Here is a 266,119-nt window from a genome sequence, read left to right on the forward strand (position 1 = left end):
ATTCAGCTCATATCGTGCATTTCCCACAAGGTCTACCTGGCTTTTCCGTGATGCTTCCCGTCTCTTAAATGTTACGACGTTTTAGGTTGAGGGCACGAAGAGTGGCCATTCATGTCAAATGCCATAATAGATTACTTAAAAGATATCATTGTTTGGTTCATTTTTACTGATCGTATGTTTTGTATCATTCTCAGAAATGGATATAGTACTTGTCACACACTGATATTGAATAAAGATTTGTTGAACTGAGTTGAATTGTTGAGTACCATGGAGCTATGAGAATACATACTTTTCCAGATATCACTTAACTAGCACAGTAAAAGAAAATCAGAACTTGAGAACAATTCACATAGACTTTGTATTTAACTTCATTTTCTCATTGCTTTGGGCATGGAATTGGGACTTTCCACTTCAATTACCATATATCACATACTTCGGTCAGGCATATACCTGATTTCTTGGCTAATAACTTTTACATACATTCCAGAAAGTTATGAAAGATACATGAATACAGAATGTTGATAGCGACAACCATCAAAAATGAATGTGATCCTGTGCAGGGAGCAGTCTGAGCTCAGAAAGATAACAGAACTGGCCTAAGTTTCTTGACTACTGAAAACTTCGCCCAGAATTCAGGTCTACTTTCTGATCCAGTGGCCCCTCAGGGCACCAAGTTTAGTTATCAGAATAGCATTTCTCACAAAGTGTTTTAATTTTTAATGCAGTGTGCTAAGTCCCTGGGGTAAAATAAGCCTCATTATTACAGCTAGTAAGCAGTCCAAAGCAATTTGATATTCCTGTAAAACTGAATAGATTTTGAAGTAAAGCATTCTTGGGCTCATTGCCCTCAGAAGGGCCCATCATCTCATTTGCCTTTAAAAAAAAAAAACCAGTAAATGAGTCCTTCTGTGTAGACCATCATTATATATCTTAGCTTTATTGATTCCGTTGTATTCCTGTTAATTACGGGAACCACAAAAACCTTCAAGTAGATTCAATCCACAATAAAGAAGATTAGTAACACTCTGTGCGTTGACTCTTTGTAATTATAAACTGATGTTTATTTTTCTGTGCCTTACTGTTACTGACATCCTGGGAAATACTTAAACCAGATCTTTTGACTTACTACTTCAAGGAAAAACTTCTGAGAGTACTCGTGTCTTAGTAGTAATGATTAATCTGCGTGATCATCCCATGAAATAGAAACTTCGAAACATTGTTTTTTTTTGTTTTTGTTTTGCTTGAGATTACAGAAGAGGAAAGCCAGAATTGAATGAGATGATGTTCACATACTGAGCATGATTCTAGGCAAATTGTATGTTGAATAAATGCAGGTGAAAGATTCAGTGTGAAGACTAAATACGTTTGAGAAAATAAAAGGAAAGTATTGTGCAGATGGGACATAAGATACATGCTGTAGTTTCTGTGTGTCTTATGGAGTTGTGGCTGAATAAACTTTAGTCCGAGTTTATAATGATCTTTTTAAAAAAATTGTTTGTGTATTTATTTAGTTATTTATTAGAAAGGTAGATTTACAGAGAGGAGAGACAGAGAGAAAGCTCTTCTGTCTGACTGATTCCCTCCCCTAGTGGCCGAAATGGCCAGAAGTTAGCTGATCCGAAGCCAGAAACCAGGAACCAGGAGCTTCTTCTGGGTCTCCAATATGAGTGTAGGGTCCCAAGGCTTTGGGTGTTGCTTTCCCAGGCCACAAGCAGAGAGCTGGATGGAAGTGGAACAGCAGGGACACAAACCAGCACCCCTATGGGATCCTGGTACTTGTAAGGCAAGGATTTGGCCACTGAGCTATTGTGCTAGGTCCTCTCCCCTATAATCTTTTTGAAGCACCTTTGCACTAATGCTGCAAGTGAGTTTTGTCTCTTCGCTATTCTTTTTTATTATTTTTTTAAAAGATTTATTTATTTATCGGAAAGTCAGATATACAGAGAGGAGGAGAGACAGAGAGGAAGATCTTCTGTCCGATGATTCACTCCCCAAGTGAGCGCAACGGCCGAAGCTATGCCAATCTGAAGCCAGGAACCTCTTCCGGGTCTCTCACACATGGGTGCAGGGTCCCAAAGCTTTGGGCTGTCCTCCACTGCCTTCCCAGGCCACAAGCAGGGAGCTGGACGGGAAGTGGAACAGCAGAGACACAAACCAGCACCCCTATAGGATCCTGGTACTTGTAAGGCAAGGATTTGGCCACTGAGCTATTGTGCTAGGTCCTCCCCCCATAATCTTTTTAAGTACTTTTGCATTAATGCTGCAAGTGAGTTTTGTCTCTTTGCTATAGTTTCTAACTTATGGAAATTAAATTCATGATTTATACAATGGGATTTTAGTGTAGTGGGCAATACAAGGCAAAACTTGTTTGACCGCAACAAGGTTTCCTCAACATTGTCTGGTCCGTAGTTTCTGCATGGGGAGCCCAGAGTGGCCCAGCTAGCTGTTAAGTTGCTGCTTGGATTTCCGGTTCAGAATTCCCCTCCTCTCTTCTTTGGATACTGCTTCTTGCTAATGTGCACCCTGAGTGCCTGAGTCCCATCACCCAAGAAGGAAACCCAGACTGGGTTCCAGGGCGCCTAGATTCGTCCTAGCCTATTCCTGTAAGTCGCAAACATTTGGGGCCAGTGAAACAAGCAGAAGGTATTTCTCCCTTCCTCTGTCTCCCTTTCAAATAAAAACAAAAGAAATAAATACAAATAAAAGATGTGGGGGGGATTTCAGTCTTGGAAAGAGTCCGTCTGATAGTTCTGCTTCAGGAGACCCGAATCGGCCTTTCCAGAAGGCACACTCTAAGGGGATGCGCTGGCAGAGGAGGAGGGGGTGCAGGAGAGGGCTGAGGGCGCCAGGCCCTGGGCCGGGGCCAAGGTCGCGCCCGCCTCCCCTCTGCAGCCGCTCCTGACGTCAGGAGGAGGCGGTGCGGAGGCGGTACCGGCCGCGGGGCGGGGCGGGGGGCGGGAGGGCTGCGTCGGCGAGCGCAGGCCGCGGCGCCCGCGGAGGAGCCAGGAGCTGCGGAGCGCGCGGGCCTGCGCCTCATCCCCCGCTTGCCCTCCAGGCGCCCCTTCCTCAGCGCGGGGCGCGCGCTCGCCGGGGCCCTGCGGGGCTGGCTGCTGAGCGAGCCGGCTCCCCCGGATCCCGACCCCGATCCGCACAGCTGCGCGGAGCCGCTCGGTCCGGGCACACACGGAAGTGGTGAGTGTCACCGAGCAGAGGTGGGGGAGCCTGCGCGGCCGGCCGCGGAGAGCTGGCGAGGGGCGCGGGGCCCCGCGCGGGCTCGGCCGCCCTTCTCCGCTGTCCCCGCGCACCGCGCAGCTGGGCCGCCCCGCCGTCCACCCCGGCCGGCTCGGGGAGCCGTGTGGGTGCCGGAGGCGGGGGATTTCCAGCGGAGCCGGGCGGCCAGCAGGGCTCGGGTGAGGACCGGTCAGCCGGCGGAGAGGGCGCTCGAGCCGGCCGCCCCCTCCCCCAGAGCGCACGGCAAGTTTTCATAAACAAGCCCGGAGCGCGCCGTCTGACATCCTGTTTATACCACCCTGAGATCCAGGCGCAGGGTTAGGGCTGAGGTTCCTCGCTCGCTGCGTCCTGAACTTGACCGCCTGTCGCGGCCGGGGGCGAGGAGGTCTGCTGAGAGTGTAAAGCTTCCTTTCCCCTGGTCATCTCAGGGAAGAACAAGTTTGAGGGATTTGGAATCCGGTGTGTGCGTGGGTGGAGAGGGGGGCGTCAGTGAACTCAGGAAACGCCCCCCTCCTCTCAGATTCTGTTATGAACTCAGGCCTCGGGTAGTCAGCGGGAGAAAAAGAGGGGAAGGTTGGACCCTGGACGAGAGACCCCTTCTTCCGTCCCAGGGAACCCAGACCCTACTGAACGTAAAAGGCACTGAGTAACCGGAACTCTGGCTGGTTTCTGGTTTCTACTTTCTGGGAGCCTGCGGGCCGGCGCCTCAGGGACCCAGATGCTTGGCCGGAGGCGCACATACCCGAGGTCCCAAGGATGTGGGCTTCTTGCCTGAGGGTTTCGGAAAGAGCTAGTCCAGGGAGCCTGGGGAGAAGGTGGCGCTTGGCAGGTGTTGGAGTGCACCTTTCTTCATGTTTTCAGTGACTGCCTGGGCTAGGCAGGGAGCCTTGTTGTGGCGGCCACTGCTTAGCTCCATATCATACATGCTGTTAGCGTTTCTCCTCCCCTCCTCCTTTACCCCAACCCCTGCCTAGGCCATAGGCTCTTTTCCTTCTAAAGTGGCATTTTCAATGGCATAAAAATCACCATTACTTTCTAAAGGGACGAAAGCACGGAAAACCTTGGTAGTTCAGTGATGTGTGGATTGCAGATACAATTAGATGAAGTCATGGAGTCTTTGGTTGTTGAGTCCCCCTCCCCCCCCCATCGCCCGAGAAAAGATTTGAGATATGGTTGGGTATATACATACACTGGAAAAAGATGCTTTCAATCAGCATTTTGTGTTGATTACATGCTTGTTCCTCTCATTTTGTGTTTTCGCTGTCATTGCTTTTGGTGATGCTGAGGTTCTCCAACCGTGGGAATTGTTTTTATTGAGGGATCAATGTGTTCTTTTGTACTTTGTGTTGAAGGTTAATGGAGAAATTCTCAGGGTGGCTGGAGCCTTCTGATACAAAATGCTTTGTAATGTGGAGAAAATGTCTCCCATGTATAGATCCAGATCATGTTTCAGTGTGAGCAAATCATGCTATAGTGGTTGCAGCCGGAGTGGGAATGCTGGTGACCTCTGAATTCCTCACTTTTGCTGTTTATTTTCTCGGTTTATCTAAAACAGCTCAAACCTGTGTTTTATTAGGGTTAGCGTGTGACGCTGCACATTGTAGCCAGTGGAGTTCCCTCTGTTCTGCAGTGTACTAGTGTTTACTACAGCCAGGAAATGATGGGTGACATTGCCTGAGTTAGACGTTGGTAAGTTCAGGTCCTTCTTGAAATATAGCTACATTTCAGTTGTAATTTAGACGGTCTTAATTTCAGCTTGGCTGATGCTATATACAGACTTTTAATGACCTCTCTGATCATGTAATTCATTGTACAGAGTGAAGGTATTAAGAAGAGTTAGGTTGCAAAATCATTTCAAAATTCAGGCACTAAATGCTTAAAAACAAAAAAACTCAGTGAAAATAAGGAATCTGGAGGGTGGTGTTGCTTTTATGGGAGTGGAGACTTGGATTAAGTGGCATACAGAACTTGAGCATCTAAATAGTGCTACGAATTCTGCCAGTTTAGATTCTGGGCTTACAAATGCTAGTGGTTTCAGCTGCAGGACACCAGCTGCAAATTCTAATCACGTTGTCGAGCTTTCACCTGGTTTCTTCTGAATGCCTTGAAGTAACTCCTAGATGTGGCCAGAAAGCCAAATGAAGTGAGTCTGGAGCACGTGTGTGGGTTTCTACCTGTTTTTGGAATGAGAACACTGAGATCCTACACGTAACTGCGTTTATACAGCTTATTACCAAAGACCAAGATCTGAACTGTGTGTTTGTTGTCTCTCAGATCCCCCGCCAAGCATTTCCCCTCTCAGTACATGTTCTGTGTGTCTTTATTATGATCTGATAATGATATGCAGGTAGAAAATTGATAATCTGAGATGTACAAAGACATTCTCATTCATTTCTACATTAGAAGAATTGTTTGGGCAGTATGGGGGATTAGTTAATTGGTGGAGTCTCTCTGAGGAAGCAGCATGTGATGGCTCTGTCATCTGGAGATGCTAGCAGGCTGGGTATGAACGACACTGCTGGCCTCTGCAGACATGCTAGCAGTGTCAGGACATTTTGTTACAGTTGCAAGGGTGTGGTGCTGTTGGCATTCAGTGGGTAAGGCCAGGGCTGCTGCTCATGCGGCTACAGTACACAGAGCAGCCCTTGGCTGCAAAGCCTTATGGACACAAAGTATCAGATGTGCTTAGAGATGGCTTTGCAGTTCTGGGTGAGGAACAACAATGTACAGGCTCTGTCTGTTCCAGTCTGAAAGTTTCCACCTTTGCCATGTCACTGAGTTGCTGAGGGGAAATCAGGTAAATTTTGCCTGTAAAATGGGTGGGAACGGGTGTGCCATTATGAAAATGCTTTGAAAGTTAATGCCTCTTATTGAGAGGAAAGGGTTTGAGGCTTCTGTCCATCATTTTTAGGGGTAAAAGACTGGTAAGTGTACTTTAACACTGCACTTTCCTTAAGCATAAAGATTATTTTCTTGTAAGAAGAGAGAAAACTCATTGTAGAAAAGTAAGACAGTACAGGAAAGTAGTCATTAGAGGGGAGAAATCATCCGTGCGGCACTCCTTCCCGTTTCAGGGCAGTACTTTCTCAGCAAATCCTTCTCGGCAAGAGCAGCTAACACTGGGAGATGGGCTCATGATGACAACAGCAGGAGCAGCTGGTGAAGCAAGGTGCTGCTCCTTTCGATGCCTCTCCCCCCTACTTTTTTCTCCTTACAATTAAAGTTCCATTCCATTATAGTAGGCATTAGGCAAATTGGCACCCTGTTTTTCCACATCCTGAGCTAACGTCTGTGCCATATTCTCATTAGGCTTGTTGTTTATTCTCTGCTTCTCATCTCCCCTGTGCTCAGCTAGGTGTGCCACTGCTGCTTCCTGTCTCAAAACCCTCCAGTGACATGAGCTTTTAAACAGCTACCGTGCCGAAATGACTCGGTTTGAAGGGCAGGAAGCGAATTGCTGTGTTTCTTCTTCCTGCCGAAGTGTGCCAGCGTTTTTGGCAGATTGAGGCAACAGGAAAGCATAAAACATGAAGCTCGTTTCCACGCCATCTTCACGTCTGAGGCTTTAGGATCTGTGATTCTTTGCAGCTGGCAGTGGACACGCATTCTTTCTTGGTGCTCTATAGGTAAATTACCCAGTCTCAAGGCGAAAAGTGCTTTAAATGCAAAAGGAAACTTTTAAGTTTGCTGTGATCAGAAGATAGAGCTGGATATTGGGATATTCATTTGTGTTAAATCAGTTTACTTAAGAGTAATCACTCATTTTATTCATCTATTCCTTCTGTAAAGACTTGTTGAGTTCTTGCTGTTTTTGAGACTGAATACGTAGAAAAACAAAATAGGCATACCTCCTGCTGTTACAGAATCTGCAGCAGGTGAGAGGCCCCGGAGAGCTTTGGCAGTTTTGCAGTTATACACAAGCAAACGGGTTTGTCTGTCTTTGTGACTGTGGAATGATTGCTAGTAACCCTCAAGGTTTTCATGTGAAGTCTGAGGAGTAAGAAGTAGGCTGCCCCCCTTTTCTTTTTTTTTTTTTTAATTAATTATTCATTGATATACAAACATTTCTTCAGTACCTACTGTGTGTCTTGCAGTATGCGTGCGTGTGTATGTGGGCCTTCTATGGGAATAAGCCTGCCGTGCATAGATATTGCCCAATGTGGGTGATACTGTGCTAGAGTGCCCCCTGGGCAGGCATTTGATACCGTTAGGGTACCTGCATCCAGTTTTGGAGTGCTTGGGTTCAAATTCCAGCTCTGCTTTAGATTCTAGCTTCCTGTTGGTGCACACCCTAGAAGGCAGCAAGCAATGCTGTGATGCTTGGGTTTGTGTCATCCTTGTGGGAAATCTGGCTTGGGTTCTGATCTCCTGGTTTTGGTCTCGTCCAGCAGTGGCTACTGCAGGCATCTAGGAGAGAGAACTAGTAAATGGAAGGTCCCTCCATCTTTGCCTTTCAAATAAAAAAAATTAGGGGCAGACATTGTGGTACAGCACATTAAGCAGCTGCTTAGGAAGCCCACACCCTGATTGGAGTGCTGCTTTGAGTGCTAGTCACTCTGCTTTCAGTCCATCTTCCTTCTTATGCATCCTGGGAGTGGCAAATGATGGCTCAAGTGTTTGGGTCTCTGCCACCCGCATGGAAGACGCAGGTGGAGTTCCAGGCTCTAGGCTTAGGTCTGGGTCAGCCAAGGCTGTTACAGGCAGTTGGAGAATAAGCCAGATAACTTTGCTTGCTCTCTCTCACTCTTCCTTTTGATTAGATATAAGTAATTTTTTTTTTCCGAAGCACTGCAACCCCAGAAGAGCAAAACCCTGCCTGGAAATCTTGTTAAATACTTTTTTTTTAAAGAGGTCTAGTTTGAATAGGACTTTAAGGAGTCAGTGGGAGCAGAGCTAGAGTGCGAAGAGGGTGTGGGTGACAAAACAGGAAGGGGCCACTGTGGCTAGAGCAGAGACCAGGTGGGAGGGAGCAGGAGGAGGTGAGGTTGGATTTGTGGGTTGGGACCAGATTGTGAATATGACGGCTGGATTGTGAATGCGATGGCCTTTGCTACAAGTCTCTGAGCAATGTGAGGTCAGGGATACGGCCTGTGCTGAAGGGAGGAGTAGAGACGATAAGAACCCACTAGAATCTCTGAGCTCCAGAAAAACATCATTAGCAAATGAAGAATTGGGAAGCACTGAAAGGTCTGTACAGGTCAGCTGCTTCTGCCTATTGTGCTGTCCTTCCCATCCAGAAAATGCTCTTTACTTAGCCACCACTTGTTTGTGATGCAGAAGACTGCGAGGAAACCCGCAGATGCTTAGCTGTAGGAGCCGTCACCAGCGCCATAAATGCTTGCCTTATACTGGAGCAAAACCCACTTGGATTTGCCTTTAGTTTATAAAGCATTCTGTGGCAGTTTGATTTTTAGATTAGTGGAACAAATAGAACAAACCTGCAGGACAGGAGCTGTGAAAGGGAATGAATCCAGGAAGGCAAGCAGTACGAATTTTTTTTTTATCTTCGTCCAAAAAAAAATCTTTCTTTTTTTAAAAAATTAATTATATTTATTTTGGTGGTAGTTGCTTAGGGTGATAAGGGTCAAGGACTACAGGAAGGTGGGTGAGATCAGCATTTCCACAAGCAAGAAGAGAAGCCACACCCAGCCTCCCAAATGCTTCTGCACCCTGGAAGGAGGACAGCCACCCGATACCACCCAGGGTCCCCAGTGTGGGGCATGCTATGAGGGTCCTGCTCATGAGGTTTAGATAGTTCAACAGTTCTTTACTTTTATTTTTATTTTTCTGAATTACTGCCAATCTTGCCACTCTAAGCACGATGAAATAGCTCCAGAATCCACTGGTTGACATAGTCTACCCTAGAATATCGCTTTGCCGGATATTCATTGCCAATGCTTGGCTGGGATAGTTGCTCAGTTTGTTCCGTCTTCTGTCATGATACCAGGTGTCCTCTTCAGGTGTCATATCCTTTATGTACTTAGGCTGTCCACTGCTCTATCTGAGCCACTGAGGAGGCCCAGCTCTGACTCATGCACTTCACAGTCAGATTTTGGAACCTGCAATTCTCTCCATGGTTGGGGTTCTGAGTCCAGTGATTCAGTTGGGGGAAAATTGGTTTTTACTTGATAGAATTACAGACAGAGAGAGAGAGCAAGATACCTTCAACCTGCTACTTCACTCCCCAAATGACTGCTACTGGTCAGAGCTGCCGCTGGTCCAAAGCTGGGAGTCAGGAGCTTCTTCCAGGTCTCATACGGTACAGGAGCCCAAGGTCTTGGGTCGTCTGCTGATTTCCCAGGCCATGGAGCAGGATCGTTGACTGGAGCAGCTAGGACTTGATCCAGGCACTCATATGGGGTGCTGCCATGCAGGCTGAGGATGCCACCATGCTGGCCCTGGCAGTGTTATTTATTTTTTTTTTTTTTGTAGTGATGAATGTGGAATAAAAGGCTTGTGAAAAACAGACCCATAAGTGAAAAGTGAAACAATCTAGGGCACTTAGTGGAGGGACAAGCAATTTGGAGCACTCTAAAAAGCTGAAGCTGTCACTGTTAGCAGTAGTATGGTAATGGATCCTGCTCTAGCTGACCAAGCCATTGAGATGAGGTCAGGTCAGAAAGCCCAATTGAAATGCAGCGAGAGTTCTCCAGCAGAAGTGAGCCACTTCAGACTGTCCCTGGGACTGGAGAGAAGTAAAGCTAGAGGTTAGGGACCAGAGAAGCAGCAAAGCTATCAGAGAGGTTTTCTGGGGTGTGGAAGGCCAGTGAGGACTGTGCTGAAGTCCTCGGCAAAAGTGTACTTTCAGCGTGATCTGCAGGAGGAGGCTTCTCCCTCTGAGAATGACAGAAGAGGAGCTACGGGTATCTGCAGAGAAGACATACACTTGAACCTGCCGTGGGATGCTAAGTCAGGTCAATGTTTTGTTAGACCTCTTACAAGAAAAGGAGAGGTGGATGTGTTGCAATTTAGCCACTTTCCTTGGATATGATAGTCTGTGTTTTTGCAGGCTCTGGATTCAAGCTGTTTGGTTTGATCCTGGGACTCTGGGCAGTTGTGCCTGTTGGCTGACCCACACAGTGAACATGCAGACAGTACCTGCCACTGAGATTGTTTTGAGAGTTACATGACTATATCTGAAGATTTTAGAAGGTTGCCAGTCACATAGTGTGAGCTAAAAATGTGCAGCTGTTTTTTGTTGTTCAGTGGTTGGTGAATATACTTTGTGTTGAAAGAAGAAAAGCTCGTCTTTTGTTCAGATTGTTAAAGATCGTAGGAAGTGCCCAGTAGAAGCAAAACAAAGGATAGCTGATATGTACAGTATTAGAAAATATTCAAGTTGGGCCTGGCGCCATGGGCTAGCGGCTAAAGTCCTTGCCTTGAATGCGCTGGGATCCCATATGGGCACCAGTTCTGTTTTAATCCCAGCAGCTCCACTTCCCATCCAGCTCCCTGCTTGTGGCCTGGGAAAGCAGTTGAGGACAGTCCAAAGCCTTGGGACCCTGCACCCACACGGTAGACCTGGAGGAAGTTCCTGGATCCTGGCTTCAGATTGGAGCAGCACTGGGTATTGCGGTCACTTGGGGAGTAAATCATTGGACAGATCTTTCTCTCCTCCTCTCTGTATATCTGATTTTGCAATAAAAATAAATAAATCTTTAAAAAAAGATAAAGGCTTTAAGTAGCAATGAGTAAATTAAATAATTTGGTGTTATAAGAAAGGTGATTTTTCAAATCTAGAAGGGTTTATTATGTAGCCAGCTCCAAAGGTGCTGGATAAATTAGGTTTTACTTAAATAAATTAGGCTTTAAGGAAAACAGAGAAACAAAGATGCGTTTATTTAACTTTAAATGTCATGTAAGATATACAATTTGGTAGGAATGTATTTGCCGTTTGGGGAAAGTCAGTATAAAGACACTGTGTTGCCTTCACTGATTCAGTTTGTTTACCAAGTGGAGGGGCACCAGGCTTGGCTCTCTGTAAAGTGGTGCCTTCAGAGTTGTGTAGAAATTGACAGTCTTTTAAATCAGATAGTACTCCAGTGAGCATTGCTACTTAAGGATTTGTAAGGCTTCAAAGAGCACATACACATGCACATATTGTCCACTGACTGCTTTTACAGTTTCTATTTCCATATAAATATGGCGCTTTATTGAAGTATAGCATAGTATCCAGAATTACCAAAATTAAAAATTACACACAATTGGCTCTTCTGCCTAATTATATATATATTTATGTGTGTTTGTGTGTATGTATGTATGTGTGTATGTGTATATATGCTTTCCATTTTTAAGTGTATTTTCTTTTTGATGATATTCATGTTGAGTAGGTTCCTTGGGTGTTTTAAAAACTTTTTTTTTTAAGATTTATTTATTGTTATTGGAAAGACCGATATATAGAGAGGAGGAGAGACAAAGATCTTCTGTCTGATGGTTCACTCCCCAAGCAGCCGCAATGGCTGGAGCTGAGCCAATCGGAAGCCAGGAGCCAGGAGCCTCTTCCGGGTCTCCCACAAGGGTGCAGGGTCCCAAAGCCTTGGGACATCCTCAACTGCTTTCCCGGGCCACAGGCAGGGAGCTGGAAGGGAAGCGGGGCTGCTGGGATAGAACCGGTGCCCATATGTGATTCTGTGGCATGCAAGGCGAGGACTTCAGCTGCTATGCCATCACGCCAGGCCCTCAGACTCTTAAGCACAGTAGTTGTTGTGTGCTTGGAAACATGCTCATGATGTCATTTACATCCCATGAGCTCTGATCTGAAATGTGTAACTGTGTTTCTCATTCAAGAATGAGAGTGACAGTGAATCTCTGGTTTGGTTTGTGGAAGGCAGTGGGTAGGGAAGTCCACCTCAGCTGGTGAAAGGCTTACTTATGCTAATGTAGAAATCAGATGTAGGTCTTATTTTTGGGAACATGGGCTAATTCAGATTGGCATGAAGATAAAAAGTCGAGATAGTATAATTTGTAATTAGTAAAGCTCTTAGTTGTTTTTAATTGTGTTTTTAAGGGCTTCAGGATGTTAACACTGATGATTGTTCATTTACTTAAGTACAATTATATCTGTAGGCTTACTTGCAGAGTTAATTTGTTCAAATGGATAGCAAGGCTATAATTTATAGCAATTTTTCAATTAGTAGGATTTGAGAATAATTTTTATAGTTATAGAAAACACAGAAGGACTCAAGGAAAAAATAAACTGCTAAGTATTTGTCTTTATCAAAGCAAACTTGTAAGACATTTGAAAAAAAATTTTTTTAAAGATTTATTTATTTATTGGAAAGTCAGATATACAGAGAGGAGGAGAGACAGAGAGGAAGATCTTCCATCCGATGATTCACTCCCAAAGTGAGCGCAACAGCCGGTGCTTCCCAATCCGAAGCCAGGATCCAGGAACTTCTGGGTCTCCTGCATAGGTGCAGGGTCCCAAAGCTTTGGGGCGGCGTCGACTGCTTTCCCAGGCCACAAGCAGGGAGCTGGAAGGGAAGCGGGACTGCCGGGATTAGAACCGGTGCCCATATGGGATCCCGGCGCACTCAAGGCGAGGACTTTAGCTGCCAGGCCACACCGCCGGGCCCTGAAAATTTTTTTATAATAAGAGCCAGGAGCTGGGAACTCAGTTTAGGGTTCCCATGTGGGAGGCAGGTACCCAATGACTTGAGCCTTCCAGGTTACACATTAGCAGGAAGCCGAGAATGGGCAGCAGAGCTGAGTGGAGTGTTGACCCTCTGGTGTGGAATGTGTTGCTCTGAAGGTGCATCTCCACTGCTAAGCCCAACACTGACCCTTCATGGAAAAGTCTTACCATTAAGCTAGTTTGGTGGATCACACAGGTAGGCAGACAGATATGGTTTATGTTAGCAAGAGATGCAATGAAGCTTGCTAAGGATACCTCTAAGCTCATTTTACGCTTAGTTCATGGATTAGAGACTGGAAAAGGTAGTACATATGAGGCCCAACTTAGCTATTTGGATGAAGTGTGTTCAGAAAGCTTTGCTGGGTAAGGGTGAGGTCACAAACACTGAGTTATGTGATCCATGTGGTCTGTGTCACCAGAGGGATCTGCCATCCTAGCGCTGATGTTGAGAAGATGTGTAGGCCAGGGAGCCTAGCTGTCTTGTGGGCTGATTTTATGCATGGGCAGTGAACTTTGTATTTCTGTTTGTCACAAGTTGCTACTATTTCCCCTCAACCATTTAAAAAATGTGCCTTGCCTTGCATGCGCTGGAAACCCATATATAGGCACCAATTCGTGTCCTGGATGTTCCACTTCCCATCCAGCTCCTCTCTGCCTGTGGCCTGGGAAAGCACTCAAAGACGGCCCAAAGACTTGGAGCCCTGCACCAGTGTGGCTCCTGGCTTTGGATTGGTTCCTGGCTCCTGGCTCCTGGCTTTGGATTGGTTCCTGGCTCCTGGCTCCTGGCTCCTGGCTCCTGGCTCCTGGCTTTGGATTGGTTCAGCACTGGCCGTTACAGCCACTTGGAGAGTAAACCAACAGACGGAGGAGGATCCTTCTCTCTGTATATCTGCCTTTCCAATAAAAAGTGAATAAATAAATCTTTTTTTTAAATGGTGAAAATGAGTCACCTATGCAAAAGAGATGGCAAACTGGGTCAGGTTTGCTTGCAGGCCCGATGGCCGACCCAAGTGGCCATACTCTGTACCCAGCTGTCTCTTCATATAATGCCCAGTAGTTTGCCAGGTTCTCCCACTACTCCCTCCCGTGGTTTCCTGTCTTGGCCGCCTTCTCTAGTCCCACGAATGCAGTCCTGCTTGGGCTGTCTTCACCTGGGTGGCTGCCTGTAGCATCCCTGCCTCCCAGCCTTTCTCTGCAGAGTAACCTTCCTGCAGCTTGACTCAGTTTTAGAATTTCCCGGATCACAAGCCTTGACAAGTCGCTCTTCTTGTAGAAAGGAATCTAGACGTAACATTCCTCTGATAGTGAAGGCTTCTTGGGAGAACAGCTCAAGCTCTCAGCTGGTTTTCCCTATGTCTTTCTACATTGTGCTAAAAAGGATTATTCATTATTATGCACCCAGATCATGAAACGTTTTAGCATGATTCTTTTCATTCCTACTTTTTTTAAAAAGATTTATTTTTATTATTTTCTCATTGGAAAGGCGGATATACAGAGAGGAGAGACAGAGAGGAAGATCTTCCATCCGATGATTCACTCCCCAAGTGAGCGCAACGGGCCGATACTATGCCGATCCGAAGCCAGGAGCCTCTTCCGGGTCTCCCACGCGGGTGCAGGGTCCCAAAGCTTTGGGCCGTCCTCGACTGCCCTCCCGGGCCACAGGCAGGGAGCTGGAAAGGAAGCGGGGCTGCCGGGATTAGAACCAGCGCCCATATGGGATCCCGGGCGTGCAAGGCGAGGACCTTAACCACTTGCGCCACCGCGTGTTTCATTCCTACTTTTAAAAATATTTATTTTAGCAGTCTATTTGAAAGGCAGAAGCAGGAACACACAAACACACACACACATACACACACAAACACAAACATGCGCATGAGTTTCCCCAACCTGCTGGTTCACTCCCCCAAATGTCTATCTACAAGGACTGAAGGCCTGCCAGACTGAAGCCGGGAGCTGGAAGCTCGGTCTGGGTCTTTGTGGGTGGCAGGAATCCAGCCAAGGTATACATCAGCAGGAAGCTGGAACCGGTAGTGGAAGTGGGAGCCGAAGCTGGCACTTCAGTATGGGCTGTGAGTATTCCAAATGGTGTCTTAACTGCTATGCCAAACATGGTCTTTTCTTTTTGAAGGCACCATTTTTTATGCTTTATGCTCTCTATTTATCAAAATCCTGTAGTTTTCAAAGCGTCTTCAGTTGTGCGTGAGCTGCCCCACCTCGCTGGAGGCGCCCACACATGTTGTCCTTTGGCCGCTGTAATGTCTTCTCTGGTACATCATACCCTGCCGTGTTTTAGTTCTTTGCATTCCCACCTCCTCTATGAAGTCTCAAGGTGCTTGTGGACATGACTAAGTCATTTGAGTGTTCCTTTACTCAGTAGCTACACAGGTGACAGTTGAGTAAATGCCACATTCTAGGTAGAATTGATTGTTCAAAATGTGCAAGAGAGGACTAGTGTTGTGGAACAGTAGGTTAAGCTGTGCTTTCCATGCTGGTGTCTCATAGTGGAGTGCTGGTTTCAGTTCTACTGTTCTGCTTCCAGTCAAGCTAATACGTTCCAAAAGGCACTAAGTGGTGGCCCAGTGATCTGCCAGGATGGAGTTCCTGGTTTCTGGCTGTGCCTGGCTCAGGCTGGCCATTGTGGCCATTTAGGAAACAAACCAGAGGATGGAATACTGCCTGTCTGTGTCACCTCTGTCTGTAACTCTGCCTTTTAACAAACAAAAAAATAAATCTTCAACTTTTTTTTTTAAAAAGAAGGGAGGATGGGCCCTGCGCGGTGGCGCAAGTGGTTACAGTCCTCGCCTTGCACGCCCGGGATCCCATATGGGCGCCGGTTCTAATCCCGGCAGCCCCGCTTCCCTTCCAGCTCCCTGCCTGTGGCCTGGGAAAGCAGTCGAGGACGGCCCAAAGCTTTGGGACCCTGCACCCGCGTGGGAGACCCGGAAGAGGCTCCTGGCTTCGGATCGGCATAGTATCGGCCCGTTGCGCTCACTTGGGGAGTGAATCATCGGAAGGAAGATCTTCCTCTCTGTCTCTCCTCTCTGTATATCCGCCTTTCCAATAAAAAATAATAAAAATAAATCTTTAAAAAAAAAAAAAGAAGGGAGGAAAGAGAAATACCCTGGATGAAGCAGACAAAAAGGCTTCGGGGAAGTTTGGCAGTTTAGATTTGCGTTTGGTGGAAAATGAGCAAAAGCAGTTTGTCAGTGTCTTGTGATCCGTGGATGCATGAGTGTCTGGGATGGTCCTGTCCGTGCAGTGATTAGCACATTTTCCCCAGGGGAGGAGAGAGAGAGAACACAAAGGACAGGACAAATGATTTGCTTTTACTGTTCTACTGTTGGGCTGTCGCTTTGCATTTGAGATTTAATGTAATCTTTGTACTAACCAGAGTTGGATCTTCGTGGCCTCATTTTCTAGATGAGCAAGCATGGCATATAAATAGCAGAGCTGGAATTAAAGTCTGATGCTATTTTCTGTTAAAAACTTTTCTTATTCTTATTTTCTAATGATCTCTAAAACAAGATTTGTATTTTATCTGAAAGTCAGAGATTATCTTTCATTCTCTAGTTCACTCCCCAGGTGGCTGCAACTGTCAGAACTGTTGAAACCAGGAACTTCATCTGTGTCTCCTACATGGATGGCAGGCTCCCAAACACTTGGGCTATCTTCTGCTGTTTTTCCCAGGCCATTTGCAGGGACCTGGATTGGAAATGGAGCAGCCAGGACAGGAACTGCCACTTATGTGGGATGTCAACCTTGCAGGTAGCAGCTTTATGTGCTGTGCCACAACACTGCGCACCAGAGACTTTTATTCTGTTTAGAACTTCTTTCTGCTGTCTTACCACTGTCTCCCTCAAGTTCTTTTTTCTTTTCTTGGAGGGAGGAGGCTGACATTAATTAAAATATGGACCAAGGAAACTTGTTTCTATTTTGTTTTCTACACTGAAGTTTCTGAAGCAGTTCTAGGTGAATGGAGAGATGCCTTGATGCACCTATATAGTACTGTTGTTAGACATTTGGTAATAGGCAATGAAGAAGTTCCAGGCGGATTCCGAACATTTGGAGAGATGAAAGACAAGGCAATTGTGCTCATTTAGCTGTCTTAAAGAGAATTTAGTGTTTTCTTGGGAAATATTTAGCTTAAAAGTTTCGTTGATGTTTTGCCATTTTAAATCAAACTATGTTGACTACTGCTATATATGACTTAGTGATTCTAAGAATGTTCCTGTGCTTTCCCGCTCGTGGCTGAATGTGCCAGGTGGGGAATTATGTAAAACATGCTGGAATTGGACCAGGAGGAGCTGGGTGTGAAGGTAATCTCTGCCACTTATCACCTGGGTGACCCTGGGAAGCAGTTGAGCCTCAGTTTTGCTCACCTATAAAATGGACTGACTTGTACATGTCATAAAGAAACTTTAGTGAGGGTTAATTGAGGTGGAGCACATGAAGTAATTTCAAGCGGTACCTGGGATCCAGGAGCATCTAATATTGAACATTGCCAGAAACTCTGTTTATATAGTGGTTATACCTTTTAAAACAAAGACTCTGATATGAAAAATATTAAAAGGAAAAAGGGCGCCACAAAGGATGATATTACCTTAGTAGTTTCTTTGAATATTTTCCTTTTCATTTCTAATTTTACTTGTTTTTTTTCCTTGCTTTTCTTTGCTAGTCTGGCTCAAGTTTGCTTTTTGCTCATCTTCTTAAAAAACTGCTTGTTGTTGTTGCAATTGGTAGTTTTTTTTGGTTTCAGTTCCATTTGTTTTGCTGCGATTTTTATAATTTTTCCTTCCTGTTATTTTTTTTTCTTTTTTAATGAGTATTTGAGGTGCATTATTAAATCATTTATTTGAAAATTTTCTTTTTTGTAAGCACCTGATTTTATAAATGTCCCGTTCAATACTGCTCTTACTACATTTTGTGGGTTTTGATATTTTTGTTTTCATTTTCATTTCTTCAGAGAAGTTTTTTTTCTTATTCAGTGGTACATAAGTCATGCAGTGACATCTTGAAGAAAGTTTTTGGTTTTTCGTTTTTTCAGCAACACATTGGTCATTCAGTAGCATGTTATTTGACTTCATGTTGTAAATTTCCTGTTTTTCTTCCTGTTTCTGATTTTGTTTTATGGCTTTTCATTTAAGGAACTGCATAGTAATTGTGTAATAAAGACTGCCATATCCAGATGTGAAGATACAATGCAGTATGCATCTCCTTGTCCAAAGCAAAGATGGACTCCCAATGAAACTGTTACACGTGTCTTGACAATAGGTTGCTGGACTCTTCCACTGTCCATACCTACAATGTCAGGATACATTTAAACAGCAGAAGGATGAACTTAGGACTATTTATGAAGGGCTGTACTATTGTAATAATATAGGAGAATTTGGTGGGAGATAGGGGATTTGGGAAGGGATTCCAGATCCTATGGAACTGTATCATGAAATGATAAAATAAATTAATTTAAAAAAGTAAAATTTTAAAATAGCAACAAAAATTTGATAGGCAGAGTTGGAGAGAGAGAGAGAGAGTTTTTTTCCATTTGCTGGTTCACTCCCCAAATGGCCACAACAGCCATGGCTGGGCCAGGCTGAATCTAGGAAGCAGAAGCTTCTTAGTCTACAACGTGGGTGCCAGAAGCCCAAGCACTTACACCATCTTCTACTTCTCTCCCAGCCCATTAACAGGGAACTGGATCACAAGTGGAGTAGCCAGGAGTCAAATCCATACTCACATGGGTGCTGGTATTGCAGGCAGTGGCTTCCTTTGTTATATTGGCTTGTTGGCCCCATCATTACAGTTTTAAAAGTGGGAACTTTATTAATAAGTTTTCGTAAGTTTGTGAACTTCTCTTGTAGGACATCTCCTTGTGCAAATGGTGTGTGTCCACTGCAAAAGCTTTGTCTTTAGATTCAACCTCCCAGATCAGAGCCTGTGGGTATGAATTTTATAGTTTTTACTTGTTGTGTGGGTGTGTGGGCAGGTGGTACGATCTCTGAAATGAGCATAGCAGCATAGTAGCACATACCTTGTAGAACTGAAAGGATTAAAGAGTGTGTGCGCATTGGGTGTATGCACAGGCTGCGGCCTGCTGTAAAGGTTTGCCTCTGTTACTTGCCCTTCCCTCCTCCCCCCATGTAAGACAGCCCGTAGGTCCTCTGAAAAGTCCCTGGAATTCTCCCTAACTTCTTCTCTGATCAGGAGATGCCTTTGCATTTCATGTTCTTTTCCTTTGGTTTCAGTCCCTCTATAACTACTTCATTTTAATTCAAGCCAGCCTCTTCTCATGTACAGCATAAACTCATCAGTTTCTTTCCTTCCTTCCTTTGTTGTTGTTTTATGTGGAAACTGAATATTTTCTGGTAATGACTGACCAACTCAACAATAGCAACCTCTTACATCAAGAATGGTTGAAACCCTATAGTTAAAAAAAAAAAAAAAAGAAATGCTGAAGTTTTACTCTAGCTGGGGTAGACAGATTAGTAAACTGAGGCTTACAAAGGTTGAATAACATGTTTAAAGCCCTCCAGCTTTTTAGTGGGGGAACCTGGGTTTGATCAAGGCAGGCTACCTGGTCTCCTTGAAACTTCAACAACTGGAGCTGATGGACCCTGACTTTATACCCTGCTTTTCCTCCTGCACTGACTGCTGAGACAGAACACAGAATCACTCGGCAGTTGTTAGATAGTCGTGCTTTCTGCCCTTTGGGCAGGGCATAGTGTTTCAGGTACTTAGTGTGTTAAATTGGTCTTTTGTGCGTTGCCTTAGAAAACTAACCTAACCTGTTTACAACAGTGTGTGTTGGCTGAAAAAAAAAATGCTCCAAGCCTCTTAAGCAACTGGTAATGAGTTTTTAAAAAGGCAGAATCGTGGGCCCAGTGTGGTAGTCTAGTGGCTAGAGTCCTCGCCTTGCATACACCGGGATCCCATATGGGTGCTGGTTCACATCCCAGCAGCCCCACTTCCCATCCAGCTCCCTACCTGTGGTCTGGGAAAGCAGAAGAGGATGGCCCAAAGCCTTGGGACCCTGTACCTACGTGGGAGACCTGGAAGATGCTCTGGGCTCCTGGCTTCAGACTGAGCTCTGGCAGGCCATTGTGGCCATTTGCGGAGTGAATCAGCAGATGGAAGATCTTCCTGTCCATCTCTCCTCTTTGTGTATCTGCATTTTCAAAAAGAAAAAAGGCAAAACCACTCGCTCAGGCTCAAGACCACTCAAATGGTGTGTGTGTGTGTGTGTGTGTGTGTGTGTGCGCGCGCGCGTGTGTGTGTGCGTGACACACACATGTGCATGCCACCTGCATTGATGTACTTTAAAAACTTCTGTGTTACACCTGAAATAGAAAAGCACACATATTATTACACTCACTTCCTTGTTTGTCCTCAGTTTTGGTTGACCTTTGTCTCCACACCGTTGACATGTTTAGTATATACTAGGAATCCTGTGAAGAGAGCTAGTCTTTAAAGAATTAATGGTTTGCGTTGAATGTATCTGAACAATAAGATGCTGGACTCTATACTTGGTATATGTTTGCAATGAAAGAATCTTGACTGAATTTGAACTGTAATATTGCAACAAGGTGGAGGAATCCACCATGGGGGGAGGGTACGGGGAGGGATGGGGGAAATCCCAGAGCCTATAAAAACTGTCACATAATGCAATGCAATTAATAATAATAATTAAAAAAAAGAATTAGGGCCCAGCGCAATGGTGCAGTGGTTAAGGTCCTCGCCTTGCACGCCCGGGATCCCATGTGGGTGCCGGTTCTAATCCCGGCAGCCCCGCTTCCCGTCCAGCTCCCTGCTTGTGGCCCGGGAGAGAGGTCAAGGACGGCCCAAGGCTTTGGGACCCTGCACCCACGTGGGAGACCTGGAAGAGGCTCCTGGCTTCGGACCGGCATAGCATCGGGCCGTTGCACTCACTTGGGGAGTGAATCATCGGACGGAAGATCTTCCTCTCTGCCTCTCCTCTCTGTATATCCGCCTGAGGCTTACAAAGGTAAAAAAAATAAAAAAATTAAAAAAAAAATAAATTAAAAAAATAAATCTTAAAAGAAAAAGAATTAATGTTTTGGAGCTGGTGTGAAGCTGAACTGGCTAATATTCCACCTTCAAGCACTGGCATCCCATTATGACCTCTGCCTTGTGTCCTGTCTGCTCCCATCCAGTTCTCCTTGTGGGCTTGGAAAGTATTGGAGGATGACCCATAGCATTGGAACTGTGCACTGGTGTGGGAGACCTAGAAGAGGATCCTGGTTTCTGGCTTCTGATTGGCTCAGTTTCACTCATTGTGGCCATTTGGGGAGTGAACAGCCAATGGAAAATGTTTCTGTGCGTCTCCTGTTTGGAAATCTGCCTTTCTAATAAAAATAAATAAATTTTTAAAAAGATTTATTTATTTTTATTACAAAGTCAGATATACAGAGAGGAGGAGAGACAGAGAGGAAGATCTTCCATCCTATGATTCACTCCCCAAGTGACCTCAACGGCCGGTGCTGCACCGATCCGAAGCCAGGAGCCAGGAACCACCTCCAGGTCTCCCATGTGGGTGCAGAGTCTCAAGGCCCTGGGCCGTCCTCTACTATTTTCCCAGGCCACAAGCAGGGAGCTGGATGGCAAGTGGAGCTGCTGGGATTAGAACTGGCACCCATATGGGATCCCAGGCGTTCAAGGCGAGGACTTTAGCCGCCAGGCCACGCCGCCGGGCCCAAAATAAATAAATCTTAAAATAAAAAAGAATTAGTGGCTTGCTAATACTTTTCTATTTGTTTGATATGTTTCAATTAAAAACATCAGTTGCATAAGTGTCAAGAAAGATGGAACGTATAATAATTGTTGCAGTGTTACCATCAGGTGAAAAAACTGCCAATGCTAGTTTGAACAGGAGTCAATTAAAAGACACCTGGGAGCCAGACACTTAGCATTGGCCTGGTTATTGGGAGACAAGGAAAGCAGTCCAGCAAGTTCCATCTTGGGGTGGAGGCTTGTTTACTTTTCTCACGTTGGAACTGATTGCTCTAATGGTTTTTAAGATGTCAGGGAGACAGATCTGCCATGAACTCTGGTATATTTTGTTCTCAGTTTATAAATATTGTCTGATAGCTTTGTCAACATGCTAATCATTAAGGTTCTTATGGTTGAAATACAACAATGATTTCTCATGTCATTGGTGGTGGTTGGAATCTTCATGAGAATTATGACATATATTGTGTTTTTACTATGTATGCATTTTCCTTCAAAGCCTCTGCCTATTTATGATGCTTCAGGATTTTTAGTGCTGGTGTTGGTTATGGGATTGTCGTGGATTTTGATGGGCACTTTGTAGATTTAATAGCATTTTAACTTACTCAGGGGAGATATTGGTGATGTTTGGATGTGCTGTAGCAGTACGTATTGAATCTGAGAACTGAGGTCGTGGTGTTATCTGGGAATTTTGTTAGATTTATTGTTATAGTTATGGCATCTAAATAAGGTGTTAGGATGAAGTGAAGGAGTTAGTTATGTCCACCTGCTACCTGTGTGTTCTGAAGGTATATCAGAGAACTCAGACTACTGCTGTGGGCTGTCCTGGTTACCCATTCTGAGGGCTGGGTTGAGTGGGTAGTGTTCAGTCTGTGTGCATGTTTTTGCTTAGGAATGAAGTAGCACGAAGCTCATTTCTAAGAATGTGAAAATTTTGTTCCAGTTTTAAAAATTTTAATGTTCTGTGTTTAATAAAAATGTTTTCTTTTATGTTGACATTTACTCTCATGTTCTGTTACTCTTTTTTTTCCCCATAATGTATGAGTATGGATTATTCAGTTTTAATGGCAGGATGCATATATGTCTTCTTTTCTGAAAAGTATTTTTATTCTATTGTAGTACAGTTTCCAAATAATTTTTGAATGGTATATAATATTTAGTTTGATCAACATATAGTTGCTATTTAAATAAATGCCCCCATAAAATATTTAAGCATTTTTTATTCCTGCAGAATAGTGTAAGGACCCTTTGAAACATAACATTTTTGTGTTGCTGGTTTCTTTGTTAAGATACATATGTAGATTTACTCTATCAAGCGCTATAAACAATTTTGGGACTTGGTTCTGGAGAATTAAACAGGAATGTAGTTTCATAAATGACTTTAGACACTGATAGGAAACAATTACTTTCTTGACTAATTGCTGGCTAGTAATGCCACGTAGTTACCATTGTAACTGCTTATCATTGGCGGTTGCCATTTTCTTCAAATGACATGAAAGGAATTGGTTTGCTTTTGTTTTGATGCATTTCCCTTATTGGGAAATGATATTCTGTAAGTGCAAAGGAAGCCATAAATGTAAAATTGTTTGGAATGGTTAGTATTTGTTGTATAACTTAGTTACAATAAAAGAAAACAGCCTCGGGTGGTTTCTAGGCTGATGAAATACCCAGATCAGTGCAGTGTTGTTTTTGCATGAGTAATAGGAGTGGGGCTTTTACTTTTCTTTCAGTCAGGTGTAAAATCACATAAACTGGTGGTTTTTCCTGAAGCACTCATGTGTTGCCCTTTGCATGACTTTTGTTACAGGAGAAATGGATGCTGCTTTTTTTGTGGGTGGTAGGGAGACTTTGTGTGCCGTTAGGATCATCATTAGGTAATGCAGATCTAAACTCCTTACTGCTTCCTTGTTGCTCCTTGCTGTTAGAGTCGCTTTCCCAGGCCTAATGCAGGAAGCTGGAAGGGAAGTGGAACAACTGGGGTGGGAACTGGTGCCCATAGGGGATCCTGGCAATGCAAGGCAAGGGTTTAGCCCCTAGGCTATCATGCCAGGCCCTGATCCTTTTTCTTAAATGTGGTGTTCTCTTTCCTAATTCTTGGTCTTGTACTTCATATACAATTTCTTTTGCTAGAATACCTTTCCTTCCTCTGACTCTTAATCATCTCTGAGGTTGAAATTTGTTTATTTTCTGTTGGAAACCTTGTCATCAGAGGGATGTGTCCCCTTTGACCCTGGACAGTATCTGGTGTTCCTTATCATGGTACTGACAGTAATTACCTAATACCTTTGGCTGCACTGGAAGCTCTAGAGGTTAGGACCAAGTCCTTAGTCCAAGTTTAGCCCAGTGCCTGCTTTCAAGTAGGTGGTGTATAAAATAGTACCAAAGACCAGTTGTAAGAAAATGTGGCTTTACCTTATGCAAGATGTGTTTAATTGTTTTAGTATTTTGGCAGAAAAAAAGTCACTCTTAACCACAGTTAGGCTAATTAGACTTTAATGGAGGAAATGAAACATTAAAAACAGCTACTTGGAAGAAGGGTTGAGAGCTTGTAGTTTTAAGAGTGAATTTGGGGCCCTGCGCGGTGGCGCAAGTGGTTAAGGTCCTCGCCTTGCACGCCCGGGATCCCATGTGGGTGCCGGTTCTATCCTGGCGGCCCCGCTTCCCTTCCAGCTCCCTGCCCGTGGCCCGGGAAAGAGGTCAAGGACGGCCCAAAGCTTTTGGACCCTGCACCCGCGTGGGAGACCCGGAAGAGGCTCCTGGCTTTGGACCGGCATAGTATCGGCCGTTGCGCTCACTTGGGGAGTGAACCATCGGATGGAAGATCTTCCTCTCTGTCTCTCCTCTCTGTATATCCGCCTTTCAAATAATAAAAATAAATCTTTAAAAAAAAAAAGAGTGAATTTGGGGCCCGGCGGCATGGCCTAGCTGCTAAAGTCCTCACCTTGAACGTGCCGGGATTCCATATGGGCACTGGTCCTAATCTCGGCAGCTCCACTTGCCATCCAGCTCCTTGCTTGTGGCCTGGGAAAGCAGGAGAGGACAGCCCAATGCCTTGGGACCCTGCACCCGTGTGGGAGACCTGGAGGAGGTTTCTGGCTCCTGGCTTCAGATTGGAGCAGCACCAGCCGTTGCGGTCACTTGGGGAGTGAATCATAGGATAGAAGATCTTCCTCTCTGTCTCTCCTTCTCTCTGTATATATGATTTTGCAATAAAAATAAATAAATCTTAAAAAAAGAGAGTGAATTTGGAGTGGGGGGTAGAGAGCCTATGGAATTGTGTCCTTTAATAAAAAGATGCTCCCTCCTAAGGTTTTCATTGGAGACTGCAAGCAGTAGATTTAGAGAGGTGGAATGGTTTTGAGCTTCTAGTCCCAGGTCCTGTGCTCTCCCACTGTGCCATGTGGCCGCTGCTATTGGTGGGTTTTGAGAACTGCGCAGCTGGTAGGCTTTGCGATGCTGTACTGCTTGCACAGCTGACCATTTGCTGCCCTGGGTTTCAGAGCTTTTGATCGTACCGTCTGTTGGCCTGCTACCTCTGGGCAAGTGTTGGCCGCAACCACAGGCTTGAGCCAGAGTTTGCAGGCCTTTCCCTTGTTCTAACAGAAAATCTGCTCTGTGAATTCTCACCGTGGGAGTGCAGACTGAGCCAGCTGTGCAGTTGGGGTCTTTGATGAGTGAAACTGTGTCTCGATGCAGGTGGTGTGTCACTCCTGACTTTGAGGAATAAAAGGTTTTTAGTTCCTCATTTTCCTTCTGACCTTTTTATTTCCTTAAGTCTTTAAAAAGTCACAGGATATGAATTAAAAATAATTGTAACCTTTCAGTTTTGTACAAGATAGGCACATACTGTATTAGAACTTCCTTCATATATATCAGGCGTGGTCTCTACGGAAGTGTTAGTTTTGAATTAATTTTAGATTATTCAGTCTAAACTAGATAAGTCACTACAGTTTCATAAAGATTACTAGCTTAGGCCTTCTTGCATTTCTTCTTAGAGAAGTTGGAGTGTAGGCAGATTATTGGCCCTTCCTAGGCGATCACTTGAAATGTGCTGTAGTTGCTCAGCTGGAAATTAAATATTTGTAGTTTGGGAATAATTAAATAAAATTCAAAGACTTACTACCCACAGATAAATGTTTCTGTCAGTGTTTCTCTGTTTATTGTTCAGGCATTGTTTCATGCGTATATGAATCTATAAAGTGAAGGAAGTTGTAGAATACCATGCTGTCTTGTCACCTGTTTTGCTAAGTGACTGCTCAGAATCCTCCTTCCTCCCCCTTTTCCCTGCACGTTAATCACTTTTGATTGTGGTGTCACAGTCTTTTATGATGCAGTGCTCAATTGTGTGGTTGAATGAAACTTTATTTACCTAACCCTTCACCAGAGGACATCTGTATGTAGTTTGTTTGTCCTACTATAAATAATCCTGTTATAAACATCTTTGTGCCTTCATGTTTTAACATTTTTTTCTGATTGTTCCCTTAGGATACTGTAAGTGGTATTGTTGTCTCAGTGTTTGCCACTTATAAGATTTTTGGAGAATTATCTTTGCTGTGATTTGAAAAGCACATGGCAAGCTTTTACTTGATGAAACTTTTATTTGATGAAACACCATCAGTTGGTTTTTCAGAACAGCAATTTCTGTTGGTTTTCTGGTGACTCTGCAGTCCTGGAGACTACAGGTGGTTAAGTAGTCTGTGTTTTCTATCTGTTTCAAAGGTTGATTTATTTACTTGAAAGGATGAGAGAGGGGGTTTCTATCCATGGTTCAATCCTTAAATGGCTGGGACTGGTCCAAATCCAGGAGCCAGGAGCTACTTCCAGATCTCCATGTTGGTGCAGGGGCCCCGAGCACTTGGTCCATCTTTTGCTGCTTTCGCGGGTGCGTTAGTAGGGAGTTGGATCACAGTGGGGCAGCTGGGACTCCAACCATTGTTTATGGAATGCCTGCCCCAAAGGTGGAGGCTTTACCTGCTGTACCGCAGTACTGGCCCAAGCCCAAGTAGAGATTCTTCAGGTGCTACAAGTGTCCCAGGCTGCTGAGTTCCAAAATCTGTTCTGGAGGTGAGGTGGGAGCCCAGTTGGATGCTGTAGGATAATGCTGTGGCAGAGACAGGCTTTGTCATTTCAGCATTTACAGCCTCTTTTGCAGTGAGCTTTAGAAACCCTTTCTTCTCATGATTAGAATGCTAGCTGCTCATCTTTCAGGATGCAGAAGGCCAAAGCTGTTTAAGAAGATGTATCATGCATTGCTGAGTGGTCCTGATGATTTATATGGATAGTATTCCAAGTGTGGTTTTTTTAATTTTATTTATATTTATTGGAAAGACAAATTTTACAGAGAGAAGGAAAGACAGAGAAAGATTTTCCATCCACTGGTTCACTCCCCCAGTGGCTGCAGTGGCCAGAGCTGAGCTGATCCGAAGCCAGGAGCCAGGAGCTTCTTCCAGGTCTCCCATATGGGTGCAGGGTCCCAAAGCTTTGGGCCGTCCTCAATTGCTTCCCCAGGCCACAAGCAGGGAGCTATGTGGGAAGTGGAACAGCTGGCACACGAACCAGCACCCGCGTGCAATGTCAGTGCATGAAGTAGGAGGATTAAACAGTTGAGCCATTGCACTGGTTCCCCATGTGTTTTAAAGTTAGTTTAGTGGTCAGGTCTGCTTAGTGAAATCAACTTCACTGGTTGAGTTTTGCACAGATTTATAATATCAAGCTTATCATTGTACTCCCTGGGGAGCACAGCTGACTGTTAAGATTTTGCTTTAGGCATTTCTAAAGCTGCAAGCCTTTTGGATTCCAGATAGGAAACTGGTTTGACATTCATGCTAGTGTGACAGCTTTTTCTTTCTTTTTTTTTTTTTTAAGTTTTTCTTTTAAAGATTTATTTGTTTTTATTGAAAAGTCAGATTTACAGAGATGGAGAGAAAGATCTTCCATCCACTGACTCACTCCCCAAGTGGCCACAATAGCCAGAGCTGAGCTGATCCAAAACCAGGAGCCAGGAGCTTCTTCTGGGTCTCCCACACGGGTGCAGGGTCCCAAGCCTTTGGGCTCTCCTTGACTGCTTTCCCAGGCCATAAGCAGGGAGCTGGATAGGAAGCGGGGCTGCCGGGATATGTACCCAAGCCCACATAGAATCCTGGCGCACACCAAGCAACGACTTCAGGCACTGTGCTGTTACGCCAGGCCCTGTTTAAGGTTTTTGTTTTGTTTTGTTTTAAGTTTATTTGTATATTTGAAAGAGTTAGAGTGGGGAGAGACAATTCCTTTCCTCTGGTCTACTCTCCAGATGGTTTTAACAGTCAGAGCTGAGTAAGGCTGAAGCCAGGAGCTTTCTCCTGTTCTCCCACATTGATTCAGAGGCCAAAGCACTTGAACTGTCTTCTGCTGCGTTCTTAGGCATATTACCAGGGAACTGGATTGGCAGTGGCACATGTGGGACCTAAACTGGCACCCATATAGCATGCCAGCCTGGCAGATCGTGGCTTAACTCATTGTGCTACAGTGCCTGCCCTATGACAGCTTTTCTTTTAAAGAAGGAATTATTTATTTATTTGAAAGAGTTACAGAGAGAGGGTGGGGGAGACACAGAGATTTTATTTACTGGTTCACTCCCCACATGACTGCAGTGGCTGGAACTGGGCCAGTAATGGACTAGGAGTCGAGAACTTCTAGATCTGCCATGTGGGTTCAGGAATCAAAGCACTTGATCAATGTTGTTCTGATTTCCCAGGTGCATTAGTTAGTTAGGGAGCTGTATCTGAAATGGAACAGCCAGGACCTGAACTGGCATCCACATGCTGCAAGTGTGGGCTGCTCCTTTGATTTTTTAACTATTGTGAATAATGGTTTTGGGTGTACAGATACTCCTTTGAGATGCTGCTTTTTCAGTTGTTTTGTAAAGTTGTGCCTTTTAAGAAAACTTTTAATTCAAATAGTTTCAAAACTATTTGTACATTTCCTTAACTGCTGCTCGGGACTGTCATTTGGCATAGTCATTAAGACACGGCTTGAAACGTCTGATTTCTATCATGGAATGCCTGAGTTCACATCCAGGCTGCATTCCTGCTCACAGCTGCCTGTTAATGTACACCCTGGCAGCAGCAGAAGCGATGGCTTTGGTACTTGGAGCCCTCTCTTCAACTAGGCGACACAGATGGAGAGGCAGGCTTCTGGTTTCTGCCTGGGTTCATGCAGCCATTGCAACATTTAGGGAGTAAACCGGTAGGTGTAAGACCTGCCAGTGTTTGTGCTTTTCAAATAAGCTAAGGAAATTTTTAAAAACTAGAAGAAGAAATAGCTGTTCTGCATCTTAAACTCTGTATCATATACCGTTTGCTAGTCACCTACGTGAAGTGAAGCACTGGTCCTTGTTTTGACTCTTGTCTCGTGGACCGTTAGTCATCGGGTTCAGTTGATTTTGACTTCTAAACATTGTTTTAGTCTGCTGCTTCCCTGATTATGTTTGTTCTCAAGGTATTTGGTGTATGTAGAATTTCACAGCGAGATGAATTTGAGAATTGTGGTGCTACTGTTTACAGTTTTTTTCTTGGTGAAGCAAAATGTGTGTTATGCTAAATCACGGAAGTTTTGCAGTAAAGGACCTTGTTAAACTTACTTCCAAATATATTCAATCTTAGAGCCGTCTTTTCCCTTGCATTTACACATAGCAAGGCTTGAGAAACAGCTTCACTCTCCTTGCCTTCCCATCCTCACCTCCTACTGCCTGGGCTTGGGTTGCAGCCATTATGTGGACCATAGTACACACCTGTAAAGGCAGAGGGCTTTAATCCTTTGTTTTCTTTTGCTTTGTTTTCCTTAGCTGTACGTTTTGGTAGCCAGTTCCTTCTCTGAGAGTAACATTTTGAACACAGAGAACTAAATAGGTAGAGTCACAGACCATTCTGGTTCTGACCTTCTGGTTCACTCAGGCTCTGCAGAATGGAAATGCCGTTTGTGCCAACTGGATTCTAAGTGGGGAATAGTGTGGGTGGTAGGGTCAGGACAGTCTATAGACAGATTGCCTAACTCCCAGTCCCCTGTCTGTAAACAGGGATCCTGACAGTACCTGTCCCATAGAGTTGGCACTGGGGTTAAGTGAGCCCTTTTATCAGAAGCACTCGAACAGGCGTGTGTCAGCTATTACTTCTTTCTTTCCCTTTCCTTCCGTGGCAGGATGATTTATAGTCTCCGTGAAGTTTGTAGGTTTTGCATGTCTCATTAGTGCTAATGGGAGAAAATGCATCTGATACCATTTCCTGTGATTAACTTTTTGGTGTCCAGTAACTGGGAAATGCAGATCAACAACAGAATATTTGCTTCATTTAACAAACATGTATGAATTCTCAAAACTTAGAAAATCAAATGTTAGAGGAAACACTGTGGAAGGGAGTGTGGCTACAGATGACTGGCTCATAGAATTTTTTTTAAAGATTGACTTATTTATTTAAATGTCAGCGTTATAGGGAGAGACAGAAAGAGATCTTCCATCTGCTTGCAGATACCTTCCCCAGATGGCTGCAATGGCCAGAGCTGGGCCTGGCCAATGCATTGCAGGCTGTGGCTTTACCCCACTATGCCACAAGGTTGTCCCTGAAGACTTTTTTGTTCATGTTGTGAGACTTAAATATTTACTTTTCAAGATTTCAGTAGATAAGAGTTCATTCTAATCATAGCCCCTGACTAGGGGCAAGTTACCTATTACTTTGCCAGCAAACACTTACTTGTTTGCAGAAATGAGGCTATCTGTATGTGCTCAGAATAGTAAGTGAGGTACAGCATGCAGTGCACACAGCCTGGAGTGGATGGTCAGTGGCCTGGGGCCTCACTTCTGTCTTTGTAAGGGTGACACTTCCCCTGTGATCTGGGCCTCAGCCCTGATGTGCCGTCCTCTGTGAATGGCAATTGTCCCTCTTAGCTTTCTTAGCAAGAATGGTTTTTTTAAAAAATTTATTTTAATATTTATTTACTTACTTGAAAGGCACAGAGAAGGAGATACGGTCCATCTGGTGTTTCTCTCTCCAGATGTTCACAGCAGGGCCAGGTGGAAGCTGGTACTGTGAGCTCGGGCTGACCTTCCCCATGAGTGACTGTGGTGTAAGAGAATGAATGTCCCCTGCTGCCTCCCAGTGCGGCAAATGTTTTCAAACTGCATTTTGTTATTATTATGATCATTCTTATTGATACATTGTTTGACTTGTGGATTATATTCATGTGGTTTGGAAAGCAAACCAATATAGCAAAACACAAATTGAGAAGGCTGCTCCTATCTTTTTCTGTTCTTCTTTTTTTAAAAAACAATTATCTATATGGAAGAAACAAATCTTCCATTGACTAGTTCACTTCCCAGATGACTGCAATGGCCAGGGTTGGGCTAGACCAAAGTCAGAGGGAGCCAGAACTTTATCTGAGTCTCCCACATGGGCAACCATACACTTGATCATCCTCTGTTGCTGTTCCCAGGCCATTGTCAGAATAAAAACTGGAGTAACCAGGGCAAGAACCTGTGCCTACATGGGATGCTGGCATCACAGGTGCCAGTTTTATTAGCTGTGCCACAACACCAGCCCCCATCCATTTTCTTGTCAACTTCCTTCCCTTCTGCCTCAAGTTTATCCTTTATTATTTTATTGTGTCCAAACACAAGAAATACAAGCTTATGGTCTTGTTTTTTGTACACAAGATGACAGTGTCTCTATACTACTCTGTAAAAAGATTTATTATTTATTTGAAAGACAGAGTGGCAGAGAGGAAGGGACAAAGATTTTTGTATCTGCTGTTTCACTCTCCAAATGTTCATAATAGCTGTTGCTGGGCTAGACTGAAGCCAAAAGCCAGGAGCCAGGAACTTGGACCTCTAGTGTGGTTTCCCACATGGCTGACAGTCCTTGAGCCATCATCTGATGCCTTCCAGCACATTCATAGGAAGCTGGATAGGAATTGCACTGATGTGGAATGTGAATGACTCTGCAGTGGCTTGTCCTGCTGTGCCACAGCACCCACTGCTGCACTTTGCTTTTTTTCATTTTATATCCTCTTTGCTTTCCTTATCAGAATGTTCCCTTCTTCATAGGTATGTCTGTATTTGTGACAGCTTCAGCGTGTTCTGTTGTGTGAATAGACCATGGTTCATGTAAGCAGTCTCCATGCTCAAGCACATTTGGTTTGTGTCCATATTTTTGCTGATATAGTGTTTATTTGTATAACTTTGTACAAGGGAGATTGGATAAATTCCCAGAAGTTGGATTGCTAGTTTAAAAGATAAGTGCATTTGTACTTTTATTAGCATTGTAAATTGCCCTCTATGGGATTTGCGTGCATTGGCAAGTATTTATTATACTGCACTGCAGACACCTTTTACTCTATATCTCCTTTTAAGCTGCCATCTTGTTAATCTTGGAGTAAAGTGGCAGCTTAATATGTGTACCACAGCATTTGGTCCTTTGCTGTTTTGTTCATTTATGTGTAAAGATTTATTTATTTCAAAGAGTTAGAAGAGGAAAGACAGAGATGTGTCATCTGTCTGCTGGTCCACTCTGCAAGTGAATGCAGCGGCTGGGCTGGGGCAGGTTGATTCTTGGAGCCAGGTCTCTCACATGTGTGGGACGTCTCACTGCTTTCCCAGGCATGTTAGTGGAGTGAGAGCTAGATCAGCTGCAGAGCAGGGGACTTAAACTGCTGCTCCTATGGGAACACAGATATCATAGACAACTGCTTAACCTGTTGCATCATAATACCAGCCCCTGATTCCTTTTTTCATTTTTATTCATTTATTTTCAAAAATTTATTCTGTGTTTATTTGAAAGGAAGATTTACAGAGAGAGGAGGGACAGAACAGGGCCTCTTCTATATACTGCTGGTTCACTCCCCAAATGCCTACAACCATCAGAGTTGAGCCTATCTGAAGCCAGGAGCCAGGAATTTCTTCTGGATTCCAACTGCCCAATCCCACATGCTTGCAGGAACCCAAGGGTTTGAGCCATTCTGTTTGGATTTTGCAGGCCATAAGCAGGGAGCTGGATCAGAAATGGAGGCGTCAGGATATGACCTAGAGCCCATGTAGATTGCCAGTGCTCCAGGCAGAAGCTTAGCCTACTATATTGCAGTGCCTTTGTACCTCCCCCTTTGATTTTTTTAAAAAAGAATTTATGCTATTTACTTTTTGCAGAAGTTATTTCTATTGTGAAGATTTTGAATGCAAAGAAAAAGTGAAAATCACTGGCACTCCTATAGCCACTTGTTAATGTTCTGGTGAAAATACTTTGTCTTGTCGTTGCAACATAAAGATAATGATACACTGCATAATGCTTTGTAACTTTTTGCCTTAGTGCAAAATATTACATTTTCAATAATCTCTCATCTCATGTAAATGAATGTGTCTTTTGTAAGGAATTTTATTAGATTTATCATGATTATGTGTTCCTCAATAAGCAGTTAGGATTGTTATGTCATTAAAAAAAATTTCTGATGAAGAGCTTATGGATAAATTCCCTCTGTTACTTTTTAGAATAAGTTCCTGGAAGTGGAGAGGTACTATTAAAATTTAATTTTAATTTTAATTTGCAACATTTGATGCAAAGAAATGAGTCTATTCCAAAGGAAAAAGTAGATCTCTCTAGTTTCAAAAGTGCTTTTCCCAGTTTGCAAATCAATCGGCTGAGTGTTGAAGGGAGCACGAAGGGGGGGCTTAGGAGGGGTCAGGAACAAGGACAGCAGGGATAGGGCCAGCTACAGGTTGGCCATTGTCCAGCAAAGAAGGGACTGGTTGGTGTCACTGTGGTCTTGTCCACCCTGCAGCCATCAGTCCAGTCTCCTGGCCATGCTGAATGGGGTGGGCCAGGTTACTTGGCAATTTCAGCAGTTTTGCCAGCTTTCCCAAGGTCAGTTTCTGGAATTCTCATGTAAACATTATTTATCTATTGACTTAAGCAGATGCTCTGATCACACGATCAGCAGTTAGATTTTCTTAATGAAAAATATGAAAAGGGAAGGGAGATGCCTTCGTTACTGTTAAACTGTTGGGCTGAAGGATGTGCACACATTTCTTACCCAAAGAGAATAGTTAGGTGTAGCGGGTAGTTGCCACCTGCAGTGCCCACGTGGGCACCTGGAAGAAGCGCTTGCCTCTTGTGTTCGGCTCAGCTTCAGCCATTGTGGCCATTTCATTCAGCAAACAAAGCAGGATCTCTCTGTTTTCCCTCTCTTTGTAACTCTGCCTTTCAAATAAATAAAATCTTAAAACAAACACACATACAAATGCCCAGAGAATAGAGAAGGAATGAAGGAATTTTTAGTAGTGTTATAGTCTGCATTCAAAAGCGTTTCTTTTTTTTTTTTTTCAGATGTGGGTTCAAATTACAGTCAATGCTTGGCTCTTTGGGCATCCTGGCCTATATTATTTTAAAATTATCAAATTTGGTAGCCTGGTATCATATGGGTGCTGGTTTGTATCCCAGCTCCATTTCCCTTCCAGTTCCCTGGCTGTCAGCCAGGAAGGCAGTGGAGGACGGCCCAAAGCTTTGGGACGCTGTGCCCATGTGGGAGGCCTGGAAGCAGCTCCTGGCTTCTGGCTTTGGGTTGGCTCAGTTCTGGCCATTGCAGCCACTTGGGGAGTGAACCAGCAGATGGAAGATCTTTCTGTTTTTCCTTCTCTCTGTAAGTCTGACTTTCCAGTACAAATTTTTTTTTAAATCTTTATTTTTATTACAATGTCAGATATATATAGAGAGAAGGAGAGACAGAAAGATCTTCTGTCCGATGATTCACTGCCTAAGTGACTGCAATGGCCAATACTGCGCTGATCTGAAGCCAGGAGCCAGGGGCTTCCTCCAGGTTTCCCACACGGGTGCAGGGTCCCAAGGCATTGGGCCGTTCCTGATTACTTTTCCAGCAGGGAGCTGGATGGGAAGCAGGGCCACTGGGATTAGAACCAGCACTCATATGGGATCCTAGCACGTTCAATGCGAGGACCCTAGCCACTAGGTCCCCGCACCAGGCCCAGAAATAAAAAAAAAAAATCTTAAAAAAAAAATTACCAGTTTTTCTAGATGGTGAGAGTTTATCCTTATGATATCTGTCCCTAAAAGAGTTTAAACACTTTGATGAATAACCTAGAAAATATTGCTTCATCCTTGCACAGAGATGACTCCACAGGTTATTTATTTATTTTTTTATTTTTGCATCATTTTCAAGTATGGACACAAGTGTGCTGAGCACTGTGTCCATTGGGCTGAACTGTAGATTGAAATAGGAAAACCTGGGCTTACATTATCCACTCATTGGCTCCTTAATACATACACGCACATGCAGTGTACTCTAACTTTGGACTGGACATTTTGCTATAATTTCTGCAATTATCTTTTCAGCTATATTTTCTGATTGGGAAGCTAATAGAGAAGTTGTATTGTTTTCATGGGATTCATAGACGTGTTGGTATATGGTTTCTTGTGTTTCTAATACACAGTTCCAGGTGAGAGGGTCTGGCCACATGTGATGTTGCTGAGTCAGTGTGTGAAATTTCGGCAGCATTTCTTCCAGCGAACTGCTATTTTATGCTTGCTCCAAAGAAGTGTAGCTTAACAATAGTAAAATATCAGAGTGTGTTTGCATGCTGGTTTTAGGAAGGAACGCTGTTGTGCCACCCAGTTGGGGGATGTACAGAATGGTAGATTTTTAAAAAGATTCATTTATTTATTTTTACCGGAAAGTCAGATATACAGAGAGAAGGGGAAGAAGATCTTCCATCTGCTGATTCACTCCCCAAGTGGCTGCAATGGCCGGATCTGAGCCGATCTGAAGTCAGGGGCCTCTTCTGGGTCTCCTACGTGAGTGCAGGGTACCAAGGCTTTGAACTATCCTCATCTGTCTTCCCAGACCACAAGCGGGTAGCTGGATGGGAAGCAGGGTTGCTGGGACACGAACTGATGCCCATAGAGGATCCTGGCGTGTGCAAGGCTAAGACTTCAGCCTCCAGGCTACCGCATTGGATCCTGATAGTTGTTTTTCTTATTTGCTCAGTGTCTTCTACTTTTATTGACTTGTATTACATATGCATTAGTGGTGCCAGCTCTATTTCAGAGTGCAGGTTTAAACCATATGATTTTTAAAAAATGTGTAATTTGGGAATTACATCTCTGTGACTTTGTAATTTACATGTCTGATGTGTGCCCAAGTACTTGTATATATCTCATTTATTCCTTGAACAATCCTTGTGCATTGGATGGCATTATTCCCATTTCAAAGCCAAGTTTGGAGAATAAGTGTCATTTAAACCTTGTGACTCCAAACTTTTTTAAGGATTTATTTATTTTTATTGGAAAGGCAGATTAAGAAAGAGAAGGAGATACAGAAAGATCTTCTGTCCACTGATTCACTCCCCAAGTGGTCACATCGACTGTAGATGAGGCGGCCCGAACACAGGAACCTGGAGTTGTTGAGGGTCTCCCGTGTCGGTGCAGAGTCCTAATGCTTTAGGTTATCTGCTGCTCTCCCAGCCACAAGCAAAGAGCTGGATGGAAAGTGGAGCAGGCGGGACACAAACCAACAGCCAGTGTGTGATCCCAGGCGTGCAAGGTGAGGATGTAAGCTGCTGGGCCAATGCATGGGGTCCATTGACTCTAAACTTCTGCACATTGTCAAATTGTTAGGAATTTAGGTGGGTATGTTGGAGTTGGGTTTGAGGGTAGATGTTTGTACTTCTTTGCTTGACCTGTGTCATGCGTAATAAGTTGCCATTTGCTATTCTTAGGCAATTGATCAGTGTTAGATGTGTATGTTGGGCTTATGTTGAATGCATTCGTGTATGGATCCACCACATCCAGATTCATCTGACATCCTCAGGCCTACAGATGAGGTGGGTGATAGCAGCCAGATCAGCGTGTCATGGGGCCAAGGGTACCTTTAAGGCCAGATGTGTTACTGACATTCAGATAGTAGTCTCTAAGTGCAAATGAACAATAGAATCCCTATGAAAAAAGTGATAGATTTTCTTTTTAATTAAGTACTTTAATGATTGTATGAAATGCTGAATGTTAAATAAGAATGTTAAATAAGAATATCAGGAGTGGACAGAGACCCTTGATTCTGTTTGGTGTGTTCAAAGCCACACCATATCCCTCTGCCTGCATCACATGCATGTGTGGACATAAGAGTACAAAAAAGAGACTTCATGAGGAAGCTTTGTCTTTCAGTTTCTTTGCTGTAGCCTCTATTTTTAGCTGAGAAACATGAAAGTTATATGGCTTGCTGTCGGAACAAGACTTGACGCATAGTTTCGTTTACTGCTAATACTGCTCTGGGATTTGAAATGGGTCTAGTGTTAAGGGAAATGAATGAGATAAATAGTTCTCATGTTAAGGGAAATGGGGCAATAAAATCAAGCTGAAACGTGACCATTAGTCCTGAAAAAATCAGATTATCTGAGTTCCTTGATCATCTGTGTTTATTTCATGTATGAACATGTAGTCAAGGGTTCAGACAAGTACAAATGCTTCTGAGTAATTTTCCTAACAAGTTAATTTATAAACCTTTTTATGACTGGCCGGGTAGTGTCAGTGGGCACAAGGAGTCAGATCACCAGGCCCAAGTGGCAGTTGTTCAGTGGCAAGCTCTGTTTACCCGTGACAGGTGGGAAGGTAGATTTCCTGAGACTACCTCTCTGAGGCATGTGTTGCCAGGGTTGTTTCCAGCAGGGCTAGGGAGCATCCAGGGTATAGAAGAGGGAGACCAAAGGGCTTTTCCTGCTCATGCTGTGTCCATCTTCATGCATTATAGCTTTACGATTTGGACACAGGTGCTTTCTTGCAATTCTCATGGGTCGACTGGTCTTCCCTGAACAATATTATTGCAAGATACACCTTCCTGGAGCCTCCTCTGGCATGCAGGCTCTGATAAGTAAATTGTTTCAGTTTTCTCTGATGCAGTCCCTGGCTCTTGTCTGAAACCTACTTACATTCTTCAGTTAGTTGAAAAGAGGGGCCAGCGGTGTCTTGTAGAGGTGCTATATGGGTATCAGTTTTTATCTTGGCTACTTCTGATCCAGCTTCCTGCTAATGGCATGGAAAAGCAGTGGAAGATGGCCTAACTGGGCCCCTTCTACCCAGCAGAAGACCCAGTTGAAGCTCCTGGCTTCAGCTTGGCCCAGGCCCAGCCCTAGCTTATGAGGCCATCAAGAGAGAGTTTTGTATTTTCCATGATTACTTTGACTTTGAGTTACCAGTGTTCCATCAATTGCCCCTAAAATGAAAAAGAAAGCTCTTATTTCAAAGTAACTATAGACTGACAGCAAGTTGCAAAGATAACTTAAAAACATTTTCTTTAGTGACAGACATTTGGCCTAGTGGTTAAGATACTCTTGAGATGTCCAAATCTCGTATCAAGTACCTGGATTTGAGTCTCAGCTCTCTGTTGAGTCCAGCTTCTTGGTGAAATGTATCCTGTGAAGGAGCAGAGATGATAAATAGTTGGGTTCCTGATACCTGCAGGAAAGCTCTTTCTGTCCTTGAAATTAAATACATACATACCCATATAACCTGAAGTGTATAGCTGAAATTTAGCATAAGTGATATGTTTTTTTTCTCTTTAACACTTAAGGAAAAATTAACAGGATTCAGTGGTGTTCAGTGTTGAGTTGCTAAAGCTTCTTTTGGAGCCACAATGACACCAATGGGAAACTGGTGAGGGAAAATACCAGTGTTTTGGCCAAGACTGTGGCACGAGCTTCAGGTGACTTTCCTGCAAATAAGAAGTGTCATCTGAAGGAGAGTGCTGTGAAGTTCCCTGGTGGCTCTGTCTTGGTCTTTTTAAGACGTTGAGCTTCCTGTAAGTATTAATTTTAACTATTTATCCATGTAGTCCTGAAGCTACGGTTATTGGAGCTGTAATGCGTGGTGGCTGTGAGCCAGCTTGGCAACTGATCAGCTTCACAGAGAGCCAGGATTGCTCAATCATGAGATGAAGCTGGAGGTGGGGAGGATCAGCCCCACTTAGAAACTTCATCCTTTTTTATATTAACAGTTGTTTGAAATATTTTCAATAAAAGGCATGCACTGCTTTGAATAATTAGGATGAAGTACACTGCTGTGGGGGCGGGTGTTAAGCCTTTTAAGATACCAGTTAAGATTCTCATGGACCACTCCAGAGTGCCTGGTTCAGGACCAGCTCCCTTCCTGTTTCCTGCTAATGTAGGCACTGGGAGACAGCAGTGATGCCTTGGTGCTGGGCTGCTGGCACCCATATATAGAACATTTCTCAAAATTTAAAAAAAAAACCTTGAGGGCCCGGTGTGGTAGTCTAGCAGCTGAAGTCCTTGCCTTGAATGTACCAGGATCCCATAAGGGTGCCGGTTCTAATCCCGGCACCCTGCTTCCCATCTAACTCCATGCTTGTGACCTGGGAAAGCAGCCGAGGACGGCCCAAAGCTTTGGGACCCTGTACCCACATGGGAGACCCAGAAGAGGCTCCTGTCTCCTGGGTTTGGGTTGGCTCAGCTCCAGCCATTGCAGCCACTTGGGGAGTGAATCGTCAGATGGAAGATCTTCCTCTCTGTCTTTCCTTCCCTCTATCTGCCTTTCCAATAAAAATAAATAAATCTTTTTTAAAAGTTGGTTTCCAGTCTTATTTGTGCCTATTTGATTTAGCTTATGGAAGCCATTTTTACCTACAAAAATGGTCAAATGTAGGCAGTTTCATATAGTTCCATCTAATCTTTTCTGATCTCATGTTTGAAGATTCATATAGATGTGAAATAGCATATTTCAAGGAACCCATGGCTTTACGTCCTCATTTATGAGGTGCAGTGCTCACAGTTTTCTCAGTAGACCAGCCGACTGTCCTGTTAGGAATCCCAGGAGGGAGGTGGGTCCTAGTGTTCTCTCTTTTTAAGATGACTCTTCAAGATGGTGGAGTGAGCACAGCCTGAGGCAGACACAGGAAGCTGTGCTGTTCTCAGCACTTAGGTTTAGGCTCATCTTTACAATCGTACTTGTGAAAGCCCTGGCTGTTTAGACAGGTGACGGGCAAGTAACATATGTTCCTCTCACTTGGTGGGAAAAAGAACCGGATTTTCCCTGAAGAATTAATTCTTCCAACAGTTAAATAGTTGTAGAGATTGAAAAAGAATACTTCCTTAAAGGTCTCTGCTGATTCCTGCTTTAATATATTGCAAAGTACACTGAGAAACATTTTTATTCTTATCTTTTTTCTTAAGATTTATGTATTTTTATTGCAAAGTCAGATATACCGAGAGAAGAGGCAAAGAGGAAGATCTTCCGTATGATGATTCACTCCCCAAGTGACTGCAGTGGCTGGTACTGCGCTGATACGAACCCGGGAGCCAGGAACCTCTTACAGGTCTCCCACGTGGGTGCAGGGTCCCAAAGATTTGGGCCATCCTTGACTGCTTTCCCAGGTCACAAGCAGGGAGCTGGATGGGAAGTGGAGCTGCCAGGATTAGAACCAGCGTCCATATGGGATCCCGGAGCGTTCAAGGCGAGGACTTTAGGTGGTACACTATAGTGCCGGGTCCTATTCTTAAGTATGAGAGACTCACAGAGTCTTTGGTCATGTAGAATGGAGGGTAAGGGTGTTGAGACTTTCTGGGGCTAATAATGGAAATAAAGATGACTGTTGCAGTATAGAAGTGTTATGGTTTGATTTCTTGAGTGCATGCCAACTTTGAAGTCCTGTGGCTCTAATGTAAACTCCTGTCCTTCCTTGTGTTGCCTAACTGATCTTGATCGTAGAAAGCAGATCAGCCCACAAGAAGTTATATTTAAAGATTTCTTACTACTTCTTTGCCTACTGAGTATTGGTAGAATAAGACTAGGGACTAGGAGACAAGGCCCCAGGAAAAAGGCTGCCTCTTTCTGGTGCACCTGCAGTAGGTATTGAGGCACATAGTGCTCTATTTTATTTTAATATTTCTTTGAGATTTATTTATTCTTATTGGAAAGGCAGATTTACAGAGAGAAGTTACAGAGATGAAGATTCTCCAATTTATTCCCTGAGTGGCTGCAGTGGCTGGAGCTGAGCTGATATGAAGCCAGGAAGCAGGAGCTTCTTCTAGGTCTTTTGCATGGGTACACGGTCCCAAGGCTTTGGGCTATCCCTCTCTGCTTTCCCAGGCCATAATCAGGAATTTGGATGGGAAATGTGTTGGGGGCGCTGACCATTTCCTACCCTGTGATTGGCCCTTTGCCCTGATTGGTGTGCCTTGGTTATCTTTAAGCTGATTGGACAAGTTTGACATATAAGCCAGGGGCTTGGCGGGGGAGAGCTGGAGCATAACGGTCACAACGGAATTAACGAATATAATGGACACAACAGAAGATCCGGAATAAAGCACCTTGGAGACTCTCTCAAGTGTTGGGTGATTTCTTCTGCAGGACGGGAGGACCCCCAATAGAAATGGAGCAGCTGGGACATGAACTGGTGCTTGTATGGGATCCTTCCATTTGGAGGTGGAGGAATAGCCAATTGAGTGTCGTGTTGGCTGCTATTTTATTTTTTAAATGTTTTTAAAAGGTTTATTTTTATTTATAGGTAAAGTAGAATTACAGAGAAAGGTAGAGACAGAGAGAAGTCTTCCATCCACTGGTTCACTCCCCAGATGGCCTCAGGTACCATGCCAAGCTGAAGCCAGGAGCCAAGAATTTCTTCCGGTCTTCTTCCCATGTGGTCTAGTGGTCCAAGCACTGTTTTCCCTCTGCTTTTTTCCCAGGTTTATTGGCAGGGAGCGGGATCAGAAGAGGAGAAGCTGGGACTTGAATTGGCATCCAGTTGGGATAATGGCATTTCTGTCTGCTCCTTAACCCACTGTGTCACAGCGGTGACCCTGCTGGTCTGTTTTAGAACAGTCCTGGATCCCATGAGATCACATTCAGCTGGTTGGATTTGGTTGATCATCAGTTATGGTCTTGCCATCCACTGAACAAAATTGGAAAAGTGCACATTGATTTTGCAGGGATTTGTGCCTTTCTCTCTTGGTGTCTTCAGTGAGCTATTTTCGTGACAAGCTTCAGTGTTTTCCGTATTCTGTAACAGCATCTCAGCCATCGTGTCACAGCAGAAAAGGCCGAGCAGGCAATGACTGCCAAGGCCAGGTGACTTCCAGCTGAGTAGGAGAAAGTACATATTGTCAGAGATGTAGTTGAATTATCAGTTTTTCTGGTTGCATTCTCTGGCAGGCAGGGAAGGAATAGGTCAGAAATCTATTTTGTTGCTGTATATCAACAGCTCTCAATCTGGTCGTTTAAGGTTTAGGGCCACAGTGAATGTGAGCTTGGAAACCAGCTCTGTTTGTTTGGTGGAGTGTTTGTTTGGTGGAGTCGTCTGTTCCTAGAGGTGCCAGATGCATCTGTGTTTTCATTCCCATTGCTAAGGGAGGAGCCCCCTTATTCCTGTCTTATGGGGAGAAGGGGTGCCCACCCCAGGGTTAGAGTCAGATTGGTCCTCCATCAACTGCTTGTGGCCTTGGCACCTCTGTGTGGTGCTGCTAGTGGACATCCACTCATCTGTTGAGCCCTGCTGTGTTCTGGACATGGACGGTGAGAAATAGCGATGAAGAACAGCCACAGCCACCCATGTAGTCTGGTGAGTGATATGTACAACACAAAGCAAGCTTGACTGTAATTTTCATGCCTAACAAAGTGCTTTGGAGGCACTGGGGGGAGACTGGAGTCAGTAGGACTTCACTGGGAAGGTAAGGTCTTTGACCTGGACTTTCCAAGATGGACCAGAAGTTTTCAGTTCCTAAAGATGGGAAAGTTTTCAGGAAAACCCCGAGAGGACAGGGGCTTGGGGATGGTCTGGACTGAGGGGCACGCCCCACCGGGTCTGCGCCCTGAAATATCTCTGGTGACTTTGTTTAACTGCAGTGCTGAGCTCTCCCTTCACTAGTCTATGCACTCATGAAGATGAGTCATTGTCACTTTTGTTTGCAGTGGTGCCAGGTGTTCCCAATGCAAAAAGGGTCCAGCTCATGGCAACTGGGTCCTGCCCTTTTCTCTCCCATTCTCAGAGTACAGGCAGGAGGGACATTGGTACCTGCAAAAGCAGCTTGCTGTGTTGTGCTCTGTGTCATTTATTGCATCACTGTGAGCAAACTTCCCAGGACCAGAACTGCAGGCCATTTGAGAGATTCCTCCTGGGAATCCCATGGCAGTCTTTGCTGATCCCATTTGGTGACCAGGGACAGGGGTTTCTTTGGATTCTAGTGCCTCTCTCCATGTGTTTTCCAGAGTCTGGCGGTAGCCCCATCCTTCCATGGGTTTTGATTAGCACCCATCCTTCCTCTTATTGAATGCTCCCACTGGTATCTGGGTCACTTCCTGCCAGCTCATCAGTTCCCAGGATAGTACCAAGGTAGGCCCACGGCTGAGAATCTTGCAAGTACATATGAGTTGCTCAAGGGCTCCCCTATTTATATAGTAATTGTATACTCTGTAGTACCTGACAAACTTGAAGACCACAGTAAGGTTGAATGATTCAAAATTAGTCACTTCAGCGCAAAACAAAGTGAATCTACAGGCAAACGAAGTTTCTTTGAAAGTACAAACTGTCCCCAGAGTGGCATGTTTGGTGAAGCAAGTAGAGAATATTAGCTGGGGGCAGAAGTTCCCTTCCCTGCCCTGCCCAGCCCACACTGTGCCTGCAGAGCTGTGCAGGTCCCTTTATGAGGAAGACACAGCGAGTGTGTGGGAGCATCAGGAGGAGGGGGAGTGACACTTTGGGTTTCCATTGGGGAGTGAGTGCATTGTACGGACCGCGGGCAGTCGGGGTCCTGGACCTTCAGGAAACACGCCCGAGCCTCCTTTTGGAGGCCTGTTGATAGACAGTGTTGTGCAATTCTCTCTCATTTCTCACTTCCCGGGATACGGGTACAAGACAGGGATGCGTCACTCTTAGGCGGAGATTACTCAGCAGCTGAAAAATGCTGCACTCTTGGGTAGTTTTGCTAAGCTTGGTGACATCTTTAGTCTGGATGGCAGCCTCTGTAATAGAAAATAGTGCCCGGCCCCCCAAGTCCAGGAAATGTAGAAATCTGTGTGTTTAAGGAAGATAGGTGGGAGCCCTGGTTCTTTTCCTTCCCGGGAAAGTGAAGTGTGTCATTAGCTGTGGAGAGCTGAGTAAAACTAACTTGTGGGTTTTTTCTGTAAAATAGGCCTAACAGTGGTATTCAGCTGTGGAGTGGCTCAGGATTCAGTGAGTGAAGTGCTTGGCATCATAATGCCAGGTACCTACGGTAAACACTGGTGTCGTGCTAACAGTGCTCTTTGTTCTTTCAGATCTCCTTGAGTTTCTGTGCTCATTGAAATGATGTAATTCTGTTAGGTTCCATCCACAATGGATTAAGAATTTTTAGTAGGAGACAGAACCTTTGGTTAATGCTAATACTGTTTTTTTTTTTTTTTAATATTTATTGGGGCCATATTGTGACTCAACATTGCTAATCTTTTATCAGTAAATGCAAGCATCCTACATGGGCAGCAGTTTGTATTCTGGTTGCTCTGCTTCCCATCCAGCTCTCTGATTATGGTTTGGGAAAGCAGAGAAGGATGGTCCAAGTCCTTGCTACGCTACACCCTCCCGGGAGCCACAGAAGAAGCTCCTGTCTTCAGATAAGCTCAGCTGTGGCCGTTGGCGCTGTCTGGGGAGTGAACCAGCAGATAGAAAGTCTTTGTTTATGTCTCCCCTTCTCTCTGAATCACTTTCAGATAAAAATAATGAATCTTAAAAATATGTATTGATTTTATTTATCTGAAAGGGTTACACAGATATACAGAAAAATATCTTCCATTTTTTGGTTTACTTCTCAAATGGTCACAATAGCCAGAGCTCTTAGGGTCGCATGACCTTATTTTAGGATTTCTTTTTTGTTCTGTTGCCAAATTTTCTCTTACTAGTTTGTTTCAGGTCACTGTTGCCTGATGTTTGGAGTGCAGTGTTGGCCAAGCTCCCATAGTGGGCTGCTTAGGACCCTGATTATTATTGCAAGATGAAACTGGTCAGCCTGGTGCCAAAAGACTGTGTTTCCTTATTATTCTTACTACTTCTAATATAAAGAGAACAGCTTTTATGCATTCTGTAGATACTGGCCAAAAGGACAATCATACTTCCCCTGCTCCCCTGGCCCCCCAGTATCCCTCCCTTTCTTCCCTCACGTCAGCCGTATTTGAACAGACGTAATTTTGATCCACTCTGTATCCACAGGCTTTATTTGTCACTAATCATAATATTCAACAAGTGAAAGTAAGAACACAAGACCACATATCCCCTGGAGTATAACACAGGCTAGACATAACAAACATATCCCAAAGTAGCCGTTTTAGTCCTATGCTTCCTTGTGTATTCTCTGTTAGCTGCCACATATCAGACAAAACATGATATTGGTCTTTTTGAGACTAGCTGATTTCACTAACCTTAATGGTTTCCAAGTTGTATAATGGCTGCATTTCCTGCTTTTGTGGTTGAGGCAGACTAGAAGTTTTCGCCTCTAAGCTTGAGGAGGAAGGCTTGTGCCACTGACAGCAGGGCTGAAAAAGTTACTTGCCTGAGGTACACAAAACCTTGCTGTTGACAGAGTGATAGAAAGGAATTATTTTTACTTAGGCCTATGGAGTAAGTGTGTTTATTCCCTCCATGTAGGAGTTGAAGCCGGTGGGAATATTACAGCTGGAGGAGGACTTCGAGGAAATTGCTATGGGGTTTTTTGACATGTTGCAGGCCAAGCAACCCTGTTTCAAATCACACCCCACATGGAACCTCCTGTGCTAAAAGGATTAATGCTACAAGTTTGATTTATAAAGTCAAAAGAATAGGGTCTGGTGGTGTGGCCTAGTGGCAAAGGCCTCACCTTGAACGTGCCGGGATCCCATATGGGCGCTAATTCTAATCCTGACAGCTCCACTTCCCATCCAGCTCCCTGCTTGTGGCCTGGGAAAGCAGGAGAGGACAGCTCAAAACCTTGGGACCCTGTACCTGCGTGGGAGACCTGGAGGAAGTTCCTGGATCCTGGCTTCAGATCGGTGTAGCACCGGCCGTTGCGGTCACTTGGGGAGTGAATCATCGGATGGAAGATCTTTCTGTCTCTCCTCCTATCTGTATATCTGACTTTCCAATAAAAATAAATCTTAAAAAAAAAAAAACAATGGAATAATGAGCTCTGTGTTTGAAGTTAGGGCCTGAGCTGCAGTGTTGGCTGTCTGCCAGTTTCATTACTCAGTGTACTTGTGAATTTAACTTTGGTTGCATTGTGGAAGAGTCTGATTCACATGAATAAGTAATTGCATGCAAGAATGGTTTACTAATAACACCTTGCAATTTCCAGATGCTTTTCAGTTGAATTGATCTGGAAGTCTGAAAGATGAATAGGAGGACTTGGATCTCAAAGGAGAATTGCACTATTCAACAAGTGCTCTCACTATCACAAAGTGCAAAGCAGATTTTAACATGGGCTCACTTTATTACAGTGTAACCTGCTATCAATTCATTTGTTGTTGTATAGCTGGCTTTTCCCCTGTGGTAAGAACATGAAGCAGCAGATGTGCTTGAGATCTGCCTGACATTTCATTAAATATGCTGCAAGTGTGCTCTGATAGTGTATGTGATTGAGAAATTTTAAAGGAACAGACAGGTACAGGCCTGAATTGAGAGAGAGAGAGCGAGAGAGAGAGAGAGAGAGAGAGAGAGCAAGCGGGTTTGTTTCAGTCATTGGCAGGCATTATTTCCAAGATACTAAAATAATATAAATTTAGGCTTGACAAGAGCCGTTTTATTTTGAGATCTACACAAAGGTGATGTATATGCATTGGTAATTTCAGTTGGTAAAATTTGAATTGGGGGGGTTTATTATTATAAATTGTTAAGATATTAGACTGAAATATGAGTAAAGGAAAATGGGGGGAGCAGAATTTTATAATGCTCAGGACCTTTTGGTTCTTCAGAACATAGCATGGAAACCCTGATCAGTTACAAATGCCAGCCTTTTGTATGTTGAACTGCAGCCTAGGGTAGGGAGTGATTATCCTATGGTCACCAAGAAAGTTCCAGACAAAGCTGAGTGGAATAGAAGTACTTGGGTCTATTGAGTCTGTAAACTATTTTTTTTTTCTCTGCTAGCAAGCACTTAGGACTTACTGAAGACCCAGGAAGCTGAGAACTTGAGAACTTCTGTAGTACCCTTCCGTGTGTGTGTGTGTGTGTGTGAGAGAGAGAGAGAGAGAGAGAGAGAGACAGAGAGACAGAGAGAGAGAGAGAGAGAGAGATAGAAAATGCATTCTGTACCCACTTGTTCCATGTTGAAAGCTGGCTTTGGGAACAGGGCAGGTGCATGATGTATAGGACCCCTAGCCTGAGCATAATCTTATGCATAGAATTCTATTTTGGGAACCTTTTTTCTATCTTTTAGGGCTTGGGAACTTCATCTGTTCAGGTCCCCAATTCCAGGCTTCCCTGTTCTGACTCGGTTTCTCATCTGAGTTAAAAGGTACCAGTGAAGTGACCTGCTGCCTCTCCCTGGTTTTGTATTTCCATAAACATCTCATGCTTTGAGATCTCACAGCAGTTTCAAGAACACTGGAAGACTGGGCAAGGCTTTGTGTTCTGACTAGTCAGTGCCTTCTGTGCTATTGATATCACTTCGTGTGTCTGAGGGCCAGCTGCCTAGTGGTCAGCTACCTGCATCCTGTGTTGGAGCACCTGGTTGGATTCCCAGCTCTGGTTCCTGGTTCCAGCTTTCTGGTAATGCAGACCCTGGTAGGCAGCGGCAACATGGGGTGACTCAGATGATTGGGATCCTTTTATCCATGTGGGAGACTTGTATGAAATTCTTGATTCCCAGCTTCCGCCCGGTTTAGCTCCTGCCACTGTGACCATTTGGAGAGTGAAGCAATGAATAGGAATTCTTGCCTTTCTGTGTCAGATAATTTGTTTTTAATTTGTGAGCAGTCTTCTTAATGCATCAGCTCATTATTCTGGAAAGGTTTGTTGTAGGCTGTTCTTTGAGGTACCCGTGAAGTGATTGAATTTCAGTACCTGAATTTGGAATTCTTTTTTTTTTCTTTTCAAGATTTATTTATTTTTTTTTATTGCAAAGTCAGATACACAGAGATGAGGAGAGATAGAAAGGAAGATCTTCTGTCCACTCCCCAAGTGACCACAATGGCCAGTGCTGCACCGATCCGAAGCCAAGAGCCAGGGATTTCTTCCAGGTCTCCCATGAGGTTGCAGGGTCCCAAGGCTTTGGGCCATCCTTGACATCCAACCATGAAGAGACTGTGTCAGCCAGTGGATTCTGAATAGATTTAATTGTGCTTGGATGGCGTGATTGGCATTGTAGAACTATCAAAGCTGCTTGAACAAGACCCTCAGAGCATGCCCCACATCGGTGACCTGGGATGGGTGGGAGGCTGGGTGGGGTTTTTCCCTGTTTTTCCTTTCACCCAAGATTCGGGGGAAAATGATAATTAGTGTGGAAACAATGGTATTACCCACTTTCCTGTCATCCTTAACCCTTTGTACCCTAATCAACTATGTAAGATTTAAAAAAACAAACAAACAACAACAACAGCAACAATAACAAAACATTAGATGAAAATGGATAAATCCCAAAAGAGTCGTGAGTGGATCTACCAGCAAACAAAATTAAAAAAAAAAAATTTTTTTTAAAGATTCATCTGTTTTAAAATGGAGTATCTCTCTCACACACAGGAGGAAAGGGAGAGGGAGAAATCTTCTGTCTACTGCTTCATTCCCCAAGTGCCTGCAGGAGCCAGATAGTGCATGCAGAAGTGGCAGAGATTCAGTGCTTGAGTCGTGAGCTGCCAACCAGGTGTATTGGCCAGAAGCTGAATCAGGCACTCTGATATGGGATAGGATGTTGCAGCGTGAACGTAACTCTGTGCCACCATGCATGGCCCTCTCAAATAATTTCAGAAAGAAGAGGGACCTAAGAAGAAAGGTAACTCTCCTTGGGTCAGTGTTGTGCCACAGCGTGTTAAGCTGTTACTTGTGATGTTGGCATCCACTGTGAGTGCTGGTTTGAGTTCTCGCTGCTCTATTTCCATTCCAGCTTCCTTAATGCATCTAGGAAAGCAGCAGAAGATGGCACAAGAAGCTAGGCCCTTGAATCTGTATGGAAGATCTGGATGAAGCTCTTGGCCCATGCCTCCAGCTTGGCCTAGCGGTGGCTGTTATGGTCACTTGGGCAGTGAACAGTTGGAAGATCTCTCTCTCCCTTTTTCCAACTCTGCCTTACAGAGAAACCTTTCTCTCTCTCTCTCTCTCTCTCTCTCTCTCTCTCTCTCTCTCACACACACACACACACACACGGATATGCCTTATGGCTGCTGCTGACGAAGTTGCCTTTTAAAAAATTAGAAAACAGTGTCTGGTCTGGCTTTAGCCCTGACCATGGGGCGTGGCCTGGCCAGTAGGAGGCAGGTAGGATTTCATCTGTCACACTCTCACCTCAGTTGCGTATCCTTGGCAACAAGACCACATACAAGTTGTGCTGCCTGTCTTTATTTATTTATTTTTTTTCAGCCAGAAACAATGATTTTTGCTCCCCTGCTGTTACATGGAGAACATGACAGTTTGCTCATTGTGGGTGCTTAATGGATGCTTGATTGAGAATACTTGATTGAGATGCTTGATTAAATTTGCCACATACAAAAAAGTGGCACTTTGTAGGGGGACCACCTCTAAAGTTTTGTGTATTAACTTAAGAATTCCAGTGTCATTTTAAAATTTATTATTTTAGCATCTATTATGCTAAAGCAGTGGGAAACAATGTTGGCAACAGTCATGGAAATGACATCAGCAGACACTGGTTTAACTGTCCTGCATGCCAGGCCCTGTACTGAGGGCCTTCACATACATGTACTCTTTCAGTATTGATAAAAATCCTTTCAAGCTAAGTACTATTATCATTGTTTCACAGGTGAGAAAACTGAAGCAAAGAAGGGCTAGCACACTTACCCCAGATTTCCCAACTGAGAGATGGTGGAGCAGAGATGCAAACACAGGAAGTCTGACTCCAGACTGTGCAAATCTGATCTGCTCCAGTGCCATTAGGGGCTGAGTCATGCCAGGCCTCAGTTCCTTCATCAGTAAAATGGAACCAATATGTGTATTAAACAAAACAATGTGTGTAGAGGAGCTGACATGTCATTTAGTAGTTGCTTATGTAGTGGACTTGATATAGTGGCGATGCTCATGGGCGTCTTTTGTATGGGAATACAGGAGTGAATAAGGAATCAGTGCTCCAGGAAGGAACCAACCACACGTGTGGATTCTGATAATGTGATGAAAGAAGCAGTGGGGTGCGGGCTCCAAGAGAAGTGGGTACAGAGGCTCTGACATAGGGCAGGGAGGGAGGAACGGCTTGGGGTTGGGAGTGTATTCGCAAACACAGAGCAGATAGGAGAGGGATTTCTTCCAAGCCATCCTGTGAACCAAGGTCCAGTGCATGCTTACAGGCTGGAGGGTGGAGCCTGGGGACCCTGGCTGTTCCAAGGAGACAGGCAGGAACCAGAAACAAGGTGGGGCTTGAGCCAGTGTTGAATTTTACCAGTGATAACGATCTATCAGTATAGACTCAACAGGAAACGTGTGGCTCTGGTGTTCACAGCTTGGTTTAAAGACCTCGTTTGGCAGTCTCCCACGTCGCTGCATCACTGTGTGAGCACAAGATTTTTTGTTTTGTTGTTTTACTTTTGTTTGACATGCTGTCAGAGTTACACGTATGCAACTTAACTTATTGTCAGTTGACCCTCTTGGCAAGGGAGCTTACCCTAGAAGCAAGTTTGTGCTTGAGTAAAGAGCTCTCCAAAAATGTCCCTGCATACTTACCTGCAAAGAACAAAGGAACCAAGTCACCCCTGGGGGCCTGCCTCTCTCCTGGGCCTCCACAGAGAAGTGGGCCCTTTCCAGGGAGAAGCTTTATCAACCCTACTCCTCTACACGGATGCTTGTGGACCAATTACCAGCACAGGTTTGGAGCTGCTCAGATGAGTCTGTAATCTAGGCGGTTAACAGCTTCAGACCTTGAGCCTTGTGTTTGTTCCTCATTTAGTTCCCTGTTAAGTAGAGATTAGTACCATATTATACCATTGTGTGAAGGTCACATGAGCACCTCGCATTGTGTGCCTGAAGGGAATAGAATGTTCTCAAGTGACTGTAGCGGAGTACTTGGTTGCATGGTGTAGCAAACTCTGCATCCTCACAGGAAGTTTATTTGAACCTACTAACTTTTTCTCCCATGTTTCTGAAGTTTGGTATTCTCAGCAGTTGCATAGGATACATCAGAGACATACTGGGATTGATTTTTTTTAAGATTTATTTATTTTTATTGCAAAGTCATATATATAGAGAGAGGAGAGAGAGGAAGATCTTCCATCTGGTGATTCACTCCCCAAGTGGCTGCAGTGGCCGGTGCTGCACCAATCTGAAGCCAGGAGCTCTTCCAGGTCTCTTATGTGGGTGCAGGGTCCCAAGACTTTGGGCCGTCCTGGACTGCTTTCCCAGGCCACAGGCAGGGAGCTGGATGGGAAGTGGGGCTGGCAGGATTAGAACCGGTGCCTCTATGGGATCCTGGTGTGTTCAAGGGGAAGACTTTAGCTGTTAGGCTACCCCGCCAGACCTGCTGGGATAGATTTTAAAGTCATTTAAAAAGTCATTGATGTCCCATTATTGGGACTTCATGCTATGATCTCTAATTTTGGGTTGTTTCGTTTTATTAGTTAAGAATTTACTTTTAAGAGCAGTTTTAGATTCACAGAAAAGGTAAAATGAAAGTGTGGACACCTCCCAAGCCACCTTATTCTTGCACTGACAAAAGCTGCTTGTTGGCAGCCTCTGCTGTCCTCTGGTACACGTCTCACTGGTCTACACTGACATGTGACCAGTTAGTGTAGACCAGTGTCCGTTAGTGTTCACTTCCTGTTGCGCCATCTGTGCACTTGAGCAAACGCGTAGTAACATGCATTCAGCATCCTAGTAGGAGGCAGTATTTTCACGGTCCTAAACTCCTTGTGCCTCTTCAGCTCCTATCCTCTAGTTGCATTTGTTGTCCTAGTCTCGGGCAATAAACATATGGCAGGAATAATAGTATTTTATAAAGTGCTTCTGATTATGAGTGAAATGTCAGCAGTTCCATTTCTGGTCCCATAGAGATCATCTTTCTATTGACTGAAAATATTGACTGCTTTTATGCTATGCAGAATGGAGGAGGATTCTATTTAAAAAGAAAAAAAAATTATTTGAAAGAGGAAAAGAGCCCCTTGCTGGTTTACTACCCAAATGCCCGCAGTAACTGTGGTTGGTTGGAACCGGGTCAGGCTGGGACTTAATCCACATGTCCCGTGTGGGTAGCGAGGGATCCAGTTCTTGAGCCGGGAACACCTTCTCTCGGAATGTGCATTAGCAGACTGGAGTCAGGAGCTGGCTGTTTCAATGTATTGAGCTGCAGGTGTCTGACCTGCTTAGGACACACGTCGGCTCCTGGGGGAGTCATGTTAGAGTAAGCACCACCCACTTCCCCAGACTCATTGGACATTTGCTTAGGAGCCAAGCACAGTTCAAAGGTCAGTGCATGGAATTTAAAGGTAATAGACCTGACTGTGATGTGTGGCTGCTGCAGTGGTGTTCTGTGAAGTTTTGACGCTTGTGTCATTGATGATGGTATGGCGTCTGTGGCAGTTACAGGGCCTGAGCAGGAGCCTTAGGAATTCGGTAATCTGTGGGTATACTCCTATGCAGAGAATTTTTCAAAATGCTAAATGACTTTAAAATTTATCTTCAACTATTATTGTAGGAGAAATACCTGTTTGTAATTTTCTAAGTCTAGAACCAAGTTATGTGGTTTTTTTTTTAAGTTTTTATTTTATTTTATTTTAAAGGCAGAGTTTTAGAGGAGAGAGAGGAAGTATATGAATGAATGAATGAATGAATGAATGAGAATATCTTCCATTTACTTGCCAACTTTGTAGATGGCTGGAACAGCCAGAGCTGGGCCTGGCCAAAACTAGAAGTTTCTTTTTGGTCTCCTGTGTGGGTGCAGGAGCCGAAGCACTTGGGCTATCTTCCACTGATTTCTTACGTGCATCAGACAGCTGGATCCGAAGTAGTACAACCAGGACTTGAACCTGTATCCACAGGGGATGCTTGGGTTGCAGGCGGTGACTTTACATGCAGCAGTCCCAATTTCCATTTTTAGAAAAGATTTATTTATTTATTATTACAAAGTCAGATATACAGATAGGAGGAGAGACAGAGAGGAAAATCTTCCATCCAGTGGTTCACTCCCCAAGTGAGCGCAACAGCTGGTCTGCGCCAGTCCAAAGCCAGGAGCCAGGAACTTCCAGGTCTCCCACACCGGTGCAGGGTCCCAAAGCCTTGGGCTGTCCTCTCCTGCTTTCCCAGGCTACAAGCAGGGAGCTGGATGGGAAGTGGAGCTGCTGGGATTAGAACCAGAGCCCACATGAGATCCCAGCACGTTCAAGGCTAGGACTTTATCTGCTAGGCCACGGCGCCAGCCAATTTCCTTTTTACATAGAGTATTTTTTGCATCATTATAATATATACAGGATGTTTTAGGAATACAGCTACTACATAAATTGATGTACTATACCATATAAAATACTATGCCATTTTGTATAATTTTCGTTGTGATGTTAGTAAAGCCTGTTTACCCATGTTGCAGTCCTTGTGTTTATGTTACCAAAAAGAACATGTCAGTTCTGTGTGCACTTATAGCACACAGTTACATTCTTGGTTAGCTACTAATGGTGCTGTTTTGGGCTGCTTCGTTATATCTTTCGGTATACTTATGACAGTTGTGAAATATGTTGAGATACATAATCTTATAAATTTGTGTACATTCTCCTTTAATTATAGTGAAAATGTTATATAGATGTCCCTAAAAGTGTGCACACAATTAATTTGTGTTTTTAAATTTCCATTTCAGGCTGTTAAAAGGTATTACCAAAAGATGTTTTAAATGAGAAGGAGGTGTTGAGAACCGTTGCTCTAATGTTTTGGAATCCTATCAGGCCTAGCCAAGTTCAGAGAAGTCTGTGTAGAGAGTGTAAGCTTGTTTATTTTCAGTCACAATATGTGTGACCCTGATTCTAAACTCATTTGAATGAAAGTTGTTTTTAGCTGATAGTTTTGCAGTTCTAGAAAATGGGCGTTTCTGAATGGTCGTGAAATGATCACAGTGGTTTAGGCACAGCATTCTGAGCGTCTTAGCCCAAGGGGATCTAATTGGTGACATCTTCACCATAGCCAATCAGTGAGAGTCTGCACATGCGACTTCAACCAAAGCAGTTAGGGAGAGTATTAGAATGTTCATTCAATAAATTAAAGCTATCTGTTACTGCTCAAGGGTGATTTTTGTAGTTTTTAGTTCTGCAAGTCTAAGTAAATGGTGTTGTGGAATAACTGTATTGTCTTGTGGTTTATATTAAGTGGTAATAATGATTTTGAGTCAGTGGGACAGGAAGTTAGAGAAACTGAGAACTTTTCACATAAAGGCCTTAAAGCGCTGGTTGTTAATACCAGAGGCATCTCTTGTCTCCTTCCTTTCCCCAAATACAGGAAGGAAAAAAAGAGAATGTGGGGCCCGGCGCGGTGGCACAAGTGGTTAAGGTCCTCGCCTTGCACGCCCGGGATCCCATATGGGCGCCGGTTCTAATCCCAGCAGCCCCGCTTCCCTTCCAGCTCCCTGCCTGTGGCCCAGGAAAGCAGTCGAGGACGGCCCAAAGCTTTGGGACCCTGCACCCGCGTGGGAGACCCGGAAGAGGCTCCTGGCTTCGGACCGGCATAGCATAGGGCCGTTGCGCTCACTTAGGGAGTGAATCATCGGACAGAGGATCTTCCTCTCTGTCTCTCCTCTCTGTATATCTGCCTTTCCAATAAAAATTAAAAATAAATCTTATAAAAAAAAAAGAGAATGTGGAAATGGTGATCTCACCCACCTTCCTGTAGCCCTTGAGCCTAATCACCCTAATCAAATATGTAAAAATCATCAAAAATAAAAATACTAATGCCAGCAGGCAGTGATCCTGGGAACATAATGAAATGTTTGAAAAAAATCCTAATTATGTAATGTGTCAATCATTGTAATTGATGGAGCTAGTTGTTGGAGGAGGAAGAAGATGGATTGAAACTGACTTTAGAGAAAATCTGTAGTTAGAACAAAAGAGCTGTAATTGTTTTCTATCTTAACTTTTCATGATATTACCCAAACAGTCATACTGGCTTGTATTACAAATTTAAATTTTCTGATATAAAGATTGATTTATTTTTATTGGAAAGTCAGATTTACAGAGAAGGAGAGACAGAAAAAATCTTCCATCCACAATGGCCAGAGATGAGCTGATCCAAAGAGCCAGGAGCCAGGAGCTGCTTCTGGGACTCCCATGCAGGTGCAGGGTCCCAAGGCTTTGGCCCATCCTCCACTGATTTTCCAGATTACAAACAGGGAGCTAGATGGAAAGTAGAGCGGCTGGAACATGAACACGCATCCATATGGGATCCTGGGACTTTGCAAGAGGAAAATTAGCCAATTGAACCCTTCTGCTGGGCCCCCAAATTTACATTTGTAATGTCATTAACATATATCATTTATTAAGTATATGAACTTCAAAGTAGATTTTTTTGCACCAAAATAAGCATACCTTAAATTTTTTAAAAAAACATTTATTTGAAAGGAAAAGTAACAATAATAGAGAAATATTATTCTCTGGCTTACTTCCCACACACCCTCAACAGCTAGGGCTAGAGCAGACTAAAGCTGGGACTCTGGGAACCTGCAGATACACCTGGATCTCCCACTTGGATGGTAGAGAGCACAGTACTTGAGCCAGTACCGGCTGTTGTGTGTGTGTTGATGGGTGTGCTTAAAGTAGAAATCTGGTTCAGAAGCAGTTTGGGGGGCTTGAGCCAGTTCCTGTTATATGAGATGGAAGCATGCCAAATGGTGTCTTAACGCACTAAGCTGCAAGTTTTCATTTCCTGTGAATATTTCAGTGAAATTAGCCAAGTGCATTAAAATAGGTTGTAAATCATGCTTTAGAGTTTGAATGAAAGTGCATTGTCCTGTAAGTAGGATGCCAGGACAATGTAGTGTGTGTGTGTGTGTGAGCACACACACATGTGTACATGTGTGCATTCCATTGTCTACATTGAATATTGGGCAAAAAATACTCTTTCCAACACTAACAGTGTACAAAAAAGTGACTTTCATGATCTGTTGAACAATTATTTTTGTGGAAAGGAACAAAACACCTAAAACAACATGTTGCATTACATTTTTGACAGTGTGTTCTTGACTTTGCCTGACATGGCTTGTTTTGACAACATCATTACTCTTGTCATTTACGAATACAGGGCCTAGCACAGAAACTAAGTCTGTAGACTTGCCATAAATTGCTGGACTTTTCTGATTGTATGTCTTTCATTTACAAGAACAATAGACACAGTAATTCCTTTGGGTCAGATTGTGAGGAAATTTTGTGATAAATTTAGGCACCAAAAAAGGAAACTCTTAATAAATGTTTCCTCTTAACTGGAAAAAGCAGAATTCAGAGCCCCTGTTGCCGTGGAACGAGAGAAGCTTCCCTCTGTGACCATGGCACTCTGTATAGGTGCTGGCTTTAGACCTGGCAGCTCCACTCTCTGCTTGGCTTCCTGCTTATACGCCTGGGAAAGCAGTGGAAGATGGCTTCAGTACTTGGGCTCCTGTACCCGTGTGGGAGTTGGAAGAAGTTCCAGGCTCCTAGCTTTTGCTTGGCCCAGCCTTTGCTGTTGGTGGCCACCTGAAGTATGAACCAGCAGATAAAAAATTTCTTTCTCTTTTCACCCCCAAATGTGTGTTCTGCCTCTCTGTAGTTGCCACTTAAATAAATAAATAAATAAATCTCAAAGAGAATACCCTGGCATCTTTTGTCAACTGTTAAAGTCCGTCAGGCGACAGAGCAGTGCTCTCCAGATAGCTACACAGTGTACATTCAGGGTCCTTTTAATAGGACAGCTATCTGCTCAAAATGGTCTCCTAGCTCTAGAAAATATTACTTTTTTAAATACTTTTTTTTTATTGGAAAGTCAGATATACACAGAGAGGAGAGATGGAGAGGAAGATCTTCCATCTGCTGATTCACTCCCCAAGTGGCTGCAACGACCAGAGCTGAGCTGATTTGAAGCCAGCAGTCTCTTCTGGGTCTCCCACGTGGGTACAAGGTCCCAATGCCTTGGGCCATCCTCAACTTCTTTCCCAAGCTGTAAGCAGGGAGCTTGATGGGAAACAGGGCTGCCAGAACACAAACTGGCACCCATATGGGATCCTGGTGCATGCAAGGTGTGTACTTTAGCCGCTGGGCTCCCACACCAGGTCTCAGAAAATACTTCTATGAAAACAGTTTTATATTACATATCAGTTATGTTGTGTTTTTCTTCAGTTGAGTATTTAGTATAAGTAACTTGTACAGTAACAAATTTAACTATTTTCAAACGCACCATTTGCTTTTTAAGTCAATAACTAGATGTTTATAATTTTTAAACATAAGAGCAGAGAATAAATATTATTTAGATTGTCACGAAACACACAGGAAAATTCTATATAAGTTGAGAAGTATATAAACAAAGCAAATGAACATTCACCTTTGGCTAGTTGGAAAAGTAGAGTAAGAAAAAAGATTAGAAAATGATTGCCAAATAAGATTATTTCAAAATTTCAGAATTAATTAATATTATATTTTCTTTTTTTAAAAAAAGATTATTTGAAAGTAAGAGTGATAAATATAGAGAAACAGAAATCTTCTATTTGCTGGTTCACTCCTCAAATGGCCAGTCAGAGCAGGGCCAGTCCAGAGACAGGAGCCTTCTTCTGGATCCTCGCGCATGAGTACGGGGTCTCAAGCACATGGGGCATCTGCCACTGTTTTCATAGGCGTGTTAGCAGGGAGCCGGATTGGAAGTGGAATTGCCAGGACTTGCTGTAATGTGCATATGGGATGCCAGCACTGCAGGTGACCTCTTTACTTGCTGTACCTCAGCCCTAACCCCTCATGTTTTCTACCCCAGAGTCTTGAGATGGAGCCCTCTGGATTCAAGGCTTGCAGATTTATCAAGCTTTTGACATGTCACATATGATTTTATTTGAGATATGGTTAGAAATTTAGCAACCTAGAACATTTGTCAAGCGTGGTTAACCAAAAACTTAATTTGTGCTGAGTGTTTTAATTTGTGAAGGGGCAAGCGGAGAGTTTAGTATTTTCTTACTATCAGCTTTGAAAAATATGTTTGTAAGCTGAGAAGTCTAGGTGAGTGGCATTTAGACTCCTGAAGCCTGACTGGAAATTCCCTGGTGGTGACTTCTTGTAAACTTAGCTCAATAAAACAACAGGGAATTCCAGCCCTTGTGTAATGAAAGGTAAGGATATGGCCTGGATTTCCATACCTCCAACTATCAAAGTGAGTTGCTGCTGCTAAGGAAATTCTAATGTCTGGAAAAAAATGTTTTTATTCAGAGATCTTCTGGATAGGCATTCTCAAGTAATGAGGTTCTGTTTATTTTTTTTTCTTGAAAACAATGAAATGAGGAACCTACCACTACTTAGACTGCTGTGGGAATTTTTGTCACTGAGAGATTGCTGTTGGCCCTGTTTCTCAGGAAGGATTAAGAAGGTCAGGATTGTCCTGCAGGGGCAAGATTGATTTCAGACCTAGGCTACTCCAGATTGCCAGGACACTGGGTGGCCTGAGCCCAGTTACTTAATCCTCTTTTTTTTTTTTTTTTTTTTTTTTGCTGTGGGTACTCCAGTCTTCCTACAGCTCAGAGTTGACCTTCTGGGGTAGATTTCATGACTGCCTTGCTTAGTTGTAATGGAAGCAGTGGCACATTCGGGATCAAGTCCAAGCAGATAGGCTGTCTATCATGGTTCTAGGCCAGCTGCCCTTCTCACCATTAGAATTTTAATGCAAGTTTCCCTCCCCGCTCCCTTGTCCTGCTGGGCTTCTTGGTGAGGGACGAGAAGGAAAGGATGACGCTAGACTGGATTTAGGTGTAGGTCTGTTTCTGGGCCTGATTTAAATTTTGCTTTATCCTTTTTAGAAATAACACAGGATATACTGGTGATATTGGGTATAGGAACAAGTGAGCAGTGGTAGCATTTTCATGCTTTCTGTAGTTGACAGTTCCTTGTAAGGAGGGATAATAACTCCAGCAACCCAAACAACAGAGCTGCTAGGAAAGAAATTAAGGTGGTACAGCATTTGTAAAATGGAACTACTGTAAGAATTATAAGAATAGGGCCCGGCGCGGTGGCGCAAGTGGTTAAGGTCCTCGCCTTGCACGCCCGGGATCCCATATGGGCGCCGGTTCTATCCCGGCAGCCCCGCTTCCCTTCCAGCTCCCTGCCTGTGGCCCAGGAAAGCAGTCGAGGACGGCCCAAAGCTTTTGGACCCTGCACCCGCGTGGGAGACCCGGAAGAGGCTCCTGGCTTTGGATCGGCATAGCGTTGGCCGTTGTGCTCACTTTGGGAGTGAATCATCAGACGGAAGATCTTCCTCTCTGTCTCTCCTCTCTGTATATCCGCCTCTCCAATAAAAAAAAAACAATAAAAATAAATCTTAAAAAAAAAAGAATTATAAGAATATTGAGTGAGTTTCACTTTAATCTTTTTTTTCTTATTCCTAGATCACAAGTCAATTTTGATTTTTGACAATTTTGACCTGAGTGAAAAATCCAGCTCCACTGCTTGCTAATTGTATAACTGAGCAATCACTTCATTCTCTGAACCTTTGTTTCTTTGTCTTTAAAATGGTATGGAAAGATTTCCTCTCGGCATCCTAGCAGGCTTCTAGAAATGAATGAATAAGCTCACAGGTGTGGAAGTGCTTCATAACCACCAAAGGGCTTTATAGGCCTGAAGGGTACCTTGTCTGTTTGAGTATAAAAATTCTAGACAACTGTGCATGGAGAGGTGAGGGAGTCCTAATTTTTGATGGTGGGTTGGGATCCTGTATTGCAAAGCCCAGAAATCTTCACTGAAGTGATTTTCCTGCTGTACAAGACTTCTATTAATTTTTGGATTGTGACCAGAAACACATGCTGCACTTATAAAAGGGCTTTGGCGCTCTGTGACATGGGATTACTGGCACCAGAAAATGAATGATTCAGGAATGTCTCATTATATTCAAATGTGTGAGTCATGCACATTTATGGATTCCTTTTAAACAAATGAAGTCATAACAGAAATGGGCATGGCTTCAACTTACAGTGTTTTCCTTGGCTTTAGCAGTTTTCAGGTTAAAAGTCATTGGATACATTTAACTGCCTTAAACCATAGCATTTCTAAAAGAGCTTTTAGAAATTACACTCTGTGTAAGAGCTCCTGAATTTGAAATTCCTTGTCTCTTAATTTCTCTCCCACTTGGTTATTTGGGGTGGTTTTATGTGTCCCTGTGCACTGCTCTGACACTCAAGACAGTGAATCAGAAAGCAAAAAATGTGGATTCTTAAAATGCCATGGGTCTTAAGGGAACCTCATGGTTACTTATTGTGCCTACCTTAAATTTAAATTTTTTTTTAAATTTTAATATATATTACAGAGGTAAAAGAGTACAGACTTATTTGGGTCTCTGAATAGGATGGGGAGACTCAGCGTAGGGCGTGAAGATAGGTGAGATAAATGATTCAGTTTTCCCTGTCCATGGGACTGGAGTTGGGCCAGGTTATTTTTCTTAGGTTCCTGGAGCTTCCAATTCCTGTGGCCTTTGGATTTGTGTATAAGCTCCCTGTTGTCACATCTCATCAGTGCCCTGGTATATGGAGATAGTCATTTAATGTTGCCTTTTACGTCCCAATGTGAGAAAGAATGTTCTGAGGGTGTTGAGTGGTGTTGACTGTTCTGAGAAATTTTTAGCCTCCTTGCACTAGAGGTGAGAAATTCTTTATAAGGACTGCTGCTTGTTCTTGTTTACCTCAGTGTGCGCCCAGACCTAGGTACTTGTTGTGGAGCCTGGCCTGGAGTGTTTGTTCAGTTTGTCCTTCTCATCTTTTAATGAGGTACTTAAAGACTTGTTGGCTTAGATGAACTGGTTGTCTTGTCTTTTGTACTTATCTGGGTATGCTCTACATTCTTGCATAAGGATCAGCAACTGAGGTGGCCCAGTCCTACAACATGTGCTCCAAGGACAGACCGTATGTTTATGTGACGTTCTCTGAGGTCAGGGGTAGAGTACATTGGTCTAGTTGGAGAACCTCCTAAGAAACCTTACTTGAGAGAGCCCTAGACCTGGCCGTTTTGTGTGCAAGGTTTAGCCTGCCCCAGCCAATGCATGTACCAGTGGATATAGCTGTGTGGTCAGTCCTGTCCCCAGCTCTGGCTCTCATGTGAACCAGTGGGTGCTGCAGCCTAATCTAGTCCAGCATGCTCACAGGCCTAGCTCTTGTACCCAGCAGGTGCTGTGGCCTAGTCAGGGTGACCCTGAAGAACACCTGCCTGGTCCAGTTTTTGTGCATGCCAAGTAGTGCTGTGTCCTAACACAATGCAACCCAACACAACCCAGTCCAACCCAGCCCAGCCTAACCTGCTCACAGTCCCTTGCACACACCAGTGCATGCCATAGCCAAGTCAGAACAAGCACTACAAATGCTTACCATGCCCTACCCTCTGCCTCCATTCTCCAGCAGAGAATGTGCTGGCAGGTGCTGTGGCCTGGCCCACCCTGGCCTGCCCCCATCCCTTGCTTTCATATGTGCTGATTGTGCGCACCTTTTTACTGTGGGGAAAACATTTTATTCTCTCCTCAAAATAGCTAAGGGGGAAAATATACATTACCAGTAAATAATGCTACAATGGCAAATGACATCACCTATTGTGTGTTGCTGTAGAAAGTTGCTGACATAAGTGATGGAAGGATAAGATAATTTTGATGATGAACTCTTGACTATTAAGTATCTCCTATTGTTTTAGGAGTTTTAAATATATTGGCTTGTTTAATCTTTATAGGAGAAGACTTAAAATTGGAGTATATGTTTAAAACATACTTGTGCTTAGAGAAAGAAAGCCATGTGCCTGCCTCTCAGGTTAAGAAAACAGTTCTACTGGCATCCACCAGGAAACCACCAGGTGCTTCTCTGTGTTGTTGTGCTACCGCCACCCATCCCAAGAAGTGATAACGAGCCCCACATTTGTATTAGCCATTCTAATATACACATCCTGAAAGCAATCCCAGAACTACATGGGGAGGTTGTAGGGACCAGGATGAGGAAGTAGGTTGTGGGAAATGGTTCCTCACAATTGGAGGTCTCTGCATGGCTGCATCAAGTTCTGCTGCAGGAGCCTGGAAGAGGTTTAGTTAGGCGGAGTGGGCTGGTTCACACTTCTGCTTCTACACTCACCACAGCTCACATCTAGCTCTCAGGACAATGCAGGTGCTTCTGTGAGGGACACGGTCTGCTGATCAGGAACCTCACTACTGCATGCTTTAGAAGAAGGTCTGGCTCAGGATAGGAGTCTGATCCAGACTCTGCCAGCCTATAGGATCTTGTCAGTGAGTCCTAAACGTTATCCGTCAAGTGTGTGCTCACTCACTTTCAAGATTTATTTATTTATTTGAAAGGCAGAGAGTGAGAGTAGGCCCTTTCACTGGTTCACTCCCTAAGTGGCCACTACAGTCAGAGCTGAGTCAGATGAAAGTGAAGAGCAAAGAATGCCTAACTGGGCTCTGGGGTTGCCATTTCGTACCTCTCCTGGCACAATAGCAGGGAGCTGGAATGGAAGCAAAGCAGCCAGAATTTGTACCAGAGCTCTGCTGTGGGATGCTGGTGTTCTGGGGAGTAGCTTCACCAACTGCACTGCACCTTTAGCTCTGGTAATATCCATCTCTGAAATGGCAGTCTCCAAGGGTAGACAGGTCAATCTCATGGCAGGCCACAGCTTTCCATGCCCCTGGAAATCTACTTTTCCTCTTTGTTGAGTCTTCCTTTTCTCTATTGAAGCCTTGCCAAAGTCCAGCTCCAGCTGAGTTCGGAGATCGGGATGGTGCGTGGAGTCGGCGGTAAAGAAAGACACACACACTGTCCCTTGGTGCACTCTCACTACAGCTCAAGAAGAAGCTGTCCTTTTTATTTACTCAGACACCTCACAAGCTTCTGCACAAGCAAATAATTGTCCTATTTTTACTTCAAGACTAGGGGGCATGTACAGACATTTGGTCATTCCGTCTGCACTTCAGGTGCCCCTCCTGCAAAATACTGCATTCATATTCTTCAAAGCAAGCCATTATTCATTCTTCAATAGTAGTCATGTGCGTAAATTGTCAAAGGCCCGCTCAGCAAGACATTATCAGTGACATGAACTCTCAGGCTCACATTGGTTGCAAAAGCCATCTCACAGGGGCAAACAACAATGCCTCAGTAGATTACAGAATTCTTAATGGGGTGCTTGAGTGTCCATGCGAAAGGGGGTGAAACTGCGTCAAGGTGGTCAGAGAGAAATCCACTGGGCCCTGCGAAACAGGGGAGTTGTTCTCTTCACACTCTTGTGTCATCCACACTATTACACGGACCCCAGCAGAGCCTGTCTTTTCCCATCTTGAGAGTGCATAGCAGTCTGATTTTCTGAAATTCGCAGTGTCCACATGTGTTTTGATACCTTCATAATTTAACAATAAATTGGCTGCTGCAGCCTTGCAGACTGGAAATTTTTTCCCTTTACTGTTCTGAAGGCCTTGACTGACTGTCTCCCTGCTTCTAAGACCTGAAAAATCCCTAACTTGTTCTCCTTTCTATGTGTCCTCTTTCTCTTTTGGGAACCTGTGAGCCTTCCTCTTGATTTTTGGGTTGTGAAACATCGCAGGAACGCCCTGAGCAGGCTGCTTCCTCCACTGTACTAATGACCATTTCAGCTGGCCACTTATGACTTCAATTGTGGGAAATTTTTTGAAAATATTTGGTTGATTATTTTCATCTCATTTTTTTTCTTTAGAAATCCCTTTTATCAGTTGTTTAAAGAACTCAGATACATAACTGCCTGAATTAGTCCTCTTTATTATCTTGTCTTATTTATTTTCAAGTTGTTCTTTTCCTAAGCTATTTCCGAAGCCTTAAATTCAGATCGTTTTGTAAAGCATTAAAGATTTAAAGCGTAATTTACATACAGTAAGATACAGTGAAGTGTGCCAGTCCTCAGTCCTGATGATTGTTTTCATGTGTACACCAGCATCCAAAGCTACCATCCTGGAATGTCCCATAGGGCCCTTTTCTAGTTCTGTCATTCATCTCTATTATGTAATCTTTTTAATATTTGAGAAATTCTGTTCTCCAAAATGCCATTTTAGAAATCTTTTTTTTTTCTTGATGGTTAATATTTTTTCTATTATGTCCTTGAGAACATCAATTTTTACAGTTTTTCTCTCTGCTTAACCTTGGCCTACTCTGATTTGTTTTTCTCGGTGTCTCCACCAGAGTCTTTCCCATGCCCATCTGTTTATCTTGGTTGTTTGTTCATTTTCAAACATAGAAGAAAGCTGAACATAAGCTGAGTTTAGTGAGTTTGAAATGAGCGAAGAAAAAAAGTGATTTGAGTGAGACTTAAGATACTGCATACTGGCAATTCCAAGTGTCAGTATCTTGAATCTGTTTTGGCAGGATGATCCTATTTTTCAATAAATGATATTTCAGTCCCTTGCCTGGACTGGCTGCCAGCATTTCTGGAGCAGGTGCAATGTCTTGGCCCTCAGCATTCCACATAGTCCTTGCATGACTTCCTTGTGATTTGCCTGGCATCTCTAGTCCCAAGACTTTCTGGCTTATCCTTACCAGGAAATAAACCTCAGGAACTGTGTTGCCCTGAGATATAGTATCCAGTAGCCTCCTGGTATCTGTTTAAGCTTAAAATAGCTAACAAGAAATAAAATTCAGAAGTAAGAGCCTTGGTTATGTTGCCTTTGTTTTGAGGGCCTCATAGCTATTTGTAAGTGGTGGCTACTGAATTAGCACAGATAGAGCATTCCCATGACTGCAAACATTGTGTTGAGCAATGATGTCTGGACTTCTTGTGTTGAGGAATGACCAAGGGAATAATTGTTCTTAGGTTTCTTGTGCTTTCAATTCTTGTGGCCTTTGGATTTGTGTATAAGTTCATTTGATTTTTCAGCCTCTGTTATTGTCTATTTGGGATTCAGTTTTCATTGGTTAAGTCGTGTTTCCCTGTTTTGTTTTATTCATTCCCCAAACGCTGGTGATTGCTGGGGGTGGATCAGGATGAAGCCAGAAGACTAGAACTTACTCCAGGTGTCTCTTATGATTGACAGTGACTCAAGTACTTTAAGCATCATCTTCCAGCATCATGCTTCCAGAATGCACACTGGCCGGAAGCTGGAAGTGGAAGCAGAGCCAGAATTCCAGCACTGCAGTCAGGGATGCACACACTTCGCATGGCATCTTTACTGTGTCATATGCCCACCACTAGGCGATTTTTCTACACATTCATTAATTATAAACTTCTAAAATTTAATTGTAGTTTTATACTCTTTTTCTAGTGTATTGTGGATTTGGTCTTAAAAAAAGCTTTATTGTTTTTATTAGAATATATATACTATTACACATTATATACTTATATATGTATTTGTGAAATACCATTTTCAGTGGAGTTTTGGGAGGGAATTGAGATACTTGTTACATTTATTATTATTATCATAAATACTTTGTAGTCTTTATAATGTATAGTTGTAATTTTTCATTTTACAGTGAAGAAAAGCAGGTTAATAGCTCAAAGGTGCACAGCCAGTAAGTGGGATTTGAACTTGTGTAGGACTTTAAAATCTATAATCTGGGGCCCGGCACCATGGCGCAAGTGGTTAAGGTCCTCGCCTTGCACGCCCGGGATCCCATATGGGCGCCGGTTCTAATCCCGGCAGCTCCACTTCCCATCCATCTCCCTGCCTGTGGCCCGGGAAAGCAGTCGAGGACGGCCCAAAGCTTTGGGACCCTGCACCCACGTGGGAGACCCGGAAGAGGCTCCTGGCTTCGGACGATGCACAGCATCGGCCGTTGTGCTCACTTGGGGAGTGAATCATCGGACGGAAGATCTTCCTCTCTGTCTCTCCTCTCTGTATATCCGCCTTTCCAATAAAAATAAAATAAATCTTAAAAAAAAATCTATAATCTGATTTTTCTGTGCTCAGAAAAGAGCATGCCTCTCACCCACCACTTATTCCCTGTTGCAATATAGCTGTGTTTTATGTATAATTATAGTTGTGCTTTAAATGTATTAACCCAGATATTTGTCAGCTATCCTTAAAACTATTTGATAAAAGAAGTCAGCCTCGAATATTTTTATCTACGCAACCTACTTTCTCCTTAGCTGTTTATTTCTGTGTTGCCCTAAGACTTCAGGACCTCTGAGCTTTAAATACTCTCTTAAGCAGACCTCAGGTGTTTAAAGCCTAACACAGTCCAATGTTTAATGTAAGCCTTATTCACACTGTTTATGGTCATTCACCCATACCTGTCCTGTCAGGTTTCACTTTCCTCAAGGCTAGTGAGGAGATAGTTCCTGTTTGTGAGTTCCTAGTACCTGTTCTTTGGTGGAAATTAAGAGATTCACTAAAGCTTGGTTCAACATCGTTTCTTTTTTTTTGGACCATTGTGTTTGCTTTCCTAACTGCTGGTCTCTTATTTTCAGTTTTGTGCTGTTCCAGAATGACCTATGAAAGTTGATCTTTTCCCAAATGTAATATCTTTTACTTCCTCTGACTTTCTTTATAATGCCCTGGCTCCTCAGCGTGGTCTAGAGGGTTGGCTCTGATCTGTCTCTTCCTCACTGCTTTAACTCCATTTCTGGCTGCCCACCCATATGTGTATCCTCTGCTGCACCACCCTGCACTTCATAGAAGACTCTTTCCGCTTGAGATGCTGTTGTTTCTGCCTGAAGTGTGCTGTCTGTAGCCCACTGGGTCGTTTCCTGTTTAGTACCTTCTTTTCTGCCTATCAGCACCACTACAGAGTATTCTCTGTGGAACCTTGCTGGGTGTGGTCTTATGGAATTTTAGAGGATTCTTTCTGCTCAGCCTGTCAAGGCAGTTCAGCCCTATCCCTTCATTCCTTCACATTGGATCTCATCATTCATATTCTGCAGTTTGCTTTTCTTTAAATATTGTTATCATGCTGTGACTGTCAAATGACTGGCCAGTGCCCCTTGTTAGCTTCTGGATGGTAGTAATTTCATCTTCGAATGAGCATTTCCTGGCTTAGAAGACGGCATCTGGTAGGCACACAGACATTATTTGTTGAATGAAAGTGATCCTAGTGTTGAGTGACTCTGTGCAGTTGGTTCTCCCTTTGTCATCTTGAGCTCAAGGTTCTACTTGATGCCTGTTTTCCTAGCATGAGTATAAATAGGTCTCCACCTTCACACTGAAAGTCTCCTAGCTTGGACAGCAAATTATAGGTCCACCCTGTTCATAAGCACACCTAGGTGGGAACCCATTTTATATGACCAATGAAATTGGCTAGAGTAAAAAATACTTGGTATATGACATAACATTTTAAACATTGAACCCACTTTCTCTCTAGTCAGCCAGTGAGGAGAACTCCCAATTACAGCAGAAGGCACCTGTGGTGCATCAAAATTCTGGATGTTCCTTTTTCAGAAGGATCACTGCCTGCTTTCAGAAGGGCTTTTGGAAGGAGCACTTTCCATTTTGCACATGAGGCCTTTGCTTCCTTGTCTGGATGTTAATGTTAACCTTTCTGTTTCTGTCTAATAGAAAACACAAGGGCTTTTTTTTTTTTTTTTTAAACATTGAAGCAGGAATGGAATCCTGGGTCAGAATATGTTCACGTTAGTTGGTGAGTATATTGAGAACTTGGGAAACAGGCTCCTGTCCTTGCCCTATGACTTCCTAACTATGTGAGCTGTTCTAAACTTTCTAGAATATAAAATCACAAGGTTAATGTGACATCATATGTGCAGAGTGGTTAGCACAGTTCATGGTATAGTGAGAGCTTAGCAAACATTGGCTTTTATTGCTTTTTGATCATCGCCACTTGACTTTTGGCATAGGTAAGTTAATTCAAAATATGTTGAGGGTATTGGGATCGGAGATCTGTTGCAAAGCTTTCTGATTGTAAGGAACATGTTCTTAGCCACCTGTCAGTGCTGTTGCATTGCAGAGGATAGAAAATAAAAAGAGGCTTATGGGTGGTTAGTGAGATGAGTGTCCCTTGTATCTATGTCAGGAGTCTGGGGTTGGAATTATAAGGGCTGGGCTTTAAAATTACCTGGGTTCGACTTCGGAGGCCCTGATTCAGTTAAGTCTAGTGTAAATGTTGGAATTCATGTATTTTTTAGAAGCTCCCAGGTAATTTTGATGTATAGCTGGGTTTGAGAATTAGTAGATTAGGTGACTAGGGTCCTATAGTTCTAGAAAAGAGTTCTGTTTATGTGCCACTTAATCGAAGATGGATGATAGCATTGTAATCCATGAGAGTCATAAAAAGGAGGTAGATTACTACTAATATATTAAAACGGAGCACAAATTACATTTAATCAGAGTTTTGGCAGTTTTGTTTTTGATAGCTGGGGTCATTGCTTTTAATTAGACTATTTGAAATAACAAAGAAAATCATAAAATCGGGAACAATTAAAAAACAATTATGCATGTGAAATACCCCAAATATAAATATAGAGAATTTTGCACTGAAAACTTAAAAGAAGATACATTTTCTCCTGATTTTGAAAACTGCTTACTTTTCTTAACTCTTACTGGAAAAGAACACAAACCTACATGAGACCATCCTTGATATTTGAACATTCCTGAGGTTGTTTACTAGAAACCATTGGGTTAGCAGCTAGTGCACTGGATGGAGTCTCAAATATTCCTCTCTGTAAGCTTGAAGTAGTTACTAACTGATTTGTAGTATGTGCTTTAACTGTGAAGTGGAGAAAGTATCATTGACCTTTGTCCCATATGACATATTGCAGGTATGATGAGCAAATATATGCAAAGCTTGGTACAGCTTTGAAGAACAACGGCTCCATATATTTGTGTTTGCCTGAGACAAGCACAGCTTACACCTGTTGTTAGGTGTTATTAATAGCACCCTCTTTAACCCTCAGATGTCCTAGTTTGCTTGATAAGTTATATGGTCAGCCTGTATGTCTAAAACCTATTCAAAAGATTGCCTGGTTGCATCCCTCTAGTCCTGAGTCTCCCACCAAAACTGTTGCATTTCTTAAATACATTTCAGCAAATTTCTTAAATACATTTCAGTAAATTTCTTCAATTTTATGTAAATGTCATGTCTCTAACCCCATTGATCTGTGGATAAAAATTGTTTCTTTTTTTCTCTGCTCTGAATAATTAACTTGATTCAGTGCTTTTAGCATTGGGTCCTGTAATGCTCATTTCAGTGAGGGAGAAGACAGAGGAATTGTAGGGGAAATGGCTTTGTAGAAGAAATGAAAGCTTCTTCTCTTTATCTCAGGATATTACTACTTGATTTTTGGAATCCAGACTCCTTTTGATGTTGTTAAGTGTAATGTGAATCTCCAGATAATGAGGAAGATTGCTCCAGGGAGATCAAAATTCAGGTGTGTTGCTCTCATAACTATTTTAGAATGAAGGTCAGAATAACTCTCCATGCCTCAAAGCACCTTTTTCCCTCTTTGTTTTTTTTTAAGAAATATTTCTTTTTATTATTATTTTTATTTGAAAGGCAGAGCTACAGAGAGAAGAAAGGATAGAGTAGAGACAGAGAGAGAGGGATCACTCTGCAGAGGCCTGCCACAGCTGGGTTGATGCCAGACTAAAGCCAGGAGCAGACCTTCTACGTGGGTGGCAGGGACACAAGCACTTGGTGCTTTTCCCAGGCAACTGGCAGGGAGCTGGATTAGACGTGGAGTAGCCAGGACTCAATTTGGTGCCCATATGTGATGTCAGCATTACAAGCAGGGACTTTACCTGCTAGACACAATGCTGGCCACGAGAGAGCTCTTTTCTCCAGTTGTTCCCTTTCTGAGTATCTGTAACAGAGTTCAGTCTGAATCTTCCGTATGGGTGGTAAGGATGCAAGTACCGGCGCTTCACCTGCTGCCTCTTAGGGAGTGCATTAGCAGAAAGGTGGAAACTGAATTGGAGTCAGCACCATGGTATCACACAGATGCCATAGGTATTCCAAGTGTTGTCTTAACCAAATGCCTGCCCCTGCCTCAGAACCTTGTAGAATAAGTTAAAGATCAAATACGTAAGATCAAATATGTAAAAATAGTGTTATAATTTCAACAAGATATTTATGGTGAATTTTTCAAGTTTAGGAGGCAAGATCTTCTGTGGTAAAAAGAACTGTGTGGTCTTAGGGTTAATGTTACCCTGTTGAAACATCCCCCTGAGGAGGTCACCTCCCACAAGAGCAAGGTGAAGAAAGACAAATTAGCTTGCTGAATTGTCTAGTAAAGCTCTCTGGCAGGAGCTTGGTAGCAGTGTAATCACATACTAACTTGAAGATGAGGACTGAAACTTCAACAACTAGATACAGATAGAGCATCCATTTTCTGTTCTTGTGGTACTATTGATCCCTCCCTTTAGCTCTTTGAGTTTTTCCCCCTTTTTCCTAATTATGCTTTTTTCCCCAAGCTTGTTCTCTTCTTCCTTCCATCCTAAAACCTTTGCTTTTGGTCATCAACCTGTTCCCCTTCCCCACCTGCTCTCCCCGTTAAACACTGCTTTACCCCCGCTGGTTGTCAGTTCTTTCTACTTGGAGGTCCTGTCTTCCTCAAGTGTCACAGATGTGCCAGCTTACTTGTCAGAAGCGCCCATGAGAGGCAACTTGGCAAGCTCCCTCCTGACACCAGGAAAAGATGTTCACTGCAAAGTATCACACTGTAATGTGGAGAAGGACAAAAGAAAACATCACAGTTGAGTGCAGTACCTTTATATCGCATTCAAGTACTTTAATGATTGGAAGCAGAAATGAAAACCTGACCGAGCCAATGTCATGCTAAGCAACAGCGTGTTGATCAGAACTGTCTTTGTCCTTTGTTTAGTTCATGCATTTATTTAGTCGTTCAGTAGCCGCCAGTCTGTCTGTTAGTTTTCAGTAGTGTTTTAGTGGTCTGAGCTTTTACTGATAGAACTCTCTGAGGTTTATGAACCTCCTCTAGGAAAAGGTCACTAATGATGTAACTCCTTTGCATTTCCAAATACAGTGTACATTGAATGTTTAAAGAAGGCATGTGTATGCGTGTTTTTGCCATGGGTATATACATAATGTATTATTTCATAAAGACTAAACATAGTCTTCCCTTTCAGCAAGCTGGGAATGAAATGTAGCAATTTAAATGTCTGATTAGAATTTTTGAAATGGCATCTTGTTAGTGGAAAAGTAGAAACTCAAAGACTCAGCAAGATGGGGTCATAACCACCTGCTTGTGTTCTGGGGTCTTTAAGATCCTTCCCAAATACAGTAATTAAAGTGAAAACATCATCAGTGCATTTTTCAGCCTGTCTAGGCAAACTTACCTAATTCGTACAAATGAGAATGAAGACTTAGCTAAATATGTTAGAAGCTTCAGCAGTAAGAATACACAAAAGAAATAGTGTCCTGGGCAAGTGCAGCACAGTACAGACCCCTGTCTTCACAGAGTCCCCTGTCTTTTAGAAGTGGATTAGATCTGTCCAGACAAAGGCAGCATTGTGAGATCGCTGTGATAAGGACTGAACAGTAAGCTTTATCTGTGGGACCTCCTAGAAATTTTGTGTTTTGATGGTTTACGTAATTGAGAAGGATGCATGCCCATGTGGACCACCGATTAGGGTGAGAAGGATCAAGGAATAGGGGAAAGTGGATGAGGTCATTGTTTCTAATTTTCTTCTTCCTCTGTTGGGGAAGAGGAAAGAGAAGTGGAAAAGCTGCACGTAGCACCCTAACTGCATCAGTACCTGGGAATGGGGAATAGCCACCTGAGTCATCTCATGGTCCGCGATGTGGAGCTTGCTCCGAGGGTTCTGTTCAAGTAGTTTCGATAGTTCTGAAACACTGTTGATTTCATTGCTCCAAGGATGAGAAATTCCTTCCAAGGTCCATTGGCTGACGTAGTCCAACTTTTTAGAGTCTCCATTCACCCAGATACTTGCTGTCGATGTTTGGCTGAGGTAGTTATCCAGTTTGTTCTGCCCTCTATCTTCTGCTATGGTGCTGGATGTTGTCTGCAGACCTCAGTGGACTGCTGTATCTTCCATGTGCCTTTGGGCATGCCATTCACTGCCCAGTCTTAGTTACAGAGAAGGCCCAATTCTGATACATGCACTCCGTGGTCAGTCCACATATCCTGTGATTTTTTCCCCATGGTTGGAGTTCTGAGTCCAGTGATTCTATTTGGAGGGGTGGGGGAGGGGGGGATCGTCCCCAAAGACACCTCCTCTGAGATGATTCCAGACTTGACTCTTGTGTGTGCTTGCCATTATAGGGTCTGGCTCTGTCAGTCACCCACAATGGCCTATGCACACAGGGGTGGTTGCCGTTACTAGGTAAGTTCTGTCTCCATCCCCAGCTCTGCTGCATGCCAATGAATGCTGCGGCCCAGGCCAACCTTTTCCATCACAGACCTGACTCTCACATACACTAATGAGAGCTGCAGCCTAGTTGCAGCTCCTCCTAATTACTCCCACCAAACCTGGTTCCTGTGCATGCTCGTATGTGCAACAGACTGGTCCAGTAAGTCTCACATGCCATTCAGCTCTCATATACATCCATGGGCATTGGAGCCTAACTCAACCCGATCAACGCCATTATCCAGCCTACACTCAGGCCAGTGGATGCCACCACCAGGCCCACCCTCAGCTCTGGTTCTTCTACTCACCAGTGGGAGTTGCAGCCCATCAGAGAGGTGCCCATAGTTGCCCTACTGAGCTTCCTAGAGGTTTTGTAGTGAAGAATTTGATTCAGACTTGCGATGTGTATGTTGTTGCTTTACCCTGAGCAGCACTGACTTGTCTTGCCTTTCTACTTCCTAATGCTGTTTAGATATAAATTAACTCTTCAGAAGTATGTGGAATGTTTGAATTATGGCAACAGTAGCCTACTTCATTCATCATTGTTCTCTTCCTTTACCAGTTCATTTTTCAACAGGTGGTGTACTGCTTAACACTTTACAGCATGTTTCAAGTTCCAAACTGGAAAATTCTGATTTATAAGGATTTAGGTGTAATGGGATTAGCAGTGTAAAGGCTGTGATTATGTTTTCATCAACAACATCAGTTTTTGATATAAGTGGAGTCTTCCTAGCTTTTTTGCAGTCCTTATTTCCTGGTAGCTAAGGAGCGTGTGTGTCTCTTACCGGTGTGGGTCTTTGCTTCTGAAGGTAACATGAGTACTCTCTCAGGGGTTCATTTCTCTCAGATTGGAAGATCACAGTGTGTCTGAGTAGAGTGCAATCATAATAGTCTCTTTTTTATTCCTAATAACCAGAATCCCCCCCTCCCCTTTATTCTTTTAAAGTTGAAGAGGCAGTGTGGACCAGTGAAAACAGCCCTTGCCAAGGTGTCTGAAGATCTGAGATCAGGAGCTGGTGTGGCGCTTTCTTACTCTGTGAGTCATATCCCGTGTCTGAGTCAGGCTTTGCATATTCATTTGCCATTTATTGACTGTCGTGTGTCATATTCTGCAGATACAATGGAGAATAAATCTGTCATAGTCCCTGCTTTCTTAGTGCTTATGTGACATCAATGATGATGACTGAGAAGGGTGTCATGCTACTGGAGGTGGAGGGAAATTTTGGGATATGGGCATGCTTTGATGTTCAGAGTTAATAGGATTGGTGATGGTTTGGATCTGAAATATATCAAGACTGACCTGTGGGTTTTACTCAAGCAACATGATGAATGCTGAGGGTAAGATGTGTGTGGGGATATTGCTTTTCCAATTAAGTGATGCTTTAGACGCCTCTGAGCTTCCGAGTAGAGATGATTAGGAAGTAGTTGGATAATTTTTAAAATGAGTTTATTTTTATTGGCAATACAGATTTACAGAGAGAAGGAGAGTTAGAAAAGCCTTTCATCTTTTGGTTCACTTTCCAAATGGTGCAGTGGCCAGAGCTGAACAATCTTAAGCCAGGAACCCCCTCAGTGTCTCTCAGGCAGGGACAAGATTCCAAGGCTCTGGATAATCCTCTGCTGCTTTATTAGGCCACAAACAGGGGGCTGGACCGGAAGTGGAACAACTGGGACACAAATCGGCAGCCAGCCATATAGGATGCTGGCGCTTGCAGGCAGAGGTTTAGCCAGTTGAACCATTACACTGGCCCAGTAGTTGGGCATTTGAGACTGGAGTTAGAAATTCTCAACATGGTATTTAAACCATGCAATTAGTGTGATTGCTTTAGCGTCTGAGTCCTTGAGCCAGTAATATTTGGTGATGAGGAATAAAAAGGAGACTCAGCCTCTGAGAATGGGATGTTGGAACTTGACCTCTGCATTTCATGTTGTTCAAAGGCTTGTATAAGAATACACATGAGCACACATTGGATGTTATTTAGTGCTTAATTGCATGAATGAGTGGAAGCATATGGAGGATTATTTAGAGTGGTTATCTTTCAGCTTGATTTTCGTTCCATAAAATTGTTTTATGGGACTGGTTGAGATGTGTGCCAATCTGTATGTAGTTGAGGTTTCCAATGTGTAGGATGTGCTTTTTTGGGGGGAATATTTTGGAAATTTTATATGTGGCCTACCACATATGTTGTGCTTTCAGTGTGGTTAATTGTGTGTTTTAGTCCAAGTAAATATGAAGTAGAAGGATCCATGCGCATTATTCCTGTTAATGGAGTTCTCATACCCAAAGGGGTTAACCCTGATATTTGAAATCTGTCAGGATAGATACTCATACTTTCTTAAAAGCACATATGTGTTCAATTTTAATTGGTTACAGTTGGCATGGTTTCTTTTTGTGAACAGATGTCTGCTTGAGTTACCATATCTTACTGCGCTGTTCAAACATGCTTTCTTGCTCTCTGCCTGTTCTATTCTCTATCATCACCCTGCAATGGGATTGGGGGTGAGGGGCGGTTTCCTGAAAAGTAGGCTCTATTCTGGTAAGACTCTGTGGCTAGCTGCCAGTGTGTCATATAACAAAACCAGTCACACGGTGGAAAGAGAAAACTTGCAGTGAGATTGAGGGTGAAAGCAGAAAAATTAAGTGGGTCAAAGGGGGAAAATTTAAAAAGGCCATAGCCGGTAAAGGCAGAGGATCATTTGGAAGGAAGTTGGGGAGAGGGCGTCCACTCTTCTTAGATGATATTACACATTTTCTCTCTCTCTCCGCCTCTCTCGCACTCTCTCTGTTATTTAATTTCTGACCACCTGCTGATATAAAAATGGCAAGGATTTCTCTTATGCGTTTGGATTATTGGGTATTTAGTAAATATAACTTTTCTCCAGTTTACTTTCCAGAGCACCTGTTTTGAGCTAACATGGCAAAGATACCCATTGCTGTCCCCTCCATGGGAACTTTTGAGTTTGATCTATTATACTTTATGAAATCCTAGATTTTATTCCCACACTTGTGTTTATACTGTGTGTGTGTGAGAGAGAGACAGAGAGACAGAGAAAATGAATATGAATATAAGTGAATGAATATGATTTGGGGAGAGTGTGATATATTAAGTCATGATCTAGGAAAGAAAGCCTTCTGAGATTGATACTGTTAGATAAATCTCCAAAAGTTGAGAGATCAAAGACAGCATAGGGATCATCTTATTTAGACTTCAGTTGTATTATCTCATTTTAAAAGTCCCTTGGGACAGGTGTTCGGCCTGGCAATTAAGACACTATTTGAAAACAACAAGTTCCATATTGAAGTACTGGTTTAATACCACCTCTGGTCTGTGGCTCCAGCTTGCCACAAATGCAAATCCTGGGACACGGCAGAAATGGCTAATTGGGTTCCTCTGCCAGCATTGGCGATTAGCATTGAGTTCTCAGTTCTCGAATTTGACTATGACCCAGCCTTAGACTTTGTGGGCATTTGGGGAATGAATCAGTGGGTATGAATGTTTGTTCTACCCAGATCTCCCCACCTCTCTAATAAGTAAAAAAGAAATCCCTTGAGCAATTCTTCAGAAGTTGGGAACTTACTACACTTATTAATATGTTAATATGCTGTTAAAATGTATTTATTTTTGTTCTCTAATTTCTATCCCTGTGAACACCCATTTTTCTTCTCCCGCCTTTTTAAAGGGATATGCATATGCACATTAGTGCATATAAGCACAGGGTTCCACAAAACTGGTTTGGGATGTTAATGTAGTCCAATTCTGAAATACAAGTTGAACTTGACATTTCTTTTGGTAATGTCCTCCTTTGTAATATAATGGATTGAATAAGCCATTCTTGGCTGTGATATTTTTTATTCTGATTTATTAATTTAAAAAGCATGTGTCTGTCATAAAAAACCTTGTCTTGCCACAGTCATAAAAAACAAGACTGTGGCACCTGGGCAATGCGAGGCCCGCCATAGTGCTTCAGCGCATCTTATTGAACAAACAACGCCTCACAAATTGGGAACACTGGGCTTGGTGCTATGGCTCAATGGCTGAATGCTCACCTTGCAAGTGCTGGGATCTCATATGGGCACTGGTTTGTGTCCCAGCTGCTCTGCTTTTCATCCAGGTCCCTTCTTACGGCCTGGGAAGGCGGTCGAGGATGGCCCAAAGTTTTGGAACTCTGCCACCTGTGTGTGAGACCAGGAGATGCTCCTGGCTCCTGACTCCAGGCTCCTGGCTTTGGATCCACTCAACTCTGGCTATTGCAGCCACTTGGCGAGTGACTCAGCTCATGGAGGATCTTTCTCTCTGTCTCATTCGCTCTGTAAATCTGATCTGCCTTTCTAATAAAAACAAAATAATTTTTTTTTTTTAATTGGCAGCACTGTGATAGCTATACTTAAGTCTGTACAGGAGAAATCTTGGTTTTACCTTCAGGGAACTTGTATTCAAGTCAGTGACTTTACCTATTGCATCGGATGTGCTATAGAGAAAATCCAGATTAGATTTTGATTGATAACCAGTAGGATTTATTGGATGTGATGTCTGATCCCGAGTTAAATTTGTAGATTTGAATACAAGGCATAGCAGGAGATACATTTTAGATTTACAATCACAACCACCACAAAAAAGTCCTTTTTTATCTCTGGCAAAGATTTTATGTTATCAACATGAAGTAAAACTGTTCCCATTTTACAGATAAAGGAACAGAGGCTCAGAGATTTAGGGACGTGTCTGAGTTGACAAGCCCCTTGAGCGAAAAAGCTGAAATTAGGACCTAGAATATGAATCTAACTCTTGAAGGCAGGTAAAGATGCTTCCAATGCCAGCAGCTCACATGGGCACCAATTTGCATCCTGGCGGCTGCACTTCTGATTCAGCTCCCTGAGATGCGCCTGGCAAATGAAATAGAAGAGAGCTGAATTTGGTCCCTGCCACCCACTGGGAGACCCAAATGAACAATTTCCTAGACCATAAATATGTGGAGAAATTGGACTCCTGTTCCTTGCTGGTGTTGCTGGTGGATATAGGCACACCTTTATGGAATTACATAATTGTAGATAAGAGAATATTTTTTTTTTTTACTAATAAATAGTTGGCACTCTGAGAAGATTGCAGTGTCACAAGCAGTAGCTTAACCAACTGTACCACAGTCCTGTCCAGAGAATGCTATTAGAACTGTCAGTAAGATTTGATTCACAGCTTACCATCGATTCTTCTGTAACAAAACCCAACATCTGAGCCGTCCCTATCATGAACTTTGAGTTGACCTGCCATGTTAAACTTCATCATTCCAGGGCTAGGCACATTGAAAGGTCTCAGGGTATGATGTTCTGTTAGGAAGAAGAGAAAGTTCAGTCCTGGCGGTGTAGCCTAGCGGCTAAAATCCTCACCCTGAGATCCTACATGGGTACTGGTTCTAGTCCCAGCAGCTCCACTTCCCATCCAGCTGCCTGCTTGAGGCCTGGGAAAGCAGTCGAGGACGGCCCAAAGCCGTGGGACCCTGCACCCGTGTGGGAGACCTGGAGGAGGTTTCTGGCTCCTGGCTTTGGATCAGCGCAGCACCAGCCGTTGCGGTCACTTGGGGAATGAATCATCGGACAGAAGATCTTCCTCTCTGTCTCTCCTCCTTTATGTATGTCTGACTGTCCAATAAAAATAAATAAGTTTAAAAAAAGAAAACAAAAGTTCATGGAGATGCTAGCGTTGTGGCATAGCCCTTAAAGCTGCCACCTGCAACCATGTAGGTGCTAGTTTGTATCCCAGCAGTTTCACTTTCAGTCCAATTCCCTAATAATGGCCTAGGAAAGTAGCAGAAGATGATCCAAGTGTTTGGGGGCCCTGTCTCTCTTGTGGGAGACAGAGAACGAAGCTCTTGGTTCCTGCTTCAGCCTGGCCTAGCCCTGGCTAACATGGCCATTTAGGGAGAGAACCAGTGCAGGGCAGATATCTCTCTGCCTCCCTCCCTCCTCTGGCCTTCCTTCCTCCCTTCCTCCTCACTTCTTTTCTGTAACTGACATTCAAGATAAATAAATGGTCTTTTTTTTTTTTTTAAAGCTGAACATGTGAACATGGTGGAGGAGATAAAAACAAGCAGTGGTTGTTCTCAATTTAATGAGGCACGTTAACTGCATACTGACTATTAGAAAGCAGTTTCTTCAGTTGAAACTGATATATGCCACCTGCAAGGATTAGGCCAGTACTTCTGGAGAAAAGTAGGTAGCTTAAGGGATGGCATGTAGAAAAGGAGGGGTTTATGAATTGCCTTTGTGCCTTTCACAGGTGTTTCTCTCATACTTGCTGTGCCCCCATGCACTGGTGTTTGGTAACTGTGTCCATAGATAATTGCCAAAGCCCCTGCCCTCAGGGAGCTCAGGCTGCAGAGAGGGAAAAACAGTTCTGCAGGTGCTGCTGTAAGGGAAAGCATAGGATGCCTTGGATACCTTGCATGGCCAGTGGAACAAAACAAGTCAGGAAGGTTTGGTGGAAGAGATGCTCCTGAGCTGAAGCTGAGGCTGAAGGAGCCATGGGGACAGCCAAAGGCTTGGAGGACAAAGTTACGTACATTTTGAATCCAGGGTACAAAAGGTGATGAGCTATGAGAGACTGACTGCAAGTAGCCTTAGGAGCCAACTTTGCTGAGAAAGTAGGAAATAAAGGAGCTTATCAGTCGGTATACTATTTTTTAGATATACATTTACAAACAGTATGACTGGCTTTGTTGAGCACGCTGCGTGAAAGTAAATGAGAAAAGAGGGCAGGCATTTAATTGGAAGCAAATGGATGGAGACGAAGGCATTGTAATGGTTTGGGGCTTGCTTCCCAGTTGGATGTACCAGCACCTGTGTGACGTGAAGACCTCTGTACATTGCATCGTCATCTCTTCACTTCACTCTGATCTCAGTTAGCCTCTGAAATGTTGTCCCACTCTTTTTCATGAAATGGTTAGATATTTTGCTTGTGGGTCTCTAAAAAGTACTTCATGATCTTCTGCCTTCTGCCTTTGACCACACTTTGATGTTCATCTGCACTGGATCTCACTTCTTTGCCTGTCAGGATTTCTGTGACTTTGGCATCCATTGAAATCAGTCTGTGCTAGAACAATCATGTTCTCCTCTGAAGCTACAGCATTTTAATATTTCTATTCATGTAGTTAATTGGAGAAAATACTTATTTTGTCACATCTCTTAAGTGCTTGGTGTTGCTATAACGAATGTTTCAGCAGATAGAGTGGTCTTTCTGTAAGCTGACTTCAACAGTGGATGTGGACCCAACTATCCTGAACTCCCTGCTAGCTCTAATTCCCTGTGTGATCAGAGAAAGAGAGTAGTGGATCTATTTGTTGTAGAACACTGGGAAAATATGAAAATGTGTGCAAAGTGAGGGAGCCATCGGTATCACAAGCACTTCTCTTTAGGATCACCTGTATGTGTCTGTGCACCATAGGTAGGGTTGTCACGTACATGCTATTTTGTAAACTGTTTTTTTTTTCAGTACTATGTTGGATGGTTCACTGAATCAAAGCATACAAAAATTGACATGGAGAGCCGAATTGTTCTCAAGGAAAGCTATATCAGAAACTTTGAAGGAACCAAGAGAATCTTTTCACATTTTAAATATCTTTTTATAGTGTTGAACATACATAGTATATACTTTGTGAATTATTAATATAACTTTTGATATTTTAAAGGTGGCACTGATTTACATGCCAGCTAAATCCAGGCCTTTTAATCACATTTAAAAACAACCGCAACACTGGCTTTACAGACTAAACAGGAAAATAAATGGCAGTCCATCTGCTTTTGTGGTCATTTAGTGAGTGAACCAAGTCTCCGCCCCTCACCATCTCCATCTCCCTCTGTAACTCTGCCTTTCTGATAATTTTTTAAAAGAAAATGCAATTTTATTATTTTAATGTAGTGGGATTCTACCTTTTCATCATAATCATTTGTTCTCTTTATTCATTCTTATTTTTTTTCTTTTTCCATTTTTTAAATTTTTGACAATCTTTACATAGTTAATTAGGATAAAAAGGTGCAAGGGTTACAGGAAAGTGGGTAAGACTATTATTTCCTCATTGTTTCCTTCATATATCTGAGGTAAAGGGGGATTTTAAGGGAGGACCAGGCAGGACTGAGCAACCCAGTCTCCCACCCACCCCAGGTCCCTGATGTAGGGTATGCTCCGAGGGTCTTGCTCAAGTGGTTTTGATAGAACAACAGTTCTGAATTGCTGCCAGTCTCGCCATTCTAAGCACGATGAGGTTGTTGAAGAATGCACTGATTGACATAGTCCATCTTAGAGTCTTCACTTGCTCAGTTTTTCACTGCCAACATATGGCTAAAGTGGTTCATTGACTTGTTCTGTCATCTGTATTTTCATGATTAAGGTTCTGAGTCCGGCAGTTCATTTGGGGAGATCCCCAAAGAGACTTTGTCTGAGGTGTTCCCAGACCAGATTTTTTTTTTTTTTTTAGATTTACTTATTTTTATTACAAAGTCAGATATACAGAGAGGAGGACAGATAGAGAGGAAGATCTTCCGTCCGATGATTCACTCCCCAAGTGAGTGCAACAGCCGGTGCTGTGTCCATCCAAAGCCAGGAGCCAGGGACTTAGCTCCCCAGCTGGGCCTGCGCTATAGATCACGCGCATGCCAGTGGTTGCTCTGACTCAGCTTGGCACAGCCCCTCACCTGTCCCAACCCTTGTCTTACGTTTTGTGGCTTAGTGTCTCTGGCTCATGCAGACCAGTAAGTGCAAGAGCCTAGGTCGGCATGACCTGTGCTCTATCCTGATTTCTAATTTTGTTTGTGGGCTAAGGTTTGCTCAGACCTGCCTGGTCCAGCCTGTGCCATTACCAATCCACACATTAGCCAGCCATTGGAGCTGGTGAACACAGGTCTGGACCATGTGTTCACCAGCTGGAGCTATGACCCACCAGGGGAGTTTCCCAACTTCCTCCACTTGACCCACTGCCAGACCCAGTTCTCATACATGCCATTGGGCTTTAGGCCACTGTCCGGCATAGTCTGGCCTTCCATTTGGCCTTGTATGAACTGGTGAACGTTGCAGCCCAGCCCATCCCACACCCTATTCAGGATGCACATTCGGGTGCTGCTGCCCTGACCAGTCCAGACTGCTGGGGGTTCCTTTACCAGTGAGTGATGGCAGGCTCCTTGATCATACCTGGTTTAGTCCATCACCCCTTCAACTCTTGAGCTAACCAGTGGGGCTAGTATTTGCACAGGGTTTGGCGCACACAACCCCCACAGAATCTACCCCCAGATATGGTTCTCTCATGTGCTACTTAATTTCACGACCCTGCCTAATATGATCCGTTTCCCGATCCATCAACATGTCATGTAATAGGATGTGATCCTGCTAGACAAGCCCCGAGCCTTAGCTTTTGCATGGACTGGTGTTCATTGATTACAAGTACCACTAGGCCACGGTGCCAGGCCCTATTTCTTACTACTAAGTTTGATCTAAATCTTTGTTAATAAACACAAATTATCTTTTGCAACCACATGGTCTTCATTTGTGTAACCAGAGAAATGGTCATTTAAATAAATGTGAAAATTGAGCCCGACGTGATGGCCCAGTGGTTAAGGTCCTCGCCTTGCATGCCCGGGATCCCATATGGGCGCTGGTTCTAATCCCGGCAGCCCCGCTTCCCATCCAGCTCCCTGCCTGTGGCCGGGGAAAGCAATGGAGGGTGGCCCAAAGCTTTGGGACCTTGCACCCGTGTGGGAGACCTGGAAGAGGCTCCTGGCTTCGGATTGGCTCAGCTCCAGCCGTTGCGGTCGCCTGAGGAGTGAATCATCGGACGGAAGATCTTCCTCTGTCTTTGCTCTCTGTATATCCGCCTTTCCAAAAAAAAAAAAAATCTTAAAAAAAAAGTGAAAATTGAGATGTACTAAAAGTGCTTTATGAAATGGAAAAGCTCTGTGGCTTGATTTATTGATTTGTTAGTCAGTTGGTCATGAACAGTTACACTGATTTTGGTCTTGTTTTCTAACTTTCTCTCCCTCCTTGCCTCCCTCTCTTCCTTCCTTCTTTCCTTCCTTTTTGGCATTCACTTGGAAAAGGCTAAAGAGACAGAAGTGTTTTTGTGAGTACTTATTTTGGTGCAGTGTGGGAACCATGAGATTTGGCATCTGAAGGTCTGGATTTGTGCAACATTTCTGCTACTAATACTGTCTGGTCATGTATACAGCCTGAATGTAACTGTATTAGCTGTGTATGCTCCTGGAATGCACTGGGCAGGCACAGCTTTGGCCAGGACCAGAAGTATTCAGGGAACATCTGGCTGGACGCTCCTCGTTTAGCCCTATCAGCAGATACTTTCATGCTGAGTGGAGGTAGAAGGGCAAGTGATTTCTGTGATGTTCCTCTCTGAATTCCTCTCACAGCCCGGTAATATTCCTCGTGGTCTTTTGAAAGAATGAGTGCTTCCGTGGGAAGGTGTGATATGGCTTTCTGCAATCTCAAAGGTAGATGAATTGCAACCGATATGGTTATTGTGCCGTGTTCAGATCCCTGGGAATGTAGGAGCCTTGGTCTGAGTGTTCCAGAACTCTGAGTTCTGGATGGTGGGAAACAGGACTGTGCAAATGAGTTTGCTGAGTAGCAGATGGCCCCTGAGTAGCTCCTGGCCCTGTGCCCTTGCTCTTCATTCCCTTCAATCCAGGGACAGGACATTCCACAGATACTCAGAGGGCTCCTCACAGCAGGGTGCTGACCCCTCTGGTGCCCCTAGTGGATGTCCCAGCCAGGCTCTGCAGCTGGGAGTGTGCTTTCAAGCTCATGACCTCGTGATTTGAAGAAAATATCCACCCAGAGCCTCATTTTCTTTTAAATGTAAGGAGTGTGTGTGTGTGTGTGTGTGTGTGTGTGTGTGTTTGTGTGTATAAGTGTAAGTATAAGAGAGGGAGAGAGAGATTGTGTGGTATGATAAGTTAAAGTACGGTCTCCCCTCAGAACAGTGGGCAGCATATCCAGATGCACATGGAGGATATGGCAGTACACTGAACCTTCAGAGGACACTTTGTACCGTGGCAGATGATGGAAGACAGAACAAATTGATCAACTACCCCAGCCAAGCGTTGGCAGTGAATATCCGGGCACACGGAGACTCTAAAATGGACTATACCAGCCAGTTGATTCTGGAGAGGTTGCGTCGTGATTTGAGTGGTGGGATCACCAGCAATTAAGGACTGTTGGACTGTTAAAACCTCAGAGCATGCCACACATTGGGTATCCTTGAGTGGTTGGGAAGCTGGGTGTGGCTTCTCCTGTTAGCTCCTCTCTTTCCCCAGATACAGGAAAGAAGAAAAAGAATGTGGAAACAATGGTCTCACCCACTTTCCTCTAGCCCTTGACCCTTTGCACTCTAATCAACTATTTAAAGATCATCAAAAAGTCATGTCCAGATGAGTCCTGAGCAGTAAGCAGCATTTTGAGGCTGTTTCTGGCTTCACTTACTTTTTAAAATATTTACTTATTATTATTGGAAAGGCAGATTTATAGACAGAAGAAGAGACACTCCCATCTGGTATTTCACTTCCCAAATGGCTGCAGTGGTCAGAGCTGAGCTGATCCAAAGCCAGGAGCCGAGAAGCTTCTTCCATATCTACCGCATGGGCACAGGGCCCCAAGGTTTTGGTCTGTCCTCTACTGCTTTCCCAGGCCACAAGCAGGGAGCTGCATGGGAAGCAGGGCTGCCGAGACACAAACCAGTGCCCATGGAGCATCCTGGTATTTGTAAGGAGAGAATAAATCAGTTGAGCCATTGTGCTGGGCCCAGCTCTATTTAGTTATTGTGCTGGGACGCCGGAGCAAGAATTTCTAGTGAAGAGTGCTTCGTACCCACCACAAACTGGCTAATTCATTTCTAGTATTTCAAGAAGGCTTTCTCTTTCACAGGTGAGATTTTTCAAGTATCAGGGGTCCGTGCTTTTTTCTATCATTTCCTAATGCCTGAGAGGCATTCCACAGGCAGTCCAAGTGCACATCCAGGAAGCCCTTCTTGTTCCTTGGGTGCTCAAGCGAGGCTCGGGGAGTTGAGTTCTTCCTTAGGGGTTGTCTCTCCAGGGACAATCCTGGTGTCTTGGTGGAATGCTTGTGTTTCCTTGTAGCTAGACTGTTTACATTCTCCCATCTCAAAAGGCACATTTTAACCCTACCCTCTCATAGTGAAAACACTGTTCTGGGGCTGCTGTGGACCAGATTTTATATGTATGTATTTAAAACAGTTCTGTAAAATAATGATGATTATCCCTACTTTGCAAATGAGAAAATAATCACAGAAATTTTAAATTTACTTGAAAAGTGGCAGAGCCAGGTTCTTAACAGGCACAGTAACCCTGCCGTGCCAGTTTTCCCTGGTAATGTATGGATTCACCATCCCCACACTATGCCAGCTTTGAACATGCGCTTCATGTGCTGTGGTTAGGTGTGCCTTGCATTTGTCAAATAATCCTTATATTCCCCCGTCATGTTCTTGACTTGCTAACTCTTTTGTTGTGCTTTATCTTCTTACATGGTTTATGTGAAGTTTGTCATTTCTTTCCACTGAGATGTGCGTGGCAAGCTTTACACAATGAATTTTTTTTTGAGGGTTTTTGTTTAACTTAATGATGTCCAGAAACAGGTGTTTATTCCTCCAAGTTGTTATGTTTCTCTGTTGATCTCCACTACTCATTTACAACCTACCATAGTATTTGTCCCTACTAATTACCAGGTAGTTGCAATGAATTATTGTTCTTTTCTGTCCATGCTTTTATTCTCTAGAAGAGATAAAGGAAGCTCCAAGGTTGGAGATTGTATGGTACTCTTCCCTGTCTTCTCAAAACAGAAAAATACAAAAACCCAGAAATACTACATTAGCTGAAAGAAGATCAGGTGTTGCTATTAGATTGATGATATAAAATGGATTCCAATTTTGCCAGATTGGTGTTGTCTGTTAGAAAAGGTCTGTTTTGTAAAGGAATTATGGTTGTAGGTATATTGTGGACTTGCGTGCCTGTGTGTAACTGGAAAGTGAGCTTTTGTCTTGAGAAAGCCTGTCAGTTTGTTGTTAGGGCCGAGCATTTGGTATTGTTTGGTGTAATGATTAGGACAGTGTGTAAGATAGTCTGGGCTCAAATCCTGGCTTCAGTCCTGATTTCAGCTTCCTACAATATGTATTCTTGTGGATGGGGTGGGGAGCAGCAGGTGATGGTTCAAGTAATTGGGCTCCTGCCATTCGTGGATTGAGTGCTTGGCTTCTGGCTTAGGCCTAACCCAGCTTTGGCTATGTAGGCACTTGAGGAATGAACCAGGGGTTGGGCACTCACTATGACACTATTGTTCTAGCTCCATTTTTCTACCTTTTGAGAGTTTTTTTTAGCATTGTTCATTCATAATACCACCTAACATTGAAATCTCTATGACTTGAATGGTTTCCCTTTGCTAAGTTCCTACTCATTCACAGTGGTTATTTGCACCAAGAAAACAGAACAGTTTTTAATTTTTTAAAAAAAATTTATTTTTATTTTGAAAGGTAGAGTTAGAGAAGGGGGAGGAAGAGAGATCTTCTGTTTCCTGATTCACTCCTCAAAGAGCTGCTACAGCCAGGGATGGGCCAGGCCAAAGCCATGAATATGGGATTTCATCCAGGTCTTCCTTGTGGGTGCTTTCCCAGGCATGTTAGCAGGGAGGTAGATCAGAAGTGGAGCAGCCAGGACAGGAACTGCACCCATTTGACATGCCAGTATTCCAGGTGGCATCTTTGCCCACTATATCACAGTTTTGGCCCTAAATTTTGGATTCTGTGAAGGATAATTAGAGGATGTGATTGTAAAGTTAGAAACTTGGGATAATGGAATAAATCATGCATAGAAATAGAGGTTATTTTCATAATAGTTTATTTGTTGGGGTTGGTACAATGGCAACCCAGGCTAATCCTCTACCCTGTGGCGTTGGTATCCCATATGAGCACTGTTTATGTCGTGGTTGCTCCACTTCTAGTCCAGCTCTATGCTTATGACTCGGAAAAGCAACAGAGTATGGCATAAGACCAGGAAGCTTTTGGCTCCCAGCTTCAGACTGGCTCAGCTTTGGCCGTTGTGGTGATTTGGGAAGTGAACCAGAAGATGGAAGACCTCTCTGTTAAAAAAAAAAAAATCTGCCTTTACAAAAGAAATGTTGGACCCAGCATGTGATGGCTCAGTGGCTAAATCTTCCCCTTACAACTGCTGGGATCCCATAGGAGCAGTGGTGCATGTCCTGGCTGCTCCACTTTCTATCTGCCTGCTTGTGGCCTAAGAAAGCAGTAGAGGACAGCCCAAAGCCTTGGGCCCCTACACCTGTGTGGGAGAGACCAAAGAAGTTCCTTGGCTTCTGGCTTCAGATCAGCTCAGCTTTTGTCATTATAGCCATTTGGGGAGTGAACCAGCAATTGGAAGATCTTTCTCTGTTTTTCCTTCTCTCTGTAAATCTACCTTTCCATTAAAAATTAATAAATCTTTAGAATATATTTATTTATTTGAAAGTCAGAGTTATTGAAAGAGAAGGAAACAGAAAAGAACAAAAAAGAGAGCTCTTCTGTCCTCTCGTTCACTCCTCAGATGACTGTAGCAGCCATGGCTGGACCACGCCAAAACTAGTAGGAGTTTCATACAGGTCTCCTATGTGGGTGACAGGGATCCAGGCACTTGGACTGTCTTCCACTGCTTTTCCCGGGCCATTAACATGGAGCTGGATTGGAAGTAGAACAAGTCAGGGCATGAATGGTGCCTACGTGGGATGCTGCTATTGCAGGGACAGCTTTACCAGCTACACCACAATGCTGGCCCCTGTTGGCAGAATGTAAGACATGAATCTTCCATGCATCATGGTTTCTGCATTTGATGGATCTCTGTGGTGCCATTCCATGGACCCAGAAGGTAAGCCATGAAAACAAAAATACTTCCTAGGAGGAGAAGTTCCTTTTGTTGGTCAAAGGATTTTCCTGTGAAATACATCTCAGTGTTTTGTATTCCAATAGCGAAGGTGAGCACATTGAAAACGGTGACTGCAAGGCTAATTTAGTTGTCCTTTAAAGCTGGTGGTGATCAAAGCTGGTCTAGTATTCAGCAATAGCTGTGAAATTGGTCTTGTGGGTCTTGTTTAACTTTTTAAAAGCCTATTAAATATGAGAAAAATACAGAATAAAATATGTTAAGAATCACTATTGTGAAATTTTTATGCCATACATGTATATACTAAAAAGTATATTTTCATACAGCAGAAGACTAAAAACTGGTTTTAAAGCATGGATGCCCACCTAAATTCCTTAGATGTCAAATTGTAATGCTCGACTCTTCCTTGAGGCTCAACTTAGAGAAAACTTGGCCAGGTGTGGGGGAGGAGAGTGAGAGTAGTGTGGCCACCCTTGGAGGGACAGCATTGACCTGCTGACTTTGCCCTGCCCTGATACTGGCCTACCCTAGTGGAGAGTGGAGACTTAAGTGCTTTACTCACACACATACGATTTTCTGGCAGCTCTACTATTAGTTGAAAGCAGAGCCTTTACTGGTGGGGTTACCTGAAAGCTAAGCTGTAGCAATGAATTCTAGTGTCTAAACTGGGGAGAAGCCTAGGGGGGCATGTAGGGAAGCAATATTCTCAAGATGTCTTATTTTTATTTTTCTGTCTCAAATTATATCTTGAAACAGTAGCTAAGTTCCTTTGGTCTGTAGACTGAAATGGACATTTGCAATGTGTGAAGTTTTCCAGCATCGAAACTTCTATTTCTGGAATGAACTGCTATTACTGCTGCAGAAATTGAAGGAAGTGCAGACCCGTGACTGGGGGTGAGCTGAACTAAGTGTTTTGGATCTTTCCTTGCCAAGATTCTGAATCTGTTAAGGAAGGGTGGACATAAATGGAGGTGGTTTGAGTTCATGCCTGTAAAGACTGGACTGTGATCAGTCAGTAGTGCCAGTAATGGTACTTTATCAGACTATGCCTGTCCCCTAAGGTAAGCAAGCAGAGCTGGCTTCTGTTTGTACCCAGGAAGTTTGAGTAGGGGTAGTGCCAGCAGCCCATATCAAAGAGTCACTTCAAGATGCTCTTAATGTTCCTGGGAAGGCACTGGAAGATGGCCCAAATACTTGTGCCCCTTCCACCTACATGGGAGACCTGGATGGAGTTCCAGGCTTTTCCCACCTTTGGCCTGGCCCAATTTTGGCTGCCGTGGCCATTTGAGGAATAAAGCATTAGATGAAATATTCCCTCCCACTCTACCTCTGCCCCATCTCTCTGCCTTTCAAATAAGTCCATTTTTTAAAAAAAGACATTCCTTCCTTCTTTTCTTCCTTCTTTCCTCCCTCCCCCTCCTCGCACCTATTTTCTCTACTCAACCTCTTACTTTACATTTGAAAGGCAGATTTGCAGAGAGGGGGGTCAGCTGGTCTGCTCCCCAAGTGGCTGCAAGGGCCGGAGCTGAGCCGTCTGAAGCCAGGAGCTTCTTCTAAGGATCACAGCTGCCCTGTGCTGCTTTCCCAAGCCACAAGTAGGGAGCTGGGTTGGAAGTGGAGCAGCTGGGACATGAACCAGCACCCATGTGGAATGCTGGCGCTGTAGGCCCACTGGTCCTATTAAATCATTAAAAAAAATCCTCCAGTGGTAAAGACTTATACAACCCTACTGGATAGATGCTGCCCAGAGTTACTGCAGAACAATTAGAAAGGAAGAAGGTGACCACCTCCCACCCCAAAGTAAGTTAGTAAACCTTTGCAAAAGGTGAGGTGATTCAGGATTGTTTCCTATATATTCCTTTAAATTCTGATTACATTCATGCTTTGTCAGATAGCACATAATGATGTTTTTGGAAATATGAACTGGTCAAAAATTAGCTGTAGCGTACAGGGTACAATTTTCAACATTTGGATTAAGGTTTATTTCTGCTTTCTGAAAAGTCAAGTTTTGTTTATTTTAAATAAAACCTTAAGTATACGAAAAACGTTGATTTCCTAATGGGCATGAGCTTTTTAATTTAGCATAAGAGAGACATCTGAAAGCATCTCAACAACTCTGCCAAGTTGATACTTTGATTCTCATTTTACAGGAAAAACAAACTTGTGGTAGAGTCACCTAGACAAATTTACCTGTGAGAGCTGATGTCCAAACCAGGTTAGGGCGCTCCAAGCTCAGGTCTCTGGCTGTTTCTGCTCTGCAAGAAATCTTAGGCATCTAACAGTTTCATAGGATTTGAGGCCAGTACTTAAGAGACTTGCTGGAACCTGGGTCCCTTTCTCGTTGCTCATTACTTTACGGCCTGCAGTAAGCAGCTAGCACAGCCGTCATTCAGCCAGTTCATCAGCTGCTCACATTGTCTGCATTTTTCTTGTGTCGTCCGGCCTGGGCTGCATGCTCCTTCCTGCACACTGCCCTTTTTCCTTGCCTCCAGGTCCTTTCTTAGAAAAGCTGCGTCCATCCCATCTGTCTTGTTGAGAGCATGTCCACTCTCCTACTGACTTCCCAGCATAGCACGTTGTCCTCTTGCTTGTCTGCTGGACTCCATCCTGCCATGCCATCATACTGGAGGCTCCCCAGCTCAGTGTTCACCTAGCCAGCTGTCAAGAAACTCTAAGCTTTTGGTGGGCTCACATTTGCTCTCATCAGCTTTAAATTGTCCCTAAGCCCTGGGCAAGGATAGTGAGGCCTGCAGGCCAGGAAATGGGTTTGAGCCCCAGTCCTGTCTCCCTCTGGACAGTTATCCCTGGAAATGTTCAAATCCGAGTCTGTTCATCTGTGAAAGGGGCTAGGTGACAAATATAGTCACAAAAGCCTTTGGAAGCTGTGAAGTGCTGTTAAAATGCAAGGCTGTATGAGTGACACCTGCGCTTCCTGGAAGGAATGATGCCAGCACACACCTGTGTGGACCAGCCATCTTCCTTGTATAGGTATCCACTCCCGCTGTCAAGCTTTCTGACCCTGGAGAAGGACATGAATAGTTTCAATCATATATTCTGCTCTCTAATAAAGGTCTGTATGGATTAGTAGTAATTTGTATAAAAGAAAAAAAATTTAAAGTAGCAAAGGTTCTTGGTGCAGCATGTCTTTTGGGAAGATATTTATTGACTTTAATTAAGCAAAGTGCCTTGTTTACTTTGATCGGAAACCTGCTCTCGGTGAAAGCAGGCTCGCTGGGGGCAGTGCAGAGCCCCGGGCCATTGAATTGGCATTGATTGTTTGATCATCCCTAGAAGTTTATTGTAAATGAAGCAGCATTTACGGTTCTGGGGTATTCCTGGAATTGCTACTATAGTTGGAAGTGAGTTATTCAGTGTGGCAGGAGTGGCATATAGGAAAGCCATAATTCTGATTTGCTGACAGGAAAAAAAACAGCAGATTTTATATTTCTATGATGTCATCCTCATGGCTGAAATCCATGTGCGTTTCAGTGTCTTAGGAGACTTTGCTCCACTCTGTTATTCCTCCGCTCCTCAGGCAGAGGGGCCCAGGCTGCTGCTGCTCAGTGGGTGTGAAGCCATTGACCATGTGGCTGAAAGGGCAGCAGACGGTTTGCGGGGGTGAGTCATGACTTGAGTAGGTTCTGGGTTTTTGTCTGTTGGGCCTGTGGTGGATGTCACCAGCGCTTTCTTCCCCACATTGCAGCTGTGAGCCAAAGCAGCACATTAGCTGTGGATGGGGATGCTGGCAAGGCTAGGAACATGGGAGATTTAAGATTTATTTATTTGAAGGGCAGAGTTTCAGAGGGAGGGGAACAGAGATTGTCCATCCCCTGGTTACTTCCCAAATAGCCAGACTGAAGCCAGAACTCCATCTGGCTCTCCCTTACGAGTATCAGAGGCTCAAGCACTTGGGCCATGCTATGCTACTTTCCAGGCACGTTAGCAGAGAGTTGGTTCAGAAATGGAGCAGTTGGCACTTGAACTGTTGCTGTTCTTGTAGGATGCCTATACTACAGATGGCAGCTTAGCCCACTGCACCACAACTCCAGCCCCTTGAAGTGTGTGTGTGTTTTAAATGATAACTTTGTAATTATCGGGAGATCTTCTCCTAGATAGATGTTAGGTTACTAAAGGTATTTAAAACCTAAGTTTTAATTAATTCTAAAATTGTATCTATGAATTAACTTGGATGGTAAAAACTAATTTAAATTAAAATTAAAAAGCAGCATGTGCCCATTTACCAAACTCTAAATAAATTTCTCTAAGTAAATAAAAGCATTTAAAAGCCAGTGAAGGGGCCTGGTGGCTAAAATTCTTGACTTGCACGTGCCAGGATCACACATGGATGCTGGTTTTAATCCTGGCAGCCCTGCTTCTCATCCAGCTCCCTGCTTGTGGCTTGGGAAAATGGCCGAGGACGGCCCAAAGCTTTGGGACCCTGCACCCGCATGGGAGACCCGGAAGAAGCTCCTGGCTTCAGATCAGTTCAGTTCTAGCCATTGCGGCCACGGGAGGAGTGAAATCAGTGGATGGAAGAATTCTTTTTCCCTCTTTGTGTCTTACTTTCCAATTAAAAAAAAATAATAAATCTTTTTTAAAAATAAAAGCCAGTGAGGACAGTGCTACTGGTGATGGGGTGTGTCTGGAGGTAGTGCATGTTGGAGCAGTTTTTGCCCCGTACTGTAGAGAGCCAGGTTCTTGGAATCAGAAGTCGCATGTTTGAGCAGTAACAGTTTAGGATTAGCCTAAAACCCCTTGTGCAAGTGCCTGGTTCCATGTATGAAACGTTGACGATGCTCAGGCCATGTGGGAAAGCCTTCTTCTTGACTGGAAATATATTCCATTAGACTATAATCTGTTTAACAGAGTTTATGCCCAAAATATGAGTGCTTGTTTACTGCATATTAAACTCAATTCACCTTAGCAGCAGCTCCTGAGATCAGTGCTATTTTTATGCCCCACCATACATTGAGAATCTTGACATTTGGGATGATGGTTACGCAAGATTGCAGTATCTGGGAAGAGGGCAAGCCAGGGTTTAGCCCAGGTGGCAGTGACTCCACGTGGTGCTAACTGCTGGACTGTGTCACCTGAAGCATAGAGGGACTGTGAGGTGTGCTCAGGCTTTGGCTCAGGTTCCCTGTTTATTTCTTTGCCCCTTTGAGCTGGGTCAGTTCTCTACCCTGAAGTCCCTGTCAGTTACTTCAGCACTTGGAGCACTTTTGCAGCTACAGCACATCTTTAGGTGGGAAGGGGGAAGCAGGGAGCGTCCTGTGTGCTGGAGGAAGGCCTTGGGAAAGACCTTTGGATCCTTGCCAAAACCCTTTAGCAGCCAGTTTCCTCCTGTGTGTCTGTGGGAAACTGAGGCTCTGGGTTATAGATGATTTGCTCATTATCTTGCTGTCTAGTTGTTAAGAACCCACACACCTGAGTTTACAGTGATATCATTGTGGTTTCTTTGTTCCATTCATCTTTAGTTCATTACTTGTTAACTAAGGTAAAGTATCAAATCAAAGGCTTTTATTTTGGAGCTTTCATTGTTAGGTTCCTTAAGATATTGCTTGCTGATAATAATTTTTTTTAAGATTTATTTTTATTATTTTTTTCATTGGAAAGGCGGATATACAGAGAGGAGAGACAGAGAGGAAGATCTTCCGTCCGATGATTCACTCCCCAAGTGAGTGCAATGGCCCTAATACTATGCCGATCCGAAGCCAGGAGCCTCTTCCAGGTCTCCCACGTGGGTGCAGGGTCCCAAAGCTTTGGGCCGTCCTCGACTGCTTTCCCAGGACCACAAGCAGGGAGCTGGAAGGGAAGCGGGGCTGCCGGGATTAGAACCGGCACCCATATGGGATCCCGGGCGTGCAAGGCGAGGACCTTAACCACTTGCGCCACTGCGCCGGGCCCGATAATTTTTAAAGTAAAAATGTTTGAGATCTTCAGGCTTAAAATTCTTTAAAGGTGTGAGATAGTCAATTTCAGTATTGACACTTTATTTGTATTTTCTACTTTAAAAATTAAATGCGTTGATTCTTTTTTTAAAAATTAAGATTTTTTTTTAATTGAAAAGGCAGATTTAACAGAAGGAGAGACAGGAAGAGATCTTGCATCTGCTGATGACCACAACGGATGGAGCTAAGCTGATCCAAAGCCAAGAGCCAGGAGTTTCTTCCAGGTCTCCCATGTGGGTGCAGGGTCTTAGGGCTTTGGGTCATTCTCCTCTGCTTTCTCAGCCTATAACCAAAAAGCTGGATGGGAAGTGGAGTAGCTGAGACATGAACCAGCACCCCTGTAGAATGCTGGCTCTTCAAAGTGGAGGATTAGCCATTTGAGCCATCTTGCTGGCCCCAGGCAACTTGGATTCTTATATAGTAAATATGATGGTGTCTTTGTTGAAAATAATCAGATACCCACAATATCTTATTAATAATCCTTGTCCTTGATTTTGACCATCACATAGTGTATAAATATCACATAGTTTGTAAACCTGACAGTGACTTGACAAAAAGCAATTACATATTGATAATTCTATTTTTGGCATTAAAATAGATATTCTGGGGCCTAGCACAGTGCCTAGTGGCTGAAGTCCTCACCTTGCACATGCTGGGATCCCATATGGGCACTGGTTCTAATCTTAGCAGCTCCACTTCCCATCCAGCTCCCTGCTTGTGGCCTGGGAAGGCAGTCAAGGACGGCTCAAGGCCTTGAGTCCCTGCACCCGCGTGGAGACCTGGTGGGGGCTCCATGGCTTGTGACTTTGAATCAACTCAGCTCTGGCAGTTGCAGCCACTTGGGGAGTAAATCAACGGATGAAAGAGCTTCCTCTCTGTCTCTCCTCCTCTCTACATCTGACATTCCCATATAAATAAATAAATTTTAGAAAGTTATTTTATCCGCTATCTAGAATTCAGATGCGTTTTAGTATATTCAAACAGATATTTCTGAAATTTTTCATCTTGGGAAAGGATTTGTGCCAGGTGTCGCAGTTTGGTACTGCTTTGATGGACAGTGCTCTGTGATTTATTTCTTTCTTTTCCCCCTCCTTCAGAGTATCAGTTACACTTCTCTTTTGCATAAGAATGTGACAGACTAAAAGAAATGTGAGAAATCAGAATTTTCCTATTTTGCTTTGTTTCTCTGTATAACAGAAATGAGCCACTCTTTCATGGAGAAAAATATTTTCTTTGAGATCTTTGATAATTTATAAGCAAATAAGGGTGGAATAATTCATATCAAAAAGCTTGAGAATTCATCTGTCCTTTTCTCTATCCTTTCTTCTTTCTTTCTTTCTTTCTTCTTTCTTTCTTTCTTTCTTTCTTTCTTTCTTTCTTTCTTTCTTTCTTTCTTTCTTTCTTTCTTTCTTTCTTTCTTTCGATTTATTTATTTTTACTGGCAGAGCAGATTAACAAAGAGAAGAAGAAACAAAGATCTTACATCTGCTGGTTCACTGCCCAAGTGGCCACAGTTGCTGGAGCGGAGCCAATATAAGTCAGGAACTTCCTCTGGGTCGCCCATGTGGCTGCAGGGTCCCAAGGCTCTTGGATCATCTTCCACTGCTTTTCCAGGCCACAAGCAGGGAGCTGAATGGGAGGTGGAGCAGCCAGGGCTTGAACCAGCGTCCATATGGGATCCCAGCACATCCCAGCAAGGCAGTGATTCATCCACTAGGGTATTGTGCCGGACCCTATCCTTTCCATTTTCTGAGTCTTTGAATTCATATCAGTTACAATTTAGAGCTAGTAGATCATATTCTTAAAAAAGGACATGTTGTGATGTCCACTGAACAGTTTCTCTAGCGTTGAAGATCTCCCTTTTGTGACTTGTAGTAAGAAACTTAAAATGATGGTCTGGTGCAGTTGCTCAATTGACTAATCCTCCACCTGCAAGCACAAGGACCCTGTGTCCCAGCTGCTCCACTTCCCGTCCATTTTCCTGCTTTTGGCCTGGAAAGCAGAGGAGAAGAACCCAAAGCCTTAGTACCCTGTGCTCAAGTAGGAGACCTAGAGAAAGCTCCTGACACCTGGCTTCCCATTGTCTGGGCTCTGACCATTGTGGCCCTTTGGGGAATGAATTAGCAGATGAAACATCTTTCTCTTTGTTTCTCTGTAAAATTTGCCTTTCAGAAAAAAATTTTAAAAACTTGATTTTTTAAAATTCAAAGCATTTACAAACTAATGTTGTTCTTTTTTGCATCTGCTCCAAAAATAATCAGCTAGATCATGTTGCCTGGTTTATTTTGAAAGCATTGTGGCTTGGATGGAGCCATTGTAGAAATGCTATAATACTTAGGAGCCCAGTTGTCATTTTGTATGAAGTCCACCAGCAGACCCAGGTCTAACATGCTTACAATATTGTCTGGCATCCTTTTAAAGTGCTTTGTGAGTGGTTTTATTTTAAAATATTTATCATTAGAATGTCAGTTTCCTGAGATTAGGGCCTTTGTTGCTACTGGATCAGCATACGGAAACACGAAGCATCGTAGTCTATGCATCATTCATAAATTCTGTTGCTAATCTTGTTTTGCCAGAGAGTATAAGGCTGAGCATCATGAGCCCATCCCATTTTGTTATCCTGTCCAGCAATGTTAGAGTTCATTTGGAAACTGGATGCAATGTGATTTCACTGTACTGTTTTATGTGGTAGCAAAAGAATGGCAGGAAAACTACTCTCCTTAATGACAAGTTTTCATGATGTACTAGTTCTAGAGGAATCTTAGTAATTTGAGTCTGACCCTAGAATCTTACACAAGGCCCAGAGAAACCCTATGACTTCGAAACTCCAACAACACATGATTTGTGATGGTACACGTTAAAAAGCCTTTCAGTTCCATGAAGGCTTATGCTATGTCCCTTCTGAAAAGGGTCTGGACCTGGTGGGACTCTTGAATCCCTTCTTCCCCTCAAAAGCTTTGAGTGCGTATTCCTTCCTTGGCTTGGGATACGTGCTTAATGCTGCGAAGCAGAGGGTGCTCCAGTCGGTTTTCATTCATCCTTAGCAGCAGTGGATAATGCTGGGCTGCTGAGAAACCTTGGGTTGAAAGCCCCACATGCATCTTTAGCAGGTACTGCCTTTGAGTTGGCTCATGCTCTTCTGTGCAGGAGTGCAGAAGGAATATTGCAGAAGGCTTCCCTCTTCATGCAGTGGGTAGACAAGACTAACTCTTCCTCCGTGGGGCCTTAGCATAAGCTGATCCTCTTGCCCAGATTGCTTTCTTGTTATTGGCCTCATGCTGAGCCTCTGCAGACATGGTTCCTGAGCCCCAGACTGGAACACATTTCCCCTGTGTTTTCTTGTTTTCCTTCATACCAGTTTGAGTTGGTTTTCTTGGGGGAAAGGGTGGGTAATAACCTCTGTCTGTGCATCATGGTTTGACTCTCGTTCTGTAGGTGTAAGCTCAATGCTCTTGTTCTTGGTTGTGGCTCCTGAGCTAGCTCAGCTTTGGGCATGGACAGTTGCTCAATAATACTTGCTGGGTGGATAAGTCTTCTAAATACAGTATTTGAAGCTTTGCTTTTTTAAAGAAAGAAAGTTTATTAATTTTCATTAACTTGGAAGGCAGAAAGAGAGATACACAGACATAGACTGGGTGACAGAACTTCTGTCTTCCCAGAAATTCCCTACATTTCACAATGGTCAGGGATGGGCCAGGCTTTGAAGCCTGTGGTCTGTGGGTTTTTTCACATAGGTGGCACAGACCCAAGCACTTGAGCTGTTATCTCCTGCCTCCCAAGAGACGTTAGTAGGAAGCTGAAAGTGGAGCAGCTGGGACTGGAACCAGCATCCAAGCGGCAGCTTAAGTTATTGTGGCATTATTTTCCACACCTGAAGCTTTGTTTCTGAGTTGGTGCAAGATGTTCATAATTAGCAGACCTCTAATTGCTGTTTTAAGGAAGGCCAGGGTATTAGTTCACATGCTTAACATTGATTATGTTAAACTCTGAAAAACCGGATATAGGGCTAGTTCGTATATGCTGGCTAAAATTGTTCATATCGAAATAGGCAAACCAAGGTCTTAATTTCAAAATTAGTACAATGTCCATTACCTGGCCTCCCATTGTTGCTTTCTTTAGGTTTTACCCACTGCAGAAAGTCTTCCTGAGTGAGCTTTTGTCAGCACTGTCACTGGAGTTAGCACAGGTGCCAGGGATGACACTGTGTTTTGGGCAGCTTTTATGTTCTCTGTGCTGTGTGTCTCATCTTGTGGGAAGGTTGGTTCCAGCCTCAGCAGTAACCGGTTGCTGGGTTGTCTCCCCACGCCCCTACAGCTGTGTGATGCCTGGGGCTCTGCTCTTCCTGAAACTGCATTCCGATCAAATGTGTTGAAGGACTGGACAGAAAATTGAAACAAAATCAGTGATAACTTGCGAACCGATTTCAAATGACTAAGATTCGAAGCTCGCTCTTTGTGATTCTACTGCTTAAAAAAAGGAAAAATATTAGGAAAATTACTTTTTTCTTAAAAGGAAAAAAAAAAAAGTAGACCTGTGCTCAGCCTGGGTTGAGGAGGGGGTAATTCTAAGGAAAAGTGCATTGCCAGTGGAAGAGCCATCCGTGGGTGTCCTGAGGTGAAGTTTGCAGCAGTGAGGAGAGGTTGTTAGAGGTACACCGTAGTCTCCACTGCCTCATGCCAGCAGAGTGGAGACCAGACCTTCTCAGATGTCTGCTGCCTGTGAGGTCTCTGTTCCCTTGGGGGTCCTCAGCAGTCTTTGCTTGCTTTCTTCCTCCCAAATGCTTGCTTTTTTCTGCCACTTTCAGTTTGGCTGCTTCCCTAATGGAAGTGTCCTTATTTTTGGATACAATTAGCCCTGCAGCTGATTTGTTTATTTCTTTCTTTATTTTTGTCTTTAGCTCAGCTCTAAATGTGGTTTGCAAAATAGAGAAGAACATTCAGTCTGCTGTTTGGGAGACATTGGCCAGCCGGATAAATGCAGGTATGTAGCTTTCCCCATATTAAAAACAGGAAAAATAGTTTAAAAGAATGATGAAATTGTGATCTTAAACCTATAGGGTTTTCTGTATTGATGCTTTTACTTAAAAAAAAAAAAAAGGGCAGTACCTATGGAGCATGCTTCATGTTGGGGACTCTGGGATGATATTGGGTGGCCATGCCCCCCACACTCCCGGGACTAATGTGGTTGGGATGCTGGGTGTGGCTGTTCCCCATCTCTCCCCTCTTCTGTCTCCCTTCCCCAGATACAGGAAGAAGAATAAATTAGAAACAATGATCTCCTCCACTTTCCCCTATTCCTCAGCCCCTCCCACCTTAATCAGTGGTCCACATGGGCATGCATCCTTTCCAGCCATGTATACATCATCAAAAAACTTAAAATAAAATAAAAATTTTTTAAATCAGCTTTTTATTCATTCCCAGTGATGAATATCAGTGACGAATATCAGTAGCAAATATGTTGATTAAGAAGAAATCTCAACAGTATGAAAATATATGAAGCCTAAAATAAAAGCTAAACATTTCTTGTCATGTCTCCTGGATATAAAGTACTTACTAATGATTTATTGTATATTGTTCAAGTGCATTACCAAAAGGACCACAATACACATATTTTTGCTGTTTTTCTCTTTGTTGTAGTACATCATGCTCATCTTTCGGTTTTAACTCACATAGTTTATGTCATCCTTTAAAAACATTAGAAACATTAGAAACAGGTGATATGAGATGACTACTGGCCGGGTCATATAGGATCTCTGTCACAGAGTTGGAGAAACCATGTGAAGATTAGCAGGTAGCCATTTGAGGGGTTGATGCCTGTTACCAAGACTTCTTTTGCAATTAAGCAAAGGTTGGCCTACCACGCAGGAGTCCGGAGCTGGAGAAAGTAGTTCGTAGGCCATTGGTGTTGAAGCAAGGGGAGGAGAGAACCTTCCCTTGTTCCTTGCTCCTTTCTGGCTTTGCCCAAGGCTCCATTACTGAACTGGGCTCTTTGTCCTAGTCACGCTCCCTTTAGAGGGGTACTCACAGGGGCAGCTTAACTTGCAGACTTGTTGTCTGGGTTCTGAACTGCCCTGAGCAAAACTTCCTATGCTTGTTCTGCTGCCTGCCTGTGTATGGGTGATGGGGATTTGGCTCCATCCCTTCACTTTCACTGCCCTTCCATGTGTCTTCTGACCATAGGTGGGAGTCATTCTGTGTGCACTGTCCCAGAGGGGACATGAGGCTAGATAGGACATTTAACATGCAGCACTAAGCTTGCTGTTCGGCAGAGTATAGGCATGTGAGACTATGGTTTGTACCATTGGTTTATTTAAAAAGTATGATTCCAGTAGAGGTAATATTAGTAACTAACAGTAAACCTGTTAATATCATTGTTTCCATACTGGGCTGTGTTTTTCACATACAGCATGTATGGGAAAATAAATTCAGATTGTGTCTAAAACTATGATTTTTAGGCATGTGTTCTGGCTATGGTTAAATAGCTAGTGCTCATTAATTTCTCACCTTGTTCTCACCCCTTGAGAGCTCTGACGTGTCTGGTTTTTCAGGCACGGGAGGGTTGGGGACGGGTACTTCCCCAGGAACAGGTGTTCTGTGTGCTTGCTTGCACAGTGTTATCTTGTTGTTTGAAACTGCACCACATACGATGACTACATGGTCTCCTCTTCCTTCCATTACAGTATCTAAATATAAAAGAGGACTGCAATGCCATGGCTTTCTGTGCTAGGATGAGGAGCTCCAGGAGGACCGAGGTGGATCTGGAGGCCCCTGAACCTGGGGTGGAAGTTGTCTTCTATCTGTCGGACAGGGAGTCCCTCCGACTGGGCAGTGGGGAGTACACAGCAGAGGAGGTGTGCATCAGGGCCGCACAAGAATGCCGTGAGTACTGGCAGGTACCGGGGAGGTGTTGGTGGCATTCCATCCCACAAGGAGATCCCATTTGGAGCTTTTCCCCATGTAACTCTCTCCTGAACACAAAGAGCTGGAGGCTCTGGAAGTTAGGGTTCTACCCTGCTTCTGCCCTTGCTATTTAATTGCATGTGACCTGTGGCCAGTAATTTAAATCCTTCGATTTTCACTTTTCAATGTTTTAGTGTACAAAGTGTCATATTCCTGCACGTTCTCTCTCTCTCTCTCTCTCTCTCTCTCTCTCTCTCTCTCTCTCTCTGATGAGCTGGTGGCTCCCAGGGAGTGACATTTGTCTTCTGTGGGGGCTCAGTTCTCTATATCTCCACATGTGCACTGTTGGCATTAGGTAAAATGATGTGTAAAGACCTTGGCACGGGTTAGAAATTCACCAACTAACATCTCTTGATATCTTAGCCAGAATTCTACACTCTGAGGTTCTGCCACTGTCACCTGCCCTCCGCAGTGCTATGCTGACTTGAAGTAAGACATTGAGTGTTGCTTTGTGGCTTGGTCAAATTGCCAGGTTGTGAAAAGGATGACAAAATTAACAACACATTTTTTTAAGTGAAGTTTTTTTCTTAAAGTTACTGCATTATCCTAACAAGGTGGGAAAACCAAATCTACTATGAAAATAACACTTGAAAAAATTTTTTTTCGTGACACAGTTCCACAGGCTCAGGGATTTCCCCTTCCAGTATCTTCGTACTCATAGGTTTATATCTATCTCTTATAAGTATTTGAAATTGTTTATTGTTTATTTATTTGAAAGGCAGAGTGACAGCAAGAGACAGAAATACCTTTCATCCATTGGTTCACTCCCTCAAAAGCGACAACAGATGGGCTGGACCAGGCCGAAGCTAGCAGCCTGGAGTTTCACCCAGGTCTCCCATGTGGGTGACAGGGTCCCAAACATTTGGACCATCTTCTAATTTCCTTGAGCCACTGGCAGGGAGTTGTATCAGAATGGAGCAGCCAGGACAAGAACCAGGATGCCAGGCTTACAGGGAGTGGCTTTACTCACCACATCACAGTGCTGGACCTCTGAAACTTTTTCTCTGTCAAAAGTTCAGTACAAGCAGAAGTTCATGCTGTAAGGAAGAGTGCACTAATTAACCACAATAATGGTAAAGAGCATATTAACTAACTATAAGATAAAGGGACTCATCCATAGTCTGTTACAGACTGTTTATAAACTGTAGCTCACCATTAACTGGTAGTGGGAACATAACAGTATTTAAAGTCATTCTGACTGCACAGAAGTTTAAACAAGTGAGCAGCTTTAGAAGACAGCTTTAAATGTATTTGCATTTAGCAGAACATGTAAATACGTATCAGTGCCTCTAAAGTAATATCTGAAGTATTACTAAAAGCTTTGGCTTTTTCTGTTTTTTGTTTTCCCTCCTCCCATTGAGGTTTGAGGATGTCAGAGATTGGTCTGTTTTCTTGCCATCAACATGGCAGGTAAGAACCACCCTCAGCTTGTTGGCCAGGGTCGTCTTTGCAGAGTCGTTGGGCTGTGGTTAGTGAGGCCCTGAGGACCTGCCTGGGAAGGAGAGGAGCAGGCAGAACCTGTGGTCAACAAGGGGCACAGCCCCTGGATCCCTTGTGACTCTGACCTCAGGCTCGGTTGACTTGGGGGATCAATACCTATGCCTTTCTGTGGAAGTGAGTGATCTCGCTTTTGTATCTGGGGAGTGTTGGGCAATTCTGGTAAGTTTAAAAATATGTAACTATTGAATACCACAGATTCTTAGAGCTTTCAGTGATGTTTTGGTGACAGTATCGTTTTCTTCTGTTTTTACCCATATGAAGTCAAATTTTAGCTCTTGTTGCTTTTCCCTCTCAGTGTGGTTTGATTCTCAGCTCTGCATTTTACTAGCTGAGTAACCATGAATCAGCCTAAATCTCAGGAGGCCCCAGTTTCTTCAATTGTAAAACAGCAGTTGGTATTCACCTCTTTTGGTTATCTGGAGGACCGAAAGATAGTGGGTGTTGAGTGTCTTAACCAGATGCCTGACGGGCCCGGCACAGTGGCGCAAGTGGTTAAAGGTCCTCGCCTTGCACGCCCCGGGATCCCATATGGGCGCTGGTTCTAATCCCGGCAGCCCCGCTTCCCTTCCAGCTCCCTGCCTGTGGCCTGGGAAAGCAGTTGAGGACGGCCCAAAACATTGGGAACCTGCACCCGCGTGGGAGACCCGGAAGAGGCTCCTGGCTTTGGATCGGCATAGTATCGGCCCGTTGTGCTCACTTGGGGAGTGAATCATCAGACGGAAGATCTTCCTCTCTCTGTCTCTCCTCTCTGTATATCCGCCTTTCCAATAAAAAAAAATAATAAAAATAAATCTTTTTAACCAGATGCCTGACAGCAGCCGTTAGACAGTGTTGGTATCGTTAGTGTTATTTGGTATTTTTTTTGTTTTTTTTCATATTTATTTTATTTTTATTTGAAAGATCTTCAGAGAGGAGAAACAGAGTTCTTCCACCTGTTGGTTCACTCCCTAAATGGTTGTGATAGCTGGAGCTGGGCCAATCTGAAGACAGGAGCCAGGAAGCATGAGCTTCTTCAGGTCTCCCACATGGGTAGAGGGGCACAATCACTTAAGCATCCTTTGCTGCTTTCCCAGACCACAGAGAGCTGGATCAGAAGTGGAGCAGCTGAGACTCAAACCAGCACCCACAGGCAGAGGAGAGGATTAGCCTACTGTGCTGCAGGCAGGGGATTAGTGTGCCGTGCCACAGTGCCGACTATTATTCATTAGTTTTCAACTGAAAAGTATCCTTGACCTTCCAGTTCATGACTAGTCATGTTGCTAGAATCAGACCTGCGGAAGAATTGCAAATGGTTCTGTGACTGCAAATAAGTTATGCCCCCAATGTGCATGCACCTGCTCAAATACTGGTATGTATAGAGGAAGGCCAGGATTCCAGGCCAGCACACAAAAAAGCAGTTTGTGAGAGAAAACCAAAAGCCAGTCTGAAACAATGAGTGACATTGTGTCCTGAAGCCGGTGTGGTTCCCACCAAGGGAGAGGCTGCTTGCCGCTGAGTGCTGTCTGCTCTGTATGTAAGGCCGTGTGACTCTCCAAGGGACCACTGCCTCGCAGGCATGGACTACGGCTTGCGAGAGACGACATTCAGGTGCCAACCTCTCAGTGTCTGTGTGGAAAGAGTCCTCTGCCTGAGGGTGCAGCCTGAGAGGGCCCTGTCCAAGTGTCAGTCTCACTTCAGGAGTCTGATTTGGGAAACAGTTGCCATTGACCTCATGTTTCTGTACATTTCTTGGCCATTTAAGTCTACTGTCTTAGTTTGAGGCGTGGTTGCGCAAACATCCATACTACTGAGGACTTGGCAGTGAGTCTTCCCACACTTGCTTGGATTATAGGGCTGAGTAATTTAATCATGAACTCAGGCCTAGCTGGCCTCATAATCTCTCTTTTCCTTGTACTTGTTGCTGAGGAGGGAGAGACAGAGGACTACTGGGTCTGGCTTTGTTACATATGTATCTTCTTGCTGGTTGGCTACTAATAAAAGATACTTAGGAGTATCATACAGAGTACTTAAGACACTTACTTGGTTTTTGGTGAGTGCCATTCCTCTTCTCTGTCAAGAAAACATCTTTATCATTTGTAGGGCAAGTTTGGAAGAGGCATATTCTTGTAACTTTACTGTGGAAGAACTTTATTTCATTTTCAAAGACAAAGGAAAGCTTTACTGGGTATGTTAATTTGGGCTGACAATTTTTTGCTTTTAGAATTTTTTTGCTTTTAGAATATGTCACTCCGTTCTCTTCTGGCCGGTAGAGTTTCCTGTGAGAGGTCTCCTGTGAGAGAAATTGCCATTCCTCTATATATCAATTGATTTTTTTCACGAGCAAATATAAGGGTCTTTTCCTTATGTTGGATTGAAGAGAGCTTGATTATCATGTGTCTTGGTGAAGATTGCTTTTGGTCAGCCCTGTTGGGGGTTCTGTGTCCTTCCTGGATGTTTCCCAGTGCTTTCTCTAGATTAGGGACATATTTCCTTATTTCATTAAACACATTTTTTTAGTAAGAATTTTTTTATTTTATTTTTTTGTTATTTGAAAATATGGAACTGAGTCATAAAATGATATAAAATTTAAAAATAAATTTTAAAAAAAGAAAGAAAATCAGATTTACAAAGAGACATAAAGATCCATCCACTGGTTCACTCTCCAAGTAGCCACAACGACCAGAGATGTGCTTCTGTGAAGCCAGGATTCTTTGAATTTTCATGCAGACAGAGTTTAGTTTTTTTTTTGGTTCTTACTTAGTTTCAACTTCGGGTCCCCACCCTCTCTGCAGTGACCATGAGGGACACTCCAGAGCCCCTCCCCCAACACACACATACACACATACACACATATACACATACATACACACACACACACACACACACACTCACTCACTCACTCACTCACTCACTCACTCACTCACTCACTCACTCACAAATTGGAATGGATAGGCAGAGAACAATAAGGAAGGCTTGGTCAGCATGGACTCACACACACCTTACTAGGTAGGACACGGGAATTAAGTACTCCTCACACCAGGGTATGGAAGATTTCTCTGCACACTCCTCCTAAAACAGTTTTGCACCTCAATTGTTGAAATGTCATTGAAATAGCCACAGGAATTTGTTAAGACCTTGCATCCAATTTTGACATATTGGTTGCTCAATACCTTGTCAATTTATCCCTTAATGTTATATATTGTTGCTGATGTTATGTTGGGGCTTTTAATGGACCGGGATTTTACTCTGTTGGCTCTGCCTTCGGACCGGGAAGGATTTCCCCAAGAAGCTGCTGAACTTGACCAGACAGTGAGATGCTGGACTCTATGCTTGGTGTATGCTTGCAATGAAGGAATCTCAACTAAACTTGAACTACGGTTATACAACAGGGTGGAGGAGCCCACCATGGGGGGAGAGTTGGAACAAGGGTGGGGGGAATCCCAAAAAATAAAAATTAAAAAAAGATTTATTTATTTATTACAAAGTCAGATATACAGAGAGGAGGAGAGATAGAGGGGAAGATCTTCCATCCAATGATTCACTCCCCAAGTGACCGCAAAGGTCAGTGCTGTGCCGATCCGAAGCCAGGAACCAGGAACTTCTTCCGGGTCTCCTATGTGCGTGCAGGGTCTCAGAGATTTGGACCGTCCTCGACTGCATTTCCAGGCCACAAGCAGGGAGCTGGATGGGAAGTAGAGCTGCCGGGATTAGAACTGGCACCCATATGGGTGGGATCCTAGCGTGTTCAAGGCGAGGACTTCAGGCGCTAGGCCACGGCGCCGGGCCCCAGAGTTTAGTTTTAAAGCAAGATTTATTACAAAAGTTGAGAAAGGAGACTACCGTCCTAGTGATGGGAGGGGGCTCTGAGATGGAGAAGACTCTTACCCCCTGCCATAGTGGCAGGAGGAAAAGTGAAGAAGACGACCCCCATTAAACACATTTTTTAACCCAGCTTCTCTTTCTGCACCTTCTGGGACTCCCATAACTCTTATATTTGACCTCTTAACAGTGTCTTCCAATTCTTGAATACTTTTTTTAGCTTGACCTAGCTCAGCTTCCCGCCATTTGTTTTCGCCTGATGACAGGAAATATCTTCCAATTCTGAGATTCTTTCTTCTGCTTCCTTCATACGGTTTTGGAGACTCTCCACTGTACTTTTAATTTGCTCTACTGTATTCTTCATTTCTGATATATCAGCTTTCATTTGATTAGTTTCCAGTGTGACATATTCCTTGAATTCCTTGAATGCCTGCTTTATGTGCTTCTCGTTGTTGATAAGAAGTTTTATAACAAGTGTTTTGAATTCTGTATCCCCCATTTTCTTGATGTCTTTCTCAGTGAACGCTGATTTTGGCAAAGGGTTTTGCTCCTTTGCAGGGGAGTCTTCAGTAATACTCACTGTGCCTCTGTCTCTTCTTTTGCTCTTGGTCATTGTACTTCTGGTTATCAGATTCTTCTTGGGGCAGGTTTCTAAGCTGTGTCACCCACAGGTTTACAGTTCGATTTTACTTATTATGATTGGTACACAACTCTTTGCTTGCAGCCAATTTTGCCACAACCTCCAGTGAGTTCCAGGTCTGGGTTCTTATTTTAGGTTTCCTCCATGGTCTCTGTAGCCCCAGCTTCTCGCTCACCAGTCTCCACCTTCTGTGCTACCTTGCTGAGGCTGCACTGTTGTCTGTACAACCTGTCTCCCACTTCTAGTTCCAGCAGTTCCCAGGATTAGAGAGACACCAGGTGTCCTATATAACTAGCTTGTTGTTGGTGCTAATCTTGCCAGAACCTATTGGCCATTAGGTCTGAGGGCCATACATATTTATTTATTTATTTATTTTAAGATTTATTTTTATTATTGGAAAGGTGGATATACAGAGAGGAGAGACAGAGAGGAAGATCTTCCATCCGATGATTCACTCCCCAAGTGAGCGCAACGGCCGTAATACTATGCCGGTCCAAAGCCAGGAGCCTCTTCCGGGTCTCCCACGTGGGTGCAGGGTCCCAAAGCTTTGGGCCATCCTCGACTGCTTTCCCGGGCCACAGGCAGGGAGCTGGAAGGGAAGTAGGGCTGCTGGGATAGAACCGGCGCCCATATGGGATCCCGGGCATGCAAGGCGAGGACCTTAACCACTTGCGCCACTGCGCCACTGCGCCGAGCCCACATACATATTTATTTTGACCCATATGATGTCAACGTATGATGTCAATTATTTTCCTGTGGGACCAGTGCAGTGCACTGAGCTCAGTGAGTTTGTTCCCAGGTCAATGCGTGCAAAGTTCACTGTTGTCCCTGCAGTATTAAAGTTTTTCCACACTGTAAAATGGTGCCTGATGTGCCACTAGTAGAGTTCTTGATCTGCTGGCCATCAGGCCTGAGGGCTGCCTGGACTTATCTTGGATGGAACCTATAGGATACCACATTGTTGCAGTTCACTGAACCAGGCAGTTTGGGAAAGTTAGAAAAGGGGGAAAAAGTGTAAAACATAAAAAAGAAGACACATGCTAAATTTAATGGTGATAGATTTTAATTAGTGACAAGAATCACTTTGGTTATTACTTATTCTAATGTATGTTTTGTGTGCTACTGCCAGGAACTTCTTTGCATGTTTAATCACAGTATGTTACAATTGCTTCAACATTTTCTGTAGGAAATAGATAGAAGATTTCCCAAACAGTAAGAGTATTTCCAGTTGTGATATCCACGTGCTTATCAGGTAGGAGATGTGAATCCCTTAGTTTTCTACTTTTTAAAGTAGAAATTGGTAAGAGTGTATTATAAGTGCCTATAATGAAAGCTATCATCAGACTTTGAATTTTGAATGATTTTAATCTGATTTTCTAGAAACTATAGGGTGTATTCCTGGGGAGCCATGGTTCTTTGTTCTTTTGCTCGCTTGCTCTCTTTTCCTCCTTCCTTAAAATATGTGTATGTATTTGTTTGAAAGGCAGGGTTATAAAGAGCTTCAATGCACTGCTTCACTCTCCAAGTTATACTCACTGGGTCTAGGCCAGACTGAAGTCAGGAACTCCATTCCTGCCTTCCCAGGCATATCAGTGGGGAGCTGGATCGGAAGTGATGGGATTCAAATGGCACTCATATGGGATACTAATGACATAGGCTGAAGCCTAGTGTGCTATGCCATGACACTGATCCTGTGGTTCTTGCTCTTCCTCCTCCTCACGTCTTCCTCTTCTTCATCTTCTTCCTCCTCCTCTTCTTTTTTTTTTTACATCCAAGTAAATTGATTTTATTATATTTTTTCCACACTAATATCATTTTTTTTCCCTGTATCTGGGGTCAGGGGAGAAACAAAGAGAAAAGCTCCACCCAGCCTCCCACCCATCGCAGGTCCCCGATGTGAGGCACACTCTGAGGGTCCTGCTCAAGCAGTTTTGATAGTTTAGTAGGTCTGAATTGCTGCCAATCTCGCCATTCCAATCGTGATGAAACCTATTCAGACTCCACTGGCTGACATAGTCTCTTCATGGTTGGAGTTCTGAGTCCAGCAGTTCAGTTCAAGGGATTTCCAAAGAAACTTTGTCTGAAGTGATCCCAGACCTGATTCGTATGTGAATTTGCCATACAGAGTCTGGCACAGTCCGTCGCCCCAATCAGCTTATGCACATGCTGGTCATTACAATTGCTGGGTCAGTTCTGTTTCCAGCCCTGTCTTCCACTTGAACCAATGGGTGTTGTAGTCCAGCTCGATCCTGTCCACTTCATACTTGGTCCTCACACAAACCAGAGGGAGCTGCAGCCTAGTTGGGGCGACTCCCCATCACCTCCACCAGACCTGCTCCCTACCCTGGTTCCCATGCATGCCAGTATGTACTGCAGACTTGTTCAGTCTGTCCCACATCCCATTTAGCTCTTGTACTTGTCAGTGGGCATTGAAGCCTAGTTCAACCCAACCAACCTAGTATCCAGCCTACACACATACTGGCAGGTTCCTTTCTGTCTAGCCACCCCTGCTCCTGTCCTGGTTTTCATGCTCTCCAGTGGGAGTGGTAACCCCCGAGGGAGGTGCCCACTATTTCCTACAAGGCTACTCCCATTCCCAGATTATGCACTCTTCAGGTGGTTTTGGCATTTAATGTAACAGATTAAACCCCAGTGCCAGCCTCTGCCAGCCGATGCTGCGGCTAAGCCCAACCAATCCTCACCTACTCTAATTTTTGCTTGCACCAGTTGGAACAGTCAGCCCAACCTGGCTTTTCCCCAGTCTAGCTCACATGAGGCCCACACGTGTTGTAGCTCTGCCTGGTCTGGTCTGCCCCCATCCCAACTCATGCTCTCCAGTGGGAGTGGTTGTCTAGCAGGAGAGCCCACATTCCCCTGCCAGCTTTGCCTTCCTCCCCCGCCCCCCTCCCGCCCCCCATTCTCACATGTGCTGTTTGGGCACGGCAACCACATTTGGTACGGCTCATCTCACCTTGGCATTCCTTAATGTGCACTGGTATGTGTTGTGACCAAAATTGGCCTGACCCACACTCTATGCTGGCGCTCAGATTCACCAGTGGGTGATGTGAACTGGTTCAGACAGGTCTGCCCCTGACCTATGCCAAATGCAGGCCGGTGGATATCTTCCTCTGGCCTGGTCTGGGTTGCTCCCTATCATGGTTCTTGTGCTCACCTGCAGGGACTGAGTCCCGACAGAAGAGTTTCCCAAGCTCGTCCTTCGGAACCTCTCCCTTATGCCAGGCCTTGTGTGTACTGGTGTTTCTATGGGCCAGCCCCCCTTGCTGGCCTTCAATCAATTCCAGTTATTGGTGTTGGCTGTTTCACCCCAGCCAGGGCTCGTCCATACCCAGACACTGCTCACACATGGCTTAGTAGGGGCAGAGACCCAGCCTAGTCCATCCTACATCTACCCAGGTTCTCCAGAGCACCAGATGGTGAAGGTGTCTGGCCCAGCTTGGTGTGCCCAGCCCCAGTCCACAATTGTGCCTAGGGAGATTGCAGCCATATTCAGAGCAGAACACAAACCAGAACAAGCCCTGGCACCCTCTCATGGGAATCCCAACCCAGCAAGTGTGCACTCTCACAGCTTCCCAACTGAGTCTATTCCCAGCCCTAGATTGCACACATGCCAGTGGGTACTCTGACCCAGTTGGCTTAGCCCCTCACCTGATTCAGCCTTTACCTTCAATACTCTGCCGTAGCATCCCTGCCTCATGAAGACCAGTTGGGAAAAGAGCCTAGGTCGGAATGACATGTGCTCCATCCTGATTTCTGTATTTTGTGAGTAGAGGTTTGCTCAGCCCTGCCCAGTCCGCCCCCTTCCAGTTGCAGCTTGGCCCACTCCAAATCCTATTTTAGGATGCACCTTTGGGTGCTGCTGCCTTGACCTGCCCAGACTGCTATCAGTTCCTTTACCCGTAAGTGATGGCAGGTGCCATGGTCACTCCTAGCTCAGCCCATTGCCACCCCAGCTCACGAGCTAACCTACAGGACTTGTATTTCCACAGGGTTGGTTGGGCCCACACTTCTCCACCTAGTTTACCCCCGGACCTGGTTCTCTTTTGTGATGGTTAGTGTCTTGACCCTGCCAAATGTGACCCGTCCACTATTCCACCACCCAGTCAAGTATGGTATCTATTCCTGCCAGACAGGCCCCCATCCATAGCTTTCGTGTGGACTGGTGTGTGGCAGTCGTGGTGCTCTATGATACCAGTCCATCTCAGGATTCCTGATTTGGCTGGTGAATCAGTCTGGCCCAAATAGATCTTATGGACACTCCCCTATAAACCATTAGGTCTCAGTCCCCACGCTTGGCTGAAAGTTTCATGACCCTGCTACTGGGAATCACCCAGAATTCATCTCTCACCTACACTAAAGCTGCCTTATTCATGGGCGTCCCTAAGCAGCAATTTCATACCCTAAAAACCCAGAGCTTGTCACTGGGCAGTCAGCAGGCAGAGTCTTGCACCATTTGGTGCTCTGGCAGCCCAAAGCCAAGGACTCAGTCACTGCCTATCGGCAGTGGCTTTGGCCTGAGTCCCCAGCATTGGGTCCGGCCCAGCAGGGGCACCCCCCCACAGCCGCCACACTGCAGGAAGCTGCAAGCCGCCCCTAACTCCAAGGCCCAGACCTTCGCCAGACTTGTCCTACTGCAAGGTATTGGTGGCAAGGCGGAGCTAGGACTTTAATCCAGTTCCCAAGGCTCTCTTATTGTGTACTCACCCTGAGGGAAGATTTATTTTGGGCCTGGAGAAAGCCAGGGACTCAATCACTGCGTTTCGGCAGTGGCTTTGGCCTGAGTCCGCAGCCTTGGGTCCAGCCTGGCAGGAGCAACCCCCAACAGCCGCCACACTGTGGGGAGCTGGAAGCCGCCTCCAACCCCAAGGCCTGGACCCCCTTCTTCTTCTTTTTAAGATTTGTTTTATTTATTTGAAAGGCAGAGTTAGGGCCCGGCGCGGTGGCGCAAGTGGTTAAGGTCCTCGCCTTGCACGCCCGGGATCCCATATGGGTGCCGGTTCTAATCCCGGCAGCCCCGCTTCCCTTCCAGCTCCCTGCCTGTGGCCCGGGAGGGCAGTCGAGGATGGCCCAAAGCTTTGGGACCCTGCACCCGTGTGGGAGACCCGGAAGAGGCTCCTGCCTTCGGACCGGCGTAGCATAGGGCCGTTGCACTCACTTAGGGAGTGAATCATTGGACGGAAGATCTTCCTCTCTGTATATCCGCCTTTCCAATAAAAAAATAATAAAAATAAATCTTAGAAAGAAAGAAAGAAAGGCAGAGTTACAGACAGAGTGATGGAAAGACTGAGAAGAGAGAGATCTTGCATCTGCTGGTTCAATCTCCAAAGGGCCGCAGCAGCTACAAGTGAACCAGTTCAAGCCCAGTAGTGTCTAGCGGGTCTCCCACCAGCCCAAGCATTTTGGCCTTCCTCTACTGCTTTCCCAGGCATGTTATCAGGTAGCTAGATGGGGAGTGGAATAGCCAGGACTCAAAACCAGTTCCAGTGATTCTTGTTTTTTGTTTTTTAAGATTTATTTATTTTTTATTACAAAGTCAGATATATAGAAAGGAGGAGAGACAGAGAGGAAGATCTTCCGTCTGATGATTCACTCCCCAAGTGAGCACAATGGCCAGTGCTGCGACAGTCCGAACCCAAGAGGCAGGAACGTTTTCCGGGTATCCCACGTGGGTGCAGGATCCCAAAGCTTTGGGCCGTCCTGGACTGCTGTCCCAGGCCACAAGCAGGGAGCTGGATGGGAAGTGAAGCTGCCAGGATTAGAACCGACGCCTATATGGGATCCCGGTGCATTCAGGGCGAGGACTTTAGCCACTGGGCCACGCTGCCAGGCCCCAGTGATTCTTGATTATTATGATTGGAACTGCCTGACAGAACATGGTGGGAAATTAGAGTGACCCTTAGAGAATACTGGTTTCCTAGATCCTGTCTACATGAGAGAATTCCTTATCTTTTCATGTGTCAGGCATTGAAAGCCTGTGACCAAGTGTTTGTCCCTTTGATTTCTTAATGTGTTTGTTCCCTCTCCCTAGGTATCTCTCCTCTATGTCACAACCTCTTTGCCTTGTTTGATGAGAGCACCAAGCTCTGGTATGCACCGAATCGTACCATCACTGTTGATGACAAGACGTCCCTTCGGCTGCACTACCGGATGAGGTATGGGCACCCTTAAGTAGCAGACTGATGGAACTGTAACTCCTTATGAAGGAATGTACTATTGTGACAATATGGGGAAAATCCATTGGGGGGTAGGAATTGAGAGGAATGGAATCCCAGACTATACAGAATTGTACCATATAATTCAAAATTTAAAATAAAAATAAAAATAATAAAAAAGAGCTGCTGCCTGCCTGGCCTCCTTGTGTGGTGCAGGACAGCCATTAGCCTGGGGCCCTGAGTCACCTACTGAGAGGTATTATAGTCATTTTTGTAATTTGTGACTTTTGTGTTTGCTTGGTGTGAGTAAGGACTTCTCCTGTATTTGGAAGGCAGCTCAAGATGAGTTTCATCACCCTCTTTTGCCACGTTTTGAAAGAAATCTTTAGTATTGCAGGATATTTTGAATACAGTCAGGTACCTGCACTGTGCCTCTTCAAACAGTGAATCCTTGGGTATGAGTTTAATTTAGTGACCAGATTTTTTGTTCTTTTTGAGAACCGATAGAATCAGCATATGTATGTATGTATGTATGTAGGCATATTGGTTTTAAAGCTTTTGAGCTATGTAATACATAACACGGGTATTAGGTCATTTTGCAGTTAAAAAGCTTGAGAGACCCTGTGTATGGTGGCTTCTAGAAAAACTGAGTAGGTTTTTGCTCTCCAGGGTAGTTGTTTTGATTCACTCCCCAAGCGTGTTTGGTTGTGGGATTGTAATCTCTCTCAAGGTGACTGTTGACACTTTGCTAAGGGGCTTAGTGTCTTCCCAGGTGACTAGACAATTAACACTTGAACAGCAGCTGCAATGTCTTGAATTGGTAAGTGTGTATGTTTGGTAACTAGAATCGTTGTATTAACCACCAAGCAGTATGTATTTGACACCAAAACCTACAATAAGATTAAACCCTTTTGAAAAAGAGTCTCTTGTCCTCCCTCCCCCTCCTCTCCTCCGAAAAGATTCATTTATTGATTTGAAAGAGCTACAGAAAGAGGAGAGACGCTGAGCTCTTCATCTGCTGCATTCCCCAGTGGCTGTAATGGCTGGGGCTTGGCCAAGCCAAAGCCAGGATCCAGGAGCTTCTTCCGAGTCTCCCATGTGGGTGACAGGGGGCCAAGCACCTGAGCCATTTCTGCTGCCTTCCCCAGGCCGTTAGTGAGGAGTTGGATGGAAGTGGAGCAGCCAGGACTAGAACTAGTGCCCATATGGGATGCCAGTATCCCAGATAGGAACTTTATTGACTATGTTGTGGACCCTTGAGATGTTTTTCTAGTTATTGAATCCAGGTCTGATTTGTATGGTCTTCCTGGAACCAACTACCTCTTGTTCCTGTACTTACCTCGCAGCTGAGCCCTCTGACTTTGTTTGGCTCTGTTTGATGCTGTCTTGTTTTCTGTGGCCTCAGAAATTGCTGTGTACTCAGCAAAATGTAGACTTAGAGTCCACATCTGGGAGTGTGGCAGGTCATTGGGTTCTGTTTGCTTTCTCCTCGGTCTTAGAAGAGGACTGAGCTTTCCTGATTCAACCCTCCCACTTTTTCATTAGGAAAATGTGTGTCCCCTCACCCTGAAGGGGAAGGAGTTACTTCAATTTATGTGTCTAATTCTAGCCTGCACCATGACCCTCTGAGAGGTATTCTTTTTGGTCACATGGATGCCTCATGGTGAGAAGCTGACTTCGCCTGCTCTGTCTTTATGGTAGCTGTCAGGAAGTATATAGCTGCCTCACTTTTGTCACCTTGACTTTGTACCTGACATTGAACTTCAACAGGATATTGCTTGGTTACCACAGGTTCTTTGAACTTGGAAAAAAAAATACACCATAAGTGAAAACATTTGCATTACAAAAAAGCTACAAAAATTTTGAAACCTCATAATCTCACCATAAATGTGATTATTTCAGTGGAATCCCAGCTCTGTTTTTGGGCATATACTTTAATTATGACCTTCTGTTTATAAATAGTGATTTCTATTTACAGATAGTAATTGTTTCATACTATGTCTATTCTTTTTCTTAAAGGAAATATTTCTTGTTTGTTTTCTTTTAATCCAAGTAAAATTCACAGTCCATTAAGACATTCTATAGAAACTGAAGTAGAATTTGTTCTGTAGAATATCTGCAAATGCAAGATGGGTCTACTAGTGTCGGATCTGCTCTCACACACGTGGAGGGCAGGGGGACAGGCCACCAGCTTTGTGTGTGCAGCAGTGGGTTCTGTAGTTACACGGACCTTTTGGGAGGGTGAATGTGTGTGAGTCACTGTCCTAAGTTACCAGGAAGGTGGGCTGTACAGAATGGTAGAAAGTTACAGTGCTTATTTGTTTTTACTTTTAAAGCAACTTATTTATTCATCCTTTTTTCTCCTCGTGTGGATTCTTCCTCCCTGAGTTTGCTTATTTGTTGTTTATCTGTCAAGCATGTATTAAGCACCTGTTACGTGCCAGAAATTCAGTGGTGAGAAAGACAGCTGTGATCTTTGCTTTATTATTATGTTTTTTCCATATGCATCTGCTTGTGTCCTGGCTTCTCCTGTTTCAGCCCTCCAGGAGGCCTCCACGCAGGTGCTGGCATCTTGCACTATAACAGCTTAACCCTTGTCTTCCCTCTTCCTGCTGCATGTGGTTCAGGCTCTGTAGCCTGGCATTTAGTTACTTGGGTATATGCTTCCCTTCTCTGACCCATTCTGTCCTCACTGCTACCTTTCTTTGTTTCCTCTTTGGCATTTCTTGGTACAGAGAACATAAGAAAGGAAGCGATAGATCTTCCATCCCCTGATTCACTCATCAAATGATCGCTACAGTTGTGGTTGTGCTGTGCTGAAGTCAGAATCCAGGGGTTTTGTCTAGGTCTCCCATGCGGATCAAGGGCCCAAGCACTTAGGCTGTCTTCTGCTGCTTTCCCAGGTTCATATAGCGAAGAGCTGGATATGAAGTGGAACAGCCAGGGTCAAATTGGAGCCTATATGGGATGCTGGCACCGCTGGCAATGACCTTACCTGCTACACCACAACACTGGACTCTGGATACTTTGTTATATCTTATCCCTCAGATGGGATAATATACTTATCCTTGGGGTAGGAAGTGTTTAGTCCATGAGCCTTATAATATCCATGAAACCCTTTGGTTTGGCCCTGCCAAAGCAACCACAGGTGGGACTCAAAACTCAGTAAATCTCAGGCAGGCTAATTTTTTGAAAGGTTTATTTTATTTGAAAGGTAGAATTAGCATGGGAAAGAACTTCCATCTGCTGGTTTACTTCCCAAATGGCTGCAGTGGCCATAGCTGGGCCAGTCTGGAGCCAGTAGCTTCTTCTAGTTCTCCCATGTGGGTGCAGGGACCCAAGTACTTTGGCCGTCATGTGCCGCTTTGCCAAGCCATCAGTAGGCAGCTGAATGGAAAGTGGAGCAGCCATGCTGAGAATCCAAGGAGGCGACTTTTTTTTTTTTTAAAGATTTATTTATTTTTATTGGGAAGGCAGATATACAGAGACGAGGAGAGACAGAGAGGAAGTTCTTTTGTCCGATGGTTCATTCCCCAAGGGGCTGCAACAGCTGGGGCTGAACCAATCTGAAACCAGGAGCCAGGAATTTCTTCTGGGTCTCCCACTGGATGCAGTGTCCCAAAGCTTTAGGCCATCCTGGACTGCTTTCCAGGCCACAGGCAGGGAGCTGGATTTGAAGTGGGGTCACCGGAATTAGAACCAGTGTGTTCAAAGCGAGAACTTTAACTGCTACGCTATCATGCCAGACCCAAGGAGGCTAATTTTGAAGCTGATTTTTATGACCTGTGAATGATTTTGCTTAAATGGCCCTTGGCAGACAAAGATTATCTACCTCTGATTTACCCATTAGGTACAGGTCCTAGGGCCCAGGAAGTTATTAAGAGCCCATGAAATGTTTTAATTTTATTTAAAATCAGGAAAGATGATAGAAGTAATTGACTACATAGTCCAGGATGGACTGTTCTCATTTTTGTACCCAGACAGTTGTGAAATATAACTTTTAATACTTTTGTTTTATGGAAGGAGGCAGTATATGAGTCCCAGGAAAGTCAGTTTGTAGTCCTGTTGGTGACAGGTGCCCAGTTGTCATGTTGCTGTGTATTGTTGGGCATCACTGATTACTGCTGCAGGCAGGCCACTCAGGAGGGAACCTTGCCGGACAGCCTCAGCCTTCGGGACCCAACAAGCCCCATAGGCTTTGCAAGTATGTCTCAGTGACAGACGTCTTGGTTTAATGGCAGTTCTTCTTGGCTGGGGGAGGGAGGAGGCATTTTAATTTGTTGCTTCTGCGTGATGTGGTTGTTATTACATTTGATCATGAGCTTGTCAAGGCGGAGAGATCAGGTAGCAGCTGAGTGTTGCCTAGGGTTGGAGAGGGCCAGCTTTGTTCAGTCCCTTTCATACAATTCCAGAACTTGCTGCCACTGACAGAAGAGGAAAGTAGTAAACAGAACAGACTTGCAGTCTTAGGTCACCTTGAAATCTTGAAATCTTGATTTTCCTCTCTGTAAAATGGAAGTAACTGAAACCTATCTTGTAGAGGTGCAGTCATGATCAAATAGTTATATGTGAGGTGTATTCTGATTCAGGACACTTTGTCTGGTGCTGGTTAGGAAATAGGTGGTTCCATCTAGATAGCTTCCTTTTTAAAATCCCTTCAGTGTAACAACAGTAGTCTGAGAAATGGAAAGTCCTGACATGTGAACTGTCTGTCTTGGCTGTGTGACAGAATCAGTTGTCAGGGATGTTAAATGCAGCTGAAAGAGGTTGTAGCCAAGGCGGAGTGGCTTCAGCAAGCAGCTGTTGGTGAAGGTCTGGGGAGATGCAGGGCCAGTGTCTTGGAGTCAGCAGTTGTTCTGTTGAGGAAGACAGAGTGGCCAGAGGAGCTCATCTCTGTGGTCTTTAGGGTGTCATTTATCTCTCTGAGTTGGAGAGGAGATGCTGGAGGTCTGTGCTCACAAAATGCCTTCAGCAGTGTGGTGTTGCAGGGTGCAGGGTTCATCTGTTCGCCCCTCAGAGCAGTTCAGCCTACCCCGCTGGCCACTCTGGGTCAAACCAACCTGCTAGGTTCACAGTTGGCATCCATTTTTCTGCCTTCCAGATTCTATTTCACCAACTGGCATGGAACCAATGACAGTGAACAGTCTGTGTGGCGACATTCTCCGAAGAAGCAGAAAAATGGTTATGAGAAAAAGAAGGTTCCAGATGCAACCCCTCTCCTTGATGCCAGCTCTCTGGAATATCTGTTTGCTCAGGTGGGAAATGTGGGCCCAGTCGAACTCAGAGTTTATGTGTATGTAGGGATGGGGGAGGCCATTCAGTGCTCAGATTCCTTCAGGCACTGAACTTAGTCATGCAAGGATGCTGTGAGACCTGTTGCCATACCTGGATGTGCCCCTTGAGGAGGGAAGGGCTCATCATCCACTCGCGGGAGTTCCAGGCCTCACTTCCTCACTGTTCCATTCTCCCCCGACCTCTTAGCACTGTCCCTTTCCTTTGCAGTATCTTGTGGCAGAGGGAAGCTGTGCTGGAGGGAAAGAATAGTTCAGCGACATTGACGAAGGCACTACTTGACAGTTGACAATGTTTATGAGGAATGAATGTGGCCCTTGAGTCACACTGGGACTGACCTAGGAAGTGTAGAGTCTAGAAAAGCTAGAAGGGAAGTTAGAAATAGGAGCAGGGAGCTGGATGGGAAACAGAGCAGCCAGGACATGAATTGGTGCCCTTATGGGATCCTGGCTCATACAAGGTGAGAATTTAGCCACTAGAATATTGTGCTGGACCCTATGCTTCCAGATTTTAACATGCAAACTTTTGTCATATAACTGTCATTTTTGCAATTGTCTTACTGTTTGTATTATTTTATATAAACCATCATGAAATTTAAGACATTTATTTATTTGAAAGAGCTGTAGCAGGAAGAACACATCTGATTGCTTCTCGGTCTTTTGACTAAGATCAGGTGTGAAATAAGAGGTCTGTTGATTCATTCCCTGGAAAGCCATGACATTTGGGGCTGCGCCAGGATGAAGCCATAAGTTCAGAATTCCATGCAGATCTCCCACATGGGTGGCCGCAGCCAAGTACTTGGGCCATCTTCCACTGCTTTCCAAGGCACGTTAGCAGAGAGCTGGATCAGAAGTTGAACAGCTAGGATTTGAACTATCCTCATGTGGGTTGCCTGTGTCATAGGCAGCAGATTAACTCACTGCATACCGAGCCCTATTTTAAATTATTTATTTCAGAAACAGATAGATCTCTGTTTCACTGGTTCACTTCCCAAGTGTCCACAGTGGCAAAGGTTGGGCTGAGAGAAAGCTGGGAGCCTGGCACTTAACCCAGGTCTCCCATGTGAGTCACAGGAACCCAGTTACTTGAGTCATCATCTGTGTTTCCCACTGTCCTCACCTGCAGGAAACTGGAAGCAGGTAACAAATCTAACCTGTCTAATATTGGACATGGGTATCTTAACTGCTAGGCCTGTCCTAAGCTGCTTTTTTGTCACATTTCTACTCATTTATTGTTTATCCTTCATGTGTCCTTGGCACCTAGAGGAACATTTGGCCTATGATTCTTTTTTCTTTTTTTCTTTTTTCTTTTTTTAGTTGCAAGTGAACAAATGAATGGGAGTATTTTAACGTTTTAGTGCCTTAGATTCCTCCTTTATTAGAGATGGTCTTTATAAAACCACACAGAACTATTATTGGAATAAAATAAATGATAAATAAAAAGAATCAAGCACAGTGACAAGCCCTGAGGTTAAGGTTCAGTGAATAGGAAGCAGTGTTGACATTATCATCATTACTCTGTATGAAGCATATGATGGGCACTGCTTCTTTGTGAAATTTTTTTAATTTTTTTAAAAAAATTGTTATTTTGAGGCAGAGAGAGAAAAGACAAAGGGAGAGGGAGCTCCCCAAGCACCTGGGAGCTGAGAACTCAATCCGGGTCTCCCGTATGGGTCGTAGGGACCCAGCCACCTGAGCCATCGCCTGCTGCCTCCAGGGATGAATATTAGCAGGAAGCTAGAATTTGGGAGCAGAGCCAGGACACAAAGTCTGTCACCCTGGTATGGGGTGGGCTTGTCCCTGTTGAGTCTTGCTTTATTTTTGTCTTTTAAAAACACCTTCGCTGCTGGAATGCTCTGTACCCCCATTGGTGAAGGGAGACATATCAGTGCAACTTTCCACTACTGGAAACTTGAGCAGCAGCTATGAAACATCTCAGATGTGGTGGTGATATGCCATAGAACATGAATTCCTCCTTTGACAAGGTCTTCATCAGATTGGGAGGTGATGCCCTGTCAACTTGATAGCCGCAAACTTGGCCTTTGCAGTGCAGGAACTGATGAATAATAATCGCAGCCCAGCCCAGCCCAACATCACCTTCCTGTGCTCTGGCGTGGAGTAGGCCTAGTCACAGTTTTTCACTGTCATTTATCCAACATGCCCCATGCAGGGGCTTCGCATATTTGTACTGTTCACTGGCATGTATCATAAAACTCAGCATTTGTTGAACAAATGAATTATCCTATTGAGAACGTTGCCGAGTTCCTTCAATGCTAGAGAAACTACAAATCTTTTGAATCTCATTGCTGTGCTCCTTCTCTGACTAATATTTCCTGTGTGGGTAACTAACTTCTCTAGATAAAAAGCATGGGTGGGCTTTGGAACCTTAATTGGGGGTTCACTTTTTTCTCACCTTTGCTCTAAAGGGACAGTATGATTTGGTCAAATGCCTGGCTCCTATTCGAGATGCCAAGACAGAACAGGATGGACATGACATTGAAAATGAGTGCCTCGGGATGGCCGTCCTGGCTATCTCACACTATGCCATGATGAAGAAGCTGCAGTTGCCTGAGCTCCCCAGGGAAATCAGGTAAACACCCCTGCTGGCCAAGGAACTGATCATGGGGCTTCCATCACCCTTCGTGTTTTCAAACCTCTCCATTTAACTGCTGCTGGCATTGGCTTGACCCCTGCTCTCTGCAAACCAGGAATCTTGTTTAGACCTTTTGTAACAGGTAGCATAATTATAATTGTGTTGTGATTTTGAATGTTGGTTTTTTGCTAAAACATTTTGCAGTAGAGTGAAATACCTGGGAAAAGGATATCAATCCAATTAGTAACTCATGTGCCTTTTACTTCCCCTCATACCCTTGTCTCTAGCGCTGTGGCTTTTCCTTTGATTCTGCACCTGTCTTCAAAATCCTTCCCAACATAGCCCTCCAGTTCCCAGCCTAGATTCCCAACGATCATCCTGATGTGAAGGATGATCCATTTTTATCTTTCTCTGTAGTTTCCTTTTTCAAGATCTATTTATTTGAAAGGCAGAGAGAGAGAGAGAGAGAGAGAAATCCTCCATCCACTAGTTCACACCTCACATGACTGTAACAGCCAGGTTTGGGCACTGCCAAAGCTAGAAGTCAGGAGCTTCACCTGAGTCTCTCATGGAGGAGGTCCAGCAGCTCCCAAATATTATGGACCATCATGTGCTGCTTTCCCAGGTGCATTCGCAAGGAGCTGGGTTGGAAGTGCACAGCCTGAACTCAAAGGGCACCCATATGGGATGCCAGTGTCCCAGGCAGTGACTTTAGACTACACTGCAGTGCCAGCCCCTACATGTACTTTCAAACAGTTTGGATTTAGTAGTTTTAAAGTGTTATTTGTTTATTGTTACTTATTTGAAAGGTAGAGTGACATTGACAGAAATGTCTCCCATCTGCTTGTTTATTACTCAGTGTGCAGCAGCCAGGGCTGGGCCAGGTTAAAACCAGGAGCCAGGAACTCAGTTCAGGTGTCCCACATGAGTGGCAGAGGCCCATGTACTTGAGCCATCACCTGCCACCTCCCAGGGTATGCGTTAACAGGATGCTGAATTGAAATGGAGTGGGGATTTTCAGTCTCAGCGTGGAGTTAGGCATCTCTCATAGCATCTTAACTGCTGCACCAAATATTCACCAAATCAACTATCACCTTTAAAAAATTGTATTCACTGAACAGTATCATTGGTGGGAAACAACTGCAATTTTCTCTGATATTTTAACAAGCTAAAAATTGTACTATTTGTTGAATATACTCCAGTGTCACAGGGATCATTGTGGGGCAGGTTCTGTCTCAGACCTCGGAGTCATAAGCATATCAGTCATTTGTTTGGCCATACATTTAAAGAAAGTTTATTAGAATAATTATCTGCTTATACCTGATCTTTATTGACAAATACTGCTGGTTCACTCCCACATGCCCACCCACAGTGCCCAAATGGGCCAGGACTGGAGCCAGGAATGAAGAACTCAATCCAGGGCTCACTTGTTGATGGCAGAAACCCAACTGCATGAGCCATCATTGTTGCTTTCCAGGGTGCACATTGATGGGAAACAGGAGTCAGGAGCCAGAGCCAAGAGTTTAACACAAGCACTCCCTTGTGGGTATGGGCATCGTAACCAGTAAGCCAAACACCTGCACTCATCATGCACTTCTTAAAGCTGACTCCTGTTTTAGTATTGCTCACTTTGTTGATATTCTGTTTGTCTAAGATGCCTTCCCCATACACCTAGATGTAGCTAGTCTTTCAATTTTCCTGTTGATGCTATTAATAATGTATTTGGGACATGCTCACATGGTGGACAGTGAGCCTTTATTTGATTAGCTGTTGTGTATTTTTCCCAGTTATAAAAATGTTTTTATGAAAAATTAGCACATTTAAATAGAACTCATAAGGTATAATTAATAATCACACCTGGAGAGAAATCACTCGTGATAGCTTCGAAACTGTTTTTCTAACCAGTAGTATTAGTGGTGAGTGTACCTGAAGTCAGTGTTGGTGGTTCTCCTTTTAGTGCAGCCTGTGGACACGTACTTTCCCAGTTGCCTCCCAGCCCACGCTCCCACCCCACTCCCACCACGTGTCTCCATGTCATCTTTTGTGCTTTATTCCAGGGTAGATCTGCCTTCCATATTTGGTAACATGCAGAAGGAAAATCCGTAAACTTCAATTTGTCTCTAAAATGTGTGTTCTGCTAACCTGTACTGTACATGAAAAATAGTATGTTTTCCTATTTTCTTTTAGCTATAAGCGGTATATTCCAGAAACATTGAATAAATCAATCAGACAGAGGAACCTGCTCACCAGGATGCGGATTAATAATGTTTTCAAGGATTTCCTGAAGGAATTCAACAACAAGACCATTTGTGATGGCAGTGTGTCTACACACGACCTGAAGGTGAAATATCTGGCGACTTTGGAGACTTTGACAAAACATTATGGTGCTGAAATATTTGAGACTTCCAAGTTGCTGATCTCATCAGAAAATGAGATAAATTGGTTTCATTCAAATGACAGCGGAATTGTTGTCTACTATGAAGTGATGGTGACTGGAAATCTCGGGATCCAGTGGAGGCAGAAACCAAATGTAAGTGGCTAAAGCTGGCCAGTGTCAAGTACAACATGGGTCACCCCGTGGGGCTGCTTCCTTGGGCTGTGTGTGTAGTCTGGACACTGTGTGCTGTGCATCTTTTATTTGTATCCATGGGCACAAAGTCTAAATAAGTACTTATTGAACACCATAGGGAGATACAGTAATAGCATGGTTATATAATAATAGCAACATTTACTAAGTGCTTACATGTGCCAAGTACTTTTTGAGCATTTGACACCTATTACTTTATTCAGTTCTAAAAGTAAAATCAAAACCCTTTGAGGAGAGAAGTACTAACACTATGCCCTACCCAAGTGCACATAAACTCTGAGTCACAGAGAAACTGAGAAATGACCAAGGGGTAACAAGAAAGCAGAGGTATCAGTAATTGAACTCAGGCCACTGGCTCCGTGGAACAGGCTCAGTGATATTGCAGGATAAGGCTTCTTTATTGAGGTGATCTTCGGATGAGGCACCAGCGGTTTAAGAGCACGGGGCTTTGGGCCTGAGTAGGAGAGAGAGAAATTCTGGCTGTATGTGTTACAGTTACATGCCCTTGGGGGGGTTATTTCTTCTGTGTGAGGTAGGTATTACTCATCTGCCGGAGGGAAGTACCTAAACCATGGCACTACATTTTTGAGAGAACTGAATGGTATTTAGTACAGAGCCTGGCACAGAATAAGTGTTGGATAAAAAAAAAAAAAATTTTACAACTACTATAATGATTATTACTCTAAGTAATAATGGTAAAGTGAATGAAAGATTCACTTTCTTCCTCTGTTTTGTTCTCATCCAAAAGTGGTGAGACCTGGCAGAACTGAGAGCTTCCTCCATAGTGGGTGCTGTGTTCATGAGCACATACCTTCAACAGCCTTGTGTGCTCGGTGCAGAAGTGAAGATTCAGGTAACTGGCCTAGCTAGTTAGGTGACTGCCTGAGATAGCAGCCTACCCTCTCAGCCTCCAGGGCTCATGCTCCACAGCATGTCGAAACTGTTGCACACGCACTTGTGTTCCTGTGTTGATGACATGTATATCCTTCAGAATCCCAGCGGATGACAGGAGGAGAGAGCTTGTGTTCTGCCTGGTCTTACTGCATCTCGGCCTTGGTTGGAGCACCTGTGTCAGCCTGCAAGCCAGGGAAAGTGGCTGCAGATGTGGGGTTGCTGGGCAGCCCCTGTTCTCTCCCAGTTTCCCTGCACATATGGGGCAAGTGGAAAGCTGGGTCGGTGTGCTCATGAAGGTGCTCTTCAGATGGGAAACCCTAAGATACGCTGGCAGACTCAGTCCTCTGTCTGAAGACTCTGGGTGCCAACTCCTTCCGTTCCTCCCTGGGTCCAAGCTAGCTTCCCCCCGTCCGTGGGCCTAGGCCCTGCATCGGTTTGGCAGAACATGGACCCTTTGCCAGTGGAAACTGAGAAAGCCAAGCTAACTCCTTCATTTATGCATCTTGCCAGGTTGTGCCTGTTGAAAAAGAAAAAAGTAAACTGAAGCGGAAGAAACTGGAAAATAAGCTCAAGAAAGATGAGGAGAAAAACAAACTCCGAGAGGAGTGGAACAATTTTTCTTACTTTCCTGAAATCACTCACATTGTAATAAAGGAGTCTATGGTCAGCATTAACAAGCAGGACAACAAAAAAATGGTAAGCATGTTCCCAAGGCTGGCAAGGGCAAAGACAAGTCCACGGAGGGCATCTTGCAGAAAGCGCTGCTCAGAGCTCTCACCCTAGGAGAAAAGCCACCCTAGCCGCCCTTCAGCCAGAAGGTCCCTCATGTCACTGAGGCATCCTTGGATCAGTTGTTATGATACAGTGTGACATCCCTGTGCCTTTTGTCTGGCAAATGTGAATCTGCCTGCCCAGAGGTACTTGAACATCAATATGTAATTCACAGAAGTAAGTGGATTTGCTAAGAAAGGGAATCAGCGAGCGCCGGTGTTTCCATTGGGCCACCGGTAGCCCTCCACTGACTCACGTGTGTCCTCAGCCAGGAGATGTGGGAGCCACACTCAGAACTTCAGCAGGCAGTCAGGCAGGTGACAGGCCAGCCCTGGGACTCTCGAGGTGTTTAGCGTCACTTCCTGTTCTTTGGTAACACTTGAGGACATCATCTGGATGAGCAGGCCCATCTTGTGGGGAAGTAGGGCCCTTGGCCAAAGCAAACACCTTGTGTGACCTGAGACTGGGCATTGTCAGAGGCAGAGAGGCAGCTCTGGGGTACCATGGTGGAGCCCCTAGTGCTGGTCCCAGTGGTGCCTGCTTGGCGTGGCATTTGGGAAAGCAGTTGGCAGTGTGCTTATGAGTCTTGAACATGCATGTTTTCTTCTGCTCAGGACTCTAGGGACTCTGTCCTCCAGGAGTCTGAGGTGTAGACAGCAGTTTCTGTGTAAGAACATTCAGGGTACCGTGACTTGTTGTCTGTTTCTTAAAGAGCTCAATGAGGAAGCTGGGCAGTTCCCAGCACAAGGAAATGATCAGTCCTTCGGGAGCAGGGGATGCTCATTACATTGGCCTGGCCGTTACTTGATGTACGTGTTTGCTGGCTGTACCCCAATATTAAGTGTAACCATTAGATGCCATTTTAAAAAATCCACTGAAGCACATTCACAGTGCCAAAACACTGAAAGTGACCGACATACACAATAACAGGAGAGTAAGAAAACAAATCATACACGCAAAAAGGAATCACAATCCTCACGAGTAGTAGAGTATACAAATACAGTTCTTAATCTTAATCATCTCAAAAATGCTTTTGTAATTGAAAAACAGAATATAAAACTTTACCTACAGAGTGATATTGGATTTGTTTAAATTTTTGTGAGGGTATACAGATATATACACATACTCTTAGAAAAATAAGCAAAACTTAGCAGTAATTCATTTGTGATGGGAATGCGTTTTCCTTTTCTAATCCCCACTGTCTGTTTTAAGTAAGCATACATCAGTATTGCCAGCAAAGTAGGAAAGTCCAGGTACGTGTCTGTGGGCTGATGGGAGAGTGAAAGCAGGACAAAAATGGTGAAATGTGATATGTGGGCATGTTACGGAGAGCGGGCCCTGGGTTAGTGTTTTCCTGCTTAGTGTTCATGAGGGCCTGGGAGGACTGTCCACTCTGTTCACGTGGGAAACCTGCGACCCATCAGGACGCGTAGCATTTACAAAGGGTCATGCCGTGAGAAGGTGTCCGGTTATTGCACAATTCTGTGTGTCTCCTGTGTGCTTTTGGTCTGTGTGGCTTTAGTTTCTGAGGCATGATCACCCCATGGGGACCTGAGACAGAGAGAGGTTTGTATGCCCCTGATCAGCCACATCCTCATTGGTCAGGCCCTTTTAAGAGGCAGGGAGGAGAAGGGGGAGCAGACATAGTGCATGGTTTGTGAGCCTGTCCTGGCCTGGCTGTTGGAGGCAAGTCTGAACACTTAGGTTTCTTTACAAACACCAGCTCATCCTGCATGCAAGCCACTCTGTGCCCTAAGCTCTTTACAGGAGTCTGCTTTGAATTCTCACACCACCCTGTGGCTGGGTGTATTGGTAGCCTGGTTTTACAGAGGAGGAAATCAAAGTGCAAGGAGGTCAAAGCGTCATTCGAAGTCACACAGTTGTTAAGGTGAATCAGTCACACTTGCCAGGATTTGCCCATTTTTGACCTATAAATAGCAGGGGAAGGCACTGAAAGGTAGACCCTGGCTCGCTGGCGGCAGCCCTGTGGGTTGGCTGCTGCTTGATGTTGCCCCATTACCATCTCACTCTCCTGTTTTCCCAACTCTTTGCCAGTATTTGAGGAAAGCAAAATGCTAGCCTGCAGTCTAGCCATTTCTTGATTTATCGCTTCTCTCCACACTTCGTTTTCCTCTGCCCTTCCTTTTTAAACTCTGTTTCAGAGAACTTACGTGTTTACATGATGTTGTTTATTGTGTAGTTGCCAGTGCCAGCCCTGCCCGTCATTCTGGAGCAGCTTGAGTCAGCCCTGGTGGGGGCTATCTGCCGCTGGCTGCCTGGCTACACAGAGGAAGCTTCCTGTCCGCGACTTGCACCCTGAGAGGCTTCCTTTACTCCCAGCCCCAGGGTACTCTTCCTTGGCATCATGGCTGGCACCAGGCTCCTCCACTCCTGCCCAGGCTGGTTACTTAGAACTGCCTCACCTCTGCTTGTCCTGGCCTTCCCATCTCTGTGATGCGCCTCTCATTCCACCAGTGTTATGGAAAGAGTGTTATTTACAAATGTCATTTTGCTCAGATCTGTAAAGATCTTTGAGTTAGAGCTCTCAGTCATGACTTCACACCTTCCTTCACTGGGAAATGCTGTCGGACAGCCCCTTGAGCACTCTCAGCTGGGCAGTGTCTGCTCAGGGGTATGGGATCAAAACCAGAAACCCCACCTGTCTTCTCTGCCAAGTGTGGTCCTGAATATCTTATTCTTCGCTTTGGCTTTCACCTCTTCCCACTCCAAGGAGCTCTCTGTTTCTTCCACACCCTGAGCAGCCCTTGGAGTTAGTCTAGCAACCTCATTGTGTCTGGGATCATTCCTGGGTTGATCCAGAAGTTCCCCCTTCTGGACCACATCTGACATGAGCTGACCAGGGGAAACTTCTCTATAGATCTCCATGCCTGCCCCAATCTCAAACCTCCAGTCCTGTCACACACAGAGAACACCATCGCTCCTATGGTACCTTTGAGATAATGGATGGATTCAAGTCCCGGCTGCTCTACCTTGAATCCAGCTTCATGCTATTATACCTGGGAAAACAGCATAGGATGCCCCCAAGTACATGAGCCTTTGCACCCACATGGGAAACCCAGACGGAATTCCAGGCTTCTGGTTTCTGGATGTCCCAGCCAAGCTATTAAGGCCATTTATGGGGTGGGCAAATCTTTTTCTTTATGTATCTTCCTCTCTATAACACTGCCTTTCAAATGAATAATTTTTAAAAATAAGGTAATGATTGTGAAAGTGTTTTTAAAGTCCTATGTAGATGCAAGGGGAACAGTTAGCAACAACAAAATGGTTTCTTTGTGGGGTTGTGCATCTGCCTCTGTGTTCTTTTAGACTCGGCTGCTGAGCATGGTGGACACATGATGTAACTGTGGGTGTTTCTTATCTCTCCCCAGGAACTGAAGCTCTCGTCTCACGAGGAGGCCTTATCCTTCGTGTCCCTGGTGGACGGCTATTTCCGGCTCACGGCAGATGCCCATCATTACCTCTGTACAGATGTGGCTCCACCACTGATCGTCCACAACATACAGAATGGCTGTCACGGCCCAATCTGGTTGGTTCTAGAACCTTTATAGTTGCTTTAGGGTAAAAAGATGTCACATATTAGTGACAGGGGGTGTGGCTGCCTCTCTCCCAGACATTTCCAGTTTCAGGAGCAGTTGACTGTGTTGCCTGGTGCATAGTAGGTGTTATCTTTTCTGTACCTACTATCCAGACTTTCATCTCCCACATAGGCCCTCAACTCTCCTCATCATTTAACCCTCCTACCTCTTCATAACTGGCTAAGAGGTATTACCCCTTCTGACCCTTGATATTGCAAACATTGTGGGCAGTTCAGGGGCTGGCTCCATGGCATAGTGGGTTAAGCCTCCTTCTGTGGCGTTGGCCTCCCATATGGCACTGGTTCTAGTCCCAGTTGCTCCATTTTCTATTCAACACCCTGCTAATGTGTTCGGGAAAGCAGTAGAAGGTGACCCAAGTACTTGGTCCCCTGCACCCACGTGAGAGACTCGGACAGAACTCCTGGCTTCAGGCTGGCCCAGCTCCAGCTTTGGGGCCATTTAGGGAATGAACCAGCAAATGGGAAATTTCCCTCTCTCTATCACATTTTATAAATATGCAGAGAGAAGGAGAGTAAGAGCTTCCATCTGCTGGTTCCCTCCCCAAATGGCTGTAATGGCTAGAGCTGGGCTGATCCAAAGCCAGGAGACAGGAGCCTCTTCAGGTCTCCCACATGAGCGCTGCAACATAAGCACTTGACCCATCCCCTGCTACTTGCCCAGCATGCCAGCAGGGACCTGGATTGAAAGTTGAGCATGCAGGACTTGAACCCGAACCCGAACCCATGTGGGATTCTGACACTGCAGGTGGAGGCTTAACCTACATAGTACTGGCCCCAATAAATAAATCTTTAAATTTAAAAAAGGGAAGGAAGGAGAGAAGTAGGAAGGACAAAAAAAAGAAATAGAGAGGAAGAAAGAAAATAAGATGGACAGATAGACGGCTGGACATAGATCTCAGCATTGGGGAGTATAGTGGATGAAGCCCTGAGGCAGCTTGTCCTAAGGGCCAGATGAATGTTGGGGACCACCAGCGTGTCACAGCCATAGGACCCCAGGGGCCTGTCGGCATGTCTTCTTCCAGCCTTCTCACTGCTGCTGGAGTATAGTTTGCACTCCGCAGCACACCTCTTTCTGATATGGAATTGGCATTTGCCCGTCTATGACATGCAGCTTGTTCCTGAGTTCTTTTTGGATAAGAGATTTTCAGTTTACTTCCTCTCGCACATGACTGCCCTTCAGGCCACAGAAACCAGTAACTGTATTCCTTCTGAGTTTCTTTGCAGACCTTGCTAGATCCTGGGAAGCAGGTCTTCAGTTGGCTTCCTTGTCCAGGACATGCTGTCCACCACCCCGGCACCCTTGGGAATTGGTGTGGTCCTGGCCTGGAGAGGCTCACAGATGCCGGTGGCATCTTGAGCACAAGGTGCTACTGAGCAAGAGGCTGAGTGTCCTAAAAGCATTTTCTCCCAGGGCCCCAGACTTGGCCAGACTTGAGGGCCTTGCCCCATAAAGGCCTTTTTCCAGGACCCTCACAGCCCCGTGCCCTTCAGGTGTCTGTCAGGGTCACCTCTGTCCAGGAAAAGCGCCTGTGCAGCCCACCCTCCCTGGTGCCTGTACGCTGCCAGCGATGTTCTAGAGTGGCATGTGTTGCTTCCTCACAGCTCGTGCTTTTTCTGTATCCGTCTGTGCCTGATCTGAGCTTTGCAGAGACAGGTCCCATGTTCCCAACACTTTGTAAGAAACACTTGATAGGTACTGGCAACCCCATGGAGTTATTTAGCCCGGGTTCACTGCCCTCATGTGCCAGTCCTTAGCTCTGGAGATACAAATGTGTATAAGACAGGCATTTCCATGCTAATGTTTTGTAATCCCTATTGATTGATTCATTTAGAGTACTGCCTGACAAGCTCTGTGAGCCGGGCTTGTTCTAGTTACCAAGATACAGCACTCAATGAAACAGCCCCCAGTTCCCACCTGCACAGCTCATGCTCCGGTCCAGTTGTCTGGGGTTGGTGGGAAGGAGTGAGGTCACCACCATCATTATCATTGCCAGATGCTCATCAGCAGCCTTGGGAGCACAGCATCTGTGGCACACTCGGGGATAAACAGATCAGTGCGTTGCCGACACGTTCTCTCACGGCTGCTCACACCTCTCATCAGGGAGCACTGTGGGAGTCTGGCAGTGGTGCGATGGGGCCAGGAGCCTGTGGGCAGGTCAGGGGAGCGGGTGCCCAGAATGTGTGTAACTGTCTCTTCCCCCTCTAGCACAGAGTACGCCATCAATAAGCTGCGGCAAGAAGGCAGTGAGGAGGGCATGTACGTGCTGAGGTGGAGCTGTACTGACTTTGACAACATCCTCATGACCGTCACCTGCTTTGAAAAGTCTGAGGTCAGTCAGACACCGACATGAGGCGAGCCTTCTGGGGGCGAGTTGGCCAGTACATGTAGTCTGGGAGTTGCTGCGAGGAGGGCCTGGCTTGGCGGAGTTGCGGCAGGAAAGCCTGGTTGCTCAGAGAAGTCCAGGCCCATCTGCATTCCCACAGGGGCTGCTCCTGAACAGACGCACTGTGCATGCCGCCTGCACTCTCTTCTTTCGAGGGGCCCTGGCAGAGGTCCAGCACAGCTCTGGGCAAGAGCACATGACCAGAAAAGCAGGTCCCACCGAGCACTTACAGAGTTTAGTAGTTTAGTGTAATCACCTAGAATGATGAGGTCAGGCTTCACCAGGATGGCCCAGGAGCCAGAGCTTCGTCCATTTCATTCCCAGTACAGACGGGTGCCCAGTGCCTGCCTCATTAGTGTGGCCTGGCTCGACCCCCCCCCCGGATGGCAGCTTCTGATGTGTTAACAGATCAATTGCTGCAGTGTTTTGACTCTGAGTGGACGAGTCTGTTGGTGAGCCAGGTGTCCTGGAAACTGAAAATGGAGTGAGAGGAACCCTGTAAGCCAAGATGAAGTCAGAATTGCTGGCTTCACCTCGCCAGCCCTCAGCTGCCTTTGTTACATAATGTAGCTGACAGTGTGCTTTACACAATCAGTTTACATAAATATACTCGGATTGGTTGGGCTCATTGTGAACTAGGAGAGCTGGGAAAGGAGCACGGCCTCCATGAATAGAAGTCAACACCTTAACAGACTGGAGACCTGAGATGCAGGAAGGAGCATGCAGGGAGAAGAGTCAGTCCCTGGGGACTGCACCCTGTAAGAAGGCAGGGAGAGCAAATGGCGAAGGAGCCTTCTGCTGCCCGGGGTCCTAGGGGGAAGTCCAGGACTGAGAGGGGTTCTGTGGCTCAGGACCCAGTGAGCCCGCTGGCCTCACAGAAGCCTATAATGGAGGAGATTAAGATGGGTGAGTGCAAGAGCCAGCCTGGCCTTCCCAGGGGGAACTGACCCAGGCTGAACCAAGAATGCTCTCTTACCTGGGCAAGACAGTGGTCAGAGACAGGGTTACTTCCCCACCTATTAACTCAGACCGGGCACCATGCTAGGTGCGTGCTGCGTGTTCCTGCTTAAGCCTGGCAGTGGCCATGAGATAAGTACCTTTTTACCTCCTGGTACTGAGCCCTGGGGATTTCACCTGTTGATCGTGTCCTAGTTTACCCTATAAGTAGGTCCTCCTGGCCCTCAGTATTAACCACTAAAATGGTCTCCTTTGTACAAAAAGAGCTTGTGAAGGAGAACAGCTTACACTTCATGTGCTCTCTGGAGCCTGTGGCTGGACTGGCAGCCATAGGGCAACTCCCGTGTGTGTCTTGTCTCTCCATGCAGCCACAGAATCCGGAGAGGCTCAGTCGGAGGGAATTCCTGGGCGATAGTTATCATTTCATTTGTAACAGTAGCTGAGTGTGTGAGAGTGTACCACGTTGGATAGCTGTGGCAGCAGCCTGAGGAGCTTGGTATTTCCATGAACTTCATTTTGTCTTGCAGATCAAAAGCCAGGAGACACTTCTGCAGAAATAGCTCTCCTCCCTGTCTTCTCCTGGAATCCTTCTAGATTATTGATTGGTTTGTTGGTTGGATTATTTATAGACAATAAAGTGTTTGTGATGGATTTCAGATTTACAGAGACTCAGATGTACAGGGCAATGCAGTGGCACCCCATTCTCTCCTAACGTCAGCTCATTCCTTTGGCCTGACTTTGTTTTAACCCAAGTCATGTCTGATCACTTTCCTTCCTGAATGGCAGCTGACAGGTGGCCAAAGGCAGTTCAAGAACTTTCAGATCGAGGTGCAAAAAGGTTGCTACAGCCTGCACGGCTCGGACCGCAGCTTCCCCAGCCTGGGAGAACTCATGAGCCACCTCAAGAGGCAGATCCTGCGCACAGACAACATCAGTTTCGTGCTGAAACGCTGCTGCCAGCCCAAACCCCGAGGTGCGTATCCAGTGCCTGAGTGAGACAGTGGCCCCGCAGTGATGCTGCAAGGCCCACAATGACTGTAGGATGCGGGTTGCATTACTGAACGTCATCTCTGCCCACAAGTTACAAGTGTTGTTCAGGGACTTTGGTTAGGATTCGATCCCCCAAGTCAAATCCCATCCCTTGAGTGTCAGCATTTTTCGTAGAAGAGACCTGTTTTTCAGCATCTCACTATCCGGAGTAGCACCCCGAGATTTGCTCTTCACCTCTTTAAGGCAGAGTGCCGTGACAGCTCCCCTGGCTCATGTTCATGGGCCTAGAACTTTGTCCACGTGTGGACAATCAAAGATGCCCGAGACCCACACCTGCCTCTTGAAGGTTTTCCACTCCTGATACTAAAGTGTTACTGATGAGCACTTAAACCAGCACATCAGTATACCCTGCGATCAGTCAGAAAGGGATGGCCACGATCATGAGCCAAGGTCATGGAGGGCTGCATGAAGAAGGCACATCTTACTGAACAGTGAGCAAAACGTGGCCAGTTAACCAAAGGCGTTTCCCAGCAAAGTCAACGGACACTGCACGAGGCATACGGAAAGAGCAGCTGGATTCCATGTGCTGCTTGATGCTTCCCCTGACCAAACACACTGGCCTCCAAAATCCCACTCCAGGCCCAGCCTCTCCTCTGCCACCCTGGGTGTTGGGCCTCTGGAAGAGGCAGCTCCATTGTTCCTGAGACCCTGGTATGGGCAGATGCTCTGTGGGGCCTCTGTCTCTGACACGTTTGCCTTGGCTCTTAGCTGCCTGGCAACCTCTAGCTCACTGTCTACCTCTGCTCCGGTTCTGCCTCCTCCATGGAGCCTTCCAAGCCCTGTGACTCAGCTAGCAGTTGTATCAGCAGGCTGGCAGGCCAGCTGTGTGAGGACAGGGGAGGCCTGGGTCCCTGCGGGGTAACTCATGCTTAGGTCTCTCTGCAAGCGACCCAGCACTGATCTTGGTGCAAGAGAAGGAACTTGATCAGATAGAGTTTCCTGCCAGCCTTGGAGAAGAACTGCAGTCTTTGTTTCTGTGCTCAAAGATATTCACAGAGGTGAAACATCCACTGCCGCTTGGCCGAGGCCTGCTTTCCGTCACGTTCTCTCCTTCCAGCTCTCCAGAGCAGTGGATACTTCCTGGGGGTCAGTGGTCTCAGGTGGGAGTGGGGAACGAGGTAGGGGACGGTAGTTGGAGGATGTTAGATATTGCTAGGTGGCTCCTTTGCAGGGTTTTAGCGGGGCAAGGTCTGTGCCCCAGGTAATTCTCTTGCTAGCCCAGATCTGAGAACCAGGAGCTGTGGCAGGAAAAGCAAGGGGATGGAATTGATCCCTTCTCATGGCTTCTAAACTCGTCCCTGAGTATATCTGGCGTCTGCCTTTCCCACCTGCTTGTGCGCTTGTAAGACAGCTTTGGCCTTACTGCTGCCTTGCCCAGTGGGAACCCCAGCCCCGAGTTGGCAGCCAGCGCTCTCTGTCCAGTGAGCATCGCAGCTGCCACCCCTGCAGAGGCCCAGTGAGCATCGCAGCGGCCACCCCTGCAGAGGCCCAGTGACCATCACAGCGGCCACCCCTGCAGAGGCCCAGGCACTTCCCAGGCGTTTCTGCCACCCATGCAGCAGCTGTAGGTAGCAATTGTGAGGCAGTCACGACTCGGTGAGGTCCGTGTGCCGGAGGCCGTCTTGCTGGTGGCATCAGCAGCAGTTACAGGAGCAGTGATGACGTCAGCCACTGCCGTGTGAACAGCACGCAGTCTGCCAGGCCCTGCTTCTGGGCGTTCATGTGTTATTATGCTCACGTAGGGATTTGAACTTGCACTGTATGACTGTAAGTTAGTTGATTCCTCACTTCCCTGCCCTTCTCAGGCCTCCCAACACTGTTATACAGGAGGGCCTCATGGCAGGCAGAGTCAGAGTACGGCCAGCCTGCTCTGCTCCTGGCACCTGCAAACTAGAGAAGCAGCAAAATCACCAACCCAGGTCCTGCCCTGTTGTTGGGGCTCCTCCCAGCCACAGGGTTCCAGCAGGCAGACAGCCTCCTCTTGCTGGAAGATGCAACCAAGAAACTCATCACAGAGTAAGAAGCAGGTGCCACAACAGAAGCCACTCAGCACGAGTGTGGTCACCCCAGGTCATCCCTCACCTGGATGACCAGGCCGAAGAGCACAGGAAGGTCCAGTCAGCCCACTGGCCCGTCACAATGGCCCTGCCGTGTCTGCATAGTCAGCCTCATGCCTGCGTTCTATACCTTTGGCTGAGACCACAGGGACTTGGTGGTACCACAGGATAATGGCTGCTCACGACAACAGTAGCTACCTATGAGGTGCATTGTCTTATCTGTCGCACAGGTGACTTGGCGAGGGCACAATTATGTCCCCCATTTATTGTACTGAGAAAACAAACCGGAAGGGGTTCAATGGCTTCCCCTCCCACTCCGTTGGCCCCAGTGCCATGTTCCCCGAAGCACCAAGCAGATAATTGGCCCAAACATAGTCCTTCCCCCTCCTGTTTCATTTCCTTAATGACTCTACTGCCAGTGGAAGCATTTGCTGTGGCCACCTGTCAGGTGGCCCTCATGGAAGCCCTTGCTCCCTCTAGGCTTCCCAGAGTTCTTCTAGGAATCTGTTTACCCAAGGAGCCCCAGGAGAGTCACGAAAGCAGTGTGGAAGTGTGGTGCCTGCAGTGTGGTAACAGGGGAGCCTGCTCTGAGCCCAGCCTCTGACCCTCGGGTCTGCTTCTCCCACTCAGACCAGCTGGGCTGGGGGATGCTGAGGGTTCACCAAGACCCCAAATGTGGCTTATTAAGCAGCTGACCTTGGACACGCTATTTCCTGCTCTGTAAAAGGAGGGTGAGAATGCTGTGTAGCTGTTGGCATAGGTGTGAGGACCAAGGAGTGCATGCGTGTAGAGCTCTCAGGGCAGGGACTAGCACTGAGAAAATGCGAACCTGCCCTGTGTAAGGATTTACTTATTTGAAAGGCAGAATTAGAGCGAGAGCAAAATCTTCCATCCCAGATTGCCTTAATGGTCAGGGCTGGACCACTCTGAAGCCAAAAACCTGCAAGTAGAACATGGGTGACAGGGACCAAAGTACTTGGGTCATCTGCTGCTGCTTTCCCAGGCACATCAGCAAGGAATTGGATTAGAAGTGGAGCAGTCGAAATCTGAACCAGTGCTGTTAGGTGATGTTGGCATCCCAGACAATGTTTCCACCCACTGGGCTACAACGCTGGTCCCAGAAAATGTGAACTGAAAGGGGCAGTGAGGCCCCATGCAGTTCCCTGGGTGCATGTGGAGACCTGGTCTTCAGTGACTGTCACCTCCTAGTGACCCATGTGGATCACCTCCACAGATGGTGCCTGCTGACTCACCCAAGTCTTCTTTTGGTAACCTGTTTTTATTAGAATTCAAGAATTATCCAATCCAAGGACTTGAATAACTTCCTTTCCCCCCTGAACTTAATAGCTTCTTGCAGTTCAGAATTTCACTGACATAACCAGGGCTTTCCAGGACTCTGTGTGGAAATAAGAATAAGGTGATTTCGGTGGCGTACTACTTCCCAGGTGGTGCAAAGATTTTGTAGTAGGCTGGATTGGCTATTGAGTCTGCAGGACACGGCAGTTGGCTACTCATGGCCCAGCTGGCCACTCAGAGCCCACCCCTACACAGCCCTGGTGGCCACTCATGGCCCACAGAAATGGAGGGCTCAGAGTGCATCTTAATATCAGGCATTCATGGGCTTATGCACCTGCTTTCTAGATTGCCCTTCCTGCTGTCTTTGCCCAAATCTCATGTTTGTCATCCTGCTCCCAATGTTCCCATCAGCTGAAGGCGCAGGCATCCTTGCTCCTCAGCACTCAGCTTCAGCTCCTGTGTATTTAACATGCCCTTACCACGGGCCTGCTGCATGCTGAGAAATAGGCTAGCCACAGGCCCTGGCTCCTCGGTGTTTTCCTTCTTAGATTTAACCATTACATTTCCTTAGGGAGACTTCCCCAGCCCCTTGCCAGGACAGAGTTCCCTGGGAGCACCGTGTGCTCATCCTTTTAGAGTATCTCAGTGCATCATAGATGTCTCCGGATGGGGGATTCCTTGGTCAGCCATGTGTCAGGTGTCTGAACTGACAAACGCATGCATGGGTGAGCAGCGAGTCCCATACTGCTCAAATGCAGGCTGGCTGACATCTCGAACCTTCTCTCTGCTCTGACTTTTGATCTCTTCCACAGAGATCTCCAATCTGCTGGTGGCTACTAAGAAAGCCCAAGAGTGGCAGCCTGTCTACTCCATGAGCCAGCTGAGCTTTTACCGGATCCTCAAGAAAGATATCGTGCAGGTAAGTCATGGCTGTGGGTCTTGGGTCCAGCATGGGGCCTAATGTTCCACAGGCAAGCAGTCTGCGGCGTGTGGGGGAATAAGGCCTGGGTTTGGGGACATCCTGGTAGAAGAAGACCAAAGAGAGGTACACAGGAAGGCAGCTCAGCCCCTGCCTGTGGCCCAGCTAGACACAGACGTTCCTCCGGAGGCTTTTCCACTGGAGAAGGCGTGTTCATGAGGACTGAGGAGCACTTGTGAGGGAGCACTGACAGGGCAGCCAGGGGAGCACTGACAGCGCAGGAGGACGTGTAGAACTTGAACCTGGAGAGCTCCTTTGAGAACTGAATTCCTCCCAAGTGCTCAGACTGGTCCCAGCCTTTGGTGACCTGCTGCCCAGGATTGGCAGCCTCAGGTGGACCCACTGTTTCTTTCATGGCTGCCCTTGGCCCTGGGCAAGGTATGTGAGGCCCAGGGCAGATCAGTCCCACTTTGTTTTCTGCACCTGTCCGTAGGCCTCTAGGCAGAACCACATGTGGCGATGAAGGCATCAAAAGAGATAGCAGTCTGCAGCCCAGGGAAGAAGGACTTTGAGTGCGATGGGGGCCCGGGCCAGAATTTTGGAGGGCTGAGTGAATCATGGACTCCCTCCTGTGGCAGGGCCTGGGTGAGGGCAGGCATGGGGTTGGTATGTTAGTTTACCTAGATCCCTGAAACAATAGAGCAGTTTTCAGAGAATGGAGGCCCATGACTACCACCATCTCGCTTCTTCTACCTTTCCTCTCTGCAGCATGCCTTTAGTTTTGCCTGTCACTTTAGCAGTTTCGGAACTACATGTCCTGGGAATAAAGACAAAAACCAGAGCTGCAGCTTGACAGCCTTTATTCCAGGGCTGTCTGGAATTCGACCCTAGACATGAGGCCACCTCCTTTCGCTACTGGAGTCTGAACACGCACACCCTCGCCATCCTCCCAGCCTTCTGTTCCCAGTCCAGCTGGAGAGATGAGTGCCTGCACATAGTAGAGGCCGCTGCTGCCATGACAGGCCCATCGCCTAGTGCGGGAGCAGACTGGACTAGCCTCAGGCCGCAGCTGTGTCATCAGGAGACATGACCCAAAGTGACAAAGTACAGCGATGTGTGGGCACATCCCAGCCAGTCCTTTGTCCCTGTCCTAAGAGGACGAAATGGTACCATGCAGGAGCTGGCATCAGATCCCAGCTCAGGGCACAGACTAAGGGACTGGCACTGCAGGAGACAGGAATGGACATGTAGGAAGTACAGGGGGCTTTGAGAGCTGCTGTGGAAGCCCACCAGTTTGGAGCTGTAAGCTGGATGGCCTTTAGGGCAAGCCTAATGATTCTGAGAGCATGTGGCTTGTTTGGGGTGTCCTGGCAATTGTACCACTTCCCACACCACAAAGCCTTGCCTCATGGTGGCTGCAGCTTCCATGAGTAATTCCAGAATTTGGCCAGCAGACAGGGTAGTGGATAGCCAGTGTGCCTGACCGATGACAAATGGGAATTTGTGCAAATTACTACACCTGGTTAAAGACTCTGGGTGTGTGTGTTCCTGTGGAGACAGCTGATGTCCTGGATGTCAGTCCCTCCAGGAGGTGTGTTTAAAGCAGGACCCTGAGGTAGAAGAGTCAACCTGGAGTTTATGAACTGTTGAGTTGTGCGGGGCCACTATCAGCAGCTTGACGGTGCCCAAGTTTCCTGAGTCACATTTTTAGTTGTAAATGAGGGACTTGGTAAGTTGGGATTGTTAAGGAGACAGTGGTTCTGTACGGAGGCTCCGCACACGGATCCCTCCCAGCCCTCCTGCCTCTCCGCAAGGGAGGCAACGTGGGGCTCCCTGCTGCTGCCTATAGCTGCGCCCCTCCTCTGAGGATCCCTGGGGAACGCGCTGCCAAGGCTCACACAGATGAGAACTGGGCAGTCCCAAGGAACAGCTAATGAGCCGCTGCCCACCCCCAGTGCCCGTTTTTGGACCAGGAGCCTTTCTGCCGAGTCCTCAGGTGCATTTCACAGCAGCGCCAGGAGGTGAACAGTCATCGGCGTGCTTGCAGAAAGTGGGCAGAGACGGGCATGGTCCAGGAATGTCTCCGCAGTCAGAGGCTAGCAAGCAGTAGCACAGCCCCACGCTGCCTGTCTAGGAAACTGGAGCAGCCTGGCATGGGCCACGTGGTTGGCAGTTGACGGGCACCGTCAGTAGGTTTGGGTCAAGTGGAGATTGTCAGCCACAGGCTGCTGCTGGTGGTAGGAGGAGAGATGCTGCCCAGGGGCATGTGGACTGTGTCTCGTGGAGGCAAGACCCAGGCACGGGGAGCCACTGCGGCTCTAGCCTCTGCCCCGCCCTGGAAATAAGTTTGCCTTCCCCAGCCTGGCCGCCTGACCTCTGCTTGTCCCCTCAGGGCGATCACCTGGGCAGAGGCACCAGAACCCACATCTACGCGGGCACCCTGGTAGACCACAAGGAGGACGAAGGCACTTCTGAAGAGAAGAGAATCAAAGTGATCCTCAAAGTCTTGGACTCCAGCCACAGGGACATTTCTCTGGCAAGTGTCTTCCTCACATCGCAGCCCTCTCCTGCCCTGCTCTGTTCCCTGTTTCTGGAGCCTGCAGGGCATGATGGGTAGGGAGCAACCCTGCCCACCACTCGGCTGCTGGCTTTCACGCTGGCCTTGAGCAGAGCTTCCGTTCTTCAGATGCCGTCTGCAGCCTACCCTGCTCCCTGCAAACGTGCGCAGCACAGGGAGGGAGGGAGGGAGGAAGGCCCAAGCAGCCGCTTGCACCTGCCCACACCCTCACGTAGCTACCCGGTCACCTCCTCGTCTCATGCCTACCCAGAGCTGATGTGGCAGCACCTGGGGACTGCAGCTAAGTGGCCTTGGAGTTCCTAATGGCATCTGGGGCTCTCACTGCACAGTCTGGAAAAGGGAGACCCTGGGGTGTGTCTGACTTAGGAGCACCCCCACACCCACCCCACCCTGCTTCCTAGGAAGTGAGACAGCCTGGGGCAGAGGCTGAGTGTCATGAGGTCCCCAAGTTCAAGGTGGAGTGGGGCGAGGCAGGCACACGTGCACAGTGGGAGGTCTGCGGCCAGTTGGTTCCGGTGGCCATGGCCATGCTCGGCAGTGACAGTAGTGACTGCCTGGGATCTGCGTCTGCAGCAGCAAGGGTGACCCGTGACACCGACACCTCTTTGTCGCCTTCTCCCACAGGCCTTCTTTGAGGCGGCCAGCATGATGAGACAGGTCTCCCACAAGCACATTGTGTACCTCTACGGCGTCTGTGTCCGTGACCTGGAGAGTAAGTAGGGCCCATGGAAGAGGGGGTCCTGGCTGGGCAGCCCTGGTGCTGTGGAGTCACCTGTCCATTGCCCAGGCCTCCAGCCTTGCCTCCTGTGCTAGAGGACATTTAATGCTGAGCAGGTGGACAGCTTAACCCGTGGAGACTGATGGAAATTCATTCATTTGCCCTGTTTCCATGCTTCCTTCTGGCCAAATTGTCCCCTACCCCCATGTTAGACTCACAAGTCAGAGGTGGGTAAGGCAAGGTGACGGGCTGGGCGTCCGAGGGGGAGGCACACTGGGCAGGACGCAGGGAGTAGGGGTGTGGAATGGCGAGGCACTGGCTGCTGGGGGACTGGCCTACCTGTTGTCTGCAAGCCCAGTTCTTGCTGTTGGCCAGCAGGCTGAGGCTTTTGCTCATGCCCTCAGCCTCTGAGTCCCCAGCGTGTAAACCTGAAGAGGGAATTTTTGGTTTTGCTCTGGTTTTTTCCCTGTGTGACCCGGCACTTGTCTCGTGTAGGCCATGGCATAGCAGTGGCCATCCCTGCACTGCAGCGTGACAGTTGGGTCAGGCAGAGGCCTGCTCAGGCCGGTCCACTACGTCTGCTGCTTCTGTCAGCCTCTCCCTGCCTTGCGCCCCGTAGCCCTCCCCAGAAACCCTAGGCACCTGGGAGCAGCTTCCTTCTTGGATGCAGAAGTGGGGACAAGGCCTCCCAAGAAGTTGGTACTTGCTCAGTCTCCCAGGTTAACAGCAGAAGCGTGTGGACCTGGAGCCCAGCTTGGATGACTCCTAAGTACCCTGCCATGTGCACCTGCTGGGGTCTCTGTGATCCTGTAGGCTGAGGGCTCTCTCAGAGTGTACGCTTTTGAGAGGATAAGGCACAGGACTGTCCCGGACAGAAGGTTCCAGAAACTGGTATGTTTATGCCTGTAGATATCATGGTGGAAGAGTTTGTGGAGGGAGGGCCTCTGGATCTCTTCATGCATCGCAAAAGCGACGCCCTCACCACACCTTGGAAGTTCAAAGTCGCCAAACAGTTGGCCAGCGCCTTGAGTTACTTGGTAAGATGTTGTGATGTCTGGGGCGGGCCCCACCTGAGCCCACAATATTCTCATAGGGGTGACACCCGGGAGGGACTGGCCTTTGCAGTGGGACCCAGGGCTCGGTGGCAGAACATGGAAAGGGGTCACTGGGGACTCAGCAATGGGTGCTCCCCGGGGGAAGCTGTCCCCGCGGACAGCATGCACTGTGTAGTACAGTCCTGGGTGAGGGAGTGAGCACAGCTGCCAGCATCCAGAGCCACTGGCCTCTTGTGAGTGCTGCCTGTGGCCCCCTGGTCCAGGTGCTGCAGATTCTAGTCTCTTTGTTGTCACAGAACCCCTTAGAGGTCTGTGCCACTGCTGGTCATTTCCTTGTGATGGGGTGCCATGCCACAGTCACATAGACCCTTGCTTGGGAGGCTGGGCTGCTGAGCCTGGTTATGGGTACCAGTGCAGATGGATGCTCTGAGGACCAGGATGGAAGGCAGGGTGTGGAGGAGACATGGGCACGCCTGCGGGCAACTCTGAACTGGTCCCTGGAATTCTGCAGGAGGACAAGGACCTGGTCCATGGGAATGTGTGTACCAAGAACCTCCTCCTGGCACGCGAAGGCATCGACAGCGAGTGCGGCCCGTTCATCAAGCTCAGCGACCCTGGCATCCCCATCACTGTGCTGTCCAGACAAGGTGTGGCATCCTTGCCCTGTGCCATCCCCTGCCCCCGCCACTTGGTGGCCTGGAAACTGCTCTGAGAGCATCTGCCGTCTTTTTCCAGAATGCATAGAGCGGATCCCGTGGATTGCTCCCGAGTGTGTGGAAGACTCCAAGAACCTGAGTGTGGCCGCCGACAAGTGGAGCTTCGGAACCACGCTCTGGGAGATCTGCTACAACGGCGAAATCCCCCTCAAAGACAAGACGCTGATCGAGGTGAGCTGCCTCCCCAGGCTTCAGGTGGCCTCGGGTCCCCTGTGCCCCAGCCCTCAGTCAGGGGTGACGAGAGGGCAGTGAGGTGGGATCTTCCTCACAGGTGGCTGGCCCTGTGACCTTGAAGATGTCACTCCCCTGAGCCTCAATTTTATCATCTGTGAAATGAGATAAACTACTTGATAAGGTTGTTGACTGGGGTCAGCCAGCCCCCCGCTGTCACCTGGTGAAACCTGAACCTCTCACAGATTGACTTCTGAGAGTGGTGACAAAAGCAGTAAAACTCAGGGCTGGCATTATGGTACAGGCTGCCACCTGCAGTGCTGGCCTCATATATGGGTACCGGTTTGAGTTCCAGCTATTCTATTTCACATCCAGTTCCCTGCTAATGGGCCTGGCAAAGCAGAAGGTGGCACACTGCTTGAGCACCTGCTACCATGTGGGAGACCCAGATGAGGCTCCTGGCTTTTGTCTGGCCTACCCCTGGCCATTGCAGCCATTATAGGGAAAGACTCATTAGATGGAAGGTATCTTTCTCTCCCCACCCCCCTCTTTCTAACTCTACCTCTCAAATAACTAAGTAAATAAATCTTCTCAAAGAAAAATATATATGTATATATAGTAAAAATAACAGTGTGAGAACTCTGACCTCAGGCTTGGGGCATGCATTGCGTTCACACTGATCCCTGTCCGGGTGAAAGGTGACACCATGACCACAGTGAGCTGGGGAGAGATGGCGGTGAGGTGGAGTAGGCCACCGCAGGCCCCTGGGAAGGGCTGTGCGTTCAGGCTGTGCGGTCTCTGCCTCAGGACGGGGTTGGTGGAGGGCTGGCTGAGAGCCAGGGAAGCCGGTGTTGGAGGTGGGCATTGGGGCAGATGGCCAGGCTTGGCAGGCAGCAGGAGGAATCAGCGCTTGGGCACTGGGAGCAGAGGAGAGGCGTGCAGGTGCAGGCCACCTGGCAGCCAGAGGAAGCCAGTGCAGACTTGAGGACAGAGGCTCTGAGCCTAGACCCCCCCCCTCCCCCCGAGAGGCCATCAGACTCCAGAATGTGCTTTTTGGAGTTTTCCGCCTGGCCTTTTGGAAAATGGCATTTATTTTTAACTTCCTTGGAAAAACGTAAGTGCGAGCACTCTGTCGGTCAGCCCTTGCTGAGCGCTGGGTTCCTGGCTCCCAAAAAGCAGCCGCTGGCTCGCAGAGGTCAGGGAAGGCCTCGGCTTCGCAGCTCCAGGCCTGCAGCCCGGCTCCAGGGGTGCAGCGAGCTCAGGGACTGCCTTGCTTGGAGGCCAAGTGCAGCAGGTGTTTGCTGACTGAGACTTTAAAGCAATAAGCACTTGGAGGAAATTTGGAGACTACACCAAATGATTTGAAAAAGTCATCCATGTTCCCAGATGCTGTTGGGACTGGACGAGCTGTCCTAAAGGCTACTTGCATATATCTTTTTTGGACAAAATTAGAACCATAGCAGATGGAGTTATACAAGGAAAAAGGGAAAGTAAGGGGAAGTTTGTCGTGGTGCAAAAAAAAAGTTTAACCTCCATGCATAGTTTTTCCCTGACTTGTCTTTTGTCAGGTTTCTGAATCTCAAAAAAAAAAGACTTTCACTAGAATTTATCTTCTAATTACATTTTGTGAACTTTATGAAATATACTCATGTAAGTCTTCATTTACAGATTTGGCATAAGTAGTGATTTTGTTCCCTTCTAAGTTATGTAAGTGATTTTAGAGGGGCCAGTTGGGGCTGCAGTATTTGCAGGTGTGTGTTAGCACTGGCCCAGCTGTGTGTATCAGCCTTGTTAGTGTCGCATTTATCTTGGGTCGATTGATAGTTGGAATCAGTGAGTCAAAAGTTTAGGAGAATCTGAAAATCGTTGTGTGTTGCTAGACTACTCCCGGAAAGTCACCTGACTACTAGGGTGCAGCTTTTCAGGGCTGGGATGAGTTGGTGGCTGAGAGCTCCACAACTGCTCCGCCCTCGCTCACTCACACACCTCCCTCCCCTTCCAGAAAGAGAGATTCTACGAGAGCCGCTGCCGGCCGGTGACGCCATCCTGCAAGGAGCTGGCCGACCTCATGACACGCTGCATGAACTATGACCCCAACCAGAGACCCTTCTTCCGTGCCATCATGAGAGACATCAACAAACTAGAAGAGCAGAGTAAGCCAGGGGCTGCAGGCGGTGCCGGGGGAGCCTCCGCCGCCACACTGGGTGTGCATTCGCTTGTCTTCTCCTCTCTCAGATCCAGACATTGTCTCGGAAAGGAAGCCAGCCACCGAGGTAGACCCCACGCATTTTGAAAAACGTTTCCTCAAGAGGATCCGGGATTTGGGTGAGGTGAGTGCTCCAGCTGGGGTGCCCTGCTCACCGCCATGGGCCCCTCTGGACATCCAGGCCAGTGTGTGTCTGGTGCCATCCATGCTGGTCTGCAGTGCGGGTCTCCACCTGCCCCTGGTGTGTCCCCACAGAATGTGCCCGACGGAGATAAAGAGGGAGATGTGGACTCACTGGGCCTCAGCATCCTGTGAGGCTGCCTACAGGGCCATGGCCAGTCTCACGCCCTACCCTGGTTCAGGTTTTCGTGGGCGGGCAGGGTCCCATTGCTGTGTTGGGGAAGCTCCTGGACTCTGGTCTTTACTTGCACTCCCTGTGGCAAGTCCGTGGCCGTCAGGCACCTGCAGCACCAGCTGTGCAGTCAGCAGCTCCCTCTTCACCCCTCCTGGCTTGGCTGGGACCCGAGCGCACCTCCTGCAGCACGCACTCTGTCCTGCGGCTCAGGGCTGGGGCTCGGTTCAGGAGGGGCCTTGGTTTTCTTGTGTGTGGGTGTTTGTGGGATCTGGGACATGTGCTGTGTCATTCGTCACCTGCCACTTTCCTGGCATTAGCTCAGCAGAGGGGGATGTGGGGTGCCATGCACCCCAGCAGGGGAACAACCATGAGGATCAACACTTCTCTTCTGGGTTTGGCTGGGGTGGGAGTGGCTTCTTTCACAATAGCACTTGTGTCCCTCCAGGGCCACTTTGGAAAGGTGGAGCTGTGCAGGTATGACCCCGAGGGGGACAACACTGGGGAGCAGGTGGCAGTCAAGTCCCTGAAGCCCGAGAGCGGCGGTAACCACATAGCTGACCTGAAGAAGGAAATAGAAATCCTGAGGAACCTCTACCATGAGAACATCGTGAAGTACAAAGGCATCTGCACTGAGGACGGTACGTCGGGCTGCCAGGTGACCGGGGTCGCCCGAGCCAGCTAGAGCAGCAGCCAGCAGCCTCAACACACTCGCTGCTGGCAGCTCTGGACTGTTGGCACTCGCAGGAAACTGCCCTGCCCTCTGCAGCACCCCGCGCGGCTCAGGCCTCTCCACTCCGGGTTGGTCATACAGTCAGACTGAGGCTGGGCTTCCCCCATCCCGAGGGCCACACTTTGGCCCTGGGAACCCAACACCCACTGCCACCCCCTGTGCTCTTCTGGTCCATACTAGCCAGGGCATTTCACTTTATAGAAGCTGAAATCACACTGGCAGGTGAGATTTGCTAGCATCTACCTGCATCTTATTTGTAAGCCAGCACCTTTCACATATGGGCCTTTTAAGATTAGCAGTGAGATACTAATTTTTACTTTGTGAGGCAGACCTTATTTGCTGCCTCACTCCCCAAGTGCCTGTAACAGCAGGTGCGTATCGGGCCTGCCTCCCACGGTACGCATTAGCAGGGAGCTGCAGTGCAAAGCAGGCCCTACCCACATGGGACCGGAGCAGCTTTATCCGTGGCTTATCCACTATGGCTGTGGCTCCAGCTTGCCACCACTTCCCGGCATCCTCACGTGCCTCACGCTTTCCATCAGTTCCTGACAGGTCTCTCCACGAGTGCTGACTCAGTAGGGGCCGAGTGTTCCTGTCCCATTGCATCAGGCAGCGCCTGGGACAGTGGGGCAGCTGGGTCTGTCCCAGTTCTGGCGACCGGCCCCGACACATGACTTCTGTGCTCATGCTGTTTCTCCACAGGAGGAAACGGTATTAAGCTCATCATGGAATTTTTGCCCTCGGGAAGCCTTAAGGAGTATCTTCCAAAGAATAAGAACAAAATTAATCTCAAACAACAGCTAAAATATGCTGTGCAGATTTGTAAGGTAAGGGGAAAAAAAAAGCCACATTTACCAAAAAAACCACCTTGCTCTGGGCGGCTGGTCTGCAGGTGGGGCTGGGGTGATTATACTTCCTCCGCCTTGTCCGCATCATGCAGATGAGAAATTAAGTCTCTACTGAGAAAGCGAATGGATTTGTTCTGTGTTTTCCTGTTTTTTAAATCAGTTTGGACTATTGCATAAAGTAGACAAACCAGCAGCGTACGTGTGAATGAACTGATACGCCTGCTTCTTACTGTGGAAAACTATGAAGTATGCCTGATCTGCACTTCTCCCCCTAGGGGATGGACTACCTGGGGTCTCGGCAGTATGTCCACAGGGACTTAGCCGCAAGGAATGTCCTCGTAGAGAGTGAACACCAAGTGAAAATTGGAGACTTTGGTTTAACGAAAGCCATCGAAACGGACAAGGAGTACTACACTGTCAAGGACGATCGGGACAGCCCTGTGTTCTGGTAACGGAATCCATCAGCCGGGTGCACCCATGCGTGTAGGGGTTTGTTTGCACTGTCCTGACCAGCCTGCCTTGGCCATTCAATGTTTTTCAGTTCCCTGGGCCAAGTCAAGGTTAGAGAGGAATAGAACATTTGGAACTGACACTTGCTTTTCAGAAACTGCTTTCAGGCTGTTCCCTGGAAACAGCCTACACAAATCTCACCGTCTTTTGAGGAATGGGAGAAATCCCACCGCAGCTCGGCATGTCACCTTGCTGTGACAGGACATTCACCTGACACGGTTCAGTTCTAGCACCTGGGTGCAGGTGTGCACTGGGTTCCTTCTCAGACACATTCATGCAGAAACTGGTCTGGAAGGCAGGTAGGCTGAGGTGGCAGGGGATGACCAGTGGATGTTAAACTGTCAAGAAAATTCTGGAACTAGCCCAGCAACACCTGATCTAGTTTAGAAGGCCACCTGCTACCCAGGGGTTTGCTGGTTTCCACTCTGCCCTGGTAGACCAGATCAGCAGCCTGTAGGCAGCCATAGGTCTCTCCCACCTGTAGAACCTGAGACTTTATTCATTTAAAGCTTTGTATCCAAACCTTCCTTTTGTGTCAGCAGCAGGAGATGTCATCAGTCAGGTAGAGTTTATAAAGAATGGAGGCAGGCAGCTTCATGATCAGTAAGCACAGGATTCACACTTGGTTTTCTGGAAATCAAATCTTCAAATGAAACTTGAGGATTCTTGGGGTTGGACTTACAAGGAGTGGGAGGTCCAAAGGGAACAGCTGGGTCCGAGCAGGGAAGGTCAAGTGTGAAGCTTGAACCCAGTGAGACATCCCGGGAGGGGGTGGGCCAACCATTTGAGATTTTGTTTTCTTTTTTGAGACCACCATGGAATGACAAGGTGCCAGACTGGAGCCAGCAAGTCCAATATGGCTGCAACAGCAGTCCTAGCAAGCGTTAGAGGTCGAAGGGTTAGATGACTAGGTGACAGTGAACTGGAGTAGCTTTGAGGAATTCTTCACACAGCTGGAATGAAATGCCTAGATTTCTGGCTTGAGCCACTGGATGTTTCTCAAATTGTTTACACTCAACTCATTATGAACCTATAGGAATCAGACCCCAGGCTTGTCCTCAAGTGACCTTCCCCCTCCCTCACGTGCATGTGCTCAGGGAAACACGAGCACATTTGTCTTGAGGCACCGTTATGTCTGTTGGAACGTCTTCCCTGAAGTGAGGCTGCATGTTTGGCTTTCTTTCAGGTATGCGCCGGAATGTTTAATTCAATGTAAATTCTATATTGCCTCTGATGTCTGGTCATTTGGAGTGACTCTGCATGAGCTGCTTACCTACTGTGATTCAGAATACAGTCCCATGGCCGTAAGTCTTGTCTCTCCATTTGAATCCGATACCCAGTTACATGTGTATTTTTCATGTACTGAAGCCAAAATTATGGAGTATGGAGAGCACTTGCACTTCCGTGTGTTGATTCACACGCAGAATGGCCCCACTGGCGAGAGCTAGGACAGGCCAAAGCCACCAGCTGGGTCTCAAATGGCATCCTCACGGGATGCCAGCATTGCAGGTGACAGCTAAACATGGTGCACGCAACAGTGTCCCCCAGGTTTTGTTTTTACATGAGATCCAATCAGTGTATTAAGCAGAAGGGTAAAACACCATTTTTACATTTAACTTGATTACCTGACAACTATCTGTGGGTCTCTCAAGTCCTGTCCATAGGCTCTTACCTACAGAAAGAAACAAGTGAAGTTTCAAGGGAGTGGATTAAATCTGGTGGCATTCGGTAGGTTCTTTTGTGTGCCTTGCCGATTCCAAAATGAGATCATTTTCACTGGAAAAGGCCCTCTGACAAGTGGAAGGAGTGCATGATTGGGAATTCCACCAATCACTGTGGGGTTTCATTTTTTAGTACTGATGCGGGAAAAAAGTCTTTTTATTTCTTTCAGGTTAACTCTAGACATTTCACCCTTATAAATTTGGTTTTATATAAACACTTCTACAACATGAAATATTTTGTTTGCTTTTACACAGTTGTTCCTGAAAATGATAGGCCCAACTCACGGCCAAATGACAGTGACAAGGCTTGTGAACACGCTGAAGGAAGGAAAGCGTTTGCCATGCCCACCCAGCTGTCCTGATCAGGTAGGTGATGGCTGCTCCGCAGCGGTCATTCAGCTTTCGGTGTTTTCACAGTCTGTCACTGCAGCAGGGGTAGCAGGACAATGCATTAGAAAGTCCACGAAGACTGTTTTCTGAAGCTGAATTTCAGGATATGTGAGAAATCTTACCTTGGGGCAAGTGACAGGGACCAGTTACATTCAAAGCAAGCATTCCAAGCAGCAGACTCCCCTCAGTGCTCTTCACTGCCCACCTCTAAAGGAAAGAATTTGGGGATAGCATATTTGTGACAAATACATGTATTTTTCTGGCCCCTGACTGGCATAATGTTCAGTTTCCATGCTCTAAATTGAGTTTTAAAGATGTGCTAACTAGGGTGGATGTAGGAGCAAGACATCTCTCCTATTGAAGGTTATTAAAGAGCTTCTCAATGTTAAAGCATTACTCATGCACCACAACTGTCGCTCATCTTCTGCACAAATTATTCAAAGTTTTGTTTTCTAGCCTTAGTTATCAAGATCAATTATCATTACTAAAATTTTACTGCTTATGTGTTATTTTTTAAAGCCTCCAAATCTAACATTTTATTGGTTCCCCCCCCCCTTTTTTTTACAGGTTTATCAGCTTATGAGAAAATGCTGGGAATTCCAACCATCCAGTCGGACAACTTTTCAGAATCTTATTGAAGGATTTGAAGCAATTTTAAAAAAGCATGAATAACATTTAAATTCTGCTTTTTGTTAAGTCCTCTTCCCATAACAAATACTCAAGTCATAAATTTTTTTTAATGGAAAAAGTTTGTATTACATCTAAAGGGCCACTCACCATTAACTTGAGAATGTAATGTATGTAAGGACTTCCTCCTTATATATGGCTCCAGTAACTTAATGACAAACAGTGACAGCCAAAATATTAGAAAGAACTCTTTCTTCTGGAAGATCACCACCATGACTCTGGCTAGCTTACCCTCACAACTGGATACCAAAGTGGGAATCTGGGAAACAGGAAGATTGCTTTTCCCCACTACTATAGCCTGAGATGTTTTTTCTGGTACAATTAATTAGTCATAGATAAAAAAGACTAATGACCTTGGCTGATATTCCAACAGGCTTCAAATTTCATTCTCTACACAGTGAAAGATCAAACAGTCTTAAAATATTAGGTACCAGTTAGTATACTGTTATGCCTGTCACTAGTAGGGTTAGACGTTGTTTCTTCAGTTCCCTTGGGTGATTGCTGGTACCATGTCTTGATAAAACTGGTTATACACAGGGGACAGCTATGGGATACTTTGCTGCATGTTACCTTCTTGAGAACTCAGCCTGTGCCAGTGCTCTCCTAGGCAGTCTGTCGTCATCAGAATGGACTCTCAGAATCTGGATGCTATTATACCTGCTTTCAAGATATCTCAGTGTATACGCTTTCTAAACTATCACTTCGGGCAAGCTGTTCCAGCACTGATTTTTGATGCTGTATGCAACCAGTCAGAATAAATACCACATCCATACACTGTTCTTGAGTGTTTCAAAATCCCACCCAATAACAAGGAGCAGTCAGTATTTTGACACTGCGGTGTACATCCTGAAGACCCAGCTAGGAAGCACCATGGAGTTCACAATCCACTAAACTGGGTAATCAAAAATATTTAAGTCTGACTCAGTGTGAACCACAAAATTCTTTATGAACCAAGAGTGTGTGAAATTTTTTCTTAATATTGGCTAGTATGTGTCACCTTATGTTTCACTTTGAGTCAAAAAAAAAAAGTTCAGGCATGACTCAATGGCAGTAATAAACTTGCCATTTAAATTTGTTGTACAGTCCTCTAGCACTGAGGGTTCTTTCCATGTCAAACCTGTGGCCACTCTCTGCACTTTCTTTACTGTTTATACAAATAAATATACTAAAGACTTTACATGCATACGCCTTTTAATATTAAGATTGTCAAAGCATTTCAAACAATTCACTTACATAGGAAAATAACAGTATAGATTTGGGGTGGTGGTGATGGTCCTTATTACTAACACCACTTGATTTGCACTTCTCTGTTAATGTCCAATGAAAATGGGACAGGCCAAGTGTGGATGGCGAATTCACATGTGCTATAATCCAAAACATCTGAGCTCTTTCACCGTCTCCCTGCTTTGTCTTTGCAGCTCTGATGTAGGTCACCATCCTCCCTTTCCTCAGATTGCTTTATAGCAGTGGTGTGACCAAGCAGTGAAGAGACTCAATGGGAAGAAGTACCGGGCATAGAGAAGCCACTAGCCATCTACTGCATAACTGAGTGATGCCTTAATCATGATCAGCTATTTATAAGTAGTACTACTTAGAAATTGGCTATAAACGAGTGTAGGCAAAAAAATCGACCAATTTTTTTTTTTTACAAAGCATACAACATGTACCAATTTTTTACTTCATAATTAAAACAAGGTATCTATATCATACTCAAAAACAGTTCCAAAAATGGTATTTAATAATCTGATTTCAAAAAGAGTAGAATCACTGAGACTCCAAATTTCATCAATTACAATCTCATAACAATAAACAAACTTAGGAAGAAATTTCTAGATGGAAAAAGGTTTCTCATGCATTTAACACCAAGATCTTCAGGAAATAGTGATGCCAATAGCTGTGTGTAATAAAGACAAAAACTCAGAAGTAAATTGGATTAAATAGCTGGTATTTCTTTTCCAGCCTAATATAATACCAAAGAGTCAGAGACAAAGCAGAGACTGAGGTATAGCTTATTAGCTTAAAATAGTTATAAATACTATTTAGGATTCCTTTGGAAAGGGCAGTACTGACTGCTTCACTGTTCTGTGGGACAAAGGGAAGCTAATGATCAAAGAGGCTCTGTCTTTGTAATCAGGTATACTGCAAAATGAGCCACAGAAATCTGTTCCTTGCCACTTACAAGTCTGTCCCAAATGTCAGTTTTTAGGTGAAATAAAAGAAATTCTCTAATGAGAGCCACTAGGTTAGGGGTCAGCAAAAATCTCTAAAGGGCCAGATAACTATATGAAGCTTTGCAAGCCACATGGTCCCCGTTAAAGCTACTCAGCCCTGTCATTACAGCACAAAAGCAGCCGCAGACACTATGGAAATGAATGAGCATGGCTGGGTTTCAATAAAACTTTTATTTGTGGACACTGAAATTTGAGTTTCATAGAAATTTCATGTTTAAGTTTTCTAAAAATGTAAACATTCTTTGCAGGCAGCAGAAAAATATGTGGTGGACCAAATTTGGCCCCAGGTATAGTCTGCCAACCCCCATATTATACTGGATCACCAAAGCTGCTTTTATTTTTCATAAAAGATACAAATGGCAAATAAATTTTAAAAGTAAAGCCTTATAGCAGTGTATATGTTGGCCATTACAATCACTCGGTTAGGCTGGATTAAGGGACTTTCAGTATAGCTGAGCATATCTGGAGCATCTTTACATTACCATCACCAAATCTGGTACTTGCACCCATGTAATTCTAGGAAAAATCTTTTAAATTGAAATGCACATTGGATAGTAAGAAACTTAAAGGTTGAAGAAACAAGACTTTTCCCATTTATTGCTTCAGACTTTAATATATGGCATTAAAATTATTCTCAGTTCTAAAACATGAAATATTGGAATGCTGTTTCTCCAATGGGTTGCAGGTTACTTTCACATTGACTAAGAAGTGCCTAATTTTAGTGGAAAACGGCCTCAATTGATATTTTATTGCTACTTAAACTTTTTTTTTTTCAATTTGGCAATTCTGCCTGCTGCACAACACAGTTACTTCTGGGAAATCATAAACCCGTATTTAAAGGATATGGCTAGTCTGAATGAGGTTAAGGCAGCGATGAACAACAAAGATACTGCAAGAACCTTAAGAGGTTGTAAGGAGAGAGCTTAACTCAGTACACTCGCTTTTTTTTAAAATAGGTTTCCATGTAATACGCTCTTGAGCCCCGACGATGATGGTGACCGAATTCCCCTGGACCACCTTCTGGGGCAGAGATGAGATAGGATGAGCCTCGTTTTTCTTTTCTTAAAGGGGGTGCCTATGAGAAAAGAAACCATAGTTCATGTTAACTCTAAAGTAAAACTGGCTTATTTATTCATACTTAACATTCTATTTCAGGTTCATCAAATACAGAATAGCAGAGTTAATATCAAAGCCATCAAAAAAGTTTACACAAATTCCTTTTTCAAACTGGGTTTTTAGATTTCTGTATCACATCACTTGTGGGAACTCTTGCAACAACCTGATACCCACACATTTTGGGAAAAGAAAAGCATTATGAACGCTCTGGCTGTTCACATCCACGCCAAATGCCACCCAATAATCCAAAGTTGATGGTAAAGGAAAAGGAGGTTTCCAAACTCATTCTATGAGGTTTGATTCCAAAGCCATAGAAGAAAAATCTACAGACCAATATTCCTAATAAAAACAGATACAAAATTTCTCAAAACTAATGAGAATCATACATCATGATCAAGTAGATTCATCAATGGACACAAAGACGATTCAATATTTGCAAATAATGAAGTACAGCCCACCACAACAGAATTTCCAATAAAGATATGATATGATCATCTCAGAAGATACAAAGTGTTTGATAAAATTCAACATTTGAAGGCTGATATCTGCGGAGCCAGCATCCCATATGGGCCATGGCTCCTGTCCCAGCTACTCCACTTCCTATCCAGCATCCTGCTAATGCACCTGGGAAAGCAATCTCTTTCAAGTAAATAAATCTTAACACAAAATCAATGCTTCAGCACAAACAAATTAGGTAAAACAGGAACACACTTTGATGTAAACAGAGGCAGTATATGACAAGCCCAGAGCCACCACCTCATGGGACAGGACAAAGCGTTCCCCGGATCTGGAATTACACAGCAGTTAGGCATGAGGAGGACATTGAAGAGCCCATAAATAAAAAAGGAGAAAATCAAATTAACCCTGTTTGCAGAAAATGTAATTCTATATATAAGAAATCTTATCAACTCAGAGGTGCAAGATATAAAATGACGCAAAAATCAGCACTTTATCAGTATGGAATGTACAACATGAAAATCCTAAAACTTACCCCATTTATAATAGTTACCAAAGTATCTGCCATACTCTTTCAAGGAAAATTAAAAATTGCAATGGGGTATCATCTCATTCCAGTTAGAATCACTATGCTCGAAAGACAAATGTAACTAATGCTACTGAAGGTACGGAGAAAAGAGAACTTTCATTATAGGTAGTATAACCTTTATGGAGAACAGCATGGTGATTTCCCTGAAAATCTAAAACTCCGCATGACCTCAGCTATCCCACTTCAAGGTATATTTCTGAAAAAAAATGAATTTACATGAAAAAGATACATGCACTCCCCAGTTCATTGCACAGCACTAGCTATAGAATCTGAGTCAAATCCCTAGCATAGCTCTCCCTCTCAAAGCTTTACTTGAGATGTGTAGTGGGAAATATGAAGAACACACACACACCTCTTCCATCTGACAGTTCATTTCACAAATATTTTGGCAACAGCCAAGGTGGTGTGAGACTGAAACCAGGAACTCTACTGCTCTCCCAACAAAGGTGGTCGGAGCTCAACTTCTTGCCATCATCTACCACCTCCCAGGTACACTAGTAGGAAGGCTGGCACGAAAGTACAGTGGCCAGAAATTGAATCACACACTTTGATTGTGGGATATGGGCTTCCCAAGCCACAGTATGATCAGCTGGACCTTAGTGACTTCCCTATTAGTGCCCATTTATTTTTGATTTTACTTTTCTTTTTTAAAGCTGTTTAAGATTTTTATTGGAAAAGCAGATTTATAAATAGGAGACAGAAGAACAGCTTTCTTCCATCTACTGGTTCACTCTCCAAATGACTGCAACAGCCAAAGCTGAGCCCATCTAAAGTCAAGTGCCTCCTCCAGGTCTCCCACATGGGTACAGCGTCCCAAGGCCTCCATTTTTCACAGCTGGGACACAAACTGCTGTCTGTGGGGGATGCTGGAACTTCATGGTACAGGATTAGCTAGTTGAGGAATCATGCCAGCCCTACTATCCATTTTCTGATAGTGCCAAGTGGTTTTTATATTTCACACTTAAAATTTGCTTTAGGGCCCGGCGGCGTGGCCTACCGGCTAAAGTCCTCACCTTGAACGTGCCAGGATCCCATATGGGCGCCGGTTCTATCCCGGCAGCTCCACTTCCCATCCAGCTCCCTGCCTGTGGCCCGGGAAAGCAGTCAAGGACGGCCCAAAGCTTTGGGACCCTGCACCCGCGTGGGAGACCTGGAAGAGGTTCCTGGATCCTGGCTTCGGATCGGCATAGCATCTGCCGTTGCACTCACTTGGGGAGTGAATCATTGGACGGAAGATCTTCCTCTCTGTCTCTCCTCTCTGTATATCTGCCTTTCCAATAAATAAATAAATAAATATTTTTTTAAAATTTTGCTTTAAAAGATAATTTTCTTTCCTCATTAAATATTTTAAAATATGCTTCAGTTTTTGACAACGATAGTATATGTAACAAAATCTCTCACTCATGTATATACGCATAGAGGTTCCCAATTTTCATGTTAATCTTTTGCTGGCCATCACCTACTTGTCTTTCTGCATAAATAATTACTCTGACTTTAAATTTAATACTTCATTCCCCAAAAAATGTTCTACTACAATTAAAAAGACAAACTCAGGGCCCGGCGGTGTGGCCTAGCAGCTAAAGTCCTCGCTTTGAACACGCTGGGATCCCATGTGGGCACCAGTTCTAATCCCGGCGGCCCCACTTCCCATCCAGCTCCCTGCTTGTGGCCTGGGAAAGCAGTCAAGGACGGCTCAAAGCCCTGGGACCCTGTACCCACATGGGAGATCTGGAAGAGCTCCTGGCTCCTGGCTTCGGACTGGCTTAACTCCAGCAGTTGGTTGCCATTTGGGGAGTGAATCATTGGACGGAAGATCTTCCTCTCTATTTTTCCTCTTCTCTGTATATCTGCCTTTCCAATAAAAATAAATAAATCTAAATAATAAAAAAAGATAAACCCATTCACCTCAGAAGTTTTAGGGTACACACCAAGCTGAACAAATCATAGACGTTCAATTTAAGTATGCTTAATAAATACTTTTTTAAAATGAAGCACAGGGCCCGGTGCGGTGGCGCAAGTGGTTAAAGGTCCTCGCCTTGCACGCCCGGGATCCCATATGGGCGCCGGTTCTAATCCCGGCAGCCCCGCTTCCCTTCCAGCTCCCTGCCTGTGGCCTGGGAAAGCAGTCGAGGACGGCCCAAAGCTTTGGGACGCTGCACCCACGTGGGAGACCCGGAAGAGGCTCCTGCCTTCGGATCGGCATAGTATTGGCCGTTGCGCTCACTTGGGGAGTGAATCATCGGACGGAAGATCTTCCTCTCTGTCTCTCCTCTCTGTATATCCGCCTTTCCAATGAAAAAATAATTAAAATAAATCTTTAAAAAAAAAAAAAAGAAGCACAATAATACTAATAATAATAATATAAAGTCCCTCTGGAAAATTAGCCTAACACTCAGAACAGCAATGTAAAACTTTCTTCAGATTTACTTATATATTATTATTTCATTGCTATTTTGAATAATCTAAAAGACCAACTTGGCTTATAATCAGATTTTAAATAACTTTTAATTTATTTGAAACCCTTACTTTTCTTAATTTTTATTAACAAAATTAATCTTTTTTCTTTTTTAATTTGAAAGGCAAGGTTACAGAAAGAGGATAAGCAGCAAATCTTCTATCCACTGGTTCACTTGCCAAATTGCCACAATGAGCAGGTTTCTCACAAGGGTATAACAGCCCAAGCTTTCCTAAGCACATTAGCAGGGAGCTGCATTGGAAGTTTAACTGCCAGGACTCAAACCAGTACCCACATGGGATGGTGGTGTTGCATGCAGAAGCTTAATGTGCTATGCCACGATGCCAGTCCCAAAATTAGTTTTTTGGAAGTACTTTTTTCAGTTATTATTTAGTATTAATATGAAAATAACCTGTGCTCCTATAAGTATTGCTTAAGTAGGTTTATGTTAAAAAAAATTTTTTTTTCATACGTTAAATATTTCTAACAAGATTCTGATCTATCATGGTCCCAATCACAATCTGTACAGTACTCATTTGCACATACTGTGCTGTGGGACAAGTCTGTAATAATTAGCCACAAGGTGGCAGCATAAGCCCTTACAGTGGGAAGAGACCAAGATTGTCCAGGTCTTTTTGTTCTCTATTTTTCTTTTTCTGTACCACCTCATCATACATTCAGTGGCTAATTAACTGGAACAGGAAGTCTCCTGGAAAGAAAGATCCCTGTAACCAAGGTAACCTAAAAGTACAGCATGAAAAAGAGTACTGCTATACCACATGCCAGTTGATGGCCAAGTGTTAAATCAAAGTAACAAAATCAAACTCAAAATCACTTTTTAAACAGTCACATGAAACAGCTAAAATCTCTCAAATTGTTCCTTACATTAATGGAGTTAATATGTCAAATTGAAAAGTAAACTTTTACCTATTATTACTTGCTTTACTAATGGGGGAAAAAGAAGCTGATCTGAAGCCAGGAGCCCGGAGCCCCACCGGAAACCTACACAGGTACAAGATCTGATCCCAAGCACCTGGGTCATCCTCCATTGCTTTCCCAGGCTGTAAGCAGGGATAGAGATGGGAGTGCAACAGCTGAGCCATGAACCTGTATGCACACAACGGGCAGTACTTGCAGGCAAATCTTTGAGCCATTGCATCTGCTTATTATATCTTTTCTATGAAATTCCACACAAATAAAATCATAACACGTGACCTTTTTCATTTCACTTTAAACATTTTCAAGGTCACCTTCTTTTAAAGCATGGGACAATACTTCATTCCTTCATACAACTGAATGATGTTTTATTCATTCATCAAACAACAGTCATTTGGGTTGTCACCCTATTTTGCTATTATGAATAATGTGCTCCGAGAACTTGGTAACATATCTGTGTGTGGGCATGCTTTCAATTCTCTTTGTTATATAATAGGAATAGAATTCTGGCTTATGATAATTCTATTTCTATGTTAACATTTTGGGGAAATGCCAGACTGTTTTCCAGAGCAGCTGCATCATTTTACATCCTCCTGAGAGATGTACAGATTCTGCCTTCTCTACATCCCCACCTATAAATGTTTAGCTCATTTTTCTCCTTTGTTTCTGACTAATCTCAATAGACCTCTATGCCAAGTTTATTAACTGTCATGCCTGTTCAAATTTGCTGAAAGCCTGTTTTCATTTTAGTTACTGTACTTTTCAATTCCTAGATTTCTATCTGATTCTTTCTCTACTGGTTATTCAACATTTGGCAAAATTAATCTCATACTTTAGTTTGTTGGACACAGTTTCCTTTAATTCTCTGAATGTATTTTAAGCCACTGCTTATAAGTCTTACTAATTTATAACCATTACTTCACAGTGAATGCTATCCCAAGTATAAAATTTTTAAAACGTTATCCTCAGGTTGGCACAGCAGCCTAGTGGCAGTATATCTTTCAAAACTAAGAGTTACTGGTTAGTCTAAAAGTTAGAATCACATGGCTATATGTGTTCTGCAACTTACAACTATATGCATTTATAAAATCAGAGGAAAATCTTTGGGTTTCTTCACCTTACACAGAGTAAACCAGGTCAGCCGACTTCCTCTAAAGAGCCAGGAGTAAATAATGAATCTTGAAAGTGTATAGTCTGTTGTGATCATTTAATTCTGTTTCATTATAGTATGAAAACATCTAAGTAAACTGACATGGCTATGTTTTAATATAACGTCACTTATAAATACATTTGGGAAGCTCCATTTGATCTTTGGGCTACAATTCGCCAAATACTGGTATAAAAGATGAGAGGCTGTCATCTAATACAAAATGTTATTAAACATGCCAAAATTTTTAAAAATTTGAATGGTGAGCCAAGAAATCCTCCAGGGATCACTGCCACTTTGTGTATTTACAGGAAATGTGATTTCAAATTCAGTAAACTCTATATAGTTTAATCAATGTTTTATATACTATAAGTACCAGAAAATCACTTACATGTCCATAATCACCATAAGGTGGAGAGTAAGAAACACACTTTTCCAATGGATGTTGTGATTCGCTTCTGTGAGAGAATGCATCCAGAAAGTTGCCTCCAATTCCAGTCTTATGTAAACTGGTTTTATTTGCAAGGGCTAAAGACAAAATTAACACATTTTATTCAGAATACATTTTGCAAATTATAAACAGAATGCAAAACTCATTAACACACAATACAAATCTTAGTTTGCATTTTATCTATGTTTATTTTATCCAAAGGAAATTAGATGTAGTATATGATACTGCTTCATTTGTTTGAAACAAGAAAAACTAGAAACTGTTTATATATCTAATCTTTAAAACAAGAGGTACAAAAAAGTGAAATAAGTGTTTTGTTACTAGAACAGCTGTTGCTTTCAATGTTCAGACCCGACCAATACACAGTATTTATTGTCAATATGTATATTTTTGTAAAAATGGTGGTCATATTAGAAACACATTTTAATTTTTCAGGAAGTTATTTCATAAAAAAGATATAAAAGGAAGTCAATTTTTCTGAGGTCACAATTTATAGACTTATTTTCCCAGATTTGCTTTTCATGCATCTGCAGTCAAAAGTGCCTGTAGGTCAAACTGCCTTAGAGATAATTTCATAGAAGTTATTTGTATGCAGATATCCTTCAATTAAATTTAGTTGTGTGATATTTCATTTTGAGTTATTTACTTAACCACCTCCAATAATAAATACTGATATACTTGTAGTTGATATCTTTGTGCCTAGAGCACACATTTGTGATTCTTCCCACAAAACTGAATGCTAGCTGATTTATACTACCTGAAGGAGGAAGGGGAAGTAAGTAAGAATTGTATTTTGATTTGTTGCTCAGCCCTTTTTAGAGTAGCTCATACACTACTGATATACTAGATTGCTGAGATTTTTAAACCTATGATTCACAAAAAAAATCAATCAATCAATCAAACATCAACTCCAAATAATTCTTTTGCTCCCATTATTTTCAACCATGATTCAATAAACATTATATTCTTTATAGAAATAGCATAAAAAATCTTTAATACCTACCGTCTTAAACTTTAGTTCTTTTTTTTTTTTCCCAGTTTAATCAATAGGGTTATGATAAAGGGCTTAACATGTCAACAGGTAGTATTTGTTTTCATTGAGTCAAAATTAAACTCAGTTATAGCAAGTTTACAATAAAATTCTGAGAGCCCTTACTTACAAGATAAGCATACACTGGGCAACACACTTGCCAAATTCAAATACGGATTTTTACTGAGCCGGATTTCTTTTGGTGGTTCTCCCAGGAGTGAAGTCTGATTTTTAGATGTAGCCTATTTATCAAAACAAAAGAAGTGGTGCTTACTAATAGGTAAGACAAAAATAAAACTCTACACACATATCTGCTACAGTAACAATCTGTGGAATTTTTGATAATATATTAACTTGTACAATACTGAGCTAAATGATCTAAACATTTTATTTTTCGTTGGCTTTTTTTTAAGCAAAAAAGGATTATTTATTCACTTAAAAGACAGAGATAGAGATATTCCATCCTCTGAATAACTCCCCAAATGCCTGTAATAGCAAGGCTGTTACAACAAAGCCATGAGCCAGAGGAAAAAAACCTATGCTAGTATTACAGAACTTTAGAACTGAAAGAGAAATAAGCATCAGGTAAAACCTTCTCACTTGAACCATAATTCCTCTTCACTAGAAAAAACAAACTTCACACGTGTCCTATTTCAAAAAATGTTATTAAACGAGCACTGTAAGTGCTAGTGTGTCATGACTGTCCCACTTCCAATCCAGCTCCCTTTCATAGCAGTGAAGACAGCAAAGGACGCAATCCTGCACCCACGTGGGAAAGTAGAAACTGCCACCCCTGGATGCAGATCTGATTAGCTCCATGTGTTGCAACCATCTAGGGAGTGAACCAGTACATGGAAAACCTCTGTGTCTTTTTGTAAAACCTGCCTTTCAAATAAAAAAATTATTAAAAAAAAAAAATAAGTAAAGCAGAGTTTCTATCCTTCAGAAACTGAGACTACTGTATATGACAGTTCAAGTAAGTTTTTTTTTTAAAGACTTGTTTGGAAAGTTGGATTTACAGATAGAAGCAGAGACAGAAAGATCTTCCATCTGCTGGTTCACTCCCCGAGTGGCTGCAACAAACAGGCTGAACACATCTGAAGCCAGGGTGCAGGGTCCCAAGGCTTTGGGCTGTCTTCTACTGCTTCCCCAGGCCACAAGCAGGGAGCTGAAAGGGAAGTGGAGCAGCTGGGATATGTACCGGAGCCCATATAGGATCCTGGTACACACCAGGCAAGGACTTCATCCACTACGCTAGCATGGAGGACCCTCAAGTTATAAGCAAAAACCCTACATATATAAGTGGTGCCCAGCTGCAGGCAACTGCCTAGGTTGCCTTTGTATCTTGGCAAGTGTTATCACTGCTGGGAGAAAAGCAGCCAACAATGGAGCTGGCTATTAATGCCCGCTCTGATAACTATACCAGTGTGTCAATATAGTGCCTATTTTTTTTTTCTTAAGATACTGGGAGAAGGTGGCAGAGAGCCTGCTGTGCCACCATGTGTGCTCACCAACCAGGTACACCCTACACCACTGCCATCTCCACGAGCACAAGGAGAAGGGTATACTGGTAAGGAAAAGCGGACCGGGGATGGACCAGAATAGGGACCATTGAGGGCTTGTTTGACATATAAAATGATTTCTGGGGTCAGGTCACTGCATCTACAGCTAATCAAAGGTGCTGAGATGGGGTAGATCAGAAAGGAGATCCTCCCTGGGTCAGGCAGGGTCAAGTATCAGATCATGTGCACAAGAGCCAGGGTTCGGGGAGGACCAAGTCAGGCTAGGTCACAGAATCCACCAGTGCTCACAATAGTCGTATTTGGGGTAGGTCTGGTAGGGGTTCTTTAGGGTCACCCCAGCTAGGCTGTAGCACCACCACCGAGTGTTGGGACTGGGGGTAGGCCACATGAGGCTTTGTCACAACACCTGTTAGCATGCACAAGAACCAGGTCTGGGCGCATGCTGGGCTGGGCTGGGCTAGGCTAGACTGTAGCATCCACAGTTACATGCAAAAGCCTGGGCATGGGGCAGGCTGAACTGGTCTAGGCTAGGTTGCAGAACCCACTAGTCAATATAAGAGCTAGGTCTGGGCAGAGCAAGCTGCAGCTTAGGCCAGGCCTGGTCAAGGTACTCAGGGGGTTTTCCAGCAGGTGCAGTAAGAACCAGGTCTGGTGGGTAGGCCAGACCAGGCCGCAACACCCATGGTGCACATGTCAGGGATAGGATGGGCCAGGCCACAGCACTCAGTGGCATGTGGACACACAAGAGCTGAGTTTAAGAAGCAAAGGCACCCCTTGCTTCATGCAGGAACCAGCAATAGGGGTTGGACAGACTGGGTTGGGATACAGCAGCTGCGGCTGACATAAGCATGAGAGTTGATTCTGGAGGTCGGTCTAGAAGGTATCCTCAGCAATCTGCCAACTAGGTGGCAACTCTAACTTGAAGAAAGTTAGGGATGCATCTGTGAATGGGATGGGAAAGCCTGCAGCAGCCACTCACAAGAATGAGAGCCAGGTATGGGCACAGACTGGGCTGAGTTGCAGTGTGCCCTGAAGCCAAGTCTGGGGACCAACTCAGTAGGGTCTCTTAGAAGTCAGCCTGATGGGTCCATGCCATGGGATTCCCAATCTCAAGGAACCCTAACATGGTCATCTGGTCTGGCTTTGAAGCAAATGTTGTTTGGCTGCTGACTATGTGTAAGGCAAAACATACTGGAATATACATGAAAGACAGGGCAGCTAGTCTACCTGATTCAACAGAAGCCCTTGAGTGGCTCACCAAAGGATGGAAAGAACAGGTTGAACAACACTAGAGGCCAAATTCTCCATCTAGTATTTAAGGCTATGGACACACCAAAACAGCGAGCCAGCTAGCAAATAGGGAAAGTGGTATCTCACATCTGGTGCAAGGAAGCCAAACCCAGCTCAGAACAACTAAGACTACTCAAGCAACATCCTCAGGACTCTTCCCCCATCAGGGTCCCTGGGGCGAAATCAGTAGAGATCAGGGTCCTCTGGTGCTGATGTGATCTGGCAGCAAGCAGTGGTGCAGTATCTTACATACCCTTCCATTCTCCCTGCTGCAGAGTCACCAGAGGGAGGGTGGGGGTCTTTTCCCTTACTTCCCTTTTTCACCCCCATTCTTTCCCATGCCATCACTTGAATGTAGCAATACATCCATGAAACAAACATTTAAAAATACATTTAAATTCAAAACATTTATGTTGGAGCTAAGACCGTTACAAACACACATATTTGGTGATATAGTTGTCACTTGGGATATCTGCATCTCATCACCAAGTGCCTGGGTTCTAGTCTTATCTCCCCTTCTACTTTCTGCTTCATGAAAATGAACATCCTAACAGGCAATAATGAAATAAATGCATACTGGAAAAAGCACAGTAGCCACGTAGCTAAATCCTCACCTTCAATGCCCTAGGATCCCACTAAGGCACTGGTTTGTATCCCGGCAGCTCCCTGCTTGTGACCTGGGAAGACAACTGAAGACAACTCAATGCCTTGGGACCCTGCACCCATGTGGGAGACTTGGAAAAAGCTCCTGGCTCGTAGCTTTGGATCAGCTCAGCTCCAGCCATTTGAGCCACATGGAAGGTAAATCAACAGAGCAAAGACCATACTCTTGCTATCTCCTACTCTCTGTATCTACTTTCTAATTAAAAAAAGAAATGCATATCAAAAAGTACCCAGCAATAATAAAAAAAGACAAAAAAAAAAAAAAAAAAAAAGTGCCCAGCAAAGTCTGACAGTTTTCTGTAAATATTCAGACTAGCAAGATATAGTCATAATGGGGGTTAATTCTGGCTATACATGACATTAACTTATAAACAACTGCTCTTTCTGCTGGTCTGTTTGGTTTGACCAGAAGCAGAGACAGAGGAGCAGGTCCCAGATGGGCAGTGCGGGAACAGGGTGGATTTCACAGCCCAGTCAGCCTCCTAAAGCCAAACTGGGTGCCATCTTGTTTAAGGAGGCAAAAGCGATGGGGCAGGACTGCGCATGCACTGAATTGGGAGTGAACTCATTTCTGCCTCAGTGAACTGCAACACTGTGGCATCCTACAGGTTCCATCCCCAAGATAGGTCTGGGTAGCCCTCAGACCTGAGGCCAGCAGATCAAGAACTCTAGTAGTGAAACATCAGGCGCCTTTTAGTATGGTGTGGCAAAGAATTTAAGACTGCAGAGGACAACAGTGAGCTGCGCATGTGCTGAGCTTGGCAAGAATTCACTGAGCTCAGTGCATTGCACTGGTCCCGCAGGAAAATAATAATGACTACGAATTTGTTCAGGTCAAAAAGGATACGTATGGCCCTCCGACCTAACGGCCAATAGGCTCTGACAAGATCAGCACCAACAACAACCGAGGTATACAGGACACCTGGTGTCTCTCTAATCCTGGGAACTGCTGGAACTAGAAGTGGGAGAAAGGTTGTACAGACAACAGTGCAGCCTCAGCAAGGTAGCACAGAAGGTGGAGACTGGTGAGCGAGAAGCTGGGGCTACAGAGACCATGACGGAAACCTAAAATAAGAACCCAGACCTGGAACTCACTGGAGGTTGTAGCAGAAGTGACTGCAAACAAAGAGTTGTGTACCAATCGAACTGTAGACCTGTGGGTGACACAGCTTAGCAACCTACTCCAAGAGATGAATCTGCTAACCAGAAGTACAATGACCAAGAGCAAAACAAGAGACAGAGGCACAGTGAGTATTACTGAAGACTTCCCTGCAAAGGAGCAAAATCCTTTGCCAACCTCAGTGTTCACTGAGGAAGACATGGAGAAATTAGGGGATACAGAATTCAGAAAACTCATTTTAAAGCTTCTGATCAACAATGAGAAGCACATGCAAGAGTTCAAAATTTTAAGGAAGCAATAAAGCAAATCAAGGCTGATATCAGAAATTAAGAACACAGTAGAGCAAATTAAAAGTATAGTAGAGAGTCTCCAAAGTAGAATGAAACAAGCAGAAGAAAGAATCTCAGCATTGGAAGATATTTCCTGTCGTCAGGCGGAAACAAATGGCGGGAAGCTGAGCTGGGTCAAGCTAAAAAAAGTATTCAAGAATTGAAAGACACTATTAAGAGGCCAAATATAGGAGTTATGGGAGTCCCAGAAGGTGCAGAAAGAGAAACTGGTTTTATAAATGTATTTAATAAAATAATCAAGGAAAATTTCCCTAATCAAGAGAAAGAATTGGGAAACAACATCCAGGAGGGACGCAGAACTCCCAACAGACTTGACCAAAAGAGATATTCACTAAGATACATGATCATTAAGCTCTCTTCAAGCGAACATAAGGAAAAGACTCTTAAATGTGCATGTGAAAAAAATCAGTTGACATGTAAAGGAATGCCATTCAAACTCACAGGAGATCTCTCAGAGGAAACTCTACAGGCAAGAAGAGAATAGAGTAATATATTCCAGATTCTAAAAGAAAAAAAAAATTGTCGGCCTAGGATAACATACCCCACAAAGCTTTCTTTCATCTTTGAAAATGAAATAAAATTCTTCCACAGTGAAGAAAAGTTAAAAGAATTTGCCCCTTCCAAACCTGCCCTACAAATGATACTTCAAGAAGAGGAATAGCACCCACCAAAACCAAAGGCAAATGGGAAGAACAGCCCAGTAAAATGACAACAGAAGACTAAATCAATGAACAACCCATTCCTAAAATGATAGGACCAAAGTACCACCCATGTATATTTAACTCTGAATGTAAAGGGCTTAAGCTCAATCAAACGTCACAGATTAGTAGACTGGATCAAAAAACAAAGCTCATCTATTTGTTGTCTAGAAGAGACACATTTCACCAACAAAAATCAGTGGAAACTATATTGCATGGGATTTGATGCCTCTTCAAAACACTTTCTTCTGATTAAATTCTTCAATGACTCATAGATCATACAATAGCATCATTTTCAAGAAGGTTCTTATCTTTTTTTTTTAAAGATTTATTTTTATTATTTTTTATTGGAAAGGCAGATATACAGAGAGGAGAGACAGAGAGGAAGATCTTCCGTCCGATGATTCACTCCCCAAGTGAGCCGCAACGGCCGATACTATGCCGATCCGAAGCCAGGAGCCTCTTCCGGGTCTCCCACATGGGTGCAGGGTCCCAAAGCCTTGGGCTGTCCTTGAATGCTTTCCCGGGCCACAAGCAGGGAGCTGGAAGGGAAGCGGGGCTGCCGGGATTAGAACCGGCGCCCATATGGGATCCCGGGCATGCAAGGCGAGGACCTAACCACTTGCGCCACTGCGCCAGGCCCCAAGAAGGTTCTTGATTTTCATTTCTTCAGCTACATGTTAGTCATTTAGTATCATGTTATTTAATTTCATGGTGTTGTTAATTTCTTTTTTTCCCCTGATGCTGATTTTGTTTTGTGGCTCTTCATTTAAGGGGACGAATAGTAGCTGTGTAATGGAGATTGTCATAACTAGTAACATGTCATTTAACTTCATGTCAATGTAAATTTCTATTTTTCTATTGTTGATTTTATATTATGACTTTTCATTTGAGGGGATGTACAGTAGCTGTGAAATGGAGACTAATATCCAGATGTGAGGATACAATGCAATATGCATTTCTACTTCCAGACAAAGATGGACTTACAATGAAACTGCTTACTATATATTGACAATAGGATTCTGGACTCTCTGCCATTGTCCACGACCACAATGACGGACATATAACTGTGTAAGAAGAATTATACTTTAGTAATAATATAGAGAAACTAGGTGGGACTGGGGGGGATTGGGGCAGGGATAAGAGAAATACCAGGAGCCTATGGAACTGTATCATAAAATAATAATAAAATGTAAAAAAAAAAAAAATCAATGAACAACCCATTGCTAAAATGACAGGATCAAATTACCACCTATTTCTATTAACATTGAATAAAAAGGGCTTAAACTCATTAATCAATCATCATAGATTAGTAGATTGGATTAAAAAACAAAACCCATCTATTTGTTGCCTATAAAAGACACATCTGGGCCCGGCACGGTGGCGCAAGTGGTTAAAGGTCCTCGCCTCGCACGCCCGGGATCCCATATGGGCGCCGGTTCTAATCCCGGCAGCCCCGCTTCCCTTCCAGCTCCCTGCCTGTGGCCTGGGAAAGCAGTCGAGGACGGCCCAAAGCTTTGGGACCCTGCACCCATGTGGGAGACCCGGAAGAGGCTCCTGGCTTCGGATCGGCATAGTATCGGCCCGTTGCGCTCACTTGGGGAGTGAATCATCGGACGGAAGATCTTCCTCTCTGTCTCTCCTCTCTGTATATCTGCCTTTCCAATGAAAAAATAATAAAAAATAAAAAAAAATCTTTAAAAAAAAAAATAAAAAAATAAAATAAAAAAAAAAGACACATCTCACCAACAAAGATCAGCGTAAACTATATCTCATGGATTTTGATATTTTTTGATAGCTTCATCTCTTCAAAAACACTTTCTTCTGATTAAATTCTTCAGTGACTCAAAGATCATACAGAAGCATCATTTTCTTCAAGAAGGTTCTGATTTTCTTTTTCATTTCTTCAGCAACACATTAGTCATTCACAGTAGCATGTTATTTAACTTCATGGTGCTATTAATTTTTTTTTCTTCCTGTTGTTGATTTTGTATTGTGGCTTTTCTTTAAAGGGATGTATAGTAACTGTGTAATAGCGACTATCATATCCAGAAAGTGAGGATACAATGCAGTATGCATCTCTAGTTCCAGACAAAGACAGACTCCCAATGAAACTGTTTCTTATATCTTGATAATAGGATGCTGGACTCTCTGCCACTGTCCATGCCCACAATGATGGACATAGGACTGTGTATGAAGTACTATACTATAGTAATGATATAGGGGAACTCAGTGAGGGGGGAAACGAATTGGGAAGGGGATAAGGGAAATCCCAGGGCCTATGGAACTGAATCACATAATGATAATAATAAAAAGTAAAATTTTAAAAATAAATAGAATTTCCTTATAAAATAAAAACCAATGAATATTTATCTTCACAAGTAAATTCTCCCAAACATCTGAAAAGAAACTAATTCAACTCTCTTTAGATTCGCATTAAGAGGAAAGAACCTCATTTTGGGAGGGCAGCATTGGCCAGGTATCCCAGGATGATAACAACAAAAAAATTACAGATCAGTATACCTTATGAACAGCAAAGTAAAAATTCTCAACAGAACATTAGCAAAACAAAGTCCGAAGTTTAAAAGGATTATACACCCCAGCTACTGGTAAATGCCTAGGCTGCCCTGTACCTAGGCAAGTGTTAAAATGCTGATACAAAAGAGACTAATAGCTGGTGGGCATTCTGGGCCTGTTTAATGCCAAAACTGTCCTAACTGTATCAGTGTGCCAGCATAGTTGCCTCGCCTATTTTTTTATAGGTATGTTGTGGGCACACAGTGGCACACCAGGTCTAGGGAACCAAGCAAATGTGCATGCAATCCAGGCAGGTAGGCCTGGCTCAAGGCCAGCAAGCCACACTGTTGAAAGAACTGTGCATTTATGGGTGAGGGGGCTGTAGATTGCTCAGGGAAGAGGGTATTGGGATGTGTGGGAGGGAGGACTACTGAGTGAGAATGGCACAGGTCAGAAATGACTTCTAGCAGACTTCTACCAACGAAGCTACTGCACTTGGCAGTTAAACAATGGGTCTGAGACTGGGTGAAATGGAGCAGACCATTGTGTCCCCCCACGTAGGAGACCTGAGCTGAGCTAACTGCAGTAGCCCACTGCCCACCAGTGTACATGAAAGCAATGGCTGGGGGATTTTGGCAGGCCTAGACCACAGTACCCACCAGCAAGTGTTGGAATAGGTCACATTAGCCTGAGCCATGACACTAACCAGCATGCCAGAGAACCAGGTCTGGGACAGACTCTGTGGGTTATGTGGGCTCACCCCATAATACCTGCTGGTTTACTCAAGAGCTAGGAGTAGTGATGGGCTCAGTTAGGCATCACTATGAAACCCCAAGACACCTGGGCACCATGGTTGGGAACAGACTGTGCTGGTCCAAAATGCAGCACCAACAGATGAACCCAAGAACTGGGTGTGGGACAGACCAGGCTGCAGCACACACCAGCACACACAAAGCCCGAGACTGGAGAACAGAGTCTGCTGGCTAAGTGCCTAGCACCGGCTAGCAAGCATGAGATCCGGATCTGGGAGGGGGCCTGGTGGGGGATCCTGAACTCCCCTGTTGAGTTGTACACCTCCCGCTGGTGACCACATGACTTAGAGCAGGCCAGACGAAGCTGCTCCACTTGTTGTGGTGGGAGGAGTTTCCGACTGACCCAAACCTTAGCATACTGGCAAGCACAGGAGCCAGGTTGAGATGCAGGCATGCTGGGTATGGCTAGGCATCAAATGACAAAGGCCAAGAAGGGGGATTGGCTATGCCCAGCTGGGTCAGAGAAAACACCAGCACACACAAGATCTGTAGCTGGGAACAGGCCTGGCAGGAGATCTAAGTGGATGCCCCTGCTAGGTTGCAGTTCCCAAGGGTGTGAGTCAAACTAGGGGTGACAAATTGGGCTGAGAATGGCTGCAGCATCCCTCATCATGGGTGTGGGCTGGGTCTTGGGTATGCCAGGCTGGAATAGGTTTCAGCACCACTGCTGTATGTAATAATCAGTGTGTGAAGGACTGGATGCACTAAGTCTTGACACCTGGTGAACCATGGGAGAGCTGGGTCTGGAAGTGAGCCAGGCAGGACTGAGTTGTAGCACTCAATGTTAAAAGACAAAATAGTTGTGGGCCAGAATTGACTGGGAGACTGCAAACTCCAGTGTGTGTGTAGGCTGACATGGGTGACGGATTGAGCTGGACCACACACTGGAGGGCACAAACAGGAGTCAGGTTTGTGGTCACCTCTAGTAAAGTTTCTCTGGGGAGACTTAAAACTGGACCACTGGTCTCAAAACTCCAACCACAGGGCAAATCACATCTGACCATGTAGTGCATGTGTCAGAAATGACCTTGGTTGCTAAAACCTGTGTAGTGGACAGAATGCTGAGACAACACAGCTCACTGAGGTCTGCAGAGGACATCTAGTACCATGGTAGAGAATGGAGGGAAGAATAAATTGGACAACTCTCCAGGCCAAGCCTTGACAGCAAGTATCTGGGTAAACGGAGACTCTAAGATGGACTGTGTCAGCCAACGAAACTTGGGGCAACAAAATCAGCAGCATCTCAGAGCTGTTGGAACCACTTGGGCAGTGCCCTCAAGACATGATCCACACTGGGGACCCAAGCATGACATTGAATGGCCATCGTTCATCCTTTCTCCCATATACAGAAGGGTGGGGAGGGGAAGGAACAATTGTCTCATTCACTTTTCCTCATTCCTTGACCCTTCCTACTCTGATCACTGGTCCATATGGGCATTCATCCTCCAACTATGTAATCATCATCAAAGATAAAAGAAATTTCCTTACAAAAAAATTATACAATATGATCAATCTATTTCTAGAATGTAAGAATGGTTCAACATGTAAAACTCTGGGTACAGGACAATGTGTTAATCTACCACTTGCATCACTAGTATCCCACACTGTATCCAATATTGGAGTCCTGGCACTCTGATTCTAATCCAGCTTCTTGTTATTGTGCCTGGGAAGGCAGCAGATGACAGTCCAAGTACTTGGGTCTCTGCTATTCAATGGAAGTCCAGTTCCTGATTTTGGCCAGGCCCAGTCCTTAATGTTGTGGCCACTTGAGAAGTGAACCAGCATATGGTTCACTCTACCTTTCAAAAAAATCAATCAATGTGAAGAAGATGTTGTAGTGCAATAGTTAAGACCCCTATCACAATGCTTAGTTCAAATCCCTACTACTCTGCTTTCAATACAGTTTCCCGTTATTGCACATCCTGGGAGGCAGCAGATGATGACATAAATACTCGGACTCCTGGCACCCATGTTAGAGACCAGGACCAGAGCTGGCTGTTGCTGGCATTTGATGAGTCAACAGATGGAAGGTCTATCCCTGACTCTGTCTTTCTCTCTGCCTTAGAAACAAACCAAAAAGTGAATTAATGTAATATACCACATTAACAGAATGAATAATAATAAAAAATCTCAACCGACACAGAAACAGCACTAAACAAAATTAAGCACCCATTAAGAAAACACTAAATAAAATAGGAGAAGAATAAAATCATCGATACAATACAGGTCATGTATGATCAGCTGATAGCTAAATTACATTCAATAAGAAAAGACTTTTTCCTCTAAAATCAGGAACAAGAAAAGAAAAGAACACCCATGTTTATTGCTGATTTTAAGGAGAGTATTGGAAGTTCTAGCTGGCACAATTAGGGAAGCCATTTAAAACATTTAAATTAAAAAGTAAAATTACGAGCCCAGCTCAGTAGCCTGGTGACTAAAGTAATTTGCAACTGCCAGGATCCCATACAGGCAGTTAAGTCGTGTCCTGGCTGCCCCTCTTCCCATCCAGCTCCCTGCTGGTAGCCTGGGAAAGCAGGAGAAGACAGCTCAAAGCCTTGGGACCCTGTACCGGCAGGGGAGATCTGGCTCCTGGCTTCGGATCAGTGCAGCTCTGGCCATTGCAGCCCCTTGGGAATCAATGGATGGAAGATCTTTCTCTCTCACCTCTTCTCTGTATATCTGACTTTCCAATAAAAAAAATTAAAAATAAATTTAAAACAAGTAAAATTACCTTTAACTGTAGATGACATAATCTTATATGTTAAAAAATCTAAACATTACACACATGAGGCTTGTGCCATGGCATAGTAGATTAACCTGTCACCCATGGTGCTGGCACCCCGTAGCAGCACTGGCTCAAGTCCCAGCTGCTTCACTTCAGACTCAACTCCCTGTTTATGTGTCGAGGAAAGCAAAGGAAGAAGGCACAAATACTCAGGTCCCTGGCACCCACACAGGAAATTCACATGACACTCCTAGCTCCTGGTTTCAGGCTGGCCCAGCTCCAGCTGTTGGGGTCATGTGGGGCAGGAACCAGCAAATGAAAGATCATTCTCTCTGCCTCTCCCTCTTTATTTAAAATAAATAATCTTAAAATACATATATACTCATACATGGGGTTCCTGTAAGAATAAACTAATTTAGCCAGGTTGCAGAATACCAAAATCAAGCTAGTAGGTTAAAAAGAACGTCATTTACAATAGCATCAAAATACTTGCTAATTAACTGGGGTAAAAGTCTTATATCCTACAGAACCGACCCAGCAACTGCCACCACCAGCTGATCAGGGCGATGGACTGTGCTGGGCCCTGTACTTGCTAGTACATACAAGGATCTGGTCTGGGAACACCTCAAAGTCTCTTTGGGAATTTCCCCAATTGAACTGCCAGACGTAGAACCCTAACCATGAAAAGACAGAGGACAAAAGTTGGCAGTGAAAAACTGGGCAAACAGAGACTATCCACCTTTACCTCAAATACATGAAGGAAACAATATAGAAATAATAGTCTTACCCACTTTCCTGTAGCCCTTGAACCTTTATACCCTAATTAGCTATGTAAAGATTGTCAGAAATATAATTTAAAAAATGGAAAAAAAAGTCTTATACCTTCTTTCATGCTGAAAAAACTTACCAATAAATATAAATGGAAAAACAATCTGTGTTCATAGATTCAAAGACTTAGTATTTCTATCTGTGGTCAACATTATCCAAATCAATACAGTCAATATATTCTTTACCCAGATTATAGTGCTATCCAATATTATCATTACCCAGATTCAATACAATCCTTCTCAGGATCGCAATTGTGCTTTTTGGCAGAAACAAAAAACTCTATCCTAAAATTCAGGGGTCCAAATAGATAAAACCAACTTGAAAAAGACAAAAAAGAACAAAGCCAGACATTGTACTTCCTAGCTTCAAAACTTACCACAAAGCTATAATAATCAAATCAGTTTAGTACCAGTATACGGACAGACACATAGACCAATGAAATAAACAGCCCAGAATTAAGTTCTAAGATACGTAATAAAGCCTTTTCAACAAGGTGGTGCCAGGATCATTCAAAGGGGAAAAGCACACTGTTCTGGGAAAACTGGATGTCCCCAAACAAAATGAACCTGAATCCTTACAAAATACCAGATGCAAACATTAACTCAAAATCGATCAAAGACCTAAATTTAACATTTAATAATGTAAAATTATTTCAAGAAGACAAAAAAAAAAAAAACCCACATGGCAACTACTTCTTGGCTATGATACCAATAGCACAAGCCACAAAGCAAAAACTGACAACCTGAACTTCATGAAAGATCTCTACCTATTCTCAGCCTTTCAAACAAATCTGTAAGAAAGAAGGAGGACTCAATTAAGTGCCCAGGAATGCAGACTGCTTGCATCACAAAAGGCAGCTTTCACCTGCTGGATCACAGTGCCAGCCCCTGTATCAAGCCTTTCACATAAAACACAAAAGGAATTAAAAAAATTATCAAAATCCTTTCTTCAAGTCCCCCCACTCTGTGATACAAGTAAACTGTTACCTAAAATCATCCTCTGCAGCGTAACAGCAAAATTTCTTACTTCCTTCTAACCTGTTAGTACCTGCTGATCCACTTTTCCCCAGACCTCATGGGATTAAGAGGCACCAGGCTTCTCTACTTAGCCTCTTCCATGTGCTGGCTATTGGCAATCAGAACAGAACCCACACTAAAAAATGAATTTGCTGGTACCTTCATCTTAAATGCCTAACCTTTAAAACTATGAAAAGTGTTGCCTAAGCCACCTAATCCACTATATTTTTGCTATAACCTAAACGAAAACAGCTAATATTTAAAAACGAAATCAAAGTCAAAAGCAAAAAACAAGTGTTGGCTACGATATGGAAATAATCCAAGTGCCCATGAATGGATGAATAAACAAATTATTATTTCCCCACTAACACAGACATATGAATATGCAGTTTTTCTTTCTTGGAAAAGTAGTTTTACAGAGAGGAGAGACAAAGATCCTCCATCTGCTGGTTCATTCCCCAAACAGCCACAACAGCCAGAGTTGAGCTGATGCAAAGCCAGGAGCCAGAAGCTGCCTCCCAGTCTCCTATACAGGTGGCAGGATCCAAAGTCTTTGGACCATCCTCAACTGCTCTGCCAGGCTACAAACACGGAACTGGAAGAGATGTGGAGCAGCCGACACAAACCAGCAACCCTATGGGATCCAAGTGGTTGCAAGGCAAAGATTTAGCCCTGAATACGCAGTCTTAAAAGAAAGAAAGAAAGAAAAACAATTATTTTTATTGAAAAAGCAGATATACAGAAAAAAAAAGAGCAACAGAGGAAGATCTTCCATCCTCAGGTTCAAGAGGCCACAATGACCGGAGCTGAGCCAGTCTGGAGCTGGGAGCTTTCTTCAGGTCTTCCACATGGGTGCAGGGCCCCAAGGCGACTGCTTTCCCAGGACACAAGCAGGGAACTGGATGGGAAGCAAGACCACCAGCACATGAACTGGCACCCATATGGGATCCTGGCAGTTGCAAGGCAAGGACTTTAGCCACTAGGCTGCAAGGCTACCACACCAGATCCTGAATATAGTCTTAAAAACTTAAAAGGAAAGTGTGATACAAGCTACAAGGATGAACTTTGAAATTATACGGTTAAATGGAATAAGTCAGATAAAAATGAACAAATACTATAGCCCTCTACTTTTTTGAGGCCCCATATATAGCTCAACTGCCTAATCCTCATTCTCCAAGCACCAGGATTCCAAACCGGTACCGGATGCCATCCTGGCTGTTCCACTTCCCATCCAACCCCCTGCTTGTGGCCTCAGAAAATGGTGGAGGATAGCCTTGGGTCCCTGCACCCATATGGGAGAACTGGAAGAAGCTCCTGCCTCGCTCCTGGTTTTGGATTGGTCCAGCTCCAGCCACTGTGGCTATGTCAGGAATAAAGCAGAAGATGGAAGATCTTTCTGTCTCTCCCTCTCTCTGTAAATCTGCCTTTCCAAAAAATAAATAAAATCAATAAAATCCTAAAAGAAAAGTTACTGTTTAATGGGAACAGAGTTTCTACATGAGATGATGCTCTGGAGTTTGACAACAGTTAACAGTTGAACAACAGCTCCAAAGCACATAAAGTACTCAGTGCATCCCGTATTTAAAAACAGCTAAAATGGAGTCAGTATTTGGAACAGTGGTATAAGCTCTGCTTGGGAACCAGCAGCCATCCAAGTGTCAATGTTTGGGCTCTGACTCCAATTCCAATTCCAGCTTCCTGCCAACAATGCACCCTGGGAGGCAGTAGGTTTTAGCCCTAGTTAGGTCACTGACATTTTTTTCCCCTTCATGGAAGACCTAGACAGTTCCTGGTTTGTGGCTTCTGCCTGTCCCAACCCTGGTTACTGCAGATATTTGGGGAGTGAATCAAGAGATGAAAGACCTCTCTCTCTCCCTCTTTAATAAATCTTTTTAAAAACCAAATGGTGGGCCCAGCAGCGTGGCCTGCCGGCTAAAATCCTCGGCTTGAACGCCCCGGGATCCCATATGGGTGCCGGTTCTAATCCCGGCAGCTCCACTTCCCATCCAGCTCCCTGCTTGTGGCCTGGGAAAGCAGTGGAGGATGGCCCAAAGCTTTGGGACCCTCCCGGCTTCGGATTGGCACAGCACCGGCCATTGCGGCTCACTTGGGGAGTGAATCATTGGACAGAGGATCTTCCTCTCTATCTCTCCTCTTCTCTGTGTATCTGGCTTTCCAATAAATAAATAAATCTTAAAAATAAATAAATAAATAAATTAATTAAATAAAAGCCAAATGGCGATAATGACTTTATATTATACATACATTTTACCCAAGTAAACCAACCAAAAAAATACACATATCACCCCGTCTCCCCAAAACAAATTTTCAGGAATGCAGAGTATCAAGAGTCCAACACTTTCCATTTCCTTTCTTCTTTAAAGTTAGGGTGACTCTAAACACAAAAATCCGGAAACTAGAATCACTGTAAAGTAAATGCTACTTAGGACATCTAGGTCCCATGACTCTCCAAAGGATTAATTTCCCAGACTATGCCCCATTTTGGCTACCATGTGAATTGCCTCAAGTGCAATTTTTCTGAAGGCTGTTACTTTCAATGAATTCCAGATTGCGAAAATGTATACAGTATTTATACATGAGCTGTTTAATTTTGTTTGATCAAAGTATGAGTTTATTGGAGATAAACTTATTCTATAATCTCCTTCGCTTTCTAATGGACAACAGAACATTCTATCTATACACCCTGGTATGACTAGGTGATATAAAACCTAGTATTAATAATCTGAAAGCTTGAATACACAAATTATTTTCCTTATAATGAAAATCTTTGTATCATTTACAAATCATAGGATATTTTAGCACACAATTAAAATTACATCTTATTCAATCTACTTCTGTTACATTTACAAATAAACCAATGAAATAACTGAACTTTCAGAATTAAAACAGAGACCAGATTCTTCTGCACAGACCAGTTTCCTAACTGACGTGGATACATTTCAAATAGAATTGGTTCTATAATGTCAAGATACCTCACGTAGATATAGAACATTCACATAAAATAGGAAAAAAAAGTATATTTTAAAGAACAGCATTGATAGTATTACTAAACTTAATGATACTGCTAAGTTTTTTCAAACCACAAAACTCTGCACATAATAGTTTATAATTTTAAAATATCAATTATTTTTGAAAGTCACGCATTCTCCAAACTTTTCAAAAACACAAATATTTATAAAGTATTCATAGCTACATATTTAACAGGTATGAAAATATTTCATTGAGTTAGTTAGAAATTGGAGAATTAAGGATAACAAATAAGATAGGTGCTTATTTACTATGACAAAATTTTTAAACACTGCTATGCTTTCTTCAATTCTGAGATATGAATGTAAAATATTAAAGCATTCTTTCACTAACAGAATCATGAAGTTTATAAGCCACGTGTATATACTGGTAGGAATATTAAAACATCCTTTCAATCTTGAATGTAGTTAAGACTGCTTTATGAAACTTCTAAATTATACCGACAGAATAACTATAAATCAGAATATATTATTAAAATAATTACACTGAACACATCATTTAAAAGGAATATATATCTAATTTTATACATCAAGAACATATATAATTCAATACAGATATATACACTGACATAAACAGCATTTTCTTACCTCTGAATTTATCTCTGTGCCTTGTGTCTGGCTTTGCTGATGCTTTTGGTGTCCTGTCAGCAGGCCTCCTGCAGCCGGATTTGGATAGCCCTGAGACCCAGGGAAATTTCCTTCTACAATTGACTGTTTCTCTTGAGTATTACCGTGCCCGGGCCCTGGATGTCCACCAATGTGTTGATTTGGAAAGGATGGTAGCATGCCCATTCTACCTGTTGTTAAAGAGTTTCAATCAGTATAGATACTGTAGTGAACTATAAATGATAAAAGGCTTTTGGTTAGACAAGATTCAAATAGTTCTCTTTATGTTACAGGCAAAATATGGAGAAACCTATTTTGTACTTATGAGAGAATAGCTAAAATCAGAAAGTGAGTTCAGAAGTTAAGTTCTTCCATGACAAAAAATTAGTAAAGATGTTTTTAGTTTCAATAACTTGAATATATAAATATGCTTAATCATATTTATTTTTTTTTAATCTTTAAGCTAAGCACAAGGTCTGCTTTGTGACATTTAAGTTACATTTATCTTTGGAAAGAATAATTAAATGTGTTCAGGTTAGGAGCTCTCTAGGAACAGGCCTTATTAAACCAAGGGAAGCCACTGCTTGGGATCTCAGCACCTCATATTACAATGTCAGTGTTGAGCCCCAGCTACTCCGCTTCTGCTTCAGATTTTGTACAAGTCCCTAGGAAGCACTAATGGACAGATCTGGGAAGATCCAGATAGAGTTACTGGTTCCCAGCTGCAATCTCACCCAGATGGAAGGTAACCATGTGCACTCCTTCTTTGGATGGCGGGTGGTGGAGGTAGTGATGTGTGTGTCTCTCTTTCAAATAAATAAATAAATCTTAATAAAGTTTTATTAAAACCAACAATAAATTTGCTTAGCTGTCTGCAGCAGCTAATGAGACAATTATATGCTTATCTCTTTCCAATTACCAGGTTCAATGACTTAAAGGCTGACTTAAAATCAGCCTACATATCAAGACTTCATTTTCACTTAATGTTATTTTTCTTGTTAATCAGTATTTGTGAATAAGCATTAAATGTGAAATCTAAAAAATTAACACTTTACTTATGGAAATAAGAACTTTTTTTTTAAGATTTATTTATTTTTTATTACAAAGTCAGATATACAGATAGGAGGAGAGACAGAGAAGAAGATCTTCCATCCGATAATTCACTCCCCAAGTGAGCCACAACGGCCAGTGCTGTGCCGATCTGAAGCCAGGAACCAGGGAACCTCCTCTGGGTCTCCCACACAGGTGCAGGGTCCCAAAGCTTTGGACCATCCTCCACTGCTTTCCCAGGTCACAAGCAGGGAGCTGGATGGGAAGTGGAGCTGCCGGGATTAGAACCGGCACCCATATGGGATCCTGGAGTGTTCAAGCCGAGGACTTTAGCCGGCAGGCCACACTGCCGGGCCCCAGGAAATAAGAACTTCTGAAAAAATTCAAGTTTACTTTGGAACCATTCCACTTCATAAAAATCAGTAAGTCAATGGGGTAGTGTTGTAGCACGGCCAGTTTAGTCACTGCCAATGACACTACCATCCCATACTGGAGCACTGATTTGAGTCTTGGCTGTTCCGCTTCCACTCCAAAATCCCTGCTAATGTGCCTGGAAAAGCAGAGGAAGTCAAACCAAATACTTGGGACCCTGTCATCCAAGTAAGAGACCAAGATAGACTTCTGGGCTGCAGGATGCCACCTGAACCAGCCCCAGCCACTGCTGCCATTTGGAGAATGAATCAGGAAATAGAAGATCTCTGTCTATCCCTTTCAAAATCTTTCAATAAGAGAAAATAGATGCCAATACTGTGGTACAATGGGTTAAACTATTGCCAGTAGTATTGCTATCCCTTTTAAGGGCTGGTTGCAGTCTGAGCTACTCCACTTCCAGTTCAGCTCCCTGGTAATATAACTGCAAAGGCAGAAAAAGGCCCAAGTATGCAGATCCATGAAACCCATGTGGAAGACCTAGAAGTTCCAGGCTCTTGACTTCAGTCTGGTCCACCCTGGGCCATTCTGGGAGTGAACCAGAAAATGAAATATCTCTTTCTTCTCTGCCACCCTCTCCCCCACCACAATTACACTCTTCAATAAATGTTTTGCTGAAACAAAAACATAAGTCTTTTTACTGCAATGTAAATCAAAAATGTATTCTCATAAACTAAAATAATAATAAACATGGAGATAAGACACTTTATTTCTTCTTTTACATTTATTTGCACATGAACTTTTCAAAGTTTTTAATGTAACACATGCTAAAGCAAAATGTTTAATGAATACAACATTATTAATAAACATTTGCATACTTTTAGCCTTAAAAAATGAACTTTGGAACTGGATATCACAATACAACATGTGCCTTCATTGATCTAATTAACAAATGCTAGACATTCCTTTTATAAAAGCAAGATTCTTATCCAAGCAAAAATTAAATGGATATACATTATTACATGCTGTCAGCCCAATTCATGTCAATCTCAAATGGATTTCCATATTTTATATATTTGTACATTTACCTCACACTGCTGTGAATGTGCATAAAACATTAAAGCATATTCAACAAGGGAAGTCTTAGGTTGGCATAGCAGCAAGTCTATCAACAATTTATCCATTGAAACAGTAAAGAGAAGTCTAGGTATTTTAAATAACTGAATGAAACTCAAATTTGACCTTCTTGTAAAGGGTAGGACTTTTTCTACCAAGGGCCATTAAGAAATTTATAACATCATTCACAGGCTATACTAAATTATCAACTTAAAAATTAGCCTGCTATACATTTATTAAAGTTTCAGTCCTGCCAAGGGATACATGGACAGGAACAAACCAAATGACTTCACTGACCTCATGCATTTTATAGCTGCGACATTCCTAACGCTGCTGTTAATCAAAGTACAATATAGATAAACTCCAACTTCACTATCTCAGCAAATACATTTTTCCATAAATATGCACTATTTACCTTTATGTGCTTCTCCAGGGTGTCCCAATTCTGTTTTCATTGGACGTGATGACCCTCTCCCTAACGCTGTCTGAAGCACCATAGGTGGGGCTTCTCCAAGTAAACCAGGTTTCTACAAAGAAGAGAAAGCAAAATTTTGGCTCATGGTAAAAGGTACAACTTTAACATAGCTCTAATTCTAGAACAGGAACAAACTGATTTGGGAAGAAATAAACAGTGCTGTAGTTAACTTATTAGTATAGATATTCTCAAACTTCATTCATTGCTGCTATGTCATTGATAACAAAGATTCTGAAGGAACAGATCAGAAGTTTCACCAATACTGAGCTTTGTGAAAATGACAAAGTATTAACCCATTAGGTCTAATCATCCAATAAACAGGATACCTGGAAAAATTTAAACTGAGGAATATACTATCTACAATAACTTTGAAAGATTATATTTCTAGAGCTCTATTTTTTTCAGCAGGTAAATGACTACAGTACTTGAGAATACTTTCAAATTCATGAAAACCCTAGAAACTTTGCTGAAAAAGTTATTTTTACTAACTGTTCAACCGAACAAAGCATTGCTTTAATTAAAAAAATAAAGGAGGGGGGGCAAACTCCTATCTGTCAAAATGCTGGGTTCAGGGCTATCCGTTGACTTAATCACCATATATATATATGGTGATATGATGCCAAAAATGGCATATATATATACTGATGTTAATTTTGATTCATCCTCAGGATTCTATATGCTTAAAAACAGCTGAAACAAGTAATTTTTATCTAAAATGTTACTATGTATATGTAACTATTTTGAAATATTAACATAACTACATGTATTATAACATTGAATGAATTATAAAAATTGAATTATTCTTTTAGTTCTCCCTATAATTTCTTCAAGATGAGATAAGAATCCTTATGTTTGAACCACTATTTATTTACGGGAAAAACTGAGAAAATATAGCTGCTTCCTTCCTTTGCTTTGGTTTACTTAACTGAATCTGATATATGAAGTTCTAGCTTTATATAGCAAAACTTAATAAGGATTTTCTTTAAATGTAATATACTCATCTAACTTCTTAAAAACTTTAACAATTAAGAACAAAATATTCGATTACATATTTGATGCTTCAGTATTAGTGCTATTTACAAACCTGGTGTGCTTTATTTAATTGTAACAGTGCAGAGGAGACAGATGGATTCATCATGGGTGGCAAATTGTGACCTGCATAGGAAAAGTATAAATTTAACTTGATGATATATGGCAAATTAAAAATAAACAACAAAAGCTCCAATAAAGAGCAAATGAGTATTTCCTTATACTTCTAAGAAATCGATTCAAAGTCCAACCATAAATTGACCTTGTCATTGGTCAAAAGTGACAGATTCTTTACATTGTGACTCAACTAATACAATCTGTTTCAAGTTCCAACATCTTTGGCATAATTGTAAAACACAAACCTGAGCTCACAATACTCTAACACTTGGTGCAACAAAACTAATTCCATCTTTTACTAAGCCCAGCACTAATGGAACCTATTTGACTTGGTCAAATTTTTTTTAAAGTTTACGTAAAACCAACCTTAAAATATGCATTAAAATTACATAATGAAAGCAAAAGTAACAAACTATATAAAGATTTAAAGGAATACATGGCAACCATACTCTTAATCCAGAATATGAGTCAAAAATACTTGGGTATATTTCACAATGGGTATTACATAATTGGTTAAATCACTCAAAAATGGCATAGAATAATATGAAGAGGAGTTGGCATCTGGTACAATGGCTAAAATGCTGACTGAGATAACGTCAATCCATCTCAAAGTGGCCAGATTCAATTTGAGCCCATGCCAGATTCCCATTGACATGCACCCTGGAAAGTAGCAGGTGGCAGTCAAAGTTAGGTCCCTGACATTCAAATGGGAGACCCAGACTAAATTATTCACTCCATAGTTTGGTCTATTGCAGCATCACCTTGAAGGGCATTTGGAGAATGAACTACCAATAGAATTTCTTCCTTTCTTTTAAATAAAATAATCTTAGCGGAGAAATACACAGAGAACTTAATCTAATCAAAGGGTAGTCGCAATGTGCGAACTTTGTGTATTATGTGCACAAAGCATTATGTACATAATACACAAAGTATTTAGTGTCTAGAAAAGCTTCTGACAATACTTCTACTCTTCAAATTTTTATTTTCATTTCATTTGAAAGGCAAAGAGAGAAAGAGATCTATCCATTGGTTCACTCCCCAAGTACCCACAATTGCAAAGGGCTGTACCAAGTCAAATCAGGAACCCGAAATTCCACTTGAGTCCCACTTTGGTCTCCCATGTTTCAGTGACCCAGGTACTTGAGTCATCATCATCTGCTTTCTCTTAAAGTGTGCATTAGCAGGAAACAGAAGAGAAACAGCACAGCTGTACTCAAATCAGGCATTATGATACAGGAAGCAGGCATCCCAAGTGAGGACCAACCACGGCACCAAACCACAATCCCTGACACTATTGTTTTGTAACGCAAACTTAACAAATTCAGGAAAAATGAACAATGACAGGTAAGTGAAATGAATCTTTGTGGCATCCAAAATTTTTAATATTTCTATTAGTCTATACTGGGACCATCTTAGAGAACAAGAACAATACAACCTTAACAGAACTATATGTGATTCAGTTTTCAATATTTTTTTCTGGGAAAGTAAAAGTGTGTAGCAAGAGTGAATATTTAATTAAAACATTAATTAAGGGAGTTACAATAATCTGAAGATATATGGAAGAGAAGCCTTTTAAAACTCAGTGAGCTCCTTCACTGTAGCATGTCTGGGTGGACTGAGACACCAACAGAGGTTTCATGCAGAGAAAATACTACCTAACAAAAGTAACATGGGTGGAAGAATTGCATTATCATTTTTTAACTCTGGAGTTGAAGTTCAAAGAACAAGGTTTTTTAAAGAATAAAAATAAAGTAAGCCCCATCCCTCCTATTAACAATCAACTGGAGGAAAACAATAAACTACAAAAGGGCTGGTACTGTGCTAAGTTAAGCTACCCCTGCATTGCTGCTGCTCCAGCTCCCTGTCAATGTGCCTGGGAGACCAGAGGATCACACATGTGCTTAGATTCCTGCACCCACAGGGAGGACAAGGACAAAGTTTCTGGATTCTGCCTGATTAGTCCAGCCTGTTGCAGTCATATGAGAGTGAACCAGTAGCTGGAAGACTTTCATACATTATGCCCCTCTCCCTCTTTCAAGCAAAATCATAAACCTTATAACAAATAAAAAACATTTAAAACTACAAAGTACTAGGTATACCATCAATGTATAGTAAATAAAAACCTACTCTGTCAGATTAGAGAAACCTAAGAAATATGCAAAAACATTTCTAAAACATTCAAATAATAAATTCATAATTACTAATGGAGAAGCCAGGAATATTGAACATAGGAATATTGAAAAGTACATCAAGTAAAAAATCTTCTACAAAAGGAGGGAGGGACAGTTGTTAATGGCACAGTGGGTAAAGATGTTGCCTACCATCACCAGCATTCCAGTTAGGTGTTGGTTCATATCCCATTTGCTCCACTTCCAATTCAGCTCCCTGTTGATGGCCTGGGAAGGAGGTCAAAAACAATCCAAGCCTTTGGGCCTCTGGCCATCCAGTAAGAGAACTAGGTGAAGTTCCTGGTTCCTGGCTTCAGTTTGGTCCAAAGTTAACTCAAGGGAATGTATCAACAGATTTGACCTTTCTGACCAAAATCCTTGCTAATGTGCCTGGCAAAGCAGCTTAAGCTGAACCAAGTGTTTGGCCTCTGAACCCTCGTGGGAGGTCCAGAAATTGCTTTAGACAAGCATAGCTTTGGGAGTAGTGGAAATCTGGGAGTGCCACAATACCTGTCAGTGCAGGTGAAATATGGAGCTGGGGGCAGAACTGACCAGGCATCCACCGATATGTAAATTGACTGACCCTGCACTGGTTGGCACTCACAAGCGTCAAATCTGAGGTCAGACCAGGTTTCTTGGGGAAGTCCACAACGAAAACTGGACTCATATCCCAGGCAGAGGGAAAGTCAGAGGATGAGTTGTTTTTCAACACTGGATTGTACATATCAGGACTGGGCCTCCTTAGTTGCTGGCTGTGCAGTAGACAGCATGTCCAGATGCACACAGGGAACACAACAGCTGGCTCATCTAAGCCAGCAAAAGACATCAACTTTCTCAACAGAGGATGGAAAGCAGAACAGGCTGGACAATTCTCTCCTGACCAAGCTGTGCAGCATGTTCCTAGGTCTGTGGACACACTAACATGAACTTTGTCAATTAACAGACCTTGGACAGATTTTCCAAGACCGGGAGCAATGAAACCAATACCTTTTCACAACTATCACAAAACCTCAAGTAGTACCCATGGGACACTGTTTGCCATTAGGGTCTCTAAGTCATCATCAAATGAGTGTCCCCCACCCCCGGTGCTGGTGTACTTTGACAGTAAGGAGCAGACACCTTCCCCTCCTCCCCTAGAATCAGAAGAAAGAAACAAAACAAAAAACAAAACAAAGCAAAACAAAAAACACACATTTGTCCCATCCAGCTTCCTCTGCACCTGAACCTTCCCACCCTAATCAGAGGCCCTCTCAACCAGGTAAATAAAGATTTTAAAAGTAAAAAAATAAAAACTAATGAAGTAAGGAAATCTCAGTACATATTGTGCTGATCAAAACCAATCTACAGAGGTTCAGTTTGGGGCACAGCAAGTTAAGCCACCACCTGCAACACCAACATTCCATTTGAGTGCCAACTTGAGTCGTGGCTGTTCCACTCTGGATCAGCTCTTCAATTATGTGTCTGGGAAAGTAACAGATGATGGCCAGGATGCTTGAGCCCCTGCCACCCATGTGGGAGATCTGGATGGAGTTCCAAGGTGCTTTGTCCTGCCATAACCGAAGCCATTATGGATGTTGGGGTAGTAACCCAGTGAATAGAAGGTGTCTGTCTTTCTCTGTCCCTCCATCTAACTACCTTTCAAATAAATGAATCTTTTTTTAAAAAAAAATTAACAGAGAGAATAAATTAAAGGATATGTTCGTGCCTGTGGACTGCATACGTGAGAATCTGCTTTTTACATCTACATAACATAAACTACATAAGGTGATTATTATTGTACAATAAGTAATTTGACTTACTTCCTGAAAGGGAAACTAAATTCCTGGAGTTTTTCAAGTTAGAAGTAAATCTATGGGAGCCAGGCGCAATAGTGGCTAAAGTGGCTAAAGTCGTCACCTTGCATGCGCCAGGATCCCATATATACGCCGGTTCTAATCCCAGCAGCCCGGCTTCCCATCCAGCTCCCTGCTTTGGCCTGGCAAGGCAGTCAAGGATGGCCCAAAGCCTTGGGATCCTGCACCTGGGTGGGAGTCCCAGAAAAATCTCCTGTTTCCTGGCTTCAGATCGGCTCAGCTCTAGCCATTGTGGCCATTTGGGGAGTGAACCACTGAATGGAAGATCTTTCCCTGTCTCTTCTCTCTGTAAATGCCTTTCCAAAAAAAATAAAAAAAACTTTTAAAATAATAATAATAAAAGTTTTGCATTTTCTATAAAGTAAAACAATTTTATAACAAAAATGAACAAAAGAACAGACATGTACCATTTGTCAACAAAATATTTCAGCTAAAAATATTACATAGGAAAGTATCATATCCCCATAGATACAGGATGTAACAAAGTAGTATACTAATACTTACCTGTTCTATAATATCAAGGCAACAACTAACCTGAATCCTTAAAATTTAATATTTATTTGCAGCAATAAAAACAGGAAATATAAATAGTTTCTATCTACTGAAAACAGATCATTTTATCACTTCAGGTTAAAATTTAGTAATATGTTTGAAAAAAATTAAATATGTTCACGCTAATCTAAAGGCATTATAATATGCAAATGCATTTTCACATTTCACATGCAAAGCATCGCAATGACCTTAACACCAACATTTTATATTTATCATACACAGTGCTTACCAGGTTTAACACCTCGTCCGCAAAGCTGGGGTTGTAGCAGAACTTGTAACATGGCAGGGTTATTCAAACTTTTCATAATTTGTTCTGGATTTGGCTCTGGAAGTAAGCCCTTTTGATTACTGTGCATCTTCCATAAATACAAAAATATATATTAGAACACACTTAAGTACAAAAAGCAAAATTTTAGCAGTTATTTCTATAAATATCATTCATCTTATATCATCTATTTTATAAAGCTTTGCTTTACAGTATATATTTATTCTAAACTCTACACACTTATTTTAAATGTTTTATCATGCAAAGATATAAAACTCAAAATCTCTCCTTTATGTACCAACTGGTTTCAAAAAGATTAATAACAACACAGCAATATATTATCCTCATAAAATACAGAAAGGCCAGTATTATGGGCATAACAGATAAAGTTACCACCTGTGATGCCAGCATGCCATATGGGTGCCAGTTTGTGTCCTGGTTGCTTCACTTCTGATCCGGCTCCCTGCTAATGCCTGGGAAAAGCAGCAGCAGATTGCCTAAGAGCTTGGCCCCTTGCCACCAATTTGGCAGATCTGGATGAAGCTCCTGGCTTCAAGCCTGGCCATCTGCGGAATGAACCAGCAGACAGAAAGACTTTCTCTCTCTCTCTCTGTAGCTCTAACTTTCCAATAAATCAATTTTTTATAATAAAGGTCTTTATGGGTCTGGTGCCGTGGCTTCCCCTTGAATGCACAAGAATCCCATATGAGCACTGGGTCTAATCCCAGCAGCTCCACTTCCCATCCAGCTCCCTGCTTGTGGCCTGGGAAAGCAGTGGAGGATGGCCCAAAACTTTGGGACCCTGCACCCATGTGGGAGACATGGAAGAAGTTCCTGGCTCCTGGCTTCAGATCGGCGCAGCACTGGCTGTTACGGTCAGCTGGGGAGTGAATCATTGAACTGAAGATCTTCCTCTCTGTCTCTCCTCCTCTCTGTATATCTCTGACTATGCAATAAAAATAAGTAAGTCTTTAAAAAAAATAAGTAAAGGTCTTTATTACTTTATCTTTCTGAGACTAGTATGACTGTTTATTAAGTTATACACAGGAAATTGGGTAGGTTCCTAAATATGAAATAGTTTTCAACTTTAAAAATCAACTAGGGAGCCAGCATTGCAGCACAGTGGGTTTAACTGCCACCTGCAATGCTGGCATCCCACATGAATGCCAATTCCATCCCAGCTGCCCACTTCCAATTGAATCCCCTGCTAATGTGTCAGAAAAGGGAACACAAGATGGTTTGAACACCTGGGCCCTTCCACCCACATCGGAAACACAGACGGAGTTCTAGCGGCCCAGTCCCAGCAGTTATAGCCACTGGGGAATGAACCAGAGACTGAAAATCAATCTCTAATCCTGCCTTACAAATAAAGAAATAAATTTTTAAAATAATAGGGAAGACTATGTGCTCGCTTCGGCAGCACATATGCTAAAAAACAATAGTGAAGACTACATTATCAGTTCACTGACAGCCTAGTGGCACACTTGCAGTCAGTATTTAAGAGCACAGTGCCACAGAGCCACTACATGCTGGAAAACACTGGGTACAGGCAGAACAGATGGAAACAGAAAATCTCCTTCCAACCTCCCCATCTTCTCAGCTTCTCCTTTCTGTACAAATTGTGCAGGATAGAAGAGCTAGAACTGAGGAAGGCAAAACCTTGAAAAGTATACTGCTCAGAGTGGAGAAATAAATAGATTCTCTCAGGTGCAGGTCTGCCTGGCAGGGGTGGAACAGGAGCTGTGGTTAAGCCCAGAAGATCAAGACAGAGCTTCTCTGCCTTGAGATCCTTGTCTACTTTCATTTAAAGGCTTTAGCACGTTAGCGAAGCAGTCCTCCTCTCCCCCAATCTCTAAGACTGACATGCAAAGAAGCTGATACCCAAGAAATACATATTCATACAGAAAAATAACTAGAAATGTGGAGAATGTAATCAGGAAAAATGAAGCTAACAAACTGAACAACCTGTAACAGAGAAAGCAGCTTCATGGACAGGAAATATAAAAATGCAAAATATAGGGCCCGGCATGGTGGTGCAAGTGGTTAAGGTCCTCGCCTTGCACGCCCAGGATCCCATATGGACGCCGGTTCTATCCCGGCAGCCCCGCTTCCCTTCCAGCTCCCTGCCTGTAGCCCGGGAGAGCAGTCGAGGACAGCCCAAAGCTTTGGGACCCTGCACCCACATGGGAGACCCGGAAGAGGCTCCTGGCTTCGGATCGGCATAGCATCGGCCCGTTGTGCTCACTTGGGGAGTGAATCATCGGACGGAAGATCTTCCTTTCTGTCTCTCCTCTCTGTATATCCGCCTCTCCAATAAAAAAATAATTTTAAAAATGCAAAATACATAGATATCCCACAAAATAGCGGATTTTTATTTACAAAAAATAAGGACAAACAGAAAGAAGAACCAATGAGAAATACTGGGGAGAAAATGCAGAAACCCTATCAACTCTGCATAACTTAAGCATTTTACCTTTAGAGCACTTAATCCTCAAAAACAAATCTATAACGTATTTAATACTACCCATTCCCCCACCAAAGAGGAAACTGAGGAAAACCATGGAAATTTATTTTTAATTTCTAGCCTACACTTTAAGAGCTGTGTTAAGTAGGATATATGTGACTGGTAAAGTAGCGACCTAAAGAATCAGGTAAAATAAATGGAAAACACAGCGAACAAAAACAAAACAAAAGACAATGGAAAGGGTAACGGCAGAAGTGCCAACACTTACATAATATGGATCCCTGAAGGAAGGAAAAAATAAGAGGGAAATCTTTGAAGCAATAATCGCTGAGAAGTTCCCATTACTTTAAATTATAGAACACAGAATGAAAGAGCTCACAGTGTCCCAAAGGAAACACTTAAGGAAAAACAGACCTCGTCATAATTTCTAGAATGAAATTTAAGAACAGACAAAAACAAGTTTCCAAAGCAAAAGAATGTATCTCCAAAGAAAAAAGCAGATTAAAACCATCCTCTTTACTGAAGCATCTATAGTCAATGAATTAATGAATAATCAAAAATTATCAAGAAGTCAAAGAATTAAATATTTTCAAAATGTTGCAGAATCTAATTTCTATACTAAGCTAAGCTATTTTTTTAAGTGTCAAAAATATTCTTAAATTTACAAGTCTCACAAATTATTGGCACAAGAATGTGAGAATTCACAATTTCCCTCTGGGAAAGACACAAGGACTACATTCATGTAGCTATATATACAAAACCTATCAAATGTAGGCAATGTTTAGTTTATTAAAGTTTTTATTTAGGTTGATCCATGAGGACAGAGGAGGAAAGATAACAGCATCATTTCATGAAGTAAGTGTTATATTAGCTCACTACGACAATACAGAAGAATATAGGGGCCGGTGCAATGGCTCAATTGGCTAATTCTTCTCCTGCAAGTGTCAGCTTCCGTATGGGTGCACCAGCTGTGTTGCAGCTACTCCACTTCCCATCCAGATTCCTGCTTGTGGCATGGGAAAGAAGTATAGTATGGCCCGAAGCCTTCAGGGCCCTGTACCCATGTGGAAGACCTGGAAGAAAGAAGTTCCTAGCTCCTGGCTTCCTGGCTTCAGGTCAGCTCAGCTCCAGCCAATACAGCCATTTGAGGGGTTAATCAGTAGATGAACATCTCCCTCTGTCTCTCCTCCCTGTAAATCTTTTTCTGCTTTATTTTTTTCAGAAAAGCAGATTCACAGAGAGAATCAGAGACAGAAAGATCTTCCATTCACTAGCTCACTTCCCAAGTGGCCACAACAACTAGAACTGAGCCAATCCGAAACCAGGAGCTTCTTCTGGGTCTTCCACTTGGTTGCACGGTCCCAAAGTTCAGTATCTCTTATTTATTTTTTTAAGATTTTTTATTATTATCATCATTTTATGATAGAGTTCCATAGGCCAGCATCTCTTTTTTTACTAAAAGATTCATTTAATATTTTTATTGGAAACTCAGATTTACAGAGAGAAGCAGAGACAGAGAAAAAGATCTTTCATCCACTTGCTCATTCCCCTAATGGTTCAATGGTCAATGCTGAGCCAATCAGAAGCCAGGAGCCTCTTGCAGGTCTCCACATAGATGCAGGGTACCAAGGTGTTGGGCCATCCTCAACTGCCTTCCCAGGCCACAAGCAGCGAGCTGGGAGGGAAGTGAAGCTGCCAGGACACGAAGCAGTGCCTATGGGATCCCACTACCATGCAAGACAAGGACTTTAGCCACTAGGCTACCGTGTCATGACCTCTACTTTTGATTTTTAGAAGCCTCAAAAAACTTTATAAAAGATATGTACTCATTCCATAATCTTACATAAGGATAAGAAAAGAATTCTTTCACTGCTATCTGATCATGAAGGACTCTGCTGCCTAATATCTCTTTTTTGTTTTTAGATTTATTTATTTGAAAAATACAGAAAGATAGACAGAAACACAGACATCTGCTGGTTCAATCTTCAGATGGCTGTCAACAGCGAGTGTTGAGCCAAGAGCTTGGAACTCTATTCAACTGAGTGCAAGAGGTCCCCAAGCATTTGAGCCATCTTCTGCTGAACTGCAAAATGCTAAATTAGAAGTGGAAAAGCTGGGCACAAACTACTGCCCATACAAGATGTCAGCATCATAAGAGAGTTTAACCTGCCACATGAGACAGGTTCCTGCTTTGTCCAGATATTGAGTTAAAGGAGCTGCAGGTAGGAGACCAACCACGATAACTGAATCTGCAAATCACTCTGTTTCAGTGTGAATGAACTAATGATCTGTATAGATACAACAGGACACAGAAAAGCAAGTCCAAAAGAAAAATACTTTAGAAATGCTGATATTGAACTAGTTATTTAACATCTTCAATATAAGGTTTCTAATACTTTTGGAAACAGAGTTAGTGCTTAAAGCAACCTAAGCCAAAAAACATATTTGTGGAAGCCACCTTAATAGGTAATAACTGAAGAAACTAGATAACATTCTAAGTAAGTAAAAGAATCAGTTGGTGAATTTACTGGATACCAGTCTTTGAGGACAGAAAAGCTAAGGAGTACAGCAAAAAATGATATGACAGAATTCATGCTAGTATAAAGACCGAGAAGCACTAACTAGGTCAACTAAGAAATCATTGTTAATCATCACAAGTGCAAATTCACTTAAATAGTGGAGGCGGAAACTGCATTGTATGAGGCTGAGAAGGAAATGAGAAAGAAATGGCAACAATGAGTGGGACCTAATTGTTCAAGAAACTCTAGTGGTGTGATTAACGACGCATACCGAGGGAGGGTTCTAACTGGTAGGGTAGAGTTAGAAGAACAAGCAAAACTAGGTAGAAAAGGTGCACAGTCCTGATGACAGAGGACAAAGGTATGAAGTTAACTTCCTCTAAGAGAATGGGCCTCTTTATTGGCTCTGTTCACTAGTGAATTCTAGACATCACTAATAATATCCAGAATGCAGTGGGTTCCCACTAAGTACTTGAGGCAATAAATGCTACTCAAGACAGAAGGTGGCAAATGTGAAAAGCATCGAATGACTAAAGTCCAACATCATGGCCTTAATAGCTACGATAACTGAAAGAAATAAAGATAAAAGCAGGCACAGAGTTCAGGTTCTATCTACTTTTAAAAGATGTATTTATTTAGTTGAAAGGCAAAGTGATATAGATAAAGTGAGAGCGAAAGATACCAATTTTACATCTGCTAGTTTATAGTTCATATCCCAAATGCCTGTAACAGCCAAGGCTGGGTCAGGCTGAAGCCATGAGTCAGAGCCTTCTATTAGGGCGGCCCAGTACTTGCACCAGTAGTACATCAACTACTATAAAAATAGCAAAATGATGACAAATAAGCTGAAGATTTGCTGGGGGGAGGGAAAAATGTCACTTTATGCCAGTCACCTATAGTGGCGTCAAGACACCCAATTGATTAATTCATCTACAATCACTGATGGTATAATCCTTATTCTGCCATCATGTTACAGAAGGAATAAGGACACTAGTTATCAGAGAGCATTTTTTTTAAAATGAATTTCCTGTGGTTTACAGGTGTTCAATAGTCTTCCTTGCTTTGGCATCAACCTGCCACATCACCATGGGTCCTCTAATGTTACAACACCACAGACCATTATTGAACTACTACTTGAGTAGAATGAATCACATAATTACTCACTGTCATTTTATGGTCACCCAATTTAGCAGGTAAAACTAAGGAAATACTCAGTTAAATTTAGAATTTATATAAATAATTATTTTTCAGAATATCTCATGGAAATTTTATACTTATCTGACAGTTTTATCCCCAATCACCCCAAAACATGTCAATATTCCATCCATATTTTAGTGTCACACTCAAATGCCACTTTCATCATGAAATCTTTCCCTTATTTTTTTTTAAGTGTATTCCTTCACTCAAGCAATGAATAGCATTCTAAGTGCCTGGATCAAAACTATCAGAAAGACATAGTCTATTTCCCAGGTTCTCCAGACTAGAAAAGTAGAGAATGTTATTTATACAGTTACAGTAATAAAGTACAATACAGCAGATAAACAAATAGAAGGCCCATATTTTACAATGATTGCAAAGAGTATGTTACATATACCTAAAACTGAAAACTGGGTAAAAATGCAGTAAAATTCCTTCAAAAACAAACAAAAGCCTTTTAAAATCAGACCCTTTGTTGTTTTTTGGGTTATGTTTTCACTTGGTTTGACAAAGGTAACAGCCAACTTTTTTTGTTTTAAAGGTGTTTTCAATGTGGTGGAAAGATACGATGGTTCAAAGATCGACTGTTCTGAACCAATTATAACCACATTAGAATTTTCTATATCCTATAAAAGAAAATTCTTACCACATGTTGAGCCACTATCAGTGCTGCTAATGTACTTCGCCCTGGAGCTCCTGGCGCACAGAAGGAAACGTGGACTTTGCTCCCCTTGATGGTCATACCATGTGCTGCTTGCTGAACCTCCTCAGCGTGCTCTGCCGTGCTGTATTCAACCACTGCAAAGTCACCAACGTAACTACCTTCATCCTGTGCAAGCTGATGCAATACATTTTATTAAAAGGGCATTCTGACACTTACTTCAAGACATTTAATATCATTTTCAAATTCATAAAAGTTACCAGAGCATGAAACTCATGAAAATTACATGTTCTCTATGAAAGTAATATTTAGTAGTTGCTTAAATGTCCTTCCTAGACACAAGATAAAAAAAATGGTTAATTTTCAATTCTTTGATTTTTCTACTTATTTTAACACCCAAAGCCCAAATGATAATACTCATGTTAAGACAAATAAGAAACTGGTAATAAAGATATGGGGAGGCACAAGCAATGAAACATACTGAATAATTAATGGACTATATACCAAAAGTAAAATGGTAAAAATACCATTATCAAGAAAGAGGAATTATAATCAACTTTTATTTTACTATTTTAGTTGATTCAGAAATGTGATCAAACATACTAAAACTTTTACTTAGGAAACTTTTCCACAGGTTTCTAAGAATATCACATGCAACACACAATCTTATTATCTAAATAAAACTTCTGCCATACTCAATTTGTTTCCAGTTCCTCTTCTCTAAATACATAAGGAAGGATACTGGAGATCGAGATGTACAATGACAGGAACAAAGGCCAAAAGCAAAAAAAAAACACCAAGACACCAAAATGTTCTTAAGCTTTGAACATTATCACAATATAAACAGTAAATATGAAAAATTTAGCTTGATATGTTTTTTGTTTATTTGAACGGTAGAATTACAGAGACAGGGAGGAAAACAGAGAGCTTTTTCACCCACTGGCTCATTCCCCGAAGAATCACAGCAACACATTTACACTACTTAGTGGGTTTGGAATCTCTGAAATTAATACAAAAAATCTCCAAAAAGCTCATGGAAATGTTAACTATGATAAAACACATGGATTCTCGGCCCAGCACGGTGGCCTAGCAGCTAAACTGCACGCGCCAGGATCCCTTATGGGCGCCAATTCTAATCCCAGCGACTTTACTTCCCATCCAGCTCCCTGCTGGTGAGCTGGGGAAAGCAGTCTAGAACAGTCCAAAGCCTTGGGATCCTGTACCCACGTGGGAGACCCGGAGGAGGCTCCTGACTTCTGCTTCAGATCGGCTGAGCTCTGGCCGCTGCAGCCGCTTGGAGAATCATCGGACAGAAGAACTTTCTCTCTCTCTCTCCTCCTCTCTATATATCTGACTTTCCAATAGAAAATAAATAAATAAATAATCTTCAAAAAAAAAAACAAAGAACATAGATTTCAAAACATGTTGAACCAAAGCAAGCGTCTTTTTACTCTAGTTTTTCCACAAACTTCTTAAAGTATCCTCACACTGTAAGTCAAGTGTTCCTCAGTGCTTTTGTTTAAGCTGCTTTTCTAAATTTAAGGTTCACTTTTTTTACTTTCTTATCTATATGGATCAAACTTCTACTTTTTCTTGTTCTTTTAAAACTGTCCATTAATATTCTTTTATCCATAAATTGTTTTCCATACATATGGGAGAAATGGAAAATATCTCTTCTAAATACCTAAAATATCCTATTCCTCTGGCAATCCAAACCAGGTGTTAAAATGAGATTTTCTTGAGACTGGCCTTGCTTTATTTATAACACAATGTCAACTTGTGTATGATTTAACAAAATTATGAACTTTTTAAAAAACGATTTATTTATTTTTGTTGCAATGTCAGATATACAGAGAGGACCTTTAGCTGCTGGGCTACCTATCATACAGGGCCCCAAAACTTCTGAACTTCAAAAACATTTGCACCATTGCTGCTTCATTATGATGATACTCATTTCCAAAAAGTTATAAACTAATTTCTAAAAGGACAAAATTAATATTTAAGGTCACAGTACCAGCAGTGAAGGTTTTTTCCAGTTCAATACAAGAGTCACTCACTGCATGAAGTAATATTCTGATTTCTGATTTCACTAATTTTCTACTCAAGGGTTTTAGCAGAAGCTAAAATGTCAAACATGCTGTAACAAACATTCTTCATCAAATATAAACCTATATTCTCTAAGATAACTTTCAACTATTCCAACCTTGGGGATCCTAGCTCAAAAACAATTGTGATAAAGGTCCTTTCAATTTTGAGAGTGATAATTCAAACACCAATCATACCAAATGGCTTTTTATCTCACATCTGCTTCAAAGATATTCACAAAACTACAAGAAATATGAATGGCCACAGGATAATGACATCACAATATAATTCTCACTAAACAATCACTTATCAGTAAGCCAATCAAGCTTCCAATACTGAAAAATCATTTACCACAAAATATCCTAATTTCACTCAGTTTTTAGATGGTTTCCTTAACATGCTGTGATTGGAGCAGTGGATATGTAAGAAAGTCAATCATTACTCTTAAAATCCTAAAAAGCTCATTTTAAAAGAAACTGAAGATAAAATGGTGGTTCTAAGGATGGGGAAGTTTGGGAAGATACAGTCAAAAATGGAATATTTGGGGGTATTGCTGCAGCACAGATAAGGCAATCTGCATATTACAGCACAGACGTCTCATAGTGCAGCACAGGTTTGAGTCCAGGTACCTAGGCCCTGACACTCCTGTGAGGATGCAATACTCCCAGACTCCCAGTCAGTTACTGCAGCCATTTGGGGAGAGAGCAGGCAGATGCAAGTTCTCCTTCCCTTTGCTACTCTGCCTTTCAATTAGTATGTCTTTAAAATAATATATGTATGTAGGTATAAATTCTGTTAGGCAAGAGTATTTTGTACAACGTGGTGACTATAAACACACACTTCAATTCCAAAATTTCCTACCACAAAAGTAGGTACTCGGCAAACTTAACTACAGGGAAAAAAAAAGAGGAGGCAGAGAAGAATGGTAAGAAAGTACATGAAGAGAAGAGGGGGCTAAAAGGAGAAGAAAAGCATGAAGAATTACTCTCTTGCTATCAAATCTGTAAAGCAATGGACTTTAGTATATTACAAAACAGCATATATTTTAACTATTTATTAGAATACATTTACTTTATTATGAAAAAGTGTTTGAAAACTCTCACCAGTGTTAACAGTTTTCAGGATCTTCTCTTACATACTATCACTGTATTAAGATAAATTAATTCTTCTCAAACTTCATAAGCTTTGTAGTCTCAATTATATCACTCCTCATATATGATTTATGATTACTTACAAACTTGTCAGTGTCCTCTACCAAACATTAAGGAATTGAAATACACTCTCTCTGCATTTATTACAGTGCCGGGTACAAAAAAATATCTGCACAAATGGGGCTGGAGCAGTAGCTTAGTGGCTAAAGACCTCACCTTGCATGCTCCAGAATCCCAAATGGGCACCGGTTCTAATCCTGCTGCCCCACTTCCCATCCACTTCCCTGCTTGTAGCCTGGGAAAGCAACAGAGGACAGCACAGAGCCTTGGGATCCTGCAACAGAGTAGGAGACCCAAAAGAGGATTTTGGCTCCGGTTCGGCTCAGCTCCAGCCATTGTGGCCATTTGGGAAGCAAACCAGTGGATGCAAGATCATTCTACTTTCCCTTCTCTCTATAAATCTGACTGAAAAATAAAAATAAACAAATCTTTAAAAAAAAAATCTGGACACATGCCTGAATCAACAAATGAAGGTCTAGACAAAAAGATAAAACCAGAAATCAAATCAGTAAAGTTTAATAAAAAATTTCCCATGAGAATAAATAAAGTCTTTTACAGACTAAAGCAGAATTAAATTACATCTGTGGGGCCTGGCGCAGTAACCTAGCAGCCAAAGTTCTTGTCTTGCATGCACCAGGATCCCATATGGGCACCAGTTTGTGACCTGGCGACCACACTTTCCATCCAGTTTCCTGCCAGAGGCCTAGGAAAGCAGTTGAAGACAACCCAAAGCCTTGGGACCCTGTACCTGTGTGGGAGACCTGGAAGAGGCTCCAGGCTCCTGGCTTTGGATTGGCTTAGCTCTGGCCATTGTGGCCACTTGGCGAGTAAATCAGCAAATGGAAGATCTTCCTTCCTGTCTCTCCTCTCTGTATATCTGACTTTCAATAAAAAAATAAATCTTTTTTAAAAATTTACAATTGTGTTAGTCACACAGACATAAAAATAATTTTCTAAGTGCATGTGAAATGAATATATGTGCACATACTTTAAATATTTCTAACAATCCCTTTAAAATACTTACCTGGCAAAACACAGGTTTATGGACACTGGAAAAATATTGCAATAGCTCTTCTGAATCCGTGCAGTCAGTAGGGAGTTTATCTACACAAAGGCACTTAGAATGAATGAGCTCTGAGGCCAATAGATTAACATCCATCCATTGTGCAAAGAGTGCTGATTCTCCTAATTGTTTTCCCAACAGATCCAATCTAGCCTTTGCAGCAAAGTCTTTTTTCATGTATTCCACAAATCCATAGCCTTTGGAATGGCCAGTAACTTCACTGTAGATCAGAAAACATCTTTCAACATTTCCATAACCACGAACAAGTTCTTCAAACTCTTCTAAGGTAAAAGAAATGGGCAAGTTGGTAATACAAAGCAAAGCATCCGTTGGCTGGAGCTGGACTATCAAGTCTTTCCCACGAAAAGAATACTGATGAAACATCTGAATTGCATTCTGGGCTTGCTCCCCATTCAATAAGGTAACAAAAGCTGTAAGATAATAAAACAAATTGATTAGAGTGATGTTTAAAAAAATTTTTTTTTTACTGTGAAATGTATTGCTAGTAAATCAGTAAACATACAACTACACTTTTCTGAAACTGAATGACCATATGGTCATATCCCTACTATATACAATGCACAAATGTTTTCTATTCTATCACAGATTTTTTTTTTTCAAATGCTGACACCTCCCTCTAATACATTAATTTCATAATCCATTACTCAAATATCATGTGTAATAGTAGAGGTGCCAGCACAGTAGCCCAATGGCTAAAGTCCTCATCTTGCACGCACCAGGATCCCATACGGGCACTGGCTTTAATCCTGGTGGCCCCACCTCCCATCCAGCTTCCTGCCAGAGGCCTGGGAAAGCAGTCGAGAACAGCCCAAAACCTTGGGACCCTGCACCTGTGTGGGAGACCAGAAGAGGCTCTGGCTCCTGGTTTCAGATTGGCTCAGTACTGGCCATTGTGGCTATTTGGGCAATGAATCATTGAATGGACAGCCTTTCCCCCTGTTTCTTCTCCTCTCTGTATATCTGACTTTCCAGTAGAAATAAAATAAAACTTAAAAAAATAGTAGAGATTTTGCTAAAGGACTTTTTTGATAGGCTAAGACAAGTTTGTTATTCCCACAACGTCAAACTGAATTTCATCTTAATCTATAATGGTTCTTTTTACTAATATTTTTAATCTGGGAAAAAATAAATCATGTAAATATTTTTAAAAAACAGATTTGAACATTTGCTAATTTAGAAGCGGATGGATGTAACACTCGCATTATCCTCCAAACTTTATTATTATAAAAGTTCTTGAACATTCACATTACACACAAAGAAACAATATAGCTGAATCTTAATTTATAAAAGTCAAACTAATATACAGAAAAATCAAAACCTAGGATACTAATATTACTTTCAGAAAACAAATTGTGTGATACTTACATGACTTCACCTCTAAGAATTTCATACATTAGCTTAAGCATGTAAACAGAGGAACTCTTTTTGTTCCATGATAGTCATAATGAACAATCACAATGAAGCTGGATGCTTATAACTGAAATCTTACCTGTTCGTTTATTTCTGTCCACATAACAGTATTTTAACTCAAAGTCTTTCAACAAATCATGAACTTCCTAAAAAGAAACAAAACCATGAATTTAACAAGCATACCACTGCAGTTCACAAATGTTGTAGCTATAATTTAACACTGCTGTAATTACCATGAACACCAGGCTCCATGTGAAAAATAATCTTCCATGGATTCTTATTATTTAAAATTAAATGCATTCAAGCCCCACCTGATATATCAGCTTTTACCCCAAATTTATCCCCAAGTACAATACCTGTTTGTAACACATCTTCCTGTTCAGAATATACTTCATGGGGATAAGATGCACTATCCTAACTATATTTCTGCTTACAATTATAGACTGACCTAGAATACAGCAAACATATCACTAAAGTTCCTAGCTGTAACTGAAATCTTTAAAAACCCTACCTCAATGTTTTTGATGAAGATACAGGGTAATTTCCCACAGAATGAGTACCCTCAGCCACAGAAGTAATAGACAGCATTTCCCTCTGAGCCTACAAGACATGGACTGGATGCCAAGTTTCTTTTGTTGCCCCATAAAGAGAAAAGGGGAGCAAAAATGCAGAATGCATCACAAATGCTTCTAACACAGACTGCACCTGTATATTGTGGCACAAACATGAAGAAGAAAATATACGAAGATTGTATACATTTAGAAATTCCTAGATATGAAAACACCTAAAAACTACCAATATACAGCATGTAATTCAATTGTTTCCCCCTGGCTCCCCAAGATGTTTAAACTACTTTTGGATTTCTCAGCCTTTATATTACTAATCTAGCCTATCCTTTTTCTTCTGATAGCAAAACTTACATTCACTTGGGAACCTAAGAGATTAGATTTGTTCTGTTTTCCCAATGCTCCTTGACATTTTCAAGCATCCATACTGAAGCATTCAAGGATACAGTTTGAGGGCCTAGCATAATGGCTCACTTGGCTAATCCTATGCACTGCCAGCATCATCATCCCATGTGGGCATCAGTTCCTGTCCTGGTGGCTCCACTTCCCACCCAGCTCTCTGTTAATAGTCTGGAAAAGCAGAGAGGATGGTCCAAACTCTTGAGACCGAATACCAGTGGGAGAGACCTGGAAGAAGTTCCTGGCTCCTGGCTTCAGACAAGCTCGCCTCTAGCCACTGGAGCCATTTGGGGAATTAATCAGTAGATGGAAGATCTTTCTGCTTCTCCTTCTAAAAATCTGCCTTTCCAATAGAAAATAAAGAAATCTTAAAAAACAACAACAACAAAAAGATGTAGTTCGAAATGTGAAGAAAGAATATGGAATGCAGACTGTGCCAAAGGAAACAAAACTTCCTACATAGAAAAATACTATGTTCCTTTATGCCCTAAGTGGGCGAACTCTCAATGAGTCTCCCCTAAACTGGCCAAATTAAAAGCTTGAAACCTGAAAGAGTTCTAACAACTATCAACATTTTACTATGGTCTATCACATAGTAGTCGAGGACTAACACGAAAGTTCCCTACACTAATACAATTTTATAAGATTTCCACTAATTTTCAAGCTAAATTTTCAAACTAACATCTTTGGCATCTGTTCTTTGCTGAGATGTATACTTGGCCTGACAGTGAAGTCACTAAACTTCACTAGAATGGTTACTGCTACTTTGTCTTTTATCTTATATTCTTTCTTAATGGGAAAATGAAAATCTGTTCCAGCCATCACTGGACATGCAGAAAGAATCCAATGCAGGAAAAAAAAATTCAATGCAGAGAATCATCATCCAACTTAGGAAAGAGAGTGCAAAAGAAGGAAATAATTCAAGAGTCTGTTCAGAACCAAGAGATCTCTTAAATGCAAAAATCCAGAACTCAAAGTCCCTCCCACAGCAGGCTGGCCTGACTTCAGGTCTCCAGTTGATAATGTAGGCAGGTAGGGGACAAAGAACTAAGCACTTCATACCCAAAAGACATGTACCACACAAATCCTCACAAGTCCCATCATCTTCCATGCTGGTGCATCATTCTGCATGCATCACAAAATGCAACTAAGCCTAACTTTCCATCATGCACCGCATGCCAGAATACCTTCCTGGAGATCACCACATTTACTGAAACTCCATCTCAGGCCCTGCCCCAAGCACTACCTCTATAAAAAAAAGACAACCCTAGTCTGGATGGAAAGGCAACTGTCCCTTCTGAGGTTTATCTTTCAATAAATCCTATTTTTCTGCTCATCTGACCAAAAAAACAAAAACAAAAACAAAAAAACCCCAAAAACTTCATTTTCTGAACAGCAATTACCAATAGCAAATTTGATGAACAGGATGTTAAGCAAAATTGACATCAGATGCCTTTAGTAATACATTTCAAGATCAGCTTCATTATCACTTCCTGAAGTCCAGCTAGAAAGTCTTACGTAGGGGCCAGCACTAGGCAAAGCAAAGTAGGTCTCCACAAAGCAACAACATCTCTTAGGGTAACAGGTTCAAGTCCTAGCAACTGCACTTCCAATCCAGCTACCTGATAATGGTTTAGGAAAGCAGTAGAGGATGCCCCAAGTGCCCACATGGGAGACCCAAAGAAGTTTCTGGGCTCAGGTCTGGCTATTGTTGCCATGAACCAGCAGATGAAAGAGCTCCCCTCCCACCCCCTTCTCTATTTTGTCTTTCAAGAAAAGCAAACAAATGTTTAAAAAGAAAGTTTTAAAGTCTTCCAAAGGGACCTGTATTTCTAGCACAGTGAGTTAAGTTGAATGCATCCGACATTAGACAAGATCAGGTGCATTATATGGCCATAGTAGCATATAATGTTAGAGCACAGTTTTGAGTTCCAGCTGCTTAGCTTATGATTCAACTCCCTGCTAACTAGCCTGTGAAAGTATATGAAGATGGCTGAAGCATCTGGATCACTGTAACCCATGTGGGAGACCCAGATGGAATTCCAGGCTCCTGCCTTTGCTCTGTCCTGGCCCTAGCTGTTGCAACTATTTGAGAGGTAAACCAGCACATGGTTCTCTGTCTTCCCCCCAAAAAATAAAAACCAATCTTAACAGCAAACAAATCAAAAATAAAATAAAAACAAACAAAAAACCCTCTTTCATATGAAATGTTTCATCAAAAATGATTAACAGCTTTCAACTCAAGCAAAGAATGACACCTCTGCCACCAAAAGTTCCAGCTAGTCTAGAATTCTTTGGTGAAACTTGGCCTTTGTTTTTTTTTTTTTTAAAGATTTATTTATCACAAAGTCAGATATACAGAGAAGAGGAGAGATAGAGAGAAAGATCTTCCGTCCGACGATTCACTCCCCAAGTGACCGCAACCACCAGTGCTGTGCCGATCCGAAACCGGGAACCAGGAACTTCTTCCCGGTCTCCCACACAGGTGCAGGGTCTCAAGGCTTTAGGCCATCCTCGACTGCCTTCCCAGGCCACAGGCAGGGAGCTAGATGGGAATTGTAGCTGCCGGGATAAGAACCGGCGCCCATATGGGATTCCAGGACGTTCAAGGCAAGGACTTTAGCCGCTAGGCCATGCCACCGGGCCCAACTTGGCCTTTGTTATAAACCTGAACCACATTGGCTACACAAACTAAGCTTCACTGTTTTTTTTTTAATTGTTCTAAGAAAAACTTTCATAGATTAAAATGTCACTGTTTCCAAAGTGGAGAAAAAAAAAAAGCACAAACTTTGCTAATTTTTATTTTTCACTTAATTTGCTGTATGAAATACTACATGTAATAAATATTAAGCTATAAGGCATAATAACAAAGTAAACACCCTGAAGCTCACTTTCAAATTTAAGAACTAGAACAGCAACAACAGTGCTGCCTCTTCCTACCTAAACCCGCCTGCCTACCTGGGTATGTATCTGCTGGATTTTTTTATAACTTGTCTTTTGAGCTTTGTAAAAATGATATACTACTACTATCAATCTACTGTGGCTTAACTTTCAAGTTCAATACTATATTTTTAAAACATGCTTCTTCCATGTTGCTGTTACACATATTGATATTTTATGTACTCATTTTTCTACCAGTAATCTGGTTTCCAAGTTGTCATTTAATGCTATGTCATTTATATTTTAACTACTTTTATTTTAAAATTATTATAAATTAATACAATTTCTGTAATTTGATATATTCCCTGGTATTTATATACAAGAGTACATCTAGAAATGAAATGTCTAGACTATTTGTATACAAATGACCAAATTCATAAACTGATACACCCATTCTTTGCCAAAATGGTGAACCAGTTTATATTCCTATCAACATCACTCATAAATCCCACTGAAGCACAAACCCTTTCCAGGCCTAGTGCTATCACACAATTAAGTTTTGTCCAATCAACAGATATGAAACTGTCTCACTGTTGTCTTATTTCATATCCTTTTGAATAATAAGTTAGGATATGGTCATGGTTAATCTCATGTTAACTAGAGTTATGTAGTCAAACACTAATATATGCTGTTGTGGTTATTCTGCACAAATATGTAGCATCTGTAAGTTGATTTACGATTACCCTAGAAAAAGTGAATGGACCTCTTGAAATTGGTTGAAAGCATTCACTAAAAAATAAAAACAAAAAGCAAAAATGTTTACTGGAGAACTCAGCCTCAAATATGTAGTGTCAGTACCTGCCTGAGTTTACAACCTGCCAGCATGTTCTTCAGACTTTGGACTTGCCAGGCCCAATAACCGTGTGTGTCGATTTCTTGTTCATACACACATATGTTCTATGTATGTTTATATGACTATCTTTGCAACTAGTTCTGTTTTTCTGCAGAACCCTAATTGATACAAGAATCTTTTCCTATTTATTTACTATTTGTTTCATCTTCTGAAAAACATTAACTCTACTGGCCTATTTTTCTACTTTCTTTTTATTTGTAGGAGAGCTAAAAGCCAATAAAAACATCCTAAATATCTATCCATTCTCATTGCCTGAATTATAAATGTATTCCAAATATGTGCTCTGCTATTTTATCATTTTTAAAAAGCCAAATTTATCACTCTTTTCCTCCTAAAGTTTGTTTTTTATGCCATAATAAATCCTAACTAACCAAAGTCAAAAAGAATCTTTCTTTTGTTTGCAGAAAGGCTAAAATTTGTTTCTATTTCAATTTTTATTAAGTGTGGAGTTTCTGTTGGAGCAAAGTTTTTCTTTTTCCCATCCCTCAGAATGAAAGCCACTCTCAATCTTTTTCCATGTGGATAACCAACTGTTGGAACACCATCACTATACACCATCTTCTCTCAAACTGCAAAATAATCTCAGTATCAAGCACGCTCCCACATAAACACAGATGTTTCTATCTCTTCTGATCTCATCGGACATTTTCTCTATTCTGTGCCAATATCATACCATCATAGACAAGACAGCTTCACAACTCGCGATATCTGACAAATGTCCTCTTCACTATTGTGTCATATAAACAGACAGTTGGGCCAAACTTCTGTTAGTGTATATTTGGATTTTTTTTAAGTTAGAGACGTTTTTTTTAGATTTACTCACTTTTATTCTGAAAAGGAGATTTTAGCAGAGAAAGAAAAGACAGAAAGAGAAATCTTCCATCCACTGTCTACTCTCCAAATGGCCAAAGGCCAGAGCCGAGCTGATCCAAATCAGAGAGCCAGGATCTACCTCCCAGCTTCCCACACTGCTGCAACAGAAGCCCAAGGCCTTGGACCATCCTCCACTGCCTGGAGCGGAGCCAGTGCTTCCAGGACGAGGATCAGCCTACTACACCACCACCCTGGGCCCACTAAAAAGCTTAGGGCCCAGTACAGTAGCCTAGGGGCTAATATCCTCACCTTGCAACTGCCAGGATCCCATATAGGTGCCAATTCTAATCCCAGCAGTCCCACTTCCCATCCAGCTCCCTGCTTGCAGCCTAGGATAGCAGTCGAGAACAGTACAAAGTCCTAGGACCCTGCACCCGTGTGGGAGACCAGGAAGAGGTTCTGGGTTACTGGCTTCAGATTGGCCCAGCTCTGGCCATTACGGTTTCTTGAGTGAAAGAGCAGATGGAACATCTTCCTCTCTCTCTACTCCTCTCTGTATATTTGACTTTCCAATAAATAAATAAATAAATTTTAAAAAGAGAGAGTGAGAGAACAAAGCTTAATGGTATTGCTGAGTAGAATATACTTAGAATATCTGAACTAGCTCACCCAACAATTGATAAGCAATATTAGGGACATTTTTATTTAGACATTGGCCATTTGTATGCCCCTTCTTTAATATTCTGCCTACTTTTAACACGGTTTACTTAATTTGCAGAACTTCTCTATAAATTCTAGATACTAGTTCTTTGTCAAATATAGACATTTCAAATACCTTCTAGCCTGCACTTTGTCTTTTTATAATATCAAAATTTTAAAGAACCTTTATCAGTTTTAAGTGTTTCCAATAAGTTGAAATCTAACAATTTTTTTTCCTTAAGAAATATTCTGTGGAAAACATTAAGCAAAATAATGCATGATACTCTTTCAAAAAATAAAATTTCGCATCACTACTCTTTTAACTAATGTTGAGAGGGGAATACAAATATTATACACTGTAACTGCTTGAAAATCTCTTTAATAAACATTTTTTTTTTTTGAGCATTCACTCTATATTAGGCACAGTACCTAAACTGTAGGCAGCCATGAGGCCAGGCACTTGACACAGCCAATAAGACACCACTTGGGACCATGGCATCCCAAACTAGCATGCCTTGGTTCAAGTTCCAGCTCTCCTCCCAATTCCAGCTTCCTACTAATACGAACCTGCAAGGCAGCCAGTGCCAACCACATGGGGCAGCTGGTTTGAGTTCTGGGCTCCTGGCTTCAGCTTAGAACATCTCTTTTTGTGCCTTGTGAAGACATTTAAAACAGTATTTCTTAATTCTTAAAGGTAAATAAAGTTTTTTAATCCAGTCTACTAATCTATGATGTTTGGTTGAGCTTAAGCCAATTACTTTCAGGGTTAATAGGTATGGGTGGTAATTTGGTCCTGTCATTTTAGTAATGGGTTGTTCATTGATTTAATCTTCTGTTGTCATTTTATTGGGATGTTCTTCACATTTGCCTTTGGTTTTGTTTGGTACTATTCCTCTTCTCTGTCAAGAGAAAATCTTGAGGCATCATTTGTAGGGCAGGTTTGGAAGAAGCAAGTTTACTAATCTTGACAATAGGATGCTGGACTCTGCCATTGTCCATGTCCGCAATGATAGACATATGACTGTGTATGAAGAACTACACTGTAGTAATGATACAGAGGAACTAGGTGGGGGCGGGGAAATTGGGGAGGAGATAAGGGAAATTCCAGGAGCCTATGGAACTGTATCATAAAATGATAATAATAATTTTTTTAAATGAAATGAATGGAAAAAAAAAGAAAGAAAAGAAAAAGAAATAAGATTGGGGGGAAAAAATGCAAGGCACATTATTCACAGAAGAGCGGATAACTGTATATACACACCCAAAGAAATACTGGAATGATAGTGTATCTAATGCTTAGCATTAAACATACTGATTATATCTGATTATCTTAAGCATTTAAAAAAAAAGAAAAAAAAGTAAATAAAGTTAATCATGGATTGCACAAGAACCAGAGAACAATAAGCTATGTGATGGAATTCTGAGGGATGCACAACCCCTTGAAATTATATGCAAATTTTTGTGTAGCAATGAACACTAACACTTGTATAGTGAAAAGGTTTACAATTTTAACACACACACTGGAAATAGTTGACTGAATAATTGTAAGTGAACAGAGTTCACTGGGAAAGAAGTTAACAGTCTTATATTACAAAATTTATTCACTCAATAAGCAATCCTAAGAGCTTGCCATGTGTCAGATGTATTAACAGAAGCACAGCATTTTAGAACAAGGTAGGTCAGAATCCCATTCTGACACTCTGATTTCCATTTCCACTGGAACAAAGTGTCAGGCTCCAGGTTAAATACACCTGCTGCAAAGGCAAACATTACATAATCCTTGCCCTTTAAAACAGTTATAATACAATGTTTATTGAGAGAAATTAGTTATAATGTAGTGCAAGTAAGAATATGAGCTATGGAATCAAGCTCATATTCTTATGACATTATAAGAACAAGGTATTATTTCTTCGCCATTCTCTAACTAACTGAATAATCTTAAGCAAATTACTTGAAATTTTTTCATATCCATTTCCTTAACAGTAAGACTGGGAGAAGAAATTCTGACCTTTCAGCCTTGCAACAAGTATTAAATATAATAAGAATGAAGATTTGATCACAGTATCTGGCAAAATGAGGCGGCCTGGCAAGAGATTTGCTCTAGATGAGGAGTATGGGGAGATTTTAGCTAGACTTCTATACTCAATTGTGAGCGTCACACTTTAAGAGATAATAACAATGGCAATGGTGTTGTGTTCAAATAAGAATAAGATGGTGCAGAAACTCGGAAACATGTGTTAAGAACTAGTGATCTGAAGCAATTTAAGCTGTAACTCAAAATCATACTACATACGATAATACTAGAACTGCAGAAGGGTAGACACTGGATCAAGACATCAAAATTTGGCCCAGAGCAGACGCCATGCTTACACTGGTACAAGCTTGCAGGGCCTGGGGAGCCTGGGGACTCTCACATGTGCTTAGGTCCTGGGCTGATGGGTGGATGGGAGGAGGAGAGGGTCTCAGGCTGGCATGCTGGTGTGATGCACTGGTGGACAGGGCTTGGGAACTCATAAACTGCTTGGGTCTCAGGAGGGCAGAGGGGTAGGGTCCCAGGCTGGCACGCGTGCCAGAGGTCAGGATTTAGAGAACTGTGCATGTATCTGAGTCACAGGTGGGAGGGCAGGGCTCCAGACAAACACACCACCCAACCGGAAGACTAGGTTGAGGAACCTAGAGGCTGTGCACTGCTCAGGAAAGGCATTATGCGATATGATGGAATACAGTGCAGGTGAGGAATGACTTCTGAGAGACTTTCACAGAGTGCTTTTGAGGAAGGAAACTGGAGATGGAGATGGGCTAGTAAGGCCTATACTTGGCAGGGCTTAACCACAGTAACCGTAAGTGTTGTAACAGAGGATGGGTCACATTAGGCTGGGCCATGACACTAACCAGCACCCAACAGAACCAGGTCTGGTCAAATTCTGTCAGGGATATATGGGCTCACCCCATGGGACTGCAATACCCACTGATTTGCTCAGGAGTTGGGGATGGTGATAGACCAAAATAGATATATGACTACAGAATTCAGAGACACTCATGAGAACTGGGGTTGCAGGGCACAGCATCCACCAATACTCACAAAAGCCAAGACTTGGGCCTGGAGTATGCCTGGTAAGGATCTAACACCCATGGCATGCATGAGATCTGGGTCTGGGAGTGGGCCTGATGAGGGAATTTGGAGAACTCTCCTGGTGGGCCATACCTCCTGCTGGTGAGCATGTGGGTCAGGGCTGACTGTCAGTAAGGCGGGGAAAGGCTACGCCACCAAGTATTGGCAGAATATGGGCTGGCCCTGAGCATGGGGAGTGGTGTGAGGGAGAAGGCAGGGACAAGGGAAGACAACTGGGCAGGGCTGGACCAAACCACAGCATCTGGCATGAACAGGAGCCAGATGAGGTACAGTATATGCCAGACTAGGCTATCACACCTATTGCTTTGCATGAAAGCCGGGGATGGGGACAGGATGGGCAGTGCTAAGCTGCAGCACCCACCAGAGACTGGGGGCAGGCTGGGCCAGACCAGGAGGCAGAATTTGATTGCAAAGGCCAAGCGAGGGGTCGAGTTAAACCAGGCTAGATCAGAGCAACTACAGGCACACATAAGATCTAAGGCTAAGTAAGCCTGGTTGGGGAGTTAAGGGGATGCTCTTGCTGGGTTGCAATTCCCACTGGAGAGCATGAGAACAGTACTGGGCGGTGAACTGGGCTGGACACAGCAGCATCCCTCAGCATGGGTGTGGACTAAATCTGGGGTGTGCCAGACTGAGCAAGGTTCAAGCACCAATCGTGCTCACTAAAGTAAGGATGGGAAGACAGGCCAGGCTAGGTCTCGGCACCAGCTAAACCACGAGAGCTGGGTCATGCAGTAAACCAAAGGGGCATGGGGCTTGGCCGTAGCAATCAGCACTAACAGCCAGAATGGGTACGGGCAGGTCAGACAAGTCTGTTGTACCTATTGGGGACAGGAGATGGGCCAAGTCACAGTGGGCCAAAAACCCACTGGCATGCATGAGATCTGTGACCTTAAGATGGCCTGATAAGAGGAGGTTGGGGAACTGCTCTACTGGGGTGCAGTTCCTGATGGTAAGCTCAAGAACAAAGGCTGGGTGCTGTCCAGACCAGGACAGATTATAGTTCCCAGCAGCATACATGTGGCTCAGATTTAGGGGTAAACTGGATAAGCCCAGTTCATAGCACCCACTGGTGGGTGTGAGAGCCAAGACAGGTTGCAGCACAGGCTAGGCAGGGCTGCAATACCAGCTGGTTCACATTAGTGCCAAAATAGGAGGCTGGATAGGCTGAGCTGGACTAGGCTGCAGCACCCACCAGCATGAGCTGGAATGGAGGGCAGGCTGAGACAAGGTAGGCAGCAGCATCCAAGGGTGAATACTGAGGTGAGGCTGGCCATGCGGATTTGTTGATTAGTTTAGGTTACTACTCCCTGGTACCTACACAAAGTAAAAAGATACTACTTTATTACTTAGTGCACAGAAACATATTAAAATGCTAATCTTTAAAATTAAAATACTACCTACTACACTATTTCTTTGGGAAAAAGGGTTGTAATTCCAAAGAAAAATTCCCAAGCATAACCCATCCATTAAATGGAAAATAGTCTCTTCTTCTCAAATGTGTTTTCAGCACAAAGAATCACCAGCGCCATGGCCTAGCAGCTAAAGTCCTTGCCTTGAATGCACCAGTTCTAATCCCGGCAGCTCCACTTCCCTTCCAGCTCCCTGCTTGTAGCCTAGGAAAGCAGTCAAGGACGGCCCAGAGAACTGGGAGCCTGAACCTGCATGGGAGACTTGGAAAGACATTCCTGGCTCCTGGCTTCTAATCAGCACAGCACTGGCCACTGCGCTCACTTGGGGAGCAAACCATTGGATGGAAGATCTTCCTCTCTGTCTCTCCTCCTCTCTGTACATCTGCCTTTCCAATAAAAATAAATAAATCTTTTAAAAAAATGGAAACAAATAACATTTTAAAATATGATACAAATAAATGAATATGTAAATACACTCTTTTGGGAAAGTAAGAATTTAGGCATAAGAACATCTGATTCCTCAGCAATTTAACAAAAACCACATCAGTTATTCCATAAGGATAAATACGCAATTTAGCCCAGATCTTATTCTAACAGACATAAAGTGAAAGCAAACCTTAATAGGTTGACAGTAAATACAATTAAAAATATTAGGGCCAGCAACATGGCATAATGTTAACGCATTAAGCCACTGCTTGCAGCCCAAACATCCCATGAGTGTCAATTAAGCTGCTCCACTTCTGATCCAGTTCCTGATAACACAACTGGGAAAGCAGTGCAGACAGCCCAACTGTGTGGGCCCTGCACCCACCTAAAAATCCTGGAGAAGCTCCTGGCTTTGGATCAGCCCGGCCTAGCCATAGCGACTGCAGCCACTTGGGAAGTGAATCAGGGAATGGAAGAGCCATCCCCCTGCCCCCATCTCAAACTTGTTCAAATAAATAAAAGAAAATCTCAAAAAACTAATTGTTAAAGGAAATTAGCCAAAGACAATGTAAACAAGTCACATAGAACATTCAAGAATATATTGCAAACTGGGGAAAAGTATAACTAAATGTTACTTTTATTAGACTAATAAAAATATCAAGTCTCAGTGTAAATAAGCAAAACATTGTCCTTTAACTGCATCTAGAAATTAGCACACTTTTGGTCTATTTATTTATGTAGCACAAACCACTATTAGCTACAATATGACTATGATTGGAAAAGTAGCAAAGGTAGTACAAGTTCTGAAAAACACAGGAAAAAAGAACACTACCTGAGCAAATATTACAGGTAATCAAACACTGATGATTGCAGATTTTAAAATTCTACACCAAAAATAGTAAAAATAACATTTTGAAAAACAGGCAAAGTAGGTAAATACTAAGCTTTGTACCATCCTTGACTGCTTTCCCAGGCCCCAAGCAGAGAGCTGGATGGGAAGCAGGGCTGCCAGGATTAGAACTGGCACCCATATGGGATCCTGGCACATTCAAGGTGAAGACTTTAGCCACTAGGCCACCACACCAGGCTCTTGCTGAAATGCCTTGGCTATACACTCACACACACGCGCGCGCACACACACGCACATATATATATAAATAACTACAGAGAGTTGGGAGAGACAGATTTTTCACCTGTTGTTTCACTCCCAAGATGGCTGCAATGGTCAGAGCCACGCCAGGCAAAGCCAGGAGCATCAGGCAGATCTCCCATGTGGATAGCACTTAGCCATCTTCAACTGCTTCCCCATGGCCTAAGTAGGGAGCTGGATCAGGAGTGCAGCATCTGAGAAGCTGGTGTTACAGGCAGTACCTACTACAAGCGACAACATCCAAAATTTCAGTTCTTACAAAATTTGGCATGGAGCCGGTGTTGCAGCATGGTAATAAATCCACCACCTGCAGTACCAGCACCCAATATGGGTACAGCTGCTAACACAAACTGCTGCTAAAACAGAGAATATTTCAATTCCTTGAGCCCCTGCACCCACATGGGATGCTGGGAAGAAGTTCCTGGCTCTTGACTTCAGAGTTGTCCAGCTCCAGCCAAAGCTGCATTTAGGGAGTGAACCAGCAGATAAAGATTTGACCTCTTCTGCTTCTTGCTGTCAAATAAAAAAATCTTTTATAGATGATTTTTTAAAAATAACATAAGATACTTCATTTGGTAGTAACAAATTCATCCAGATGTATAGACCTTAACAAATTTTATTTGCTAGCTTATGCATACTATTTCACAGGAAATCCTAAAATTCAGGCAAATCCATAACAAAAATACCTTGGGCCCGGCGTGATAGGGCAGTGGTTAAGGTCCTCCCCTTGCACACCCGGGATCCCATATGGGCGTCGGTTCTAATCCCGGGGTCCCCACTTCCCATCCAGCTCCCTGCCTGTGGCCTGGGAAAGCAGTCCAGGACGTCCCAAAGCTTTGGGACCCTGTACCCACATGGGAGACCCGGAAGAAGTTCCTGGATCCTGGCTTCGGATAGGCATAGTAGCATCGGCCATTGCGCTCACTTGGGGGAGTGAATCATGGGATGGAAGATCTTCCTCTCTATCTCTCCTCCTCTCTGTATATCTGCCTTTCCAATAAAAAAAAAAAATAAAATAAATCTTTAAAAAAAAAAACTCAAAAAAAAAATCATCCTAATTCTCAAAGTTTTTTCCATCACTAAAGTCAGGTCTAATTAAAACTATTCTTTATGATTTGATACATTTTTCATGTCTTTTTAAAAAGGAAATGGGGGCCCGGTGCGATGTGGCTCAACAGCTAAATCATACCTTGCAAGTGCCAGGATCCCATACAGGCACCAGTTCATATCTCGGCAACTCCACTTACCATACAGCTCTCTGCTTATGGCCTGAGAAAACAGCAGAGGATGGCCCAAAGCCATGGAACCCATTGTGGCCATCTGGGGAGTGAATCAGCTCTCTCCCCTCTGGTAATCTGCCTTTTCAATAAAAATAAATAAATCTTTTTTAAAAAAAGAGGGGAGGGGATGAAAAACAGCACCAAAGAACTGCCTTGATTTTCTAACCTAAATATTTTTAGAATGTAAGAAAACATAGTAACAAAAACAGATTTTCATAATAGAAAGACACTTTTCTAATCTCTTCTATATATCTACGCAGAATTGCTATCATATTATTTAAAACAGCAAGGAAGTTGCTTCTAAGTAATCAATTCATTGCAAATGTCCTTACTGGTTTGTGGCATCACAAAACTTGCCTGACAGATGGAAAGTGGAACTGGAAGAATGCAAACTTGAAAGAGGGATAATATACACAATAGAGACAGATACTTCATAAATTCACATTTCATAAGAATTTTCTTTTAAGATTTTTTTATTTTCATTGCAAAATCAGATAGACAGAAAGGAGGAGAAACAGAGGAAGATCTTCCATCCAATGATTCACTCCCCAAGTGACCACAATGGCCAGTGGTGTGCCGATCTGAAGCCAGGAGCCAGGTACCTCCTCCAGGTCTCCCACTTGGGTGCAGGGTCCCAAGGATCTGGGCCATCCTTGACTGCTTTCCCAGGCCACAAGCAGGGAGCGGATAGGAAGTGGAGCTGCCGGGATTAGAACCAGTGCCCCTATGGGATCCCGGCACATTCAAGGCAAGGACTTTAGCCTCTAGGCCACAGCACCAGGCCCACATTTCATAAAACTTTTAAGACTTTCGAGACATGCATTTCCCATCTGCTGATTCACTGCCTACATGCTGACAACAGCCAGGGCAGGGCCAAGCCAGAGCCAAGAGCTCAATCCAAGCTTCCCAAGTGTCAGGGACTATTGAGTGGTCAACTATAGTCTCTTATGGAAGCATATTAGCAAGAATCTGGAACTTCCATGGGGTCAAATCAGGCACTTGACTATGGGATACAGCAATCCTAAGCAGTTCCCTACCGTAGCTTTTGAAAATGTTCCCTCATGCACTGGGTTTTTTTTTTTAAAGATTTATTTTTATTACTATTTTTTTTATTGGAAAGGCGGATATACAGAGAGGAGAGACAGAGAGGAAGATCTTCCATCCAATGATTCACTCCCTAAGTGAGCCCAATGGCCGATGCTGTGCCGGTCTGAAGCCATGAGACTCTTCTGGGTCTCCCATGTGGGCGCAGGGTCCCAAAGCTTTGGGCCGACCTCGACTGCCGTCCTGGGCCACGGGCAGGGAGCTGGAAGGGAAGCGGGGCTGCCAGGATAGAACCGGTGCTCATATGGGATCCCGGGTGTGCAAGGCGAGGACCTTAACCACTTGCGCCACTGCGCCGGGCCCATGCACTGGGTTTTAAAGTTACACGGTCAGGGCCCGGCGGAGTGGCCTAGTGGCTAAAGTCCTCGCCTTGAACATCCTGGGATCCCATATGGGCGCCGGTTCTAATCCTGGCAGCTCCACTTCCTATCCAGCTCCCTGCTTGTGGCCTGGAAAAACAGTCAAGGATGGCCCAGATCCTTGGGACCCTACACCCGTGTGCGATACCGGAAGAACTTCCTGGATCCTGGCTTTGGATCGGATTTGGAAGATCTTCCTCTCTGTCTCTCCTCTCTGTATATCCGCCTTTCTAATAAAAAAAAATAAATAAATCTTTAAAAAAAAGTTACGTGGTCGTGGGGCCCAGCGCCATGGTCTAGTGGCTAAAATCCTTGCCTTGATTATGCCGGGATCCCATATGGGTGCCAGTTCTAACGGCCACGCTTCCCATCCAGCTCCCTGCTTGTGGCCTGGGAAAGTAGTTGAGGACAGCCCAAAGCCTTGGGACCCTGCACCCTCATGGGAGACATGGAGGACTTTCGAGGCTCCTGGTTCCTGGCTTCGGATTGGCTCAGCTCCAGTCGTTGTGGCCACTTGGGGAGTGAGTAAATCAACATTTTCCTCTCTGTATATCTCCCTTTCCAATAAAAATAAATAAATCTTAAAGTTACATGGTCACATCTGTCATAAACGGCTATGTCAGGCCTGATTATCCAGTAATAAGCATTAGTTTCATTATGTATTGGGTCTCACGGAAGAACTGACAGACAATTGTCGGTAGCCAGTCATCTCACAATTCCATGTGTGCAGTTACAGCAAGAACGACATGAGTAGGCTCAAAAATAAAAACTATCAGGAGAGCCTATCACACTCAACACAAAAACTCCAATTAGACATAAAACGTTAACATCCTGACAATGAATAAATTCTTAAGAATCACAGATAGGATCTGTTCCTGATTTAAAAAAAAAAAATACACATGCATACCTACACTACTAAAGAGGTCATGTCCCAGGGTAGCAAGGGTGGGTCAGAAACAGAGATGGTTTTCCTCTCTGAGCTGTCCGTATTTTCTAGCTTACCTATAATCAGCATGTCTAATACTTTTTTTTAAAGTTAAATAGATGCGGAACATGTAATCTTAAAGCAATAATCAGTTTGGAGAAAGACAGGAGTCCCCTGCCCGTAAGCACCATCCCAGTCACCGGGCAACAAATTCCCGAGTATCTGTTCCGGCAGAGGACGCAGCAAGCTCCCTGAAGCACAGAACCGCCCCTCCGCTCCGGGGCTTTCGCAACCCTAGGAGACACAGTCGTCCCACACGAACTCAATCTCTCCCGTGTCGCCGCGAGCCAGGGGGCTCCACGCAGGACCGCCCCGCTCCGCCGGCCACGTCCCCTTCCCCCCACGCGACCCCCTCCGCGGGCCCGAGGAGCAGGAAAAGAGCGGGCCCGGCTCGGGGGTGGCCGACCGTAACCACCGCCTCCCGCCGCCGCCACCCAGGCCAGACCGCCTCACCTCTCAAAACCTCCATTTCCTAGTCTGTCCCGCTCCCTGGCACGGCCTCTGGAGCCTCGCTAAGCCAGAGGGCTAAGTCCAAGCCAGGTCTCCCCCATCCCACGTCGCCACCCTCCCTCCCTCCGTCCGTTCCCTGGCGCTCGGCCGCGGAACAGAACCCGCAGCCCCGCAACGCGCGTCCCCGCCTCCCCCGCGCCCCGCAAGCCAAGCGCCGGCCCCCCTTACCTGGCAGCTGCAGTCCTGGGGCAGATTTCTCACCAGGATTTTCCTGCGGTTGGTCAGCTCACGCCGCATCCGCTGCAGCCGCGCGGCGATCTCCTCGGGGGGCAGCGCGGCGGGCGCGGGGTTCCGGCCGCCCTCGAGCGCCACGCCGGGGCTGCCCGGCTCCTGGGGCCCCGGCTCCTGCCCAGACTTCGGCTCCGGCGCCGATTCCGCTCCTGGCTCCGGCCCCGACTCGGGCCCCTGATTAGGCCCCGGCTCCGCTACGGACTCTGGCTCCGACTCCGACCCCGACTCCGGGCCTGCTTCGGGCCTGGCCTTCGGTCCCGATTCTGCTGGGCCCGCGTCGAGCTCGGGCTTCGACCCCGACTCCGGCCCCGCTTCGGGCCCTGATTCCGGCCCCGCTCCCAACTCTGGTCCGGGCTCCGGCCCGGGCTCCGGCGCGCTTAGGCCCGGGCCCCCTTGGCCGCCGTCCTCTCCTACCGCCGCCGCCATCTTTCCCGGCGTCCCGCGGCCGCGAACTCCTCGGAGACTTCGAGGAGAAACGGAGAGAAAAAGGCGAGAGGAGACGAACAGAGGCCGCGGAGTGGGCCCAGACACCGCCAGGGAAGGAGGGAGGGAGGGAAACAGGGAGGAAGAGCGCCAAGGAGGCGGCACCACGGCCGGCAGCCGGCGGGCGGAGAGAGGAAACCTGAGGAGGAGCCGAGAGCCGCCTCACAGGAACCTCCCCTCAGGCGCCGACCCGCGCAGGGCGGCGCCCCGCCCCCACGGCCCGCCCCGAGCCCGGGCGTCTGCGCCCCCGGCACCTGCGCGGGCGGGCGGCGCTGCGCCTCGGGGGCCGCCGGAGGTTGGGGTGCAGCCCTTCGGCGTCGGCTGCCGGGGCGAGCTGAAAACGCCCGGCCCCGGGCCCCGGCCCGGTGTGCGCACGTGACGCCGCGGCTCTCCCGGCGCAACTGCCGCGCACGGGCGGCTCGGGGGCAGCCGGACTTGCCGTACCGGTGCCTGCCACAGCCGGAAGGGGTCTGGGCAGTAACCTTTCAGCTGCCAGCTGCGGCTTCGGTTTGAGTTCACAATGAAAAGTAGGATTTGAGCTGTTTTAGGGAGAGAACAGAAACTTATTCATACATTTAGGAACATCATCGTATTTTTCTCGCTGTACGTGAGAAAGCCATTGCTGTTTACCTGTGCTTCGACCCGGCAGATTGAGTTTGCAACATGAAACTCCATGTCGACTTTATACCATTCTCTATACCTGCAAGGTCCGCATAGATTCAAATAGAGGAATGCTGGACTTGTGACTGTTGCTGAGGAACTAAGCCATTGTTACATTGTCGTGGTAAACAGTGGGAGGAGGGGGAGAGGATAAAAGGGAAAATCCCTGAGCCTAAGGAACTGAAAAAAAAAATCTCAATGTCCAAACAATGGCTGTAAAGAAAGAGTAGTTAGCTGGAGAATTGTGTGAATAAAAGCTTCTGGAAAGAATTACCTTCAGTAAAGTTCTCAATCCATCAACCTTTGGTGTCAGCCCAAAAGCCCCCTAGCAAAGGGAACCTGTGTCTTGAGTGTGTAATGTACTAACATACACAACAAATATACTAACCAAAAAAAAAAATCTTTTTAGAAATGTTCATTTTCATCTACTTGAAACACGTAGGGACAGAGACCTTCCATCCACTAATTCATTCTCCCAGTTGCCTATCCAAAGCCTGGGCTGGGCCAGACCCAGCCAGAAGACTAGAAATTCCATTCAGATCTCCAAGGTCAGGAGAGATGTGCATATTTGCCCCATCATCCCTGCCTCTTATGCACAGTAGCAGGAAGATGGACTGAAAGCAGAACAGTGGGAGACTCCCACTGGCACACTGATGGGAGTCCTAAGTGCACATTTAACATGTGGCACCGTAATAGCCCACAGCCAAAACCGAGTCTGTAATACTATGTAATGTTGCTAATGAACATAACCATAACAAGAAAAAAAAAAAGATTTCTAAACAGTATACGATAAATTTACTACTCGTGACCCTTGTGCTACTGAATGCTAAATATATTTTGTAGTTCTTCACAGAATCCAATTTTATTCTCCTCACTTTTCAGATGAAGAAATGCAGTTGATTCTGATTAATCAACTCAAGGCCAATGCTCCAAGTAGCAGAAAATGATTCACTTGTAATTTTGGGTAGAAACCACAAAAGATAGCTAATGTTCCTGTTTTACTCTGCTTATACTTGTATCAATGAAATGATATTCTCAGAATCAGAAAATCTACGTAGCCGCATACAGGTTGGTATTCACAAGGGGTTGGGAAAGGGATAACAGGAAACAATTGCTTATGGGTCCAGCTGTTCATTCACAGTAATCATGTTTGGAGATGTCTACAGGGTATTGTGAAAAGATACACTGATTTTGACTCAAAATTTAAAAATTGTGTGCACTAGGGTCTTCAAAAAATTTGTACAATGCTATTGTGTATATTCCAAAAACTTTTGCACCAAAATAAACTTTTTTTATCCCATTTTCCCATAAACATTCTGAGGCATGCTCTTAAAGGCGATGATTTCCTGATACTGCGAGAGGGCTTTATTACTTGGGTTTCCCCTCATAACATTCTAAGTGAGCTCTTATAGTTCACAGCTCTGCTTTTTACACATTTTGTACTCTGAGACTCTATGCTACTGTGGTTTTTTCTGAAGATTTATTTTTTATTGGAAATAGACAAGGAGATACAGAGAGAAATATCTTCTAGCTACTGGCTCACCCCCCAAGTGACTTCAGCAGCCCAAGCTGAGCTAATCTGAAGCCAGGAGCCAGGAGTTTCTTCTGTGTGTCCCACATGGGTGCAGCGTCCTAAGGCTTTGGGCCATCCTCTACTGCTTTTGCAGGCCACAAGCGGGGAGCTCGATGGGAAATAGAGCAGCGAGGACATGAACCAGCACCCATATGGGATCCTGGTGGATGCAAGACAAGGATTTAACCACTAGGCCATTGCACTGGACCCTATGCCACTATATTTGAACAACACTGTTTTTCATGGCCAGATACTACTGTATTGTGTGAATTGTAATAATTTGCTTCACTAATCTCTCGGTGAAAGAGCACTTGATGGAACACTGCAGACCAAATTCTCCATCTAGCATCTAAGGCTATGGACACACCAAAACAGACAAGTATGGGAAGTGGTGTCTCACACCTGGTGCAATGAAGCCAACACCAGTTTACAACAATTGAGACTACTCTAATAACACTCTCAGGACTCTTCCCCCATCAAGATCCCTGGAGCAAAATCAGGGGACCATGTCTATTCTCTAGTGCTGATGTGATCTGGCAGCAAGGAGCTGTGCAACATCTCCCCTGCCGCTGTCACAGGAGGGACTGGGGAGGCCAAGAGTCAGAGTGCCAGCACAAAGGAAGCACACGACCAAGGGAGTGAGCCCCTTCCTGTCCTGGGCCTTTATAGGGACTTGTGAGAGGAGTGGTTACACGACAATGCAATGCTGCCCCCTCTCAGGTTCCAGAAGATGCTAGGTGAGCATCACAGGTGGGCAGGAAAGAATACCTAGGTGGTGGTAGGAGGGTAGCTTCCAAGCTCCTGATCCTGAACTAGCTGCCCACCTCACTACAAAGAAAAATGGTTGTTTCTCTGCTTGTATCCATGATATTCTGATATCAAAAATAACTAATTTTTGCTTTACATTTCACTCCTTTGATTTAAAATTGTATGCATTTTAAATTCCCCTATGCCTCATTTTGTAGAACTGAGAGATTTTGAAAAGAATATTGTTTAATGTGGACAAGAAACATGAATAGCTTTAGCATATACAGTAGCCCTGAGCTAAGTCTCATTAAGTTTCAAAACATGTTCATCCATGTTTGAGTACCATCTCCTTGATAAACATTTATTAAATGCAGGGCCCGGCGCGGTGGCCTAGTGGCTAAGGTCCTCGCCTTGCACGCCCAGGATCCCATATGGACGCCGGTTCTAATCCCGGCAGCCCCACTTCCCTTCCAGCTCCCTGCCTGTGGCCCAGGAAAGCAGTTGAGGACGGCCCAGGGCTTTGGGACCCTGCACCCACATGGGAGACCCGGAAGAGGCTCCTGGCTTCGGATCAGCATAGCATTGGCCGTTGCGCTCCCTTGGGGAGTGAATCATGGGACAGAAGATCTTCCTCTCTGTCTCTCCTCTCTGTATATCCGCCTTTCCAATAAAAAAAGATAATAAAAATAAATCTTTGAAAAAAACATTTATTAAATGCCTATTACATGCTAGATGAAATATATATGTATATATATTTATATTTATATATAAACATACATAAATGTAGAACAATTGAATCAGGTTCCCATATATCAGAACCTAAACTCAGTCTCAGAACATTATGCAATATTTATAATTCAATGTGATATTAAATACATAAATACAAACTTCTGGAAAACGTGATCTGAATGTAAATTCAGTGATGCTGCATTTGCCCAGAACATTTCTAATAGTTAATTTTTAAAGATTTATTAATTTCCATTGGAAAATCAGATACATAGAAAGGAGGATAGAGAGGAAGATCTTCTATCTGCTGATTCACTCCCCAAGTGGCTACAACAGTTGGAGCTGAGCCAATCCAAAGCTAGGAGCCAGGAGCCTCTTCTGGGTCTCTCACATGGGTGCAGGGTCCTAAGGCTTTGGGCCATCCTCGACTGCTTTCCCAGGCCACAGGCAGGGAGCTGGATGGGAAGTGGGCCAGCTGGGATTAGAACCAGTGCCCATGTGAGATCCCAGCAGGTTCAAGACGAGGATTTAGCCACTAGGCTATAGTGCTAGACCCTCAGCCTGAATCTCTAAAAAGCAGCTTCATGGCAAACCAAGAGCACTCTAATCTATCCCTGAAGTGGAATACAATTATCAAGCTCCAACATACCTACCAATATCTGTTAGCAACTCTCATATGTTGTTACCTATTCTTACCTATTAAGGAGCCAAGTGCTACATAGCCTTTATCTTAAGAAAAACTGGTATTCGTTTTTGTTTATCTTTTTTAAAGATTTATTTATTTTTATTGGAAAAGCAGATATACAGAGAGGAGAGACAGAGAGGAAGATCTTCTGTCTGTTGATTCACTCCCCAAGCAGCCGCAATGGCCAATGCTGAGCCAATCCAAAGCCAGGAGTCTATCCCAGGTCTCTCATGCAGGTACAAGGTCCCAAGGCTTTGGGCCATCCTCCGCTGCTTTCCCAGTCCACAGGCAGGGAGCTGGATGGGAAGTAGGGCTGTTGGGACAGGAACCAGCACTCATATGGGATCCTGGCACGTTCAAGGTGAGGACCTTAGCCACTAGGCTATCATGCCGGGCCCTGTTTTTGCTTAAATTTCAGTTTGTAATAACAATAATAAAAATAGCCTTTTATGCAAATAATCTTAAGTTTACATAATAAAGTAATGAAAATAAGTATGTGCAAAACCTGGTAAACTGAGGTAGGAGTTTGACCTGATGGTTGGGATGTCATGTATCTCATGTTGCAGTGTGCAGTTCAGGTCCCATTTTCACTCTTGATTCCAACTTCCTGTAATGCAAGAAGTAGGTGGGTCCCTGTTGTCCATGTGAGAGCCATGGAATGAGTTATTGGTTTCTGGCATTACTCTGGCTATTCTAGAATTAGCCAGCAGATGGGAGATCTCTCTCTTTCAACAACCCCCTCCCTCTTTCCTTCTGCCTTCAACTTAATTAAAATGTAAGCAAAGGAGGGAAAAAAGACCCTGTGCACCACAAGAACCGGTTACACAATCAAAACACCAGATTGGGTTGATTTTTATTCAAGAATGAAATTTCCCTGGAGAAAGTAATTGTAACTCAGTAATTGCAAATTCAGGATGACACAAATTAGGAATAAAGTGCTTTTAGTAGACCGAAGGGATATTGGATTTTGACGCAGGGGACAATATCATGTGAATTTGGGTCTTAAAAGATGCCTGGGAGTTTTCTAGATGCTACAGGGCAAGTACTGGCACCAGGAACAGAAAGAGTCCAGAGCCATCAAAGGCAATGGCTTCCCCAGGAAGAAATAACTTGGTGCCTCTTTTTTCTGGAAGAGTAACAGGAAATAAAGGAGAAAGGATAAGCAGGTCTCACTCCAGTTTTTTAAAAATTTTTTGTTTTATTTTTAATATTGTTTATATAATTGAGAGCGATACACACCCATGTGGGCCTCTTTTTAAGGTGGATAGGGTCAGGCGTGGAGGAAGGTGGGTGGGACAAATGTTCCGATCTTTTTTCTCCTGTGTCCATAGAGGAGGGGAAGCAGGTAGCAGCTCCTTGCTGTCAGCACCTGCGAATAGGGGAACAGTTATTTGATGATGCCTCAGAGATCCACATGTAGAGCAGAGTGTTCTGAGGGTATTACTGGAGTGATCTTGATAGTTCTGAGATGTCCTTGGCTTCACTGCACCAGGGTTAAGAAAATCTTCCCAGGTCTATTGGTTGACAAAATCCACCTTAGTGTATCACTGATCCAGATACTTGCTTCGCAGCTTGGCCAGAATTGTCCAACCTGTTCCATCATCTGATGAAGGAGTTGACATCCCCTGCTGGCCTGGATGAAATGGCTGTCATGTTCCCCTTGTGCATCTAGACATGCTGTCCACTGCACAGTCAGCAACTGAGGAGGCCTAGTCTTGATGCTTGTACTCTTGTGATTTTCCCTGTGGTCAGGGTCTTAGTGCAGTGGTCCAATTGGAGGGTCTCCTAAGAAATCTGGTCTGGGGTGCCCTCAAAGTTGACTCTTGTGTGTGTCAGCAAGTGCAGGGTCCTGTGTGGTCTGTCACCTGTACCAGCCAATGCACATACTGGTGGATGCCACTGTCTGGTCAGTTCCGCCCCAGCCCCGTCTTTCACAAGAACCAATGGATACTTTGGCCTAGCCCCAGCCAGCCCACCATAGACCCGATCCTCACACATACCAGCAGGTACCACGGCCCAGTTGGGGCAACCCCAATAACCTTCACCAGGCCCACTCCCATCCCCAGTTTTTGCATGTTCCAGCCTCTGCTGCAACCTAACCTGGCCCAGCCTACATCCCATCCAGCACTCGTGCACACCCACAGGTGTTGTAGCTTGGCTCAATCCAACCCACCTCCAGACCTGGCCCTCAATTATGTTGACAGGTACAACCACCATGTCCAGCCTGGCCTGACCCCAGCCCCAGTTCTTCTGCTCACTAGCTATGGTACAGCCCAGTAGGGGAGTGCCCACAGTTCCCCTGCCAGGTATGCGAGCAGCCTTGGAACTTGTGCCTGCTAGGGGGTACAGTGCTCAAGCCTGACATGACTTCAGCCAGTCCTGACTCTTGCTAGTTGGTGCTACAGCATATACCAGCTGGCCCACACCCATTCTGGCTCTTATGTATTCTAGTGAGTATGGCAGCCTAGCCCAGCCTGGCCCACTCCCAGTACCAGCTCTCTTGTGAGCTGGCAGGTGTTGCAGTCCAACTAAGTTCAGTCTGGCTTTCACTTGTGCCAGTGTGTGCTGTGGACTAGACCAACCCAACATATGCCCAGACACTGCCCACATGCATGCCAACGGCTGGTATGGTCCCAGCCCTGGCTCTCATGCTCAGTATGAGCTCCTGCAGCCCAGCAGGGGAATTACCCAAGTTCCCATACCAGACCTGCTCCCCGTAATGGATCTCATGTGCCAACAATTGCTGCTGCCCAGACTAACATGGCCAACCCCTGGTCTTGGCATTCATCAGTGGGAACTGCAGACTGGCCCATATTCATTCTGGCTCTCACTGATGGGTACTACAGCCTATCCCATCTTGGTCCATCCCTAGACCTGGCTGTCATGTGCCACAGCTTAATCTGGCATATTCCACAGCCATTCTGGCTCTCGTGAGCACCAGTAAATGCTAGGGCCTAGTCCAGTCTGACTCACCCTATATCCAGTCCACATGCATGTTGATGCGTGCTAGATCCTTGCCTATCATAGTCTACCCACAACAGCCTTGGTTCTCACAGTCACCAGTGGGAACTACATCCTGTCAGGGGAGTCCCCAAAGTTCCCCTACCATGCTCATTCCCAGTGCCAGTTCTTATATGTGATGACAGGTGCTTCGGCCCAACTTGACCTGGCCTGGCTACAGTCTCAGCTCTCGCTGGCTGGTGTAGTAGCCTAGGCCATCCAGGTATGTGGCCCAAACCCCACCCTGACTCTTGTGCCTACCAGCAGGTGCTGCAGCCTAGTCCACCCACACAAATTTTGATGAATGCTGCAACCCTGCCTTGCCCAACCTGCTCCCAGCTGTAACTTTTATGCTCCCTAGTAGGAGCTGTGGCCTCGTAGGGCAGTTCCCCAAGTCCCCATACAAGGGCTACTCCCAGCCCACATCTCACTTGTACTGGCAAGTGCCATGGCTCTGTATGGTATGGCCTGCCCTCAGTCCTGGCCTTTGCATATACCCGCAGGTGCTACAGCCTGGCCCAGCCTGGCCTACAAGCTCCTACAAGGTGGATTCCTATTAGGCGAGTTCTGTGGTTCAGCCTGGCTCAACCTGTCACCACTCACCAGCCCTACAGAATCTGCCCCAGAGCCAGTTCTTTAATGTTCTGATGAGTGCTGTGGCCTAGCCTGACAAGTTCCAATGCCTGTTCTGACACTTGTAGGCAGGTACCGTGGCCTAGCCCAGCCAGGTATGTCTCCCAGCCCCATATTTTCCTTGCACCATTGGTCAGCAGGCAATGCTACTCTGTCCTTGATGTGCCTGGGGGGCCCAGATGGTGGGTCCAGGCCCAGTGTTCCCCTTCTTCCATGCATATCTTAAAAAAAAAAAAACAGGCAACTATATTAGCATACTAGTATAGTTAAGACAGATTTGGCATTAACCAAGCCCAGATTGCCTCCAACTATCGGCTGCTTTTTCCCAGAAGTGTGATACTTGCCTGGTTGCAAGGCAACTCTAGGCAGTTGCCTAAAGCTGGAGTATGGTTTCTAATATGAGATAAATGATACTGTAAGTGAAACAGGCAGCAGTTTAGAAAGTAAGTGCTTAAGCCACCAGCTGTGACTCCAGCATCCCATATCAACACTGAGTGGACTTTGGCTGCTCCCCCTCCAGTCCAGCTCCCTGCTGGTGTGCCTGGGAAAGCAATGGAGGATTGGCCCATCCCACCCATGTGAGACACCCAGATGGAATTCCTGTCTCCCAGCCCTCACCTGGCTCAGTCTCTCTCTCTGTAACTCTGTCTTTCAAATAAAGAAATAAATTTTAAAAACAGGTTTTTTTTTTAAAATAAAGTAAACACACTAAGCTCAGTTAGACATCTGAACTTCAGATACCTTGGGACAAATAGATAAAAATAACTGAAGACAGTCAAGAATTTGGTGGTTGAAAAGTGAGACAGAATGAGGCCATGCTTGACTTTGTTTGAAAACAGAAGTCCAAGAAGTAAGATCTTAAGGGAAAAATATAAAGGTTAGCAGGGAAAGCAAGTGAAAATTATTTGACAGTTTCATGACAACTCTGCTGATACCACTTAGGTGATCAGCCCATGAAAAGATAGCCAGGTGAAAATGAAAAAGACATCCCACAGAATTAGCTGGGGTACATTAGGGCTTGTCCCTACGTCCTTAGCTCCTATTCTTGTGCTGTTCTTCAGCTGTCGACCTTGGCACCAGCTTTCCATTATAACTTCTGATACCCTAGTTCGTTGGCTTCTGTGTTTGTACAGTACTGACCTTGGTCATGTTTTCATTTCCTTTTTGGATCACAAACTGGACTGTTTTACCACTCACTGCTTTCTGCTGTGGCCTTTGCATTCCATGTCATACTGGCCTGAGGAAAAAAGAAGATTAGAGAGAAAACAAAGATTACAAATGAACTAAGGCAGGAAGTGGAATGGCATAAGAAGAAGAGTCAACGTATCAAGGTAGCAAGCAAGACAAACAGAATACTTACAGGAAGATAAATAGTGCAGTCAGGACACTTGTAATGCTTCTGAATTACAGTAACTTCCATAAAACTGTAAGGTAAGAGATCTATGTATGAAAAATAGTTGGTGAGGGCCCAGCACGATTGTGTAGTGGCTAAAGTCCTTGCCTTGCACTTACTGGGATCCCATATGGGTGCTGGTTCTAATCCCAGAAGCCCAGCTTCCTATCCAGCTCCCTGCCTGTGGCCTGGGAAAGCAGTCGAGGACGGCCCAAAGCCTTGGGACCCTGCACCCGTGTGGGAGACCCAGAAGAGCTCTTGGCTCCTGGCTTCGGATTAGCTCAGCACCAGCTGTTGCAGTCACTTGGGGAATGAACCATCGGAAGGATGATCCTCCTCTCTGTCTCTCTTCCTCTCTGTATATCTGCCTTTCCAATAAAAATAAATCTTAAAAAAAAAAAGAAAAATATTGATGAGATAAACGTTGAACTCCCTTAATTTTTCCACGAAGCATCCAGAGGATAATATTGTGATAGTGAAAGAGACTTATGCAGAAAATTTAAATTTAAAGTCTTTTTTTTTTTTAATTTTCATTGCAAAATCAGATATACAGAGAGGAAGATCTTCTGTCCAATGATTCACAACTCAGGTGACCACAATGGCCGGAGCTGAGCCAATCCGAAGGCAGGAGCCAGAGCTTCTTCCAGGTCTCTCAAGTGGGTACAGGGTCCCAAGGCTTTGGCCTGTCCTCAACTGCTTTCCCAGGCCATAGGCAGGGAGCTGGATGGGAAGCAGGATTGTTGGGATTAGAACAGGGCCCATATGGGATCCTGGTGCGTTCAAGGTGAGGACTTTAGCTGCCAGGCTATGCCACTGGGCCCTAAATTTGAAGTCTTACGTAGGTGATGTACATATGGCTAATTCTCACACTGTTTGGAGGGAGTATTATTTTTCATGTTCTAGAAATGGTGACTGGCTTAATAACGGTAAGTAAACCATCAAAAGTCACACAGCATTAGAACTCAAACCCAGGTTTGTGTTCAAATTCTCTGCTTTTGTTCCTGCCTTGAAACTTATAGCAAGGGCAGTTGTGGTGGTACAGTGGGCTAATCCTCGACCCTGCAGTACCAACTTCCTAATGGGCACTGCTTCATGTCCTGGCTGCTCCACTTCCAATCCAGCTCTCTGCATATACCTGAGAAAGTAGCAGAGGATGTACCAAGTCCTTGTAATCCTGCACCTGTGTGAGAGATCTGGAAAGAGCTCCTGGCTCCTAGCTTTAGATCAACTTGGTTCTATCCATTATGGCCATTTGGGGAGTGAGCCAGCAGATGGAAGATCTCTCTCTCTTTCTCTCTTTCTCTCTCTCTCTCCCTCTGTCTGTTTTCTTTCTCCCTCTGTAAAATCTGCCTTTCAAATAAAAATAAAATAGATCTGAAAAAAAAGCCCAGAAATTTACAGCAGTTACCAACAAGGATGTGAAAGTGTGATGTGGTAGTGACAGTAGCAGCATTAGATATTTATTACTTCCATCATACATGATTGCTAACCATATTCACCCTACTGTGCAACTCAACTCCAGAACTTGTTATTCCTACCTGATTTTGCATCCTTACTTATCACCCACAAGGCTCTCTGGCAGGGTCTCATCCCATTTTCCACCTGGCATCTTGAACTTGACCTCATTTCTTTGTCTCAGCTACTGAAACTTGAAGGTATACCTCGCTTTGGATTCCCAGTTAAGAGTATGTGTTGGGGGCGAGAATTGACACAGTGAGTTAAGCTGCTACTGAGAAACTGATCACACCCATATGAGTGCTGGTTCAAGTCCCAGTTGTTTGATATTCAACTTGTCTCCCTGTAATGTTCCTGGCAAAGTAGCAGAAGTCAACCCAAGTTCTTTGATTCTTGTAATCCACCTAGGGGACCTGGAGTTACATCTTATAGACATTCGACCCATTTAACTTCATAGCTAGTGGGGTGAGAATTATTATCTTGGGAAGGTCAGAGAGAAGACTCTGAAACTGCCTCTTCCTGGGTCAGGAGAACGAATCAAAAATATTATTGCATTTCAGAGATGGCAGACATAAGTACCACTGTGATGATTAATTTTGCACATTGAATTAGCTAAGCTACAGTACCCAGCTATTTCGTCAAAGGTTATTCTGGATAGTTCTGTGAGCATGTTTTTAGATAACACTGACATTTTTATCAGTCAAGTTTAAGTAAATCCCATTGTTTGAAGACCTGAATAAAACAAACAGCAGAATAAGAGGGCATTCTGCCAATAGACTTGCTTCAGACTTCAGCCCTTCCTGGATCCTAGCAAACTGCTTTTAGACTTCAGCTATAGCTTTCTCTTTCTGGAGTTTCCAGCTTGCTAGCTGCCCTTCATCAGATTTTGAAGTTTCCACAATTGTATGAACCAATATGTGACAATTCCTTAAAACCTCTCTCTCTTTCCATATGTATACATGCAGAAACACACACATTGGTTCACATGTTACTGGTTCTTTTTCTCCAGAGAACCTTTAAATATTTCAAAGGTGGTAGTTCCCCATTGAATTATTCAGTCTGACTTCTAGAGGAAGTACATGGATCATGGCATCTAGTCCCCCGTGGATTCCTACAAATGTCTATATACTCAGTCAACCAGTAGCTCCAGTCATAGTTACTGTGCCAGAAATGATGGTGACAGTAAGACATTTTAGCAAGGCTCTTGCTTTATAATATTATGCAGTCATTGAGTAGATAAGTATATATTTTTTTATTTCAGTAAAAAATAGGATTAGAAAAGATGGCATGATTCACTCATAGTTTGGTTTTCTGGGATTTGTTAGTTCTCCCACTTTCTCTTACAAGATAGCTCAAAGATTTTATATCACTGCAATGACCCAATACATCAGTGATATAATGCTGATGTGGCAGAATTAACAAGAGGAGATTTATATACGCATGTTGTGGGTATTGGGAAGGGATATGAGCTCGAAAAGTTGGGAGAAAAAACCCTGAGTATAATGAAGGAGTCCAGGGCCTGGCATGGTAGCCTAGTGACTAAAGTCCTTGCCTTGCATGCACCGGGATCCCATATGGGAATTGGTTCTAATCCCAGCTGCTCCACTTTCCATCCAGCTCCCTGCCTGTGGCCTAGGAAAGCAGTCAGGGATGATCCAAAGCCATTGAAGCTGCTTGGAGAGTGAACCAGCAGATGAAAGATCTTTCTCTCTATATCTCCTTCTCTCTATATCTCCTTCTCTCTATATATTTGCCTTTCCAACAAAAATAAGTAAATCTAAAAAAAAAAAAAAAATAAGGAGTTCAGTAATTAGTGTCAGGCCAAAACTTCTCCAAAGTTTAAAAAACAAAAGTTGCCACATTTCTTGAAGATTTATTTTATTATTTATCTAAAAGGCAGATAAAGCGAAAGACAGAGATTTTCCATTCACTGGTTGATTCCCCAAATGGCCACAATGGCTAGGGCTGGACCAGGCCAAAGCTAGGAGTCTAGAACTCTAACTGGGTCTCCCATGTGGGTGGCAGGGGCCCAAAGAACTTGGGTCATCTTCTGTTGCTTTCCCAGATGTTGGCAACGCCCGCGTCGCCACGTACCCCGAGCCCCAAGTCGAGCGGAGGGACTAGGGTTATGAGACAGACAAGACAGACAACACACAACACACTGAAACTTGTTCTTGTGAAGTGAGGGCCTTTATTCAAAGTTGAACTCTCTTATATAGTTTGCTTGGCCCCTCCCAGGATCTTCCCAATGGTTAAGCAACACCTAAGCTCCCCCAAGGACATGCAAAAAGGGGAAGCAGGAAGGAGGGAAATTGCAGTCAGGACGTGCAAGAATGGGAGGCAGAAAGGAGGGAAATTGCAGTCAGGACGTGCAAGAATGGGAGGCAGGAAGGAGGGAAATTGCAGTCAAGCCATGGGCTAAATGTATCAGGCCATGATTGCCCTTCCTGTTACACCTTTGAGAAACAAGCTGTGCTGTGGAGTTAACCCTTGGGAGACCCGGCCGTGCACCCAGACACACTAGCAGAGAATTGGATCAGAAGTAGATCAGCTGGGCCTTGAACCAGCACCCATAAGAGATGCCTGTGCCACAGGCAGTGGCTTACCACACTGTACAATGAGTGGTTGCATCTTTATCAATTACTGCAAACAAGGAAACACAGCACCTGATGGACTCTTTTGGATTCTGGAGGCCACCCTTCCACACAAAATGCTGGAACTAACTCATGCAGTTTCAGCCTACCAGACCAGTAACTGGGAAGACTTATAGTTGGGGTTAAGATGAAACAAAACAAAACAAAAACTCTGCAGGCCCAGGAGTTGGCCACTTCCCCCAAGGCATCCAACAGGGGTGCTTATTCTATTCAGCAAGGCAGAGTCCTCATGACTTACTTCCCCATCTCTTTATACTTAATCATATCAGGTCGTAGGTTCTGATACACCAACAGGGGTGAAGGCACACAAACATTCAAACAGGAGCATATGTATTCATTCTGCCATCCTAGATAATCTGCCTCCCTTTCATCCCTTTGGTCCCTAGCCCCTGACACATTTCCAGATGGTGTTTGTGAATCTCTACTGGCATCTGGCATTTAAGCACACTTTTTAAAGGCCATACTCAATGAGCTCATTTTTGACAACATCCTTACCACTGATCAGTAATGGATTATAATCTTTGGGCAATTACTGTAATTGAAGCCAAGCTAATGAGTGTTTCACATTGTCAATGTATTAATTATGCAATATCACTTAGCATACAACTTAAAAAAACATTCAACTTCATTTCACAGATTCTACGTTTGCATGGCCCCTCTGAGCCAAGGGAAGGGTGGGTTTTCAAGCTGATTATTCTCTCTATACCTTTAATATTGCTGAATCTAAATTCCTAGGATCTTCTAGCTAAAGCCACAATCTCTTGTAGAATCATTAGCATTTGAGCTGCCCACTCAAAAGGTGTGCTCTTACAACTGCCTCTATGTTCAGTTAATTGTATATCCCTTCCTTCTGCTATAGCTTAGTCCTTTTGCCAGCACTTTCCTTTCTTCTTTGATTGTAAGATTCCGTTAGCCTTTCTGCATTGGCACTCTGTTGCCCAGCTACAGACAGCATTTTGCTTTGATTTGCCCATTAAGTGAACCTTAATGTTAGGAGTTGCACTGTTCTAGAATAGTTTTCATATGAGCACTGACCTTTTTCTTAATTTATTTTTAGCTGGTTATTTCTCACACAGAAAACACTTCCAAGGTAGGATAGGACAAAGAAAATTGAGGTAATTCAGGTTAAATACTTACATAATTACTACTGAAAATTTCCCACAACTCAGACATAAAAAAAATAACAAAATCCTATTTTTTTGCAACAAAATGGTACAATTGAAAACCATTATGCATAGTGAAAAGTCAGTCTTAAAAAGACAAATTTGTGTTTTATTTGTAAATGGCAGCTAATATAGAATGCATAAAAAATGCAGGGATGAAATGGTCACTTTGGGATATGACGGACATTTTTAGCCCATGTTTATACTCCAGTGAAATGTGGTCCTCTGATCTTTTTACTTTTTACCTGTTGAATATCGTGATAAAGGCAAACTATGCTGAAGAATATGGAGTGGATTAAAATTATGTCTGTACAGCTATTGTTGAAGAGGGAGAGAGAAGGAAAGATGCTGGAAAGTAGAAGGGGAGCATGGAAGTGTGATTCTCTTTTTTTAAAAAAAGACTTATTCATTTTTAAAAATTAATTTTTTGCTTGAAAGGTAGGAGAAGTAAAGATAGAGAAAAAGATCTGCTCCCTGGTTCACTCCCTAAAAGGCTGCAATGGCCAGAGTTGAGCCCATCTGGAGCCAGAAGCCAGGAGCCTCGTCTGGGTCTCCCACGCTAGTGCAGGGTCCCAGGGCTTGGGGCCATCTGCTGTTGCTTTGCCAGGCCACAGCACGGAGCTAGATGGGAAGTGGAGCAGTCAGGATACTAACTGGCACCCTGATGGGATGCTAGCACTTGCAGGTCAAGGATCAGGCAGTTGAACCATCATGCTAGCCCTGTTTTATTCATTTTTATTTGAAAGGAAGATTTTTTTTAAAAAATAGAAACAAGGAGAGATATAGAGAGGGTTTTCCATCCACTAGTTCACTCCCCAAATTATCACACTTTGGGAAGTGATCTGAAGCTGGGGGCCAGGAACTTCGTCAGGGTCTTCCAAGTGGGTGAGAGTCCCAAGGACTTTAGCCATCCTTCGCTGCTCTCCAAACCTACAGAGAGTCAAAAGGGAAGTGGAACAGCCAGGACACGCACTGGTACCCAAATGGGGATGCTCGTGCCACAGGGTGGAGGTTTTGTTTAGCTACTGCATCACTGCACTGGCCCAATGGATGTCTTCTTGGGACTAAATCTATGGAACATGTAAAACTTGTTCATTTTATATTAATTAAAATTTTTTTAAAAGCCAACAAAATTCCCTAGTGCTCATAATTATACATTTAGTACAAATGCACATGTAATGCAATTATATATTTTTCACTTATAGAATGTATACTCACAAAGCTCAGCCAAGCTTTCACTGCCTTGAGTAATTATAGTGAAAACCAATGCGTAATTGTTTCATAATACGACCTTAGGGAGTCACACACCTGACAGAGCTTGAAGTCAGCTCTGTTGGATCCTTCTGCCTTCAGGCAGAACTGCACACAAACAAGTCAGACCAGGAAGAAGTCGATAAATCCACCCTAGAGTTTCACAATGAGGGCAACCAAGTATTTCTTTAGACATAAAAAAATCTCTGATAGTTCATAGCCATCTTTTCGGAAAAATATGATAGGAGTTTTAAAAATTCTCAATTTTTCAATACACTGGATGAATAGCCCCCAATTCACAGCTGTTTAGGGTGAGAAGGGTAGATGATTAGGAGAAAGTGGATGAGATCATTGCTTCCAATTTTCTTTTTCTTCTTCCTATAGCTGGGGGGAAAGGTGAGAGAAGGGGAGAAACTGTCCTCAGCATCCCAACCATATCAGTATCCGAGGATGGGGAACCAACACCTGATGTTATCCCAGGGTCTCCAACATAGATTGAGCATGCTCCGAGGGTTCTGCTCAAGTAGATTCTATAGTTCTGAAATGCTGTTGATCTTGCCAATCCAAGGATGAGAAACTTTCCCAGGTCCATTGACTGACTCAATGTACCTTAGAGTCTCCATTTGTCCAAATATTTGCTTTGTATGCTTGAGTGGGGTAGTTGTCCAATTTGTTCTGCCCTCCTTCCTCTGTTGTGGTACCAGATGTCCTCTGCAGGCCCCAGTTAGCTGCCGTATGTTCCATGTGCATCTGGGCATGCCATCCACTGCTCCGTCTAAGTCACTGAGGAGGACCAGCTCTGACACATGCACTCCACGGTCAGACCACAGATCCTGTGACTCTCGCCATGGTTGGAGTTCTGGGTCCAGGGGTCCAGTTTCGGGGGGTGGGGTAAGCGGGTCACTAAAGAAACCTTGTCTGAGGTGAATCAAGACATGACTCTTGTGTGTGCTTGCCAGTATGGGATCCAGCTCTGTCCATCAACCACATCAGCCTGTGCACACACTGGTGGTTGCAATTTCTGGGTCAGTTCTGTCTCCAGCCCTATCTCTTCTGCAAATCAATGGATGCTGTGGCCCAGCTCAGCCATTTCCACCACACACTCTGTCATCACATATACCAGCGGGAACTGTAGCCTAGATGGTGAGACCCCCAATAACACCTACCAGGCCTGGCCTCAGCCCTGGTTCCTGTGCATGCCAGTGTGTGCAACAGACTGGTCCAGTTTGCCCACATCCCATTCAGTTCTTGTATATATCTATGGGTACTGGAGCCTAGCTCAACCCAACTAATCCTGTTATCCAGCCTGCACTCATGCTGATGGGTGCCATTGCCTGTCTAACTAGGCCTTCCCCCTGCCCTGGTTCTCATATTCAACAATGGGAGTTGCAACCCCTTAGAGAGGTGTCTACAGTTTCCCTACTGGGCCCATTCCCAGTCCTGGAGCTTGTACTTTCCAGGTGGTTCTGCAGTCTAGCTTGACAGGATTTGCCCCCATTCCCAGCATTTGCCAGCTGATGCTGCAGCAAAGTCCAACCAGCCTGCACTTACTCTGGCTCATGCTTGTACCAGTGGATACAGTCAGTTAACCCAGCCTAGCTCTCCCTGTAACCTAGTTCACATTCAGGTCAACAGGTATGGTAGCCCTGCCCAGCCTAGTCTGCCCTCAGTTCCAGTTCTCAAACTCATCAGTGGGAGCATTGGCCCAGTAGGGGAGCCATGCTGCCCCCTTTCTGGGCTCTTATTTGCCCCCTTGCCCTGGGTCTTATGTATGCTGGTGGGTACTGCAGCCCAGTCTGTCATGGCCTGCCTCATCTCAGCATTATGTTCGCTTTTAATGCCAGGTTCATCACCTTTTTCCCCACAAAGTATTCTACCCAGTCTAAATGTTACAAGGACATTTCCAAAAATATTTTCAGTTTTGACAACAAGGTGTATCAGTCCTTGCTTAATGTAACTCCAACACTTGGTAAAATATCTCCCACAAGGAGTCCTAAACCCTTTATTGAAGAATTTTATATGGTTAGAAACTTCATGCATTTGAAGGTCATACCAGGTCTTTCTAATGATTGTTGGAAGTGGTTTGACTTGAGGTCCACAGAGAATGTAGACGTCAGCTAGCTTAAGCAGAGGAACGAGAGTGTTTAAGAAGCAGGGTGCCCTAAAGGTGAGGCAGTGATTATTAATCAAGCGGCAAAATAGTGTGGGCTAAATGAAAGAGCATGGGAAGGGACGAAAAGAGCACATCTTACCTAGGCTGGGAATTGAGGAGTGTTCGTGGACAGGTTCTCTGAACAAAGTGACTGTTGTTTTAGGTATTAAGCTGTTCAAACGCTCACCAACATCCCAGTTCTTTCTTTTCTCAGCATACAGAACACCCTTCTTCAGGGATCCCATGTGACTAACCTAGGCCATATAACTGGTGTGAACAGGAATGATGTGGGCCATTTCTTGCTTCGGGGTCTCTGTAATTTCTTCCTCTCTGCTGACAAAGTGGTCAGCAACATTCCAGAAGAAGGATCCTCTAACACCTGGGTCCTCCATGACTACATGGAGCACAGTACCTTTCTTTCAACCTGCAGTGACTTTGGGGTGAAGTACCCTCAATGTTGTGAGCAAACCTAGCTAATGATAAGTAATACAACTCTCTCTCTTCCTTGTCTATACAGCTTGGGTAAGCCTCGCTCTTTTTGGGTTGTCAAGGCAGGAGAGGAAATCAGGCATCCAGATCTGAATTTGCAACCTGCCCTATTTCACAGAAGCCATCAGGAGAGTACATTTCCTGTGTCCTAATCCTAGACTACTTTCAACAAATGATGCTGTAGATCAAAACACAACAAGTCTGTTGCTGCTAGTTACACTCAGATTTGTAATTTAATAGGTCTTCAACCCCTAGAATGTTCTGGAAAGTATTTCATCCCTTGTTAAAGCTGGCTTTATTAGCAGGTGGCTCTTCTCACTAAGCCTTCATTAATATAAGGAGAGGGGGATGTGAAGCCTGAAACAGAGGCCACTGGAAATGCTTATTCAACTGAGACTCCTGTTCCATGTCATTGTCAAATTTCGAAATTCTTAGTTTATCTCAATTAGGCAGTTGCACAACATAAATAACTTATTGTTTATCTTATCTATGTCTGTATTGTTCGGGCACATTCCCTTAATTCACTAAATTAATGAATTATATTTTTAAAGAGTTATCTATTTGAAAGACTATTACAGAGAGAAGTAAGATGAGACACAATGAGATAAATCTTCCATTTGTTGGTTCACTCCCTAGTGACTGCAACAGTCAAGGCTGGGCCATCTGTGTCTCCTGTGTGGCTGATAAGGTCTTAAGCCACTTGGGCCATTTCTCCTGTTTTCCCAAGGAGACGGGTAGGAAGCAGAGCAGCTAGAACTGGAACTGGTGATGTGATATTGGATGTTGGCTTGCATTCAGAAGCTTAACTCATTGTGCCACAATGCCAGCCCCAATACTTTATTGTGACACAGAATACACAATTAATGTGACACAGAATACACAAAATACACAAGTAAGTTTCAAATATAATTTCTACATAATTCTACATTTAAAATCTTTTGTTGATCCTGGTATGGATCATTTCCTGTTTCGTGTTTGCCTTCTTGTTAAAATTTAAGCTCTATGAGGAAGCCTATGGTTTATCTATTCTGTCCTCTGCTCCTATCCACAGAGCTTACTTAGCACAGCTCCTGACACCTATAGATATGCACTACACACACATATTTTGTAAGAATCACTTATAGTTGCAATGAAAAGAATGAATTAGAATTCAATGAGACTAGAAGCAGAGTCCAGATGGAGACCACTGCTGTTCTTCAAACGAGAGCTGGAAATAACTCTGATCAATGTAGTCACAGTGGGGCAGGAGAGAAAAGGAAGAGATATGAGGCAGAGTATATAGGACTTGGTGATTGATTGGCTGCGAAGAGCCATGCAGTTGCAAAAGTCAAATTTTCTGTTGAGTAAGGAAAGAAGAAAGGAAACCCTAAGGAGGAACAGGCTTAAGAGTGTTTCAGGCAGTGGGTAATGAGTCCAGCTAGCAGAGTCCAGCTATCCAAGTGTCAATGCCCAGTGGGCAACTATGTCTCTCACTTCTCTAACCGATAAAACAGGACAGTGGTCTGTACCAGAAATACAGGTTTGGGAAAAAATGTTGCCACAGAAATTTGCAGCTAGCATGTAAGTAAATGAAAGCAGCCAAAGGCATGACCTGGGATAAAAGCTGAGGCCTGTCTGCATTTGAAGTCATTTCCTTTGAATCAGAGCTATTTATTGAATTGGTTGGGCTCAGTAGGACACACCGAGAAAACAGCTTAATTCCTCTCCCACTACCGTATTCCAATCACTCCACTTGAACATGTGCCATTTATTTCTAACTTCAGAATTTTCAACTTGTCGCATGTTTATACACATAGCACTTTCAAACCAATCTAAAAAATTTCCACTTCCTACCCTGGTCAAGCTTTCACCCTTCTTCCATTTCAAACCTGTTATGAGCAACCAATCATGAGGGGTATGGACTGTTCTTTCACATGTCCTTTCTCACCCACAGCTTTTCTTGATCCCCCTCTCGTTCTTAATCACCTCCAGATTAAGGTAGGAAGATGTGATAAGAGAGAATGTGACCAGGACAGTTCTTTTTTATGGGTTGGCTGTTGAATGGTCTCTGCCATGTGAAATGTTAAAATGTGCTTCCTCCTGTGGGGACCTTGTGGGGTCTCTAAGGACACTTAGTAATCTCTCCTCTTACCCAAATTTCTGGGAACCTCCACAGCACACTCTATCTTGTCTCAGAAAACCCATCACCCAACTAGCCTTTTTAAATTTGTTTATTTTCAAGGTTTATGAATTTATTTAAACAACAAAGAGACAGAGACATAGAGTGAGATCTTTTGTCTTCTAATTCACTCCCCAAATGCCTGCAACAGACATGTTGGATCAGGCTGAAGCCAGAAGGCAGAAACTTGCTGTAGGTCTCTCACATGGGTGGAGGGACCCAAGTATTCATCCCTCATCTACTACCTCCTAGTTGAGGCCCCCAGTAAATAACTGTGCCCCCAATAAATCCTGTCTTTGGTTTTACAAAAGGGAGGGGGCTCGGCATGGTAACCTAGCCGCTAAAGTCCTCGCCTTGAATGCCCATATCGGCACCGGTTCTAATCCTGGCATCTCCACTTCCCACCCTGCTCCCCGCTTGTAGCCTGGAAAAGCAGTCGAGGATGGCCCAAAGCCTTGGGACCCTGCATCCACATGGGAGCCCTGGAGGAAGTGCCTGGCTCCTGGCTTCGGATCAGCACAGCACTGGCTGTTGCGGTCATATGGGGAAATGAATCAACAAATGGAAGATCTTCCTCTCTGTCTCTCCTCCTCTCTGTATATCTGACTTTGCTAAAAAAAAAAAAAAATCAACCTTTAAAAAAAATATTCTGTCCATTAGCAGAAAGCTGGCTTGGAAGCAGAGTAAGGACTAGAAATTAGATACTCCAGGATGGGATGTGAGCAGTTATGTTTTAATTATTGCATCAAATGCCTGCCCTTATAGTTTCTTTTTGTAATTTCATCACGGGGCATCACCCCATCACCCTAATCCAATCCAATCATTCCCCTGTCCTCATATACCATATTGGGTCAAGTATCTACCCTAAATCATCAGCCAGTAATCCATTAAATGTTATCCTAAGACTCTGAGGTTTTGTTGTCTCGCATGACAGATTTTGTTCAAACCACAAAGGCTAGGTTCTCTTGCCAGAGCTCCTAGATTTCAGTAGACACTTTCTTTCATGCTACATGCCCATTGCTCACATTTCATGAACCAAAGCTGGTCAGATATCCAAGTCTAACCTGAGAGGTAAAAAAAGGTAATCTACATGGTCAGATGGAGAAAATGAAACCGTTGAAGATTATTTTTCAAAAACAGCTTAAGTTCTTTAGAAAGAAAAGATTTACTTACTGAAAAGCAAGAAGAGAGAGAGAGAGAGAGAGAGAGAGAGAGAGAGAAAGAGCTCTCATCTGTTGGTTCATTTCCCAAATGCCCACAATAACTGGGACTGGGCCAGGCAGAAGCCAGAAGCTAGGAATCCATCTGGGTCTCACACATGGGAGCAGAGACCCAACTACTTGGGCCATTTTCCACTGCTCTTCCCAGGCACATTAGTAGAAAGCTGAATCAGAAGAGGAGAAGCTTGGGACTTAACCTCCGATATGGCATGTTAGTAGTACAAGCAGTAACTGAATCTGCAGGGCCACTATACCTGGCCCCCAAACCAGCCCATTTGAAAATAGCTCCATATTTGGTGTAGGTGTCCTTGTAAAACATCCCAGCCCTCGGTATCAATGTCTGTTCTTATTGTCTTCCCATCTTTTAATCTTTCCTGCTGACATACTCTTTCCAACAGTTTATCTTTGTTACAGAGATTATAAAATTCTTTAAAAATATTTATTTATTAATTTGAAAGGCAGAATTACAGAGAGAGAGGGAGAGACAGAGATTCCCAACCCTCCCCACTCCCGCCTTTTTTGGCGATTCATTCGCCAAATGGCCACAACAGCCAGGCATGGGCCTGAGGACTGAAGCCAGCAGCCACATGGGAACAGCAGCCGAAGCACTTGGGCTATCTTCTGCTGCTTTACCAGGTGTGTTAGCAGCGAATTGGATTGAAAGTGGAGCTCAGTTCCTGTGGCACAGTAGCCTAGCAGCTAGAGTCCTTGCCTTGAACGCACCAGGATCCCATATGGACGCCAGCGGCCCTGCTTCCCATCCAGCTCCCTGTTTGTGGCCTGGGAAAGCAGAAGAGGACGGCCCAAAGCCTTGGGACCCTGCACCCGTGAGAGACCCGGAGGCGGTTCCTGGTTCCTGGCTTCAGATCAGCGTAGCACCGGATGTTGTGCTCACTTGGGGAGTGAATCATCGGATGGAAGATCTTCCTCTCTGGCTCTCCTCCTCTCTGTGTATCTGACTTTGTAATCAAAATAAATAAATCTAAAAAAAAAAAAAAGTGCAGTTAATGAATCTGTGTCCATGCAGGATGCTGGTGTCATACAAGGGATCTTAATCCACCAGGCTGGTCCTGACTCTAAATTCTTTGAGAGCCATATGAGCTCTCCAAAGTCTTGTGTTTGACTCTGGCAAGAACCTGAAGATTTACTGAAAAATTTTTGCATTTTGGCAAAATACAATGTCAGTATCCATTTTTGGAAATCAAAAGCCCTACCTTTTTCTGATTGTTTACTTACTAGGTCTCTCACTTGGATTGAGGTGGGATGGCATGCCCCTTACTCCATGTGAGGAGAAACATATGCCAAGGCAAATAGCAAATGGTTGCCAAAAGTTAGTGAAAAATGAGGAATGAAGAAGGTGGAATTCTGAATGACCTTATGCCACAGGCTACCCTTCATTTGAGATTTGCCAAAACCCTGAAGACCTAGACTGGCAAGAATGAACCTCAATGTAACTGGTGTGTGTGCTTTGGGTAATGATGTGTCAATGTAGGTTTGTTGATTGTCACAAATTACCACTGTGGTGTGGGAAGTTGGAGGGCGAGAAGGCGGCTACAGAGGGCAAAATTCCTCTGTACTTTCTGCTTCATACTGCTGTGAACATAAATCTGCTCTAACATAGGGCCAGCATCATGCTAAACCTCTGCCTGAGGGACCAGTATCCTATGTGGGTGCCAGTTCAAGTCCTGCCTGCTCCACTTGTGATCCAGACTTTTTGCTAATGGCCTAGGAAGGCAGTGGAGGATGACTCAATTCCTTGTGGGAGACTCAGAAAAGGCTCTCATGTCTGGGCACTGCAGCTATTTGGGGAATGAATCAACAGATAGAAGATTTCTCTCCCTATCTCTCTATAGCTGTCTTTCCAAAAAAATTAAACACATCTTTAAAATTGTTATTTTATTTTATTTTAAAGATGTGTTTATTTTTATTGGAAAGTCAGATTTACAGAAGAGAAAGATCTTCCATCTGCTGATCCGAAGCCAGGATCCAGGAGGTTCTGCTGAGTCTCTCATGCAAGTGCAGTGTCCCAAGGCACTGGGCTGTCCTCAACTGCCTTCCCAGGCCACAAACAGGGAGCTGGATGGGAAGAAGTGCTGCCAGGACATGATCCCAGTGTGTGCAAGATGAGGGCTTTAGCCACTATGCTACTGCACAGACCCATAAATAAATCTTTTAAAGAAAGAAATAAGACATGGAATATCAAACAATAAAACAAAAACAAATGCCACAACATTCTACTTGGCCAACAACTCTGTTTCAACAAATGCTCTACAAGATCTGTCTACCTACAACTAGTTACATCTCTTTATAAAATATGGGGTTCAGTGCATGTGGCACAGTAGCCTTGCGGCTAAAGTCCTTGCCTTGCATGCACTAGGATCCCATATGGGTGCAGGTTCTTATGCTGACTGTTTCACTTCCTTTCCAGCTCCCTGCTTGTGACCTGAGAAAGCAGCGGAGGATGGCTGAGACTTTGGGACCCTGTGCCTGCATGGGAGACCTGGAGGAGGTTCCTGGCTCCTGGCATTGAATCAGCTCTGCTCCAGCCATTGCAGCCACTTAGATAGTGGACCAGTGGATGGAAGATCTTTCTTTCTGTCTCTCTTTCTCTCTGTAAAGTCTAAGTTTCCAATAAAAATAAATTAAAAATATGGAGTTCATGTTATTCATTGGTTTTCAGCTTTAATGTTCACTCCACATTGAAGCAGAGAATGCCTCAGCTGTCAATTTACTATATCTCTATGTGGACTGAGGACAAAGTAGCACACATAGAGAGGAAATATGGGAAATATGTGGTCTTGGGAGCCAAAGAGAATGTTTTGAAAAGAAAGAAATATCCTCGCCCTTCCAAACCTGTAGCAAGGCCTGGAAAAATAAGGACAAAGGTATTCTTTTTTGGAGGGGAAATTTGGTGACCTTGCCAAGGATGGTGTTAGAAGAAGGGTGGGAACTGACCATATTATATAATAGTGGGTTGAAGAGGGAGGGGAAGAGGTTGGGACAACTTTCGTAACCAGCACACATCAACCAATACGGTGGTAATGGAAGACAAGCACAACTTGTTGTTCAAGGGGAACCTGGCTATGAGAGGAAACTATTTATTTAAATGAAAGACTTGGTCATTGGACCAGTATCATGACACAGCAAGCTAAGCTTCTGCTTGCGACTTTGGCATTCCACTATTACAGCATGAATTAAAGCCAAGACTACATTTCTACACTTGATCTTAGCCAAAGGACGAGACGCGATGGCTGCTCTGCTTCTGATTCACCTTCCTCTTTATGCACCTGGGAAGGTTGTGAAAGATGACCCAAGTACTTGGAACCTTGCCACCTACACGGAAATTCTGGATTGAATTCTAGACTCCTGGCTTTGACCTGCCCCATCCCTGGCTGGTGTAGCTATTTGGGAACTAAATAAGTGGATGATTGCTCTCCCTTCTCTTCTTTAAGCAAAAAGGGGTAGCAAGGGCGGGAAACAGGTATTATAGTACTGCACATTAAGCTGTTGTAATGCTGGAATCCCATCCGAGTACTAGTTCCATTCCTGGCTGCTCCACTTCTGCTCCAGCTTCCTGCTAATATGCCTAGGAAGGCAGTAGAAATGGCCCAAGTACTTGTGTCTAGCCCATCCATTTGCGAGACTTGAATGGAGCTTCTGGCTCTGGAATTCAACTTGTACCAGCCCCAACTAATTTTTTTCTTTTAAGATGCATTTATTTTTATTGGAAAGTCAGGTTAACAAAGAGGAGAGACAGAAAGATCCTCCACCTGCTTGTTCATTCTCTAAGTGACTACAATGGCCAGAGCTGAGCCAACCAGAAGCCAGGAGCTGGGAGCTTCTTCAGGTTCTCCCACACGGGTGCAGGATCTCAAGGCCTTGGTTACCCTCCGCTGCTTTCCCAGGCCACAAGCAGGGAGCTGGATGGGAAGTGGAACAGCCAGAATACGAACCTGTACCCATATGGGATCCTAGTGCATGCAAGGCAAGGACTTTAGCTGCTAGGCTACCACGCCGGGCCCATCCAGCCCCAGCTATTACAATCTTTTAGGGGAGTGAACAGGAGATTAAATTGTCTTTTTCTTTCTTTCTCTCTATTTTTAAAATGAATCTTTAAAAAAGAAAGAAACAAAGCTTAAAACAGAACATAAAACTTAATCACGTCTAAGTGCAGATTAAAAAAAAAGCCAATCTGGTTGCAAATGAGAGATTTAATGGATGATGTAACACTTTTTAGTCAGTAATTTTCTTCCTCTCCACAGGAAAACAAACCCACATAACTGATGCTAACATTCACTGCGGAGATGCTGGTAGACGCTGGGATGTTTGAACAGGTGCGTAGGTGAAGGGTGGGGGATGAAATAAAGAACATGGCTTCCTTGTGAATAATAAAGGGGCTCAGACAGCAGCTATGGTTAGCTATGTTCACAGGACTCAACACTGTGTAAACATCTTCGCGTTCTCAAATGAATACTTCTACTCTCCTGATGGTGAACAAGAGGCTTAACTTGCTCCCCTGGTTCTATTTAGTCAGCTCATTAAAGTAAATTTTTAAAATTCTATTCCTTATAATAAGAAAAGCTTTGTACTATCAACTAGCATTTGTGTATAAGTAACTAACCTGCTGATGGTTTGTCTTCTAACCCCCACTCAAGGACTTTGTTGCAGCAACTACCACAAACTTATTGATTTCCACGCATTTTAAATTATTTAATCTTGAATGAGTTTCTAAAAACCAACTTCCTGTGGTACAGGTAAAAAAAAGATGTTATTTCCCTACCTTCATTTGAAACTCACTTCCAAATGGAGGTAATGTGAATTGCTAAATTTGACGTGGGAATATTCCTAGCTCATCATAAAAAGCAGCTCATTATTGTCATCTCATTCCCTGACACCCCTCTTGTTTCCCTCAGTCAACTCACATTGTGTCTAGAAACAGAGTTCATTCAGTGTCAGATGGAAGAACAAATGAGAAAGCAGATAGGGAGTTTATTAAAGAATAAAGAGATATTGTGTATTTGTGGCTGAAAGAATGAAGTGTCATTTTTTTTTCAAGATTTATTTATTTTATTACAAAGTCAGATATACAGAGAGGAGGAGAGACAGAGAGGAAGATCTCCCGTCTAATGAATCACTCCCCAAGTGAGCGCAATGGCCAGTGCTGTGCGATCCAAAGCCAGGAGCCAGGAGTTCTTCCGGGTCTCCCATGTGGGTGCAGGGTCCCAAGGCTTTGGGCCATCCTCAACTGCTTTCCCAGGCCACAAGCAGGGACCTGGATGGGAAGCAGGGCCGCCGGGGTTAGAACCGGCGCCCATATGGGATCCTGGTGCGTTCAAGGCAAGGACTTTAGCCACTAGGCCACGCCGCTGGGCCCAAGAATGAAGTGTCTTAATTCCATCCTAATCTCCCTGCCCAGTGCCCCACTAAGCAGTAGGCTGGAAAGCCTAAAGCCTGAGTGTTTCAGACTTCTTCAGGCTCGTTTTTCTTGTGAAACTCACTTTCAGCAACAAGGATCATTCACATAAAACTTACAAGGTGGGTTTCACCAGGTAGGGCCACACAGGGTCATTGAGCCCCTACAGGTGCACAACAAGCCAAGGACACTCTCCACTCTGTGGCACCAGATCCCATATGGGAACCAGTTGTGTTCTGGCTGCTCCATTTCCAATTCCACTCTCTGCTTATGGCCTAGGTAAGCAACAGAGGATGACCCAAGGTCTTGAGACCTTGCGCCTACTTGGACAATCTTGAAGTGGCTCCTGGCTCCCAGTTTTGTATCAGCTGAGCTATGGCTGTTGCAACTATTTGGGTAGTAAAGCAGCAGATGGAAGACCTTCTCTAGCTCTCTACTCTCTTAAAATCTGACTTTCAGATTTAAAAAGAAGTGAATAAGATTTAAAAATAATGGTAGCTATAGACCTTCATGGAACAGACCACTGCACATACATGTCAGCAGAGAGTGGAGACAGGTGGAAGAGAGATAATGGGACCCATGGAATCTCCCAGGGCTGGGCCAGTATGCTTGCTTACACACTAAATAGCTAGGCCTTGGGGTGAACCAGGTGAGGGTGCTTGATGTTTCTCCTAAGGCTGTGCTGTTGATTCTGCTCATGCACACGAGGCAAGGGGACAGGGGTGGGCCGGGCCAGGATGCAGCACCTACTGGCATATGTGAATACTGGGTCAGGGGTCAGTTCGGTAGGGACTCTGGAGGGTTGCCCTATTCAGCCAAGGTCCCTGATATTGAGTGTAAGATCTGGGTCTTAGGATTAGGGTGGACTGGGCGAGACTGCTATAACCACCGCTGTACATGAGAAACGAGCCTGGGACCTTGCCTGGTTGGGATCTGACAGGGTCCACCCAACTAAGCAATTAATCCCAGTACACTTAAGAGACAGGGCTGGGGGCGAGCAAGGTCAGTCCCCCACACCTGCTGCAGCTACAGGAGCTGGGGATAAGGGCTGACCTGGTAGGGGTTTGGCAGCCCCATCCCCATTCCTGAGCAGGCCAACACACCTGCAGATTTGTATAGGAGGTGGGAAAGGTGGTTATCTGGATCAGGCCACTCATTGAGGAGCATGAGAACAGGGATGGGGAGAGTGGGTAGGGCAAACCTTAACCTGACAGTATTCTCAACCTCAGGGAACATCCCATGGATGTGTGGTCCAACCATGGAGCTTTTGTTACAGGATCAGGCTATACTAGTTGCTGACTCTAGAGAAAAAAATGAAGAACATATCCAGATGCACATGAAAGACGATAACCCTTCAAAGGGTGGAAAGAGATGTCAGTGGCACAACGCTTCAGGAAGCACTCAGGCCTGTGGACACCTTGTGGTGGACACTGACAAACAACACGTCTTAGAACTTTGACAGAGAAAACAATGAAGAGTCCCTGTGAAGACAGACACAGCTCTTTCCCTTCCCGTACCCTTCCTGATCCTCTTCATTCCCACCAGAAGCCCACAGGAGTCTGCAATCCCAACCCCCTCACCTGTTATGAGCATTAAAAAAAATGGTTTGTTATTAAAATAATTAATTAAAGCTCTCTATTTTTCATGACACAGTTCTATAGGCTCAGGGATTTCTCCTTCCAAACTCCCCACTTAGCCTCCCACAACCACCCCCAGTGTTTTCCCTTTTATTGTAACTGCAGTTTAGTCCCTTAAAAACAGTCAGAAGTTTATTATTTTTCTACTTAAGTGTATTCTGACGTTGTAGGTATAGAGACTGGTATAAACTTCAGCATCCTAGTGTCAAGATACATTTAACAGTTTCATTGGGATTCAATTTTTTATTCAGAAGTAGAGACACATGTTGCAATATATTTCCACATCATTATATACTTACCTCCATTATACAGATCCTCAGATAAATATATGTATATGCTACCTATATATTTATTGATCTTGTATTTTGTATGAAGGTTGCTTTCAATCAGAGAGAATGTAAGATATTTGTCCTTTTGGGATTGGCTTATTTCACTGAGCATAATGGTCTCTTGGTTGGGATGATTTTGTTGCAAATGGCAGAATTCCATTTAAAAAAAATGTGGAAGATGGACATCATTATAGTGAGAAGAAAAGTGGATTTTCTGGGACCTGTGTGGTAGCATTAACTGCCAATCCTACGCCTGCTGGTGTCGGCATCCCACATGGGCTCCAGTTTGCATCCCGGCTGCTCCCATCCAGTTCCCTGCTTATGGCCTGGGAAAATGGTCAAGGATGGCCCAAGGCCTTTGCTCCTGTACTGAAGTGGGAGACCTGAAGGAAGCTCCTGGCTCTCAGCTTAGCTTTGGCCATTGCAGCCATTTGGGAAGTAAACCAGCAGATGAAAGATCTCTCTCTGTCTGTCTCTCCCTCTGTCACTGGAACTCTAACTTTCCAAATAAAATAAATACATCTTTTTTTTTTTTTTAAGAGTGGATCTTCTAATTCACTTAGGAGCCTATGGATTTTCCTGTGGCAGTGGTTGGTGAGGTTCCAATATCTGTGCTTTAACCTTGAAAGTACTTGAAGATTCAGAATATGTCTTGACTCTCCAAACACATAGCTCAGCTTCCCAACCTTTGCAGAGGCAGCAGCAACCTTGGTAGGTCAGTTCTTGGGGTTGTTCTTCCCCCCAGTCCTTCCAATGGGAGCATAAGCAGACAATGCTATTTGCCAGGTGTGTTTTTTGTTTCTTGTTTTCTGGGCACATGGTAGAAGGATTGCTCTATCTTGAACCCTTGAACTTGGTTTAGCTATGTCACTTGTTTTGAACCAATCAAATGAGAACAAAAGTGAGTTTTCTGAATGAAATCTTTGAGATAGAGTGCGCAGTTCATCAGCTCTTTTTGTTTCTGTATGACTAACAGCAACATTCCAGAAAGCAGTTGATTCAATAGTTTGGAATGAAGACGTCACAGAATGGAATCTCCGGTCAAGCCATGATGTTTACATAGATTTTAATAAATAACACTTTAATAATATATTTATTTATTTGAAAGACAAAATCACAAAGAGAGAAAGGAAAGATAATCTTCAGTCTGTGAAATGACTCTGTGAATGGGCACCAACAGCCAGGAATAAGCCAGATTGTAGCCAGGAGCCAGGAGCTTCATCCAAGTTCCTCATGTGGTACAGTGGTCTAAGCCCTTGGGTCATCTTCCACTGCTTTCCTGTGCACATTGGTAGGGTGCTAGATAGGAAGTGGAGCAGCCATGACTTGAACTGGCACCCAATGGGATGTTCATGTTACAGGAAGTGTCATTACCCACTGTATCACAATGCTGGTCCCAGAAATAATTCTCTATTATTATAAAATTGAGATTTGGCGATTACTAGTTACTGCAGTTCAGCTAAAAAAATCATGTTGACTCAAGATTCTAGAGTGAATCCTATTGTTCACAATTGCGCCCTGAGTGAATTTTTCCAGAGATATGACATTAATAGATAGTTTAGGGCCTGGCATGGTGGCCTAGCAGCTAAAGTCATCGTCTTGAATGCGCCAGGATACCATATGGGCACCAATTCTAATCCCAGCAGCTCCACTTCCCATACAGCTCCCTGCTTGTGGCCTGGGAAAGCAGTCGAGGATGGCCCAATGCTTTGGGATCCTGCACCCGTGTGGGAGACCTGGAGGAAGTTCCTGGTTCCTGGCTTCGGATTGGCACAGCACTGGCTGTTCCACTCACTTGGGGAGTGAATCATCGGATGGAAGATCTTCCTCTCTGTATATCTGACTTTGTAATAAAAAATAAATAAATCTTTTAAAAATAGTTTAAAAGGTAAACACTGCTAATTTTATAACTGAGATTAGCTTTGTGGAGCAGCATCCTATATCCCAATTACTGATTTGAGTCCAGGCTGCTTTCCTTCTCTGTCCTTCCCTCCTTGTAATTCTGCCTTTGAAATGAAAATAAGTAAAGTGACTTTTATAAGACAAATATATTCCTTTTACATAATATGAGAGAGTCCAGGAGAAGGAAGCTTCTTGAAGTTGTCAGGAACCTAGGCTCTTTTCATCCTCAACAAAGGCTTTCCATGTTGTAGTCCTGACAGCCACCATGTCCGTGTTCCAGAAAGTACGAAAGCAAGGGAATAAAGAAAGGCCATAGAGAAGAAGGCTATGTGAAGATGGAAGAGCAATTGGAGTCATGTTACTGCAAACCAAGGAACATCAGGAGTTTTCAGCAGCAGGGAAGGGCAATGAAGCATTGGTCCCGACTCTCTATGAGGAGTGGGACCCTGCCAGAAGCATCAGAGAATAAATTCTTATTGTTTTGAGTCACCAACTTTGATGATTTGTTATTGCCATGCTGAAAACTAATACAGCTCAACACTTCTTGTAGTTATTGCTAAAATTGAAAGACAACAGCACAGATATGCTTCATTTTAATTGCAATTACTGAAGTAATCACAGGCAGGTTGGACATAGCCTTGGTAGAGTACCCATGGTTTAGTAACTCATCTTCCACTATTCCTGTTGAAGAACCATGATTTGCAGCTCCACAAAGAAGAAAATGGTGACATAATTTAGAGATTTTCATGTATTCACCTCCTTCTACATAGGACAAGCTGAACATACGTTTTCTCATGTAATCCTCACAACTTCTTGGTTGGTGTTATACCCATTTTGCAGATGAGCAAGCAAGATGAAAAAGGGCAAGCATGTATGTAGTCAAGGTCAGAGTCTACACATATTGCTGGGTATGATTGTCATGTTTAAACTCTCTCCCACTGGGTGATTAGAGCAGGGAAAGCCTGACTCAGCTAACTGATTGCTTTGTGCCAGAAGCCAATTAATTCGTTCGAGAGGATGAAGTATTCTAATGACTGTGTGTTCACTTCTGGACACAAGTTCCCCATTTCAAAGCATTTAATTCAATTCAAATAAACTCAACAAATCTTAATGTGCCGGTACTGAAGGGACATAATGATGTGTAACAAATCCCTTCTCACATTGCCTGCAATTTCTGCAGTGGCTAAGGGACTAGAAATCTATAATATTAATGTTTTTATTCACAGGCTGTTATAATGAGGTCACACATTGGAATCTGTTGGGCATACTCTTAGGAATAAAGATTCCTAGATCCCACCCTAAATAATGGACTCAGAAGCTCTGAAATATGATAAAGGATTACAACAAAATTATCTAATCTTACTTATATTGCCATCACTATGATTAAGCAATAACCTAACATGATGATAGCTAGATAGTTAACACAGACCCAGCACTAAGGTAACGGAAGTTTTATATTTTTTGAACTTGCCCTTGGCAAATTCAGAATTTGAGGAGTCCTAAAGAAGAAACATTAATTGCCACCTCAGTTGGATTCTTTGCAGCTAAAGACATTTGAATCACCAAGTTATGATAAACCTAAAGTTTTGTTACAATGATATCTATTCACGATGAATCCATTGCATCCTAGCTTCACTTGAATTACATGTAACTTTCCTATCCTCCAGGAATTTAAATGATTTTTCTTTAATATTCTTTTAATTTAGCAGTGAATGAAATGGTCTGGAGAGACACTCTATTTAACAGTCACAACAGCTGTCAAATAGGCCTCTTGGCCAACTTATTTACGATTTTTAATCATCATGGAAGATGAACACAGGAAGGAAGGAGGGACTCATATCAAACCTCCCACCAGTGTAGCAAAAAACAAGAATATCCGAGTCCTACTGGAAAGATCAGTGTAACCAATTGCCATTTTGTAGAAGTAAGTTTTCCTGGGCATACTGCATTCCATTTTATCATAGCTGAGACTTCCAAAATACACATTCTATTAGTTATTATGTTATATACATAACATTTAGTATCATAACAATAAAAATACTGATGCTCCCCTTAAAAGCACGTTTTCCAATAAATTTCAAAAATTATTACATTAAATCATGATTTGATTTAGAAAAATAACTTAATGAAGGAAATACATGAATAGCAGGCAAGCGCTGGGAAAAATAATACTTCATTTTATATATGAGCAAGAGCAAAGAAATATTTAAAGGTGATAACTCAAATAATCAGATCCCTGCTATTCCCACAGAAGAACTGAACTGAGTTTCCAGCTTCCTGCTTCAACACTAGCCCAGCCTCAACTATTACACAGGCACTCTGCAAGGGAACCTATAGATGGAAGATCTCTCTTTCTCTCTCCCCTTTACATAGAGCGAAAATATATATATATATATATAATATATAATATATATATAAATATATATAAATATATATATAAATATATATATATAAATATATATATAAATATATATATATATTTGCCTGTGCCATGATCCCATATGGGCACAGGTTCTAATCCTGGCAGTCCCACTTCCCACCCAGCTCCGTGTTTGTGGCCTGGGAAAGCAGTTGAGGATGACCAAAAGCCTTTGGACTCTTGTGTCCATGTGGGAGACTTGGAAGAGGCTCCTGGCTCCTGGCTTTGAATCAGCTCCAGCCATTGAGGCCACTTGGGGAGTGAATCATCTTCTCTGTACATCTGACTTTGCAATACAAAAAAAAAAATCTTTAAAAAAGATAATAAAATTCCATGCATGGAAACAAATCCTGAAAAAAAAGTCTTTAAAAATATTGTGGATGGTGTGAAGAAGAGGCCATTTGCACCTCCTGTGGATGCTGTTCACAGTGTGTCTAGTCTCAGGTCTCACAGCTGCTTACTCCCTGAGTGCAGGTGCTCCTGGGAAGTATGGAAAACAGCGAGCGAGATCGCAGACGCTGGCTTCAGATGATCTGGGTTCAGATACTCACTCTGCCTCTCAGTCTGTGTGGCCTTGGACATGACCCTTAACTTCTGTATGCCTCAGCTTCTCCTGTAAGGAGGACAATAGCACCGCCTCAGAGGGCTGCTGTGTGAATTGAGTAATCTACTGACATAGGATGCCCTTGTAACCATGTCTGGCACAATCTGAGCTGTCATCATCCTAATTTATTTGAGGACTATCATTTCTTTCCAATGTGTCAGAAGAAAGGGGGTGAGCATCTCACTGACAGGTTGCCAAGGAGCTCGTCTAAAATGCACTTTCGAGTAGCAGGCAATTCACCAAGTGAGGTCTTCACTACAGCTGACATTCATCAGGTACCCAGGACACATCAACAATCAAAAACAGAAATAAAATCTCTCCTCCCAGGGAGGTTACATTCCTGGAGAGGAAAATGGGAAATCAATAATAAATGATAAACATGGGAAATAATGAAACTTGCAGCATGTCAGAAGAGAATAGCCATCAATAAAAAACAAAAAGAGAGGACAAGAGGTGTTGAGAAGGTGCAAAGAGGTAAGAGAGAAAAGGAGCTGCCACCAACTCTGTTCCATCCCAGTCACTTTCTTCTCATGGTCTTCAGTAGCTGTACACTGACAAGTCCCAAGTTAATACTACCATTGTGTACCTTGCTCTCCGCTTGAGAGTTTTACCCCCAGTTGTGTCTTCCTCATGGCAATTTCCATCTTGGTTGATGACAACTTCTTTCCCAGGTGTTCAAACGAGACCTTGACATTATCTTTGTCTCATATATTGTATCCAACCGAGCAGGGAACTATTTTGCCTTAAGTTTCAAAATGTATCCAAACTCTGATCAGTTCCCATTTTCTTCATTGCTACTTCAACTTGAACACCCTTCTCTTGCCCGGGTGATTGCTTCTTGTGTCCCAAAGGGCTCCCTTCTGTCTCCTTGCACACCATTGTATATTCTCAACATGGAATCCAGAATTATCCTTTTAAAATCCAGCTGAGATGGTGTTACTTCCATGCTCAGACTTTTCCAGTGGTTTTCCACCTGACTCAGACCATTAAGCAAATCACATTGTTTTACGTAAACTGATCTTCCTCCACATACTTAAAAAAAAAGATTTTATTTAATACTTACTGAAAAGTCAGATTTACAAAGAGAAGGAGAGACAAAGAGAAAGATCTTCCACGTGTTAATTCATTCCCTAAGTGGCTGCAACATCCAGACCTAAACTAATCTGAAGCCAGGAACTTTGGGGCCTCCCACATGAGTGCAGGGTCCCAAGGACTTGGTCTGTCCTTCACTGCTTTCCCAGGCCACAAGCAGGGAGCTGAATGGAAACCAGCACTCATATGAGTTCCTGGGGCATGCAAGACAAGGACTTCGGTTACTAGGCTATCTTGCTGGGCCCCGCATCCTACTTTTTACTGCTCTGTCAGTCTCTCTACCTCATTCACTTTATTCCAGCCACACTTTTTTTTTTATTCCCTCCCATTTTGTTTAAGGGTAGAAACTGAAGCAGAAAGAGGGAAGGGAGAGATCCTCTATCTGGTGGTTTCCTCTCCAAATGCCACCACTGTCAGGGCCAGTCAGCTTAAAGTCAGGGACCTGAACTCCATTGGGTCTCCATCTGAGTGGCAGAGACCTTGAGGTATCTGCCTTCCAGAATGTGCGAAATGAGTAACCAGGACTTGAATCAGGTACCAATGGAGCTTGCAGGCATCCCATGTGGGGACACAAGCTGCTGTGTCCACTGTCTGCTTCCAATCTCGCTGTTTCTTGCACAGCCACATGATCCTATTGTAGGACATTCAGCAGCTGCACTCTCAGCCTCAGGTACCAGTGTTGCTTCCATCCTCTCAGCGAGGCCCACTTCCCTTGACCTTGTTCCTGCACTTACCTTTCCTGAGCACGCACCATCGCTGCTTGTTTATTTTGTTTTGTACTTTTGTATTTAAGAGAGAGCCTGAGAGAAGTCTTACCATCCAAAATTCATTTCCCAAATTCTTGCAATGTCTGGGCTGGGGCAGCCCATAGCCAGGAACCTGAAATTCAGTCCTTGCCTCTTATATGAACAATGGGCAACCAAGCACTTGAACCATTCTTCCCATATTTCCTACAGTGTACACAAGCAGGAATCTTAATTTATGAGCCAATGCCAGGCAATGAGCCGAGACACTCTCTTATGGAATATAGGTCTTAACAGCCATCTTAATGCACTGACAATGTTTTTTATTTCTAAAAATTTGGTGAGATTTACTCTCCCCACCCCCATTATTTACAGTCTTCCTCCAATCTACTATGAGCCCCACAGGACTGGGACCTTTGTTTTGCTCACAATTAAATCCTGGTATCTTGTACAATGCCTGACACACAACATGCTCAACAAATGTAACATGAATGAATATTATTCTATTAAGCAGGACATTTTCAACAAAATCTTTTCAACTTGGCATTTAAGAATTTTAGGTAACCTATTTAGTGATAGTTCTCTTCTTGTTAGTATTCATCCTGATTTTAAAATATTTTGCTTTTCTCTGGTAACATGTGAGTTTGGAAATGCTTAAAAATATGCTCTGAATCCCAGCTGTGGGCAAGTGCCTAGGTTGCATTGCACCTAGGCAAGCGTTATATTGCTGGGACAAAAGCAGCTAATAGTTGGTGGGCTTCCTGGGTCTGGTTAATGACAAGTCTGTGTTAACTGTTCCAATGTGCCAGCATAATCACCTAGCCTATTCTATTTTTTTTTTTCCTAAAGATATGTAGGGGTGTGCTGGGTCTGTGAGCGATGGGGGCAGGAGTTTTAGCATGGTTGGGGTCTTTTGGCCCACCATGTGGTGGTGGAAGCTGGCACCAGAAGCCCCAGAAACAGGGGGTCTGGTGAGGCTGGGTGGCCTGCCTGGCCTGGGTCCTTAGACCCACCTGTGCAGTGGGTCCATGAGACCCTGGGGTGGGGGATTCAGTGGAGCCCAGGTTGGGCAGCCTGGTGTGCCAATGGCACTAGGTGAAGGCCATTGGCTGTCCAATGGCACGCTGTTGGTAGCTTGATGACACATGAGGGGTGTGTGCGGACATTAAGGCTCATGTCCAGGATCGGTGGTCTGACTATAGAGTGCATGTGTCAGAGCTGGGCCTTCTCAGTGAGAAAGACATAACAATGGACAGCAGGCCCAGATGTACATGGAGGATATTGGCGCCCTTTGGGGCCTGCAGAGGACATCTGGTACCATAGCAGAGGAAGGAGGATAGAACAAATTGGACAACTACTTCACTTAAGTGATGACAGCAAATATCTGGATGAATGGAGACTCTGACTATGTCAGCCATTGGACATTGGAAGGATTTCCTCATCCATAGATTTGTGAGATCTATGGCATTTTAACACTATCAAAACCACTCAAGCAGAACCCTTGGAACATGTCACATCAAGGACCCTGGGTTGATATTGCATGCCCATTCCCCATCCCTGGGTACTGGGGCAATTAGAAGGCTGGGTGTGACTTCTCCCCTTATCTATCGCGTCCCCTAGATACAGGAAGAAGAAAAAGAAAATTTGGAAACAAAGTTCTGACCCACTCTACCCTAACTCTTGATCCTTCCTACCCTGATCAAGTATGTAAACATCATCAAAAATAAAAATTAAAAACAAAAAATATGCCCCCAATTTTAATTTTCTTTAGGCGTGATGAGTCCAACTGATGAAGAATTGTCTGTGGTTGAAAAGATCATTTGCTATTCAAAGATGAGGCACACTATAGCACGCAGGCCCACAAGGCAGGCACTGGGCTTGGCAGAGATATGAGCAGAAAACACAGCCCAGAGCCTTTGTGTATGTGTTTTGTGAAGGCAAGGAGCCTTAGGGTTGGCCGCGCTGGGTGAGTCCGGCAGGCTATTCAGGAGGTCCTTATTTGCTCTCTTCCTGGCTTAGAGTGATTTAGGGCACTGGGATGGTGTTCTGGCCAGCAGGAGCCTGATGAAAAGAGGTGAGTTAGGGCCTAGATCCAGGATTGGTAGGTTTGTCTATCGCAAGCACGCACAGGGCAACCATTTGACCTGGTGTTTAAGATGCCCACATTCCATATTCAAGTACTTGGGCCCAAAATCTGCCTCTATTCCTTATCCCAGCTTCCTGCTCATTGGCAGACCTGGGTGGCAGCGAGTGATGACACCTATGTGGGAGAACTGGATTGACATCTCAGTTCCTGTCATCAGAGTTGCCCAGTCCTGGCTGTTGTAGGCACTTGGGGAGTGAATCAGTGATGCGACTTCTGTCTATCTCCCAAGGAGCAAACAAAAAGCATGCCCACAAGCAAGATGTTCACAGTCTCTGGGAAAGAGTTGATCTTGGAGGAGCAGCTCCTCTCCAGGTGCCCAAGGCCACAGAGCGTCATAAATTAGATAAACAAACATAATTAACATAGGTACAGATTTAAAACTGTACGTCAGACGCTTTCTGTTTCATTCTGTGCTCTTTCCTTGCCTGGGACTCCATTCTTTCATGTTATTTGTGCAGCTAGCTCTCAATCTTCAGAACCTAAATTTTTAAAAAAATATTTAATTGAAAAAGTAAGTTACAGAGATGGGGTTTGGAGGAGAGAGATAGTGAGAGAAAGAGGGAAAGAGAGATCTTCTATTCATGTTCATTCCTCCAAATGACTGCAACAATAGGAACCGGGCCAGGTTGAAGCCAGGAGTTAGGAGCTTCACCAGCTTTCCCATATGTGTGGCACACCCAGGCACTTGGGCCATCTTCTCCTGCTCTTTCCAGGTGCATTAGCAGGGAGCTGGATGGGAAGTGGAGTAGTCAGGACTCAAATAGTTGCTCATATAGGAAGCTGGCATCGCAGGAAGCGGCTTTACCTGCTATAACACAATGGCTCCCCTCAGATCCTAACGTGAAGGTCATTTATCAGAGAGACTATGTGAAAACGGGGTATTAGATTTACTGATCACCGATGAAAGAAAAACACAGGCCAAATGCAAACAAGCCTTTATTAGGTGGAGAGAAGTCCACTCCTGGGCCTTTCCCCACATAGCGGAGGAATGGGCAGAAGAAGGAAAGCTGCAAGCAGGAAAGAGCGGGCTGGGTAGTGAGAACAAAGCTTTTCTACCCCTTCTGATGTGGGTACTGGCACATGCCCTACTTGGACCCTAATAGGGTAAGAAACGTTGACCCAAGTCCATCACTCGTCTGTCAGTGGCCTTGGCTGCCTTTGGGGCGTGCCAGATCTCTGGCTGAGGTCACTGTGGTGTCCACTCACTCTCTGTAACTGTGGTCACCATCACAGGGCTTGTCCCTTTTATCCATCACGGTACCCCCAGTGCTTGCATTGTGTCTGGAATGTGGTAGAAGTTCAATGAGTATCCTTGTGATGCTAGAGAGAATCTAACACAAGTGCTAAACTGCAAATCACAGATTCTCTTGGAAAATTACAAGTCTGTTTCCCAAAGAGCTAAAGCTGTGCATTTTAGGTTCTTGGATGGCTATGATTCAGTGTTTCTGTTTTCTTGCGATTGGCCCTATCAGCTTCTTCCTTCAGGATTATACAACTGTGTAAAGCACATGTCCAGAAGAGTTTTAAATTAGCAATTAAATCTATCAATTAACAGCCTGATCTTGTCATTTGAAAATAGTACATGCCACATCATTCTGAGTCTTATAAAACTCTCTTTTAAGTTTATTGGCCAGTCAACTTCTTGAAGATTTCACACTGTTATTTTAGCAATGCTATTAATGCAAGTGGTTTCTCAGCTTTGTAATGCATGTTCCCATTTCCAGAAAAAGATTTTGGAGTTGTTGGAAACTTTAAAAATTTGACCTGGTTTTATCATTTGATAAACACTCAAAATTTTCATAAGCTACTTTATTTATATATCATCCATATTTTCCCCCATTGCCTTGGAAGAAAAGATTCAATTATAGTGACTTTGCATTTTCCCTAACTCGTTACAATGAGCTGGCCACGTGAATGCACTTGAATGTATCTGAAGAAAGGAGTGATAAGTTGTGGAAAATATCATTTGATTATATTGATATAATATAATATATAATATAATATAATATTAATATATAATATAATATAATATTATATTGATATTATATTGATATATTGATGTTCATTGTTTCCCGGGGATGAGACACTTTTCAAATTTTCCAGGGAAGGATTTTGTCCCGTAAACAAAGGATGATTTTCAGCTATACCTCGCCTTTATTTGCAAATGAATTTGAGTGCCAATGAAATGTCAATGGACTTCACCAAAATATGGCATTTCCCAGGCTATTTTTAAAGGAGGTGCTTAGAAATGTTCTCTTCACCAATCCAGATACATTCCCCATAATTTTTAAATAGGAAGGTAACACAAGTCGGGGTAAAGACATAGTAACACATCATTCCTTCTTGAATCTTATCAGTCAGCATGCTTATGTCAAGCTCTGGCCACAAGCCCAGAACTGGGCTAGGTGATGGAAACCCGAACTGAGAAATTCAGTCCTAGTCCCCATGGATGAGTATCATTTTGAGGCTCTCTTCGTGAGCTAGACTTCCTTCCTTGTGCTCCCAAAGATCACTGTATGAATAGACCTCTTTGTCTCAAGAAACCCAAGCCCTGGGAATCCAGCCACATCTTGTTGCTATCTATTCTTTCCCTTTGTGCAATGGCAGCATTTTTTGTTTTTAAATCTATGAAGATGATGTTTTCCTGCTCCTTAGTCCACAGGTAGAAAATATGATTAGCATCAGCTCTGGTGTTTAAATCTTTTCTATCCAAAAGATGCTTGATTTGGAAAGTCTTTCCATCTCTACTTTGTCACAAAATGTGATGTGAGGCCTAGCATTGTGGCGTAACAGGTTAAGATGCTGCCTGTAGTGCTGGCATCCCATACGGGTGCCGGTTTGAGTCCAGCTACTCCACTACCAATCCTGTTCTCTGCAAATGGATCTGGCAAGGCAGCTGAGGACGCCTTAGGTCTTGGGTCCCTGTACCCACGTGGAAGATGTGCTTGGTTTCAGACTGGCCCAGCCCTGGCTGTTGCAGCCATTTGGGCAGTGAATCAATGAAAGATCTTTCTCTTCTTCCTCCCTGCTAACTCTGTCTTTCGAAAAACCACAATGAATTTTTTTTTTTAAAGTTTAATGTGTTTGGTCTAGAATTATTCAGATGCTCATCTGTGGACTAAGTGACTATAGTCCAGGGGAGTGGGTCACTTTGTACCCTCATGGATCCTTGACTCATCTCCATGAACTCTTGGATAGACTGAGAGTTTGGCAACACTTTTCAAACACGTTGTCTGGAAGATGAGTAACCCAGTGTGTTAAAATATGTATAACCTTTAAAACATTTGTGCAAAAATGGAATTTTTCCATGGGCTTTTGGGTTACTCTTGTAACATTGCAAAATAAATCCTTTACCTCTTTTTTAAAGAAAGTAATTAGCATCAGGGGCTTCTGCTGTGGCATAATGGGTAAAGCCGCTGCCTGTGATGCTGGCATACCATACCAGTTCCCAGCCCTGGCCTTTGTGGACACTGGGGAGTGAACCAATGGATGGAAGTCTCTCACTCTCACCTATCTTCTCTTATCTCTCTATAAACTCTGACTTCCAAATAATCTTTTTAAAAGAATATTTCCTTAGTCCTGATGACAGCTCTTATTAAAGGAAGAGGAGAATAAAGTAATAATAGTTGTCAAAAGTTTAAAACCTGGGGCCCAGAATTTTGTTGGGTGAGTTAAGCTGTCACCTGCAGCTCTGGAATCCCATAAAGCACCAATCTGAGTCCCGATTGCTCCACTTCTGATCTGCTAGCATATACATGACCAATACGAATAAATCAATAAGTCAATGAATGGTAAAGCAAATAAATGACTCAACTGATCAATTGCTTACCTTCTTGCTAAGCACAGGAAATTGTTTTCTTTCTTTTTTTTTCTTATATTCCTCTAGTGTTCATGGGCTCATTCATGGATATTTTCATTTGCTTATGTAGTAAACATCTATGTGGTGTCTACTGCATGCCAGGCATTTTGATAGCTGTTGGATGCTCATTTTTCAGTGACTCTTGCACATTACATCTGTATTTCTAAGAACTTGGGGTCCTGAAAGTTGACAATAGACTCTATAATCAAAGTTCTTCAGAGAAATAGAACTGCTAGGATAGCTTTCTCTGTATGTTGACAGATATTTATAATAAAGAATTGGCTTAAAAGATTATGGATGTTGACAACTCCCCAAATATACAGGATGAGTTGACAAACTGGAGACCCAGGAAAGTCAATGGTTTTATTCTAGACTTACAAGTCCAAAGCTCTGAAAATCATTAAAGCTGGTGGTATAGTTCTGGGACAAAGGCCAGGTGGCTCAAGGCCTGGGAGTGTCAATGTTTCAGGTGGAATCTGAAGGCAAGAAAAGAAACCAGAATCCCAGGCAGCCAGCTGTGAGGCAGGAAGAATTCTTTCTCTCTCAAGGGAGAATAAATCTTTTTGTTCCATGCAGACTTTCAGCTGGTTGCTTGAGGTCCACTCAATCGTGGAGAGCAATTGGCTTTACTCAGTCCATCAATTTAAATACAAATCAGGTCCAGAAACAGTCTCATAAGAAAATCAGAATAATCTTTGGCCAGATATCAGAGTGTCCTATGACCCAGCTAGGTTGACATATTAAAGGTTGCTTCCCACATAATGTTTAATAAGAACATTTCAAAGCAAATGTTCTGCTTTTCTGTGACACAAACCTGGCAGGACATATGGCAATAATAAATTAAATTGACTGACCTTGTTTAGTTGGGAAATTTACTTATTTATCTTAAAGATGTATTTAATTGTTGGAAAGACAGAGTTACAAATAGAGAGACAGAGACAGACACACGCACACAAAGAGAGAGTAAAAGCCCTGGGTAGCTACAATGGCTACAGCTGATTCATTTATTTTAATTGGAAAGGCAGATTTACAGAGAGGAGGAGAGACGGTGAGAAAGATCTCCCATCTGCTGGTTTACTCCCCAAATGGCCACAACAATCAGAGCTGAGCTGATCCAAAACCAGGTGCCAGGAACTTCTTCTGGGTCTCCCACATGGGTACAGGGTCCCAAAAATTTGAGCCATCCTCTGCTGCTTTCCAAGGCCATAAGTAGAGAGGTGGATGGGAAGTGGAGCAGCTAGGTCATAACTGGCATGCATAGCAGACATTGAATTAACCTGCTATGCCACACGCCAGCCCCAAGAGTGCATCTTTCCATCCATTGATTCACTCCCCCAAATGGCCATGACAGCCTGGGTTGGACCAGGCAGGCAGAAGCAAGGAGCCAGGAACCATGAGCTTCTTTATGGTCTTCGATATGTGTACAGGGGCCGATAGCCTTGGGCCATCCTCCACTGCTTTCCCAGGCCATTGCCAGGGAGCTGAATTGGAGAGGAACAGCTGGGACTCAAATTAATGCCCATATGGGATGCCAGCATTGCAGGCAGTGTCTTGACATCCTACACCATGCTACAGTGCCAGCCCCGTTTGGGAGATTTATTGACCACACCTGTTTGCTAAGTTATTAATTCCCTTATCCAAGAAATAATTATTGAATCTGTCCTATGCAAGTTCTAGCAGGCATTTGACATCATGGTAGCTAGAGTAGGATGAAGAGCAGCATGTGTAGAAACGGTCCCTAGAAATGGGCATTTAAGGGTCAAGAGACCAGGATTTGAATTCTGGTTCTACCATCATTTAGCTTTGTGGTATTGAAGAAAACAATGTCAGCAGAGATGTTCAACTGCAACAGGCATCTTTTCTCCCAAGTGCACACCCTATTTGTTTGGTTTCTTTGTCCTTTCCAACTTTTCCATAATTAAAAGGCTGAAATGGTATCCTTTTCGCATTTGTCTATTCTGCTTCCCATCTATGTAAGCTGATCCCAGAGCACTAAACATCTGCTGATCAGCTTCCAGTGAATGGCTCTCTACACCTCTCCCATGTCTCCTTGACGCCGGTAGACTACACGGCATCCATAACTCACTTCCACACACGAAACTCCTGCCAAGCACTCACATTTTACATATATTCCTCTCTTTTTCAAACGATGTCACTGTGTGCGGCTATGGCTCCCTGACGATCCTCCCATGGAGCCCTGGCTGACCAGTGATCACCCGTAGGATGGCAGAGACAGGAAATAAAGGATGAGTGTTTGTGATGAAGCATCATTTAATTTGGCCAAAACGAATCTTTCAAACCTTGAATCATGTTAGACACAACATTAGAAACCCAATATTGTTGATGCTTATTTTTTGATGCTTAATTTCCATATGTAGAAATGCGGACCATAACTGTTCAATTTTTTTAAAAAAATTTATATATTTGTTTGAAAAGCAGATTTATAGAGAGGAGAGATAGAAAGTTCTTCCATCTGCTGGTTCACTCCCCAAATGGCCACTACAACCAGAGCTGAATAATCTGAAGCCAGGAGCCAGGATCTAGGAGCTTCTTCCAAATCTCCCACATGGGGGCAGGGTCCCAAGGCTGTGGGCTATCCTGTGCTGTTTTGTCAGGCCATGAGTAGGGAGCTGGAAGGGAAGTGGAACAGCTGGCATTTCTAAGAGATCCTGGCATTTGCCAGGTGGAGGATTAGCCAATGGAGCCATTGTGCCAGGCCCACAACTGTTCAATTTTAACAAAGGGTTTCGCTCCCATGATCCACATCTTTCCATCATCCCGGGACCCTACATCTATCAGTCATCCATTTTCCAAAGAAAGCAAGACTTGGATTATCTTTACCTTTTCTAGCATTTCATCTCCATGAACCTATTTGGACGGCACTTTTTTGTGTCTAGCTTCTTTTGCTTAGTATCATGTCTGAGATTTAGCCAGGATTTTGTACAGGTGTAGTGTTGCTATGAAACAGTATTTTATTATTAGGCATAAAGTTCAAATTATTTCAATACAAACCATATTTCATTACATTTTATCTTTCAAAACTCTGAAACCCATAAGGAATTCTAACATTTTTTGCTTCCTGTGGATCCTACCTACCTCATCTGGGGTCTATTGGTATTTTTTTTTTTTATGGCAGAGTTGCATAGAGGTAAGGAGAGATGGAGAGGGATATTGCATCTGCTGGTTCACTTCCCAATTGGCTAAAATGACTGTATTGGGCCAGGTTAAAGTCAGAAACTTGAACTCAACCTGAGTCTCCCGCATCAGTGGTAAGAAAGTGGGCCATCACCCACTGCTTTCCCAGGTTCATTACTGAGCCTGGATTACAAGTGGAGTAAAATGGGGATTCCAACTGGCATTCATATGGGAAGTTAGCATTGTAGATAGTAACTTGTTAACACTATCAGCTCTGGTACAGATATTTATAGTGGATCTAAGTGTATGTATCTTTAGAAATATGCACATAGGATTTGTTCTATGTCTGTACGTGGATACCAAAATGTGTGGATGCTCATGTTCTCTGTATGAAATTGAGTAGTATTTGCATAGGTCCAGTGGGTCCCTGGGTCTATCTGTGTGGGGGGTGCTGGGTCCATGAACTTCGGGATTGGGGGATCTGGCAAGACCTGGGTCACCTGGCCCAGGTCCTTTGGGCCCGCTTGTGTAGTCAGAGTTGGGTCCATGAGCCTCAGGTGCAGTGGTTGTGGCAGGGCCCTGGTCACCTTGTCATGGGTCCTTGGGACTATCTGAGGGTGGGTGCTGGGTTCATTAGCCCCAGGGGTGGGGACCCCTATGGATCCTGGTTGTGTGGTCCAGGGTGCCAGTAATACCAGGGGATGCTCACTGGCTGCCCAGGGGCATGTTTGTGGAGACTTGATGTGTGGGCTTGCAGCGGTCTGATCATGGCATATGTGGGGGCATGTGGGGACCTGGGCTCTCATGTCCAGGATTGGTGGTTTGACTGTGGAATGCATGTGTCAGAGCTGGGCCTCCTCAGTGGAAAAGATGAATCAGTGGATGGCTGGCCCAGATGATATGGCAGCAAACTGAGGTCTGCAGAGAACATCTGGCACCGCAGCAGAGGAAGGAGGGCAGAATTGGACAACTACCCCAGTCAAATGATGACAGCAAATATCAGTGTGAATGGAGAAATAAGTTTGACTATGTCAATGAATGGCCATTGGAATGGGTTCCTCATCTTTGAATCGGTGAGACTGACATTTCAAAAATAGCAAAACCACTTGGGCAGAACTCTCAGAGAATGTGCCATACCAAAGACCCTGTGTCGATATTGGGTAGCCGATCCCCACCCCTGGGTACTGGGGCAACTGGGAGGCTGGGTATGGCTTCTCCTGTTATGTTTCCCCATTTCCCCCAGATACAGGAAGAAATAAATTTGGAAACAATGCTAACACTTTTTCCTAACCCTTAATCCTTCCCACCCAGAGGCAGAAGAGGATTCAGAGATGGCTGAACCTGCAGTCTATGAGCTGTTCTGTCATTCTTTGTCCATGGCCTCAGTGCTGTCCTAAAGCTATTGACATTAGCAAAAGCAAATGGCAGCCAACTGTGAAGGACATTACCTTCTGACGTCTTCACATTTATTGGGAAACAGGAAATCTCTCCTTAAAGCCAAAGTCCTTTTGGTCATTCTGAACCAAGCAAGATTAGATGTCGCCCCTATTAGGAAGAAATCTTTTTTAAAAAGATTTAATTTTTATTGGAAAGTCAGACTTACAGGAAGGAGAGACAAAGATCTTCCATCTGCTGGTTCATTCCCTAAGTGGCTGCAAAAGCCAGAGCTGAGCTGATCTGAAGCCAGGAGCTTCCTCTCGGACTCTCCTGTCGGGGCAAGGTCCCAAGACCTTGGGCTATCCTTTTCTGCTCTCCAAAAGCTGAGAGCTGGATGGGTAGCAGAGCAGCCGGGACATGAACTGGCACTTGCAGGAGGATGCTGGCTGGCACTTGCAGGCATAGGTTCAGGCAGTTGAGCTATCTCAAGAATGCTTTACATTGGTAGCTTTGTATGAGCTTTTGAATAAACTAGTAGGTTTTTTTTTTTATGCTTGTCATAGGGCTAACAAGAAATCCAGCCCTAAGACTGAAGTGGGCCAGTGGATCACATGACTACCTGACAGTGGAAGAAGAGATAAACCCCGGGGAGTCAACACTGATCCAGATAAATCTTTACATTAGCGAAGGGAACACTCTGTATCTGTTCAATTCGTTTCGTAGATGCAGCTCCAGACACAGCGCCTTACTGGTGGGAGGGGTCAATGAATATTTGTTGAATAAAGAAATGGAAAATTGCGGGACCTGTTTGGAGGCCAATGATTCTGTTGAAGCATATAGGTTTGCAAACCAGTCATGTACACAAGAAAGGAGACAAATTAAACTGAGCTGCTGTTTGCGGGGGGGGGGGTCTGCATCACAAATGGGGGTGCAGGTCCTGGCCACTGTGCTTCTCATCTACTTTCCTGGTAATGCAAACTTAGGAGGAGAGGAATGATGGCTCAGGGCTTGGCTCCTGCCACCTGCATGGGAGACCAGATGGAGCGGAGGGTTCTGGCTTCAGGGTGGCTTAGATCCTGCTTATGGCAGGCAGTAGGGGAATGAATCAGCAGTTAGAAGAGCACTCTGCTTTTCAACAGGTGAAGCTAACAAAATTTCAAAAAAGGAATTGATGAATGCAACCGATCCTTGTTTAATCAAAGAATCTGAGCTCTGCAACTAGCAGGGTGTGAATGAGAGAGAAGAATGCTAAGTGTTTTGAGCCTGGACTCAGAACCCGAATCGCTGCTTTCCATCGAGGGCTCAGTTCCATCAAGCAGTGAGGAGTGTCAAGGGTGCTGAGGTCAAAGTTCAGAAAGCCTTCCCTGCCCGAAGGCCCACACTGACAGTGGAAGGTACTGTCTAGCAGATGGTGAAGATGGATTCTCATGGGAGATCAGCTAACAGGATGGCTTGCAGTTGTCCAAGAATAATCCTAATAAATTCTTACCCCAGTATTTAATTAGCTTAATTAAGAATTTAAATGAAATTAATATTTTTCCATTGGGGGAGGGAGTGATAATGAATGAAAAAAAATGAGAGGAGAGGAATCTATTGAGCAACTTGACTAAATCTCAAAACCTCTATTGTGTCTAACTGTTACAGTTACAAATGGTAGAACTAAAAAATATCGTTTAAGATTCTAACTGAAAAAAGAACTTTTAACATGGCATTTAATCTCAGCTAGGAAAATCACGTCTCTTGTTCAGAAACAGAGCAGCCTGGACTGGTTTTTTCAGACAGTAATTATTTGATCCGATGCACATTATCAGAGCAGTGTTGCCATGGGAAACTGGGCTTAACTGACCTTCCAGCGCTTCTTTCCTTGTGCCCACGGTCGCTCTGCTAGGCAGAATATACCTAGGTAAATCGGATGTTTTTCAAAGGACTATTGTGCTTCGGTTTAGTCTGAACATTCAGATTAAGTCAACAAGTAGAAGAATGAAAAATACCGTGCTCTGTCAAATTCCTAAAATAATCTGAAAAGCAGCTGAACACATACCATGAGGACGAGTAAAGGAATGAGCCTTGTTTTGAGTCACATAGAGAAATTCCTTTTCTGGCTCCACAAAGGGACCTAGAACCTTCGGCTTTGGATCCCTCCCTGCAGCTCTGTGATAAGCAGTGTTGGTTACAAGTGTCAGAAAGTCTTGGCGAACGGGAAGGCATCGACAAAATCTCTGTTACGAGTTCAGCTTAGACTGAAATTCAGGATCAGATTTTTTTTCTTTTGTATTGGAAAGTCAGATATACAGAGAGGAGAGAGATCTTCTATCCAATGATTCACTCCCCAAGTGGCTATACCAGCTGGAGCTGAGCTGATCTGAAGCCAAGAGCCCAGATCCTCTTCCGCGTCTCCCATGCAGGTGCAGGGTTCCAAAGCTTTGGGCTGTCCTCCACTGCTTTCCCAGGCCACAAGCAGGGAGCTGGATGGGAAGCGGGGCTGCCAGGATTAGAACCTGTGCCCATATGGGATCCTAGCATGTGTAAGGCAAGGACTTTAGCCACTAGGCTACTGCACCGGGCCCAGGATCATAGTTTTATCACAAAAGATGAGGTTTTTTTGTTATTACATTTGAATAAGCTATACATACGAGCAATCTTCAAAACCTCTGTGGGAAATGGAGATAAAAAGAATTTTATTTGGTGCAAACAATTTTGAAATCCATGGAGAGAAAGGGTTTTTTTGGAAATTCCATACAAACATATTAGGAAAAAACCTGCATGGATTAAAAAATTGCTTTGCACCTAAATAAACCCATTATTTCTCTTATTTGTTGAAGCATCTTATTTACTTACTTGAGTTGGAAAGAGATCCACTGGTTCCCCCCTGGCCTCAGAGCCTCTGGGTATGTACTGGAAGGAAGTTGGAACGTGTGTGTGTGTGTGTGTGTGTGTGTGCGCGCGCGCGGGTGTGTGTGGAGGGGAGGGGCTGTGATGTGAACCCAGAGACTCGGGTCTGGAAGGGGAGCACGCCAACCTGTGTCTACCAGTAGATGCAACACCCACACTAAAGCTTTTTAAAAAAATTCCAGATCCCATGACCTTTGAAAAGTATCCTTGTCAATTCATTTTTTTTTTAACAATAAAGATTTATTTTTATTGGAAAGGCAGATTTACAGAAAGAAGATACAGAGGAAAAGATCTTCCATGCACTGGTTCTTCACTCCCCAAGCGGCTACAATGGTTGGAGCGGAGCTAATCTAAAGCCAGGAGCCAGGAGCCACCCACATGGGTGCAGGGTCCCAAGGCTTCTCGGGCCATCCTTGACAGCTTTCCCAGGCCACAGGCAGGGAGCTGGATGGGAAGTGGAGCAGCCAAAACATGAACCAGTGCCCATGTGGGATCCTAGTGCATGCAAGGCAAGGATTTAGTCACTGCGCCATCACGTGAAGCCCTGGTATTTCATCCTTTAGTTTTGTTGATTCTTCTTGTGAACACACCAAGGTGGCTCTGCCACTCTCCTTTACGCAAAAGGCTAGTTTTGTAGCAGAGATTGTCAATTTGAACAAAAAGTAGGAACCCATGGAGAAGTTCAATTTTCTGGGAATAGGAACCTCATTCACTCTCCCCAGGCCTTAGACAATACCATTTATTATCAAGGATACAGACTGAGATTCTTGGGAAAGGGGGGGGAACCTCTATGTTTTGAAATGTTAGCTTTGTGTTTCATCC

General features: G+C 43.9%; 2 protein-coding genes across 4 annotated transcripts; one reads left to right on the forward strand and one right to left on the reverse strand.

Annotated features, from left to right (window-relative positions):
* Positions 1-3,012: 3,012 nt before the first annotated feature.
* Positions 3,013-150,393, forward strand: JAK1 (Janus kinase 1). Of its 3 annotated transcripts, XM_040978418.1 has the most exons (26): positions 3,013-3,192; positions 73,116-73,205; positions 97,947-98,029; positions 99,729-99,927; positions 111,993-112,116; positions 117,218-117,371; positions 119,834-119,997; positions 122,188-122,530; positions 123,992-124,177; positions 127,642-127,799; positions 130,075-130,198; positions 131,996-132,182; positions 136,425-136,531; positions 138,924-139,067; positions 139,734-139,821; positions 140,737-140,864; positions 141,394-141,529; positions 141,618-141,769; positions 143,772-143,922; positions 144,005-144,099; positions 144,776-144,968; positions 145,763-145,887; positions 146,184-146,356; positions 147,605-147,722; positions 148,395-148,505; positions 149,097-150,393. In XM_040978418.1, exons 3-26 carry the CDS (start codon positions 98,024-98,026, stop codon positions 149,199-149,201), a joined length of 3,471 nt encoding a protein of 1,156 aa, XP_040834352.1. In that variant the 5' UTR covers positions 3,013-3,192; positions 73,116-73,205; positions 97,947-98,023; the 3' UTR covers positions 149,202-150,393. The 3 variants fall into 3 exon arrangements, with proteins under 3 accessions (XP_040834352.1, XP_040834354.1, XP_040834353.1); XM_040978420.1 differs by lacking the exon at positions 73,116-73,205; XM_040978419.1 differs by lacking the exon at positions 3,013-3,192 and having other exon boundaries at positions 73,077-73,205.
* Positions 150,394-152,228: 1,835 nt separating this feature from the next.
* RAVER2 (ribonucleoprotein, PTB binding 2) lies at positions 152,229-215,921 on the reverse strand. The gene is made up of 11 exons (XM_040978421.1): positions 215,245-215,921; positions 198,527-198,593; positions 196,978-197,447; positions 192,643-192,834; positions 185,781-185,907; positions 180,917-180,987; positions 179,773-179,884; positions 176,805-177,013; positions 159,758-159,869; positions 158,538-158,674; positions 152,229-152,522 (listed from the first exon to the last, which is right to left on the reverse strand). Exons 1-11 carry the CDS (start codon positions 215,731-215,733, stop codon positions 152,376-152,378), a joined length of 2,133 nt encoding a protein of 710 aa, XP_040834355.1. The 5' UTR covers positions 215,734-215,921; the 3' UTR covers positions 152,229-152,375.
* Positions 215,922-266,119: the final 50,198 nt, after the last annotated feature.

The sequence above is a fragment of the Ochotona curzoniae genome, unplaced genomic scaffold, assembly GCF_017591425.1.
Source record: "Ochotona curzoniae isolate NIBS_2020 unplaced genomic scaffold, NIBS_Ocur_1.0 contig_291, whole genome shotgun sequence".
NCBI classification, from domain to species: Eukaryota; Metazoa; Chordata; class Mammalia; order Lagomorpha; family Ochotonidae; genus Ochotona; species Ochotona curzoniae.

Excerpts from the sequence above, each read along its gene's own strand:
- JAK1 (XM_040978418.1), top strand. Across the intron at positions 140,865-141,393 it reads CCAGCGCCTTGAGTTACTTG|GAGGACAAGGACCTGGTCCA; the intron begins GTAAGATGTTGT and ends GGAATTCTGCAG. Across the intron at positions 141,530-141,617 it reads CACTGTGCTGTCCAGACAAG|AATGCATAGAGCGGATCCCG; the intron begins GTGTGGCATCCT and ends GTCTTTTTCCAG.
- RAVER2 (XM_040978421.1), bottom strand. The coding sequence starts at position 215,733 with ATGGCGGCGGCGGTAGGAGAGGACGGCGGCCAAGGGGGCCCGGGCCTA. Across the intron at positions 198,594-215,244 it reads CCCAGGACTGCAGCTGCCAG|GAAGTTCATGATTTGTTGAA; the intron begins GTAAGGGGGGCC and ends GTTTCTTTTTAG. Across the intron at positions 179,885-180,916 it reads AATTAAATAAAGCACACCAG|AAACCTGGTTTACTTGGAGA; the intron begins GTTTGTAAATAG and ends TCTTCTTTGTAG.